Source organism: Anolis carolinensis, chromosome 2, assembly GCF_035594765.1.
Source record: "Anolis carolinensis isolate JA03-04 chromosome 2, rAnoCar3.1.pri, whole genome shotgun sequence".
Classification (NCBI taxonomy): Eukaryota; Metazoa; Chordata; class Lepidosauria; order Squamata; family Dactyloidae; genus Anolis; species Anolis carolinensis.
In genome coordinates, this window is record NC_085842.1 from 58,990,001 (window position 1) to 59,278,358 (window position 288,358).

The 288,358-nt window shown below is 39.4% G+C and overlaps 1 protein-coding gene and 1 long non-coding RNA gene across 11 annotated transcripts; one reads left to right on the forward strand and one right to left on the reverse strand.

Annotated features, from left to right (window-relative positions):
* Window positions 1–54,093: 54,093 nt before the first annotated feature.
* Window positions 54,094–211,018, reverse strand: tmcc1 (transmembrane and coiled-coil domain family 1). Of its 8 annotated transcripts, XM_008116980.3 has the most exons (6): window positions 210,780–211,018; window positions 198,036–198,092; window positions 192,495–192,742; window positions 70,584–71,515; window positions 63,259–63,394; window positions 54,094–58,691 (listed from the first exon to the last, which is right to left on the reverse strand). In XM_008116980.3, the coding sequence occupies exons 3-6, from the start codon at window positions 192,699–192,701 to the stop codon at window positions 58,377–58,379; spliced, it is 1,590 nt and encodes a 529-aa protein (XP_008115187.1). In that variant the 5' UTR covers window positions 192,702–192,742; window positions 198,036–198,092; window positions 210,780–211,018; the 3' UTR covers window positions 54,094–58,376. The 8 variants fall into 8 exon arrangements, with proteins under 8 accessions (XP_008115187.1, XP_008115191.1, XP_008115189.1 ...); XM_008116984.3 differs by lacking the exons at window positions 198,036–198,092; window positions 210,780–211,018 and adding an exon at window positions 121,214–121,260 and having other exon boundaries at window positions 192,495–192,629; XM_008116982.3 differs by lacking the exons at window positions 192,495–192,742; window positions 198,036–198,092; window positions 210,780–211,018 and adding exons at window positions 175,467–175,543; window positions 176,648–176,741.
* LOC103279875 (uncharacterized) lies at window positions 176,774–193,141 on the forward strand. 3 transcript variants are annotated; one of them, XR_010002566.1, is made up of 5 exons: window positions 176,774–177,591; window positions 182,231–182,326; window positions 183,705–183,822; window positions 189,646–189,787; window positions 192,707–193,141. It is a non-coding gene; the product is annotated as an uncharacterized LOC103279875 (long non-coding RNA). The 3 variants fall into 3 exon arrangements; XR_010002565.1 differs by having other exon boundaries at window positions 176,777–177,591; window positions 189,646–189,792; XR_507044.3 differs by lacking the exon at window positions 182,231–182,326 and having other exon boundaries at window positions 176,781–177,591; window positions 189,646–189,792.
* Window positions 211,019–288,358: the final 77,340 nt, after the last annotated feature.

A 288,358-nucleotide genomic window follows, 5' to 3' on the forward strand; every position in this document is an offset into this window, starting at 1 on the left:
ATGAACTGGACCAAATGAGAAAATGGAGGGTATGCCTGGGAGTGGGCCTCCTTGTAGTTGAAGACCTCCTGTCCCCAGCGTTCTTGCAAAGTGAAGGGCAGCTTGGTCAAGATCTGCCTCTGGGACAGGTGCTGATCGAGGCACTTCAAACCGGGCAGTTCTGGATTCTCCTTGGCCGACTCTAATTCCGCAAGGAGATCGCTGAGGTCCCACAAGAGTTTGAAGTCTTTGAGTTTTAAAGCTGGGAACCTTTGGAGCTTGTCCATAAGAGATGCTTCAATCTCTGTGCTGGCCCCATACCTCTGCTGCAACCTGGCCCAGGCCTTTTCCAGGGCTTTGTCGGGATCGGCTACGTGGGCTGCGTAGATCTTCTTAACTTGTGAGGATGAGGCTGGGCCCAACCATGCAGCCAGAAGAGTCAGTTCTTCCTCAGGCAATAACTTTAAGTCTCTGATTGCTCTCTGGAAGGTGGCCTTCCAGAGAAGAAATTCCTCAGGCTTGTCCGAAAACTTTTCGACACCCTTGTCCTTAAGATCTCTTCTGGGGCTTCTGATGATGGAGACAAGCTGGGACTCTGGCGTCGAAGGGAACAATTGAGGAGTTTGCTGTTGTGGAGTGGACTCCCACCGTGTACCTTGCGTCAACCTTTGGCCTCTTGGAGGGATGACATCGACCACTGACGAATCGATGGTTCCCTGTGCAGCTGTCTGTAGGGGCCAACTAGCACTCGGCCTTGAGGCCCTGATTGACTGACCTAGGGTTTTAGCAGGAGGCACAGGTAGCTCGAGCAAGGGTGAGCTCCCCGCTATGACGCTCTGCTCTGCAGGAAATTCAAAAGTGACTTTGGGGCCCTGCTCTGGGTAAGGAGAGAAGTCTCCCTGTTCCTCATCCGAAAACTGGCTGTTCATGCTGCCAAGGTGCGCAAACACTTTGGCAGAAGGATCCTGTATTGGTAACTGGCTTACATTTTCTTCTGTGAGTGGCTCAATTAGGGCCTTGGCCAAAGTCTCAGCCCTTACCCTTTTGGCTGCGGCATCCATCTTTATTCTAAGCATCTCTATACGAGCCTGTTCTATTTGCATTTCGCTTTGTCTACGGGCCTGTTCCATTTGCATTTCGCTTTGTCTACGGGCCTGTTCTATTTGCAGTCGTTGCTCTTCTTCTTTAAAGGGAAGGGTGAGATCAGCTGCCTTAGCATCAGCCTCCGCCCCCGCTACCTTGCTCTTTAGCTCCAGACGTGCAGCCTCCTTAATGTGCAAGGCAGCTAGGGAAGAGATGGCACTCCCAGCAGCAGAAGACTTGCTAGAGTGGCTATGTTTAGATGATGCACACTCCCTTAGTTTAGATACCTGGCTAGAGCGGTTGGACTTAAGACTAAGTGCCACAGCAGGTGATTTTAAAAGATTGGTCTCATGGCTGCATAAGGAAGACTGATTTCCTTTTGGCTCAGACCTTAGATTAACAGGTGGAGAACTAAATTCCAAGGCATCTAGAATTGCCCTCACCTTATTTTCTTTCTCATTAGTGTCAGCTAAGACACTCACTATTTCTAACTCTGAATCCTTGGCGTTAATGCGCTCGAGGACCTGGACTATCTTAGACACCAAACCCCTCCAGAGACCGAAGGTCTCTTCAAGGTCTGTCTGTAATATGGATGGCACCCTTGTAATACCCAAGCTCTCAATTCTGTCCATCAATGTTACAATTCGCTCCCATGCCGAACCTAACCTCACATGGAGGAGCTCCTTTTCATCTATTAGATGGGCTAGCATCTTGGCTGAAGGGTGCTTTATCCTTTGGGGCCTTTCATTCCTACTTTCAGCCTCAGAAGGAGGTATACCATCTGTATCGTCTTGAAATTGCATAGACATTATGTATTCTTAATAGCAAGTAAATTTACAACAAAAGCAAATACAACATACCAGCAAGTAAATTTACAATAAAAGCAAATTCAATATATAATACAATTCACAGCACTTAACCATAGCAATATATATCACTAAGTAACTATACTTTACAAAGATTGTGACCTTTGGCGCCAGACTTTGGTGGGCAAGCTGCAAAATGTCAACTGACAGCAACTTGCCACTTGATACCTCCCTTGCCCGAGTGACGTAAACTGCCAAAATGGCGACTTCGCCAAATTTTCAAGCACCTCGTGCTCTGCGGCTCGAGGCCTGCCGCCGAAGGAGCACCGAGGCTGGCTTTGGAAAGGAGGAGAGAAGAGACGCCTCCTCCCCGCTGTGAAGGGAGGTCACCACCGCAGGTCGATGAGGCAGGTCACCACCGCAGGACGATGAGGCAGGTCACCACCGCAGGACGATGAGGCAGGTCACCACCGCAGGACGATGAGGCAGGTCACCGCCGCAGGTCAATGAGGCAGGTCACCACCGCAGGACGATGAGGCAGGTCACCACCGCAGGACGATGAGGCAGGTCACCACCGCCGGACCATGAGGCAGGTCACCACCGCAGGACGATGAGGCAGGTCACCACCGCCGGACCATGAGGCAGGTCGAAGCCGGCCGAGTGCTCCGGCCGAACTCGCAGCAGCGTTGCCAGGCCTGTCCAGGTTCTAGCCTGGTTCTGGTGGGCTTCACGCCTCAGAGCCAGCCAAAGAACTGTCGCTGGTGCTCCGCGGCTCGAGGTCTACCGCCGAGGGAGCCCTGGACGTTGCTGGGAACTGCACAGCCTGTGCAAACCCAGAAAGCCACTGGGCCACGTGCGCACACGCGAGCCAAATAGCAAGGAAATAGAGCCCCACTATTTGACTCCTTCAGGTCTGAGAGCGGGCTCCACTGCCTCAGACGCTGGTAGAGTCTTTAGGTATGCAGACTGAGCTCAGGCGGAAAAGCCGCGGCCTATACTAAACTTCCTAAACTATAAAAAACTATAGGCTGTGCAAGCTAGCTCAAGCGGAAAAACCGCTGATCTACCTCAAAACTGTGCCGTCCGCCGGACAATAAAAAACTATAAAACTGAAACGTGCTGTCCTTTTTCCGGGCGAACTGCAAATCCCTATAAGCTGTCCTATAGATATTGAACGACTGAGTCTGGATAACTTCAAAAAAGGATGTTTATTCATACAAGGTTGTAAACCTGGCACAGATCTTAAAGTTGCAGAAAATGAAACAAATTTCCATAGGTTTTAGTTGCAGAATTATCCCTGGTTCCAGAAGGCAAAAGTGATTATAAAACCACTATACCCTAATCACGCTGCCTATATTAGAAGGAGAAACTCTTTCCTTCCCTATCTTTACAGCAAAGATTAGTTCTAGAAGCGATGGAATAACTTTGCTCCTCTAACTAGATTTCCTATTCCAGATCAATATAATTCAATACTTATCTAATTTGGATAGGCTTAGATTGGCCTGGTTTTGAGGATGATTTGTCCCAGTTAGCTTTGCACAGCTCCAGCACGTTGGAAGACTATAGCCAGAATTAAGCTCTAAAATGGAGACTAGACCCTGGTAAAAAGGGCGGTCCTAAGATGTTGCACTCTTTGACCAATCACTGCAAAGAAAACTGCAGCCAGCTCTTGCAGATTCCAAGCCACTTTTCCTAGGCTTTTGCAGCCAGAGGCTCAAACAAAATGTAAAGGAGGGAAAACAAACAAACGACCAATAGGTAAGGCAAACCATCGTCCTGGGGGACGGAACAATAATAATAATAATAATATCAGGACCTCAAGATTGAACTTCAAAGACTCTGGCAGAAACCAGTGCAGGTGGTCCCGGTGATGATGGGCACATTGGGTGCCATGCCAAAAGATTTCAGCTGGCATTTGGAAACAATAGACATTGACAAAATTACGATCTGCCAACTGCAAAAGGCCACCCTACTGGGATCTGCGCGCATCATCCGAAAATACATCACACAGTCCTAAATGCTTGGGAAGTGTTTGACTTGTGATACAAAATCCAGCACATCTATCTTGTTTGCTGTGTCAGACTATGTCGTTGTGTCAATAATAATAATAATAATAATAATAATAATAATAATAATAATATAATAATAATAATAATAATAATAATAATAATAATAATAATATTTCTTACCCGCCTCTCTTTGTGGCCCGAGGTGGGTTACAGAATAATTAAAACAAATAAACATTGTAAAAATACCACAGTTATGCATATTAAAATGTATTTCTATAAAATATACATATTATTAGAGAAGTATCATCTCTAGGAGTTGGGTAAGTCTCTCTGATGCGACTCTGTATTGACACCTGGTGCACACATATTATAGGATCACCCGGAAGTCCGAGAAATTTCCTAAACAGGGCATATTTTGTCAGATGCAAATGGGTGAAGTCACAGGTATTAATTTCACAGATATGTACTGTATATCACCGTTAAGTGACACGTGCTTGCAAATTCGTGACTGGAAACATTTAATGCCATTTCACTAATCGGAAGAGGATGACATTAAACAACATATGGAAAATGGTACACACAAACCATCACCACACCCTCTCCACACAAAATATAGTGTTTGTGTGGAAATTGGAAAAATGGGCATATTTTAGAGGAAGGTGAGAACAATGGTAGTAGGAAATGATAATACAGCTGGCTGAGTTACCTTTTAATTCACTCAGACAAAGATGAAAGCACAACACTGGCTGCCAGTCTGTTTCGGGACAAAATTCAAAGTGCTGGTTATGACCTATAAACCCTTATATGGCTCAGATCCAGGCTATTTGGCAGACCGCATCTCCCTATATGAAATCTTCAGGAGAGGCCCCCTCTTGGCTCCACCCTCAACACAAGCTCAGTTGCTGGGGACACAAGAGAGGGTCTTTTTGGTGGCCGCCCCTCGAGTCTAGAACTGCTTTCTTCCCAGAAAAGCCAGAATGGTCCCTCCATACTCTCCTTCTCGTGGCAGGCTGAAACATTCCTATTCAGGCAGGCTCTTACATAAGGGAGTTTTCAAGAATGAGCCAGGGGGTGCTATGAAATTATTTTAATAGGTTTTAACTATTTATTTTTAATACTCCTATGTGTTTTTTTATTGTGTCAGAAGCAAATCAAGAACGTACTGCAAGAAGCTTCTGGTGTGAGAGAATTGGCCGTCTACAAAGATGTTGCTCAGGGGACGCCCTGATGTGTTATCATTCTGTGGGAGGCTTCTCTCAGGTTGCCACATGGGAAGCTGGGGCTGACAGATGGGGGCTCACCCTGTCTCGCAGATTCGAACCGTCGACCTTCAGCCGGCACAAGGGTTTAACCCATTGCACATAATTCTATTTTAGCGTAACTCCTTATTTTAATATGCCTATGAATCAGTTCTGAATTAGTTCTTCCTAATGTTCAGGTGGAATCTCCTTTCCTATGTTTAATTGTATTTTAGTATTAGTCTTAGGTTTTAAATAACATACTCTATTGTTTTTAGCATTGTTGGCTACTTTGAGTTTCTTTAAAGAGAAATTTATCATCATCATCATCATGCTTCAAGAACTGTGTAACTGTTTAGTCACTTTAAAGTACATATTGTATTTGTAGAGAAAAGCTATTGTAATGACTTTAGAAGGCAGCAATTCGAAAACTGATTTGTGTGCAGAAGGTCCCAGGTTAATTCCTGGGCTGGGCATCCTTTTAGGGCTGGAAGCGTGCCCTGTCTGAACCCTGGCAGACAAAGTTGATGATACTGAGTTGAGTCAGACCATCTAAATCAGAGTTTGGGGAAAACATGCTTTTGGAGTCCCAAATCCGAGAACCTCCAACTGCATGACCAAGAGCTATGTTGCCTTGGGTTTTTCTGACTGATAATCCAAAACAATATATTCTAGGTTCTGCTCTGAATTAATATATAGTAGCTTTGTACTGATTTATTTTAGAAGGAGTTCCACAAGATCCTTTTTCCCCAAAGTATTTTACCAACCTCAGTCCTCATTTATTTGTTTATTTGTTTATATTGTGTTGTAACTGTACATGACTCTTGGTGGCCCTAGAACAGGACGTTTGTGGCAAGATTTCATAAGACTGGTGTTTCTATGGCCTCCATAGGCTAAGAGAGTATGACTTCCCCAAGGTCAACTAGATAGTTTCTGTGGCTGAGCATGCATTAAAACCCTGTTTTCCAATAGTCCAACTCTTACCCAACAATAATGGTTCAGGAAACTTCTTACTTACCTCGTAATATGTCAATCTGTTCCAGGTGTGTGCATGTCTATACAGTCCAGGTGTGCAGAATGGCTCATATAATGTTTAACAGTTGGAAAATCTGTTCATTATAAAACTTTTGTAATTTGTCCCTGTTGTATGCAATTTGGCACAAAAACTCTACAAACAGGCCAGATTTCATGAGGGAAAATTCAGTAAAAATGTCTTGAGGAACAGACTGTATGTCTGTGGTGCATTCCTTGTCATTTTGTATTCAGTCGTGGCACAGATCTGGTGGTTGCCTTGTCTCTTGGTCCCTCCAGGCCATCCTCTCCTCCATCCCAGTGGTCTTTTTTTCCCCTCTTTCTTTGCAGATTCATGTTATTTGAGTGATTATATTCCTTCTGCTTATGTGATTGTTTTAGTCAATTGTTATGTTTTGTTTTTGTTTCTAATTCTTATAGCGTTTTATAGTGTTTTCAGTGTTTTATTGTACAATGTTTTATGCTGATTTTATATTGGAAACCGCCCTGAGTCCCTTTCGGGAGAGAGGGCGGTATACAAATAAACTTTTACTTACTTTTACTTACTTACTCTTGCCAGGAAAAAAAAAAAAACATAGGAAGCTGCTATGATGGAGTCAGATCAGCCATCCATTGATTTTCACTAGCAGCAATGGCTCTCTGGAATTTCAGGCAAGGCTCTGACCAGGTTTAGCTTCCAATATTAGATGAAATATTAAAGAAAAATCCTAGGAAAATTGTGTGCATTACTCCTTTCACTACCACAGAGAGGAAGATTGTATTTTTCCATTTGTCCCCATCAAATCAGCCTCAAAGTTTTTTTTCCATTTCTAATATCTACTTTAGGTACTGTGGGTTGGCTTTTCAATATAGGGTGGACACCCAAAAAAGAGTCAGAAAATTTTCAAAGTGTAAAGTTACTGAAGAAAAAAAGCTATTGTTGGATTGGAGGATTACACTCATGCACTTGCATACATGCATGCATACACACATGCACACTGCATGAACAATCAAATAATAAAACAACCATGGATGAACTAAATTGTGTCTGAATTGGATTAATGGTCAGTAACTGGATTGAGTCCCAATTTTATCTAGGTCTGTTAATATTATTTGCTTTATCTTTCTGCCTCTTGGTTTGTTTTTGTTTTTCCTGTCCACATCTCCAACCAGTCAAGGTTGCTTTTACCAATTTTGTTTCTCCTTCTTGAGTTAAATACTTCTTTCCCTTCTTCTGCATTCTGACTTCTATATCCCAACTCAACATTTGACCTTTCCTTTTGCTGAAGCCAGCACAAACCTGTGTGCCAAGTTGACTCCAGTATAGCATATCTTACAAAAAACCAAAACAGGCAGTTCTCTCTATACAGCTGCCTTGGCTTGTATCAAAAATTCAATAATTATGTGGAGACTGTCCCCATCCTTTTTTGTTTTGGTAAAAATCTCTTTTTCCTGCATACTTTATTCCCATTTAAATTCAAATAAAGAGAAATATTATTACAATGCATATTGAGTGTCAAATTAACTATTTCCAGAAACAACCGCTTTCTGAAAAAGGACAGTCAGCTGACAACTGGGAAAGTGAGGATCTCTCTCTTTCTTATACCTTTAGGAGGTTGTCCTGTGTCATCTGTCACAGACCCTCCAAAAATATTGGGAGGCAGGTAAGAATGGTATAGTGGTTGGAGCATTACAGACCTGGATTTGCATCCTGATTGGCAATGAAACCCATCGGGTGACTGTGTAAGCAAATCACAAGGGCTCAGCCTCAGAAAAGGATACGGTAATCCTCTTCAGAAGAAATCTTGCCAATAAAACCCCAGCATAGGTTTTCCTTAGGGTTTCCATAAGTCAGAAATGACTTGAGGGCACGCAACAACAGCATCCATCTCCAACATTAAACATTTACAACCAAGGAAGGGTGCTATGTAGAAAACGATCAGTACACTGGTATGTACTGGTGAACATTCTCTAGTGCCAAAACATGTCCTGACCTTTTACTATTCATAGCATATTGTGGAACACACTATAGACTTGGAAATGAATTTTTGGGAAGGCCAGCCAAAAAAGCTTCATGAATAAAGATGAGTCTGAACTTGAATCTTTTATGTATGGCTCTGAACCCCTTTCAGGGCATTGTTAAGATAAACTACTATAAAACCATGGCAAAGTTTTTTTTTCTTTTCTTCTTGTGCTGGATTATATAATTTGGTTAAGCCTCTTTTCAAAAACAAAATATATTCTATGGGTAAAAAACCCTTCTAAATTGATGAAACGATTAAGAGCTTTTTAACAAATTTGCATATGCATGAAAAAGCAGAGAACTCAAAAGTCAGTGTGCCCCTTTCCACACGCACTTCATGGATATAGAAATTGAATGGAGGTGGGTTAAATGCAGAGAAAGTACAGCTTTCTCTCCCTCCCTCCCTTCTCTCTTCTTGGAGGTTTTGAGAGGTTAAGTCTCCTGTGTTAAAAGACCTACATACCAAGATTTTGGTAGGTAAGTAAAGATTTAAATCTGACCTATATCTGTATCCCACAAAGAATTTTTTAGCCCTCACCCCTCTGGATTTCTTTTTCTGGTTCACCAATTGAGTGAAATGCCATGGCGCAACAGCATTAGTTAACTTTAAAAAAATATTTTTTTCTTAAATCAGAATTAGACTTCTAATTTCTTTTGCATTTGTTTTAGTACTTACTTCTGTATGTTCTTTCAGGGTTCTTCCAGACATGACTAAATTCTGGGAGGAACTGGGATATTATATTCTATTTCCTCCCAGGATTTAGTCCCCCCATATACTCTTAACCCCAGGCTTTCCCTGGGAAGGAGGCTACATGCGCTCCCGGGCCAACCAATGCCAGGAGCTTTTGACAGAGGGGCCTAAGCATGCAGCTGTGGTCTTCAGGTAAGTTTAGGGGGTAAATGGGGGCTAAGAGGGGAGGGTGGAGGCACCCTCCTCTCCTTTGGGCTCCAGGAGCCTGAAGAGCCAGGATCGCAGTGGGGATTGACTCCTGGGATCACTGAAGAAGTCCCGGGAGTCAATCCCCACAGGACCCATACCTGGAAAGATCCAGACCTTACAGTAAGGTCCGGATCTTCCAGGTGTTTAATTAATCCGGAGTAAACTGGGATATCATTTGGACACTTCTGGTAAACTTGTGACAGGTCATGGGATAAAGGCCTGTCTGGAAAGGCCCTCAGGCTCCAGAGGATCTCCAGGACAGACAAAAACTGGCCCTGCAATCTGCCACAATTGCTCTGCTCTGCATTCTCACATATCATGCTGACTTATAGACTTAGTGCACTCCATCTTTCTTTGGCCTTTCAGACCCAAACCTATTCTATATACTTATGTGTAAGTCTAGAATTCTTTGTCAAAAAAATAAAAATCTAGGTCGAATTATTCAGAAGGATGAGCTCCCATCTGTCAGCTCCAGCTTCCCATGCGGGAACATGAGAAAAGCCTCCCACAGGATGGTAAAACACCCGGGCATCCCTTGGGCAACATCCTTGCAGACGGCCAATTCTCTCACACCAGAAGCAACTTACAGTTTCACAAGTCACTCCTGACACGAAAAAAAAATCTACGACATGTTTGCACATTTGCTGGTACTTCTCCTGGCAGATTGTTATGTCAGCAGACCTTTGACATCAATCAGTAGAAGCAACTCTGCCAGCATAAGGTGAAGTCTTTTGGCAGATTTGTTCAATCTTAATATTCCACAAGCATTTGATTTAGGATTATGCTATAAGTGAGCACAACATAGGCTTCTACAAGTATTCAGTCTCCCCACTTGGTGGCTCATACTGAGGGGGGAATAGGGGTATGTTTTTAGCTTCTCCATCCCTACAGTCCAAATCCTTTCTGCTTTGAGTAGGAATATACTTGGATTTGCTGTCCATGCTGGTTGAAGGATTCTGGGAGTTTTTGTTTCAAAAAGCAGCTTTCCCTAACTGCTTGTGCTACTGACAGTTAGTGTCCTTGAGAACAATTTTGATGTTTTTTGTGCATAAGTGAAATTGCAAATGCCTTGGCTTTGCCCTTAAACCAAAGCTTTGATCCTTGAATCTCTGTAAGTTTGAATCCCTTAATATATGCTCACATTTCATACTGGCAGGAAGTAATGATGAGAACGTTATTATGAATTAATAGCATTAATTTTCTACTTGCCCTCTACTGACCTAATCTGAGGATATATTATTCATTATTTATATTTATGCAATAATTATATCAATTAAATAAAGCTATGTCTATGATTTACCATGCTTCTCCTGGTGCTTAAAATGTACAAAGAAACCACAGAGTTTTGAATCCAGTATGTAGCTGCTTTATAAATCCAATGAAGGGGAAGGAAGGTTTTAATAATATTTTTTTTAAAAAAAACAGTGGCCTAAAGCCATGGGCTCTGAACATGGATTGGCTCTGAGAAGATGGAAATAGACTGGAGTATTTCCCAGACATTCTATCCAGCTGGGAAAGGGACGAAGACTGGAACAAAGTGAGAAAGGTATACACAGAACAACAAAAGGCAGGCTTGAGATAAGGGACATTATCTGCTGAGGCTGATTTGATACATTTGCCTGATAAAAGTGCATTAGAGCCATGGAAAACCATTAAGGGAGTGAGCAGATTGTACTTGCCCTAGTAGATTGTAAATCAAGGTGAATAAAATAAGCATCCACCTTTCGCTATAGCAGCACTGTCCTGTATCTCAAAAGCAAGTCTCACTGTGATTAGGAGTGTTTGCTCTCATTTCATTTGGATGCCGTAGGGATATAATTGTTATTGTTTTAGGGACTGCTGACCCATCCTTTGTATAAGTCACTGGGTCTCTATCCCCTTATTGCAATCTTCAGAAAGAGCACTTCCTGAAGAAATTATAAGAAATTATAATTTCTTATAATTATAGAATGGATGCCTGCCATAGATGTGGGTGAAACATCAGGAGAGAATACTTCTGGAACATGGCCATACAGTCCGGAAAACACACAACTACCCTATAATAAATTAATCATATTTCATCTCCCACCTGGAACATGAAGCAGCTTTAAAAAGTTAAAACAAATACATATGTGAGAAATAAAATTAGACTATCAATACAGTTTTAAAAAGCATTCCCATAGTATATCCTAGACAGCTCTGAAACCGATTACTCTGGAATATTTTGCCTGGTGTAGATACAGCCATAGTCACATACACATAATTAAATAACCAATGTATAGAATATTGCGAAACACCATTAAAAAGTACCAAAATATACACAATACAGCACATGAAAGACCCTTTTCCGCTGAGCATGAAGCCCCCAAAAATCTTCATTTGGATAGCAAGGATAGCAAAGAGGCCTGAGTAACCACCGAGAAGGCCCTCTCTCAAATTACCACTAGATATACCTGTGTGGGTAGTGAAACAGGGAGCAGAGTATGGAGGATCAGGGGTTTCAACAATATATAATAAAGAGGATTTTTTAAGTTTGCCAGAATCTCAGAGGTTTCTATTTCTGCTGCCACCAAAATGTAGAGGATACGAACTCGCTACTCCTATCAAATGCTGCCATCAATGCTTTATCCAGGAGCCTTTTCTATATTTGGATATTGAGAGAGGCACGTGATACTTTATGTGTGAAAAAACAAGAAATTGTTGTTTATTTGTAGTTTGAACAGTAACTATGTATAATAGTTTAATTAATTAGTACAGATGTTTAGTGGTTTCATTAAATGCTTATGTTTTTCTCTTCAAAGGATGTTCTTATAACTTGGTTTCTCTGTAACTATGTTCCTTCACCAAGGAAATACAGGATAATTTACTTTTAAATCCACTTCCCCTGGGATTTAAACAATAGTGCTCTATAGAGCTCACAAATATAGGTCGCAGCCCTTTCTTTCTTGAAGGCTTTACCTATATTTCCTCAAAGAGGCATCCCTTTCAAAACACAGTTCCCAACTGACTGAATTCCAAAGACCAACTCCTAACTGACTGATTTTCAAACTCTATCTGCTCATTGACTGGATTCCAAACCCTAACTGAAAAAGAATACTCTGGTTCTAACTGTCACTTTGGTTCCACCCATCTCCAGTTACTAAGCAACTTCTCATTTGCATTCAGCCAATCAGACTGCACCTATGGCAATGGATGCTTGACGGCTCCTCCCCCTTGCTTTGCCGAGCCTCTGCAAAGAAGGCCTGCAAAATGGCTGCACACCAGTCTTGTGAGGTCGGTCACTTACCAACCTTCCCTAGAAGATCTCAAGACACAGGAAGGCACATATGGTCCTTCAGATCACATTTGTAGGCCAGAACCAGCATTTTGAATTGTGTCAGAAAACAGCCAGTGGAAGTTTTTTCAACAAGGACTTTTCTGTTTTTAACAGTTCCACATGGTTCTGAGGTTGACCAAATGAGTACTACTAGTAGAGCATTTAGCATTGCAGTTCCTTTCTGGTGAGACATCCTCCCTTTTGATATTAAGAAGGCTTCTAGAGCAGAGGAGATTTTCTGGACTTTGTGTGATTCTCTGGATGTTGTTAGATTGTGACTCCTGGTATCCAGCACTATTGGTTCTGCTGGTTTGGACTAATGCAATCCAACAACATCTGGTGGGCTGCGTGATCCCCAAATTTGTTCTAGAGTTTAGACCAGTGGTTCTCAACCTTCCTAATGCCACGACCCCTTAATACAGTTCCTCAGTTGTGGTGACCCCCAATTGTAAAATTATTTTCATTGTGACTTCATAATTGTAATTTTGCTACTACTATATTATGAATCGTAATTGACATTTGGGAGTTGTAGTTGCTGGGATTTATAGTTGACCTACAATCAAAGAACCCCTTGAATCCCACCGACAATAGAATTGGGCCAAACTTCCCACACAGAACCCCCATGACCAAAAGAAAATACTGGAGGGATTTGACTTCCTAAGACTATCAGAAATATGTGTTTTCTGATGTCTTTGTCAACCCCTCTGAAACCCTCATCATTGAGAAACGCTGGTTTAGATCTTTATTTCTCATTGAGATCATTCTCTTTGTACAGGATTGCCATGCAAACCATTTTATTGTTGAACACTAGAAATGATTACTTTCATTGTTGTCTGACTTTTCAGTACTACAGTTGTTATTATGTTCATTAATTTGGCAGTTCAATGTTGTTGGGAAACAATGTAAAATTTTGAAATAAATAATCTTGTTGGAGCTTTCTTCTGAATGGGTATACACTGTGTTGTGCTGCAAGACACTGGAAGATGTCCCACTGAAATCCATTAAACTCATTTCCAAGTAAATCTAAAACTGGTCCATTAGAGTAACAGGACTTTTAGGACCCAGCACACCAAATATGGTATGTTCATCTCCATAAAGATGTACCAGATATATTTCACAATTACCTTAACAAACTAAAGATCTTATTCTGAGCTACATTTTCCATCCCATCTGGTTGAAGAAATGTGAGACAAGCTGGCTTTAAACATTAACTGTTTAAATCACTAAACACCTGCCAGCAGGCTTTTCCCCCCTGCAAGAAAAGCACTGTGTATCTGCTTCCATGTTAAATCTAGGTGGCCTACTGACTTTCCAGCCTTTCAGTCTCCTAAATTCGTGCAATCCTTGGCTTCCCACATAGACATCAGGAAACTCCAGCCGCTCCAAGGAACATGTAAGGTCCACTCTGGCTTTTATTCTTCAGAGTACAAATGCCTAAGTGAAATTAAGAGCCTCAAAGAGAGTGTAAAATCATAGCAGTATGTTGTTTATTCATTCCATCGCTTCCGACTCTTCGTGACCAGCCCATGCCAGAGCTTCCTGTCGGCCGTGGCCACCCCCAGCTCCTTCAAGGTCAAGCCAGTCACTTCAAGCATACCATCCATCTATCTTGTCCTTGGTCGGCCCCTCTCCCTTTTCCATAGTAGTATGCACATCAACATTTCACAAATCAAAACCAGGACATATGTCATCAAGCAGCATCAGAGGGCAGTCAAAAGGGCAAAAATTATTGATGAAGAAGAACATTCAAATTAGGAAAGGTTGCAGCAGGTTGCTTTTGTCTTAGTCTATTGGGAAAGGCAAGAATTCATTCCCCACTTCTCCTGGATGATTTATTTATTTACTTATTTATTTGCAGTACAGTATTTGTATTCCGGCCTTCTCATCCTGAAGGGGACTCCGGGCCGATCACAATGCACATATACATGGCAGACATTCAATGCCATTAGACATACCACATACAGACACAGACACAGAGGCAATTTAACATTTTCCAGCTTCCGGCTTCATGAGGGTATGCTTGATTCCGGCCACAGGGGGAGCTGCCGCTTCATCATCCACTTGTGACACTGAGTCCTTGATGGAGTACTTCCTCATTCTTTTGCACGCTGCTGAAAGTTTTTTATGGTGTCGTAAATTAGTTAAATTAGCCTCCCCGCATAAAGTGGTACCTACATTTTCTACTCAACATACTGTCTTTCGAGTTGCTTGGGTCAACAACAAGCTAGGTCGGGAGCTCAATCCGACCTGGGCTGGCTTCAAATTCATGCCTTTGTTTTTTTACTTTGAATTCAATTTGCAATCACTGAAGTATGCTAAGGACAAAAAGGAAAGTGGGAGATGGTGAGAGAAGCTGGGACATTTGTAAAGTAGCTGAAAAAATATGACAACAAAGGATTACTCAGGACTGGCCCTGCCAAATTGGACAGTTCATTGGTATGCAGGAGAAACATATTGCTGTTATTGTTATGGGCCTTCAAGTTGATTCTGACTCATGGTAAGCCTACCACAAAATTTTCTTGATATGTTTTGCTTGCCTTCCTCTGAAGATGAAAGATTGGCTTGCCCAAGGTCATCTGTGGGTTTCCATGGCTGCACTGTGAGATTTAAACTCTGTTCTTCAAGGGCAACCTCATCAGATGGGGGGAATTTAGCATTTTAGAACGCTTTTGACCCATCTTTTGAAGGGACCCTTTGCAGGTCATCGCATGATGTCATGTGACTTCCAGTGGAGGCCTCGCCCAGAACAGGGTGAAAGCATCGCTGGAGGCTTTCCCCACAACAGTGATGGGGAAAGCGTCACTGAGAGGGAGCTGTGCACAAGGTAATGGATTCACCCTGCTGCCCCTCTCCTTTCGTCACAATGGTCTTTGTGAGAAGGCCCCTAGTTCAGCATTCAAGCCACTACACCAAGAGAGAGGATGACTTTCTCAAATGTGGTCAGCTGAACTTCAGTTCCTCACGTATGGGTGAATTTGCCCCAGTTGTGCTGTCTGATATATGGACTCTCCTTGAAGCCTACAATTTTGAGGCATTTCTTTTGAGCAAAGATATGACTGGGAAGGCTGCACATTCCATTGTGGTTTAGTAGTGTTTATGGGGCTTCAGCAACACCAGAGATAATGGATCTGCTCTCCATTTCAGGCTTTTTAGAGATCTTGGGACGGAATCCGAGATCTGAGTCGGTGTCAAGTCTAGCATCTTGTGGCAAAAATGTAAAACACACCAGCCACAATAGCAAAACTGTGACAGCAACTAACCAGAGACAAGTAGTGAAAAATAGAAGCTTCTTTTGTTCCCTTCTAAAGAAGGGTTTTTCTGGCAAGGAAAAAAGAGGGGAACACTGATATTGTTGTGTGCATTATTTTAGATCATTGCTGTAATCTCAATGAACTAGCATCAGGGTCTAAACTGCGCCAGGCTTTTCATACTAAAGGTATATCTCACGTAATAAGCCCTCTGAAGCTGAATATGCTTTTTTAGGAGCCCCCAGCCTGGTCTAGTCCTTCTTGCCTTCTTCCAGCAGGAAGGATTTTTTTTTTTGCAGTGTTGGCACTGGAGGGATGGGAAAGGAGGCTGTAGAAAGACAATTTCAGTGTGTGTTACAGTATTGTGTGTACAAACACAATAAAGCTTTACCTAGAAAACAAGGCGTTTCTACTCTAGGGATGCATTTACATTGTAGAACGAATGCAGTTTGACACCACTTTAAACCGCCATGGCTAAATGCAATGGAGTTGCAGTTTGGTGAGGCACCAGTATTCTTCGGCAGAGAAGGCTAAAAACTCCCAGGATTTCATTGCATTGAGCAACAGCAGTTAAAGTATTAAACTGTGTCGTACAGTACAGATCTAGCACCCTCAAACTGCTGCCCTCCACCTGTTTGGGCCTTCAACTCCCAGAATTCCTGACCATTGAAGAAGCTGGCTAGGACTTCTGGGAGTTGGAGGCCCAAACAGCTGGAAGGCTGCAGTTTGAGGGTGCCTGGTATAGATGCACTCTTGGCAGGCCCGTAGTCAGGATTTTGATTCGGGGGGGGGGGGGGGGGGCTGAGTCTGAGTGAGAGAGGATCTACCCTAGCAAACCTTTTGTATCATTATCCCAATACCCCCATGCATATGGGATATATTTAGCATGGTGATCAGATCATGATATGAATAAACATAACAGTTTAAATAATAAATGTAAGGCCTTCTCGTGGACCACCCTAAGATTTGGGGGGGGGGGGCTGAAGCCCCTCAAGCCCCCCCCCCCTTTGGCTACATGTCTGACTCTTGGTGATTCTACTGTAGCCTTGTGAGCTTACCTACAACAGGCAAGATAAACGACTGCCTCCAGATTCCCTTCCAAAACATGTAAGAAGAAGAAAATGGAAAAAAGGGCAAATTAGCCTGCCTCACTTTTCGGCATGTTGAAAAAGCATAGATCTGTAATTTCACCACCAAATAAAAATCATGACAGAGGGAGGCTGTTGGAAGAAAATAAATCATCCCTCGATTCAATTTTGGAAGAAATTTTCAAGTGGCCTCTAGAAGATCCAAAATGTTTTTGATTACTTATGCAAGGATTACATGACTTGTTTGCTTCTTTTTACATGGGCATATTGTTAGTTTTGAATTCAGACTTTGTTGAAATGTGTTGAACATCTCTTTTTGGTGTGGTGTTGGAACCCTATTCTTTCTGTTAAAGACATAAAGCCCAAGAACACATCTGCTTTTTTTCTATGAGATATAGGTAAAGGTAAAGGTTTCCCCTGATGTTAAGTCCAGTCATGTCTGACTGTGAGGGTTGGTGCTCATCTCCATTTCTAAGCCGAAGAGCCGGTGTTGTCTGTAGACACGTCCAAGGTCATGTGGCCGGCATGACTGCATGGAGCGGCGTTACCTTCCCGCCGGAGCGGTACCTATTGATCTACTCACATTGGCATGTTTTCGAACTGCTAGGTTGGCAGAAGCTGGAGCTAACAGCGGGCGCTCATTCCGCTCCTGGGATTTGAACCTGGGACCTTTTGGTCTGCAAGTTCAGCAGCTCAGTGCTTTAACACACTTCGCCACCGGGGCTATACCTATATTGAATTTCACTTGTTTCAAAACCATGTTCTCCACCTGAAACTCCAATGTTTCTTCTTTGAGGTGCAATAATTGCCCTTGCATTCGAATCCCACATTGTTTTATAAAACTACCCCTGAGCATGAGCAGGCTTTCCCTCCCTGTGTGTAGAAATTGTACAGAGATCTGGCATGCTTCTGAAGACAGAAATTCAATGACGGGAAAAATACTGCTTCTGAATGGGCCTGAAACCTATATTTTATAGTGTACATGCAACTGTTATATCTCATCCAAAGTAATATATGAGGTCTGTATAAATGCAACAGTTGCATGTCCACTATAAAAATGTATGACTTGTCTGAATTTTCTCAGATTTCCAGATGGTACATTGTACATTATCCAAACATCTGGGAGCAAACTTCACAACAAATGAAAACAAATCTAACAATAAGTGGAAACGAACAGCCTGCCCCAGCGTTAGATTGTTGGAGGTCCAGGTGGGGAGGAGGCCCTCACTATCTGGGTCCCATCTTTTTTAGTCTCCATTGGCAAGAAGCTCAGGCTCTTCGTGGGTTGCTGCAGAAACAAATAAAAGCATGCTGGGCAGTAGGGTGGTCTTTCAGACACTTGGATGGGAGGTCTGTGATGGGAGTTATTTTAAAACCCGCCAAAGAATGAAAAGCAATGAGGAAGGAAGGAAGTCAGTGCCAAAATAATAGTACTAAAAATGAGAAAACAACACAGGAAAAAGCAGTTTGGTCTAGTGGTTCAGCAGATTGGGATGTCACAGATGGAGAAAACTGAAGTGTGGCAAAGCTAACAGTGAACGATGGCCGCGAGACATGTCAGCCACGAAACGTGTCTCTTTTCTGCCTAGGATAACACCCTGAGCCTCTAGTTAAGAGGCTAGAAACCAAAAATATATTTCTTATCAAACATGTATGGCAAAAGCTGTGGCTGACATGTATCATATGCTCCTTTCGTACTGACCGCATTGAAATGGTTGGTGTAATTTTAGCTGAGCATTGTGATATTAATGTTTTTAGAAAAGGTGACTTTCAAAATTGCCTTTATTGCTGCTGTTATTTTTAATGCTGGTTTTGAAGTCTTTCTTATGGTGATGCTTTTACTGCCTTTAGTTGGTTGTACACCATTGCAACACCAGTGAAAGAAAGTTGGTATAAAATATATATAAATAAAAAACTTCAGTAATTTATATACATCAACAACATGTAAAATGAGTTGCACTGATTTAGTTCCAATTACTAATTAACTCTGTTCCAGCTAAGTCAGGGCACATTTAGATATCACGTTTAAATCTCTAACAGTATAACTTCAGCATTTATTCACTGTTTGTACTAGAGTGATGACTTATGCATCAATTCAAAAAGAATAAAGAAAGACAAATTGTTACAAAAAAATTGCAACATGTTGATTTATATGTAAAGTCACTAATTTAAAATTACTTTGTTCTTGTTATTGTTGTGTGCCTTCAAGTTGCTTCCAACTTCTGGCAACCTTAAAGTGACCCTATCATGAGATTTTATGGGACTGACAGAGCATGATTTGCCCATGATCACCCAGTGGACTTTTATGTCAGAGCAGGGAATCAAAGCCTGGTCTCCAGAGTTGTAATCCAATGCTCAAACCGCCATACATGGAAAATACATTCAGTCCCACCATTGAGAATTTAAACTAGACTTGAAGTTAGCAGCATTTCAGACAAAGCACTGTCTTCTTGACAACCCTACTCTGTGTTCCTGTGCTGTAACTCTACTGCCTTCTGTGACTAAGGAGAAAAATATTTGCTGTGCTATTTTACCATATTTTGAATACTGGGGATTACAGGAGCAATACAACAGTATTCAAATGTCTCTTAAAAGCTCTTTTCCACTGCTCCTACTGGCTATTTCAGAAGACGTGGCTTACAATAGGATTGCTGAGGCCTTCTCTCCCCAGGGAGAGAAAGCTCCAGGGGAAGGAGAAATGTTAGTAAGTGAGAGAGGGTGCGCTTCCAGACATGGCTGAAACCCACTTTGGGGTGGGTAAAAGAAACCTGTTCCAAAGTGGCTTAAGTCTCCACAGGTGCCCAAAAGAACTGGGGTTTCCTGGGGGTTGTCTCCATGCCAGCGTGGTAACTTTTATGCTGGCATGGGGCCACGCCCCAAGCCTTAAAATAGAAGGGGCTGGGTGGCCCCCTTGCCCGCCTCCTGGCATGGCATTTCTACACACCAGGAAGCCTGCTGGAGAGGCCTCATGGCACCTGGTAAGTTTTTCCTTTTCTTTCAATGGCTTTTTGGTGTGGGGGTGGGAAGGGAGGGGGTGCCCTTCTCTCTTCTCTGTGCTTTGGGACCAGCCCCAGGAGGACCAGGGAGTGAGTTCCTACAGGCCCAATACCCCATTAGACGCATGCCTTCCAGGAAGGCCCAGGTCTAATGGGGTATCTAATTAATTTGGGACAAAGCAGGATTTTCCTGCTTTGTCCTGAATAAATTTATTTATTTATTTATTACATCACTTCTACCCCGCCCTTCTCACCCATCAGGGGACTGAGGGCGGCTTACAATATAAACATACACATCAAAAAACAGTTTTCATCAAATTTAAAAATCCATCAAGATTAAAAATTACAATAAAATTAAGAATATACATTAAAATATACATAATTATACATTTAAATATACATTTAAGGAGCTTTCCATGTCCAGGTGGGGTCTGTCAGTAGGTCATATATTCATATCTTATTTTTGCTGCTACTCGTGCTCAAATGCCTGGTCCCATAACCACGTTTTTGTTCTCTTTCGGAAAGACAGGAGGGAGGGAGCCTGCCTGACTTCAATGGGGAGGGCGTTCCATAGGCCTCTTTTACCTAAATGTTTGGGACATTGAGGGCCCTTTCACATAGCCCTATATCCCAGAATATCAAGGCAGAAAATCCCACAATATTTGCTTTGAAATGGGCTATCTGAGTCCACGCACGGCTATATATTCTAGTTCAAAGCAAAAAATGTGGGATTTTATTTAGCTGTGTGGAAGGGGTCTGAGAAAGACCTCTTTATGCACCCTCCTCCCCTTGCTTTCTCAGCACTGCCCTGTGGCCAGGGAGAAAATGAGGACACCTGGGCAGCATCTGGATGTCAGGAGAAGGGAATGGACAATGCCCTTTAGGAGGCTCTGACCTAAAACATTGCTTCATCCACTTCCCCAGCAACATGATCTGGACAGAGCTTCCAGCTTCAGTGTTCGCCGCCATGCACAAAGAGGACTAGAACGTATATTTGCTTCATGCCAGCTTGCAAGTTAGGCTTGCATAGCACTTCCAAGGGGAAAGCCATGATGAGACAATGCTTGCTGAAACTAGATTTTTTATTGTTTGGGATAAGTCCAAGGAATCATTCACCTCTGGCCTTTGATGATTGTTCTGCATTGCTCAAATGCTTTCTGGCAGGAAGAGCTCCAGTGTGGCCATTCTGGACAAAACACACCTATATCCTCTTTCCTGATCCCCAGCTGGGATTAGTCCTGACTCCTGAGTCACATGTATTTTGCTCTGATCCCAGGAAGCTCGCTCTACAAAATAGTTAGCAATTCTAGCTCTCCTTTGTCTGCTGTTCAGTCTGCAGAATTGTTGGCAACTGAAATGTAATCATGCCGTGAGTAGTTAAATTAGACATAATGGTCCAGCCACATTTCTTGACTCATGCCCATGTTCCTTTGTGAAGTGATTCATTTGTAAGCCACTTTTCTTGTCTCATGCCCATGTTCCTTTGTAAAGTATTCTGTCAATCCAACTGACTTGAAAAGGAGTACATATGAGGAGGGGAGAAAGATGGGGAAGTTTGGCTGCCCACCTTGGAGATACAATTTTGACAGGCGATTTTAGCTTTCTATAATCACATGGTCCTTTGGATGTTATCGTCAGAAGTCCAGCCCCTGCTTTTATATGTGAACAAAAGAAAGCCATGGTCAAACAACTATAATTGCCACCACCATGTCTAGTTGGGGCTTCAGAAAAATGGATTTGTACTGTGGCACAGAGAGAAATTCTGCACAGTAATTGTATACTTTCATCTGTTACTATAAATTAAACGTCAGTAAGGATGGGTTTGAGTTTTATTAAAAATTGTTGAATAAGTTAGACTAGACATTGGTCTATGACACATTTAAGAATCATATTTTGTGAATTCTTCAGACAGAGAAATAGAGGAGACATGATAAATATTTAAGTGTGTTTCAGTATCAATCACCTGCCCACAATTATCACACAAATGCATATTCTGTTAAAATGGATTCATAGTATGATAGGTAAAATCCATTTTAATCATGTGCAGTCATGGGTTGGAAACTAGTTCAAGAACAGGGAGTAGAAATAAATGTGTAGTTTTCATTAATGGGGAATGGGTACAGCTGGATCCCTAAAGAATTTTTATTGGAAAAAATAATTTTTAATTGGCTCATAAATGATACTGAATTGCAGGTGATCCACTGGGTGGCAATGCTTGCTGGTACCTATTAGCTTTACAAAGACCAGATTTGTGTGTACAGAAGGCACTTCTAGACAGATTTGTGGATACAGGTGCACACAGCTAGCAGTTTGTTTTGACTTTGTGTGTCTACACTGTATCATTAATGCAGTTTGACACAACTTTAACTGCCATGGCTCAATGCTATGGAATTATGAGAATTATAGTTTTACAAGGTCTTTAGCCTTTTTTGCCAAAGAGTGCTGGTCCTTCAGACTAAACTCCCAGTAGCCCATAATATTGAACCATGACATAATGGTGTTAAACTACATAAATTCTACAATGTAGCTGAACCTTATGTCTCTCTTTTGAAGTATAGCTGTGGCAACAGTCACATGAACATGTGTGGTTCTAAACTAACCTCTGAATATCTCCCGGCTCTCCCAGTTCGGCAGATACAGTGCCATCCCAAGCCTCCCTGTACCCAAATCCTTGCAAAAATGATTGGGAATTGCCCTCACCATTGCTGGCTCTGTGTAATTCAGGATGCGGTGGAGCTTTGCGGGAGGGGGAGGAGAGGAAGAGGAGGAATCTTGCCCATTGTGCTAAGCTTGGGCAAAAGCAAACAGCTACCACATCTCCTTGTCTGTTCTTCATCATTAATAATTTTTCCCATCATGAGTACATGAGTTGCTTGCCCACACTTGTTCCAGTTTTCATCTGTGAAATGTTGGAAGGCATCCCTCTGCTTCTCTGCCTCCTCTAACTTTTTAAAGTGGTGAGGAACAGTTGAGAGAGAACAAAGATGCAGAGATAATAATAAATAATAAACTTTATTTATATCCCACCACCATCTCCCCGAAGGGACTCAGGGCGGTTTACAAAAGCACCACAAGGTGTAGCATACAACATAAAATAGTACATGAATATGAAACAATATCATATAAAAATTGTAGAAATAATTAATTAAAAATCAAAAATCATATTAACAACCAACAATCAACACATATAATATGAAAATGGCACAATTTAAAAACACAGAACATCTAAGGATAACTAGCTGCCATCAATCATAACTAAAGTACCGAAGTGTCAACCTCAAAAGCCTGTTTAAACATCCATGTTTTTAAGATAGATCAGAAGGATTGAAGGGTGGGGGCTAATCTAATCTCCTTTGGGAGGACATTCCAGAGCCGGGGAGCCACCACAGAGAAGGCCCTCTCTCTAGTTCTCACCAACCGCACTTGAGATGGAGGTGGGACCAAGAGAAGGACCTCCCTTGCCAATCTTAAAGCCTGCACTGGTTCATAGAAAGATTTGTGGTCTTGAAGATAGGTTGGGCCCGAAGCATATAGGGCTTTATAGGTAATAACTTGCACCTTGAATTGAGCTCGGAAACTCGTGGGAAGCCAGTGGAGCTGCTTTAGTAGGGGTATGGTATGTTCTCTAAGGCTAGCCCCAGTTAGTAATCTGGCAGCTGATCTTTGCACTAGCTAGTTTCCGAACTGTCTATGCCCCACATAGAGTGCATTACAGTAGTCCATTCTGGATGTAACTAAGGCATGGACCACAGTGGCCAAGTCAGATACCAAGAGAAGCCCATGGCAAACATCTTACCTGAATCCAGCACAGAGTGTTGAGCTGGTATTGCAAAGTTTGGAAATGTTATTTTTTGGACTAGAAATCCCAGAAACAGTACTGGTCATGTAAGGCAATTTATCTCAAAAAGAGTTCCGGCACAGGAGGCAACCAGACAGAAAATCTAGTCTCCTGAGAGTACAAAAGTAAAGTTTATTTTCACCATAGCTATGAGAAAAGGAAAAACAGCTGTACACACACCAAAAGGTTTTTGTACTTGCAAATGGCTGCTGCGAAGCGTGGCGCATTAAACAAAGAACATATATCTTGGCTTATCTAAACTTGACCAATTACTGAGGGTCTTCTTCACCTCCACACCTCTTTGGCACAAGTGGTTTCTGTTACCTCACTTGTTGATTTCAAGCTAGCATTTGGCTTTGGAACTTTCTAGAGAAAGGTACCAGCTCTCAAAGAAAGGGAGGGGCACAGGTCCTTTGTTACTTTGGCTAAAAAAAGAGCTTATTGTCTATATAAAAGCTAATATGATATATGCAGAGGCAAAGCTATATATGCAAAAGTCTACTATTTTCTGGTTTATGGTCCCTTCAGTCATACTGATGGGTGGATTCTGGGATTTATCCCAAAAGTACCTTTTCCAAAGTTTCAAAGTATTATATATATCCAAAGTGTGCCAGACTTTATAGACTGAATGTTCTAAATATTGGATTTAGATACAGCCCAATGCTGGCACAGGAAGTATCTGCTTTAGTTCTAATTTAGGATTAAAAAACATTCTTGGTCAGAGGTGAAATTGTAGAAAGTTCTGTGAATTGTGAGATAATGCAAGAACGCGGCCATCCAGTTTAAGAATGCTGAATCGACGATTTTTCATCTTTGCCTCTAACGCAACATGAAATATGAATAATCCTCCTAATTTGCACTTGCTTGTAAAGCACCTGTTATTTGTAAATTGAGGCTCTGCACAGGAGACCGGTGATTCATCATGGACACCTTGCCGTGAGATTAATTAAGGCACAGGCAGCAAGGCAGCCAGATTTTTTAAAATAAAAATAAAATAAAAATAGATACAAAGCAAGCTTGGCAGGTGTTGCTCCTTGAGAAAAACACAATGCAATACACAACTAGAACTAGAAGTGCTACTTAGTTGTCACGTTAATTTTTGCCTGTACTCAAAGGATATATTTCAACATCACAACCACCTTATGAAGAAGGTTAGGTACAGAAATAGCACCCAATTAGCTTTCTAAGACAACCTGTGCTGAATGGGGAATGTATTCGCCTTGAAGGTTTGTAGTTTGGGTGTATTCCTGGAGTCATGTTCAGGTTTTGGGGTGACCAGCAATGCATTAGGACAACTAAGGCCCCATCTACACTACCATATAATCCAGTTTGAATGGCATTATATAATGAATGAATGAATTGTTTATTGTACTAGCCATAGGCCATGACGCATTATATAATCAGTGTAGACCCATATAATGCAATTCAGTTCAGTTCAAACGGCATTAACTACACTGGCTATATAATGCCATACAAACTGCATTATTTGACACTGTAGAACCTGCCTAAGACTAGTATACCATTTGCACCCCTTTGCAGAGACTAGGAATGCATCTACACTGCGGAATTAATGCAGTTTGATATTTCTTGAATTGTCATGGCTCAATGCTGTGGAATCATGGGAGTTGCAGGTTTACAATGTCTTTAGCATTCTCTGCCAAAGAGTGCTGGGGCCTCACCAAACTACACATCCCAGGATTCCACAGCACTGAGCCCAGGCAGTTAAACTGGTGTCAAACTGCATTAATTATATACTGTGGGAGAGTTATATGTTTGGACTATGACCTCTAATCCTGCTGATTGGAGGATTTGTGGTAGGGCAGTCCAAAATAAATAACATTTCCACCCTCTGCCCATTCTTCGGTGTTTGAGATTTGACTGTAGTAAAGCATGGCTCCATTATACCCCATTTGGATAATGTCACATGCTCTGTGCACTACTGCTGCCTTTCAAAAGTGTTTAGAAATTTCACCTGTTCTAAAATATTGTGACCAACTAATGACTAAGATGGTTACAGGCAGCGGGAAGCTACTTTTTTAAACAACAGCTTTGCCAATTACTCTATTTGGGAACACAGTTTAAAGTGACAAACACTGTTTAGTTCAGATTGATCTTTGGCACTGAAGCTAGTTTGTTGCCAAAAAAAGGTTTAGTTGATTTTTCAGCAATCTGTGTATCAGTTGTGGCTTTGTTGATTCTTTTTTAAATAATTGATTGGTTGCTTTTATGTTGGACACCTTGAACACCATTTTGATAGTCAATCTATCAGTTGTTGTTTATTCGTTCAGTCGCTTCCTACTCTTCGTGACCTCATGGACCAGCCCATGCCGGAGCTCCCTGTCGGCCATCACCACCCCCAGCTCCTTCAAGGTCAAGTCAGTCACTTCAAGGATACCATCCATCCATCTTGCCCTTGGTCTGCCCCTCTTCCTTTTTCCTTCCATTTCCCCCAGCATCATTCTCTTCTCCAAGCTTTCGTGACTTCTCATGATGTGGCCAAAGTACTTCATCTTTGCCTCTAATATCCTTCCCTCCAGTGAGTAATTGGCCATTATTTCCTGGAGTATGGACTGGTTGGATATTCTTGCGGTCCAAGGCACTCTCAGAATTTTCCTCCAACACCACAGTTCAAAAGCATCTGCCTTCCTTCGCTCAGCCTTCCTTATGGTCCAGCTCTCACATCCATAGGTTACTATGAGGAATCCTATTGCTTTAACTATGCGGACCTTCATTGCCAGTGTGATGTCTCTATTCTTCACTATTTTATCAAGATTGGTCATTGCTCTCCTCCCAAGAAGTAAACGTCTTCTGATTTCCTGGCAGCAGTTTGCATCTGTGGTAGTCTATCAGTGTGTTTCATTAATAGATAAAATTAATTCTGTTTGTTTTTAATTCATTCAATCACTTCTGACTATTCATGACCTCATGGACCAGCCCATGCCAGAGCTGCCTGTTGGCCATCACCATGCCCAGCTCCTTCAAGGACAAGCCTGTCACTTCAGGGATACCATCCATCCATCTTACCCTACTTCTAATTCTAGGTAAGGTAAAGGTAAAGGTAAAGGTTTCCCCTGACGTTAAGTCTAGTCGTGACCGACTCTGGGGGTTGGTGCTCATCTCCATTTCTAAGCCGAAGAGCCGGCGTTGTCCATAGACATCTCCAAGGTCATGTGGCTAGCATGACTGCATGGAGCGCCGTTACCTTCCCGCCGGAGTGGTACCTATTGATCTACTCACATTTGCATGTTTTCGAACTGCTAGGTTGGCAGGAGCTGGGGCTAACAGCGGGCGCTCAGTCCGCTCCCGGGATTTGAACTTGGCACCTTTCGGTCCGCAAGTTCAGCAGCTCAGCGCTTTAACACACTGTGCCACCAACTCAACAGGAAAAAATCAAGCAAAGTCACATGCACTGTCCACTCTATGGTCTAACCCAATTGTTAGTTCAGTCCTGAGAAGGTTCACTGAATGCGTGAGATTTACTAAGTGTTGATTTACCAAGTTCCCATTACTTAAATGTATATGCTATAGCTGGGACTAACAACTGACCTAAACCATCTTTATGGAATGCCTTTCCTACACAGGTGTGACTGAACACAAGATTTCCATTACGTCAACACTTATGAAAGTATTGCCCCTACATTTTAAGTTGGTCACTTTGTCCTTCCATTTTTATCTGTACCTCAATCATATTCTTTTGAGGATTTTGTGTGCTCTGTGTGTGTGTGTGTGTATGTATGTGTATATTTTATATGTGTATATGTATATTTGTTCATTCTTGCACGACTAGTTTCAAGATGAAGGTGGATGAAAAGACAATAAAAATGATCAACAACAGGGCCAGATTCAAGAGTATTTGGGACATAGCCAATGGAAAGTGAATTGGAGTATATCCATTACACCAGAAAAATCACTGTGATGTTGACTTCCTCTCGAAACCTGAAAAGGTTATGTTTTTGGACAACTATTCCCAGATCCCACAGCCAGCATGGCCAGTGGCCATGGCTCATCGAAGCAGCCTAGGGATTGCAGTCCAAAAAAGTAGTTTTTTTAGTTCTGCTTTCCATTTGTACCTTTGTGAAGAAAATAAAAGCCAGATATTTCCTCCAGCAGAAGGAGCATTTGGTGTTTCTGTAGACATCTTTCCAGATCTAGCCTCAGACACGACAAGACACTTCCCTGGTTGCCTTTCACATGCCAAGTAGCTGGATAATCCTCAAAATGCTGCTGCCTAAACGCCTTTGGTTTCAGAGGGTCTTGGAAACAGAAAAGTGACATAGCTTGGTGGATTGAGAGAGAGAGAGCACGCGAGAGAGAGAGCAGCATCCTTTTGGATTCCACATGCTCCTTGATGACTGGGCAAGGGCTTTATCTACTATCACAGAAACACACTGTCTCCTTGGAGATAAGATTGCTTCAGTTTCCAGCCCAAAGGGTCCAGAGCGTGGTGGCTGAGCATTACTCAGGCTTTATCAATGGGGTGCTTGTCTTGGATGGGACTCTTGATTTCTCCCCCCGCCCCCCCAGCCAGAGTTTTAATCTCATGATGAGGTTATAGAGCTGAGCCGTGCCAAGTCAAGCCAAATTAGAGAAGTTTCCTTTGTTCTCAGGTCAATTATTTATCTATAAATTCAACTGGCTTTTTTTTCCAGTGGTGAAAGTCACTGGGTGCCACAACGGAAAGTGACCATCTTGGGGATATATTCTGCTCTGAAGTGGTTATAGATATGGCAGAGCCCATCTCTGTTTATAACTCCTGCTGTTGTCGCCTCGGGGGCTTTTTCGAGGGATAGGAATACATTTCAGTAAAGGCAGGACATGGCAACGGCCAATTCCGCTTCTCATTTAAGATTAAGGGCGGCTCACACACACACAAATGCTGGAGTGTTTCATGCATTTCCACATCCAGTAATGCATCCAGAAAACCTAATTAGCTGAAGTGTACAGTCACTTTGAGCAAAGCTCTTTTCTGCTTTCCCCTCCCTCATTAACAACAGTCATGAAAAGCACAAAGAGAGCATGTGAGAGAGAGACTCCAAGTGGCTTTTTCAACAGCACATGTTAAAATCATTTGAGAAAGGGGTAAAGAGGAGCTGGCATAAGAGGAAACTGCCATTTAGAAGCTCTCCCAGCTGTGAGCTGTTCCCATGGGACAAAAAGACCCCTTATTTGACCCAAGTATATGGGCATTGGTTAGTTAATCATATAGGAGTGTAGAATTGTAACACTGGAAGGCACCCAAAAAGTTGTGTTATCCAGCCTCCTCTTCTTTGATTGTTTTGTGCCCTCCGACAGATGGTAAGCCTAAGGTGAACTTATTATGGGGTTTTCATGGCATAATTGTTCAGAAGGGGGTTGCTGTTGTCATCCTCTGAGGCTAGGAGAGGATGAATTGGACAATGGGATTCCATGGTTGAGAATGGATCCAAAACGTCATCTTCCAGAGACCTAGTCTAACCATGATGCTATGCTGCCTCTCTCACAGTACCCTCTTACAGCAGAAGAAATCAACAGCTAAAGCAAATCACCATCCAGCATCTATTTAAAAATCTCCAGTGAAGGAGAACCTATCATCCTTCAGGAAAATCTGTTTCTCTGTCAAATATCTCTTTCTGACAGGACTTTCGGACACCACTTTTCTCTGATAGAGATTTTATATCCTGTTTGTCAATCCGGTGAGAATGACTGTATCATGATACAGCTGAAAAGTACAGATTGATGTCAATCTGTGGCTCCCAAGTAAGGCCATGCTTGTTTTTATCCCAAGTTCTTAGTGAGGCTGGAGTCATGGAGAGAGACAAAAATTTTGGAATGTAATGGTATGCCTTGCCACATTTTCCATCACTCCCAGCCAGACCAGAGTAGATGGGAAGTGATAGCAATTATAGTGTGACACATCTGGAGGGCGTCAGATTAGCAAATGTTGGCATATGTTGTGGCAGTTTGAATAAATATCTTGTCCCAACCATTGTTTGAATGCTACCACTGCATCTTGCCCTGGAACTAATAAATCAAAGACTAAAGACGGTGAATAATTTTATCTGCATGGATAGCAGACATAAATTCAGACTCCAGATGTGTTGTCTGTTGGATTCAGGCTCCATGCAGGTGTCTGAAAATTGATTTATTCACAACATTGTAGATGATGCCTTCCCTGGCAGGGCCCTAACTTTAGACCTGATTTTGTTTTCACTTTGTGGAATGGATGAGGAGGAAGCAATACTCTGGAGACTTGGATTTAATAAAGAGGCCAAGCATAATTCATTGACTGTGCCTGGATTCTGTGTGCTAGAAATTTCAAGGGAAGAGGAAGAAGACATGAAGACAAAGGAGAGAATGTCAGAGGGAAGTTAGGAACATAAATTCTAGGTTACTAATACCAAATAACATCATGAAATATTAATTATATTGACAATCTTGTGGACTGGGGAAATGCAGAGCTTTTGAAATCGTCTATGCATCTTCAGTTCTTTAGCTTCCCAAGGGCATATGATCTGCAGGTTTTTTAAGGAGCCCACTTCCCAAAAACATTTTTAGAAACTGGGACATGGAGGAGCAAATTACTCAACTGCCTTTAGCAGTCCACATTCTCTTATTTATGTCTGAGGGAAAAAAAAAACACCAGGCTTCCAACAACCGGAACAGCTTAGGCAGAGATCAGTAGCTTCTCAAATTAAAACCATGCATTTCTTATGACCTCATCACACGAGGAATTTTCAGCATCCTAGGAGGATTCTGCCCCAGTTGAAACATCCATCACACAACGTAGCCTCACTTCTGGCAGGGCTCTGTAGTTCAACTGTGGCAGAAGTGTCCTACAACGCTGCACCACCAACACAGGAGCCTCCCTGTGTTCAATTTCGAACAATGAGGTTACCACGGGGGGAAGCTGCATGGTGACACTTCCCCACATGTGGTGGGGAAGTGTTGGCTGTTGGTAAGGTGGGGCATGGGGCGTGGGGATTGCCCTGCTATCCCACCGATTCACCATGGAAGTTGGCAAATCAATTTGGAGGACCTCATCAATGTAATGAGGTCTTTAGATAGGTTCCTAAGAAAGAATATGAAAATTCCTAAATGGCCAAGCTTCACTGTGTAGGACTATGACCTCGGGGGTTTGTTGGGATCAGGGATAGAGCTGAAGAACTCAGAATGTCATGTTGACCTCATAAAGAAAAGGAAAGAGTGTGGGGAGAGAAATGAAATAAAAAGTTAATAAATGAAGGAAGAATGAATGTGTTGTCTGGAATTCAGGTTACATAATAACAATCAATTATGTAATAAACAAGTAGAAAAATAGAGGTAGGTGTCTTGGTTCACAAGGAAACAAAAAAATATATAGTCGGACAATACTTTATTCCTAGGATAAAGTAAATACCACAAAAGTGTGAAATGTTTATCAGACCTGATAGCATAAAAATTAGAAAGTGGCGGAAGTAGCGGGGAAACCCAAAAAGTAGGCCAGATGTTTTAGGGATGAGGTCTGCAGCTAAATTTACTGTCAGGAGAAAAAGTATAGAGTGAAAAAAACCTCACTAGTGAATTGCAGCAAATAACAAATAATACATACTGGGATAGAAAAGCAACGGCTGGTCTCCATGTATGAAAACACAAGGCTAACTGCATTTTTTTAAAAAATCATTCCCTTGCCTGCTTCTGGCCTTGTGCAAAGCACACAGTTTCCTGAGAACTGCAAAGTAGAAGTAAAAAGCGAAACATATGGTATATATGCAAAGCTGGAGATACAATTCCATATTCTCCAACTTTCATAATTTGTCAGGGACCATCCCATTATTCCACTTTTTCAGTGGCTTTAAAAATGTCCCACTTTTTCTTTCTTCTTCCTGTTTTCTCAGTTTATTTCAACTAAATTCAAAGTACTTTTGCACACAGTTAACCCAGCAAGGGATGGAGGGAGTGGAGAGGAGTGTGCGGGAATCTCACTCTTCCCCATAGACTCAGGAAAAAGCAAACTGCTTTAGCCCTTCCTGTCTTGTGTTCTTTCTCATTAATAACCTTTGTTATCTCAATCACTCTCTGATGGTACTTGAACATAGGTCTTAGCTTTCATCTCTGAAATGCTGGAAGGTCTCTTATATCCCAAGTCAGACCACTGAACCATTTAGTTCAGGACTGTCTACATCAGGCATGGGGAAACTTCAGCTCTCCAGGAGTTTTTGACTTCAACTCCCACAATTCCTAACAGTCTACTAGCTATTAGGAGGGCCAAAGGTTTCCCATGCCTGGTCTATATTGACCATCTGCAGCTCCCCAGATTTCAGATAAACATTTCCCCCCAGTTCTACCTGGAGATGCCTGAGACTGTAACTGTTTATGCTCAAAATCATGTGTTCTCCCACAGAGCTATGGTCATGCCTGACATACCAAATAAATATTGTAAAAAATCCCCCTGATCATAAGAGTATGAGCCATGCTGGGCATGGTTCAGTGTGGAAGTCCCCCAGTGGGTTCAAAAGTTGCACAATAATAACAAAGGGCAAAGGACATGGGGTTAGGAAACATCTGGTGGCATAAGATCAAAATGCTAGAAATGCATTCACTTCCCTTTGAAACTTCCTTCTTCTAACAGGATATGTCCAAACTTGCATCTGGATGCAGTAAACCAACCTTCCCCAACCTAGCATCTTCCAGCTGTCTTGGACTACAAGCTCCACCATCCACATACAGTAAAATTTTGATTGTGGTGGCTAGAAACCATGGGAATGGTAGTCCAACATTTTGCAAGTGGAAAATTGTTATATACCAAGAGGTAACTAATGATGGGAAAATTGTATCATTAGTCATGCCAGTTGGCTTGAGGGATGGGGAGAGGAGGAAAGTAAACAGGGGCACTGAACAAAAAGGATGAAGTGACTGAAAGGTTTTGAAGAGAGGAGCACTCAGCATCATCGGGCTTGCTAATCCTCTGCTTGAAATGTTCCTTCACTTTTGACTTTTTTAAAACCAGCATTATAATTTCTCATACTCTCAGTCACCACTTGAGAGTATGATCTGGGGACAAAGCTGAAGTCCAAAACACCTGAAGGAGCACAGTTTGAGAAACACTGTTCTGCACAATTAATTCAGGAAGATAGAGAGGAGATAAGGTGGCAAAACTTTGCTCTTCCCAGTAGATTTCGGTCAAAGCAAATGGCTGCAGCCTCTCTTAGCTTATGTGTTCTTCCTCATTACTAACTTTTGCCATCTTGACAATACTCTGGTGTTGCTTGGACACCTGTGTCCTGGTTTTCATATGTGAAGTGTTAAATAGCATGACTCACTTCTTATACAGCACAACTTGGAAATGTTATGGGTTTGGACTGCAATCCCCTGTCTCCCCCCCAAAAAACACTGAACCATGGGTTTCTGGATGCTTTAGTCCCCAAAAATAATATTTTTGAGCTAGAGTAACATAGCCAACATCCTCATTGTCCACTAGAGTAGCTTGGCCTGACCTCTCCATTAAGTGCCATTTTTGAATGAGTGGCAAATAGTCCTATTGTTTGTTACTTTTGCTTCCCTCTCAACACCTACATCAATTTGCTGTCTGGGTGGAAACCTTTTCAGAGTCCTGGAAATAGCCTGTGCTTTATTTCCTTCCATATGTATAGGGGTTTGATCATTGCTCCAATCAACAGGAAGCAGAGTTTCCAGACAGGTCTGGAGAAATGACAAGGTTTCAGAGTCTATAGAAACACTGGCAAGATGTTTGGATAATACAGCAGGTCAAGGCTAGAATGCAATCTTGGGTCTCACAGCTCCGACATCAAGAGGAAGAACGTGTTATAAACAAGGGAAAATAGTTCAGCCGGGGAGTTGGGCTTGGCTTGGGTGTGCCATATCGGAAAGAGGAAAAGCCTGCAAACTCGTGCCTGCTTCACACGCAGTAGGGACTGGGGCTCATGAAGCCAAAATGTTTGCTTATTTACTCTAATCAACAGATTTCTGTGCTTCCCTTTAAGACTAGTATTTCCAGAATTTCTAAGCATCAGGATTGTAATAACATAATACTTAAATACAGCACACAAAAAATGGTGTCTAGGCATGGTGGTCTGTCCATGGATTAGTATGTGGCTAAAATATGCTGCAATACTCATATCCACAGTTCCACTTTCCCATGCTCCAAAGCATATTTCTCCCTGAAATGTTTGTGGGTCCCTATATGTCCTCTAGTGAGATTCTAAGGTATGAATCCAGCCAAAATATAGTTATTATCCATAGTTTCTTGTGTACATGGGGGTTTTGAAATGTATTCTATGTGGATATGGGGGTCGAACAGTACGATACAACCCCTCTATCTGCAGAATTGATATATGCGGTTTTCTTCACCAAAGATTTTACTTATTCAGCTATTCGTTTAAGGGTTCGTGTGCAAACAACATCTTCTTCTTGGTACCTCCATCATTCATTCCATTGAAAATAATAGGGTTTGCTATTATACACAGTTTCACATCCCTCGTGAAATCTGAAAATATATCACTTGAGGAAATGGGGGTCATACTGTACAATTCATAACTCACATACAATCCACAGCTTAGATGAAACTCACCTATAACCAGAAAGTACAAAATTAAAATCTCTCTAAACACAACATGCACATAGATCAATGCGGGCACATACAGAATTACCAAAGATAAAGCATTTGAGACAAACATGACTTTAAAACATTGGCTGGGATCCTGCATGGTCTTTACATATGTGTAAGTGTTGCACTCAGAGGCGGTCCAACCATAAGGCGAACTAGGCACTCGCCTGTGGCGCCATCGTCCCGGGGGCGCCATCATCCTGGGAGGAGGACGCCACTCTCCGCCTCCTTCTCCTTCGGGCCTTCCGGTGGCCACGCTGGGCCTTCCGGCCGGCGCGGACCCGTCTTCGCACCACGTGAGCCCACCTTTGGGGCCTTCAGAGATTGTGAGGTCTGTGGGAACTTGGAAGCTAGGTATGTGGGGTTTATATATCTATAGAAGGTCCAGGGTGGGAGAAAGAACTCTTCTTTGAAGCAGGTGTGAATGTTGTAATTAATCACCTTGATTATTTATTGACAGTTTATTGACAGTATTTATATTCCGCCCTTCTTTCTCACCCCAAAGGGGACTCAGGGCGGCTTACAATGAACACATATATGGCAAACATTCAATGCCAACAGACAAACAACATATATAGACAGACACAGAGGCATTTAACATTTTTTCCCCAGCTTCACGATTCCGGCCACAGGGGGAGCTGTTGCTTCACTGTCCACTTGTGGCTGTACTTCCTCATTCCTTTCCTCGTGTTTTGCTGGCAGTTTTTATGATGTTGTAAATTAGATAAATTAGCCTCCCGCATAAAGCGTACCTAAATTTCCCTAATTGACAGATGCAACTGTCATTCGGGGCTGCATAGGTCAACAGCAAGCCGGGCTATTTAATGATTAGCATTTAATGGCCCTGTGGATTCAAGGCCTGGCTTCTTCTTGCCTGGGAGAATCTTTTTTTGGGAGGTGTTAGCTGTCCCTGATTGTTTACTGTCTGGATTTCTTCTGTTTTCAGAGTGTTGTTCTTTATTTATTGTCCTGATTTTAGAGTTTTTTTTAAATACTGAGGGCTATCTGGGTTATCTAAGTCCACACTACCCTATATCCCTGTTCAATGTTTAGTGCTAAATTCGCAACTATAGTAATTCCTACATAACATTACCATGTATTGAACTGCTTTTTCTATTCATTTGTTGTAAAACATGATGTTTTGGTGCTTAATTTGTAAAATCCTAATATAATTTGATGTTTAATAGGCTTTTCCTTAATCCTTCCTTATTATCCAACATGTTCGCTTATCCAACACTTTTATTTTTCAGTGATTGGTTTGGGGGGGGGTGTGCCAAAATTCTGTTCGCCTACACTTGAAAAATACCTAGGGCCGGCTCTGGTTGCACTTACAGTGCAAGAGAAACATGATGAAAATTAAACTCCCAGAAAAGACAACATTCTTTGTAACAAAAGGGTGGAAGGGGGGACAGGCAGGCAGGCAAACATCAGGCTGAGAACACCTCATAAAGTATAAACCAGAGATGTGAATCATGCACTTCTTCAGATGTTGTTGGACTGCATCTCTCAGCAGCCTTAGCCAGCACAGCCAATGGTGAAGAATACTGGGACCTGCAATTCAATGATATCTGGAGGACAGCTTATTCCCATTCCTGATTTTTTTTAAAAAAAAACCCATACTTATGATTAAGAAAGTGTGTGTGTGAAGCAAGAAAGCAGCTCCAAGCAGAGTAGGAGGAATCCATGGCCAATGGCCTTCCAGAAGTTGTTGAACTACATGTCCTCATCCCTGAACACTGGCTGTGGTTAAGATGGAAATAACTAGCACTAGTGATATGGCTCCAAGTGGACCAGTTCTCTCTGGTACTTGCTTGTGCTTTCAGCCTGGTTTGGGACCCTGCTTAAGCTTGAAATCTGGAGGGTATGGTTGAATTTAATTAAGACCATAGGGTTGTTGTTGTTGTTGTTGTTGTTGTTTTTTAAACAAACAAAACCAACAACAACGTACTGCTGTGAAGCTAGAGATCACATAGCATAAATTTATGTATTTTTATCTTTCCTGCCTAAATGTAGTACCTTATATTTGTTCCTGTTGAAATCAAATGTGCTAGCTGTGAAGGGAAGCTCCCTTTGTATCCTAATGGGTGCTGGGAAATTGGTTAAGCGTGCCCTATATCTGGCATCCAAGTCCTTTATAAAGATACAGGCCTCACACTAACCACCTCTCTCCTGGATGGAGAGGAACCATTGGTGAGTACTCTTTGGCTATCCCACAGACTCTGGATGTGGAAGAGAAGGCAATAACATTACATGCAGGGATGAGAGAAGACGTTCCATCCAAATTTTAAACCAAACATATCTGATTTCAATTTCCCATATCAGAATGAGATTTTTTTTTAATGGAGACGCTGCACTTCTCTAAAATTTGTGATCAGAACCATATGCCCTCTGATCATATTGGCTGGAGGATGAATGGAGTTATAAAAACAACAACAGTAACTTCCAAGCTCTGCTCTTCCAAGCTCTGCCAATCTTCTAAAAGTGTGCAAAAATGTACATAGGCAGGTTAAATGCTCAGATAATTCTGTATTTATGCACGAAAATGGAAACTTAGTAGCACTGGGAGCTCCCGATGGCAAAGTGGGTTAAACCATTGTGCCAGCAGGACTGCCGACTGACAGGTCGCTGATTTGAATCCGGGGAGAGCAGGTGAGCTCCCTCTGTCAGCTCAAGCTCCCCATGTGGAGACATGAGAGAAGCCTCCCACAAGGATGGTAAAACATCAAACATCTGGGCATCCCCTGGGCAACGTCCTTGCAGACGGCCAATTCTCTTACACCAGAAGCGACTTGCATTTTCTCAAGTTGCTCCTGACACAGAAAAAACCCCCACCATGAGACCTAAACAACCAGTCATTAAAGAAAGTTGATTTCTAATTATAATAAACTTTAAAAGTGAAATCACTGTACTTCTGCTGATTCTGCCATACGATTCCTTCCTCCTGTCCTAGGGAAGAGATAATACTTGGGCTACAAAGGACAGCAAAGCCTTTTCTATCCCCTTAAGTTCCAAGAAGCCAGAGCAGCAGTTCTGCTGTGCTGACCCCAAGCTGTGGAGCTTGGATTAGCGTTATTTCCTTTGAGGTTTTGTGATTGGAGAAACCCCAGCAGCCCTTCAGCTGCCCTCTGCTATCTTGCTAACCTCAGAAAGACCCTTATCGCTCTCCCCATTGTTATCAGCCATTCACACTGCCCAAGCAGGGGGCTTCCCGGCTCCTTACTTCCTCAGTGCCCTCACCCAGTTGTTTCCTTCGAGATAAAGTGTTTGCAAATGTCACGAGAATCTGGTGGAAAGGCTCTCCGAGAGGCCAAGCTTCCTTCCTCTCAGGTTTGTGACTGCGCAGTAGTTGTTGAGGAAGGGTCTGCATCCTCAGTTTCCCCTAAAAGCCTCCTGCCTGCAAAAGCACAGACTCAAAAAATGGAAAGCTCAGATTTTTGGAGCTGAAGGAGGGTTGTCACTCTAATCGCATGGTAGGGAAGCCGTGCCTCATTTGTATATGTTTATCATCATGTGCAATGATTGATGTCTCTGTTTTAATTTTATTGTGGATTGGTTTTTCAAGCTTTCAACGGTGATGATTTATTATTGGAACTTTATAGAGATGTCTTTGGCTTTTGGTGCACTGTTCAGAGCCCTTGGATTAGTAGTGTAAAAGTCCAAGTAAACAAGTCAAAGTATGCAATATGTATGCAAATTTAATTCTCGTCAGTTTGTGACATCAGGCTACAAGCTAACTCAGAGAGTAGAAGGCCAGTAGATGGAAATCAAGTCCTATGGAGAAAGAAAACAGGCTGATTTCCTCAAAGGGCACAGTTTTTTTCGCATTTTCAACTTCTTACTTCAGAAATTACAGCTCCAATTTTATGTTCAACTCCATGGAGCTTAATAAAAGTAAAACAGGTTGGCCAGTAATGAAAGACACAATGGCAGAGATCTGGTAGCATGAACAGTCCACCTGCATTGACGGCAGATGACAACAGTAACACCTGTGACCAAGTGGCACCAACGTTTGGTCAAGATGGAAAAAACTATGAATAAGGAAAAACAGGCAAGCAGCGAGAGGTGGCTGCAGTTCATTTTTGTATGAGTTACTGTACCAGGAAGGGCAAGATTCAGGCTACTTTCTCTTGAGTTATATGAGCCCACATTGAAGCAATTGAAGTAAGCTGAGAATGGGGGGGGGGGGGGGGGAGTGGAAGGAGTGAAGAAAAAATGTAAAAGCAATTCAAAAAGTGAAATAACAAGAGCATTAACTCGGACCGTCCCTGCCAAATTGGGACAGCTGAAGGGTGTGTATCACAATGCTAGGTTCACCCTCTCATGCAGAGCATTGAACATACACAAAACGAAACAACATCCAAGAGTAGATAGTTGCTTATCAAATGACCAGTGTGGGTGGTCTAATGCCTAAGGAAAAGGCTGGACGAAGGTGTGTTCACATTGCCCTTTGGCACCCTAAATATACACTCTGCCTTGTTTATCAGTATATTGATACTTCAGCAATGAATGAGTATATATCAACACTTATAGTAGCACTAAATCTCGGAAAGATTTGCATCCCTTAGGAGGACAATTCCATAAAAAGCTGGTCACCTCGAATAATCAAAGGAAACACTGAAATGGTACACTCTGAAGATATCATTTCTTGTAATCTGTATACTTTCAGTATAGCCCTCCCAGGAAGATTAGGCAGGCCCCCACCCTGTCCTCCTTCCAGAGGGAATTGAAGACTTGGATGCTTAGACAAGCCTTTGAGACTATTTAGCCCAATGGTCCACAATTATGATACAGCACAGCACTTTCATCCCATGCCTTTGTTCCTTAGCTACAACTTGCACTATCTTTTCCCTTCTTGTTGTTTATAGTTGGCCATTTTTTACAACAGTTGAAACTATAGCTTATTGGGCACTGTTCTGAGTTCAAATTGGTTTTTTTAATACTACTGGTTTTATTTTGTATTGTAAAAAAAGGTAAAGGTAAAGGTTTCCCCTAATGTTAAGTCCAGTCGTGACCGACTCTGGGGGTTGGTGCTCATCTCCATTTCTAAGCCGAAGAGCCGGCATTGTCCATAGACACCTCCAAGGTCATGTGGCCGGCATGACTGCATGGAGCGCCGTTTGTATTGTACTGTGTGTTTATTTTATGTGTTGTTTTAGGCACTTTGTGCCATATGTAAGTTGCCCTGAGTCCCTTCAGGGAGATGGAGTCAGGATACAAAAATAAAGTTATTATTATGATTATATTATAGAATTGCTTTCCCTTACATAGAATCATAGAGTTGGAAGAGACCACATGGCCATGCAGGAGAAGCACAATCAAAGTACCCCTGACAGATGGCCATCCAGCCTCTGTTTAAAAGCTTCCAAGGAAGGAGCCTCCACCGCACTCCAAGGCAGAGAGTTCCACTGCTGTACAGCTCTTACAGTCAGGAAGTTCTTTCGAAAGTTCAGGGGGAAATGGTCTGTAATACCGGAAATGTGGTCTTCAATTAGGAATAGCTGCAAAATTTCAGTTTAGTTCATTGTTGAGATGAATTTACCTAAATCTGGAGTAATTCAGAGTAGAAGGAACTCAAGTTCTCAAGAAGTTGAAAATGGCAAAAAGCAAAACTGAAAGATTTCTCCATCTCTAGTGATAATCTCTCACACACTTACCTTCCACTTAACCATAAGGACTCATATTTGAGTAAAAATGCATACAATACCACCATCAATCAGCAGAAAGTACAGTGAGAGGAAATTACTACAGTTCTACCTAGGCCACTTCCTCTCTTTTTAAACTGAATCCATTATAAAGCCTATGTTAAAATATGTTGGTCCCTCTTTCATAGGACAGGATGCAAGAACGTGGACCGGTCTCCTTTAGAGAACAACACAAAGTACATGCACCCGAGACAGAACACTTTCCCATGGGCCAGGAGAGGAAGTCCCACACATTACACAAACACCTTCAGCCTGTTGATGTGGAGATGAAAAGCTGGTCCTGGGGACAAGAATAACTATGACTCAGTGGGAAGGAAATGGTGTGGAAGCTGGCTTGGCTGAACACGCCACCAGTTTCTGTCTCCTCCCCCAATTAAAACAATGGAAGGAGGATCCGTCCATTGTCTAGACTGAGAGATGATTTCTAAAGTATCCATGTGTTTGTGTGTTGAAAATCTTAGCACTGATTGGTCTTGCATTTGATTTTAGGCATTCACTAAAGTGGATAGTTAAATCATGATATAGATGGAAAACAGTTCCATGTGCCTTTGGAATTCTCAAAGATGGATGTTAGGTTTTCACAACTAAAATTTGCAATTCTAATTAAGGCTCTAGTTGGCTCATAAAGGGAGATACATTTGGACAGGTAAGTTGGACCAGAACCATTTGGTAGCATTATGTATTGTAGTTTGGTAACATTATGTATTGTAGACATATTGCATCCCACTTGTGAATCATTTGGTAATAAACAACAAAATCCACAACTTGGAATATTATTTTAAAACTTGGGAGTGTTAGTGTTGGTATTTACTTCTTAAAAGTTTGTATTAATATGGCTTGTTATTTCAGGAATACCACATTCACAATCCATCAATAGCACATCATTTCTAACTAATTTAGATTTTTTTTTAAAGTCTTAAATGAGAAAATAGGTCCCTATGGTAAACTATGCAGAGTCCCCATAACCTCATGGTTATCTGAAGAATAATAAGTTACAAGGAATGCTGTCTGTAATTCTTGTCTGTTTCTTCCATGCCCTACTGGAGCCTTTGGATTTTGTCTGACCACAATCTCAGAATGTGAACACACCCTTTCAGATCTGGAAGCTCAAGGAAGTTGGAGCAGATGAGCTCCACATCTTGTGGCAGAGAACGGAAGAACAACTTCCTTAAAACATTGCCTTTTCTAGCTAATGGATGGAGCTGGGCCAGGTTTCCTTTGCCATGATGTTCTTCATGGGAAGTGGAAGGAAAGAGGGTGACCTCTCCACGATCCTTTGCCCTTCGACCCTGGAAGGGAGTGTGCTCCCTTCTTTGTGGTCCCAAGGCAAAGATGGCCATGATAACATCTTAGAATGCAGGGTTAGATAACAGATAAAGGAGCAGCTTTAACTGCTTTCAGTTCATTGAATATAGAAACTACATCTGCATTAGGAATTTCTAACCACCCAGAATGAACCATATCTGGAATTCCCACTGCATACAAAAAAAGGACATTCTTGAGCAAGATGTGTCTTTCTCTGAAGTACTGGGGAACTAAACATTTAGAGATAACAATCAAGTAATTAGTATAATTCATTTTCTATAGTATTCAAAGCCAATTTAAAGGTAGAAAAAGGGAGCATGGGAGATCCCACTTCCACACCTCTGAATGTATCACATGACTAAATGTGTTGGAGTTGCTGTTCATCAAAAGATGAAAGCTTCTTTGAACACAGGCAGACCTAACGTTTGTGTGGTCTTTCTTATGGTTATAGTATTATATTTATATCCCGCTTTATCTCTCCCTAATGGTCCTTCAAAGACAATTGCTAAGTACACATACATGGATCAATTGCCTTGTAATGGTCTTTAGGTGATGGGGTGGTTTGAGTATTGGACTATGACTGTGGGAGACCGGGGTTCAAATCCCTGCTCAGGCATGGAAACCCACTGGGTGACTTTGAACATGGTCTCCTTCTTTCAGACATGGAAGAATATAAAGGTAAACGTGCTCTGAACAAATCTTGCCAAGGAAACCCAAGGATGGGCTCAGTGTAAGTTGGAAATAACTTGAAGACACACAACAATAGTACTGTTCTTTGATAATACCAGCTTGTTCATGATTAAAAGAGGAATCAAAGAGTGAAACCCCACCAAAAGAGAAGCCAGAGGGTTTGTGAGTAGCAGCTATGGCTAGTCAAGTTCCTGTCCTCCAACATTTCAGAAGTGAAAACTGGGACACCTGTGGCCAAGCAACCTCAGGGTGTGACCTAATAGGCAGAAGTTATTAATGAGGATGAATGCACAAAGTACGAGAAGCTGCAGCAGTTTCTTTTTGAGTCATCTACTGGGAAGGGAGAGATTCAGCCCCCTCCTCTTTTTGTTTCTCCCTTCTGCTTGGTTAATTTACTACTTTTGAATTGAGTTTGCAGCAATTGAACTAAGTGGAGGAAAAAAGAGGAAAGTTGGAGGAAAAAAGAAAAATATTTTAAAAAGCAGCTGAAAAGTGGATCAAATGAGGATTGATTGCGACTGTTCCTCACAAATTAAGACAGTTGGGGTGGACAAAGTCTGACATATTTTTGTGATGAAGGGTGAACTTAATGGCCATTTAATTATTTCTATCACAGATTAGAAGTTCAGGCTAGATAGCATGTAGGGATGGGAAACACTGTCTAGCAGCTTAAATACCAATATCTTTATTACAACCCTAGCTTCCATGAGCTACAGTCTGGTTGGGAGGTGAGTCTATAAATCAGGGTTAGGTGGATTGTGGCCTCAGGTGGTTAATGAGCCAGAAAGGTTCTGCAGATAAGCAAAATATTGGTTGCCCTAACATTTGGAGGGAGCGGGGTGGGTTCAAAACAATCCAGGCAACATTTCCATTGATTCAGGCAATTTTCTGGTAATTTCTGGCACCAGATGCAACATTTTATTCCCACCTAACAACAATAAGGACATCTCCTCTGCTCCTGGCTCACTCTTTCTCAAAACAAACTTTGATTCATACTGCATCTGTGATATTTTTCCACTAAGATTTTTTAAAAAGAAAATATGTCTTTCAGACAATAGAACCAGTTATGCAAAACATGCCTTGGTTTAAAAAAAAACAAAAAAGCAATAATAAAAAGGTAAAGGTTTCCCCCTGACATTAGGGTTGCATCAGATTCTGTGGGTTGGTGCTCACCTCCATTTCTAAGCTGAAGCCAGCATTGTCTGTAGATGCCTCCAAGGTCATGTGGCTAGCATGACTACATGGAGTGCCGTTACCTTCCTGCCAGAGTGGTACCTATTGATCTACTCACATTTGCATGTTTTTGAACTGTTAGATTGGCAGAAGCTGGATATAACAGTGGGAGCTCACCCCACTCCCTGAATTCAAACCTCTGACCTTTTGGTCAGCAAATTCAGCAGCTCAGCAGTTTAACCCACTGCACTATTGGGGGCTCCAAAGCATATCTATCTGTCTATCTATCTGTCTATCTATCGTCTATCTTTTGAAGATCCCTGGAGATCCAAAAATCACTAGAAGCAGCTCACCCAAATGAAATGTATGGCTATGGAGTTGGCAACAACTGGCTAAATCCTGGGATATATATTTTGAGAGATTGGAATTCTTTAAATCAGCCTGGGAAAGCAGTGCTGTCTATAAATCGGGAAATTTTAGAACCATGAGTCTTCATGACCACTAGGTGTCAGGCAAAGCATAGGAGAATGACAGGCCTCTTTCCACAAACACTGTAAAAGCATTTTCCATAACTGGTAAAGACACCTATACATACACAGGTGTGGCTTGACAGGTGAAATCTTGAGACATAAGGGGGCTGATCATGTGTCAAGCACAACCAGAAAAAGAAGAGAGGGGAGGGAGCATAAAAAATAAATATAGTGTTCCCTCACTACTTTGCGGTTCACTTTTCGTGATTCGCTGTTTCACAGTTTTTCAATAAACTCTAAAAGACTATTATAAATAATAAAAAATTACAATTTACAGCCTGAGGAAGGGAGGAAGGAGAAGTCGAAGGGAAAGAAAAGGAGCCCAAGCGGCAACGGGAGGAGAAGGAGGCGATTTATCAACACACAATTGGTTGATAAAGACTTAAAATAGTGTATAACTACTAAAATAATGTATAAATATTAAAATAAATATAGCGCCCTTACTTCACAGATTTTCAATTATTGTGGGTGGTCCTGGAACCTAACCCCAGCAATAAGTAAAGGAACACTGTATACCTAAACTCTACAATTGAATTGCATTATCAATTCTTTCCAAGAAAACTATGTGATAGGTTTGCCTTAGCTTCGCCATAGGTCAGAAACTATTTGAAGGCACATAGAAATAACAATGTATTTATAGAGATGCCAAGTAGGAAATAATTATTGCATTTAGATTAAAATCACCATATGTTGCAACAAAGTTGAAGGAGATTGATCAGTATCTCTGAATGGATCTTCTCTTAAGGTTCTCACTGTTGATGAGTGACTCTAGAATCCCATCTTCCCTTCTTTTGGGTCAATCTTTAAAGCCATCTTGGATTGGACAGCTCTTTGCATAGGCTGCACAAGGAGGACTGCATGGGGCTGCCTTTGAAGACTGTTTGGAAGCTTAGTCCAACGGGAGGCTGCCAGGTTAATAACTGGAGCGGCGTTCAGGGAGCGTACTGCTCCTCTGTTACGCCAGCTCCACTGGCTGCTGATTAGCTATTGAGCACAATTCAAGGTGCTGGCTTTAGCCTATAAAGCTCTAAATGGCTCCAGCCCAGATTATCTGTCCGAACATGTCCCCCGCTATGACCCACTTTGAAGCTTAAGATCGTCAGGTGAGGCCCTGCTCAAGATCCCGTCAGCCTCACAGGTCCGGCTGGCGGGGACGAGAGACAGGGCTTTTTCAGTAGTGGCTCCCCGCCTATGGAACGCCCTCCCCATTGAAGTCAGGCAGGCTCCCTCCCTCCTATTTTTCTGTAGGAAAGTCAAAACTTTGTTGTGGGGCCAGGCTTTCAAATAACAATTAGCAGCACTAATTATTATTATGAATGCTGGAACTCAATTGACAGACCCAGTCTTTTAGACTCGAACATGCCCATCTGTATTTTACAAGGGTTTTTTATGAATGTCTGATGTAATTTAATAACTTTTTAATTGATTCACAATGTATTGTACAATTTTATATATGTGTTTTATTGTAAGCCACCCTGAGTCCCCTATTGAGTGAGAATGGCGGGATATAAATATTGTAATAAATAAAATAAATAAACATCAGGACAGCCATATAAACAACTGGACATCTGGGGACGAATCCTGTGCTATTGGTTCTAGTGATATGGCATGCTGTTGTTGTGTGCCTTCAAATCATTACTGACTTGAAATGAACCTAAGGCGATTTTCATCCAGGTTTCTCTTGGTAAGATTTGTTCAGAGGGGTTTGCCTTTGCCTTCCTCTGAGTCTGAGAGAGTGTGACTAGTCTTAGATGACTTAGTAGTTGTTCAAGGCTGAACAGGGAGTATGACCTGCCCAAGGCCCCTCTGTGAGTTTCCCTGGTCTCCAAAGCTCTAGTCCAACATTCAAACCACTACACCATGCTAGTTCTGACATGACATATTCCTAAATTAAGGATTAATTAATTAATGATTTAACTGATTCAGCCCTAAATGGCTCCTTTTGGTTGTGAACTAATAAACTGTATTTTTACTAACGTCTGGTATGGTGCTTTAAGGAGTCTGTGTTGCAATAGTAGGCCTAACGATTTGGTTTGTGAGTAGATCAATAAGTACTGCTTCAGCAGGAAGATAATAAAGGTGCCCGTGCAGCTATGCCGGCAACACACTCAGGAGGTATGTACAGACAACAGGCTCCTCGGCTTGGAAATGGAACTCCCCATGGCCAGAGTTTAGCACCGTCTCCAGAAAACCGGAGATGAAAGAGGAAGCCTTTACCTTTGTTCTGTGTATTTGTATGTCATTCAACTATATTAAGGCATTGAATGTTTGCCTATCTGTGTATGTTGCAATCCACTCTGAGTCTCCTTGGGGAGATACAGCAGAATATAAATAAAATATATTATTATTATTATTATTATTATTATTATTATTATTATTATTATTATTGACACAACGACATAGTCTGACACAGCAAACATGATATATCTACTGGATTTCGTATCACAAAATCACAAGTCGAACACTTCCAAAGCGTTTAGGGCTGTGTGATGTATTTTCGGATGATGCGTGCAGATCCCAGTAGGGTGGCCTTTTGCAGTTGGCAGATCGTAATTTTGTCAATGTCTGTTGTTTCCAAATGCCGGCTGAGATCTTTTGGCACGGCACCCAGTGTGCCGATCACCACTGGGACCACTTGTACTGGTTTCTGCCAGAGTCTTTGAAGTTCAATCTTGAGGTCCTGATAGCGGCTGAGTTTTTCCTGTTGTTTTTTGTCAATGCGACTGTCCCCTGGGATGGCAACATCAATGATCCAAACCTTTTTCTTTTCTACAACTGTGATGTCTGGTGTGTTGTGTTCCAGAACTTTGTCAGTCTGGATTCGGAAGTCCCACGGTATCTTTGCGTGCTCATTTTCTAATACTTTTGCAGGTTTGTGATCCCATCAGTTCTTTACTGCTGGCAGGTGGTACTTGAGGTATAAGTTCCAATGAATCATTTGGGCCACATAGTTGTGCCTCTGTTTGTAGTCTGTCTGTGCGATTTTCTTACAGCAGCTGAGGATATGATCAATGGTTTTGTCAGCTTCCTTGCACAGTCTGCATTTTTCGATCTTGGCCTTAATTGCATTTGTTCTGATGGCTTGCTCCTGGGCTGCAAGGATCAGGCCTTCTGTCTCCTTCTTCAGGGTCCCATTTGTGAGCCAGAGCCAGGTCTTCTCCTTATCAGCTTTTCCTTCAATTTTGTCAAGGAACTTTCCATGCAATGTTTTGTTGTATTATTATTATTATTATTATTATTATTATTATTATTATTATTATTATCAGATTGCCATATGTTCCCTTCGTTGTGGTCAGATTGCCATATCTTCTTTAATTGATTTTGGATCACTACGCCTCCTAATTATAAATGTTCATATTCCTCCCATTCTATTATCTTGTGTGCATTCAAGTCATTTGTGACTCATGGCAACCAAGTGGCAACAAATGTTCCAAGTTTAAATTTCTTTGGAAGGGGCCTGTGTTTGCCTCCTTCTGAGGCTGCGAGTGTGTGCCTAGACCTAGGTCACCCAGTGGCTTTCCATGACAGGGCAGGGATTAAAACCCTGATTTCCTAAATCATAATCCAGAGCTAAAACCACTACATTGTGCTGGCTTTCTATTTCTTTTACAAATTAAACAAAAAGAGAAGAATTTTGAAAATTACTTAATAGATCTACAATTATAATATCCATATTTAGTTGTGATGGGGATTTTTCAAAGCCTGGATTGGTCCTAATCATGATACCCTCTTTGTCTTCTGATTCCAATATTTAACTAAAATTGAAAACTATATATTTAATGATTGGTAATTCTAAAAGATTTTTGGGTCAGTGTGGATGTTTTTTGTATAATGCAGATGGCTGGTTGGCTTGCTCAAGAATTATTGATGGAAATCCGCATTTTGAGCAATGTAGAGCAAAAACGGTGTCCTCGGTGGTGCAGCGGATTAAACCGCTGAGCTGCTGAACTTGCTGACTGAAAGGTCAGAGGTCTGAATCTGGGAAGTGAGGTGAGCTCCTGCTGCTAGCCCCAGCTTCTGCCAACCTAGCAATTTGAAAACATGCAAATGTGAGTAGATGAATTGGTACTGCTCCGGCAGTAAGGTAATGGCACTCCATGCAGTCATGCTGGCCACATGACCTCGGAGGCATCTACAGACAATGGTAAACCTTTTACTAACATAGAACAAAAACATCTCAGGGAGAGGACATAGTCCAATTGATTATGTATCATTCCCTGATGTTCTTATCGTTTTCAATGTTATTAGGGGACAAGCTTCCCTATCAGCTGCTCCAGAGACTAGGATGTGGTCCAATGAATTTGAATTACAGGAAAAGAGATTCCACCTCTGTGATGGTATGATTCTAGGTGAAAAATGCTTGAGAACAATTTCTGCCTCTGCTGACAAATTTTCTGTTAAAGAAGTAATCCCCAGGAACATATCTTGTTAACTGAGCATTTACAAGTTTATGTTGGGGGCTTAAAGTGATTGATAATTCTGGTACCTTTGTTAAATGTGTAAGTATGGCTGTCAACTCTTATGTTTATTTTATTTCTTGGCTTGAAATATAAGTAACATTAAATTATTATGACTTCATTTGAAATATACTGATGCATTAAAACAAAAATACGTATGTAAAAGAAGAACACAATGTACTTTATCCATTCTGTGACCTCCACTATTGGGCAAAACATGATGGAGAGGAGAGTTCAGATCTTGGGGAGCTTGATGTAGAAATCAAGTAGGAAGAGAAGGTGAAGTGAAACAAAGCAAAGCATTCTTGAAATGATGGATGGGAACCTACATCACATGGATGTAGGTTCCCATCCATGTGATGTTCCACAGCCTTCCTTCATGGAATACAGATTTTAAGAACTGAGATGCATTGCCACAGTCATTTACTGTCTACAAGAGGACATTAAGCAGCTAAGTCAGTGGTTCTCAGCCTGTGGTTCCCCAGATGTTTTGGCCTTCAACTCCCAGAAATCCTAACAACTGGTAAACTGGCTGGGATTTCTGGGAGTTGCAGGCCAAAAACCTGGGGACACACAGGTTGAGAACCACTGAGCTAAGTAGAGCCTAGCTACCGCTATGTTGTTGGGATGATCTAGAATAGCAATGTTAGCTTCCCTTTTCCAGTTGAGAACTGCAGTGAGAAGCTGCCCAAGTACCTCCTGATTTGTAAATGGCCATGTCAGTGCACTCTAGTACTTGGCAGCTACTTTCATGTGTGTATGAGAATGGTGTTTACACAAGGAACTACTGAATACATCCTTTTTCAATGTGCAAGAAAAAGTATATGTGCCTATATGTCACCAACAGAATGCCAGACATTGTGAATTCCCAGACCACAGGAAAGTCTCAGAAGTGTTGAAAAATCTATGGTCCTTGGTTGCTGTTGGTAAGGACACCCAAAATCATCATTGAATGACTAAAAACATGGTTATCCTGAGGAACATTGAGTGAATAAAGTGAGGATCTCGTTTTCTCTCTCTCTCTCTCTCTCGTGTTGAAACTGAGATGTGGTGCAAAAAGTGAATGGATAGGCCAAGAAAGGAATAACATCTTGCTAGAGCCACTAGATTTTGGGGTGACATTGGATTTGTTCCGGGGGCTCCAATTGGATTGGAGCCCCTGATGGCGCAGTGAGTTAAACCGGTGAGATGCTGAACTTGCTGACTGAAAGGTTGCCAGGTTCAAATCTGGGGAATGGCGTGAACTCCTGCGATTAGCCCCAGCTTCTGCCAACCTAACAGTTCAAAAACATGCAAATGTTGAGTAGATCAATAGGTACTGCTCTGTCAGGAAGGTAACAGCGCTCCATGCATTCATGCCGGCCACATGACCTTGGAGGCGTCTACGGACAAAACCAGTTCTTTGGCTTAGAAGTGGAGATGAGCACCAACCCCCAGAGTTGGACACAATTTGACTTAATGTCAAGAGGAAACTTTTACCTTTTTGGATTTGTTCAGTGCACGCATATAGGCAGCTTGCAAACTCTGGTGGAAAAAAGCCACGGTGGTTCCTGAAACAACTTGTGCAGTTTTGATTAGAAGCTTGCACAGGTTGACAAGAAGCCATAGCTGATACTTACAAGCAGCAGTGAGCTTAAAGCAAAATCCCACAGCAACCATATTTCCCTATAAACATGTGGACTGCTTGTTGCAAATTTGCAAGAAATGCTCAACTGTGGAAATAAATCTGCAGAAAGGAACATTTTCTACCGCTAGGTGGAGCACAAGACCAACAATAAAACAAAATAAATTGTGACTATTTTTAATACAAGTTAAAAGCTAATCAAGCCAGACTAGGGTTCAAATTCCTGCTCTGACAGGGAAATCTATTTCATGATCATGAACAACGTATGATCTTTCAGCCTCTGAGGAGGACAAGAGCAATCTCCCAGCTCCCAGTGTCCCACAGGACATTGCTATGAGAATTCAGGTGGAATCATAGTGTTGCAATTGTGTAGTGTGAAAGGGCCCCCAAGTGTCCCAAATACAAATCCTCCATTTCTGCAAGATGCTTTGACTGTGGTAAATGTATAGGTGACATAGAGCCCCAGTGGTGCTGCCACAGAAGGAGTGTTGCAGACTTAGCTCTTTCCTTAAATTCATTTTCTTCCTCTTCATCTTAGGATGGCATGAGGATTGCAATGGAAATTTAGGAGGGCAAGTTTGTATTGTCTATATACAATATATGCAAGCATTCAGAGTTCTTTAATATGCAGCTTAATGCAGTAATAAAACAGCAAGGACTTTCCCCTAAATCAGTGTATTTCAAACTGCGCTCCTCCACGTATTATGGGCTTCAGCTCCCAGAAATCCCAGCCAGCTTACCAGCTGTTAGGAATTGTGGGAGCTGAAGTCCAAAACATCTGGAAGAGCACTGTTTGAGAAAGTCTGCCCTACATGATCAGTTGTACAAACACTGGAATATTATCAAGAATCAAACAAGTTCTGAAATAAGGCTTACATTTTATTACATTTGCATATAATTACGGATATGAAATCCAAAGCTCATATCCACCCTGTGCCATGCCCTTAAAATCATCATAAAAGCATGGTTTGATCTCAGCTCTTTTACTTCTTTACCCCTATGCTGAAATTCACACTGAATAATAATACGACTTTGTTTTTTTAAAAAATAGTTTTTATTGCGGTTATTTTGATAATTACAGCAAAAGTGGGGGAAAATATTGGTTGTGAAAGTATAGGAAAGCAGGAAAAAAGGAGGTAATAAGAGAGAAAAAGAACCCACATACGTCCCGTGAGTTAAAACTGTGACTTCCCATTGTCCTCTTTGGGGTATTGTCCTTCTTTGTGTTTTTCAACTGTTATTTGTCCCAATTTTTATTTCATTTTTTAAATTACTGTTTATACATCAGATAAGTTTATAATTAGTGGTGTTCCTCTACTCTGAATAAATTCTTTGAAACCTGACCAGTCTAATTTTTTTTGTTGTGTTTCTTAATTTCTGTGTCAAACAGTCCATCTGTATTAAGTCTAACATTTTCAGAGTCCAATCATCTGGGGATGGTATCTTCTCCTGTTTCCACACTCTAGCAAGGACGAGTCTTGCCACTGTGCACATAAGGAAAACCATTTTGTCTTGATTTTCATTTAGTTTTACATTTGTTAGGCCAAGCAGGTACATGTCTGGAGTTAAGGCAAAATTGATTTTTAATATTTTTGTGACATTTTGTGTATGTCTTTCCAGAACTTTTTTAACATTTTTACATGTCCACCACTGATGGAAAAAAGTGCCAATTTCCTTTTCGCATTTCCAGCATTTATTGGACATTCTTTTGTTAAATTTTGCGATCTTAACAGGTGTATGGTACCACCAAAATTGCATTTTGCACCAGTTTTCGCATGTCAATTGCTGTGGAGAATTTTAGTTTTTTGTTCCAGATTTCTTCCCACTGATTTATTCTAATATTGTGTCCAAAATCCTGTGCCCATTTTATTTGACAGTCTTTGATCTGTTCACCCTCTGTGTTCCATTGGAGTAGTTGTTGGTATATTGTTCTTATATTTTTTTCTCCTCCTTCATTACTAGTTCCCATAGACCTTGTTCTTGTTTAAAGCCTGTTTTCGCATCTTCTTCATAGCATTGTTTTATTTGGAAATATTGGAACCATGTTAGTCTTTAAAATTCCTGCATGATTTCTTCTTGTGATTTGATTGTTAGTTCTTGATTATCATTTTTTTTAAAAGAAGTTGTTGGTAAGTAAACCAGTTTTCCGTGGTCAATTCTCTCACATTTATTTGTAACCCGCCCTATCTCCCCTCATTGACTATCCCTTATCTTGAATTCCGAAATACGACAAAATTCAAAATTGTCTACATGGGTGAAGGAGTCACACCTTTACTTTCTAATGGTTCAGTGTATACAAACTTTGTTTCATGCAGAAAATTATGAAAAATACTGTGTATAAAATTACCTTCAAACTATGTGTATATGTCTATGAAGCATAAACTAATTTTGTGTTTCAACTTGGGTTTCCTCTCATGTATATCCAATTATTATAAAATCTGAAAAATCCAAAATATGGAGCACTTCTGGTCCCAGGTATTTTGGATACTAAACATGTACTAAACTATTATACAGGATTTTTGCTTCAGGGTTCCCAAACTAAACAGATTTCTGTGTGAGAGATGTACGGGAAAAGAAGGAGTGTGTTACATAAGAGAAACCTGAATAGAGATTGGACTAGTTGACCATGACATTTTCTTCCAACTCTTACAATCTTATGTGGATGGTATTGTCAGTTTCGTACATGTTAACTGAATCCATTTATTTTTCCAAGTAAAATTTCAGCATTGTAATGATATTGTGAGATAGTTTACAGTTGACAAAGCCACCCAATAAGCTTCATGGCTGAACATATATAAAAATAGGTTTAAGTATGCTACCTTGTGTTAGGGCAGAGAATACAGGTTCTGCTAAGGTTTTCAGAAAAAAAGGAATTACTGTTCAAGGCCACCTGTCTTCAGCCCCATAAGGTAAAGATATAGGTTTCCCCCTGACATTAAGTCTAGTTGAATCCGATTCTGGGTGGTGGTGCTCATCTCCATTTCTAAGCTGAAGAGCCAGCGCTGTCCGTAAACGCTGACATGATTGCATGGAGCATTGTTACCTTCCCACCGAAGCATACCTATTGATCTACTCACACTTGCAAGTTTTCAAACTGCTAGGTTGGCAGGAACTAGGGCTGACAACAGGAGCTCACCCGTCACATGGATTTGAACTGCCAACCTTCTGGTCAGCAAGTTCAGCAGCCCAGCAGTTTAACCCGCTGCGTCACCGCGGCCCCTTCTTCCTTCTCATATCCCAGCCATTTTTTGTAATAGTGTCCCTAAAATGAGGAAACTGCATTCAGATGCATATGCACAGAGAAGCATCTACAGGGCAAACAATTCAGGATGGTAAAACATCAAAACATACGGGCGTCCCCTGGGCAACATCCTTGCAAACGGCCAATTCTCTCTCACACAAAGATCCTTCTCAAGTCGCTCCTAACACAAAAAAGATTAGCTGTGACAGATTTGATTTGAAAACAAGTTTGATTGTCCTTAATAAGTGTACCAACAGCTCAATCTAGTCTCTTCTGGAGTTCTTGTTTCAAGGATGCTGTTGCCCAGCCTCAGAGATGCATCTAGTTGTCACCAATTTGTTTTCATCCAGCAGCCGTTAGATAGCAAAATAATGAATAAGGCTTAACATTTCATCCCTGCTGAATAGCGATCCTGTAATTTGCATTGTTGCATGCCTAGAAACCTTCTACTGCAAAAAACAGTGTGTTGGACTTGAATCTTATATGGACTGAAAGCAGGACTCCTCAGTCATGAACCTTTTTGGATAACCACCTCTGGAGAACTTGTGTGACCAGAAGAAAGTTCAACAAGGAAACTCTAGCCAAAAAAGCCTTGTTAGGGCTTAAGTGTGAGTATAGAGTGTATCTTAAAAGCGTATGAAATTTAATATAAAGAGGTTTTTTGGCAGATTAATTGATCTGGAGTTATTTGGAGGAAGTTTAAAACTCACTGTTGGGGAAAGCCCACACAGCACATAGTTTGCATACTGCAGTTTCTAGGCTGAGTTCCTGGTATCTCTTATGGCACAAGGATCTCAATTTAGCAGGACTAGAAAACAACTTTATTCACCAAAGACTTTGAAATGTATCTGCTAGTCAGTGCAGACAGTACTGAGCTATGTGGGATAGTCTAATTCACTATCAGAGTGATTCATATATGTTCATACAACATGGTGAAAGAATCACATATACATATAGTCTGATGGAAGAAGACATGTGGTGTTGAGATGATTAACAACTTTCTATTTAAATTAGCCTTGGTCACAAAATTGGCCATTCCTTTTCTTTGCAAGTCTAACATATAAATAATTTACATCAAATACATGGGATGTGTGGCCCTCCCAATGTTGTCAGACAGAAACTCCCAGCCAACACTGAGAAAGAGTGTGAACTGCTGGGAGTTTTATACTTTTTATACCAATGGTATCCCACCTTCCCCTCTACAGCAAACTTGGAAATACTGAAAACACATAACATTTCATATCTGAGGTTTTTATTTAATTTTATATACAGTATGTGTCACAGACAAACCTGTGACGACCAGACAAGACAAAAGTCAATCCCTCTCAACAATTAGCAGCTTAAAGAACTATAAACTACAGTGTTACCTTCACAAGTGTCATATCTGTACTCTTCATCCCGTGGCAAGTGAGTTTTTATTTCATACTTTTCAAAAAACGCACTTACCTCTAGGTCAGTTGCCTACTAATGCACGATACCACCCTGCATACACAACACAGACATACACGCAGACACACGCACAGGACTCTTCAGCCACATTCAGAATCCTCTTGGAACTGGGAAGTGAGCCTACCAAGGAAAATACCCATCCACTTGCTTTCAACCACCTGGCTTCTTGACTTGTACTGCTTGCAGCTTTTCTTCTTGAGGCCCTACTTCCAACTAAAGGGCTGAATTACTATGCCTCCTTTGGCTGGTGCATCAACCAACAAAACTCCCCAATGAAAGTATCCACAAAAGTTGGAGTAAACAATGAAGTGTCATCACTGAGTTCATATTCAGAATGTACTCAGTTATCATGCAATGGTGGGAAGGAACAAAAGAAATCTAAAAATGGTAGCTTTTCAATTCGGTTCTTTCTTAAATACCCAACTAAAAGGAAAATGATGTCTTATGAACCATGGAAAGTGTGCTGACATGTAACCTTTTCCATCAAGGCAACCTGTTACATTCATTTCTTTTCTCTTTTTTTGCAATCAATTGATATGTGATTAACATACTAAACCTTTCACTCTATCCAAATAGAAAACTATGCAATTCCTTAACTCAAGAGTGCCACACCAGTAATAGTAATCATAAGAACATTAGATACACACACACACACACACATACACACTTGCTCTTGGACTCGCTCACTGGCAGCCTCTACCTCTCACAAATCATCCAGGAATGCTTCACCTTTAAGAGAAAGAATACAGCACTTGCAAAGGAACTGGGGATTTTAAAGCTAAAGTCACATTTTCAAACAATTAACATTGTTAAAACAGTTTGATGCAGTCACAGCCCTTTAGACCAACAGGAGGGGAATGTATGATCCGCTAGCAAAGAAAAGGCAAAATGATGACAGAAGAGTTAGCATTCGGGTGGTCAAGAGATTGAATGCAACTTCACAAAGCATGGACAGCATTTTAAAAAAGATTTCAAAAGATGTTGAGAACTACAGGGGAAAAGACCTTGACAGAACAGCTTGGGAGGATCAAGGATTCTGTTAATTATTTTCCTTTTCATGAGATACTGTATGCTCAGAATTCAAATACTATAACTGATTTTTTTACAGGTAGAAGAATAAAAACATCTTTTTAGATTTTACAGGGTGATGAGCACCAATATGAACTTTATTGATTCATTTCACATTGCTTTGTACCCTGAGCTCAACTTGTCTGCAGTAAAAATCTGAAGATGGGGCCAGGAATTTTTGGAAGAAACTAATTTCGAACATACTAGTTGCAGTCCAAAGTCTGACCTTGTTACTTAGTGTAGGAGATCATTATGAACAACAGGAGAAATGTGTAGGGAAAGTAGGATCCTTTTGAGTCTGTGAATATCAGGCAGTGTCAGCATTCAACAGCGTGTTGCTGTGGCAGGCCAAGATAAACATTAATAATCCAATTCTGTATCTCTAACATTAGGGAAACAGGAATGTTTATTATTTGGCTCAAGTCTATTGACATTGGCAAGTTATTTCCTTAAAAGGACAGGCAAGATATTTGACCAGTGACAAGGTATGGTGATATTGGCATGAAGAATTTGAGTACACAGACTTATGAGTCTAGGAATGATATGTAAAATCACTGAGATTAAGATCAGGGCTGAGAGAAAATTTCCCATTGCTGCCCAACAGCAACCAAAAAGAACAAATCCCATGTATGAATGCAAACTACATCACAACATAGTTCTAGAAAATAAAGCCCTAACAGCAAGAGTTCCTGCATTCCCTGTCAGGCATCATTATAGGTCACTTGGGCATTTTGTCAGGTTCTTATGGAAGAACACTGGCCACAGATAAATTGCAATAAGTGATGAAATGTCAGCAATATTGAAGATTTTTTTCTCCTTTTTACTGCTTCATAGTGAAAAGAAAAAAAAAAACAGATTCAAGAATAAGTCTGAATTTTATAGATATAAACCCTGTAGGCCACTACAAAGAAAAGGCTCCAGAAAGATATGACACCATAGCTGCGGCGTCACAGATGTAACAGAGGTTGCTACCATTCTAGGGCTAAACCACACGGTTCCAAAAAGCAAGGAGGTTTTTCAAGCTGTTCCTTTGCCACTTTTCTTCTCAATGCATCTCTCACCCAGGGCAAGATCTGTGGGGGGGTCACCTGTGTAAGTAACTTGTGTGAGCCCCTGCTTTCCTTTTAAAAAGCCATGGAAAAGCCACATGGAGAAACAGGCCAGTGGAGGTGGGGTAAGCAGGGCAGTATATGTCACTGGCAGTTCTGTTTCATTAATTCCTGTAAGGTACAACTTGCCGTTAGTAAAGCTGTACCACCTATTATAACCTGTAAAGAGAAGCTAGCTCTCACTAGGACAGACTATGGAGGAACAAGATGCAGAGCGGGGCTATAAACACACCAGGAAACACCAACAAGAAGTATTGTCAGTTTACTAATAGGACAACTTTGGTTTCAGTTATCAGGGGTTCATTTGAATCATAACTTGACTCAGGAATATATAAAGCAGGGGAGAGAAATATGTGACATTTCAGATTTGCCAAGCTGTAACTCCCATCTCCCACTGACTGAGCTTGGATAGGAGATGCAATCCACCATCTGGAATGTGACATGTTTCCAACCCCTGCCTAAAGCACTGGCCCTTTGTTTCCTTAATCATTTAGTCTTTCCTTAAACAGGGTAACTTTTTAAAACAGACCTGAAGTTGACTGGACATAAGCTCTTCCAGGGGCAACCCCAACTTTGGCATTCATGAGCCTAAACAGAAAGTTTAAGTCCTACGAATGGTCAGTGAGATTCCCAGGTACCAATTACTTTTCACAGAACAGAATTGGAACTCAGTCAGTTGCTTTGAAAAGGTTACCTCTCTTCTTTCCTTAAAAACAAGAATAGATTCTAAGTCCAGATGCAACAGACCCAGGGATGAGATTTTAATTCTCCTCCTGGCCATAAAAGGAAAAGAAATGATGAGAAGACTGATAGGAGGAGAAAGAAGATCTCTTTTTGTGAAGCTGCATCTGCAAGTTAAGAAGGAAACAGATCACATTGGAAAAGTTGTGCCTTCAAGATGCACAAGAAGCTGCTTCTGCTCTCTCCTCAGAACTGGTTCAGGACAAGACAGCTCACATTTATTCACACATTTCTTCATGTAAGAACATCACTTCTTTATTTCAAAAGGGAAAGAAATGACCTGCCCAACCACTGAATTGAAAAACAACCCCCAATAAGAATAATAAAAAATCCTATTAGAAACAATAAGGAAGCACTGAGAGTTTGAGTATTACACTCTTCAAGTATGCCATTCAGATTTTTAAATCTGTGACTATACACATATTAAAAAACAGTAAAAGTGCGACCAAGGGCATTTGCTTAAAGTATTTAAAGGGCTACTTCAAAATACTGTAGTACAACTGTGCAGTAACTGTGTGTGGTATAACACATCCACTTCATATCCTTAGTCAAAAAATTGAACAGGTTTTAGAGAAAGAGTGTGGATGCTCAGTTAAGAGAACAGGCAAACCCAGCAATAGATCCAGGGAGCTCCACGCATTGCATTGGTCTTCCATTAAAGAAAGTCACCCTGAAGCTATACATTCGGACATGGAATGTAGTCAGGTTTCACAGTAGCATTATGGGGTCAACGCGGTACCATTTGTGCACTGGATTAATCTTTGTTATGCTTTGTGTAAATGTCTTTTCTTCTTCACAACAGGTTTAATACAGTAGCTTGAGCCATAATTTAAATTGCCCATTGGTGTGCTCCAAATTGGTGTTTTATTTTTTGTACACTTAAGGAATAATAAGATTTGCATCCAAAGAGAACCATGCTACATAAAAATTATCCAGGATTTCTGCCAAAAAAGAGCTCTTGAATAAAATCTAAAAAACACTATTGCCAATGTGTCTCGCAGAGAGAAAAAACGTTATTTTAACTGTAAACAAATTCACACTCTGACACTTTAAAACTTCAGCGGAGGAAGGAGTTGTTGACTAAGCTTTGCCACGCTCCCTTAGCCAGAGGGCCCTGGGGCTGGAGGGGCAACAGCCAGTTCTTCGTAACATCATCTTGGGGGAGAAAAGAACCGTTCCAAGTAGCCAGCAATGGCATCCCAGTGCTTCCAGAAAAAGGCAATGAAGACCACTACAAGTAAAGTGCTGAACGTCCTGCTGCGAGTTTTCATGAGGGGGACCACGCAGTTGGCCACGGTGGAGACAAAGACCAACAGGACTGCCATGACAGCCAAGAGGATGTTGATCAACTTGCCCAGGAGGTTTCTGGCAGTGGCGTTCTCCAGGCCTTCCAGCTGGACCACTTGCTGCTGTTGCTGTTGGAGTTCCATCTTTGAGATCCTTGTTTGGCATGCCTCTAGGGCCTCCTGAGAATCAAACAAAACAGAGATCACTAATAATATAACATCTAATGTTACATTTGTTTGTTATATTCTGCCTTTTATTATTACATAATTCACATTCTGCCTTTCAGGTTAAAGAGAAAACTCCCAAGCTGGGTTACAACTAAGTCTACTTTCTATATGTCAAAAGAAAGTGGTATTAGCAATAAGCAGTTATAAGGATCCATTGAGCAGCATAGTGGAGGACAGGAGAGGACAGTTCATCCAGAGCAGGGCCTCAGATGGCCTGCTTGGTCCTAGAATTCTTCCCGTAGCGCAACTGGGAAAATGGGCTGTGGCTCCACCTATACTCAATTCGAGGATGCCTGAGGGAATGGACATTGTTTTGGACAGTTATATTACTCACATCATAACAATGGTGAGTATGTTAATAGACATGTGTGCAGGGCATCATGCCAGCCTGCTGATGGGAAATCAAGTGCCAAGAGCATAAGGCAGATGACAGGGCAATGATGAAAAGCAGGGCCTGGCACATCCTCCATATAAAGAGCTTATGATGCACAAACTGCAATGCCTCTGGCATTCCTGGAGTTTGGTTATACACTGCAGGATGTGAGTAATGTCTATTGGTTTTATATCCTGCAGCAAAAATAATGGTCCTTCTGCACGGCTTCCTTTATACAGGGACTTTATATTATGAACAAGAGGATTTCATCTTACTGCTTTTACAAGAACATACACTCAGCAGTTTAATGGCAGAATAGAATGATGGCACTTTGAGAAGAATAGATGGCAGCTATCTCCAAGGATTCTCCATGTCATGCTTTGATGTCACTGGCCTCTGTTATACAAACAGCACTACATGGGAGGGGATGAAATGCGAAGCTGAAGCCTTTCAGGTGCCAGGGATTACTCTCCATTCTCAACCAATTCTTAGCCACATGTCTAAAAAGTTAAGTTTTCTGCATGGCTGTTCGTATTTCACACATAAATAACAATGGTGATGCTTCATGGTATAAACACACAGTCATAATTACACCATATCATGAGTACTCTCATACCCCATTTAACAAAGTCACTAACAGAGAAGTTCCTTTTTACAAAATATGCCCACCCAGGCTCCTTTTAATCCTCAGCTTCTATCTCCCTGGACAATTTTTGAGCAGCCATCAGCATTGGTAGGATGGTACAGGGCTGGAGAAACATAAGACATTTGATGGCAGGTTGGAGCAGAGTAACTGTGCTAAAGGATGCAACAAATAATGCTTAAGATGGAAGCAATGAGATTCTACTCTATCTGGCCCTATTGCAGCTATGCACATGAATCTACAGCAGGCACAATAAACAGCAGTTGTCCCCAAAATTCCCTAAGTGAGCACATATGGTCAACAGGACTGAAAGAAAATGGGATAGAAGAGAAATCCGCCTCACCACCGACACCCCAGAATGTTAAAAAAAGAATAGACCTAGATGTTTGTCCACCCAAACTGAAATCGTAAGAGAAGTGGAATAATGCATCCCTGGACACATTTTGGAAGATGCTTTCAGGTGGTCTCTAGAAGGACCATTTTTTTTTTGTTTTGATTATTTTGCTTTGCGCTTTTATTTCACATATGCATATTTTAGTTCTCAGTTCATTTACTGAGACACATTGAATTACTCTTCTTTTTTATAACATAGAACCCCCCCCCTCTCTCTCTCTCTCTCTCTCTCTCTCTCTCTCTCTCTCTCTCTATATATATATATATATATATATATATATATATATATATATATATATATATATATATATTCCATGTTATTTCTGCTTCAGGTATCACATTTTTGCTAAAGTAATGCCTGGAGACACATCTATTTCAATAACGGAGGTATGGCTATACCTTGATGTTAAAAACAAAAGCATGGGGTTTATCCAAAACTTCCCTGCCTAAAGGAGAATCACTGCATAATCTCTGTTGCCTCTACCATTACTTACACTATGAATGTTTCATTCAGGTGTTGAACAGTAAAGACATAACATTGTTTCTATCTGTGCTCTGTCTCTAAAGGTTTCCTTAAAACAAACTGACTTGATATCCCTTAAGCAAAAGTTTGCTGTTTCCTTGTTGGGATGTAAGAATATAACCTATATGTTTTGTTCCTAAATCCTTCTGCAATTGTAAAATAATTTTCCCCAGTGCTTCTTACACTATTTTCTGAACTAAAATTAAAATTCTTGTGGCTGGGAAGATTCACTGTTAAAATTAGGAATGCCCTGCCTTCTGGGAAGCCTAACTCACCCACCATATTCTGGCTTACTCACATAATACTTCTGATTTCCCCACCCAGTCCTTTTGGCTTGCTCACACAAGGCTTATCTGACCTGTCTGGCTTATTTCACATGTGCATATTTTAGTTTTGAGTAAAATGTTAGCTGAAACAGGTTGAACTACTCTTCTTTCTGTGGTGTAGGAAATTCTCCCTATTTTTTTCCATGTTATTTCTGCCTCGGATACTAAATATTCTGTAAAAAAAGTAATGCACAGGAACATAGGGACTTGGTTAACTGAGCTATGCCTAAATGTTGTGCTGGGACTGCAATAGTACCATCAGTATTAATTACTCCATTTAGTTTATCAGTACAAATACAGACATGAAAATCTGAACTGTTGAAAAAGAATGTGAGCTAACATAAGAAACCAAGGAGTGCCTGTATCAGAACAACGTTGAAATTTTCTGATCTCTGAAGGTAGCAGCAGCAGATGGATCAAAGTGGGGTATGAAGAAGTCTGTCCTCAAGTGGATAAAGGAATGCCAAGCACTGAACTGGCAGCCAGGGTGTATCACAATTGTTACTCCTTTGCCAATGACTAAGTGGCTACTGCCATTAGATGTGCAGCCCAATGGACCTTTGCAGCTCTTTGTTGCACTTCCCATTGATCTTAATCATCATTCTCTAAGACAGTGGTTCTCAACCTGGGGTCCCCAGATGTTTTTGGCCTTCAACTCACATGCCTCTTCAACCTGTAGCCCTTCCGGTGTTTGGGCCTCCAACTCTCAGAAGCCCCAGCCAGCTTGTTCAATGGTCAGGAATTCCGGGAGCAGAAGTCCAAAACATCTGGAGGCCCTCAGGTTGAAGAAGCCTGCCCTAATCTCCAGGTTGGAAGGAGAGGGAGCAATTCAAAGAAGAGGTACTAAACTCTTCCTCTGCTGTTCTTGCCTCTTCCCCACATCTGCTCCATTTTTCCAATTTGGCCTTATTCCTGGAAGCCTGGCATAGTGAAAGCAAGCAGCAATCATGGAACAAAAAGGTTCAACTTTGGTTGAATGCCTTTCAACTCAGCTATGCACACATGTATTCCCTGCTGAATACTTGTGTTTGGAGACCCCCATTCTAAACACATATCCTGGCTGCTTTCATGTCTAATTTGGCCTCCAACAATACTGTGTTTATCAGTTACCTGCAGCATCACTACGGGATTGTCCAGGTTTCAATACTTGGAAAAATCTGCTACTTACAAGAGTTCTATTAAAGTGGTCAGGCTATGGATTTGACAGTCACTATTAAATCTATTGCATGCTACCCACTCTGAAGCTGTTACTTTCTAAAATTATCTTTTCAGACTTTTAAACTTTACATACTCAGACGAAAGCAAAAAACAAACAAACCAAAGCCCTTTCCCTTCAAAAACCACCTTATTCGGACAAGCAACATTTAGCTGGTTGCTTCCTAACAGGATAGAGTGGATATATATATAGCCGTATTATATAATATATTGTATGTATATATACTTGTAAAATAGGAGCCCCGGTGGCGAAGTGCGTTAAAGCACTGAGCTGGAGACCGAAAGGTCCCAGGTCCAAACCCCGGGAGCGGCGTGAGCGGCCGCTGTTAGCTCCAGCTTCTGCCAACCTAGCAGTTCAAAAACATGCCAATGTGAGTAGATCAATAGGTACCGCTCTGGCAGGAAGGTGACGGCGCGCCATGCAGTCATGCCGGCCACATGACCTTGGAGGTGTCTACGGACAACGCTGGCTCTTCGGCTTAGAAATGGAGATGAGCACCAACCCCCAGAGTCAGACATGACTGGACTTAACGTCAGGGGAAAACCTTTACCTATACTTGTAAACCGCCCTAAGTCCCCTTCGGGGTGAGAAGGGCGGAATATAAATGTCGCTAATAAATAAATAAATATGCAAAGCCAGCTACTCTTTCAAATTCTATGTCTTTCTGTAGTGATAGACACATCCTGCCGCTAGCTTACTGGAAACAAAGTCATAAAACTCTTTTCTTTCACAGGGGAGCTTTTTGGTCTCATCACCCAAAGCTCTACAATAGCTTCAGCTAGCAGGCCAGGCTAGCCTTCATTTGAACTTTGGGCTATGAAGGAGAAGTCTTTGTATGATACTAGGCAGACTCATCTTTATTGGGCATTTGTGTACAGCAAATGTGCAACAATAGCACTAACTGGAATCAGAGCAATGGTGATAAAGGCAATTCGGAAATGAACAGAATGTCATTATTAATGGATATTGTAACAAAAACTGTACTAGCTCAATATGTGAGTAAAACATGGATCCACAGCAAGGTGGAAATTTGCATCATTTTTACCTGGATGTCTCTGGCTCGCTCATAGGACTGATAAGCTATTTTTTCCTCCATGCTGGCCAATTCCTGCTTTAAATTGAGGATCTCATTCTGGTGGAGCTCAGTCAAGTCATTCAGTTGCTCTTCCAGACGTTCGCATCTAGAACGAAGAGATATGATTGTTATCTCCTTGCAATGAAAGCTTTCCAGGTTAAAGGGATAGCACCAATAATTCTGAAAAGAGCCATAGGTGCATTGGACTTAACTTGTGATGCTAAAAAGGCTTGGGTCAGAGTTTTCCAAACTGTGTATTGTGACACATTAGTTTGCCAGCTTCAGCGTGTAGATGTGTTATGAGAAATCTTTGAGTCTATGCAAAATAAGCAATACATCGTATTTAAAAAAATATATAAGTAAAAGGTTTTCATGAAATATGTTGTGTTTCCATACATTTCATTATCACAATTTCTATATGTGTCAGTATCCCTTATAAGGGGTTGGTTTACTCTCTGGTTTGCTAATAAAATTGAATTACTTCAGTCACAAAATGATGCAGATCTAAAAAGTGTGTCACTAACATGAAATGTGTGGAAAGCAATGCTTTACATTTTCTGAGACTGTATTCCCACATTTGCCTCTGTGGCTTTTAAAAGCATTCTGACACGATACTGAGCATTATCTTTATTTTAAAATAACTTATAATTAATGTGTTGTCGAAGGCTTTCATGGCCGGGATCACAGGGTTGTTGTATGTTTTCTGGGCTGTATGGCCATGTTCCAGAAGTATTCTCTCCTGACGTTTCGCCCACATCTATGGCAGGCAACCTCTGAGGATGCCTGCTATAGATGTGGGCGAAACGTCAGGAGAGAATACTTCTGGAACATGGCCATACAGCCCGGAAAACATACAACAACCCAACTTAAAATTAACTTGAAAATAATATTACTAATGCAAAATTCTAACATACACTAGATAATGCACGCCTGTGGCTCCAGTGTTAGCCACATGTACTTGAGAATAACCACCATTAAACAACTTAATTGTGAATTGCAGACTTGAGTATAAGAATACAAATGTTGTCATACAAAGGCACATCACCTGTGAGGTCACATGAACAGACTTCATCTGTTAAATATGCATGAATAACACTATGTAACAAAATTTGAAAAAATGTTCTGTCCCTGGTCTGTTATTTCTGTTTAATTGCGTGGTACTTACTTTGAGAGTAGTTTTTCTACTCCAAAAACTTTATTTTTGTGGCTACCAGAACCTAAGTTGAATTGGTTGAGACTTGATGAGATATTCATTAAAAAACCATAGCAAAATGTGTTGCAGGATGTCCCGCAAAAACAAAGTTTTTGCAGTTTAATAAACTTTTTCCATGTTTTTATGACAGAACCAATGAGGAAATGACACTTATAAACCAGGAATAAAAACTGTGTTACATAGTGTAACCTAACTAGCCTTATTTGAAACTATTTAGATTTTTTAGGGGAAAGGCCATGTGAATAGCTAGCTCCAAAGTTTTACAATACAAAAGGAAGTACTAATTTAAACATTAAACTCTGTGGGATTATAATTGCAAATGTACTTAACAAACAATTCCATACAGGTATGTGCACACTTTAATTATTGTTCTCAAACTATGAAAACTTAAGAGCATATTAAAATTCACACCGTGGTATCCCGCAGAAAGTAGGAAGTCTGAAAGGATACGACCCATTACTTGATGATATATTTTGCTTGGCTTTCTCCAAAGGAAAATATGGAACATTTAATGTCAAACTTACATTCCTTTAACTTACAAACAATCAGGATCTGATAATTCTCATTCCATACCCTTAATTCCAAAGAAACACAACAGATGAGTTCAAAATGCCACCTACTGAGCAGGGGCTCAGGAATGGAATTGCGTGGCGCCGTCCATTTTAGGAAGGCAGGCCAAACCAAACCAAATGTTCCTGCACAAGTTAATCCGTGCTCAGTTCTGGCATCTGGTTCCTATGCCAAGTCTCAAACCTCAGGATATATCAAGGAAAGATATCTTCAAGTGCCTCTTGAAGAGGTACAGAGTGCCCCTCTACAACCACTTATTGGACGCTTTCAAACTTTGCAGATTGGCTGGGAGCATTTTCAGACACAGATTCCTACAGCTCTGTCAAACTGTGGGTGCTTCTAAGGAGAGGACTCTCAGCCTTGCCAATCTGCTGGAAACTAAAAGCTGATTTCATATTGCCTGTCCAGATTTTAGAGTTGCCATGTGTGCCTTTTAAAAATATTCCATCCAAACAGCAGGGACAGTATAACTAAATGCAATACAGTCTCCTTTCTTGACATTTCATGCTTACCATACTCTTTGTCTTCTAACATATTCATGCAGATGTCATATTAGGGAGTTACATCACTTTGACATTCTTGAGTTTTTGTTAGTTTGTATTTAGAAAATTTAGAAAAGCAGAATGCCTGTTAGCTTGTCACCTCATTTTTGCTGAAATATGGCTACAATGGGATGCTCTGATGCTTTCTATTTCATGCTTGTCCATTGGCTTTTATTATTAGTTTAACAGGAAATCAATATAGTAATGAAGAATTCTCTTGAATACTCAACATCCCCTTTTACTCACAATGGAAACAGCTCTTTTCATTTCATATTTCAAAATACTATTTCTCCAAATGCCAAAGAGAAAATAGATGCTGAAACTGACAAACCAAGGATATTTCATCCCATCTGTATTTATCTCTATATCTTACTGCTCCTGTGCTATTTTCAAGTGCCTCTTTTTTCAACACAGTGAATTTTCCAAAAGTAAAATCAATTGAAGCATAAGAAGAGAAGTGCAGATTTACAGATACTATGTACATTTTTTCTAAAGTAGTCTCCATGTTCAGTGGGACCACTCTTTCCTATATACAAAAAAAAAAAAAAAGATTTGAGAGAGGGGGTGGGACTTGCTTTGCGAGGCATGAAATGGTTCAAAGGAAAAGCATCCTCATCCACCCTTCTTACAGACAACTCCTTAAGCACACAGTAGGTGCTTTCAGTACCTCCTAAAAATAGACAGCTAAAGAGAACCTAAGTAAATCTAGCTTTCTTGAACATTTGGAAGTTGTGAATAGCCCAAAACACTACAGGTTGCCACTGGACAAGATGGGAAAATGGCAGAGATGTAGCATATCTTGATTTCAATAAGACCTTTGACAAGGCTGCAAATTATATTCTCACAAAGAAACGATTAAAATGTGGGCTAGACCATTGTTGGTGTCAACCACAATGGGGTTCCTTTAATTCAATATGGGGATCAAGAAAAATTTGGCAACAGTAAGAAGTTTCTGAATGCCTCCTAGATATTTATACAAATCTGTTAACAACAACATGCAGTGCTTACAGTATCGAAAATGCTTCAACTGTACTTCATAAATAGAAAAACCAGCCTGTTTAGCAAGCCCAACAAATACTGAATTATTATCAGTAAATGTTTGATTTTTCTACTTATTTTATATACCTACATGCTGGGGTAATGTAAAAGATTTTTGGGTGGAAAGGGATCATAAAAAAATCTCAGATAGAAAAAGTTCAAGAAGCCCTTGGTTAGACAATGCTACTATTAAGGTAAACTGATGACTGCTTGATCAAGCAAACCCAAGTGGTGTTTACCAATGACTCCTTTTCATCATGAAGAGAGATGACTACTGAGGTGTCACAGGTTCCTGGGTAAAAGGCATGAAAGCCAAGCTGTAGGAAGAGCAGGTTAGGGAGCTGGGCATGTTTACAGCTTGGAAAAGAAAAGTTTAAGAGGTAACATGCTGTTTAAATATTTGTAAGGATGTCATATTGAGCTTGTTTTTGGCTGCTTCAGAGACTAAGACACAGAGCAAACTACACTAAACAACAGGAAGAACATTCTGATGATAAAAGTTGTTTTGACAGTGAAACATGTGCCTCAGATTGTAGTGGGATCTTCTTCTCTGGAGTGCTTTGATTGGGTGTTCCTGCATGGCAGAGGATTGGACTGGATGCCCTTGGGGGCTGATCCAACATTACAATTCTATGATTCTAAAGCACTATACTACTCTTTACAGTCTATGTAATGCATGGCTCAATATTTATTATTATATTATTGTTATTATTATTAGTAGTACTATTCATACCCCGCTTTTTCTCTGCCAAATGAGACTCAAAGCAGCTAAAAACTGTATTTTCACATTATAATACATGACTTTGACACGCAAGTGTTCGAGAAATTTCTGAAACAGAGCTCTAAATATATCTATCTGCACATAGGCAGGGATGGGCAATTTGTAGAACTGTGAGACATGCTGCGGTCTCTTGAACAACGCCTATGAGCAAAACAGACTCTAAGAATAAAAGGATGACTCTACACACTATTAAGCAACATAAAAATGAAATTCAGAGTAAATATGTTTTTTAAAACAAAAATGTTGTGCAGTATGCTTATCAACCTTCTTAGGAAACCCAAGAAAAATGGAAGTTGGATAGAAAAGAAATCAGCTGAACACATCTGAATCCTATGAATTCAGGTTATATGATGCACAAAAAAGTCTATTGTGGTATCTTCCAAAAGGAAAGTGATTCAACAGGACAGTAGAGAAAGTCCCTTTTTATCAAGTAAACATCTGCTGAATTCTAAAAGCAGATAAGTTCCTATCAGTTTTGGAATTTGGCCGGCTGATAAAGCAGTAGGGAAAAAACAACAACCCAGAGATGAAGTCAGAGCTGAATTACTAAAAGAGAACTAAAGGGAGTGGCTAATGCATCTGGACTATGTATGAGGCCACATCAGCTGTCCAATGGGCAGGCAGCACAGATTTTGCTCAGACTTTAACAAGTTGTAACATTGCAGAAGAGAGAGGGAGTGACGTACAGAAATCACAGTATCCTTAAAAAAGTGCCAGGGGCCAGGAGTGGAGAAGGGGAAAAACAGGAGAGGCAACTTTACTAAGATCAAAGCCCAGCTAAGGCAAAAGTATTATACAGGGCTAGAAACAAGGCAGCCTAAAGGATGAAAGACAAACTAGATTTAAGACAAAAGACAAGCACTCTCGATTGAGAAATTAAGTGTAGGAACTAGAAGTTGGATCCTTTGTGGGAACCCTATGGCTATCAGACAAAGGAACAAACCTTGGATGTAGTCCTGAATCTCACACTCGGTCTGGATGCTGAGGTTACGGTGGTGGGCAGGAGTGCATTTTCATGCCTAAGGAGTGCATTTTCATATGCACCAATTGCATCCATTCCTAGAGCCATCTGATCTGTCTATAGTGACACATGCCTGAATGACATTCCTTTTGGATTACTGCAATGTGCTCTACACCCGGATGTTTGGAAATTTCATCTGATTCAAAACAGTGTAGTCACACTACTGATGAGAGCTAGTTATAGGGAGCATATACATCCCTTAATACAACAGCTCCACTGGCTACCAGTTTGTTTCCAGACAAAATTCAAATGAGGTATCTGAAAGACTGTATTCTCTGCTAACCTAGAATGATAATATAGAAGCTGCCAGAAAGGGGGCACAAATCTAGAAAGAGGAACTCTGTATATCTGTGCCACAAATGTACAGGTGACCACTTAGCTTCCCCTACATCTCCTACCCTCCTGCTTCTCTTTTCTAACTATTACTGGCCTTGGTGTGTATAATATATGTATGTGCCTTCAAGTAGATTGCTCAATTATGCGGGATGCATGAATTTTATCTGGAAACCGGATTTAAAGTGGGTTCATGCTCTAGTGTAATGAGGCAGTAAGTATATAATTTAACCAAAGTTCCATTGAGCTGTTTTCACATAATACAGAAAGTAGTAAGAAAAAATTCTCGCTTTTAAAAGAAAATGCTAAGGTTCAAGTTTGTCATTTTTAGCAATTTATCCAAACTGTTACATATCTAGCGTAATTATTAAAGTATAAATTTAACATGTCAATCATTCAAATTGATTATGGATTACAGATTAAAGTTACAATTTTGGCAGGGGTCTGCAAATGTTTCAGAAATAACCCAAACTCATTAATTCTGTTTCCAGTGGTCTGGCATCCAAGGAAGAATTTATGAAATGGCCCGTGGCCTCACCATTACTACTACAGATAATAACACAGTCCAAAAAAAAAATCAAAAAAATCTTGGTGCCTTCATTTTTAGGCCTGTTCCTGGGGTTATTTGGGGTGCTGATTCAGAAAATTGCATTGGATAGACTACATCAGCTCTGTATTATTAAACATGGTTTTCTGTGGCTAAGCAAATGGTGACTACTTGATGAGAAGTGTTCTGTATCAGAAACTAGAGCTGATGTGGTCTATTCAATGCCATTTTCTGAATCAGCACCCCAAATTACCAAGCCGAATCTAAAGTTGACCAAAAACCGATTCGTAACCCTTTTGGTACTAAAGTTGGAGAGTGGAAGATAGTTCAGTTTCTGTTCCAAGTGTTTGGAACTGTAAGGCTCTATACCACATGAATCAAACTCAAGCCCTGGGGGCTGAATCCAGCCCAGCATGTGATTTTATGTAGCCCCTCCAGATGCTGGACTACAACTCCTGTATTCCTTAGACATCATGATTAGAGCTGTTGGGCATTGTGACACAGTAACATCTGAAAGGCTGCAGTTTGTTCTGTTTAGTCTGGAGAGGGGGGTTTGGATTTAGATACAAGGCTTGTGGATATGATGTCTGACTTTAAAATGCCCTTTAGTTTTTCCCAACTTTAGAGCCAAAAGTACTGTTGGGTTGCAATTCCACATGGAGGATAATCGACAGTGATAGGAATTGTTGTTCAATAACATCTGGGGAATTAAATGGGGTAAAAACTAAAGAGCACTGACCACTATGTAAAAAAATTATATTTGATCCTCTGTATCCATGGATTCTCTGTCTATGGTTGAGGGCAACCAGAAGGCTGATGTGGTCCTGGATGAAAACGAGTTTGACACCCCTGCTCTATACTATCTACATCTTCAAGGTACTTTCTCACAAGATTCCCTGCTTCCCTACCCCTTTACTGATAATGATGAAGCAGCCAAAACAGGATGCACTTAAAAATCCATTATACCACAAGACTGGGGCTAGGGAAATGGCTGGCAAACTACAGGACAGGGATAATAAAAATGACTCTGAGATAGGTGTAACCACAGTGGAGTGAAAGTCAGGAGGGGAGGAAATCTGGGCTTGTTAAAATGGGGAAGGAAGATGCCTCTCAACTGAACAATAATTTTTAAGGCTAGTACCTGAGATATATGAGATCGATAGGACTGGGTGAATGCATATGTCAAAATGGCTCCAAACGGGCCTTACCATTAGCACGATCAAATAATGGTTGGACTACTAAATACTCACCGATATCTTTCTTCCTGCAGAGCCTGCATTATCAAGGAATAATCCCTCTGGTAGTGAACCTTAAGATTTTCAAATGACTCCTCCAGCCGTGTTTGCATCTCTCTGATATCTTGAATCTCATGCAGTATTGCATCAAACCCTGAGCTCTGCATTTCCATGGTGTTTGTTTTGGAACTTGGTGCTCCCATGGGGACCCCTGTAGTGCTATTAGCCCCCACAGAGCCTGACGTAGCGCTGGAGCAATCTTCCTCACTGCCATATTTTGGGCTTGACTGAAAGTTATGAACACCTAACACCTTTCCCCCCGTTCCATCTTCCTGACCTTCTTCCAAGGAGTCCTTCAGACTAGCAATATTGTCGGCACTCCCAAACTTGTTCCTAATGAGTGAGGCAATCTCTCGGGGTTTGGAAACAACAGCCCCTGCTGCGGAGTGGGTTGCCTGAGAGAAGCTGGAAAGTCCACCTTTAACACTATCAACCACTCCTTCGCTGAAGCCAGTGACCTTTGCCCCCACATCCTTCAGTCCCTGGTGCATATCCCTCAAGACATCTTTGGGCTGTCGAGGGATACCATTCTGCTCGATCTCTCGCAGCTTCCGATGGTAATGCTCTAGCTTCTTTTGCAACTGGAGGATTGTTTGGGCTGACTTCTGGTTCTTCTTCTCAAACACCTGCTTTATCCTGGCACTCTGTTGCTTGTCTGCATTATTGGCTAATTTAAGGTATTCTGCCACATTGTCATCTCGAGCTGTTTGTTCTATTTTGATTTGCTCTGTCAGCTTTAGTATCTTCTGCTGCAGGTGGGTAATGGCCACTTTCGTGCGCTGTGGGTCTGGTGTACCATCAACAGAGTCAGCATTGATACTGCAGTCTATGCTGGAGACTAGTGTGCTTGATGCTGGTGCTAGGCTGCTTACATCTAGTCGTTCAATCTGGAAAAAGAAATAAAAAAACATCAACATGAAAGACTGTTCTGGTACTTGAAACACTAGCCACTTCTGTTTTCTTATGAAGTGAAAACCTTTATTAAATAGCTATAAAAAGACAAATACATTTATCTTCTATTTCCTGGTAAAATCTCACACTCTACAAGAGCAGATTGTGATAATGCCTTTTGCCATTTTCTGAACATGGAAAAATGAAATCAGAAGACTTTAACCAACATTGCTAACTTCAGTAAAATAAACACAAAAGGAACCATTTTATCTAGTACTCAGTCATAACTATTATTCTACAGTCCCAAAAGGATGTCATTTCCAAAATTCTTGTATACGTAGTGGAATGGTTTGTCTCTCTGTGTAATAAATCAATATAATTGTGTACCCACATAAAATGTGCATTTGTATCCTCACACTTATTTGTTGATACTGTGGTGGCACAGTTTACACACACCCTTGGGTCTATTAGAACCAAACTTAGGTCATGTATGCTGTCCCAAACAGGCATACCTGGTGCGAATAGCAGAATAGATAGGGAGCACACAAGGGCCTTCCTAATTTAATCTGCACACAAAGATCTATATTGTATTCAATAATATATTTAAAAGTTCTCGGACAATTCTCCTTCACTTTTTTGAATATGCTTGTTTATCAAAAGAGAACTGGCAATGGTGAAACTCTCCAAACAAAATTATATCTATGGTTGAGGGCAAACATCTAGACTTGGAAGAATCATATGAAAATTAAATTAACACCCAACTTATGCAAAAAACCCTGACTTCTTCTGACAAGTATGTATATATATATTTAAATACTTTATATAAACTTAGGTTTTCAATACCTGTTCCTGTAAACAAAGTTCTCTTCCTTTCTTGCCTACCTTGGCTTTTCTGAGGCGCAACAGCTCTTCCCAATGCATGGTTTGAACAAAGCAACATGCCTAGGTTAGATCTGCTGAAACCTAATGCACAGCACACCCTGACTGCTGTAAACCCAAGCCTCAACTGAGGTAGCTCAATACAGAAACCAGTGAATCATTTAATTACTCTGCAGCTCCTCCCCAACAGGGAACGTATCAGGACTCCTTCCAGCAGGAGTATGTAAAATAGCAACATGACATTATGAAGAGGCTGGGACTTTCTGATGATCTCAGCTCTCCCACACTCCTTTTAAAAAAAGAGCCATTCAAATAAAACAAAGGAAGCTGTAAAGACTTGTCGCCAGCTGACCTATGCACTGTCCTGTCTATAACACATGGGTGGAAATTAACGCAAAAAGAAAATCTTTCCATGGGCAAAGGTCCAGGGACTGAAAAAGAGTGGTGTCATACTTAGAATGGTGAACTGAGCAAAGCCAGATTCCACTACACACTGAGCCACAAATCTTGCTAGGTCACCTTGGGTTAGTCTTACTCTCACAACCTGACCTGCTTCACAGGTTTGTTGTTGTGAACTAAAGAATTATAGGGAAGAAGGAAGAGCACACACTAGAGAAAATAGCAATAACATGTGAAAATTAAATGAAGGAGTAAACTTTTAAGAGACAAAACCCCACAGAAAGGGCAGACAATGGGGCAGCTTATTTCAACAAAAGGTTATTTTGGTAAAAAAAAAAAAAAAGAGAGAGAGAGAGAGAGAGAGAGAGGGAGGAAGAAGTGGGGCAGAAGATTAAAGCACTAAAGGTTGGATAGTTTATTTACTTAAAAATGGGAAATGCAAATAATATATTTTTGTGTGAGAGTGTTCAACTGCAGACTGAGCCCCAAGCAACAGTCCAGCTTTGAGGTTGGGGTACTTGCACTGAGAAATTTCTGGTCTCACACTGCACTACAGTAAATGATTAGGGAGAGACCCTCAGTGAGGAAGATTTAAATATTGTTAACAACGGAAGACTGTCCACTTCATCTTGTAAGACACAAACTGGAATGTTACAAAAGAAAATCTAAGATGGAAACTGAAATGGAAATGGTTGATTGCACATTCCCCTAAACAAGCAAACATGCATGCACACACACACACACACACACACACACACACACACACACAAAACATAGGATGCAACCATAAAGTATAAGCAGTACTATGACAGATCTCAAACATTTTAGAACTCCCGTATGGTAAAACAGACAAGAGAAAGAGATAAATACGAAAGCTGCAGAAACTGTACAGAATGGAATGATGCAAATTTGACCACCACACCTTCTTGCAGGAGACAACTACAGCCACTCTGGATCTTTTCTCTGTAGCAGTTCAGCAAGTATGTTGTGTATTCAGAGAAAGGAGAAAGTAAAGCTGGCTAACCAAAATGTGTATTTTTTTCATCCTATTAGATGGAAAGTCCAAACTTCTAACAGATAATGATCCTTTGCTGTAAAGTAGGGACCAATGGCAGCATAGGAAACTATGGGAATGGTTCGTTCCAATGGGTTCCAAAGGCCAACAACTTTAAACTAGACAATAAGCTCAGGAAACTTAGAATGGTCAGTTAGAGAAAAAAAATAATTCTGACCCCTTTGCCCCAGCCCAATTGAGTTCTTTATATATAAGCATTTGCATTTCTGAGTGTAAAATCTCAGTTCTTCAAGAACTGAGCAGGTATCAGACTACACGTTTAACAATACAAGATTATGCAAATACAGGAATCAATGCCATTTGCTTTCAATATGTAATGATGATGAGGATGATGATGATGATAATAATAATAATAACAACAGTAGCAGGCATACTAATAATGTAATAACAGACCTACTGACTGAATGCTACTCCAGAAAAACATGTTGCATTTCACACATAAAGTGAACACAGATCATAACGTTTTGGACCACTACACAAATAAAAATCAACAATATATATTAAAAATACTTTAACACAATAAAGTGTATTGTTGTGTAACTAAGCTTTTAAAAATGGAAATTATTTTTGATGTAACTAGAATACAAAAACAAAACAGAAGATTTTTCCTTCACTCTTGTATAGAAAAAACTGTTTTTCCTCTTCAAAAGTAAACAGGTCATAACCTTTTGGACCACCACACAAATAAATATCAACAAAAATATAACACAAAAATTACTGCCACAGTACTCATTTCATATGTCTACATACTGGATTTCTTGAAAACAGACACGTCCATTTCGTCTGAAGGTAATTATCTACCCACATATTATTATTTATCTCTACAGGAAACATTTCCACCTATTTTTATAAGTATGCAGCTCGTCTGCGCAAAGGTCAGTCATTACAAAGCTTTAGCAAACTGAAATCAACACCCATTTTCCAGTCAAAAAACACCCTTGAGGTCTCTCACACAAACTGGTCATTTACTTTAGCTTTCACAACACTGATGGTATGCCCTAGTAGTGTATTATTAAACTATAGGTTTAATATAATGGATACAGAGTCAGACTTGGTTCCCTAGCAAACAACTATACAGCCTACAAAATTCTAAGATATTCTCATATTGATCAGACACAAAGGATCTAGCTAGTATGGAAGAATAAAAAGTTACTTAAAAAGTGATCTTGTTAACAGGGGACAACTTTTTAAAATTCTAATAATTCCTGAAATAATAATAATAATAATAATAATAATAATAATAATAATAATAATAATAATAATAATAATAATAATAATATATCGAATGACAGATCTTGTTTCAGTCCAATCAAAACAAATATTCAACTTCTCTTTTTGCCAGTTCAGATTATGAAAAGAAACTTAAGGACTGTGCAGCATATTGGTTTAACCCACCCCAAGTCCTGTGTGGAGAGGGGGCAGGATATAAAATTTATTATTCATAATTAAGGTTACTGGTTTAGTGAAACCGGTTTTATATAATTGAGGCACAAACAACCTCACTTTGAATTACCTCCCTCCCTGCACTAATAACTAGTTAGATTTAAAAATACTTTTAACAGAATAAAGTGTATTGTTGTGTAATTGGGCTTTTAAAAATGGGAATGATTTTTGATGTAACTAGCATGCAAAAACAAAACAAATTATTTTCCCTTCACTCGTATATAGAAAAACTGTTTTTCCTCTTAAAAAAAAAGTTTGACATGAGGGACAAAATACCCTAAAGCCACCAGATTCTGAATGAATGTCAACCCTGCTTAGTACTTCGATGGGTGTCCACCCGTGAATACCAGTTGCTGTAGGCTATATTTCAGAGGATAGAACTGGCAAAATCACCTCTGAGTATTCCTTGTCTCAGAAAACTCTATGAAATTCATGGAGTTACCATAAGTCAACAGGCTACTTGAAGGGGCGCATATACAAATACACAGTCTTAATCAAAACTCTTTCAAACATGAAATTAAGATTTATTTAATGGATGGTTCTGGTGGCAATTACTTAATAATGCCTATTATTATTATTATTATTATTATTATTATTATTATTATTATTATTATTATAATATTTATACCCTGCTTTATCTCTCTCGAAGAGGACTCAAAGTGGCTTAACATAAAAGAATCAGCATACCATTGAAAATATACAAATATACAAACATTAAAACAGAATTAAATACAAAACGTATTAAAATTTAGAGTTAAAATATTCAAACATATTCAATGCATAATCAAATTAAAACCACAGCACCCCATGACTTGATTTTAAAAACCTTCTTCTTTGAAAGCCTATCTGAATAAAAAGGTTACTGTATATTCTGCCACCTGAGGGACAATAGGAAGGGGGCCATTCTGGCTTTCCTTTGCAGGAAGTTCCATAGTCCTGGGGAAGCCACCGAGAAGGCCTGCTCTCCCGTTTCCACCAACCAAGCTTGAGATGGAGGTGGGACCGAGAAGGTGCCTTATTCCACTTAAGGAAGACACAACTTTCCAGTCAATCACTACTTGAGGTTCTTGAATTGAACAGGAAGTCAGATCCAGCATCCATGGATGATGATGTATTTGGTCCAATGAAAGAATATTTGTTCCTGCTCCTTCCAGGGCAAGTGGAAATGACGGTTGTTAGAAGAAGGGAAAGCTTATTTAGCCAGGGACAGCAATGACTAATGAGCCTATCCAGAACTCAAAACAGAGCAAGTCCATGTCTTCTAACAAAAGGAGCGTCAATCTAGCCTGTTATGATGTTATATAACCTACACAGTACACTGTAGATGCCTACTGAAATCTGCCTGCAAATAAAAGTTGTGTTTCAGCAATGCTCAATCACAATTTGGTGGGCAGATAAATATGATGATAAATGCAACTTCAATTTGATTTGTGGGGGGCTGCTAAAATTGATAGCTTAAGTACTCTTCCTTCTGGACTAGTTGTATTTAGCTAAATGTTGTTTGCTCAGTGTTTAAAGAGGCACAGAAGAAGCCAGGTCCTATTATAAGAACATACTTAGCATGAATCATGGTCAGTTAAAAGTGACATATGCATTTTGGGGACCTGGATGTCATCAGAGGACATGGCCTTACTTGGTAAAGAGAGGACATGAGATCACCAAGAATTATGACTGGCTGCATCAGGTACTTAAAAGACTGCAGACCGAACTACCTACAGGCACCAGCTGGGTTATTGCTCAGTATCTTCCTTACAGGAAATGGTCAGTGCCTTGCAGTCACTATGAGACTCACTCACCTGATATCATTCTTAAGAAAAAAAAATGTATACATAAATGATCTGCTCAGTGTGCTGATATATTCATATCACCGTCTTGGTATCAATTACTTTAGATAACAGGTTGACTTTTCTGCTGTGAGGTGGCTTATCTACAAGTGTAGTGCTATTGCAAAGATCCGCATCTGTAAACTAAGGTTCACTGAAACTCAGTGCAGTACTTTGGGTTTTAGTGAACTTCAGCTTACCAATGCTGCTTTTAAAATCATTTCAGCAATAGCATTCAAAGAAATAGCCAGGTGAGTCTGTCATAACTCACAACCTCTGAGGATGCCTGCCATAGATGTGGGCGAAATGTCAGGAGAGAATACTTCTAGAACATGGCCATCCAGCCCGGAAAACATACAACAACCCTGTAAAAAAAGTAGAAGGGGTGGGGAGATGAATCCAGGAGAACCTTTGAGACTTACTGATCCATGTTTAGTATGAACTTTTGGCATTATCAATCCTCTCTCAAGATGCCCAAATAGAGTGATAGTAAAACCTCAGGTATTTAGCCAAGTACACAGAAGTTGGATGGTGATACGTAAAGGGTAAAGTTTTCCCCTGACCTTAAGTCCAGCCATGATCGACTCTGGGGGTTGGTGCTCATTTCCATTTCTAAGCCAAAGAGCTGGCGTTGTCCATAGATACCTCCAGGTCATGTGGCCAGCATGACTGAATGGAGTGCCGTTACCTTCCCGCCGGAGTAGACCTATTGATCTACTCACATTTTGCATGTTTTCGAACTGCTAGGTTGGCAGGAGCTGGGGCTAACAGCGGGCACTCATTCCGCTCTCGGAATTTGAACCTGACACCTTTTGGTCTGCAAGTTCAGCAGCTCAGCGCTTTAACACACTGTGCCACCAGCCCCCTCCCCCCCCCCCCCCCCAGGATGGTGATAGAATGATATAAATTGTGACTCTGGACATAAAATTTTCAAGAGTGTGAGAAGTTTTTCAGGTGCTTCAAGTGTCTGATATAATAGTTTTTTCAGTGGTTTTTTATATTGATATGTATGAACATAAAAATGCTTAGTAAAAGTCAACTGCCCCAGGGTGAAAACCTTCTCTATTGCGTTCCTTTTGCTGCATATTCAATTGTGAGGATTAATACACTTAGGGTGCAATGAAACCATTATTTCTGCCCATGCCTCTTCTAATGGATTGGAATTTGTGAATGTATCCTAAGTTAGATGCTTCTCTTACCAATCTTTGACTTTTTATGTTCAAGAATTGCTGCTCATAAATCCCATACTGTATATTCAGGAAGCCTGAAAAGCTTTTCAACTTTTTTGGGGGGAGTGGGGCTCTGCCATTTCATATATCAACATTAGTGTCTAATTATCATTTTGCATAGAACCTGTATTGTTTGTGCAATGTAGAGTCCAAAGAAGCATTAGTGACATAGGTGACAAATATTACATTGGAGATGAGCAGGTAAATCATCTCTGATGTTGAGTGAAATTGGTACCTGCAATGTGGCTGCTAGATTAGATAGGGAGGAATCTGGGTTTGTTGGGAGAGTTTTATTTATTTATTTACAAGATTTATACCCTGCCCTTCTCACCCGAGGGGACTTAGGGCGGCTTACAAAAATTGTAACCCTATACCCTGTTCAGCCCTATGACTGACCAGGAGAACCTCTGTCTTGTCTGGATTCAATTTCAATTTGTTCGCCCTCATCCAGTCCGACACAGCAGCCAAGCATCGGTTCAGGACCTGAACAGCCTCCTTAGTGACAGGTGGAAAGGAGTGACAGAGCTGGACTTCATCTGCGTACAGATGACACCGCACCACGAAACTCAGGATGACTTCTCCCAGTGGCTTCATGTATACGTTAAACAACATGGGGGACAGTACTGAACCCTCCAGGACCCCACAAGTCAATGGTTGTGGGGCCGAGCAGGTGTCCCCCAGTGACACGATCTGGGAACGCCCCTCCAGGAAGGACCGGAGCCACTGTAAGATAGTACCTCCGAGACCCATCCCGGCAAGTCGCCCCAGAAGGATACCGTTATCAACGGTATCGAAGGCCGCTGAGAGGTCCAGCAGAACCAGCAGGGACATACTACCCCTGTCCTGTTCCCAGCGTAGATCATCTACTAAGGTGACCAAGGCTGTCTCAGTACCATGTCCTGGCCTGAAGCCAGACTGCGCCAGATCTAGATAATCAGTGTCTACCAAGAATGCCTTGAGTTGTGCGGCCACCACACCTTTTGTCTTTTTGTTGTCATACAACTTAAGTATTCTGTTGGAGACAGACTCATAGCCAGAAAAAAAAATTGGGAAGGGTTGAGACTTTTTCCCCTGAGATGATTTTTCAGGTCAATGTCTCCTGATCTGGCACAAGATCTCAACAAGACCCTGAAATCATTATGCATCATTATGCAAAGTTCCTTCACAGGCAATAGGTCCTGAATCATTGCTCCCTCTTTAAGTCAGTTCTTGTCGGCCACAAAGGAAAGTTTCCACAATTGGCAAAAGTTTCTTTCTATTTTCTTCTATTTTCTTCTGTTTTCTTTTTATTTTCTTTATCATGACGGGTTACATCAAGGCGTTTTCCATTGTGAATTAGCAAGTCGTTTTTAGCCAAGCACAAGTTATTCTGATGGTACTCTGTTTTTGGTGTCTGTTGAGACTTGTATTTGCATTTTAGCCACCGCACAAATGGTTTAGCAACCAATGCACCAAGCTTCTGATGATCACTTTTACCCCCACCTTCTCCTCCAAACACCACACCGTACTTACAGAATGCACCTTGCACATTTGAGTAGGCTAACCAGGGAAATCTGCTGAACCATTTGGGTTGAAATCTTAGGTACCTTCAACTTCAACTTGTCCGAAAAGCTGCAGCCAGGTTGCTAACTGGGGCTGATCCCACTGTTGCAGCAGCTCATTGGCTGCCAGTCTGTTTCCAAACACAATTCAAAGCCCTATACGGATCAGGTCAAGGCGATTTGGCTGATTGCATCTCCATGAAATCCCCAGGAGAGGCCCTTTTCTTGGTCCCACCTCCATCTCAAGCTCAGCTGGTGGGAACAAGAGAGCAGGGCCTTCTCTCTCAGTGGCTACCCCTCAACTCTGAAACTCCTTTCTTCCCAGGGAAGCCAGAATGGCCCCCTCTCTGCTGTCCTTCAAACTTCAGGCTAAAACCTTTTTATTCAGGCTGGTTTTTAAAGAAGTGAATTTTAAAGACCAAGCCAGGGGGTCCTGTGTTTTATGTAATTTAATAGGTACGTTTAATGGCTTTTAACCATGTATTTTTAATATTTCTATGTTTAATTGTATTTTAATGTTTATATGTGTAAGGTTTTAATTTACACAATGTTATGGTATTTAGAGTTAGTCACTTTGAATCTCCTTTAGTAAAGAAAAACTAGTGTGTGTGTGTATATATATAAACAAATATAAATAAAATATAAAAATATAATAAAAGGCTAAATCTCTCACTGGCTCTTTTTTAAAGTTAAAACTACATTTTATCACTCTGATGCTAACTAAATCTATGCCTAGAAATAAACTAATGGCTTTGTTACACCCACACTTCAATCCCTGACCTCTCTAGTTAAAGCAGCAGGTGACAGCAAAAGATGGATGATGGCTACTTGCCAGTCAGAAGAGTCAGCATTAGGCCAGATGGATGAATAGACAGACTTGATTAAGGCAAATGCCTACAAGTCTACAAAAGTCTAAGCATCTGTTATTGCTGCTATTCAGTTATTCTCTGTAAACACCCTAGGCACAAAGTACTCATACGGCAGGTTTAGAGTTAAGAAAAGAAATAGTGTGTTTTCCTCATAAAGTATAGTTTTTCTAATAAAAAATGCAATGCCCTTAAATAATATGCAGCTAATCAAAATAAGTTGTTGTACAATATAAACCACAAAGGAAAACATGATCACAAATAAGAGGAAAAAACCCACCTTGATCTTTGGAGTTTTATGTTTCTATAAGCTGCTGTCTCATTCAACTAGAGCATATTCTAATCTAAACATTTGGTATGTTCCACTGATCTCCAAACTTGATGTGTACCCTTGAACAGGCATTTGCAAAATAATCTTTCAACAGTTCAAGGAAGAACTACAAATCATTCAATGTCACCCCTGCCTGTTTTTCTGTTGCCAAAACACTATCAGAAAAGCAGTCTGTCTGAAAACCTAATTTACAATCTGAAAACACACCATAATTTCAATTTAGTCTAATAAAAGTATCACCTCAAACTGGACTTTGGATTGTGAAACTGTTCAGATTATGGGAAGGGAGTTTTGATGGGGAAAAAAATCCAAATTTAGAATGCTTGCTCTCATTCTTTTTCTCTCAAATTTCTTCTGCTCTGATGGCCTGTTTTGCTCCAGACAAAAACACTTTTCTTTAACTTTTTAACTCAATGCAATTATGCCATGTCTGATCCAGTTCTGGCATAGGGAAATAAGAGAGACCTCTAGATGTTTGGACTTCAGCATGTATCATTTTCATTCATTAGCCACACTGGCAGGACCTAGTAGAGGCTGAAGTACACAACATCTGTGGCTCTAGTGTCTAGTTATTTCTGCTTAAATAGCAAATGGAGATGATTTTGGAATTCTCTAAGTGTAGATTTATGGTGGCTGTATCCAGCTGTGGCTGTCTACCAGCAGCACAGACATTGCAGATAGAATGGATTCGCCCATTCCCTTTCAGTCTCCCAGCTCCAAATCTGCTCAAGATTTTCAGAGACTTTAGAGTGAGGGAGGCTCTGCTGTTGGATGACCCTTCTCAAAACAAGCAGAACATTAGCCGCCTATTCATTAAATCTAAGACATCACTTGTTTCAAATATGATAGCTGTTGTTAAGTAGCAGATCAAGTATTTTGATAGTTTTGAGAAAGCTGTTTTATAGATGTTAACACATTTTTCAACAGCACAATGTTTTCAAATAGAAATACAGCACTATAAGGGAAATGCTTGTTATGTTGAAACCAGAAGTAAAAGTATCAGTCAAGGAAAAGATTGAGAATTACTCTGAAACCAGACTGAGTTAATCATACTTTCTATAGGAAACTGGTTAGATATTAACAAAAGCTTAATATCAAAACACATCTTGTGTTTTTTTAGTCACTGTTTCCTTCCACTTGACCAATCTGACCAACTTTCTTTATGAGGTTTACACACAATTTCTGTTTTAGCCTATTTTCAAGTTACAGTCTGGCTGCAATGGATTATGGAGTTTAATTCACCCTACACAATTCAAAAGGGGGAAATTGCCATAAAAGCAGAGATGGTGTCATGTAACATAGCTTTACAGGAACCAATATTGTGCTTTATTGATATTTTGAATGAATTCATTTTCCTTACAATTATGCCTCCCACACCAGGTCAATTCAGGCTTTCAGAACTGTGGAAAGCATTGTCCCAGCCAAACATATAGAGCTAATGGGTAAATTTCAAATATGAAATGTATCATATGTAATCACTGGATGTGATTGCATGCATAATGTATCCAGTAGTTAAATAAGCATATATGGTATAGAACTTGCAAAAAGTGGGACAAATTAACTGCTGCAACAAATAAAGTATTGTAGTCATATGAGATCAAACTTATTTTTTCAAGTGCAAGAAAACTACTAGATTCTTATTCAGCAGGGAAAAAAGTTGTGCAAGGATGATATAAATCACCAGTTCGAAATTCATGCCTGAGGATACTACCCATGCTCTCCAACTACATTGTGGAGCAGGAAGATCAAGAAATCTTATGAGGGAGAGAAACATCATTCCTATGATTAGGTGACCTGGATTTTTCCACAATTGTAACAAAATGGTCACTGGCTCTAGCACACTGTGGTAGAGGTTCCATATTTTATTATTTTTGCTGAGTTAAAAAGTTGTACTCATATGCATAACTATGCTGAAGTCACTTTAATTCTCACCCAGAAGCCAGGGCAGGCAACAGACAATCCTCATCCTCGTAATCTTCCTGTGGGTTGAACAAGCACACCAGAAGGGAAGTCATGCCACTTCCACTTGCCATTTTCAGCTGAAAATGAGTGAATTGGCAGAACACTGGCCTGGTGGGAAAGCTGAACGGTTACATTTGTGGGTAGTTTTTAACATCTGGGATCAATTTCAGGTACTATATTGGCCCCAGATTAGTCCCAACATTGAAATTGGGGAAGGTGGTTGGGGGCTTTGTAAGACTGTCTGAAGAAGTCCATGAAGTCCATGGGTTGCACTTTCCCTACCTCAGATTAAGGACTTTTAGAGTTCTGGGAAGCTGCCCTTCAATTATTATATTGCATCCAACAGAAATCTCAACTGCTGTAAACAAAGTTTTTTGTCCATATTTTTCTGCTAGAAAACCTTACCTATGCTTCCACCGTGTGTGTATGTGTGTATACATACAAACACACGTACATACACACATACATATAGAAAGAGGGGGGGGGGGAAAGAGAGGGAAAGTGGGGGACCCAGTTCCTTATCATCTAATTTTTAACAATTTATCTACACACATAATAAAAGTGAAAATCTGTATGTGTGTTTGTGGCTCACAGAGACAGCCTCCAGCCTCCATAAACAGGCTATAGTTCCCAGTGCTGAGAAGTCACCAAGTCACTCCCTCACAGGACATTGCAGGTTACAGTGAGCACATCCCAGTGTTCCTTTTTTCTCTCTATTTGCATGACCCCGCCCTACTGCCTCTCCCTTAACACTTTCCTACTCTTTCCTATGGTACACTGCAAACAGAGGAATTCATCAGCAACTGAAAATACTGGAGAGGTTTGGGGGAGAATTCACCATGACTTATAGGAGTTGTAGGGACTGGGATATACAGTTCACCTGCAATCTAAGAACACTATGAACCCCACCAACAATGCACCTGGAACTAACTTGCCACACAGACCCAACATAGCCAAATCTGCATACTGGCGGGGTTTGGGGGTGATTGACCTTGACATCCAGGATTTATAGTTCACCCGTATTCAGAGAACACTGAACCCATCTGATGATGCATCTGGACCAAACTTGGCACACAGACCCAACATGGCCATATGTGATTACTGGCACAGTTTTGGGGTGATCACCCTGGAAATCTGGGAGTTGTAGTTCACCTGTATCCAGAGAACACTGAAACCAGCATATTACAGATATGGACCAAATTTGGCACAAAGACCCAACATGGCTAACTATGAATACTGGGGGAGATTTGGAAGGGTTGACCAAAGATTTTTGGTAATTTTAGTTCACCCACATCCTTATGCATTTTCCAATGGGAGCATTCATAAAAAACAAAAGCAAAGACTGAGTTTTTTTTCCTAAGAAATACTGTAACATATGACCAAACTGATATTACCTCACATCTAAAAACAAATAAGGCCCTTTTCATATAACCCAGGCATTACTAGGCACCCAAGCTAGTTATAAATAAAATGTAAGTAAATGTACTTACTGCACATATTTATAATTAAGAACCACTACTTTCTATTTTTCATATAAATGACTAAATATATCTTAGTATATGAAGTGCTCTTCTAAAATACTGCTTTTTAAATGTGTCAATGCAACACTAAATGTTTCTATCTGTGGACTTGCTTTTAATCCAACATATCAATGAACCAGAAACCTTTAAGTGGACTCCAACATTATGTCCTAATAGTACTTTGACCCATCCTATACATTCTTTCAAAATGCTTATATCTAGTGAAAGAAAGAAAAGACACAACTTATCCTCATGCTACAAGAGGCAGAAGTAACATGGAAAGAATACGGACAGGTTCCTAAACAATTAAAAAGAAGAGCAGTTCCACACATTTCAGAGAATGTTTCTCAAACTAATAATATGCACATGTGAAATAAACCAACCAGTGTAAGTAAGCAAAAATATTTTGAGTCTGAGAGAGACTACATGGAAGTTTTTACACAATGCATACTATCCTCCGTTTTCCTTGTAATTTCCATTTTGATGGTCAAAACAATGCTCCCCACCACATCCTGGAGAAAGCTGGTGAAGCAGGATTGTCTGTTTTACCCATTCTATGTGTGTTTGCTCTACATGGGATTCTCAAGGCAGTTACTGTACATCTTGTCTGTTGTAGGCCCTACCTACAGCAGGATAAACTAAAACATAATGCCATTGTTTCTAGGCAAATTGTATTGCAATATTTTCTGCAGACATGCTGTTGCAATGCAGCACTGAAAAATCTGTTTCTTCAGTCCTTGTTCACCACCCCTCAAAGCCAATGCAGCTAAAAAGATCCACTCAGACATAGGACACGGAGGATGTGAAACTATTTTGCAAAATGAAGCTTCTTTGACAAAGGAGATATTAACCAATATATACCTGTATCTGTATTTAAGGTAATAGTGTACCAAAGAGTCAGGAAGCTCTGCCCTCTACTTCAAATATTATCTGGGCCACAAATTCTTTAAAGGAGACAGTATAATCTCAAAAGCATCATGGGAATCAAATACTGATAAACCTGACACTACTGTAAACAAGGGTAGCCAACACTGCATATATTTTGAATAACAAATAAATGCTAAATGTTATTATTTCAACCCAGGTGAATACAGCAGTCTCTTTCTGCTAAGCATCTGCTGCTGGAAAAACCAGTTTTACAAGTGATGGCTGGCTGAACTGAACTCTAGATTCCTTCTTACTCAAAACAATTATTTGGATGGGAGGACAGGAATTTACTAGCTAGCACCTACAAACACAACTGGTGACTACTGACACACTTCCTTTCTATCTGTGCCCACATACATTTGTTCTTTAGTCTACCACTCAGCAGTTCTGCTACATTTAAGCAATTTTATTTATATTACTTTTTATATTAAAATAACTACAGTAGAGTCTCACTTATCCAACATAAATGGGCCGGCAGAACATTGGATAAGAAAATACGTTGGATAATAAGGAGGGATTAAGAAAATAGCCTATTAAACATAAAATTATATTATGCTTTTACAAATTAAGCAGCAAAACATCATGTTTTACAACAAATTTGACAGAAAAAGTAGTTCAATACACAGCAATGTTATGTAGTAATTACTGTATTTACGAATTTAGCACCAAAATATCACAATGTATTGAAAAGATTGACTATAAAAACATTGACTACTAAAAGGCAGACTGCGTTGGATAATCCAAAACATTGGATAAGCGAATGTTGGATAAGTGAGACTCTACTGTAATCCAAAATTTGCTTGTGATCTAGAATACCTGACTTTAAGTTTTAGTTGCCTTAGGACTGAAAGAAAAATGTAATTGCCACAAATTGCAGCACAGGTATTTTATAGATATGGTAATACAGCTATTCTATAGACATGGTTAACTGGTTATCTATATAAAGCTGAAAAATAAAATGTATTCTAGAAGTTGTCCTTCAGCAGTAGTAAGTTCTAAATATTTAAATTTAAATTCCAGTGTACCTATCCAGGATCAGGGGAGCCAAGCTCTTCATGTTAAAATGTTCTCAGAAATTATATGTATTTTATAAGATCTTTCAATTAAAAAGTGTAAATTATAGCATTCATACTTATTCCATATAAAAAGGTTGTGGCAAATAAAACTGGAGCCTATGTTGCAAGTAAATTGACATACATTAATACAGTTCAATCATTTACTTATAGAAGAGACAAGGAGTGCCACATAAGATCATATTATAATGTCTCCAGAGCATATTCTTTAGCTTTTCCTAGTTCAAACTTTTAAGATCTTGCCAGGCATTGCTTCCAGAGCCTAATTCCTCATCTTCTCTCTCAGCAGAGACAGATTTTCTTTAGCTTTAATCTTATAAGAAATAAAATAAGAAGTTCTCAAGACTGCTGATTTTCTTGGTTGGTTAGTGTAGTTATAAAAACACAAATCACACATTCCTAACCTATATTTTTTTAGGTTTCTCTTAAAAACTACAAACAAAGAAAAAGGGGGCATTGTTGCCACAAGTAGTGCCTCTGATTGTCTGTTAGTTCAGAAAAGCTCTACAATGGGACCACATGTGGTTTGATAATACAGTTGATTTGTAATTACAGGCAGTCTCCAAGTTACAGACAATATCGGTTATGTAGGTTTGTTCTGAAGTTGAATTTGTATGTGAGTCAGAACAGGTACATTTTTTACAGTGCAACTCCAGTCATACATACATACATACATACATACATACGTACATACATACAGAGAGAGTTTTAGATAGCATAGGGAAGGCTTCATACCCCTGTGGTGTTTGTTTTGCAGTCTGTGCCTCTGTTCAGAAGACATCACCTCGCTTTCTGTCCCTGTGACATTTGGATTTTGAAACGTTTGGCTTGTTGTAGAAACAAGGACTAGTGATAAAGCTTCAGTTTCCCTATTAAAACTTTTCAGGAGTTAATTTCCCTTCCGAGGGGTAGATTTCTCTCACTTTCGGTTGTCTCACCCCTCTTTTTAACTATGACTTGTTTATAAGTGGGATGTTTATAACTTGGGGATTGCCTGTATAAGAGGAATAGGTTTTTCCTCCTAAATAATAGAGTAAATCAACATTACAGTGAGGCTACCAGCCATAAACATTTAGGATTGTCACATTTATTTTGTATCAATTTAATATATCTCTGCAAGTTAGTATACTTTTTTGGAACTATATCATAGCTCAGTGACTTGGATTAGTAGTTCAACAATTCTACTTTTGAATTCAATTACCATTTTAGAGAGTAGTGATAATTTCAAACAAATTCATCCAATGCTTGGAATACAGAATTCAAAGTTTTATACAAGATACATTTTTTAAAAAAATCAAAGAATTGATTATCTGTTTAATAATGTTGATCATGAATTCCAGGCTGAAAGCCAAAAAAAAAACAAAACAAAACAAGGTTTGCATAAACTGTGGCGCGTCTGCTAGGTACTCCACTTAGATTAGCATACTTTTCAATGGGTAAATCTGCTGCTTGGAGGTTATTAATACAATCTTTCTTTAATCTCTTAATAAAATGTAATTTAGGCAGAGTGCCTTAAGATAATTCATTTCTCGGCTTAGCAATGATTTATGTCATCAATATGTTGGCTCAACACTCATTAGCAATAACATTAAATTATTTCAATGGATCTTTTAACACCGATTTCAATATTGGACACTCAGTAGAAGATTCACATTAAATTTCTCAAATGCAAACAAAGGTTAGAGCAGAGGTTTTTAACCTCTTATTCAGCATGGACTTCTTTTAAATGTATTTTGTTGTCATGGACCACCAAGGCTGAAATCAAGATGTCAAACTATAAAGTGCATCAAATATTTATTTTAAGTTGCTCAACAAGGGTCTTAAAGTTTGAAAAGAAGGGGAAAGTAAGTAATTGCACATACTCCTATTTATTATTTTTATTGAAATGATTCAATACAAATTTATAATAATAATAATAATAATAATAATAATAATAATAATAATAATAAGGCACAGAAGTCCTAGGAGAAGAATATTCCTATTCCCACCAATGTATTCATTTACTGAATATCAGAGGTGCATATCTCCATTTTTATTGGCTGAGTCTGGTGGTAAATGTCACATCATCTGCAAAATTCCCAATTTAAACTACTGCAATATCACGAGGGGCCTAAATATCCTAAGCACACCAGATCCTCTCTGATCTTGGAAGCTAAGCAGTAGCAGCCCTGGTTATTACTTGGACGGGAGACTGTCAATGAATACCAAATACTGTGTATTCCTTGCCTAAGAAAATCAAATTACATTCAATGAGTCACCGTAAGTTGACAAACGACTTAAAGGTACATGGGCACACACACAATACTGCAAGGAATGGACTTCCTCTCCCCAGCATCACTTGAATACACAAAAAGCCCATATACAAGGCTACACAGTCCACAGTTACTATTTTTACACTTGGTCTTCATCATACCAAAAGATAAGGATACTTAACATTATAACCACAAGGCAATCATTGATGAAATAGTACACAGTGCACACAATGTACATAGGGAAACAAGCTTTCTGTAGGTTTAAGAGATCTTAACTGACATATCCACATACAACAGAAATCTTGGCCTGAAGCCTTGACCCTTTACAAATCCTTCCTGGAAAGGATCAAGTGAGCATGCCTTTGAAAAGGGGTGTGTGTTGTTTTTCATCCAGTCATTTTCAGTAACATTTTTTCTGTATCCTTCCTTTTAGGTATTAAATTCCATTATTTGCTTCATTTGGAATATCTTTTTTTGTAAAGGAGCTTCAAAGAATTATCTGCAATCTCATACATACTTCTGGGAAGTGCCAGGAACAACCAAGAGAAATCTTAATGTCCTTTGCTATGAATACAAGCAACTTTTCTGCATTTTTTTAAAATAAAAACTATCTGAACTATGGAAGGATCCTTTCTTGACACCTTTTGGGTAGCCACTGTAGGGTATGGAAAAGAAGGAGAGAGAGGAAAAACATCCTCCTCCCTATTTGTTTTAAGATATTTATCTGAAGCTCTATTCAGAGTCTCCAAAACATTCAAAAGTGGTAAGGAAGGATTGCAGAGCCTCACTTCAGGAAGTCCCTCCAATCAAGATACTGAACTCCCTTTCCGTCGATTTATACCTTCCCCTTTAACCAATGTGAACCAGTTAGCTAGTGTCTAGCACAGGCATGGGCAAACTTCGACCCTCCAGGTATTTTGGACTTCAACTCCCACAATTCCTAACAGCCTACCAGCTGTTAGGAATTGTGGGAGTTGGTCCAAACACATGGAGGGCCAAAGTTTGCCCATGTCTGGCTCAAGCACTTCACTTTTGCCCAAACACTAAATAAAGAAGAATCAAAACGGATATGCGGATTGGAGAAAGAGTGGGAGGTTATGGGTGATGCTAATTCAGTGCTGCTGTAAAGAACAGTAGATCTGATACAAGAGCTTTACATATACCACCTAACCTAATTTCTTCGTATACCAGTGATAGTTATAGCTTCTTAAAAGTTTCAATCTCTCTTCCTTCTAAGCAGAGCATAGAGAAAAACTTATCTAATACTTTCCACCTATGAAGCATATGAAAACTTGAGCATTAAAATTACATGTCTTTTCACGTCTATAATCTGTACACATTTCTACTATGAATTTATTCTAACCAAATGCTGTTAATGGACACTATTATAATGACTTTTTTCGTGTCAGGAGTGACTTGAGAAACTGCAAGTCACTTCAGGTGTGAGAGGTTTAGCTGTCTGCACAGACATTGCCCAAGGGACGCCTGGATGTTTTGATGTTTTTACCATCCTTGTGGGATGCTTCTCTCATGTCCCCCCATGGAGCTGGAGCTAAAAGAGGAAGCTCATCCGTGCTCTCCCCGGGTTGGATTTGAACCAGCAACCTTCAGGTCAGCAACCTAACCTTCAAGTCATCAGTCCTGCAGGCACAAAGATTTAACCCACTGCACCACTGGGGCTCCTATTATGATGACAATTCCATATATTAATAGAAATAGCCAGTCTTTCATTGGGAAATAGTTCACTCAGAACATATCATATCTGCTTAAAAATAGATTCAGATTATTGAGCATTTTCTAATAGCACTGGGTGCCTAGTATAATTGCTTAAGCATCCCATTTTTATTCTAGAGCAGAAAAAAAAGCCATGACACCCACTGTTCACTATTCATATTAGGGCAGTAATTTTATTAGGCCTAATAGGATTGGTTGTCCTAATAAGGCTATTACCACAGGATGGCCTTTGGAATTTGTCACGACCCAGGCTACAGAGCACCAATAACCATACGCAGAGGCCAGATTCTATCTAATATCTTTATTAAGGAAATATATAAAGTTAGTAAAAGGAAATGTAAAAGTTAGTCCAGAAGCAGACCTTTCAGGAAAGGTCAAAATTAGTCCAAAGAAACAATGTCCAATATGAAATATTAAGGTCCAAAGTTGTAATCCAATAACCGAAACACTCACTTTGCCAGGCAAAGTGAGGGGAGATGACAAGGTCCTTTAGTCCATGAACTTGAGCAAGGCTAGGAGATAACTTGATACTTGAAAACAAGGCTTGAATCGTGGAACAAGGTAACGAGGAACAAGAACAAGGTCCGTGGAATAACTTGGTAAAATCCGTGAAACAAGGCAAGGTTTAGTCCTGGGAAACAAGGCAAGGTCCGTAGGTAAACAAAGGCTGGGAAACAGGAGCGAAGGCAGGAAACAAGGACAAGGCTTGAGCAGGAACGAGGCTTGAAACGGAGCGCGCTGTCCAGACACAACTCGCTCCGGAGGCTGACGAATTGACTCCGCAAAGTTACTCCGCGGGTAAAACACCTATATAGAGTCTAACTTTCCCGCCGAGAGCAGTTCTCTGGGAACCAGAAACGAAAGCTAATCTCTGAGACCAGATGTTTGACTCCTTAAAGATTCTCATGGAAAGCAGGCTTAATTGGCAAATTCTTAGCAATTATTCTCGCACTCCTGCGCGAGGCTGCTTCCAAACCTCTCTGTTGTTTACAAAACTCATGGCGAGAAAACACTGGAGATGTAGCCTCAGTATTTGTTTGACATACTTCTGGAACATAATCCTCTTGCAGGTGCAAGGTTCCCAGATCTGGCTGGGAAGAATCTGTCTGGGAAGAATCCAGTTCTGACTGGGAAGGTAAAAAACCCAAGTTTTCTTCTTCATCAGGCATCACAATGTCATGAGCAGGACTACAAGGCCCATGGGTCATCACACTATCCCCCTCCTCAAGCCCCCTCCCAAACTGGGACTCTCTCCCCGAGGCGCGAGGTCGTGGCTTGGCGGGATAGGTCTGATGAAAGCGACGGGTTAGATCAGGAGCGTGAACTGTGGAAGCGTCTTCCCAAGAGCGTTCCTCAGGGCCAAAACCCACCCAGTCAATGAGATATTGCAGGCGGCGGCGGTGAAAGCGAGAATCCAAAATGTCCTGAACCTCGAACTCGTCCTCCCCATCCACCAAAATAGGGACGGGGGCCGGCCGGTCTACATCTGGCCGCACACCATCCGCCGGAAGGAGCAGGGAGCGGTGAAACACTGGGTGAATGCGCATTGAGCGCGGAAGTTGGAGTTTGAAAGTCACGGGGTTAAGTTGCGCCACCACTGGATAGGGGCCAATGAAACGGGCATCTAACTTCCGGCAAGGGCGATGGGAGGGCAAAAAGCGAGTGGACAGAAAAACCCGATCTCCTACCTTGATTTCGGGGCCCGGCTGGCGATGTTTGTCCGCGTGACGTTTATAGTCCTCCTTGGCTTGTTCCAGTTGCTGGAGCAAAAGTTGTTGCACCGCTGTGAGTTCCTGCAGCCAATCCTCTGCTGCGGGAACTTCTGAAGTTTCAATGACAGGGGGAAAGAAACGTGGATGGAAGCCGTAGTTTGCAAAGAACGGCGTTTCTTTTGTAGAAGCCTGGACTCCATTGTTGTAGGCAAATTCCGACAGTGGTAACAGAGAAGCCCAATTGTCCTGTTGGTAGTTTACATAGCAGCGAAGGTACTGTTCCAAAGTGGCATTGGTGCGCTCCGTTTGCCCATCCGTTTGGGGATGATGAGCTGAAGATAAACGAGAGTCTATGCCCAATAGTTTTTGTAGTGCCTTCCAGAAACGAGAGGTGAATTGGGATCCACGGTCTGTGACCAAACTCTTGGGCAATCCATGTAGTCTGAAAACATGTTGGAGGAATAAATCTGCAGTCTCTTGGGCCGTGGGAAGACCTTCACAGGGAATGAAATGGGCTAACTTGGTGAAAAGGTCCACCACCACTAGGATCGTGGTGAATCCACAAGAAGGTGGTAAGTCAGTGATAAAATCCGCAGAAATTATTTCCCATGGGCGAGATGGGTTAGGAAGGGGGTGTAGAAGCCCTGAGGGCTTCTCCCTTCTTATCTTGGAGCGCTGGCATACTGGGCAGGTGTTGACATATTTTTCCACATCTTTGCGGATCTTGGGCCACCAGAAATCTCTTAGGATCAAATGCATGGTTTTAAATAGTCCGAAATGCCCTGCTGGTTTGCAGTCATGACACAGACGAAGTGCTTTTTCCCTGCCCGGTCCGGGTGGGATATAAACATGATTTCTATAGCAAAGCAGTCCATCTTTAAGCGAAAAGGGAAAATGCAGACCTTGACGAAGTTGGTCCTGCGCCCAGGCATCTGCTTGCTGACTAGCCCTGATTTCTTGAGCACAGATGGGCCCTGGAGTAGAGGGAGTTGAATCAATGGGAGTGGATTTGGTGTTCCCCACTGTGAGCGTGGCAAAGTTCTCGGGTTGTAGTAGTTGGGATTCAAAGGTCTCCTTGCGTCCTGCAGCGTATTCCGGTTTACGTGACAGGGCGTCTGCTTGCTTGGTTTGGGCTGGGGTCACATAATGAATCTGGAAGTTGAAACGTTCAAAGAATAAAGCCCAACGTTGCTGCCTCTGATTTAGCTTGCGGGCAGTTCTTAGATGTTCTAGATTCCGATGATCAGTGTGGACTTCAATGGGAAATTTGGCCCCTTCTAGCCAATGTCTCCAAGTTCCAAAAGCTGCCTTTATGGCTAATAGTTCTTTTTCCCAAATGGTATAGTTCCTCTCTGGTGCGGTTAGTTGACGAGAATAATAGGCACAAGGATGAAGGTGATCTCCCACCGGTTGTAGGAGCACAGCCCCAATTGCCACATCAGAGGCGTCCGCTTGCACCACAAAAAGGGTTTCAGGATCTGGATGCTGAAGGATTGGCTGGGATGTGAATAATTTCTTTAGTTGCTGGAACCCTTTCTCTGCTTGATCAGTCCAGCGGAAGGGCTGTTTTCCACGGATGCAGCTAGTGATTGGGTCAGACCAGCGGGCAAAATCTGGAATGAACTTACGGTAATAGTTCGCGAACCCCAAGAATCGCTGCACCTCCTTCTTGTTAGTTGGCGCCCGCCATTCCAATACTGCTGAAACCTTGGCTGGATCCATGGAGAGCCCTAGAGGCGAGATACGGTATCCAAGGAAATCTACCTCTTGTAGATCAAAAGCGCATTTTTCTAGCTTGGCATAAAGTCCATGATCCCGCAATCGTTGCAACACCATTTTGACGTGGTTCTCATGTTCTGATTGTGATCTAGAAAACACCAAAAAATCGTCCAGGTAGATTATCAAGAACCTATCTAGATAGTCCTGGAAAATGTCATTGACAAAATGCTGGAACGTTGCGGGAGCTCCGCATAATCCATAATTCATAACTCGGGACTCGAATAATCCGAATTTAGTCTGGAAGGCGGTCTTCCACTCGTCCCCTTCTCTGATGCGAACTAAGTTGTAAGCTCCCCGAAGATCCAGCTTGGTGTAAACCTTGGCTCCTCGAAGTCGGTCTAGTAGATCCGAGATTAAGGGCAGGGGATAGCTGTTCCGCTTAGTGATATTGTTCAATGCTCTATAGTCCACCACCAAGCGTAATTCCCCTGACTTCTTCTTCACAAACATCACTGGGGAGGCGGCTGGGGATTGAGAGGGTCTGATGAATCCCTTGCGAAGGTTTGTCTCTATGAATTCCCTGAGAGCTTCTTGCTCTGGTTCAGTCAGGGAGTAGAGATGCCCTCGCGGGATCGGGGCCCCCTCCACCAAGTCAATGGCACAGTCATAAGGCCTATGTGGGGGTAATTTTTCGGCTTCTTTTTCATTGAATACATCCCAATACTCGGAGTACTTCTTTGGCAAGGTGATAATGGGCTCGGTGTCTGTGGCATGGCAGACCTTGGCTACGAGGCAATGGTTTTGGCAGTACTTTGAAGCAAACTGCAGTTCTCTGTTGGACCAGGAGATGCTTGGGTCGTGAAGTGTCAGCCATGGAATCCCCAAAATCACAGGGAAATGGGGAACCTCAGTAACAAAGAAGGAAATCTCTTCCATATGTTCCCTTATCCACATCCTGGTGGGTTCCGACCACTGGCTTACGGGGCCCGTCTTGAGAGGGCGGCCATCGATGGCTTGCACCACACGGGCATTCTTGAAGTCATGATATTGTAATCCCAGAGAGTCGGCATACTCTCTATCAATGAAATTGTTGGTAGCTCCCGAGTCTATCATGGCGTGGATCATGACGGGTCCCTTTTTTGCTGACCATAAGGTGACCACTAGAAGGAACAGGACCCCGGTTGGCGGCTCTTGAATGGGTTTCTTGACCGGGTTGGCGAGCCTCTCTACGCCCGGTCGTTGGCTTCCCCCGCCGGCTGTGTGCCAGCCGCCTCAGACGCCTTCGTCTCCGTGGAGGACGCCGCCGCAAGACGGGCGGCGGGCTTCCCTTTGGCTGGGCACTCTCTGGCGAAGTGGCCCCCATTCCCGCAATACCAACAGAGATTTAGGCGTTGGCGGCGGGCCTTCTCGGCGGCATCTAATCTGGGACGCACATTGCCCAACTGCATCGGCACCTCCTCGCTCCCTCTGGGGTATGGGGATGGTGGTGGGGGTCTCCACACTGGACGCGGCTGAACGCTGGCGGGAGCGGGGGGTTTTGCCCCAGCTCTACCGCTCTGGCCTCGTACCCACTGCTTCCTGTTGGCAATCATGACTTCAGCCCGTAAACATTGATCGATGAGTGCTTCCAGCGTTTGGGGAGGATCCACCTTGGAGATTTCCTCCAGCATTTCAATGTTGAGACCCTCCCGAAATTGTCCTCTGAGGGCAACATCGTTCCAGCCGGTGTTGTGGGCCAGCACTCGGAACTCGGCTATGTACTGAGACATGGGTCTGTCTCCTTGGAAGAGGCGGCGGAGTTTGTGCCCGGCTGCCTCCAAATTGTCCTCGATTCCCCAGGTCGCCTTAAGGTGGTCCAAGAAATGTTGCGCTGACCTTAGATGTGGGGAGGCTTGGTCGAACAGAGCCGTCGCCCAGTTAGCCGCTGGCCCGTCTAGGAGACTGTAAATCCACGCCACCTTGATGTCTTCCTGGGGAAACTCGGCATCACGGGCCTCTAGATAAGCTTGGCATTGGCGACGGAAAACATGAACCTTAGAAGTTTCTCCAGTAAACTTGGTTGGCAACGCCATGGCCGGAAGACGGATTCCGCGTTCCTTCAAACCCTTTATTTCTCCATCCTGTGCATTGAGCTTATCACGGATTCGGTCCACCTCATCCTTGTCGATGGTGTAGGTAATCGGCTGGCCGCTCGGCCCAGGTACGACTCCGGTAGACATTCTGGCCGAGGTTAATTGGTGCTTAGGGTGGCGGAGTCAAACTGTCACGACCCAGGCTACAGAGCACCAATAACCATACGCAGAGGCCAGATTCTATCTAATATCTTTATTAAGGAAATATATAAAGTTAGTAAAAGGAAATGTAAAAGTTAGTCCAGAAGCAGACCTTTCAGGAAAGGTCAAAATTAGTCCAAAGAAACAATGTCCAATATGAAATATTAAGGTCCAAAGTTGTAATCCAATAACCGAAACACTCACTTTGCCAGGCAAAGTGAGGGGAGATGACAAGGTCCTTTAGTCCATGAACTTGAGCAAGGCTAGGAGATAACTTGATACTTGAAAACAAGGCTTGAATCGTGGAACAAGGTAACGAGGAACAAGAACAAGGTCCGTGGAATAACTTGGTAAAATCCGTGAAACAAGGCAAGGTTTAGTCCTGGGAAACAAGGCAAGGTCCGTAGGTAAACAAAGGCTGGGAAACAGGAGCGAAGGCAGGAAACAAGGACAAGGCTTGAGCAGGAACGAGGCTTGAAACGGAGCGCGCTGTCCAGACACAACTCGCTCCGGAGGCTGACGAATTGACTCCGCAAAGTTACTCCGCGGGTAAAACACCTATATAGAGTCTAACTTTCCCGCCGAGAGCAGTTCTCTGGGAACCAGAAACGAAAGCTAATCTCTGAGACCAGATGTTTGACTCCTTAAAGATTCTCATGGAAAGCAGGCTTAATTGGCAAATTCTTAGCAATTATTCTCGCACTCCTGCGCGAGGCTGCTTCCAAACCTCTCTGTTGTTTACAAAACTCATGGCGAGGAAACACTGGAGATGTAGCCTCAGTATTTGTTTGACATACTTCTGGAACATAATCCTCTTGCAGGTGCAAGGTTCCCAGATCTGGCTGGGAAGAATCTGTCTGGGAAGAATCCAGTTCTGACTGGGAAGGTAAAAAACCCAAGTTTTCTTCTTCATCAGGCATCACAATGTCATGAGCAGGACTACAAGGCCCATGGGTCATCACAGAATTTGTCTTATGTTCATCATGGCTATTGCTGAATTCATTTCTGATATGAAGTTATCAAAGTATGCAACAAACATTTTATAGCCTTCTCCTCTACACTGGACACACAGAGTCAAAGAACAATTATGAAAAATTTCATAAGCATATGCACCTATTGAAATAATCTATAGATAAGAAAAAATAGTTTGGTGAAATATGTCATCAGAGGCTCTACCTCTGTTATTCTCCTTAGTTATTTCTGTTAATGCTGAAGTGTGATGCTTTGCAAAATATCTTTAAAAAAACTTTATTTCCGAAGGCCAATGACCAAATGATATGGGCATATGCCCAGATCTGCTCCTATATTCAGCACTAAGGATGATTCTGCAGTATGTTTATACCTCCTATGAAATGCATATTGCACAGCTGAAAAAGCAAAGCAAGCACTTGCATCAAAAGATTTGCCTGCTCAAAGCTTCTCTTTGACACATAGGTCTTACTGATATTACCCCATGAAAATATGCACAATTTAAAATCAAGATTAACACTCACCAAGGCAGGAAGGTCTATACTTCCAAACTTCTTAACCGCAGATATTAAAATGACTACAATATAATAAACAGCAAAGCCAACAAAAGGAAGTAGGGGGAATAATTTCCAAGACTATTGCTAATTAATGAGATCAGTTTCCACTGGAGTTCTGAGAAGCCAAATCAGATGGAAGGCTTTTTCCCTAGATGACCTCACCTTGACAGGCTCACAGACATGCTTTTCACAGCACACACAGGTACAGCAGCACCACATGGACCAACAGAATGCGGTGCCCAGTGCTGGGTACTGCTCAGACCAAGCCCTAGACTGACTACTTTGCTTCCTACATCTCTGCAATTGAGAGAGGTCTGGGTACTTGCTGTATAAACAGACTGTTTGCCAAAACAAGCAACTCTGTGTGCTCCAGTATCACTGATGCAAATGAACAGTTCTAGTGAGCTCATGCATAGTATATGCCTTTTCTTCAGCATTTTTTAAAAATGCAAATTCATAGTGCTTAAATTTAAAGCCACAGTCCTTTACAATTATTTGCACTCTTACAATCCACTCTGTAAACTCTTGGTCTGCATATCAGGAATAAGTAATACTAAATATGTATGCTTTGGATTTCTTCCTTCACTCAATGTTAGCACCAGGACAGGAAACATGCATAGTTGAATAGAACGAGCGGAATGAGAGTGAGACTAAAGGTATAAAGTCTTCAAAGCGATTCTGAAACTTTGATCATGATAGCTATTTTGCTGTAGGACTATCAGCCACCAAACACTATCAGAAAATCAATAAAAATGAGGTTCAGCCAACCAAGTCGACCATACTAACACTGATTTCAGGAAGGTTAGTGTCAGAGGTATCTGGAAGATCAAATCAGGTACAAAGTTTAAAGAGGTTTGTGTACTTTTATTATAGCCATCACCTAGGCTTGAACGTTTCTTTTTCTTGAATGATCTAATATCAATTAGGTGTATGTATGTATGTATTTGTGTACATGGGAGAGGAATTGAAGCAGCATTATAATAAATCAGGTCTGGCCAAAGCCCATCAGCATGACTTATCGATAGAAATGCTGACTCAGAAAGGCATCTGGTTGCTTTCCGGAAGTTTGGAATTCTTTATGTCTCTCACCATTCCGGAATTAGTTGGGACTTCTGATATCTGAGATTCAAAACATCTGGGGGGGGGGGGACCAGATTACTGCAGAAAGCTGATAATAAATGTGTAGGAACATCAGAAGCATGAATCAGGGGGAAACTCAATCTTTCATAATAAAGATAGCATATCTCCTCTGAATGAATGCCTGGAGGAGAAAATGGGCTGGATGAAAACTGAAACTGAATTCAGACAAGAGAGAGGGGTTTGCCATTAAGGGTCCTAACCTGAAGATCTACATAGGGTTAAAGAATGTGTTCACAGTTTGGGAGTGCTTCTGGATCCATCTCTCCAAATGTCAGCCAAGTAGATGCGATGGTCAGGAGTGCTTACCACCAGTTTTGGCTGATAATGCCAACTATACCCCTTCTTAGAATAAGAGGACCTAAACAAGGTAGTGTAGGCACTGATAATATCAAGGATGGACTTCTGTAATGCACTGTATATTGGGCTATCTCTGTACCAGTTCAGAAACTACACCTAGTTCAAAACATGGTGGCCAGATTGGTCATGAGAACATCTAGGAGTGAGCATATCACACTAATATTAAAGTCACTCAATTGCCAGCCAGTTAGTTCCGGGGCAAAATACAAAGTGTTTAGTTTAAACCTAAAAAGCCCTACATGGCTTCGGTCTAGGTTACCTACAGGATCATATTTTCCTGTACAATTTTCCCCTTAGGACACGAAGTCCCTGGAGGGGGGATTTACTCCAGCCAGTCAGTGGTAACCGTAACCCAGAGGTGCTTTTTATTGGCTGTCCTAAGACTATGGAACAACCTGCTGGAAGAGCTCTGAAAGCTGAATGAGTTGTCAGCATTTAAGACAAAGATGAAGAGCTCTCTCTTCCAGAATGCCTACCCAGACAATTTTAAATGGTGATTTTAAATTTGCACTCTATTTTTAATTATATTATATTTTAATCCTTGCACTGTATATTTTAATATGTGTATTTTGTGATAAGTGTGTTTTAATGTATGGCATGTGTTGTAGTAGGGCCTGTGAGTAACGTTACAAACAGTAGTATGGGTGCCAGAAGGGGAAAAAGGGTTACTCGGGAGCAGGAATCTGATGATGAACAGCAGAGAAAGAGGATCCGGGACATACTTACAGCACCTACAGATGAGGAGTCATTTGAAGGATTCTCTGGGGATGATGGGTCAATGAGTGAAGGAGAAGGAGGAGACACCATGGATTGGACTAAGATAAGAGAAGTGCAAGCTATTTGTGAGGCGTCAACAACTAATAATACCTTTATGGGGTTCTCTGGGGGTGAAGACTGGCAATCAGGGGATCCAACTGAGTCTTGGGGATCTAAGTCTTGACAGGAGATGGAGGAATTGGAGGGAAAGTCAAGGGAATTCATGTGAAGAGCTGGGAGCAGCTGTGGGGGATAGCGATAGGGCGGTAGTCAGTTCATCTTCTGATGATGGTATGTAGATAAAAGTGGGTTCAGGGGTAAGGGGTCTTTGCAGAAGGCAAGGTGTTGATGTGCGTTTGTGTGCTGGGTGCTGTGTATTGGTAAAGATTCTTGTAGACTTGCTGTTGCCTGTTTTGTGTTCGGCGTTGGATTCGGATCTGCAGTTTGGACCTGGACCGGTTTGGCTAAAGACGCTGCTTCTGTGGACACTGGAGTGACGACGCTGTTTTGGATTTCCCCCGCTTCGACCTTGGACTTCGGCTGACGACACTTTGCATCCAGTTAATCTGGATTATATTTCTGTTAACCTTTTGGACCAGGTCTGGTTTGGTTTTTTGAGTTTTGATCAGTGGAACTGCATTTTAGTTTTTCTGCATTCCTTTTCTTTTGTTTTAATAAACTCTGTTTTGAAGTCACTTTTAAGTCTGGCCCTTTAAGGCATCTGTGATTCCAACAGCATGTATTTTATGGTTATATGTTGTAACTGTGCTGTACCCTACCTTAAGCCATGAGGAGTGGCAGGTAACAAATAAAAAATGTTGTTCTTATCAGCATTTGTCTTATTGAAGGATAATGATTAAAGTTCAGTAATATGAATAACACTCAGAAGAATAGCAAGAGAATGCAATGATTTTCCCAGAGCAGAGACCATGCAAACAATTCAATGGATTTACACCATGTGATATTTGATTGCTGAAATAAAATCTGTAGTGCAAAGTGGATGGCATTTTTCGTTATGATTAATATTTAAGTAGCAGGGTTGTTGCTATTGCCATGAATCCTATGTTGAAAAACATACTGTAAAAATGAAAAAAAAACTGTCAATTTATGAATGAAAAACAACACAAAATAGATAGAAGAACACATTCTTCTCACTCAGATTTTCAAACATATACTTCAGTCCTCTAAAAACACATATTCCAGGTTTGGAAGACTATATTTTAAATTCCAATAATACTGGTATTTATCTGCTTAAATTCACTACTAGGGTGTTAGAGAGAGTGGTTGTGATGGTGATGTTAATGATGATACAAGCAGAATACAATAAGGTAGTCTATGGTAAAACCCAGTTAAAGATATTACCAAACCCAGGAGAGCATACAAATTATATTTGAACAAGAAATTTTATTCAGGATTCAAATCCCTGCTTGGTCATGGAAACCCACTGGGTGACTTTGGGCAAGTCATACTTTTAGCCTCAGAGGAAGGCAATGGCAGACCACCTCTGAACAGATTAGGAAAACCCATAGGGTTGCCATAAAGTCAGAAATGACCTAAGGGTGCACAAAAGAGAAAAACACAGTCATTTTTTGCACACACACAGCCCAAACAAAATGTCTTATGCAACATCTTACAAAAACGAAAGGAAGAACAACAACACATGAGTATGTAAGCCTGTGGCCAACAATACTATCATTTAAAGACTACTGGTAAACAGCCCTATTTTTCAATCTTAAATAGTTCAATTTTGGTAACTACATTTCCAATAGTTTATGGAATGTAGCTCATAATAAAGGGGTTTTTCTGTATAAGCCAGTTTCCTTACAAAGCATTTGTGCTCTTACAAAAAAAACAAAACTATTTCTGGAATGGCCTTGTTATGTAACTCGGGGGAAAGGACTATGAATGGAAGAAAACTATATAGAAACAGTGTAATGGAAGATGGGGTGGGGGTGGGAAAGAGGTGCATGACTGTTTCATTACACATTGCTATAAGAAGCATATAACCAACAGCGCTGGAAGAAGAAGAGGATACTACATTTCTAAAGTTGCATGAATAAACTGAAGACTAAAAAGATAGAAACAAGCAGCAATAATTCTGCACATTGCATTTAATCAAAGCTTTAGTGCATAAAAAAGTGACTTTAAACCTCACACATATATCCCCTTGTGTAATTTTTGGAACTGGGCACATTGGAGAAGGATTGTCAATGTTCCCTGTGAGTAGTCGATAGGAGTTCTGCGAGACATTGTATTTGGGGAACGACACATGTTTTGCTATAGATATAATTATTTTTATGCAGGAGTTCCCTGAGATCTAAGCATTGTTTCAAGGTGTCTTCCAGGATAAAACACTGAGAAAGGCTACAGTAGACAGATGCTTCTAAAAAGAGTGTTGATTTGGATTGTTTATGAGTAATGACAATAACAGAGAAATGCTGGATCTGACTAAAGACCTTTTTCATTTATACTCATGTATAAGTTGACCTCATGTATAAATCAAGGGTAGTTTCAAGGATTAAAATGATGGATCTTGATGTGACTTGTGCCACCATTCTTTTTCTGTCCACAAAAAATGCCAGAAGTAGCACACCGGCACAGAAAGTAGAGGAGATAGTGCTTCTTTTAGGTTCTCCCAGGATTAACCAAGTTTTCACTTTTTGCCATTCTTCTCAGAGAAGGGAATACCCTGTTTCCCCGAAAATAAGACATCCCCTGAAAATAAGACCTAGTAGAGGTTTTGCTGAATTGCTAAATATAAGGCCTCCCCTGAAAGTAAAACCTAGCAAAGTTTGTGTTTGGAAGTATGCCCGCCAAACAGAACACCAGAGCAAACAGAACACCAGAGCACCATAGATTGTTGTACATGGAAATAAAGGTAGTAACAAGAAATTACTGATAGGGTTCCGTTTGTCTGGTTATGCTGGTTTTTGATGACAACTACTGTACAGTATATAATAAATGTTAATTTTTGTTCAACAATAATTTGAATTCTTCTTCATGGAAAAATAAGACATCCCCTGAAAATAAGACCTAGTGCATCTTTGGGAACAAAAAGCAATATGGGACACGGTCTTATTTTCGGGGAAACACAGTAGTTCCTTTTTGGATAAGCATTAAGACATATTACTTACATTGACTCATGGATAAGTCAAATACAGGGTAAGGTTTTTTTCTGGGGGGGGGGGGAGCAGTTTTTCTAAATGTATATATGAGTAAATATAGTAATTTTCTGTTTCCACTGTGGTCACTCAACTGCCTATACTAAATAAATCATTCTAGGATAATATTGCCATGACTGTGTTCATTATACATTCTGGAGTGGAAGAAGAAAAAAGATATGACAATAAAATGGTTTGAAGCTAAAAGGCTGATAGCTTCCAATGAAAAAAGATTCTGGTTCGGGAAGACTTTGGTCCACAGATGCCGTGAGGGAATTTTGCAGCTGTGATGAACCCACAGTGATGAGGCCAGCCTGGCCTTGAGGGTGAAATACAGATGCCAGCTGGGAAGAGGATGACAGAAAGATGGATCGCTTTTTGCAGATGGCCTAATAATGTCTGAAGGTAAGACACCTGCATCCTGTAACCTTGAAGGCTCCCAATTAAAATTATAAAACTAATAACCCAATTGCTGTCATGTTGGCTCTGAATTTATACAGAGAACAAACCAAAAAGTCTAACAATAGTTTTAAAATATTTTGTTATAATTACATTTTAGTATTTACTGTAAGTTATTCTCATTAATAAAAACAGAGTAGGTATCCTAAGATGAGGAATTACTAAATGAATTAGGTTTAACATAACATTTGTTTTATATTATTGCTTTTGTGCTTGTGTTGGAAATAAAGATAAAATTGTCTTTCACGCCCATATAGTAAAACAATTGAACTGTTATATTCTTATTACAAACTTGTTAGACATGGCTGAAATAGCTGACTTAGTTTTATTATTCAGCGTGATCAATCAATATCAATTATTTTGCTTTGGCTGCTAGTTGGTACTGATAAGGACTATTTTCAAATCCTTTAAATGAGAAAACTCTTAAAGTAAGGGGAACAAATTAGTGATCCCAAATCCAGTGCATACCTGCATAGTACCAAAGATGAACTTGGGTGGACAAATGTTATGATTTTTGAGCATCTAAAAGAAAGCTTTAAGAGACATCTGCAGGAATAGATAAATAAATGTTTAATCCAATGATAAATTCAGACAAATCAATTTTAATTGACTTATATTTTTAATGAGATGGGGACAAAATCCATGAAACTACATGGGGGAAAATTCATGAGAATTTGGGGCAATAAAAGCTCTGGAATTTTGCACTTTACTTCAATCTCTTTCTATTTTCTTTGCTGTTTCCTTTTTCATTTCCATTATGATTTGCAGATTTTTCTTAAAAGGGCAGAAAGAAAGAAACTTTAGATGGGATATGAGCTGAAATGTCTCTTTTGAACAGAGAAGCATTTTCAGATACTTTGGGGACAATAATTTGAGATTTTCTTTTCCTTTTTCTCATATCATATTTATATTCTTTTCTAGTCCTTTCATCTTTGTGAGAAAATTTCACTCTGCCTCAAGACAGGTAGATGCAGTTTGCATTTTGTTTAAGTACCTTTTGAGCATTAAACATGTATATGCCTGTGTTGGACAAAGCGCATGCAGAATTTATTCAAAATACTTGGATTATTTGGGATCCAATCAGACTATGCAATTTCTGAAAGGGTTGCTTGGTCAATTGCTTGTTTTATCTCTAAAACTGTTCTATTTTTGTGGCTTTTACTTTGACTCATATATTATTTTGATTACGGCTACTCTGGACACATTGTACTTAATTTTTAATATTTTAATAACCTTTATTTGTAAAGTTTAGACTCTTAAAATAGATGAGCCAGAGGAGTAACATCCTTATAGCTGTTTTGCATTTGCTTAATTGCAATTTCTTTATTATTCATGCAGTCATATCTCTAGTGCAGGCATACTTCAGTTAGCAAAGCCTCTGACAAAGAAGCTCCTTTTTACATAGACGTTTTATGGAGACCCAGTTCAGCCACCTCTCCCTCCTTCTTGACTTGTCTAGCTGGACATTTTGTGTGTGTGTTTTGACAGCATTGGTATTGGAAGGATATAGAAGGAGGGACAGAGAAAGATGGCTTTCAGTCTTTTGGGTTGCAGTAGCATGCTGGTAATGAACAATGCAATAAACCTTGATCTACTGTAACCCTATCACAGAGGGGGGTTTTTTTGGTGAGGTTTGTTCAAGGATGATTTTGTTAGGCAAGGTGGTTTTGCCAGTTTCCTCCTCTAAAGAATAGCCTATATCACTTGGCATTTCTTGGTGATTTTCTATCCAAATACTAACCCGTGCTGTTGTGCTGACCCTCCTTAGTCCCAATATCAGAAGGAGCTGGTCCTAACTACTTTAAAAATGTCTCCTGAATGGGCCTTTGACCCTGAATAGACCCCTTGGTCTGGGTAAAAACTCACTTCCTCATAGATAGCCCCCGTTATTACCTGAACAGAACATAGGAAGAGAGCACACTGGACACCACAAGGAAAAGGAAAATGTGGACAAGGTAAATGCCATGACCCCAGATTACCTTTCATGAACTTTTTTTAAAAATAAGCAGATTACTGAGGGTGTAGTAGTTTAAAAAAGAAAAGCAGCTACTCACAGCATCTTTAGTGATACCGAACATTTTTAACAATGTTGTTCAATCATGCGGTGATTAGCTGCCCTTGCAGCAGAACAAAAGCCTGTTAAGCAGAGAGAGCTGTGCTTGGCCCACATAACCACTCCATCAGGGAAGCCAGAAAAGACAGGCTGTATCTGTTTCACAGCACATACACCCACAAGACCAAAGAGCTCAAGGGGAAGTATCCCATTAGAAAGCTGTGTATATGTAATTCCATATTTCATCTTGCTGCAATTTTATAAACATTGCAAGTTCAGCCCTCAAACATAATTTTTTTGTATCCCATTCAACTGATTTTGTCCAATAAGTATGCACATTCTGTTATACCAAAGACAGCTCTGGCTGGAGATCTTGGCTAAAAGACACTTTAATGTGAAGGCCATTAAGAGGCATTTCTTGACCCTGATCCATCTACGTTATTTGCATTATTTAAAAACATAAAGCCGTTCATACTAGCTTTTCAAAAGTGACAGCCAGTGCCTTCTGGCACAGAGGCAAAGCCATTTTTTAAATATCCCGGTTTCCCACACTATAAATAAGGGAAATTGGGGCACAAATTGAAGAAAGGATCCACATAGTCCAACAAAACTACCCCTTTGGACTCATATTCTGTTCTCCCAGCAGGAACTCCCAATGCAAATGTCTACAAAATTGGAACAGGATTTCCACACAAAACAACAACATTAAGAAAGAGAATGGCAACCAATTGTGAAAAAGTAAACAAAAATGAGCATGCCTATAAAAATGCATGACAATCAATAGGAAGTATTAGTTTATGCACATGAACCCAAAAACAAGGAGGGATGGATTACTAATGAGTAAGCATGGACAGCAAGTATGGAAGGTATCCTTTGTTAATTCTCAAGTCATGTCCTTGAGTGTCCATTCACATGCTCAACCCGTATTAGTTACACAAGTTGACTGTGTACTTTTGTATGGAAGAACAGACTTGTGATCTCCTCCAACTCCATGAGTATAATTCTTCTACTTGTGCAGGTCCTCCTCCATTCATGGTCTGATTGGGGAGTGATAAAGTACTTGATAAAGTATTTTAGTTGGTGCCACATACAGTAGATAGAAGAAGAAAAACATTTAATTTTTAAATAGGGATTTCAATGTGGATGTGAGGCATAAGTTTTAAAACTATTTTTAAACAACTATTTATAACTGTCCTCACATATTGGTAGCACAGTCCCAAAATTCTATGTCTCTTCACTATAGTATGAGGTATATATTTAATCAATGTAAGGATGCTACTTCATATTACTATGCACATATTATGATTTAAAGACACGTGTCTTGAAAAATAGCCCTGAGAGGCAGCAACTGAAACCTGGCATGGGGAAAAGGTGACTGGCCTTCTTTCCACCAGGATGCCTTTTTCTTCCTGAAATTACTCCCAAAGCTCCTTAATCTTTGGGAGTGGACAGGACATAAACACATACAACAAAACAAAGTTGGAAAGAGGAGCATTTATATGTCACTACAAACATGTTTATATACTGCAGTTTTTCAAACTGTGCTCCTCCAGATGTCAGCTCCCACAATTCCTAACAGCTGGTAAACTGGCTGGGATTTCTGGGAGCTGAAATCCAAAACACCTGGAGGAGCAGAGTTTGAGAAACACTGATATACACTGATCAATACTGATATTAATGTATTTGGCTACATTAAGCCAGTATTAGAGGGAACTCTAGGAGAGGAGACTTCAATAATTTTCTATTAAGTTTGGGTTTGCTTTTAACTGTCAGTCACATCAAGTATCTGTAAGAGAAACAGGCAAGTATATTCAAACATATCTGTGTGCCCTTCTAGACAGGCCCAATATCCCAGGATCTGATCCTGCCAGATAATCTGGGATAAACAGGTTTTCTGTTTATCCCAGATTATCTGGCAGTGTGGACTCATTTAATCCATTTTAATGCAAAATCCTAGAACCAGATCAAGGGATATAGGGTCTGTCTGGAAGGGCCGACAGATGTGTTTGAATACAGATAAACATGTGGATTGCAATCATTTTGCTGAAATGGTTGCTTAACCCCTCCCTGCTTCACTTTTGTCAACAGCCAAGGTACCTTCCTCTGTTCAAGTAGGCTTTCAACATGTCAGCAGGAGGGCTTTTATGGGGCTATTTTATTTCTTTTGAACATTTAAAAATGTTTTATACTGATTTTAATTGTTTCTCGATTTTATTGCGAGTATTTTTAAAATCATTTTGGAAGCTTTAAATCCTATTTGGGAAGAAAGGCAGCATACAGATGAAATAAATAAATAAATAAGTTAATGTAAACATAATTTGGAACTTAAAAAAAAATCTCACTCTTGGAAAAACTCAGACAACATTAGTGATAATAGGAAGACTTGAATTTTAATGATTATTGGCGCTTTTTTGGTGGTGAAATAAAAAGTGGAAAATGCAATACTCAGTCTCTCCAACAAGCCTTACTTACAAAACACCTGATATTAGTTTATTTGCATGGTGTTGCTCAAAATGACGTACATAACCAAAGCAATAAATTAATACATCCATATTAGCCAGAAATAAACAAATCCATAAAGTATAAAAAGCAGCAGTTTAAAACTTGTTGTGGCTTTCCTTTATGTTCAATATACATCTTGAATTATACACGTGCTATTTCAGGAACACTGTATGAATCATTCTCAGCAAATGGCTATAGCTCTGCCTCAAAGTAGCAACACACACAAAGGAATATGAATAAGGAATGAGCTGCATGCATCATCAACACTCCTGTCAACAAAGCAACTGCACCACTGTGATGAGAGCAGGTGGTAAAGGATATGTTTTACATAAATGTTGTAAGATGGCAAAGCAGTCAACCTAAAGATAAGCACTTTGGAACAGAAGGTGAAAGCAGGCCAGTAAATTATAGGAACCTTTGCTGGAAAGGTGCATTACGCCTCTGTGCTTATTTTATTGAGTACAAATGGTATTAACAGCAGCACAAAGTCTTGGGTTTTAATGATTCTTGGGACTTTTTAAAAGACAAATGAAAAGGAGAAATGATACCCTTTTCATTGCATTGATGCTCAGGCTTTTAAAGTAATTGTTTTGTCTGTCATTTTTGCTTCTGTTGAATGTTTAATTTTATTGTTAAATTTTGCATATGTAATGCTATGCTATGTCATTTTTTGGGTTCGTCCCTGTGTAAGCCGCCCCGAGTCCCTTCGGGGAGATGGTGGCAGCATATAAGAATAAAGTTGTTTATTATTATTATTATTATTATTATTATTATTATTATTATTATTATTACTACCCAAATAAGCAAAACCCAGTTTCCCTGAAATGCCTTACTTCCACAGTACCTGCTATTAATTTATTTACATGGTGTTGCTCAAAGTCACTTACATCATCAAAGCAATAAAATAAGAAATGGTACTGGTCGACTTTCACAGAGATGTTGGTATTGCTGGGTCATTCACTACTCTCAGAAGCACCCCCCCCCCCATTTCCCCTTTTCCTATCCACTTTTAATTTGCAATGGTTATTGCAATGAATGTTGGTATGTTATCACAAAGAGAAAACAAATTCCACAGCAAATGAAAGGAAATAATTTAAATGCTTCTGCTCTTCTCCCCACCCCTTACCTCCCAAACAAAGCATCTCTGTTCTGCGAACAAGAGCTGGGAGAGACCAAATACAATATGTCATTCTTTTATTGTCATTCCTATGGATAGCTTATTTGCAAAGACTTTGCCATTCCTCCCTCATTTTTGAATCTCCTGATGCAACTGCCAGACAATTTTAAAGCTGTACAATGCTACACAGGGATGACCTTTTATAACCTCACAGCAAACAAAATCATGATTCAGCCCTGATGACAAGAAGGAATCAAAGTAAACCAAACACTGCTGCAAGCCCAAGGCTCAATGAGAGAATAAACATAAAACAAAATAAATGAAGTCTCCTGGAACAGCAGTGGTTGTGAGAAGAAATGGTATGCAGCTCCTAAGAAATTGGACTGGATGTCCATTGCTGTCTCTTCCAACTCTGATTCTATGATAGGATTTAACAAATATTAGAATGTCAAGTTTATTAGGCAATCACCTTTTAGTATATTAAAAGCAGTGAGAATTAACTGTTCCATTTTCAGTAATTGATCTTCCTTTTTGGCAAAGACACACCAACCACTCTCAAGGAGAGGTTCTGCATTAACTAACACATTCAAGCCACTTTCTGGATTTTCCCTTAGACTTTCTGTTAGACAAATTATATATTTTCTCCATAAAATTCTAAAATGCTCATGAAAGATTGACTATCAGTTTGTTACTAAACCTCAAAGTCCCATGGGGGGAAAACACTGTGTAATAACAAAACGTCTCTAATGAGGATGAAAAAGGTCAGGAACCTTTTCTATTGCAATTCAATTCATACAAAAAGGACAGCTTTAGAAGGAACAATGATTGCACCATTATAAAAGCAAGCTAAAAATGTATGGAAGCACACCACCTATTAATGGTATTATTTATTTCCTACTAGCAAAACAGAAGACAATCTACATTTTTCAAGTTTTCCTTATAACAGTTATAAAACAGATTGTGTAGGCCTTCACAACAGAACGAGTGTGGCTAAAGCAGAACTTCATTTATCTAAACCTCTCACATCTGAATCCTTTTACACAATTAACAGTTTTTCTGCAGGCAAAATCAACACATGATGCATTCGTCTTTCCTTCAGAATTATCCCATGCCCCTGATCTACCTAGATAACCAGGATAGTGGTGCTTTACGTTTCTAAAGTTTCTAAAACAGCAACTGGCAGTTATTTTAAAAATGAATACAGCATCTGAAGGAATGCTTAATTATCTACATTCCATATTCCATGTGGAACTAGCTTGTGCCCTCTCTCTCACTAAAGCTACATAAAACCACCACAACTGAAGTGAGCATAACAAAACATACTGTATCAGATGAGGATGGAGAGCTTTCCATGCTGGCTCTGAAACAAGCAGAGGAACGTGCCGTTGCGCTCAAGGCTTCTCCCTAGCTTGAACATGCTGTGCTAGAGTAAGGTTAAGCAGAGTGTTGCTCCTGCCTTGTTAGGCTGAATTCTACTCTGACAATGCTGAATGAATAGACCATGAAGCAGGGCACCCTAGGCATGTTGGCAGAGCTCTGAGTGGATGTTCTAGAAAGAAACAGTGACTCCAAACAAGTGAATTGCCTTGCGTGTCGCATGAACAATCTTCAGCTGCGTCACAAAGCCCACAAAAAATATTCCCAGCTTCTGACAGAGAGAGACAATGAAGAGTTTGCTTCTTTCTGCAGCACAGCAATAGAGGAAATACTAAACAGATTCTTAGTGCACTGAACCCTAGAAGCATCTGACAAGTGAATCCAAAAGTGGGACAAAAAAGCAACACCACACAATTATGTTCAGTTTTTATAGTCCAGTATTATTTTATGTTTGTTTTAATAGTTGCAATTTGTCAAGTTTTTCCTTTCTGTTCAAAGAGCCGAAGCAGCTGGAATAGGCATTTAATGGAGCTCTATTTGAATGTACTTACAAAGACCAAAGTAGTCCGTGGTATGCTCCTTTGGTAAACCTCTTCTGAGATGTGGTAGATGGCAATGTGGAAGAGTAGCACTGAAGTGGAAAAATCATCTTGCTTTTCCTTTCTCGGCTTTGAGATGAAAGCCCAAGAGGGTGAAAGGGAGTGGGAAGTCGTCTTTGGGATTGGCTGATAGCTGTCATGATAATTTGCTTGCTAGATTTATCATTAGAATCCTATTAGTCTGTATCTACCAGCAGGCCTGCCTAGTCAATTTTAAACCATGAATGTTAAATTTACATTCTGTTACTACTGTATTTTAATCTCTGTACCTTGTGTTGCATTATAAGTATTTTATTGTATGTATTTTATGTTAATGTGTTTTGACTGTGTTGTGCCCCACATTGAGGAAAGACAGGTAACTATTATTGTTATTGTTAGTATTATTGTTGGGTGCCTTCACATTATGGTGAACTTAAGGTGACCATATCATGAAATGTTCTGGGGCTGAAGTGTGTGACTTACCCAAGGTTAACCAGTGGGTTTCCATGGCTGAGTAGGGAATCAAAACCTGGTCTCCAGAGTTATCCAACACTGAAACCACTACCCATGCTGCATTTTACTGTTTATATTTTAGTGTGTTCAGTTTCAGCAATTTTGTGTTGGCACTGGTATATGAGTATGCTGCTGCTAAACTGTCTCTCAAGATACACTTGGAAAGATTTCTGCAGGCAAATTCTCTACTTATCAAGTTAGCTAGAATGAATCGAGTTTGCACATTTACGCGTCTTACATTCTAGAACATAAACATTAAACACAGTATTTATTACTGTTGAAAACTAATCAGAAAACACAAAAACTGAACAAATTTGATAATTTTAATATGGGAAAGATATGCCACTGAAGAGTCTAACCAACTGAGTATCTAGTGAAGCAACACAATTGAAACTTTTCAATGCTCAACCCCCCCCCCCCCAAAAAAAAACTTCTTCTGAATCACAGAAGCTAAACTGAGGCATGTGGTACATGAAAAATGGCTGTTGCAGAAAGGGGAGGAAAGCTTCTAGACAACTATTCTGTAATTTCTCTCACTTATTTATTAAACTGTATGTGGATCCAGGCATTATCATCTTCCACATGCAATCAACTCAGGTTTTGGCACCACACCTTCTAACTTTCCCCCCACACAATCAAAACATCTGTGCATGAAAAAATGATACAACTGCACAATGTTCTGAATAGTGGTGCTAACAGCCCCTTCCAGCTGGAAGAACAAATGAATACTTATGAATCTTTGATTTCCAGATTAGGCTCTTCCTTACTTCCTCCCTCCATTCCGGGAAAGACTGTGATGGAACAGACAGCCCCTTCTTCAGCATACCCTGCTCCTCTGCCCATACTGTATAGTTTGAATTATATTTTTATATTTTGTCTGTAACCCTCTTCCAAGTGTTAATCTAAGTGAGAGGTCAGCTGCCTTTAACTTCTTGGTTCCTACTGTTGCTGAAGATGTGTGCACCTTGTGTCAATCACTAGATGTCCTTTGTGATTGACAAGATCACAGATTTTCAAATTACATTAACTCTCACTTTACTTTTTAAACCTCAGTTCTTCTGACAGTAAAAAGGGAAATTCTGGAATTCAACAGCCGGTATAAATCGTACTTCTATCAATCAAGATAAATCGTACTTCTGCTAATACAGTTCACCCTTTCTCTAGAAACCAGGAAGATAAAACCAGAGAGGTCAAACATCTTTTGAGAATAAATGAACTTGCTTATTCAACCTATTTCCCAGAAACATTGCAAGAACCTTTCTGTACACTAGGCCAGATCTAAAGACATAGTGTTTAAATGCTTGGAGCATTTTTAGTCTGATAGTTTATTCAAGAGGTCTTACAAAAGAAATCAATATACTTATAAAATAAAAAAAGATCTAGTACACAACAGTTCAGATAAATTAGCAGAAATCCATGAATTCTCAATATCTAGATTCAAAATGAGTGGTAACAAGATTATTACCTGTCCCTCTGCGTCCCCAATGTTCCCTTTCAGAATATTCAAACTATTCTTGATAACTCAGCACATTTAAACATATTTGCAGTCAACTAATCATTAGCGCCTTCATATTTCACATAATATTTGAAAATTTAAGACTTTTGGGGGGAAGTAATAACTCAAAATTAATGACTTGATATTTTTGGCTAACTAAATATATTTTTCTAGACTAAATTTTGTAGAGATACTTTTAAAGCAAGAGCACTTATAAAATGTCATGTAAGACATTGTAAAGTTCAGGAGTTTAATCACAAGCTTAGATACTGTGAGAAATGGTTTACCCTTGAGCAAACCTCATAAGCATTTTAACTAGTACTCTCAAGTTAGTGAGACTCAGTTAGCTGAATGGCATATCACAATTTCTCAAGCTGTTAAAAATAGAACTGGTTCTAAATTAATAGCCATAACTTTAGTTTTAAGAAACACTTTATTTACACAAAAGTCAACCTCCAGTATAATTTATTGTCTTTTTATTGATCATTTTACATTTTATTTTTAATTATTTCATTTATTTCCCTCTTTTCTGCCATTATGGGACCAATGGAGGCTTATAACTAAATAAATCAAAGTACAGATAAGATCTGATACAAAAGCTTGAAAATATAACTAAACAAACAATTATCTTCAAAACATTAAATTAGTTAAAACAATTTAAAGACAAATTAAAACATGGAAAAAGTGATAAAAGAATAATACAGTTCATTCAAAAGACCAAAGTAAATTATGACAGAAAGGACTCCCTAAGACCAAGCAAAGCCTCTCTCATGGGAAGGAATGCCACAATTTAGGAGCAGCTGCCCAGAAGGATGAAACAAACACATATGGCCCAATAGTTAGTAACAAAATTAGCATGGATAAAAGATTGATGGTGTTCCAGAATTCCCCAACAGCTTTTCTGAAAAGCCAGCAAATCCAAAAAAGCAGCACAACCGTAATTGTTCAGTTATCCGTTTGAAAAGTTGCTACTTAATCCACAAGAGCACCTCTTCCGTACAGAAGGTGTAGAGGTTGGTTATACCATTAGATGACTGTTAAAAAAATAGCAAGCCGTCCATTAAAGATTAAACAAAAGAACAAACTGGCCCGTGTCAACTAAAACAAAATACTTTTAGTTTGATGGATTTCAATGTTGAAGTTAAGCATATACTTAACTCTTCCATTAAAATTAATAAGGTCTAAAAGTGCTTAGCTAACTGTATTCTATCCAAAGAATTTATGCAACTCAGAACAGAACTCCACCACAAACTGAATCTGAGACAAGTACACAGTGTGCTATACCCATAGGCTCTATCCACCAATGGAACTGACACTGCATGTGAAGTAAACATCACCCTCCATTTTTGCTCTCAAGATCTAGAAATTTATGGGAGAAATGAGAAGAACAAGAGAAATAAATAAAGCATGCTAGATCTAGCCATGTATGCCTTTTTTTTCTCTTCATGCAATTGGGAGGGGGGCTCTTTTAGAAGGCATTTTCTGTATCCAAAATGAATCCCACTGGCTTCACAAATTTGGGGAAATTCCCTAAAATTTGGCAGTCTTAGATATAATGTTTTGGTTAAAACATTCACTTTTTTGCTATTGCTTTCTTTACTAGTAATAGAGCTTGGTGGTGGGAATCGCTACCCTCACTACCCAGATCCTGTCTTTATTTTTCCAATGTAAGAATAAACTCAAATTGCCATTATTGGTACAAAAATTACATAATATTTGGACCAAGATAAATACAATAACAGATAAATTAAGATAAATGTGAACAGATAACCATAGAATAAGATGATACTGACAGAATACGGCAGCATCTGGAAAATAAGATATAATTTGAAAGACATTTGCCAAGATATTAAGGCCACATAAAGGGAAAAAGCAATGCAACTTTGCAAAGGTAATGATAGCAGACAAGAGATGTGTGAATATGAAAACTATCTATTATGATCTATAGCCTTTCTTTGTTGATAAGCTCCAAAACTGAGATTTTAAAATGGGGAAGTAATTTCTTTCATTATGTGTGTGATTTTTATAAAGCAGGGTGGTTTAAATATACAATAGGAAAGAATATATTTGCTCTTCAGTTGTAGTTGGCAATGGAGATAGTAGGCAGTGTTTAATTTCTTTTTTTCCTCTTTGTTTTTATTTTAATTTTAACAGAAAAAGCACAAATAAGGAAAATATGCTTGAACATGCAATGTTTAATTTCCAAATGACATATTAGTTAATTTTCTACATGGAAGATGCACTGCCACTGTTGAAACCCTATTACAATTCAAACCTCCCTGATCTAGAAATCCAAACTTTCCAAATTTCAAAACTTTTGGCCATTAGCTATCCACTTCCACCTTTGAGGAGATTGTGAAATAGTGGGAGGCATAGAATAGTATGGGACCTCAATTTCTCTCCCGCCTCACATTTTATTTGTTACTACTTGTGTATGAGACGTGAAGCTAGAGAGACTAAGGAGCTGTGAAATGGAGAAAGCCCAGCTGGAGAGCATTCAATGTGGAATGTCAGCACAGAAATTATACTATTTTCCTTATAAACTGAAGGAAGAAGGAATAAAGGGCAGTGAAGAAATGAAGAGATAAAAGCAGAAGTCTCTAACTGGGGCATAACACAAGATGGTTATGGAAAAAAATTGAACATAAATTTGTTGAATGTTTGAACAAACTGCTATACAACTCTCTTTGAAGACTTCATCTGTAAGGCTTTTATAGGTAGCTTTTATGCAATCCACAAATAATGTCTTTGGTATTTCTATGTTTTTATGAATATTGGGTGGGGATCATATATTGCTGAGTTGTATTAAATATCCAAATCAGTTTTTAAAGCATGTTGTTTCTAGCTTTGCAAAAAATGCCTTCTTATCTTAAAGAAATTGTTCAAGTGTACAATACAGAAACTGGTCTCTAGACTACCAGGCATCCTCTAGTCCTGAAGGACTTGTTTCTACTATTCAACTGTTATGTATATTACTTTTCTGAAAATTCTTTAAAGCTTTACTGTCATTATTGCCAAAAACAGGGAGGGAGAATAAAGAAGACTGTATATATTTGAGGCTTTGTAGTCTCTATTTCTAATTACAAATTTAAAACTTCTGAGTACCAAACTTTTTTTGAAACAATTGCTGAAATTTGCTTTTGAGATTAAAAAAAAACAGGCAAAGAGTGAATAGGAAAGTAAGTGCTAGGTCAGAAATAGGTATATCTCAGTTACCAGAATAGATGAGTTCCTGGACATCACTGGTGAGGCAGGGTTATTCTCCTCCCCCCTATACTACTTTTCACTTGTTAAATAATTCTGTAGGCAGCTGCTATTTATCTTGCCTGTTATAGACAGAACCACTCAATTGCATAAGGGTCAGCTAAAACAGAAGTCCATTCTTTCCCGGCTCAGATTTACTTGATCGTTTTTGTTGCAAACATGCTACCAGAACCTGATACTTAAAGTGTGTTTCTCCATCCCTTATTTACCATTCTCCCAGTGGAAATTCTGCTAAAAACATTTTGCTAGACAAGAGGACAAGGTGGTGTGGGACAACCATAAAATAATGTAAAAGAAGAGGCAGGAAGGAGAAGACAACAGTATGCTAAGGGCAGCACAAAAACTTACATGTTCATCAAAGGATGTCTTTTCTTTTCACCCACCCCCCTCCCCTGGCTTCTGAGCATACATGCATATTACTAGTAGCACATGTCTGTTCTTTCCAAACATAACATAACAAAATATGTGTATAAGTTAAGAAACCACTTTTAAATTGCCAAAGTAGGATTTCACTAAAATTTTGGGAATGCAGAACATATCTCACCCTTTTCCATGTAAATATACATGAATTCACTTTTATTAGCATTTTAGAACAATGAAATGTAATCACATGAGAACTCAAATAAGCACTCTTTGAAAGACCTACTCTCCAGAACAAAGCTTAACTGAGATGGAACTTGACAAGCAAATGTGAAGAGGAACTTAATGTGTTACCAAAATATAAATCAACATAACCTTTAAGAGGAAATCTATAACTCAATGGATGGGAAAACAAGGTAAAATTTAATTAATTAATACTAATTTTATAATTAAGCACAATGCCTTTGAGGGCAACAAAGGCCTGTAACGAAAAAAAAAAAAACCCAAACATTTTCCCAATATTGCATTGTTTCTGTGTTTAATGTATTTTGGGGTGTTGAATTAAAAAAAAAAACCAATAAAATATTGTACTGATTTCAACACTACTTGTACTCACTCACACAGTACAACATAGATACACCCTCCCGCAATAAAGAAAATAGTCTAGCAGGCTGACTAATGTGCAGTGAAAAACTCAAGGCCACACAGAAATGTACACAAAAGTTGTTTCAAGAGAAGCAAACAAATAACAATATATATATGTATCAAAGATATCTTACAAATAGCTTTAGATACACTGACCACCGAACTACAAAACAGAATGCATAATGCATCTGGAAAATCAAATATACTTACAACAATAAATATGTGATGTGCATAACAGCTGAGACACATTTATAATGGAAAAATATCTACCAGTGCCTTTTGACAAGTATTGGCTCATCTATATATATAAAAGAATAATCTCTATATATAAAAGGATAAAAAAAAATTTCAGCCTAGGACACAACAACAAAACTACACATCCCAGAAACACTAAACTTGGCAACACAACCCCTCATCCATGCCTCTACGTTCATACAACAAAAAGAAAAGAAAAATAAAGTCCTAATTAGAGGGAGAGGAATAATTGTGTTTTATCCAATTGCTGCCAGTTACAAGGCTAAACTCTGCCCACTTGGTCTCCTAGCAATCCACTCAGCCCAGGGGACAAGCACCGTTAAGCCTCAGGCTTCTTCCACACTGCCTATAAGATACAGATTATCTGATTTTAACTGGATTATATGGCAGTGTAGACTCAAGACCCTTCCACACAGCTATATTACCCATTTATAATCTTATATTATCTGCTTTGAACTGGATTATCTTGAGTCCACGCTGCCAGATAATTCACTTCAGTGTGCATTTTATACAGCTGTGTAGAAAGGGCCTCATATAATCCAGTTCTAAGCAGATAATATAAGATTATAAATATACAGTAGAGTCTCACTTATCCAACATAAACAGGCCGGCAGAACGTTGGATAAGTGAATGTGTTGGATAATAAGAAGGGATTCAGGAAAAGCCGATTAAACATCAAATTAGGTAATGATTATACAAATTAAGCACCAAACATCATGTTATACAACAAATTTGACATAAAAAGTAGTTCAATGCTCAGTAATGCTATGTTGTAATTACTGTATTTACAAATTTAGCACCAAAATATCACAATGAATTTAAAACATTGACTACTAAAAGGCAGACTGCATTGGATAATCCAGAACACTGGATAAGCGAATGTTGGATAAGTGAGATTCTACTGTAATATGAAATAATTACTGTGGTAATCCAGTCCAACCCAATTCTGCCATGGAGGACACAATTTAGCCACCCAGCCTCTCAATAATGATAATAATAATAATAAGAAGAATAATAATAATAAGAATATCATACAATCCTAAGGTTAGCAGATACTCCTAAGGATCATCCAGTTCAACTTCCTTATATCATGCAGGAGGACACAATCCAACCACTCCTGACAGATGGCCATCCAATAGCTGCACAATAATAATACACATCGAATCATAGCATCAGACAGTTAGGAGATACCCCTAAAGGCCATCCAGTCCAGCCCAATTCTGCCATGCAGGACACAATCCAAGCACTCCCAACAGATGGCCACCCAGCCTCTCAATACTAATACTAATAATAATAACAACAACAACAACATCATACAATCCTAAGGTTTGGAGTGACCCCTAAGGATCATGCAGATCAACTTCCTTCTACCATGCAGGAGGACACAATCCAAGCACTCCTGACAGATGGCCATTCAGCCTCTACATAGTAATGATGATAAAGATGATGATGATGATGATGATTATAACAATAATAATAATAATAGAAGCATAGAATCCAAGAATTTGGAGAGACCCCTAAGGGCCATCCAGCCCAACCCTCTCTACTATGCAGCAGGACACAATCCAAGCATTCACAACACATGGACAATGTATAAATACTATACAATACTACACAGGCACATAGACCCCCTCTACCCTCACCACTTTCACAGTACACAAACAACCAAATGCATACTAAACATAAAGACAACCATACAACAGACATTCAATACCACCACTACCTCAACAATTTCTCACCAACACCACCAGACAACGCCACAGTAACACGTGGCCGGGCACAGCTAGTAACCCTATATAAGTATATCCCAGGAGACTAGAATGTATAGCTCAGATCATTCCTATTCCCTGAAGATGGGAATCCATTATAGCCATCACAAAAATGATGCTGCTGTTAAATAAGTAAACGCATCACATCAAGACACAAGCTTTATGAAGTGTGAGCTATCAATACCTAGTTAGTTCAGACACCAGATAGTTACTTATAACTAATTCAATGAGTCAATATGAACCTCCCCAATCACAAAGACTGAAAATGAGGACTTGCTGGTGGTTTCTTGCAAGGTCGCCTAATATCCAGAGTATGAATGTCTGTAGTTGCTTCAGTTTACCCATAGTCTCTTAAAAGAAAAGTGCCGAAACAAATCTTTACATGTTTGACTATACACACAAAATTTACCTATGTTTCATATACATCTTATGCACATAATTTTGTTCATGAAAAAAAGTTTGTATGCGCTGAATCAACAGAAAGCAAGTTATCACTATCATAGTCACTGTGTGGACAATTCTGGATTTTGGAACGTTCCAGATTTTAGAATTTTTGATAAGAGATGTTCAAACTTTTATTCACAATCAGCTTCTATGGCTACTCTGTTACTATTTTTAAAAATGACTAGATATTTAGCTAAACTGGATTTCTGACTGGTTCACTATATTAACACTAGAATGTTGGATAAGCGAATATGTTGGATAATAAGGAGGCATTAAGGAAAAGCCTATTAAACGTCAAATTAGGTTATGATTTTACAAATGAAGCACCAAAACATCACGTTATACAACAAATTTGGCAGAAAAAGTAGTTCAATACGCAGTAATGCTATGTAGTAATTACTGTATTTATGAATTTAACACCAAAATATCACGATGTATTGAAAACATTGACTACAAAAATGCGTTGGATAATCCAGAATGTTGGATAAGCGAGTGTTGGATAAGTGAGACTCTACTGTATAAAGATGAAAAAGTAGACATTCATTAAAAAGATAATTGCAAGAAGATAGGATGCTATCAAGACTTAATTGCATCATAGCCAATCTGAATTCTTAACCTCAGTTTGCCTTTTAAATAGTTGAAATGCCTACTTGAAATCAAAATGAGAGAAATATTCCAGCACTTCTCCCTGTTATTTGCTGTGTAGATATCTTGAATAAATAATAGTGTTCTAATCTTTTTAGTATTTATATACATCATCACCAGTGCCGGGAATGAATAAAGATATCTCCTTTGTTTTTTCCATGTTTACTGCCTGAATCCTTTTCATAGGCTAGGACAGTAGAGGGAGCCTGTCCTCTTTCTATTACAGGACTGAAGCTGCTAGTTTGTACTTTAAATGCCAAGTCATGAAAAATTAAAGCCCTGAATATGAACATGAGTTCAGTTTTACTGTGGAAGAAACAGTTGGCCCCCAGACTGTCATACTTTTGTTAATCCATTACAGTACAGCTGTCAGCACAAAACTGATCCCTGCTCCATAAGCACAGAGTACAGAGATAATTCGGTGGACAATATGGACACAGATGTCAGCACTATCATTCTTCAGTAATGAACAGTCTCCATAAGAGCTCTTCTAATTAAAAACCAGAAAGAAGCAACAAACCTTTATATCTTTCTGAACTGTATTTGCTGTTGTCTTCATACCAGAAGCTGAAAATATATGACATGCTTGTTTTAATGTATTTTATATTTCAATGGAATACATTCTTAAATGCTTTCCTGCATATTCTAGATAAATAAAAAAGGTAATTATTTCCGCATGCATGAAAGACATTTTTGTTTAAGGCAAGCTAGAAGCCTAAGCACACTTACTCAAAGTTAAGATGAACTGAATACACTCAAAGTTGCAATGTAAGTTACACAAGCACCTCATATGCTATCCACACCAGCAAATTCTTAAGCATTTTATACTGCAAATATTCTCTACTCCCACCCATTAAGTGTATAATTTAAATACATTTAATGGACAATACAGAATATCTTGCTGCCATTTTCTTTATTTTCATACAAAGAGAGTCTTGTCCCTAAGGTGGGGCAGGAGTAAAGTTCTCATATTCTTTCCAATCATATGATCTATTACGTAGCAAGCTCAGTCTCATTTTGTAAGCCCCAAAACACTCTTGGATAACAATATAAATTATTCCCAAACACAAATACACACACAGATTTTCCTGAACAACTCTAAAGGCTAAGAAATATTATTGGGCCCAAACTTTTGCACTCTATAGCTCTCTTCATCCATTCACTGCTTGGCAGAATAGAAATAAAAATACTTATGAAAATGTTTGCTAATCTTCTGTTGTAAACCACCCTGAGTCCCCTCGGGGAGATGGGGCGGTATAGAAATAAAGTTTATTATTATTATTATTATTAGTTTTGAATGTTTAATTTTTATATCTCTACTTAATCCTTCTCACAACTCCAACAGTTCACACTCCCCCCCCCCCCCCCCCAGCCCGGGCTCTGGACTGGCTTGCTCTGTGCTGGATTGCTGGGTTCTCCTGAAGTTTGACTATAAAGTAATATCTGTTTCATTCTCTAATATTTGGTGTGTTTGAGTATATCAATTTAGGTAATGGCTGCTTTGAAACTAATGAGAAACTAATTTTCAGTTCAGGGTAAGATCCTTGCAAGTGCCAATTGTAACCCTAACAGACACTACTTTGAGGTTAAAGAAACTGAATGTTATGTTAATGTGATCCAAACTGTCTCAGTTTCAGGACTCAAGCCATCTATATGAGAACTGCACTTTCAGGGGTATGAAATATGTATAGTAATATCTACCCTTCCTACTCAGAGGTTTTTGGACCAACCAGTGACAGAGATCTACAAGGATCACTGAAGACCAATCCAGAGAAAGATTCCTTCCTTCCTGCACCAACTGCTTGACAAATATTTCAAAATAGCATTAAGCACAGGAGATATATCAAAATATATCATACAATGATGAACAGTCCACTTAAAACATTAATCAGATGGGTTGGGGGGGGGGAGATACTGTTGTGACTGCGCCTTCGGGGATTATGGTTGATGGGGATGGAATTCGAAGAGGAAGAAAAAACCCTCGTGATGAGGGTTCACTGGAGGAGTTGCGCAGGAAGCGACGTAGAGAGCTATATGGGGGATCTTCTGAGGAAGATTCAGATGGGGAGATGGATGCTGAGGAACAGGTGGTGGCTGGGGAAGCGGGCACTGAATGGGCACAGCCACCGGAGATGTCTGGGGATTTGGGGTCTATGGATACTTCTGAACCTGGGGTTTCTGCAGGAGCTGATCCGAATTGGGATGCTTGGAGAAGGGAGGATGGTTCTTTAAGTGTTCATGGGGCTAAGTGTGGGCAGGATGATTGGGACTCCGACGAATTGCTAGGTACTCCAGATCCACGAGCTCTAGCTGTGTGGAGCTCAGACTCTGAGTAGATTTGGGACACCTGATGTTTGGGTGTGAGTGTTTGGTCACCCAGGAGGAAGGGGAATAAAATGGGAATGTTTGGCCACTGCACTTTGCATGTGGCAAGGTGTTGCTGAGGCGCCATTGGGATCTCTGTGTTTCCATGAAGACTGGACTTGGACTATGATTTGAATCTGCTGTTATGACCTAGCTTGGCTCTCGCTGTGTCTTATCGTGGACCTGTTTTGGATGACTGCACCCTCTTCAGACCTTGGATCGGAATTTGACCTTGCTACTGCCTTCGCCCTGTGATTGATGACTACTATCGGCTTTTGACTCCTGGCTTGCTCTTTGGACACCGCTGTTATCTCCTGACCTGACCTTGGAATCCCGGACGACGTCTTTTCTCCATCCTTTTGGAGCCTTCGGCTTTATCCACATTGTGGAAGCAGTCTACTGCATTCTTAGTTTGTTTGTTTCCTGACCAATTTGGTGTTTTCTTTTGGGAACTGTTCCTTTGAAAACTACAGAGCCGGCTGGCAGGGCTTGGACTCAGAAAGTGCAGTTTGCACTAAGTTTGTTTAGCTTTGTTTTTACCTGCTTGTGTTGCTGAATTATATTTTTGTTTGAACTGCTCTTGAAGCACTGATAGTGAAGTGTTTCAAGGTTTTTTCTGTGTTAACATTACTTTTTGGCTTATCTGCTGAATAAACTCTATTTTTGTTCACTAATTGGCGTCTGACTCTTGACAGATACTTTACAATAAAGTATCTCTCTCCCCCCCCCCTCCCAATTCCATAGCAAAACTTTGAATGGACATCTATAAGCAGGTGCTAATCCAAAGGTGGTCAACTGAGTTAGGAGACTCAAAGGACCCTGGAGAACTTTATTGCAAAAATTTAAAAACAAATTCTATGCCCTCCCAACACCCCCACTGCAGGGGGGGAAATCCTTCTTTGCCAACACACATATGCACTCTCACACACACACCCCTAAGGGCTATTGGGGGTCATTTCAAAGCAAAGGATTTAAAAAAATTAAAATAATAACAGTGCCCCTTAGAATCCCATAAAGTAGCCTTGGACCCATATGCAAGCCGCAGACTATATTTTTTTCCATATCATTTCTTTTGTAAATATATGAGGAATGGAGAAGGGTATGAGAGTGAATATAGGATGGGAGCATTTTAAGATTTTTGTCTTCCACTGCAATCTAATACTAAAAAGGTTTCTATGATATCAAAAAAGAATATATATATATATATATATATATATATATATATATATATATATAAAACATTTATTTTCTAATCCAAAACAGACAGATAGAAAACTGAGTATACAGTGTTCTGAAACAAAAGAGACAGAAAAGTTGAGAAATGGAAAATAGAAAGCTTTAATTAACCCTTCCTACACTGTCTCTGCTGTCCTCTTCAAAACCAAAAAAATATATATTCTTTTTGTCATAAAAACGTCTTATCTCTGGTAGATTAACTTTCCAGGATCCCTTGGATAGCATTGGGGATCCTGCTATTTTCATCACCGACTTCTCTATTTTTTCTTTAACTGCAGACTGTATTTTATTCATCTCTGCCCCATCCCAGAGCACTTGAAGAATGAACAATTGATGAAAGCACCAGAAGTTAATTGTACTTAGTGCAGCATTTACGTGGACATGCAGAAACGACTTGCAAAAAAGGATCTCAAATTACTATCTCTTAAACTTCTAAATGGCTTTTTTTTTAAATAGCATTGTAAATCTCCATGTTGCAACAACAGAGATAAGCAGTATCTCACTGTTAAATGGCTTCCCAAAGGCAAGTACAAAGACAGACACTTTGAAGACTCTGCTTATAAATTAAACCAGTTTTATTATCTCGAAATAAGGAGAAATGGGTAATTAAATTTTCGATTGCAGAATGAAATACCTCAAATTTCTACAACCTTTCAGTTGGAACAGAGATGGTCCTTCTGTTTGCCACAGTAATTTAGATGAGTGGTTTTGTACAAACTAAAATCTCAGAAATACAATTGTAGAATGACATCCTATTCTACACACACAAAAAAAATATTATACATGTTTACTGTTTATATTCAATGTAAATCCAGTTATTGTTCCCAAATAAACTAGGCCCATTCAATCAATGAGAATTTGGCGATGAAATAAATAAGAACATGTGTTTACCATACATCTTTTTTTTTTTTTGTCTGCTTCAGGAAGCACTCGTGCCTGTCAGGAAAATGCAAATGCCTCATAAAAATGGTCCTTAAAAACTCAATATTGGTATCTGTGGGGCTTTCAGACAATGTTTAAAATCTGAAGTCTCCCACTTTTCTCTAGATAAAGACTGAATTGTAAAGTTATTAATCATACAGCAAACATTTGGAAACAGTAAACATTGGTCTACTAATCGGAAATTAGTGGGACCTAACCTAGAGTAAATATGCATAAGACTCATTGTATGTCCATAAATTACACAGTATTGTTTTGGACACAGCATGAGGAGACACAAAGACCTAAACTCTTCACTAGTGCTAGATAATGTTAAATTTATTTTAAATTGTAAATAAAATAACTACAATATACTCATATATATGTCTATATATCAATATTAGTACAGGACCTTAATTACAGAGTGGAGCATAAAGATATCTCATATTTCGAGGGGGCACTGTGTGGGCTGTAGTGGGAGTAGAAAGGTGGGGTAGGGTTAATTTGGTAGGTCACGCTCTGTCGTTTTCAGTACCCATCATGAGTTGTATCGGTAAACATTGGGCTTTGTTGTTCAAGCATATTATGAGAACAACTGTTCTGTGATAACGATGCAGATATCATTCCATATATGCTCCGATGCCATTCCACCTGAGATGACCCAGAGAGCAATGGAGAAGTTCCGGGAACGTCTTCAGCAATGTATTGCCACCAACGGTCGCCATTTGTTTGATATTTATTTATTTATTTATTTACAGTATTTATATTCCACCCTTCTCACCCCAAAGGGGACTCAGGGCGGATCACATTACACATATAAGGCAAACATTCAATGCCTTTAACATAGAACAAAGACAAGACAAACATAGGCTCCAAGCTGGCCTCGAACTCATGACCTCTTGGTCAGAGTAATTTGTTGCAGCTGGCTGGCTGCTCACCAGCCTCTGCCACAGCCCGAGCCCGATATGATTTTTAAAACCCATTAAAACAAAACTGTTTTAAATTACATTTCAGAAATACATGTGACACACTTCTAGATAGTTTTGTCAGTTTTTTCTATTCCTTCAAAATGTGTGAGATCATTATGCTCCACCCTTTATTATTAAAAAAGAAACTATCCCCTTTGAGTAGAGTGGTGAAAAGCAAGAGCATAGTCCATCTTAGGAGAAGCTGGAGCACAGACACCTGTTCCCCCTACTTTGTCTGTCATGGCAAAACTTCTGCTCTTTTTGAATTTCTGGGTGGTAAATTGGCAGCAGTAGTGGCTTTTGACACTTCACCTCAAAGGAGCACAGAGAGTTAGAGGGATCTGATGTTTCTTTAAGGTTCTCCCAGGATGGACTATGCTCTTGCCTTTCACCACTTTACTAACAGAAGAGGATGATTCCTTTTTTAATATAAGAGTTAATACTATATCTGAGCGTTTATTTTTTAATGGAACTATTTCCTTCTCCGAGTAGAGCAGTGGAAGATCTTTTTGAATGTCTGGGTTGGAAAATGAGTGGCTGAGGTAGCACTGATGCATGTCTCTTTCTAGTGAATGATCCTAAATTTATTCATAGGTCAAAGCAAAATCCATAATTTTACCCTCAAAATCTGCCCTGAGCTTACACATGAGGTCAATTTATATACAAGGCAGGTCCTTTTACTAGAGGATATACTTATGTAAAAGCATTTGCTGCAGGCAAACTGACGTGATGTTCTCCATTGTCACAATGGCGGAAAAGCTACTGGGGAATTTAATCCTTTAAAAGTAGAATATAGAGATAACTGGCAACAAAATCTCAACTACAATTTAAAATTATGCACAAGCAAGCTGCAAAAAGAAATCTTGTTTTGTTTCTCTACAAAACAATTTAAACTGCTGTCTTACGTGACTTATGAATAATGTAGACTTCCTGTGTTAAGTATCCAAATCACTTTCTACAATACATGCAACTTATCTTATAGAGTTTTGTTAGGCTAGATAACGATTAGACACATTACTTTTTCTCACAAAATGAAAAAAATATAGCATTTTATTGCTATGCTTTATACTAACAGTTTCACTTTATGAACTGAAACACACGGTTATAATAGATAATGATGGCAATAAACCTTCACTACTGGCATGCCTGCTAAAGCTACTTTTAATTTTTCTTTAAAAATATTGACTACAGTTGACTTACGAGTAGGCTGTAATCGTGTAAACATCACCAAAGGGTACTTGATGATTCATTGGAGGGTTATGTAATATGTTTAATTCAAGGATTTTGAGCAAAAATAGTACTTAAAAACATTTTAGTTGCTTTATATAAAAATAAATGAGCGCCTGTACACAATATATGATGCCAAACTGGACAATATTTCTAACATGATACTTGACACATGAGTTTTCTTTCCAGCTATTGGTTATTTTGTCTGATTGGAATCAAGGTGTGACAAAGTGAAGACCTCAGTTATACATGAACTATTCAGCAATGAAGGCTTTCACTAATGTTGATGATAATCAACTGGAGGTCTCTGGATGAGATAGAATCATAGAGTTGGAAGAGAAAAGCACATTCAAAGTACCCCTGACAGATGGCCACCCAGCCTCTGTTTAAAAGCCTCTAAATAAGGAGCTTCCACTACAGTCTGAGGTAGAGAGTTCCACTGCTGTACAGCTTTTACAGTGAGGAAGTTCTTCCTAATGTTCAGGTGGAATCTCCTTTCCTGTAATTTGAAACAATTGCTCCAAGTCTCAGTCTCCAGGGCAGCAGAAAACAAGCTTGCTCCCTCCTCTTTGTAACAGCCTTTCACATATTTATATATGGCTATCATGTCTCCTTTCAGCCTTCTCTTCTCCAGGCTAAACATACCCAGCTCTTCAAGACACTCCTCATAGGGCATGGTTTCCAGACCTTTGATCATTTCAGTTGCCCTCCTCAGGCCACCTTCCAGCTTGTCAATATCCTTGTTGAATTGTGATGCCCACAGTGGGACACAGTATTTCAAGTGAGGTCTGACCAAAGGAGAATAGAGAGGCATCATGACTCCCCTCGATCTAGACACTATACTCCTCCTGATAGAGCCCAAAATCTCATTGGCTTTTTTAGCTGCAGCATCACATTACTTGCTCATGTTCAATGTGTTGCCCACTAAGACTCGAAGATCTTATTCACATGTACTGTTGTTGAGCCAGGTGTCACCCAGTCTGTATTTTTGATTTTCATTTTTTTCTGTCTAAGTGTAGTATCTTACATTTGACATTTTTGACATTCATTCTTTTAGTTTTGGCCCAGCTCTCTAATCTGTAAAGGTCATTTTGAATTCCAATCCTGTCCTCTACAGTAATATCTATCCCTCCTAATTTGGTGTCATCTGTAAATTTGATAAGCATGCCTTCTAACCATTCATCCAAGTCATTAATAAAAATGTTGAACAGAATTGGACCCAGTACCGAACCCTGCGGCACTCCACTAGTCACTTCTTTCCAGCATGAAGAGGAACCATTGGTGTCATGCCAGCCACATGACCTAGGAGATGTCTACGGACAACACCGCTCTTTGTCTTAGAAATAGAGATGAGCACCACCCCCCAGAGTCAGACCCTTGACTTAATGTCAAGTGGAAACCTTTACCTTTTTTGTTGACCGCAGGCTTGATCCAATGAAAATGGCTGATATTAAATAATCAAGTTGTTTTGAGCTTCAGTCCCCTAAACTTTTATATGATTACTGAAGAAGGAAAAGATAAGTCAAGGATAGGGAACTTCCAGTCCATGAACAAGGTGAGTTTTATGGCAATTTCAAATCGAAACCCTAGGCTTGTCCTGTTACAATCAGCATCACCCACTTTGCTTTAGTCTTTGGATCCATCTATTGCTGGAATGTTTTCTTCTGACCCTTTTGAAATTGGCATTTGGTCTCCAATATGGGTCATGCTACACCCCCTAAGCCTGCCTGCCTGTATATCTAAGCACAAGTGATTAGCAACACACCCTGAATCGTGTATGCAAGTCTTACAATGTTAATTCTGTGACTGAATCCACACACAGAGGATGCCATCTGCAGTACATATTAAAAACTACCACAAGCTTCAGGATCCATAAAGCAATATAGACTGGGAAGCTAGAGAAACCAGTGGTGAAGCATTTCAATAGATTAATCTGATATGTCTCTGCTTGGTGCTGAAGTGCCTTCCCCTTCAGACATTTTTGAGAAACCATTTTTGGGGTCTGTATATATAAGACACTTAATGGCAGCAACTTATAATATCACCATCCACAAAAGATTGCTAAAAGCAGGGTGTTCCAAACTATCCCCCTGTTACCCAGCTCAATTTCATCTTTTGCAACAGTAGAGAGCAGAAATCAAAATGTTATATTCTCAAGTTCTATTTATTATTATGTGTGTATATGAATATATACTCAGCTTTTCCTTCTCAAAGCATCAATTTGTTACATGTATACACTACTGAAACCTTACAAAATCTGTTATTACTTCAGTACTTTGAGCTTTTCAGGGCAACCCATGGTTATCAAAACCAGAAACTGTATTTTTTTATTTTAAAATATAAAAAATTGTTCCTTCTATAAAGTTCTTTTTGTGCCATGGTGATTAATTATACCCATGTCAAAGATTATTCTACAAATGCTTTGCAAATATGCTAATAACGGAAAAAGAAAGAGCTACTGATACTAAATTATGCTGAAGCACAAATTAGAACACAATATCCTGTCTTGGTTATTTCCTGTATTCATTAAGTAATTTCAAAGAAAACATCCTAACACAGTAGTAAGTAGGAAACCGACTCTATTGAATTACAATTCATGGGATTCTGCTGAAGTGATGAAGCTGAAAATAATATACTGCTGCTACATACTACAAAGGATTTTTGTAAGATTTTTCAAATTCTAAAATCCATGTTATGGCAATACCTTTATTAGGCCAACTCAAAGGATGCAAAATTTGTTAAAGCTTTTAAGAGCTGAAGGTCTTTGTAAGGCTACATGTTACAAAAGAAAAGTGAGGAGGAGGCAATAACTTGCTCTTAATCATGTAGTTAATATAATACTGAAAAACTAACTGCAGACTCAAACAACAGATTGCTAGCACTGGTTTCACCTCGAGCCTCTAGGATTACTGAGAACAGAGAAATCAGTGAGGAAATAATTCTCCATTTTGAATATTTGAACATTATTCCTATGAAACAGATTTAATTTTAAAAAACTAAAGAAGACATCAGTTCAAAAATGGAAAATATAATCTTATAAAATACAAATTCACTGAAAATACATTCACTGGCAACTATTTTAAGCAAACCAGATGTGGCATGCAAAATATCTGTCACTGGGTTCTCATCTGCAAATTACAAAACGTTTTCCCATTTGTTTTACAAAAACAGTGATACAAGGACAAGGTGAGGAATTGAGGAATGAAAAACCAAGAGAGATAATGTTTATTGTTCAAACGCATAAGCAGGTGTGGGAGTTTTGCAAGATAGTGAGTCAATCTCACTATCTTGCAAGTCTGACAACTTCTAGCAAAATTCACAACAAATAAAGGTAGCAGAGATTTTCTTAATCAGTTATATTTTACTGCTTAAACTGACATAAGCAAATTGCCTCTGATATACCAGAATAAAGTTTCAGCTGTATGTTTTAATATTTTTTCATGGTGTCTGTACATTTTTACAACTGAAAAGCAGCTAAATAATGTTCCTGGGTAATCTCCTACTCAAGAGCAGGAGATGGGACCAGAGCCTATTACAGCTGGTGAAGCCATACCAAAAATGCTACAAATATTACCAAGGATGTGACAAATTACAATGCTTTATGGTTTTGCTGAAAAAGCAGTTCCATCAACATAACATGAGTGGGTGAGGCTAGATCACAAATAAAGTTTTAATTAATATCAGAATGCTATGAATCAGCATAATGAAGCATAATACAAAACTATGCAAAAATCTGGCTAAATACTGTGATAAAGAGCTGCATTCATTTCCAATTAATTCACTATACTCTGTAACTCATGACTTCCATGAACTGTGGTGTTAGGAATGCAAGGACTGAAAAAAGCAGAATGCCTCCTAGCATGACATCTGTCATAGTTTATGTTTGTAATGACTTTCCTTCCACGGATGCTACATGTTAAGCAAAACAGAATTACAGTTTTCAACAATCATCTTTATTTTATTTATTTATTTCAATTATTTATACCCCGCCCTTCTCACCCGAGGGGACTCAGGGCGGCTTACAAGTGGCAATTGATGCCGTTAACTGATATACAATAAACTAAAATGATTAAAACAGTTAAAACAGTCATAAAATAGTCATAAAATACAATATACGAAGTTTAAAACAATGCAAAGTGCTATAAGGTGTTGTTGAAGGCTTTCATGGCTGGAATCACTGGGTTGCTGTGACTTTTGTATGGCCATGTTCCAGAAGTATTCTCCTGACGTTTCTCCCACCACTATGGTAGGCATCCTCAGAGATATTGTGAGGTATATTGGAAACTAAGCAAGGGAGGTTTATATATCTGTGGAAGGTTCAGGGTGGGAGAAAGAACTCTTGTCTGTTGGAGGCAAGTATGTATGTTGCAATTAATCACCTTGATTAGCATTGAATGGCCTTGCAGCTCAAGGCCTGGCTAATTTCTGTCTGAGGGAATCCTTTGATGGGAGGAGTTAGCTGGCCCTGATTGTTTCATGCCTGGAATTCCCATTTTCAGAGTGTTACAGTTGTGGACAAGTCTGCATAGGGACAACCAAACGTAGTGCCTAAACATCAATCAAAGAACACGAAAGGCACTGCAGACTAACTCAACCAGAGGAGTCAGCCATAGCAGAGCAATTGATGAACCAACCTGGGCACAGTATATTATTTGAGAACACAGAAATGCTGGATCACTGTAACAACTACAATGTCAGACTACACAGAGAAGCCATCGAAATCCACAAGAATGTGGACTATTTCAACAGAAAGGAGGAAACCATGAAAATGAACAAAATCTGGCTTCCAGTATTTAAAAAAAACTCTAAAATCAGGACAGTAAATAAAGAACCACACTAAAAAAACAGGGGAATTCCAGACAAGAACCAATCAAGGCCAGTTAACACCTCCCGACAAAGGATTCCCCCAGGCAGCAAACAGCCAGACTTTGAAGATAAAAGGCTATTCAATGCTAATCAAGTTGGCCAATTGCAACATTCACACCTGCCTCAAACAGACAAGAGTTTTTTTCTCCTATCCTGAACACTGCACAGATACATAAACCCCAACTGCCCAATTTCCAACAGACCTCACAACCTCTGAGAATGCCTGTCATAGCTGCAGGCGAAACGCCAGGAAAGAATGCTTCTGGAACATGGCCATACCACCCGGAAAACTCACAACAACCCAATCATATAAGGGTTAATTACAAAATCTAGGAAAGAGGAAACTAGAAACCTGCCCATAGGCATCCTGTGAGACAGGAAATAAAGTAAGGAGATGGATAATGGAAAAACACAAACTAGGGAAAATACCCAGTAGTCATGAAAGAAAACTCTAATCTTGAGGGTATTTATAAAAAAACTGAATATAAATCTTTTTTTTAAATTCCAGCAAGACAATTAAAATAAAGAATTGATCTTTGAACAATCCAGGCCCAGGCAATGAGGTGCAGCTTTGCTCTTTCTTTCTTTTTCTTTCTTTTTCTTTCTTTTTCTTTCTCTCTCTTTCTCTTTCTCTCTCTTTCTCTCTCTTCCTCCTTCCCTCCCTCCCTCCCCTCCTGTCAATTCAGAGAATAATGAACTATGGGAAGTACGCAGGAAAGGACTAATCTGCACTTTGTACAGAAATAATACATGGTTAATTGCAAACATTCACAACTGTTTATAGTTGCATTATTAACAGTAAAATAAATAATGTTGCATAATGCAATCTTACTACCTTTCCTCTTCTGGAAAGAACCCAAAACAATTTCCTCCAATTTAAAACTGTTTTCCAGAATAACTGACTTGTCTGTGTGTCTATTCTTTCAAGTTGGCTTTTAACTTATTGTGACACCATGAATTTCATCCTAGGCAAGGAATATTCAAAGATTTTTCGCCAGTTCCTTCCTCTGAATACAAATACTATAAGTGCTATAATAGCAGAAATAAAAAACTATATTTATTCTATACCACCTTTCAAGACACACATAAAACCCATTAATTCCATCTGCTCTTTTAGAAGCTCAGGACAGAAATAAAATAATTCTTCTAATCCATTTATAAATGCAGCTCGCTTGCTAAATGAAAAAAAAAGAACGTTTCACTTTTCATGAAGCTAAGATAGTTTAGCACATCTGTCACAATGTATGCAAAGTACAGAGATGATGAACATACATATTATGTCTGGATCAATTTTGCAGACATGGGAGATGAGGACTGGCTCTATTTGCTGAAGCAATAGTCTTCGTTAATTATCAACCTGCTAAATCATTAAAATGTGCTAATGGAAAAAATCTCACAAAAATGACTTCTCAAGGCGCAAGTAAAGAGGTGGTACATAAAGCACACTAACAGACCTTATTGTGCAGCCTTTAACCACTTTTAAGCTTCTTGCATCAAAACTACAATCATTTTACAATTAATGAATAAATCAAGTTGCTATGTAAGAGCATCTAAAGCCATTTAATATGCTGGTTTCCTTCAACAGAAGCTGTAAATACATTTATGACATTTTGCCAAATATAGAAAAGCCATGCCAACTGATACAAGAAAAATGTTCTTCAGGCTTACGGATGATGTATGGAACATTAATGCTAAATCTACATGATCAGTAAGTAGTACTATATAGAAGTATGGTATTGCCTCATCTACAAACTCTTAACAAAATCCACTTTTATTTATAACAATTATTGTTGCTAGCCAAAATATTTGATGCTGGCAGCATTTTTTTAAAATCTACATGAAAGTGACATAAAGCTTTTGAACTAAAAAATAGGACTAAGTAAAAATAATGAAATCACTTTTGTAAGTCTTCTCAAGACAGGAAAGCAATACATTTTATAAACAACCCTCAGGAATTCTACCAAGGAACTGCTGATTCCCTCATCTAAGACATGAAGGAACTGCCAAGCATTCCACAAGCAAACTATTTCATGCAATACCTATTACACAGGGCACTTGAAATAAGACACAAAATCCCAAATTATATCCCTCCTCTGAAGACTGGTAGAGAGGACAGAAAGGAAGAAAACCAGGCCTGTTATGTTTTTACTCTGATGATCAGCCTCAAGCTATACTACTAGTTCTTTCATCTAAAGCATTTGTAAGTCTTAAAAAGATTTATGATTTTACATTCTAGGGAAGGTCAGATCTTCTCTATTTAAGACAGACCTTGACTTTACACTATATTTTATCTGTCATCACACCTTTCTGCTTGGAATCCCAAACACAAGGAGCATAAATGACATTTATGAACAAGTGTAGATTGCAATGTTTACTACAAAAAACCCCACCAAGCAAACAAATAACAGGGCAACAGACTGATAACCAGGCTTAAGAGCAGCTTATCTTCTTTGCAAAAATACACAAGTGCATAATTCATGTAATAGCCACTTTTAAGGAAGAAATCCTGAATAATTATGAGCCGTTCAACTGGAGTAATACTGTGGAATATGTACTTCCCAGAGTCCTAGTGCAACACTCAAAGTACTACACCTTCCTGGCTCTCTGACATTAGTACATAAGATACGAATATAATGAGTTTCGTGTGCTCAATAATCAATGACAAGGAGCAACAAGAAGAATCTTGTTGGGGAGATGGTGGCGGGGTATAAATAAAGTTTTATTATTATTATTATTATTATTATTATTATTATTATTAAGTTTACGTTAGAAGCGAAATCTGGTAGACTTCAGCATATCGTTTAGTTAACCTAACCTAACACTGTTGAACTGACACAGCATCGGCAGGGCTCCTTCCACTGACTCAGCTGACAGAGAGAATACCCTTTGATTTCCCCCTTTCTAGAACTGCTTGCAATTCATCTGCTCATTACAAGAGGAATTGTGTAACATTAAAAACTGATGCCTCAAGCTTTCTCCTTACTTTCCCCTCTCCATCTCCCCCATGTCTTATCTAATGGAATGTAACCTTAAGGAAGATACAGACTGGACATTTTCAATCATCACATGCTGCCTAGAACACTTTAGGCACTTCATACATCATGAAGAAATGTTCCATTTCATTTTCCACTTTCCATTACATCAAGAACAAAAGTTATTCAGTTATTCCCTAACCCAATCCACTGTACATACTGCAGTGCTGCACAGTTCTTAGTTCTATGATTATGTAAATATAAGTGTTAATATCAGTCTATGATTTCAGCCAGTGGCAAGGGCTTTTTCCTATCCTAGGAAGCAAACATTCAATGAATTACCCATTGACGAAAGAAGACCATAAACATAGGTAAAGCAATAGCTTTGTGTCCATATGCAAAGCTCTTTCTAAGAATTAAAGGGGCACTGAAAAAAGGTAAAGTTGGGATTATTGCACTCTGATGGTAGTACAACATTTTATTTCCAAGCCACACAGAATCAGGCAAATGCCTGACTTTATCCTTCATGATTCAAAGAGGTATCTGACACAACATTGTGATATTCTTTCTAAACGTGATATGAGCCCCACTACCTCACTACCCCTGAAGCACCAGGAGGAACAACTACAGCCATATTCTGGGATTCTCTGTAGCTCAGAGCAATAAATGCCAAAAGAAATCACAAGGAAGTATGGCAGGATGGCAAAGAATGGATAATGCTGGATCTAGGCAACTTTCAAGCATCATGTAAGCCATGCAAGTTATCTTTCTTGTGCTGACACCTTGAATTTTAAAATACCTTGTTTTAGTTGAATATCTGTGATAAGTCAAGCACTAGGCAGGACACCTATTTGCTTCTGATCACCCAAAACTGCATAGTGATAACTGAGTGAGAATGTAAAGATTATTCAGTATGGCAATACATCTATCGTTTAGATACTGCTCAGATAACACTGGACTTGAACCATGAACACATAATAGTATTGGCAGATCCATAGACCCTCCAGTGCCTCAACTGCATATAGTTGCTGCATTTCTGGATACTCATTTTGCACAATGTAATGAGCAATCATGCACAATGCAAGATGGAATATTTTTTATTAATAATGACAGGCCACAGGGCCAGAAGAATCTGATTTCTGCCTGTTTAAGGGACTGACTGACGACATGTCTAGTCAGATTCATGTTTGTGTAACAGCAATTCTGAGAATCTGATCACCAACAGAGATAGGAAAATCAATGCTACCAATTATTCTCTGTTCAAAATATCAGTGCATTTACAGGAGCCTACACCACACCTCTTACTGTCAAAAAGTTGTGCATCCTGATTTTACACAGTAAGTATTAAAGCTAGAATAGTCATGAATAATATAAATATAAAATGGAAAATTAGTAAGCTGACAGTTTGCTTTTTAAGACTTTCCAACTAAACCAAGGTATTTCAATTTTATAATACTCTGGTGCTAGGTAACCTAGAGCACATAATTACTATGACTAGGGTTGCCAAGTTAGATACAAGATAGAGCAGCAATTCTCGCTCAAGATCGCTCTTGCTGGCTGCGGAGAGAAGAGGATCAAATGTTGCCAGGCCCTCCATACCACATCCTATCCAATTTGGAAAACACTCTAGCTAACTCAATCTAAAATACTGTCTAATACTATATATTTCTATAATAGATCATGTCTAAACTATACATTGTTCAGAGAATTTTAAAAAACCAAGATGCTAGCTAGCCTTTTCTGAAATATGGCTAAATGTAACATCTGAATCAAAAGCTTATATTGACTTCTTATTTGTAGGAAAGATGTTAAAGTGTAAAGTTTCAGAAGACTTAGCAATTTAATTCATTTAGTTCTATGGACTTGCTGAGAAGTCACACATAAACGTACTATAGGTTTAATATTACACCAATTACACTTGCTGACTACCCACAGTAGAAGGATAATATATCAGAATTTTGGCACTTTAAAGGCTTATTTATTTTATCACAAACCTCTGTAGCTGGAAGTTTAAATCAAATGCATCAATGTATACGAGGCCTCCAAAGGATGTCAAACTAAGTATCCACTTCCTCCACAGAAAACACGCCTTGTTGCCTTTAAAGGGCTGTTTATAATGGTAAGACTGTATAAATGTAACTATGTTGAACGCCTTGCGGGCCACATAAAATGACGTGGTGGGACAGATTCAGGTCTTGTATTTGACATGTATGGCCTAGGTCATGGGCCCTGCTGTTTATGGGATAAAGCAGTAAGTTCAAGGGACACCATTCTAAAACTAGGAATTCTGAATTTGCAGTAACTAGGAGCCAATATTGTTTTCTTTTGTACTATATAAAGACTTCACAAAAGCATTCACTTGGGAGTCTGTAACTGTGATCTCACCCACTCCTTATAAAATAAGATCCCTTTGTCCCAATAACCTAAATAACTAGATGAGATATTTTATTACAAAAGTATTAGTGTGAGAATATGTTAAAAGATGCTGGAATAAGGACATTTTCCAGGAAAAGTACAAAAATGCTTTTCTAATCAGCTTAGTGTACACAGCCAAGAACCATGTCCAAAATGGTCATCTGATACTTGGGCTTGCAAAAAGAGAGAGAGAGAGAGAGAGAGAGAGAGAGAGAGAGAGAGAGAGAGAGAGAGAGAGAGAGAGAGAGAGAGAGCGAACTATGATTTTTCTGTCATGTCACTACCACCTCAGAAAATAAGACAATCATATCCGATTGATAACTAGAGTTATTTTCAAGGAGAAGTACTCTGCTACTGCAATCAGCTCTTGCCTTTTAGTTGTAATCCTAATCCATAGTTGACCCATGGCCTGACTGAGTTGTTTTTTCCCCCAAATGTAATTTACACAGAAAGAGACAGAAGGAAAAGTTTTAACCCTGTAACAGGTCAAATATTTGATTTTGCAACACTAGGTCAAATATTTGGCTTTTGGAAATGCAGATTTCAGATTAGTTTTTGTTCCTAGTGAACCTACTGTTCACTAGTTGTGCATTACAATGAAACATATATCATGTCTAACCAACAACCATTCTAACAAATATTGAAGAAACCATGGAGAAAAGTCAGATAAGTATTTCTTTTTGAATTCAAACTTTATAAACATTGTGTTAACTAAAACACATTAACATTAAAACATTTTCTTCAAATAAGTAATGAATGAATATTATTTGTCTATAGAGACACATTTATCTTTTGGGGAATTAAAGTATGTTGTATTTCTTTGATTCCAAGATGCATTTTCTCTCCATCCCTTCTATAAATCTCTCTAGAAATGGAGTGTATATTAGAATCACAGGTGCTTATCTATCTTTCTATTGATCCTATCCATCTATCTATCCAATGAAGCCTTTTTTCTGTTGACGATAGTGAAATTAGTATACATCTTACAATTGATGGAGCCTTAGAATCAAGGAATATGGTATATTAGTCAAGAAAGAGAAATCACTAGACACTTTTTCAGGCAACAAAAATGAAAAAGAATCCCTGGGTTAAGACATGAAAGTCAAATAAAAGATTACAATGAGTATACAGTACTTTCAATTAACTAGAACTCAAGCAACCAGTAAAAACCAAATAACAATTCATTCACGAATGTTTTTACAATGAGACAACAGGAAGTTAGAGAAATCTATCCCTAGGAAGGGAAATTCAGTCTTGAAAGAGATATTATGGGGAAAAGGAGTCTCCACTGAAGCTTTATCACCAAACCTTGTTTCTACAACAAACCAATTTTTTCAAACTCCAATTATCACAGGAGAGAAAGTGAGGTGAAATCTTTTGAACAGAGGCACAGACAGCAAAACAAATCTCACAGGGATGTTAACCCTTCCCTATGCTATCCAAAGCGTACACTTTAAAAAATTCCTGTTCCTACTTACATTTAAATTCAACTTAAGAACAAATCTATAGAACCTAACTTGTTCATAACTTGGGGACTGTCTGCATCTGAATATTATTTAAATACATTTATGGTCTAGAAGGAAATGGACACAGGAAATGAAATGTCTACATGTGGGCTTAATCACAGTTAAATTGCTTGAATGGTAGCAACAGGGTGCCCAAAACAAATGTTTTAAGTATTATTAGGATCTAATTTATTTTCATTATCTAAAAAATTCAAATAGCCTACCATTTTAGGCCAAAGGAAAGCTATTTTCTCAGGAAACAATATCAATGATCAGGAGTTCTGGCAATTTTATTTTTGCTCATATTGCCAACATCTTCCAAAAGATGCGTGCCAATTCTCAAGTTACACAGACTTTGTTATGGGGAATGGAAGATAAAGAACACTAAGGTTTTAGACATATGCACAAGAAAGCATGTTACAAGAACTGAAATTTGTATTTCAGCTTGTTGATTGTATGTGTTATCTAAATTGCTTAGGGACACTTAAAAATGTTTCCTAACCTAAGGCCAAGCTAGTGGGCTAAGGGTAGAGTGGTTCTGGAGAAATCACCAGTGAGTTCAGGTCATGAACTAGAAATGAACATAGTACTTGATTGTTCCTTCTACTAGTTATTTCAATAAGAGATTAAAGTTAACCTCTTAAAGGAGAAGAGGTTTATGAAAATCAACTTATCTGAATGTAATAACTAGCAACTGTAGTGCTGTGTCATCTCGGTACAAAATGACACATTAAAACCTTCACAAAAGTTATGAGAACCCTGCAAGGTAATCTTTTTTTTTTTGAACAATCAATGGGAACATATTAAAAATATCTAAAATATTAGTCTGAATGCTCTTTATGTAGTACAATTCTTAAAGAGAAGTACAAAGGCTAGATCCAATGCATACAAAGACGAGAGGCTAATTCCTGAGATTCTTTTCCGGATGTAATGGAAGAAACCACCTTACACAATGATAAAAGAAATCAAACCTCTTGAGCAATACACTTTTCTAGGAAATTTCCACAACGAATGAATATAAATATAAATAAAATGTGACAGAATACCATTTGTTGCCACTTATGGCACTCAGCTAAAACCACATATAAATTTCATCAATCTTCTTTTGTCCCTCTCAGAGGCCTAAGTTAACATGCTTATATTTTTACAGAAAGGCCACTAATCTAAAATGATTATCAGAAGCAGAGTATGTAACAGAGACACAAATACAGGATCCAAACGCTACAAAAAACCAAAGCTAAATTTCTCCCATATCTAAATTGACCACACTATTAGAAAACCTAATAAAGGCAGCCACAAAAACACCAAGGATTCTATAACCTCCTCATCTGCATATGTGATATAGGCTCCAGTAATGACTTTATGTACTCTACACAGGACAAATAAGTCAGATTTCAATAAATTTGACATCAAAAAGGCAATACATTTTTTAAAGGATCTTAAAAAGACTCTAACTTGAAATCGGGGCACAAACTTATAAAAAAGTTCAATTCTATTCCCTGTGGCGTGGAGCCAGATAATACGTTTTTTTTCACTGCAAACTATAATTACTTTCCCAGTACCAGAATTTCTACATTAACACAGACACTGCTTTATGAAAGGTTAATTAATTAGTACACATTCATCCTTAATGAAATTTATGTGGCTTGTAATTTTTAAAAAAGTAATATATTTTTTAAATATCACTCTTCTAACATCACAAATAAACCATCCTTTACACAAGATATAATAAAAGTGTATCTCCAGTCTATTTAGAATTAACAGTCAGGAAAACTTATGCTACTTTTTAGATTTCATAGTCTTTAAACTGCCGCAAGACTAATGATAGTTTCCATAAATATACTCACCATGTTCATGCGGGGTAGGACACAACACACATTACTGCACAAATGCCATACAGGTATACCCCAGTGAACAAAGTAGATGTGTCTCTGTGCTGTACGTCTTTAACAGAAAATTTGGTACAAGCAACAGAAACAATATGGAAAGGTAACTGCAGCAGGAAAAAGAAGTCATTATTCATTTCAATATTTAAATCAAAACTAATTATATGAATGTGAGATGAAAGAATGGGGCCAGGAAAGCTTTGGAGAAGTAAACAAAGATTTTCTGAAACTTTTAAAGAACACTTCTTTCAAAATGCATCAAAGAATGAATTCCATTCCCCTCCCTCAGCTAACATCCACTATTCTTGTGATCTCCATTACTATTGTGTGGCCAAATATGTATTTCTATGCTATTTAAAAAGCTTGCTATAAGAACTAGTGAGGCAGGCTTAACTGCCATCTCCTGTTACTATATCGCTGTTTTGATCTTTGTGCATGCTCAGAGATCCTGGAGACAGCTGCTCCTTTCCTTTCCTACTGTAGGGAGGAACACAAGGCTACAATAGAAAAGGCCAGAACATAATCCCATTCTTTCACACCTCATTTATTACAATATTTACTGCCGACTAACTGCTGCAACCCAATATGATAAAGGACGACCCAAACAATTACCGTCTTGTCAGCCAAACGTCGATACCAGGCAAGATTCTGGAAAAGATCATTAAGGAAGTGGTCTGCAAACACTTAGAAACAGATGCGGTCATTGCTAATAGTCAACACAGATTTACCAAAAACAAATCATGCCAGAATAATCTGATCTCTTTTTTCGATAGAGTTACAAGCTGGGTAGATGCGGGGAACGCCGTGGATGTAGCCTATCTGGATTTCAGTAAGGCCTTCGACAAGGTCCCCCATGATCTTCTCGCAAACAAGCTAGTCAAATACGAGCTAAGCAAAACTACAGTTAGGTGGATCTGTAATTGGCTAAGCGAACAAACCCAAAGGGTGCTCACCTATGTGTCTTCTTCATCCTGGAAAGAAGTCACAAGTGGAGTGCCGCAGGGTTCCGTCCTGGGCCCGGTTCTGTTCAAATTCTTTATTAACGACTTAGACGAAGGGTTAGAAGGCACGATCATCAACTTTGCAGATGACACCAAACTGGGAGGGATAGCTAACACTCCAGAAGAAAGGAGCAGAATTAAAACTATCTTGACAGACTAGAGAGATGGGCCAAAACTAACAAAATGAAGTTCAACAGGGACAAATGCAAGATACTTCACTTAGGCAGAAAAAATGAAAGTACGTTTGGAGTCCTTGTGAACAAATTAAACATGAGCCTACAATGTGATGCGGCAGCGAAAAAAGCCAATGGGATTTTGGCCTGCATAAATAGGAGTCTAGTGTCTAGATCCAGGGAAGTCATGCTCCCCCTCTATTCTGCCTTGGTTAGACCACACCTGGAATACTGTGTCCAATTCTGGGCACAGCAGTTGAAGGGAGATGCTGACAAGCTGGAAAGCGTCCAGAGGAGGGCGACTAAAATGATTAAGGGTCTGGAGAACAAGCCGTATGAGGAGCAGTTTAAAGAGCTGGGCATGTTTAGCCTGCAGAAGAGAAGGCTGAGAGGAGACATGATAGCCATGTAAAAATATGTGAGGGGAAGTCATAGGGAGGAGGGAGCAAGCTTGTTTGCTGCTGCCCTGCAGACTAGGACGCAGAACAATGGCTTCAAACTACAGGAAAGGAGATTCTACCTGAACATTAGGAAGAACTTCCTCACTGTGAGAGCTGTTTGGGAGTGGAACTCTCTGCCCCGGACTGTGGTGGAGGCTCCTTCTTTGGAGGCTTTTAACCTTGCATCTGTCGGGGGTGCTCTCAATGATTTTTTCCTGCTACTTGCAGGGGGTTGGACTGGATGGCCCGTGAGGTCTCTTCCAACTCTACGATTCTATGATTTTATGAAAGTGCACTTCCTCCAGTCCTCCTTTGCTATCTTTCCAATGCCAAAACTTCTAAAAAATATATATCATTCACTTTGATAGATGGGAATGTGGAAAACTAGAGGGTATAAAAAGTCTTTTTAAAAGGAAGTTTTGCTGCAACAGGCTTTGTTAACTGAGATATGCTTGCATATTTATACCTGCATGCAAAACGATCCAAGTCAGCATGCATTGTATCCCACAATTCCTTCAAAATAGGTCCAGTGAGAGTGCTGAAAAGTACACTTTATGCTTGTAGCACCTCTAAAAACATATTTTCTGTCCTCATCTTCTTAAGTTTTCCATCTCATGGGAAAGCGAGAGATACAAGGCATTTTCACCCTCTGCTTCAAACTGGGAACATGACTGTCTTTGTCAAGCATTGACTGAAAACTTAAACTTGCAAGGCTTATTTATTTATTTATTTATAGTATTTATATTCCGCCCTTCTCACCCTGAAGGGGACTCAGGGCGGATCACATTGTATACATATAAGGTAAACATTCAATGCCATATAACATAGAACAGAGACAGACGCAGAGGCAATTTAAACCTTTTCCAGCTTCCAGGGGGATTCTGGCCACAGGGGGAGCAGCTGTTTCATCATCCACTGCGACGGCAACTTCCCCATTCCAACGACGGGCGGATGAATTTTATGATGTTGTAAATTAGCCTCCCCACATATAAGTGGTGCCTAAATTTCCTACTTGATAGATGCAATTATCTTTCGGGTTGCTTAGGTCAGCAATGAGCAGGGGCTATATTTAATTTTTAATTGTTGGGTGCTCACCCCTACATGGGCTGGCCTCGAACTCATGACCTCTTGGTCAGAGTGACAGCATGTGCTTTCTCCTAACCTGAGAAAAGGTACATTGAACCTCTCCTTTGGGAAATTTTACCAGAATGTGGTTGGACAGGCGGCCATAGTGTTTAGCTTCAGTGTCAAGTTCAACTGAAATTTGTGTACATGGGGGTCCTTCAACAACTGTATTTATTTTGCCTGTCTGTTCACCCAAGGGAACAACAATGATTATTAAATTATTAATATACTTAGGAATTTAAAGTGAGATGAGACTGGAAAGGACAGTTATACTAAAAGGCCACATGCCTTTTAGTATATGGGGGTCCTTCAACAACTGCATTTATTTTGCCTGTCTGTTCACCCAAGGGAACAACAATGATTATTAAATTATTAATATACTTAGGAATTTAAAGTGAGATGTGTGATGACTCATGGGCCTTGTAGTCCTGCTCAGGACATTGTAATTCCTGATGAGGAGGAAAACTTGGGTTTTTTACCTTCCCAGTCAGAACTGGATTCCTCTCAGCCAGATCTTTCCCAGGCAGATCTGGGAACCTTGCACCTGCAAGAAAGTTGTCTCCCAGAAGTATGTCAAACAACCCCAGAGCCTACTTCTCCCGTGTTCTTGCGCCGGGAGTTTTGTAAACAACAGAGAAGTTTGGAATCAGCTTCGCGCAGGAGTGCGAGGATTGCAGCTAAGAATGTGGCCAATTAAGACTGCTTCTCGTGAGAATCTTTGGGGAGTCTCACATCTGGTCTCAGACTTTAGCTTTCGGTTCTGATTCCCAGAGAACTGCTTCGGCGGGAAAGTTAGACTCTATTTAGGGGTTTTACCCGCGTAGTAACTTCGCGGAGTCAATTCGTCAGCCTACGGAGCGAGTTGTGTCTGGACAGCGCGCTCCGATTCAAGCCTCGCTCCTGCTCAAGCCTTGCCTTGCTATCCAGCCTTCGTCTTGCTTCCCAGCCTTTGTTTATCTACGGACTTTGCCTTGTTTCCCAGGACCAATCCTTGCCTTGTTCCACGGATTTTACCAAGTTATTCCACGGACCTTGTTCTTGTTCTTAGTTACCTTGTTCCACGTTTTAAGCCTTGTTTCAAGTATCAAGTTATTTCCTAGCCTTGCTCAAGTTTATGGACTAAAGGACCTTGTCATCTCCCCTCACTTTGCTTGGCAAAGTGAGTGTTTCGGTTATTGGATTACAACTTTGGACCTTAATATTTCATATTGGACATTATTTCTTTGGACTAATTTTGACCTTTCCTGAAAGGTCTGCTTCTGGACTATCTTTTACATTTGCTTTTACTAACCTTATATATTCCTTCAATAAAGATATTAGTTAGATTCTGGCCTCTGTGTTTGGTTATTGGTGCCTTTGCAACCTGGGTCGTGACAAGATGAGACTGGAAAGTACAGTTATACTAAAAGGCCACATGCATGACCATACACTATCGCCATTATATCTCTTGATAGAAAATTCTCCTTGCCTGACAGACAAGTATGGTTGCTGCTGCAGCAGGTAATAATAACTTTTCTCAAATTACCAAAGCAAGTATTGTCAATAGTACAGCCCAAATGAAAGTTAAGCACTACTAACTGTGTTCATTCCAAGCATCAGAGAGCCTTTCAATCAAGGAAATGTTCTTCTATGTACTATTGCACTAGGTTGGATCTACTTCATCAACACTGACATAAAGGTTTGTCTTTAAGGGTGAGTGCACAGAATCCAAGCTAAGCTAAATGATCTATTCCAGTCTTCCCCAACTTCAAACTCTTATATGTTTTGAACTCCAACTCAATTTATCCAGCATTGGTCACAAGAACCAGAAAGCTGCAGTTCCAAATAAGTGGAGGACACTAGGTGGGAGAAGGCTAATGAAATCCATATTGAACATTGTAGATGGTCACTGAGCAATCAGAGCTGCCCAGTAGCTCATGAACACAGGTGGGTAAGAAATATATTATTATTATTATTATTATTATAGATTTATTTGTACATAACAACACAGCACACAGGCATATTAGGTCCAAGTGTCTCAGATTCGTCTCTGAATATCGGGCCCTTCCCAAGGACCTAGGACATTAGAGGTATTATTATTATTATTATTAGGCCAAAGCTTCCTCACAATAAGTTCTGCCTTAATATGCATGTTCATCAATAAGGGTCAAGGCATCACATACTGAAATAATCCCCAAATATACATCCCAAATATATACAAATATACAGTGGAAATGAAGAGTCATCGTCACTGTACTTAAGTCCCAAGTGTTCATATGTTACATTCTCCGGGTGTAGAGAAAATGCCCAGCATATACAACAGGCACAGAATGCAATGTGATGAACATTATAGGTTTTGCTGAGGGTTTTAAAAGCTTATAGTCCTTATGGCTAAAGAATACTAGGAACCATACCTACAAATTGAGTATCTCTTATCTAGAATGCCTGGGACCCAAAGAGTTTCGGATTTTGGAAAGTATGTATTTGCAAATACAAGGATAATGATACACCTTGGAGATGAGATACAAGTCTAAACATGAATTTCATTTATGCTTCATAAGCCTTTTATGAACATATTCTGAAGGTTAATTTATACCCAATATTTTAATAAGTTTGTGAATGAAACAAAATTTGTGTATTATTCCATCAGAAAGCAAAGGTATCATTAGCTCAGCCATTCATGTGGACAGTTTTAGATTTTGGGATAGTTTGGATTTGGAAATCCTGGATAAGGGATACTCAACCTGTAGTGGAACAAAACCAGACAAAATTACAGGCCACCAATTAGCCATCCATGAATTAAGATTGAAAAGGCAGTCCTGTTGTGCAGATTTCCTTTAGATAGACAAGATATGCATGCAAATTACAGTCATGTATTAATTTTATTAGTAGTAGTAGAAGTAGTAGTTGTATTTATATCCTGCTTTTTCTTTCCCAAAGGAAACTCAAAGCGGATAACAGTAAAATCACAACAATGTGTAACAATGTAAGCATATACCATGTAATGTTATTATAAGTATCGTTATGACCTATCCACAGCTATCTGAATGCTATGCCAATGACACCCAACTCCTCATTATCGAAATCCCCCAACACTACTATTCAGTTATTTCCAGATTACTTACTAGAGTTTATAACAAAATTTAAAAGAAGAGATTCAATAATGGTATGAAATACATTCCAAGATTCTACGCATATAATTGCTTTCAAGTAAAGAGTTTAAAATTAGGATATATCAGGAGGCAATTATTAAAAAATGTTTGGCAATGCTTAACAATAGGTGTAGAACTTGCCAGATGTTTTTGACTAGAACTGAGATAAACCCCAGCCACCATGGCTAAGGGTCAAGCATTATGTGAGCTGCAGTCCAAAACATCTAGGAGGGGCCAATTTGCCTATCTTTCTCACTTGCAGGCATCTTATGATGGAAGGGCATAACAAGGTCCCCCATTTTCATTCATAATTGATAGGTACTTCAAAATTGCTGATGAACTCTGAAATGGGTCATACAGAATGCCAGTTCATTACAATACTCTAAGGCTTTCCAATGGATTGTCCTTAGGAAGAGCATTTTGACCTAAATGCAGTGATCAGCAGCTGATCGCTGCATTCAACAAACACACAAAAGGAAAGCCTTTGTGTCATTTAATGAAAAAAGAGATGACAAGGAAGTTTTTAAAATAAAAAAAACTATCTAATTATAAAGCTCAGAAACTGCAAAACACTAAAAATTGTTATATGGTTTATAAGGAGAATTCAGTTTGCTTAAATGGCATTTAAGGCCCTCATATTTATCAGTCTGTGTTCAAAATCAGGAGCAAAGTGTACTTAAAAAGGGGGTTAGTAAATACAGTTTCCTTTGTGTCCAATTCTACCTAACACCCATTTTTCCAAAATCATCTTAATCACAAAGGATGTAAAGTATTAGGCAGCAAAATCTCCTCAGAACAACTCCTTTGTTCTTTTTTTCTGTAGAAAGCCATGCCTAATAAATACTTTGAAGCAATAGGAAAGAACTGCCCTGTGTTTTGCCAGGTGGATTTTCTGGTTACCACAAAATGCCATTCTAAACCCAAACTCCATATGTTCTGTCCCATCAGCCCATAATCTAGTACGAAAATAAAAAGAGCCTCGTTTCCTTTACACAACATGAGAGAGTAAGAAAGAAGCAAAATGCTCACCCAGGTCTACACTTTTGGAGAGAAAAATATTCTGTCTGCTAGCAGACAATTTGCTATATATATATTTAAAAAACCTTTGTGTCTGTTGAAAGGAAGAACAAAAGGCAGAGCTGCTTTCCCTCATGCAGACCCCCGCCCACTTCTGCACAAGCAGCAATTTCTTTGATCTAAAAGAGAGAAGTGATATAATGAGGACAGGCCCCCCCATATCCTGATAGCAGAAGTCGCCTACCTTTGATAGTTGCCTCCTGAGGCTGAAGCGTTGGACCATGGTCACCTTTTTTCGTCCAGACAAAGCAATCCACAAGGGAAGCAGGGGGAGGGAGGAGGGAAGAGAGAAGATGGAGACTGACAGCTGTCTAAACCGGTGTCAAACTAAGCATCCTGCAGGCGGCTAGACAGACAACTTTAAGGAGATCCCTTCGTCCTCTCCAAACTTCCAAGGCAGTTCAATTGTTCTTTAGGAAAGGGCTGGAGACACATGCAGGCAGAGGCAGCAGAGAAGGAGGGGCAAGCTCCTGGAGCCGGTCACCCAGTGCCAAGCCTTTTAGCACTTCCTGTGAGTCAGCTATGAGGGGTCCTGACAGATGGACCACCCCCCTTCTCTAGATTTATTAGCTAAACGGAGCCTCGATTGAGACACCTGAGCCTTCAAAGGGGCAGACTAACTGCTCTACTTACGGCAGGGTGGGGTTGGCAAACATGTGCCTGAAGTACCAGCAAGGAGAGCGGTTAAACAACAGGCAAAATAATCCTCTCTGCGACTGAAGCAGCACACACTCCCTCTTCTGTGTCAGCTTTATAAAAACTACACACGCCCATACATTCTTCTAATCTAGCCTCATTTCGAAATGCAACCTAGCTTGCTCAAACCTCGGAGGAAGGTTGGGGGGGGGGGGAGACGAAGAGATGGTTAACAATAGCTGAGAGGAAGCCACACTCTCTTGCCAGAGGCTCAGCGGCTGCAGGGCTGTGCCAAGCACTACTAGCTCCTCACTTCCCCTCATTCATACAGAGGCGCCTCACCTCTTGAGTGATCTTCAGGTACAACTGGCACATACTAGGGCAATGACATCAACTGCTGGGCTGCTAAAGCAAATCAGAGGTGTTTGCTCTGCTCCAGGGAGCTCAAAACCTGGGAAATGATTAATAAGAAGCTGAAGCCCGAGTACTAAGGAAAGCCCAAGCACCATCATCTGTCAAAAGGTTTGAGGCATTTTTTTTACTGCTAATTAGTCTAAATCCTTCTGTTCTGTGGGCTCATTAGCCTCATCTTCTAATATGTTCCGAATGATGCTTAACCAAAACGTAGGATTCAAGAACTAAACTGTGACTGTTCACATTTTAAAAACCCTCGCCTTTGGGGTAAGGAACATGAAAGAGCTGAAAATTAGCACCATCTATATGAATGGGCCAAATTATTGAAGCAGAAGTTCGTTGGGAAAAACTGACAAAACAGCCCAACTAGATACAGGGAATGGTGAAGAATGTTAAATCTATAGAAGACATCCAGAAGTGTCATCCTAACTCATGGGATCCATAGTACTGCTGTAGCGCAGCCTATTATAGCCTCTGACATTTTGCATGTGAAAGCCCACAGAAGTACAAGTACCCACACATAGCTCTACAGCTGTAAGTAATGGGAAACATTTACTATATGTTTTAAGGCAACACAGAATAGGATCCAACCTACTTCAAGGCGTTTAGGCATCAGTACAGTGCAAATAAAAGGTTTTCTGACCCAGAGGAAATGGCATCTTTAACCCACTGCCATCACATGTAAGTTCAGCAGCTTCCAGTATGAACAGCTGAACAGCAGGTATGACAAAACATATGCCCACACAACAAGCATTTGAGATCTCAATTGACTGAGATACCTTCATCATAAACTTTCCAGAAAATGTTCATGGTAAACCACTGAATACAGCAGTATTAAATATTCACACATATACTTACGTACGTTTCTATGTAGGTAATGTGATCAATATAGCAAAATTGATTGTAAAGCATGTCCAGTTGCATTTTGCACACAAGCTTAAATATTTCTACTAAACAAAAAAGAACATAACACAAATGATGCTAAACATATATTTTGCATCAATGCTTGATTTATAGATGTTTCCTTCCTCCCACAACTATCTTTCACTCACAATGTTTGTGGGTCTCCCACAGGGTTTAAGACTTGCACGGGGCTACAGGAAGGAATCATCCCATTGATCAGCAAGGTTTCCATGAACAAAATAGTATCACAAGATACAAGATATCCTTTGATTTCTTATCTTCCCTTTTCTATCAAAGGTCTGTTATCTCAGGGGGATTATTTTCTCCCCTCCTGATCTCATACATAGAAGAATTCAAATCACCACTGACGTAGTTTAAAAGATATAGTAGAGATGGACTTCGGTACCATCCATACAACATAAAAATGCAGTCTTTTATAAGGGCCAATTATAAGATCTGGCCAATTTTTTGCATTAATAATGTATCTATCAACTGGGTCAGTCAGTACAAATCATAAGCTATTGAGGGAAAAAGAAACTGTCCTTGTTCCATATTTGCCAGCAGAAGTACAGCTTCTAATGCAAAGGGTCCTTTATTTCACACAAAACTCTTTGCAGGAGGATGAATGGATTTCTCACTTTCTGGAGGTACTGCCTCCTAATCTTTACACAAAGAATTGGGGGAGGGAGGTACAATTTGAACAATCCTGCCAATGAACAGCAGTTACTTTTTTGCGCACCAGAAATGTCCTGCCAGATCCTACTCATGTTCCAGAGTCTGTTAGCTTGGAGGAAGGGATACCCAGGAATAATAGAAATTTCGGCCCCCTTCCCTTAAGAACTACATAAGACACAAGATAAGCTAGGAACTGCTTTTTCAATGAGATTCTCTACAATCTGTCATCTCAGATGGAGATGCTAAAATGCTAATATCAGGAAAAGCATTAGAAATCAGCCCTACTCAGAGGTCTTTTGACAAAAATGAAACCAAATACAATGTTTTAAATAGCTTTAAATAGCTTGTGGTCTCTTTCAACTCTATTATTCTATGAATATGAACTGCTTTATGAATTCTTGTTAAGTGGTCAGTGAGACAAGTGGGAAGGAAACCAGTTAAACCATCCAGTAAGTGTCAATTGTCTAAATTAGATTCACAAAAGGAAGAATCTAGAAGAAAAAAGTATTTCCTTTTTTCTGCAGTTGATCCATCCATGTATGACATCAGGTCAGGGCTGTCTTAATAGCATGGTATGCCCCGGGGCAAAGCAGTGCACTGGGCTCTGTCTACCCAACCACTCACTGGAATAAAAATGTAAATTATCGATAAAATAAACTTACATTTATTGGTACCTCCAAAAAGATCAGTACAAACGTTTGGACAATATAACATGAACCTGGAGAAATTCTTGTCCCCACCCAATAATTGCCTTCTGAGAATCCGTTATAATATTCTGCTTCCATAACATTGCAAGCAATAAAAACAGGAAAAATATATTTCTTGAATGCAGACATACTAGCTCTCTGATACAAGTTATAATGTTTCTCCTGTTAGTGAGAGCTTTGAATGTTGAAGTGGGTGATAGGAAAATTAATGTTAAATTTTGGTCTGTGCATAGATTACCATGGGGCTCGTATGCTCATGCAGCCTCTAGGCAACTGCCTATGTATTAATATGGCACTGCATCAGATGCCATATTAGAAGACGTCCACTGTTTTCAGTCTTTATAACTAATACATGACCAGTTAAGTATGGGTAGTCTTTCAAAAAGCTTTAGTATTAACTAGCCAATTATTGGTCTAAATGGTGTACCTGTACAGAGTATGGGGGCAGCACATTATTTTATAGGATTTACAGGCAATCCCCGGGTTACAAACATCAGACTTACAAATGACTCATAGTTAAGAACAGGTTAGACAACAGGACGTGAGATAAATCTTCCCCTAGGAAGGGAAATTCACTCCTGAAAGAGCTATCATGGGGGAAAGGATCTCAATTGAAACTTTATCACCAATCCTTGTTTCTACAACAAGCCACATTTTTCAAAATCCAACTATCACAGGGACAGAAAGTGAGATGAAATCTTCTGAAGAGGGGCACAGACAGCAAAACAAACACCACAGGGATGTTAACCTTTCCCTATGCTATCCAAAGCCATAAAGATAGATAGATAGATAGATAGATAGATAGGCTAGTGTTACACTTTTAAAAAGTACCTGTTTTGTCTTACATAAAAATTCAACTTAAGAACAAACCTACATAAATTATCTTGGTAGTAACTTGAGGCCTGCCTGTATTTCGGTGCTAATTAGAACAGTTGGTTCTCATCAATTTCCATCATATGCATTCTTACATAGTACACTTCCTTCTGCTCATAACTCCAAATCAGTATGCCTATCCCTGATCAATTATTCACTTATTCTTACTTCGTCACCATGTTCCTTTATGATATTGAACTAGTGTTAATCATCATCATCATCATTTAATTACTTATTAATCGCCCTCCATCCAAGATGCTCTAGGCGATTTACAAGATAAAATTGTAAAGGATAAAAATGCATACATACAAATATTGATGAAATTAACAAAGATTAAATGCTCTAGTAAAGAGCCAGATCTTGAGTTCTAGGGTAAAAGGCCCTAACTCACGCATGGCTCTCATATAGGGCGGTAAGGCAATGACTAAAATATAGAGACAGGGCAATCAGTAAGGGGAAGTCAGGACACATTTTCTCTCCACCTTCCCAAAGAAGGGGAATTTCTCCTAGATTTCTCCAAATACCTTCCCTTCCCCTTTCTCCCTTCCCCACATGCTAACAGACTTCCAATGAAAAAAGATGGCACTGATTATAGTGGCCAACCTAATAGGCGACACCTGAAGAAAGCCACAGCAGGCCCAACTTGTTAGTCATCAAATGCTAGGGGGCCTTTGCAGTGGGCAGCTAAAAGCAAAGGTAATGAAGCAACACTTGTGAGAAACCACCAACAAGTAGCTGCAAGCTTCCTGCTCTAATGACAATTATAACAGTAGGTTCTTATTCTTTCATATCTCCAATTGATAACAGAAAACCATAAAGATATCTTCTCCCATATATAATTTAGCTAGGATGACAATACCAGTCTCACACCCTAGGACAATATGCTTTATAGGATGCTTTTGAATTACATTTTAATTCTGACCCATTTAAGACACACTGCCTTGCTTTACAGTGTGCAGCAGTGGGGTGATTAACAATTGTTGGAACAAGTGACAGAGGCTCAGCATTACCACCTGAAGCAATATAGAAACCTGTTCAACAACATTTTGCAGCGGTAGATTGAGAAAGAACTACAAATTCAACTTTAGATCATTTAGTTCCACATTTTACTTTACTTGCACCATGCATGCTATCATTCTTCTAAAGAGATGCAATGTGATACTGTGGATAAAGTGCTTCAATCGAGTCTTGGGAGTACAGATCCTAGCTCTCATTAAACCATGAAACTTGGTGGGTGACTTCTGGAAAGGCTCAGCTAGACTTATGTCACAGATTTGAGCAACTACTTATACTGTACACTTAGGAACAGGATCTACTCATACAGTAGAGTCTCACTTATCCAACATAAACGGGCCGGCAGAATGTTGGATAAGCGAATATGTAGGATAATAAGGAGGCATTAAGGAAAAGGCTATTCAACATCAAATTAGGTTATGAATTTACAAATTAAACACCAAAACATCGTGTTATACAACAAATTTGACAGAAAAAGTAGTTCAATACACAGTAATGCTATGTAGTAATTACTGTATTTACGAATTTAGCACCAAAATATCATGATGTATTGAAAACATTGACTACAAAAATGCGTTGGATAATCCAGAATGTTGGATAAGCGAGTGTTGGATAAGTGAGACTCTACTGTATTTTATTTCTCTGACTGATTGAAGTTAGGAAAACTCCATTTAATAAAACTTCTTAATATATCATTTTTCTGGACAAAGAAAAATACCATATTTTTCAATCTTATTAAATTTCCAACTATAGCATGTAATTTTGCAAAGATAAAAAGCATGCCATCTACCACTTGCTTTTATTTGTGTTTGACAGTACCTTTTTTCTTTTAGTTAAAAAGTTTTTTTTTTCGTGTCAGGAGCAACCGGAGTTGCTTCTGGAGTAAGAGAATTGCCCGTCTGCAAGGACGTTGCCCAGGGGACGCCCAGATGTTTTTGATGTTTTACAATCCTTGTGGGGGGCTTCTCTCATGTCCCCGCATGGAGCTGGAGCTGATAGAGGGAGCTCATCCGCACTCTCCCCGGGTGGGATTCGAACCTGGCAGCTTTCAGATCAGCAACCCAACCTTCAAGTCACAAGGCTTTTATCCCCTTGGCCACCGGAGGCTCCTAGTTAAAAAGTATGTCAGTATGTACTTTATTAGCATATTGGCTACCATAGTCCTGTGTAGTGTATAACATAATATAAATGAATACTGGAGAAAGAAATTTACTAAAAACAGCTTTTCTTAAATATTACAGGCAAGTTGTTGTCACATTTGATCCATATTCTCCACTTCTACAAACTTTAGAAAATTCCAAGGGATGCTATATATGCTTCATTTTCTTACAAAAAAAGCCAGAAGGCAATAATTGTTGTATAATGTATTCAAACAATGCAAGTGTGATATAACATTAACCAGAAATCCAACCCTAGCTTCCTATTGGCCTTCTAATTGTAGAGCCTGAGACATCCATCTCTGCTTTGGGTACAACTGAACACAATTTGAACACCTTCCATAACTTGTAATTTAGGTTAAAACATTTAGTATAACATTTATTTTTCAATATAAATGTATTTACCTAGTCCTCAAATAATCACTATAGCTACTACTAGTACAGTAGAGTCTCACTTATCCAACATAAACGGGCTGGCAGAACGTTGGATAAGCGAATATGTTGGATAATAAGGAGGCATTAAGGAAAAGCCTATTAAACATGAAATTAGTTTATGATTTTACAAATTAAGCACCAAAACATCATGTTATGCAACAAATTTGACAGAAAAAGTAGTTCAATACGCAGTAATGCTATGTAGTAATTACTGTATTTACGAATATAGCACCAAAATATCATGATATATTGAAAACATTGACTACAAAAATGCGTTGGATAATCCAGAACGTTGGATAAGCGAGTGTTGGATAAGTGAGACTCTACTGTAGTTGTTAAAGGGTTTATACATTTTTGCGACACAAAGGATAAAGATTACTTTATGTGCAAGGAACTTTTGCTGCTATGGGTTCAAAATACAGTAGTCTCTCGCTTATCCAATCTTCGCTCATCCAACATTCTGTATTATCCAATGCAGTCTGCCTCCCGCCCTGATCCACAGCCGTTTCTCTAGGCAAGGAAGAATCAAAGATTTTTTTAAATCTTCACAGGACTCAACTTTTTATGGATTTAACTTCTGACAGTGTTCTTACTGTAAGTTCATTTTATGCAATTCTGTCTTTATTTGTAGTCAGTTTTTTAGTAGTCAATCTTTTCACTATATTGCAATGTTTTGGTACTAAATTCGTAAATACAATAATCAGGACATAACATTACTATGTATTAAACTGCTTTTTCTGTCAATTTGTTGTAAAACATGATGTCTTGGTGCTTAATTTGTAAAATCATAATGTAATTTGATGTTTAATAGGCTTTTCCTTAATCCCTCCTTATTATCCAACATTTTCGCTTATCCAACGTTCTTCCGGCCCATTTATATTGGATAAGCGAGACTCTACCACAGTTGTGCTTGTTCTTGTTTACATCCTTGTTTGCTGTGCATTCCCTTCTGGGACAACTTACTTAACGTTTTAGTATCACATTTTCTTCTATGAAACTAATGCTTTGCAGATTGCCTCTTAGCCCCCCTATGGCCACCATTTTGTAACAGTGCTACAAATATTCAAATGCATTTAGTAGCCCCCAAAAGTTGAAGGCCTTCCATGCAGCCACAAGACTCAAGATAATCAACATTTATTTCAGCAGTTCTCTACTATTCACAAACTAATAGACTTTAGCTCTATATAGACCTATGCAAACAACACTGCTTTATTTACCAGACAAGAACACCATATACAGCAGGGGTAGGAGTCATATAGCCCAGTGGTTCTCAACCTTCCTAATGCTATAACCCCTTAATACAGTTCCTCATGTGTAGTGTCCCCAACCATAAAACTATTTTAGTTGCTGCTTCATAACTGTAATTTCGCTACTGTAATGAATCGTAAGGTAAATATCTGATATGCAGGATGTATTTTCATTCACTGGACCAAATACCCGATATGCCCAAATTTGAATAGTGGTGGGGTTGGGAGAGGATTGATTTTGTCATTTGGGAGTTGTAGTTGCTGAAATGTATAGTTCACCTACGCTTAAAGAGCATTCTGAACTCCACCAACAATGTAATTGAACCAAACTTGGTACACAGAACTCCCATGACCAACAGAAAATACTGGAAGAGTTTGGTGGGCATTGACCTTGAATTTTGAAGTTGTAGTTCATTTACATCCAGAGAACACTGTGGACTCAAAACAATAACAGATCTCGACCAAACTTGGCACGAATACTAAATATGCCCAAATATGAACATTGGTGGAGTTTGAAGAAAATAGACCTTAACATTTGGGAGTTGTAGTTGTTGGGATTTATAGTTGACCTACAATCAAAGAGCCCCTTGAACCCCACCAACGATAGAATTGGGCCAAACTTCCCACACAGAACCCCCATGATCAACAGAAAATACTGGAGGGATTTAAGTTCCTAAGACCATCAGAAATATGTTTTTTCTTATGGTCTTTGGCAACCCCTCTGAAACTCTTCGTGTGACCTCCTCAGGTTGAGAAATGCTGATATAGCCCTTTTGCACCTCAATAACATATGGAGGGTGAAATGATTCACGTCACTGATACAGACAAATAAATAATTCACCATTCTCTCAATTAATCCAACTAGAATTAGCTGTTCTGAAAAAGCCTGTTTTCACAATGTGAAACAAATCTCATTCCAAGTTGAGTACTTAGTTGGATTCCATTGTGTTAATCAGGAGTCAGAGTCCTGAACTCACTGCATTTCTAACTACTGGTTCTGTTGTCAAGGGACGCAATTCAACATCAGGACCACAGAATTCCCCTGCCTGATATATATACTCATAATAGTCGTAATGACAACAGTTCAATACTTGCTAGATGCAATCACTGCACAGTAATTTAGTAACTTCTCATTACACATGAAATCAACCAAACTCCGTATTTGAAAGGTTTAAGAGAGAGCATAGGAGACTATTAAAGCAGCACCATAGCCACAGTACATTTCATGTTAAGATGTCACAGATCTTGAACTTTTAAATAAAGAACACATCTTTAAATAAAGAACACATCACAATGCTATAGTATCAAGAATGTTTTCCAACATTTTGTATCTGAAAAAAAGGAGCCCAGCAATTATTGTCCAAACCTTCATAGAAAAAATGTTGGTTTTTTTTGTTTGTTTTTTTGTGGGGGGGGGGGGGGATAAAAGTGGACTGCTTGATACAAATCTGTAATTGATAAATCACATATTATAATGTTGTATTTTCTATTTCAATTTAGAAAGGGTTAACTCTTCTCATTTAGCCAAACCAGAGCAGGTTATAAAAAATTGTAAAAAAAATTGTAAACAAAAATGTGGTACATTTGGGATGCAAGTTAGGCATTACTCTACTTGGCGTTAATTTACCGTATATACCTGTATGTAAGCCAACCTCATGTATAAGTCAAGGACAAGTTTAGGGGCCAAAATTGTGGATTTTGACATAACCTGTGGATAAGTTGAGGATCATTTCACAAAGAGGGGTGTTTTGGCTGTTCATGCTCAGGACCACATAATGTTTGAAACAACTTTTTCAGAAAACTTGATAAAATACCTATGTACTTAAGAGTATACGCTGACCCAAAGCATTTACTAAGACTTGTATTTAAACTCTGAAGCTGGACAGATGACGTAATAAAGTATTTTCTCCTCAAGCTAACTGTAAAACTGATATAACTTCAAAATAAAGGTATACAAGAAACATGCAAAATTTTAAGAAATTAACCTTTTATATGCTTCAGTATTTTTATTTTCAGCAGTGCAACAACAGATTAGGGCAAAAAGCAAAGAATCCTGATTCTCAAAGCACAGTTAGATATGAGAAGGCAATTTAGCTTTAATCTCGCTTTCATACAGAGAACTAAAGTACCCTAGCCTTGATGTTTATCCCTAAATGGCCATTTCCCATTGTAAATTAAGGTCACATGGAAGTCATTGGCTATTACAAAATGTAAGATTCCATACTCATGGAAATTCTGCAAACAACTGAAATCCCAGTGAATCTGGTTATTGTTCCACATACCAGACGTTGAGACTCCACATGATAGATACAACTATCTCTTGAATGCTTGTAAATGTTGCCCGTATCATCAGGTTCATTATTCTCTGAAGCTTACATAGGTTCTCTTTAGTAAAGATTCACTGGTGCAGCTTCTGAGTTGCCTCTTTCCCAAAAGATGTTTAGTTATTTCACCCCACCAACAGCTTCACGCACAATAAAAACAAAGTCCTCACTTTGCTTTCAGCCAAAAGACTGGACATTTAAGAATGCTAAAACATGCAGAAACCAGGTGGTCACTCTGTTAAATTCTAAAAAATGTGTTACTTGTTAATTTGTTCCGTCCTCTGACAGTACTATCCAATACTCCTAAGCAAAGCATTCTGGAAGGCTAGAAAAAACCGCCAACCCGTCCATCCACAAAAGATGTGTAACCAACAATAATATCATGTTAAAAGTACAGTAGACTCTCAGTAACCAGCACCATTGGGGATTGGTAGAAGTTGAATAAATGTAGATTCTTGCTGCTTGAGAATTAATATTACACCACATATAACCTCTATGCTGACTTGATAATATTATTTAATTTGCTTTAAATAAGGATAAACTTGATGTAACACAGTTTTACTATATTATAAAAAGTTTTTTGAATACAGCATGCAATTTTAGTTAAAAATTTTAGTTAACTTTTTTTTAAAAAATTATTAACATATATAGAAATAGAATACATCGAAAGAGCGAGAACAATTATTGAATAGAAAGTGAAGGGAAAAAAAGAAAAAAGGAGAAGTAGTGAAGAAGGGAGGAGAGAGAACTATAAAAAAGAGGGGAGAATATATATATATATATATATATATATATATATATATATATAATAAAAGAGGATGGTGACCAAAAGGGAAATAATAATAATAATAATAAAAAAAATTGGTCTTGACTTCCTTCCAGTCCTTTGCGGTTTGGTTCTTTTCTAATTCTGCAGATTTTTATTTAACTGTTCAACTTTATGAACTCTATTAACATGTGGTACGTGAAACATGGGCTGACTCATGGTGTGGCTCACCAAGCTCAATACATGGAATAAAGCTCAATAAATTCAAAGCATTAGAATATTCAGAAGCAGACTGTACATATTTTTTTTGTTTCCAGAAAATTAACTTCCATCAAACAATACACTCCTACATTCGTTGACTAGAAAACATTTCAGGTGTTCAGAGCATAAATTAAATAGTATGTGACTTTAACACTAAGAACATGTACTACAGATAAATCAGTCAAAAGTATTTAGAAGCAGCTGAGGAGGAGAGAGAACCAAGAACAACTGTGGTAAGTAATATATATATATATATATATATATATATATATATATATATATATATATATATATAGCAAATCATTTGAAGGTAATAATGTATTTTAACATTAGACTAAGGAAATAGTATCAGTTCTATATAGGACCAGCTATTTCATTAAGAATGAAGCAAAATGCAAAACAAATTTTCAAACCAAATTTCAAACAAACCATCACAGGAGATTCAGCAGACTACAGGGTTGCTAAAGGTTAGACATCACCAGAGATCCATCAGAATTCATGAAACAGATTTTCCACTTCATTTCTAAAACAACATTCTTATCTGGATATGGGTGTACTTTAACAGTGCATTTGTACAGAGTGTCAATTCATTATTTACTGAATTAGTTTGGGTCTATGAAGATAGAATGGAGCAAGATACTTATCTACATGTTCTAGGTAGATGACATCCAGAAGACACTTCCATGACTCAGGTACTAAGCATCTGTTTACCTTAAAGCACATAATGAGGTCCCTTTTCCTAGAAAAGTATGGTACAGCTTAAGGGAAATGTGTGCAACAACATAGGCAACTGTGAAGACTTTTTGGAGAATAGGACCAACCAGTTTCTCACTTAGGGGGCCACTGAAATTAAATTAAATGTATTTCAAATAATATTAATGGCCTAAATTCACCCAGTAAAAGAAAAGCTGTAACAAATTGGTTAATAAAAGGCAAATATGACATAGTGGCTCTTCAAGAGACACATGTTGCACAAAAACATATATCACATCTAGAGAATCCCAAACTTGGCAGAAAATTCTATTCAGCAGACGATAAAAAGAAAAGGGGAGTGGTACTGTATATCAAAGAGGATATTCCAGCAGAGTTAAAATTTAGAGATATGGAAGGTAGATTTGTGGGAGTTGAAATAACGATAGGGACCCAGAAAATATTAATCTGTAATATCTACGCTCCAAACGGACCAAAAACACAATTTACTAAAAATTTAAGGGAGCAGATAGCTAAAACAGAAATTGAACATATAATGGTTTTTGGCGATTTCAATGGAATTTTAGATGACAACATGGACAAAACAAAAAAGGGTAAGAGATCAAAAAAGGGGAACAGAGGGATGCTGCCCAAAAATATGATTATGATGAAGGAGGAATTTAATCTGCAGGACATTTGGCGCTACCACAACCCAACAATAAGAGACTATACCTTCTATTCGAGTAGACACCAAACCTGGTCGCGCATTGACATGGTATGGTCCACCAATTCAATAGTGACCAAAGTATCGGATATGAAAATTTTGGCTAGAGACAAATCAGACCATAGCCCAATTGAATTGACTTTGAATTATAAACCGCCCAGCTTCAAATGGAGACTGGATGATAATTTAATTAAATCAGAAAAGGATATAAACAGATACAAAGAATTGACTAAGGAATTCTTTAAAATAAACACTCAAGAAGAAACAAAAATCCAAACAATTTGGGACACATATAAAGCCGTAATAAGAGGCTACTTGATTCAACAAAAAGCTAAAAATAATAAACAAAAATTCCAAAGAATAAATGAAATTGTGAAAAGAGATCGAAAGAAAGGAAAAACAGCTGAAAACGAATCCTAAAGATAAATCAATTCAAAAACAATTAAAGGATTTGAAAAATGAAAAAGACCATATGGATTTGGAGAGTATTGCAAAGAAATTAAAATTCATTAGGCAAGACAATTTTGAGAATGCCAACAGGCCCGGAGCCTGGCTAGCCAGGAAAGTAAGGAAAAAGCGCCAACAACAATTAATAACAAAAATAAGAGGGACTAACAAAGTTCACACTAAAGACAAGGAAATTATGGAAGAATTCCATCAATTCTATGTCCAATTATACAAAGAGAAGCAAATGGATTACTCAAAAATAGCCCAATATCTAGGCAATCAAAAACTGGAGAAAATTACTGAAACGCAACGAGAACTACTCAACAAAGAAATTACGGAAGAAGAAATAAAGAAAATAATAAAATCGTTGAAAGGGAACAAGGCGCCGGGACCTGATGGTTTCTCGGCTAGTTTTTACAAAACATTCCAAAATGAACTATCTGCCCAACTTAAAACTATAATGAATCAAATTTTACAGGGCCGAGAAATCCCAGACTCATGGAGAACAGCGGATATAACCACAATTCCCAAAGAAAATTCTGACTCATTAGAAGTAAAAAACTATCGCCCAATCTCTCTCCTCAACTTGGACTATAAAATCTTTACGGGAATACTAGCAAACAGATTCAAAAATTTCTTAAATTCTTGGATTTCGGAAGAACAAACAGGTTTCCTACCGGGCAGAAAAATGGGGGACAACATAAGATGCATCCTAGATATCATTGAGTACTACGACAAAAACCATCAAAAAGAATTGGCACTCTTATCAATTGACGCCGAAAAAGCATTTGATAACCTGAATTGGGGTTTCTTCAAATTACTTTTCAAAGAAATAGACATTGGATATCAGTTTTCAAATGCAATCGATAAGATATACGAATCCCAGCGGGCAAGGTTAATAATCAATGGCCAAACCTCAAAGGAAATTAAGATTGAGAAAGGAACCCATCAAGGATGTCCTCTCTCGCCCCTTATTTTCATATTCTCTATAGAGATACTTCTAAAAAACATCAATGAGGACAAGGAATTAAAAGGGGCAAGAATAAAACAAAAAGACTATAAATTGAGAGCATTTGCGGACGATGTCATATGTATTATCGAGGAACCAAGGAAAAATATACAGAAATGGATACACAAACTGGAAGAATTCGGCGAACTAGCGAGTTTTCACTTAAACAAAAAGAAGACAAAAATATTAACAAAAAACATAACAAAACTTAATCAAGAAAGACTGCAAGAAAGTGTGGGCATCGCCGTGACCCCCAAAATACGATATCTGGGAATATGGTTAACACACAAAAACGCACATCTATTAGAGAACAACTATCACGTAAAATGGAAAGAAATAAGTAAAGATTTGAAAAATTGGATCAACCTTAAAATCTCATTATTGGGGAGAATCGCACTAATAAAGATTAATATTCTTCCAAAACTATTATACCTTTTTCAAAATCTCCCCATTATCCGGAGCGCTAAAATATTCAATACTTGGAACAAGGAAATCTCAAAATTCTTGTGGAAGGGAAAGAGACCGAGAATTAAAAACTTAATAATGACTGATTCTAAGACCAGAGGGGGATTTGGTCTTCCCAACTTAAGAATCTACTTTGAAGCTTCCGCCCTAACATGGGCACTGGACTGGGCTCACCTGAAAAATAACAAATTGCTAGACTTAGAAGGATCGGACTTACGTCGAGGCTGGCACGCCTATATCGGATATGACAAAAGAGCAATTGAAAAAGGATTCGGAGATCACTTTGTACGATCTTCAATTATAAAGGTTTGGGAGAAATACAAACCATATATATACAGGAAAACACTAATGTGGATATCTCCTCTTGAGGCCAATCAAAGAAAAATCCTGGGATGGCAACAATGGCCAACATATAAAGAAATTTTAACAAAAAGAGGGAACCAATACCAATTGAAAGAGCAAGAAGATTTAAAAAAGATTTACCATAACTTAACTTGGTTCCAATATATACAAATAAAAGAACAATTTGTTAAAGACAGTAAAATTGGCTTCAACGAAAATGAAACGATATGGGACAAGTTGCTTAGGAATGGAAAAAAAAGCATAACAATTCTATATAATACATTGCTAGAATGGTCGACAGAGACGGAAACAGTTAAGGCATGTATGACAAAATGGGCCAGAAATATCGGAAGACAAATTAAATTCGAAGAATGGGAACAAATTTGGAATGTTAAATTAAAGTATACCTACGCGACAGACCTGAAAGAAAACTGGCTAAAAATCTTCCATAGGTGGTACATCACACCGAAAAAATTAGGCTTAATGTATTCGAATGTTCAAAACAAATGCTGGAAGTGCAGAAACCAGATTGGCTCTTTCTACCACGCATGGTGGACATGTGAGGAAACGCAGAAATACTGGAAAACAATACATGCCGAGACTCAGAAAATATTAAAAAAGTTCTTCCCTTTAAAACCGGAATATTACCTCCTAGGAATAACCGACAAAGATATGAATCTCAACAGAAACGAAGACATACGGCTCACATACTTGACTACAGCCGCGAGAATTTTATTCGCAAAATATTGGAAAATATAAGCTATACCAAGCATAGAAGAGTGGACCGCAAAAATGGATGAAATATATGATATGGACTCATTAACATTTTTGATTAAACAACATAAAGGAAAACCAATGAAATGCACGGACTGGTCGCTCTACAAAGAATATAAGCAACAAAGGAACAGGAAATAACCTGCGGAGCAAATATACAAAAAACAAACTTTGATCGGTACAAACAGAAACAGAAAACAAATCCAACCAGGACTATAAGAAGAATGGAAATAGCAGCAAATCATTTCGAAGTGACGAGAATGGAAGACTGAACCCCCCCCCTTGCCCACATTCCCCCCCTTTTCTTTTCTTTTCTTTTTTTTCTTTTCCTTTTTTTCCTCTATCTGTCTTTTTAACCCATTGTGTTCAAAAAAAAACCTCAATAAAAATTAATTGAAAAAAAAAGGGGGCCACTGAAATTTACTAATCTGTGGGAAAGGCTTGACATGAAGGAGCCTGGAAGCCTACAGTATATTGTCATTCTGCAGATTTATTTTCAATTCCATTTAAAATTGACAAGAATGAATTTCCACGTGTTTCAGCACTTGAAAAGAATGTGTAAACATCAGCAATTATTCTTGGACAATGGTAGGGAAATATCTATAGCCACTTCCACTTGCAAAACCTATATTCTGCTGTTTTATCTAGTTGTGTTTTATCCAGATTGTTATATCCTATCATGCTCTTATTTTAATTCTGTTTTTGCTCTAATGGATTGCTTGTATTGATTTTGGTGTTTTGTTGGCATTTTGCCCCATATGTCAGCCACCCCGAGTCCCTTCGGGGAGATGGTGGTGGGGTATAAGAACGAAGTTGTTGTTGTTGTTGTTGTTAAGACCTACAATGGCTATAAAGAGACATCCAAGTAAAGTCCCTGTTCCCTAGATATGCCAAGCAAACAGACAACGCAGTTGAAATTTACCATGACATAATTTAAATCTTTATAATAAAAATAATAATTAAAACTTTATTTATAAACCGCCCTATCTCCCTGAAGGGACACAGGGTGATTTCCAAACAAAAGTGGCAAACATTCAATGCCATAAAATAATGCAAACAAACCAAATCAGACAATACATATGACAACTTCAACAGGAACTTATAATAACAAGCAAAATAAAAATAAAAATATATAATTAAAACATATTAAGTAAGCATAATACATCTATAATCAAATCTTTAACTTTGAATATGTTTTGATGGATTTTAATTGAATTTTTTTATGCTGTTTGTGTTTAATTCTGTTTTAATTTTTGTATATTTGTATAAAGTGTATGTTGATGCTTTTATGTCAAGCTGCTTTGAATTCCCTTTGGGGAGAAAAAGCAGGATATATATAAATAGAATAACAACAACAACAACAACAACAACAACTAATAATAATTGAACTCACATTGCTGCTGGGCCAATAAAAGGACTGTGCCAATATAATGGGGAATATAAAGAGAGAACATTAGCACCACTACTTGATCAAAAAAAGGTGTATTTGATCAACCTTTGTGCTTCTCACAGCAAGAGAGGAAAACAATAGCAACTATCCTTCCGCAGTTGCTTAGCCATGATCTTCAAATTAGTATACAGTCTTCCCTCACTTATTGCTGGGGTTAGGTTCCCGGACCACCTGCAATAAGTGAAAATCCGAGAAGTAGGGACACTATATTTATTTTAATATTTATACATGATTTTAGTAGTTATACACATTTTAAGTCTTTATCAACCTAGCGTGTGTTGATAAATCGCCTCCTCCTCACGTTGCAGCTTGGGGTCTTTTTCTCTCCCTTTGGCTTCTCCTTCCTCCCTTCCTTAGGCTGTAAATTGTAATTTTTATGATTTTTAATAGTCTTTTAGAGTTTGTTGAAAAACCGCAAAACAGCGAATCTGCGAAAAGTGACCCACAAAGTATTGAGGGAACACTGTATAGCTATCATAAGACCCTTGTAACCCTAAAGTCGAATTTGAACTAAGGACTGCAGATAATGAGGATCCTGCCAGGCAAGCATTTGCAGTAACACAATCAGAGTTTCAAATTAAAGAACATACCCACCAAGGCTGAAGGCAGATACAGAGGCTTTAAATACGTTCTGATCAAGAACGGATGCAAGTGCACTCGTGCCCAAAAGTACAAGCATCACCACACTGTGAAGTGCAACCATTTTATATACGAACAATGGGACTGGTTAATTGTTCTGGTTTGGAAAAAGATCTCAGAGGGGTTTGTTTAACCTTCCTGTTCCCAGGGGATTATTTTGCAGGGTCATGTAGAGTTGGCTGTCTTGATACATTTTTAAATAACAATTTATACATTTCAAATTTAGAATACAGTATATAAAAAGAATTTAGGAAACAGTATATAAAAACACAAGAATGGCCATCAGATTGGAATAAATCAATTTATATCCCCATACCAAAAAAAGGAAAATGCTAAAGAATGCTCGAGCTTTTGTACAGTGGCCCTTATTTCACATGCCAGTAAGGCAATGCTCAAGATCTTGAAAGGCAGGCTCCAGCAATACATGGAGCAAGAGTTGCCAGATGTACAAGCTGGGTTTAGAAAAGGCAGAGGAAAGAGAGACCAAATTGCTAATATCTGCTGGATAATGGAGGAAGCTAGGGAATTTCAGAAAAACATCTATTTCTGCTTTATTGACTATTCTAAAGCCTTCGACAGTGTGGATCATAATAAATTGTGGCAAGTTCTTGGTGGTAAGGGGATACCAAGTCACTTTGTCTGTCTCCTGAGAAATCTGTATAAAGGCCAAGTAGCCACAGTAAGAACAGACATGAAATAAAACACAATATAAATACAACTGAATAAAACACATAAGCATGTAACAACAGCATAAAACTCAGAACAAAACAACGCTCATCCGTCAATGACGATAGCTAATGGAAATATAACCAGCCTGTAAACAATAGGGCCAAGGAATGGGCGTAAGTACAGAGCTGTAACCATGGGACAAGGGCAAGAGCTAAAGTGCAAGACTGCATAGCTAATTCATTGATCAACTTGGGATTAGGCGATCTCAAATGTTTGTTTGAATAGTCAGTTCTTCAGATCACTACAGGAGGAGGACAGTGTGGGGGCTTGCCTAATCTCCCAGGGGAAGGCGTTCCAAAGCCAGGGGACCGCCATTGAGAAGGCCCTCTCCCTCGTACCCACCAACCATGCTTGAGACAGTGGTGGGACCAAAAGGAGGGCCTCCCCGGCCAATCTTAGAACCCTTGCCGGTTCATTGGGGGAGGGGATGTGGTCATGAAGATAGGCAGGACCCAAACCGTTTTAACACATTTTGCTAACTATCTATATCTATATCTATATAAATAAAAGTTATATATACAATGAGAAATGAGCCTTTTTGGGGAGGCTTGCTGCTGGTTCATTGCGTGGTGGCAAAGGCTTCATATAAAAGAGAAGGATGCCGCTTAATTTCATTATGGTCTAATGTCCTTTGAAAACTGTAATTCTCTTGGGGTGGGAAGGTCCTGTGTTTGACAAACACAGCATTATCCTACTGGTAGCAAATTCTAGTATTTACTAATAAACTCTATACAGTAATATGTCCTTTTACCAATTCTTAATTTTCTATCATTTAGCCTCAGTTATTGAACCCCATGATCACAGTATTATAAAAGAGGGGAAAAACTTCTCCCTACACTTTATATCCCCAGAAAGCATAATTTTATGAACATCTATTATGTTTTCCTTTTTTTCCAAAGCAAAGAGCCTTACTTTATAGCAATGGTTCTCAACCTGGGGTACCCAAATGTTTTTGGCTTTCAACTCCCAAAAATCCTAACAGCTGGTAAACTGGCTGGGATTTCTGGGAGTTGTATGCCAAAAATATCTGGGGACCCCCAGGTTGAGAACCACTGCTCTATAGGGACTGCTTTAGGCCTTAGTCTTGTTACCCTGTTGAACATGTTTCCCAGTTCTAATACGTTTTTTTAAAGATGTAGTGACCAGAACTAATTACAGTATTTCGAAGTGTGACAGTGGTTTTATATATTTTCAAATTATGCGACACACGTGAGTTTTTACTAATACCATAAGCCCAAAATTTCCTCCTTAGTCAGCTCTGACCCCCTCCAATATCAGAGTGGGTGCCCTGCTATGCATCACTTTGCAAATACATACAGTGCAGAATTAATAGTTTGAACTAACAAGGATTTCTTTGCACAGAAATGTGACACTCAATTGCTTAGGCTTTTCCCCATATCCACATTACAAAACACACACAATACAGAGAATTAAAATGTCAAAATGTACTTTGTCCTTTATAACTTATATCACTCATTTGTACTGTGAGTCCCTTAAGTAATAACTTGTTAGACAGGCATAAATGTGTGTGTGTGTTTGTGTATATACACATAATCTATAAATCAACATCACAGCTCATTTTATTATCATTTTTAAAAGGGAAATCTTTAAGTAAAGTTATTTAAATAGATCCTATATTCAAACTGAAAACCAAAATTCAGTTAAAAGAGCTATTTATTTTTTATTTATTTATTACAGTACTCACCCAAATAGGGGACTCAGGGTGGCTTACAATAAAAACACATATATAAAAATAATACAGAACATTCAATCAATTAAAATAAAATACAATAAACATTCATAAAAATATACATATAAATATACAATGTTCGAAGGCCTGGTCCCACAACCAGGTCTTAACTTTTCTACGGAAAGATAGGAGGGAGGGAGCCCACCTGACATCATTTGGGAGGGCATTCCATAGGTGGGGAGCCACTACTGAAAAGGCCCTGTCTCTCCTCCCCGCCAGCCGCACCTGTGAGCCTGGTGGGACTGCCAGCAGGGCCTCAGCTGAAGATCTTAAATTTCAAGGTGGGTCATAGCGGGAGACACGTTCGGACAGGTAAGCTGGGCTGGAACCGTGTAGAGCTTTATAGGCTAAAGCTAGCACCTTGAATTGTGTTCGGTAGCTAATCGGCAGTACGCTCCAAACCCCCTCTGGCTTCTCTCAACAGCCAGGATGGGCAGGGGTCCAGGATGCATGTGGTTGTTCTCGCCTCTCCAAGAATCTTGTCCACATCCTCAAGCTCAACCAATTGAAATGAATCCATCAAAACTAGACAAGCAGGCGCTCTCATTACATCCTCAGAGACTGCCGTTAATATGGCGTTAAAGTCGGAGCGGATCAGAGCGACTTTGTCTGCAAAGAACCGAGCAAAGGCTTCACAGCAGGCTGCCAAGTTATCAGGGATCCCATCTTCCGTGGTGGGAGTTAACAACCCTCTGATAACTTGGAACAGCACCGCCAGACAGTTCTTTGTGGACGCAATGTTGGCCGCAAGGTAAACTCTCCTTGCGGCTTTGATTGCTGTGCCATATGTCCTAAGATAAGAACACAGTCATGTTCAATCTGACTTGTACTCTGATTGCCACACACACTCTAGTTCCCTCTTCTTTCACTTCATTGCTGCCAGCTCCTCAGTGAACCAAGGAGCGGATCAGAGCGACTTTGTCTGCAAAGAACCGAGCAAAGGCTTCACAGCAGGCTGCCAAATTATCAGGGATCCCATCTTCTGTGGTGGGAGTTAACAACCCTCTGATAACTTGGAACAGCGCCGCCAGACAGTTCTTTGTGGATGCAATGTTGGCCGCAAGGTAAACTCTCCTTGCGGCTTTGATTGCTGTGCCATATGTCCTAAGATGAGAACACAGTCGTGTTCGATCTGACTTGTACTCTGATTGCCACACACACTCTAGTTCCCTCTTCTTTCACTTCATTGCTGCCAGCTCCTCAGTGAACCAAGGAGCTGGTTTAGCTCGGTTAATCGAGAGGGGACGTTCCGGAGTGATCGTGTTTATTGCCCTAGTCGTCTCTCCATTCCAGAGAAAGACCAGAGCATCAACAGGATCACCTGCCGAGGAGGCGGGAATCTCCCCAAGAGCCGTCAGGAATGCTTCTGGATCCATAAGTCTCCTGGGGTGGACCATTTTAGTAGGTCCACTACCCCTGCAGAGGTTGGGGGGTGCAGTAAGTCTAAACCTGATCAGGTGTTGGTTGGTCCACGGCAACGGAGCGATGGTAAGCTCCTCCACACTGCCACCTTCCTCCCATCCCTGACAGAAGACCAAGTCTAGTGCGTGTCCCGCACTGTGGGCCTGTTACTAATTGGGACAGCCCCTTGGTTGCCATGGAGGCCATGAAGTCCTGAGCCACACCTGAAAGGTTGGTCTCAGAATGTACATTGAAGTCCCCCAGCAGTATGAGCCATTGGGACTCCATCGCCAGGCCCGAGACCACCTCAGCTAGCTCAGGCAGGGAGACTGTAGCACAGTGGGGTGGTTGGTACGCTAGCAGAATCCCTAATCTGTCCCGGTCTCCTACCCTCAAGTGAACACATTCAAACATGGTCGACTGCAGGATGGGGCACTGTCACGCCCAGGCAGCGGAGCACTAAGAACCAGACACAGAGGCCAAATATAATCTAATATCTTTATTAAGGAAATATTATAGAAGAATAAAAACAAGTAGAAAATGTAGTCCAGGAATAGACCTTTCAAAGAAGGTCAAATATAGTCCAGAATTATTTTGTCCATTATATTATATTAGAGTTCAAAGTTGTAATCCCATAACCGAAACACACTCTACTTTCAAGCCGTAGAGTGGGGAAACGTCCAACGATGTTTTCTGAGGTTCAAAGTGAGTCCAAGGCAAGAACTGGAGACAAGACTAGATACTTGAGACAAAAATCCAAGGCTGGAAACAAGACTAGATAGTTCTTGAAAACTCGACAAGGCAAATCAAGGCACGACAAGGCAAGGTAACTGGATTCGCAGACTTAACGTAGTCCACACTAGAAATGGAGCCGATGTTACTGCTGAAGTTGATCAGCTGACTCCGCACGGATTTCTCTGTGTGGGTAACTTTTAAGAGCTTGAATCTTCCTGCAAAGCAGGTGTCCAAAGCTTCCTTTCCCAAGGGAAAGAGAAGCGAAACACATCTTTCTGCAGCTGCAATCCTCCCTGCAAATTCCCAAGAGAAACTTGGCTAATTAGAGTCTTGTTTGGCTGCTAATCTGAGACTTCTCCTTGTTATTTCTTTCTCGCCCCGACTCGCCGCATAGGAATGTTTTCTCGAAAAGGGGGGAGAAACACTGGGAGAAACCGATTCAAGGTCTCTTCTAATTAAGTCCTGGGTAGATTCGTCAACAACAGGCATCTGGAAGAAATCCGTCTCTTGCTGAGACGGCAGAAAACCCATGTTTTCATCATCATTATCCATGATGGCGCTAGGATCAGAACTCTGAGACCCATGAGACATCACAGGCACCTGGTCAGGGGAATGAATCCTTATAGACCACTGTGACCCCGCCTCCCCGCCCTCCAGGTCTCGGTAAGCTGTACGGGGTAACCTGGTGGGAAAAGCTGGGTGAGATTAACTCTTCCAATCTCGTCCAGCCAGGTCTCCGTTATATATGCCAGGTCTGCATGTTCATCCAAGATGAGATCTTGGATGAGAGATGTCTTCCCATTCACAGACCTGGCACTGAAGAGCGCCACCTTCAACCTGGAGGAACCGCCAACCTGGCTACCCAGATTAACTATGTCAGGAGACCATTTTGGGACTATTAATATCCTTCCAGAAACCCTAGGCCGAATTAAATAATTTGGTCTCCCTTTCTCCTATCTCCCCCTCCCAGACACCACCTCAATAGGGACTCCCCACCCATCAGAACACCCCCCCTCCCCTATCATGCTGATCTCTCTCTTCCTCTTCCCCTGGTCCGAACGATGTCATTTGGTTTATTAATCTCCTATTATCGATTGGTATCCTTTTGTACCCATTCCCTCCCCCCACCCTGCAATCCCCGTAACCCTCCAGCCTCCCCCACCCCCCTCCAACAATACAAAGTGCAAGTGCAGTTGTAAAGTGCAGAGGGTGCATGAGCAGCATAGGTATCAAGTCTAAGCTAACTAAAGTGCAAGGCAGGCAGAGAGGATTATGATAGTAAAGTAATTCAATAAGGTGCAATATGAATTTTGTAAGGTGCCAGAGCAGGACCAATTACAGATGATAAACTTAATATATTAATCAAGGGGACCAGGCTTCACAGCATGTAATAGTTGTTGTAGCAGCATTTGAAGCTGTTATAGCAGCAGTATATAATAATAAAATGAACTCAATAAGACAGACTCTCAGCACAACTAAAGCCTTAGTTGTTATGATGTTATGTTAGGAGAATACACTTAATGTCAGGAATGTTAAAAGAATATAATTGCTGATAACAAATATGAAGTACACAAGATGAAATCAATCTGTTATACAGGGCACGGCATTCCATTACATGATTCAAATTAATTCACTGCAGCTGGATTAATTGTGCTCAGATGGCAGTTTTATTCAAATTAACTGAGAAGTGAGACATCATAAACAAAATTGTGAACTTATGAAAGCTAACTAATGAATGATGTGTGTTTTTGGCTTGCTTAACAAAACTATAACCTAATACGAACTTCAGGATTTGTCTCATAGTTAACACTGCTATTCCTGCATTGAGGAGCTATTTTACTATTCCTTTACACAGAAGAAAGTGCAGTAGAAAAAAAAGAACCAATTACCCAGTAACACCAAATACCCTGTTGCTATATTCTGACATTCCAGAGAACCCTCTTTTTGCATAATCTGATTATATGAGTTCAAAACATTTAAATCTTCCATATTAATGTTAAAGAGTGTGGACGAGAAACTGTATTATTCAGATCATGGTGAACTCATGACTGATGTGGATAACTTCTGAAGTTTCACTCATGCGATAGTAGATATAATATACAGTAAAGTCTTACTTTTCCAAGCTAAACGGCCAAGCAGAAGCTTGGATAAGCAAATATCTTGGATAATAATAAAGGATTAAGGAAAAGTCTATTAAACGTCAAATTAGGTTATGATTTTACTAATTAAGCACCAAAACATCATGTCAAACAACAAATTTGACAGAAAAAGTAGTTCAATATGCAGTAATGTTATGTTGTAATTATTGTATTTACCAAATTTAGAACCAAAATATCACGATATATTGAAAACATTGACTACAAAAATGGCTTGGATAATCCAGAGGCTTGGATAAGTGAGACTCTACTGTAATACAGAGAGAGAGAGATTTCGATCTAGTTTTGGTTTGATTCACTAAATTGGAGAGGAACTAGCAGGCTCTCAAGTAACACGGGGGAATGCCTGTGTGTTCATATTCCCATTTCACCCATATATGTAAAAGCAATAGGCAATTCCTTTTTGGAATCTTATCATGGCATCATGTGTCATATCCCAAGATTTAGCTATAATAGACTATTTAAAGAGGTTGTATGAACTGTCAGAAGTTCCACAGCACCCTCTTTTGGCAAAATACTGAAGTTTAACATCTCTTGTTTTATTTTCGTCCTGAGAACAGCCCTCAGGTTGAATTCCACAGCCACAGAACATTTCTCTTAACTTCCTCCTCATGATAGAAGCCAAAGTATTTCACATCAACATTTTAGCACCAGATTTCTCCAGGGGTGTGCGTGCATAGTATATAATCTTCAATTTACATTGTGGAAACTGCTATTTTGTGAGACGTAAAAAGATCTGTGGAAAAAACCTAATTATTTTTGTTTATTTTACCAGTAGTTTACAACAACTGCTCCTGTGTTTCATTGTTGTCTTGACAAATTTTAATTTTGAAAATGCACATATCACATTTTCCAAGTTTTGTTGCTTTCACCCAATACACTGTTGTTGTTGTTTTTAAAAAATACTGCTGAATCATAAATATGCAATGGTTTAAAACAAAATACAGAATTATGGGTCTTAAGTTTATTTCTTTGCTCTAAATACCTGAACAAAAGAGAGATCCAGAAAGTTTTTCCACTTTGTACACCATCCACCAAAATAAGATTGGGGCTTATTTTAAAAAATTAGACCCCTAATTTGTGCCAGCACAAGGGAACAATGGGGGGAAAGTGTGTGAGAGGACAAATGCCTTCAAATCATCTGTTAACTTACAGCAACCCCATGCATTTCATAGGATTTTCTTAGGCAAAGATTACTCAGAGGTACATAAATATGAAAAAGCAATTCATATGTTAATGAGAAGCAGAGGGTACACCTGTAATATATCTACACTCTAGAATTAATACCTTTCGATACTACTTTTACTGCTATGGCTCCTAGCATTTTTTAATTCTTGCCATACAAGACTGATTGGAGTTCTGGGTAGCAGAAGGTAGGAAAGTGTGTAATGGGATGCAGATGATAATATGAGGAAAAGGAAACTTCAAGCTAAACAAACAGTTCCTAGACAGAAGTGGTTTCCTAATGCTCTCCAGGACTTTCTTACTGCTAAGAAAGAAAGCAAGGGTCTACACATTCATCATTCTTCCTAATAGACACTCTTGATAGGTTTGATTGTGCTCACACACCAGGAACAGTAAATGGCACAGAAGACATCTTTTACCACAATTCAGAGAAAGATTAATGTCAGCTTGTAAAATGATCCTGCTGTCCTGCCACTGCCTTATCAATATGCAATTAGCTTACCGTCATTTGACAATTTCTTATCTTGTTCCGACACACAAACAATGCAACCCTATATCTGTATACACTATCAAGCATTTAGCCTGAGCATTTTAAATTATTAAGCAGCATGAACACATCCTGCAATGTCTCAAACTTACATCTGTTTCACTAAAAGAACATTCTTAATGGGCTCAAAATGTTCAACGTAGCAAAAGTGTAGAAGGGAACTAATACAGATCCCTAAATGTGGAAATATAATGTTAACATCTTTCGTTACTTTAGCAGCTAGAAATGTGGTTTGTGGACGTGACCCTTATACTGACATCAAGTCAAAAGTCAGCTAAATAGGTCTTATTACTTGTGTGCAGTCATATTGTGACTGAATTACTTATATCAGTTCATAGGATCACAACATAGCCAATTTAGTAGATGCTTATTTAATATATTCACAATAATAAGAAAAGGCTCTAACACTACAAACAAAACATAACCACAGTATCTTTCAAGGTGAAGAAAGTTGTAGTTGCCTAATATTTTAAAGTAACTAGCTCCCTCTCCTACAAAGGGAATCTAGAACAGATCCACACTGTAGAATTAATGCAATTTGGCATCACTTTAACTAACTTGGCTCAACTATATAGAATAGTGAGAGGGGTCATTTTAAAAGGTTTTTAGTCTTCTCTGCCAAAGGGTGCTGGTGCCTCATCAAAGTACGGCTCCCAGAACTGCACAGTAGTGAGTCATGGCAGATAAAGTGGTATAACTCCATTAATTCAATGGTGTAGATGTATTCTTAGACACAAGAATGTATCATTGCTGGAAATGACAATACATAACCAAGTAACTTAGCAAAACTCAGCAATCACTACCCATTTTGTAATAAGTTTCTGAAGAAGAAGTCTACTAATTATCTAATAAGTAATTTCAACTTATTAGAAAATAGCAAGACTGCATCTAGTCAGTATCATACAACTAAATATTCTTCAGTTTTGCTACTGGGAGAGGTTTGATTCAAATACTGTTCTTAATCTTTCACTTATCACAATTTTAACATATATTTTCAATGTGCTCTTTACTTACTTCACCCTCAGATCCTTGGCTATCCAAGTCATTCTCCATGACTCTTCTGTTAAGAGTTTCAGTTTTTCTGATGATCACTATATCAGGAGAAATTACCTATTTAAACAGTTGGTAAACTGTGCAGGAAACAAAGAATCTAGTAACTCCTAAAGAGCAAGGGTGAGAGTGCTAAGAACTTATTCACTTGTCAGTCAATACGCTTTCTTTATCGAATACTATACATTACTGGGCAAACTGATAACAGAAATGTCTTAAAATCATTTCAGTCAGTCAAGTTTGTGGATCATTGCTGCAAATATGCATGCTGTTGCTATTATCTTGTCAAGATGGAATATAGCCATGAAACATCTATTTATAATTATCTGATGCAGAGATGCATTCTTCAAGGAAATAGATACAGGTATACCTGAGTTTTAAAAGCTTCTGATAAAAGAACTGATTTTTTTAAAACCATCCACCTCCTTTTTTCACCTTGTCTGCTGTGCAGCTAGTCAGTGTTAAGAAGATGTTGGAGGAGGGCTAGAGAAACAGAGACTTTCAATGTAATTTTGCACTACTGTTTCTAAATAATGCAAGGAAACTTCAGCTAGGAAAGAACTGAATGCTTCTTTAGCTGATCTTACCATAGCCATGTGTACATACTTACAATCAGCAAGATAAACAGCAACTGCCCCAGAATCATTTATTGAGTAAGAGCATATGTGAATAGTTAAATCAGAGATAAAAAGGGGCAGCAGATAAGCCTGTTTCACAATCCACCACCAGCATGTTAAAAAATGCAGATTTGGAAATCTGTTTACCAAACTAGAAATCATAAGGAAAATGGAGTCTGGTGAAAGGAAAAAAAATGCCTGGAGAAGATTTCAAGTGGTCTGTATAAGGTTCAAAACATTTTTCTTTATTTATGCAGAGCTTTCATTTCATTAGTGCCTAGTGTTATAAAGAAATACTATTTTAAAATATGCTTAACTGTTCTGTTTTGTGATGTAGGGATTCAACTATTCTTCTTATGTTATTTCTGCCTCTGGCACCATAGTTTCTGTTATAGACATAATTCCCAAGCACAGACCCATTTCATTAACTGAGATAAACCTGTATGTCCTTTCAAGTAGTAGTAACATCTATTATACCACTTTTAATAGCCAAGATTCCTAACCAAAACTTCTACAGTTTAGACTCACCAAAATTCCTCCATGGAATGCAAGTTTAAGAATGACTGAACTTCTTTTTCATCACAACTGAAAGAATTCTCAATGTCTGTTATGCAGCAGGTGTATTCTGCAAAAGGATTCCACGTAACTACCCTTTTTAAAGTGACAATTACCTCCTACTGGTCTTACACATGCACTGCAGGAAAGTCTTCCAGAACACATTAAACAAAACAGTGCAATATAACAAATACATCAATTAAAACTGACAACATAGCATCTGGCTGAAAAAGCTCCATAAAGCCAAACTCTAAACAGTTGAGCTTGTCGCCAGAAACCAAGAACCAATCAGATTCTTGCAGTACCTTCTGTTGTCCGTCAGCAAATTCAACAAGGTACTAGGAATAAAGTCGGAAGAAATGAACAGGACAGATAAGTATCTGAGCATACCTTAGGCGATACAAAACAGTGGAGACTGAGAAATTTCATATTATTTACAATATATTTCACAAATATATAATGTATAGAGAAATATCATGGGAAACACAAGCAGGAAAGTATTAAACACAAAGTGAAGGAAGGACGGAAACCTTGAGCTACATAAGCATTAATATATCCTGCTGCTTGCTCTCTCCCTGTGAACTTCAGTCTGCCAGATTTCCATCTCCTTTCAGGATCAGGTTCCCATCTTCCTGAAGCACCTACAAGCAATCTATCCATCCCCTCCCCTATTTCGGGGGGCTGGGAGAAGGAAATATAGACTAATTTAGAGGGCACCAGGGAGCCAGCAAGGGCAGAAGAAAGAGTTCCTACCGCTGCCTGAGCTCTTTTGCCTGCCAGGTTTCCATTCTCTTTCAGGACCAAGCTCCACTAACTGGTTAATGAGTCAGCTGTAGGTAATCCAACCAGTTCAACCTGTTGCTCTCCCCAGACGTTTTGGGCAGCTCGTAGAAGGGAATATGTGCTGACTGGCTCAGGTAATAAGGTTGCTCCCATAGAGGGTAATACCAATGGGAGTTGCTCATTTGGGGGAGGGGGGGTGAGGACTGGTCTTCCTGGTTGCCATTCTACTTGCCAAAGCTAGTCTGCTGGTAAAAAAGCAGAATGCTTCATTGAGAAGTGGGAATAAGCCACCAAAAAGCAGTAACAATAGGAAGTCAGAGATAGAGACTAGAGAGACAGTTCAGTTATGTGGGAGAAAAGAGTTGGTTGTCCCCTAAGTGTCTCCCAGTTCAAATAAACTGGAAGATATTGGTGAAAGGCACCCTTAACTGAAAAATGTTGATGCTGCTGAATGCCAGATCTTGTGAATGGCAAATCAACAATAATCCAGGACTTGTGCTTGGCAGAACATTATGGCTTGGCTTGTTATTAAGGATCAGAGGCTGGATGAATTGGGGGGGGGGGGGGAGGAATTAACCTCTCTTACTCTAACTGCCTAAGTTCCTTTTGCACAGCAAGTGAGATCTAAAGAGTGGACAGATAGAATTGCAGTCTGTTGTGACTTTATCCTCACCAAGAGCCCTCTTTGACCACTGAGTATAAGTGTGTGCAACTAAATATGCTGCCCACTCTGCTGTATTGCCCAGAAGTCTCCCTTTTTGGCCTTGGGCTGCTAGTCTGTTTTCCCCAAAATAAGACAGTGTCATATTATTTTTTCTCTCCAAAAGATGCTTTAGAGCTTGATTTCAGGGGCAGTCTTATTTTCCCAAATTGACTTTTAAAATGAACTATATCTAGGGCTTAGTTTGAGCTTATATTTCGAGCATCTTCAGAAATGCTGAAAAATCATGATAGGTCTTATTTTGGGGAAAACGGTATCGGTGATGATGCTGGATTCTCCTCCGCAGCTCCTTGGTGACCTCTACAAAATGTCATTGGAACCTGTCCCTATTCATGCTATAGACAGCACTCTGGACTTTAGTTACTCTGCTGGGCAGGACAGTGATCTATATACAGAGGATTTTCATTATCACAGATAATTCACTACAGTTGGCCCTCCGCTTTTGCAGAGATTAGTGGCACAGAATCCACATGAAAGTGAAAAAACACTAATATCTCTAAGTCCCACAAACCATATTTAACACACATAAACAATACCTGTACTGGAGAAGATCTCATGCTCACTCACCTGCTTGGGAAGGCAGGAGGGAATGCATATGTGCATCCTTCCTCCATTGTCCCATTTCTTGACCACCCATATGAGAGTGGAGGTAATGGGTGCCCGTCCCCACTTTGCATACTCCCATGTCCCATCTTCCAGCCTTCTGTCTGAGTGTGTGCCCAAGGGAACACATGTGTGCATACTCCCCTCATCCAATTCACTTCCCCACCTACCCACGCAAGTGAAAGAGCAGGCAGGCCTAGCCCTCCTACTAGTTTGATTTCCTCTCAGCAACCAAAAATTTGATCAAGATGGCACTGGTTTTATTAAAGTCTGCTCTACTACTGAACTCAGTCATAATCCTGGATACACAGACTTGAGGAGTGGCCAGGAGTGCATTTACAGATAGTTAATGTACCAGATGCTCAATTTGTGCTCTAGTCATGGTCACAGGTACATTGGTTATATCTATCTGGCTTACTATAACACATGTTTGGTGGTGCTACCTTCCAAATATTATTGGAAAGTTCTTTTGATCCAAAACACTGCAGCCAGAAGGCTGATCAGAGATGGTTAGTGGGAACACATAACTTCTTTTTTTACAAAAGCTTTGCTGCCCATTAGTCCATTTGCAGGCACAATTCAGAACGTTGGTCATAACCTCTACAGACTGAACCCAGATTATATTAAACACTATATCAAAACATACGAGGCTGCTCAAGTTCTGAGCACTTCAAGGAAACACTTTGTCAGTTCCACGAGTGAAACGAAATTTTTGTTAGTGGCTGCTGTCAAGTTGAGGAACTCCCTGTCATGGGAAGCTAAGTTGGCTCTTTGCAGGCAAGACTATTTTTATTTGGACAAGCTGTGGCCATTATCTGGTCACTGCAGAATGGAGGATGCTCTTGTTAATTGATCTTAATTCCATTTTAAATAGTATGATTTTTAGCTGTACTAGGTTTTAATATATACTGTAAAAAGCCTTGCATGGATAAAAGGGCTGAAAGTAAATTGGGGTGGGGTGGGGGAGCTTGTAGGCCTATTTTGAAAGAAATAGGGCCCTTCTTGAATAACAACAGTTAACCTGTTGCAACTTGTTTCAACAGATTTTCTTCTTTGCCCATGTACATACAGCCAGCATTGTTCTTGCAGAGAGAAAAGCACTACCAAAATAGTCACTCTGAAATGGACAGGGCAACCTCAACTGACAAAGAAATGCCCCTTCCATTGCCCAGCTGGAAACACTTGCCACAGCTGAATCTCTCAGCCACCACCCACATTGTAGATGGCACACTGAGAAAAGAAACAGCAAATCCCCTTTCATAAATGTACTTTGAACAACTGCCATTAGACATAAGCCTCCTAGAAATCAAATTCCATTAGCAGACAAGCTGAGTAGGAAGGTGAAAGAATCAAACTCTTTCCATAGATTTGCCTAGATAAATAATATTTATACTTCTTGAATTAGTTACCTTGTGTTTAAAAAAATACTTTCAAAACAAATCTTACAAATTATGCATGAATAAATTCAGGTTTTTTTCTGGCATCTTTAACATCAAGGTGTCAATTCTGCAAATATTTAGCTGGGTGTAAGCATGGATGGAATCGTGGCAGGGATGTTTACAACTATAATTCATTTTATTTTGACATTTGTCTTCTTTAAAGAGTAGTTATGCTAGAGTATATGCTGGAGTATAGTGTTTGTCTTTCATTGACACAACAAAATAAGGTTCACAGACACAAATCTGTTAGGTTTAAGAGTCCATAGGACTTTTTTGCACAGAATCAAGATTGTATTTCTGGCTGTATTTATCTATACTCCGCTCCCCCCCCCCCCCAAATTGTGACACAAAACGGGTAACCTAAAAAAGTGATAGTTAAAAACACATAAAAGATAAAAACAAAAAATAAAAAATAACCTAAATCAATTATTAAAACAAATTCAACTAAAATATAAGTACAAAATAAATAAGCTGTTAAAAACAATTCAGCACAACCTACTCCGTTTCAGTTTTAAGAACCTGTTTGAATGAAAAGATTTTGGCCTGTACTCAGAAGGGTAGAAGGGAGGGTGTCCCTGGGAATTGAGTTCCAGAGTCCAGGGGCAGCCACCAAGAAGGCCCACTCTTACATATCTACCAATCATGCTCATGACTGCGCTGGACCACAATATGGCTATGTGACAAATTCTGATCTTTTGAGCATTTTTTTCCTGAAATCATGCCCAAGTGACTGTACAAAGTACCCTAAAACTGGTTTTACCTTTCACGCGGTATTATCATTCCCTCTCAATACGTTTCTTGGAAGAAATAATCAGGTTCATTATTATTATTTTTATATACAGTAGAGATCAGGGATGAGAATAATGTAGTCCTTTAGATGTTATTGAAACTCAAATATCATTAAATAGTCTCAATTGTCTTAAAATTTAAAGAGTGTTTTTATGGTAATATGTTTCAAGAGTTAAATTTTAATAGTTTGGTAGGGCTAGTCTTAGTACTACATTGCAAAGCTGCACTTAAACATAATAATAATAATAATAATAATAATAATAATAATTATTATTATTATTATTATTTTATTTTTATACCCCGATGCATCTCCCCAAAGGGACTCGGAGCAGCTTACATGGGGCCAAGCCCAGTCATCAACAATATAAAAACAAAGCAATAAAACTGATCAAACAACAATAAAAGCAAGTCATTAAAAAAATATAAGAACTTTGTGTATAAAATGTTAATACATTGCCATTCTTTTCACTGTGATAACTTTTCAGCACATTATATTGCTGTTAGTTAGATTAGATTTAACAATTTGATGGAGTGAGTGTGCACCACAAGTTTTGTATGACACTATTAATTTCAATACAGGGGTGTACAATTTAAAAAGTGTTACGCTTTCCACAGAAATATTTGCAAATTAATTTGCCCATTATTATATCTTAACACAACAAGTCTATTTAGCAGCCTTTGAACAGAATCTAAAATTCAGCAGAAGCTATCACACAGAAGAACCTCATACACAGTGACAGCTTTGTGGTTCTTTGCAATGAGATGACGACAAAAGAACTCTTAAGATCTATCTGTCACTCCCTATACACACAGTCCTTATATTGTTGAAGCTCTCCTGAATAGTATCAAACAACAAACTTATGTACATTATGAAGAGCAGACAGCAACATAATCCATGATATCAAGTTACATGAACTAAGAAAAGTTAGAATAAACCTTTGATTAATTAAGTTTATTGATAAAGATTGCTAAGGCTAATAGTGTAGTTTGATAGAATTATTAATCCTTGGACTTTTTATAGAAAATAACTATAAAAGCTACGTACAAATAAAGTCTCCCACACACTGGTCCCCTATTTGATCTAACAGCCAGGGAAACAAGCATAATAATTTCCCTGTGTTTGAAATTTTCAAAAGTGGCCTGGTAAGAGAGTACAGTGATTTCAATCCTAAAGCCTAAAGAACTCTTTTGAAAAAGCCAATGTACATTTCTTCCCATCAGGACATTCCAGGACTGATTTATTCATTAGCAGTCACTTCTCTCTTGTTCTGGTTGACAAGACAAAATGTTCTCAGTAAACATGCTGTGTTAAGTTTGGTAAGTCCTTTAAAATTCTGCTAGAGAATTTAAATAGAATTCCATCCTACTATGGTGTGTTTTCAACATCAAGAAAGTATTTCTCACATTTCCCTTGAATAGAAAAGAATTTTAATAAGGATAGCCAACATTTTGGTTTGCATTTCAGGTAGTCTTTACTACTGTATAATTAAAATATTTTGACTTAATTATAATATATGCTCATGTATAAGGCGAGGGCAGGTTTTGGGCCAAAATTATGGATTTTAATATGGTCAGTTGATAAATCAAGGGGTAAACTTCTATAAATTGATTATGTAATTCTGTAATAAAAATAACACATGCAGACAAAGGGATTTCTGTAAAAGGGTATTTTTCCAGCTCAGGCCAGAAGCAGTGCTGGGGCTGAGAGAGGAGAGATCAGTATTTCTTTTATTTTTTTCACAGAATGGGCTATTACAGCAGAGAAAGGGAGGGTAAAAAGAGCTGAGCAGGAATGCTGAAAGGGAGAAACAAATGGAAAAAACAAGGCACCTGATGGGTCTTTTTAACAGTGATGGTGGTGGTGGTGGTGGGGGGGTATTCAGAAGACATGTTCTCCTTATTGCTTCAGAACAGGTATGTAACAACAAGGAATTGTGTTTCAAAGAGGATAAGGTGCAGGGTAATTCAGAGTTGCCTGCTTACACCAATGCCCAAGTCAAAATAATTGCTGCAATGGGGGAAGAGTAGGAAGGGGGGGGGGGTTCAGAACTTTTTAAATTTTCCTAGGACAAATTAAGGCAAGAACTTAGTCCATCTTGAGAAAACATAAAAGAACAAATAACCCCTTCTAGTCTCCTCTCTGTAGCAGGGGAACACCACTGAGCTACTACCACTTTCCCACCTAAGCCAGAAGTAGCACTGCAGCTAAGAGAGCAGAGGGGGTCAGCACTTCTCTAGTTACACATGAATGCAGGGCAGCGGAAGATACTGCAATACTTTCTGGACCTGATCCATTAAAACCTGTCCAAAAGATGGTGGAAGAAAGAACTGGAGTTAGCTTGGAAAAAGACAGAGAGTGATAAGGGAAAAAGAAATGTCACGATTAGTAGCTTTGCATCGAAGATTAGCAATCTCCTGGTCGATCTCCATTTATCATAAATCAGGAATTATATTCCTGACTATATAAAGGAAGAAGACATATTGAAAATACTTATCATAAAGCAGTAACATTTATTTAACCTGGTATTCATTAACTGAAGCCTTTTTCTCAAACATATGAATGAAATTAACTATATCCATGGATAATTCATCTTGGGTTTTTTGAGTCCATGTTTTATCAGTTTCTAAACATGCAGCATGTAATCTTCAATAAAAAGAACTCATTTTGTTTGTCTGCTTTTTTTTATTTAAAAAGACCACTGTGACCTGATGCTGCATGGGAAGCACATAAGATTATCTTCATTCCGAAGCTCAGTTATCAGCATGCAACTGGAAGCACTGGCTTCCAACAAAGCACCTAGAAAAGAGAACAGGTATTTTCATATTGGTGCATGCAGAGGTCACTTTTGCTTTCAGATGGTTCAATGTATACTATCTTTGATTCATGCACAAAAATTATAGAAAGTAATTTGTATAAAATTACCTTCAGATTATGTGTATAAGGTATATATGAAACACACATATATTTCAGGTTGAGATTTAGCTCCCATCTCCAAGATCTCATTATGTATATGCATATTCCAAAATTTGGGGGGGGGGGGGGGGGACACACCCAAAAACACTTATGGTTCAAAGCATTTCAAGTAATAGATACTCAACGTGTCACTCATATTTTGTGTCACCTAAATCAAGGGATCAAGATCTGCAGATGTAACTAACATAGTGCCTTCTGGAGACTATCGTAATGTCCATTATACTGTATTTAATATTACCTTGTCATATAATTATTGCGTTTGTGCATATGTCAGGACCCAGGCTACAGAACACCAATAACCATGCGCAGAGGCCAGATTCTATCTAATACCTTTATTAAAGAAATATATAAAGTCAATAAAAACAAGTGAAGAATATAGTTCAGAAGTAGACCTTTCAGGAAAGGTCAAATATAGTCCAGGAAAATAATGTCCAATATATGATATTAGAGTCCAAAGTTATAATCCATTAACCGAAACACACACTTTGCCAAGCAATAGTGTGGGGAGATGACAAGGTCTTTTAGTCCGTTGAAGCTTGACAACAAGGCTGGAAAACAAACTTGATTCTTGGCTAGAACAAGACTTGAAACGAGGCAAACAAGAAGCAAGAACAAGGTCCGTGGCGAGGTCCGCGGCAAACGTGAAACAAGGCAGGCTTGGGACTTGGTCCGGGAAACAAGGAACTGGGGTTACGAAGTCCACACACGATCTCATTCCTCAAGCTGACAAATTGGCTCCGCAAGGTTCCCCTTGCGGCAAAACTCCTATATAGGGTCTCGTTTTCCCGCCAGAAGAACACTTTCCCTGGAGAACGAGAAGCGAAACCCAACTCTGTCCAGATGCATGACTCCTTAGAATTTCCCAAGGGAAGCAGACCTAATCAGCTAGTTGTTTGGCTGCGATTCTGAGGCTCCGGCGATTAGCCTCCCTGGCTCCTCGATCTCTATTATAATTGTCCTTTCGGGAAAACGGGGGAGAATTCTGCCCAAGGCTTGTTTGGCTAACTTCTTGAGGGCAAACATCCTCCAGGTGCAGAGGCTCAGATTCTGGCTGAACCGGTGGAAATTCCATGTTTTCCTCCTCGTCTGCCACAATAGTACTAGGAACGGGACTACAAGGCCCATGAGACATCACAGCATATGACATATAAATTATAGTTTATTCATAGAATAATTATTAATTAATCTAATACTCTTATGCATTTCCAGTTGAATTCAGTGTTTGTGTGTGTGCATCTCTCTCTTTCCAGCCTGCCTTTCTCCTAGCATGTGTTACCACATATTTTTATTTTAAGTGATCCTACAAGCTTCTAAATTGGTCCCCCAGTTGTTTTGGACTTCAACTCCCAGAAATTCCAGCCAGTTTACCAGTTGCTAGGAACTGTGGGAGCTGAAGTTCAAAACATCTGAAGGAGCAAAGTTCTGGAACCACTGTTCTAAATTTTGTGTAATCCAGAATTTTTTTCTAGTTTGTGAGAAACGTTGAAAACAAAGCTAACAATCAGTATCTACAAAAAGGTTCCTGAACTTAATTTCCTACAGCATTTAACTAATACAGGGAAGCATCCTTCTCAGAAACAGCTGACAAAAGCAAGGAAAGAGAAAACTCAAAACTCATCAAATAATACTTTTTCATGAAATTACTTCTATTCGGTTTTGCCCTTGCTATCACTATAAGCAGTTTCTGCTTATTGACATTCTTAAAGTCCTGTTGGTCCATTATGAAGTTGTTCATATAGGAAGTGGCAGTGGTGCTGCCAGTGATTTTCATAAGACCATCCGTCTTGGAGCACCTGGCCTTTGGAAACAGGCAGTTCAGAGCCAGCTGTTTGTTTATTTTTGCATCCGTGTCTAAATGGCATGGAAGCCAAAAATGTGAGGAAACTGGTCCCTACAGTCCCTGTGGGACAAAGAATAACTTCCCCCAAAATTGGGCGGGCATTGGGCCATGTCTTAAACATTTAGCTTACATTTTATGTCACACTAGTGTGATATATGCACCATGAATCAAAGTAACAAAAAACAAACAAACAAACAAAACATAGCTGCATTAATCCTAAGTACCCATTTTTTAAAATTAAAATCATTAATTGTATTAACAAAAGATTCCACTTCTCAAAAATGGCTAAATGACAAACTGGGTTATCAAAAGGAAAAAAAAACAACAACAGGGCAGTGCTACTCAAGTGGTGGTCCACAGACCAGTGTTACTTCCCAAGTCAATGGCTACCAGTTCTGGTGCATTTTCAAGCAAGAAAGCACTGCAGTCAATGGATTCAAATTGCACTGGGGGAAAATGTCATTTCCTCATGTTAGATAGCTTGAGATAAAATACAATAAGACATGTCTGGTGACAAAATGAAATCTGACAGGATACATGCGCTATGAATCCAAGTAAAAACAAAAAGAAGCACAAATCACTGAACTTAAAATATTTTTAAAACATAACACACATCTATATTCTAGAAGTACGGGAGGGAGTCTGTTCCTCTTTCCCTTTCTTATTCATGGCCCATAAATATATCTGATTTATGTATCCATTTTGTTCTGCTTTGTATCTGAATAATTTTTCTCTCATGGTGCCTTCTTTTTTCTTTGTTGCAATAATTTTCAAAAGGCTCTCTGGTAATTTCTATATCAGTTATTAAGGGCTTCAGAACCTACACCTGGTAATAAAAAACTATAACCCAACAATTAAGGAAAAGTGATTCTAAGTACTACAGACAAGCAAACATTGATACCTGTAGAATTATTATTCACTAGCAAATACTACTATCTGAACATGCAGCATTATCTGCATTTGGTTTATGAACCTTTTCCGGAATAAGCTTCTGATACAGGGAGAATTTGTGAAATGGCTGTGAAGGGAAATTTATCTTTGGGGCATAACAGACCTAACAAATGCAGATAGTAACTTCCTTTTGGCTTACAGCATTTTTCACAGTGCCTAAAGCTGTTCCAAGTTTGATCAGCAGAATTAAGTGATATAGGCTACAACAGAAATCTCCCCCCTTGACTTCTCAAATCTCAGTCAAGCAGCTGATCATGATATGGAGCCAATTGGCCCAGCCTTCAACTTTTTGCTCCACCCTCCTTCATTTCCAAATGTATCGTTTTCTTCAGGGTAGCTGAGACGCGAACGCACTCCTAAGTGATGCCTGCAGAAACCTTCAGGCAAGGGAGTCTTTTGTTGGCTATCCCTCTGCTGGCAACATTCAAATATGTGAGGCACTTCCAACTTGTTACGTAGTAGAAGAGTCCCTTTACTTACTTATCTCATCAAAAATATAAAACAGTCAGGAAGAGGTCAAGTTATCCGCTTACGCAAATACACCCCCAAAGAAGTAAATGACTGTTTAATCCTTCTTCCACCCTCTGTGACTTCTTCAATTATATTCAGGATACTGAGAAAGAGTCTTTATTTAAAGAGTAACAGTAACTTAGTTTATTTACAGCGTTCTTGTGGCAAAAGCGTAATGGTTTCAAAGGTATAAATGCTTAGTAGTTAAGAAACAACGTTTCATTACAACTCTCCTCCAATCTTTTTCTTCATAAAAAGGAATGCGATATTACTATGTAAATACAGATTTTTGATTATCTTTAACTTATTCTTCTGACTACTTCTCTAATCACCTTTCATTAACGTCTTTCCTGACTCTTACTTACTAACAAACTATGACTCTCCAGCTAACTCCCTCGCTTACTAAATGACTTCAACTCCCATAGAATGTTCAGTTGGGTTTTTCTTTTTTTTCTTCAACTGCCATCCTTGACTTTCTCATCTTTCAAATCCTGGCACCCACTCATTTGCATACGACCAATCAGGTCGCTCTTATGCAAAATAGCTCCTTTCCTGGCGCTGCTGCTTCCTGAGAACAAAATGGCTGCTCACACGCCAGCCTTATAAGGTAGGTCAAGTCCCAACATCAACAAACATATTTAAAACTCTACATTATAATTAGACATTTCGTTACAGTAGCTATACCCTTCTGGACCTCAAATATTATACGTATGCAGCACAAAGGGACTTCTACAAATTCTAATGAGACTTTGACAGCAAGGATCACTGCCAAAATAAAAATGCCAATGGCTCTCCTCCCACCAGCAATGAGGCTCAAGTCTCAATGCCAGAAGAAGAATGCATGCTGCAAACTGTTATATAGTAGGAATGTATTAGAACACGCTGATGCATTAAATCAGAAGGGAGGCAATTTTTACTTATTATGTTTGCACTCTGTCTTTCCTTCTGCACTTAGAGTGATGTACCTCCCCCCCCCCCCCCAAACACACACTCAGAACAGGTCCATGAAAGTTTAGAACGTAAGTTTCCAAATATCTGCCACAGTAAGTGTGGATGAACATAGACTGGGATATATTGATGCTTTTTTAATGATTTAATATCACATCACCAATGGTTTTTGACATGAAGTATTTGCTTTTTGGACCACATCAGAGAGGGATGTCATGCAAAGTTTAAGCCAAAGCACAGGAGCATTCTGAACAACGTTAATACCAGTTTTAAAGGGGAGGGAATGTTCTAAAATTGTCTAACCCATTATAAAAGATATAGTTATCTAGATCTGTAATTGACTTCTATATTGCCCACCACTATGTCATGATCCAGATCACTTATGTTTCTAATGCAAGTGTAGGGGCAAAGATGTAAAAATAACATCTCCATTTACAAGGACACTTAAAACACTACTCACAAATGGGCAAGTCTTCCTCACTGTGAGAGCTGTTTGGCAGTGGAACTCTCTTCCCCGGACTGTGGTGGAGACTCCTTCCTTGGAGGCTTTTAAGCAGAGGCTGGATGGCCATCTGTCGGGGGTGCTTTGAATGCGATTTCCTGCTTCTTGGCAGGGGGTTGGACTGGATGGCCCATGAGGTCTCTTCCAACTCTACTATTCTATGATTCTATGATTCTAAGTCAGGTATAACACATATATTTCCCTGTAACCCTGATCAATACTACATGCTGACCCCTAAAGGATTTGATGTGATCCCACCTGTCTCTCTGCCCCCTCCCCACTCCATTTTTCCTACGCCATCTCAGACTAAAAATTTGCTTTCCACCACCCCCTCTCCCTCCCACCAGTATTCCTTCCTGTTCTTTTCCCTTAGCTTTCAGTTCCTTATGCAGAGCATAGTGGGATTCATAGTTTACAGAAATGAAAGGGCCTAAGCCCCAATGTGGTGGGTGTGCCTGAAAGAGGGCCTAGAGGGTGAGTGATGTGGCTGAGGGGCACATAGCCAGTACTGCTCTTATTACTAATCTGGGAAGTGGGTGGTTGCATACGTTGAGAGAAATGAAGTGGAAGGTGGAGTGGATGAAGCTACACTTCAGCAAAGCCACCCCCAAAAGGCTGAAGGTGCTGCCCTCCCCCTACCTTTTATTTGAAGGGTGCAGGGTATAAGTGAAGGATAAATGCAAGGGGGGTCTTGTGACAATGAGGGAATGGAGTGTGAAAATTGAAAACGTCTGCAATATGATGAGGTCCAACAGGGAAACACATCGGCATCACATGCAGTAGCTTAATAACGGTGTATTGTTTATCAAAACCATGCATTTACTGATGTGCAAATTTAACACAGTGCATTTAATGCCTTTACATTCTCACTTCACAAACATTTTAAGCCTTTCTCTTCCTCCCTCCCATAGATGGAGAGGGAACAACTTTCATTGATTGCAAGGAAATACTTCACTTCGATGAGAACATCTCAAAGAAACATAAATGGAGAAGAACTGTCACCAATATTCTTCAGTGGAAATGCTGTCAAGTCAAATAGCATAAATTAAATGAGTAAGGTAGAGTTTTTAACCTCACTTATTTTGTAAACTAGGCTTTTCTTTCAGATAATTGAATGAAAGTTCTTAATTAAATGGGAATACAGTAGAACCCCGGTTATCTGATTTAAACGGGCGAACCGAAACTTGGATACCCATTTTTATTGGATAATCTGATCTGTAGGCTCAGGCGCCTAGCGGAGGGAGGAAACTTCTCCCTCCAGCAGGTGCTTGGACCCAGGGAAGCGCGAGGTGTGCTGCTGCCTAGCGACATGCTTTGCGCTTCTCTAAAGGCCCAAGCACCGGCCGAAGGGAGGTTTCCTCCCTTCGCCCGGCGCTTGGACCCAGGGAAGCGCGAGGCATGCCACTGCCTAACGACATGCTTCGCACTTCTCTAAAGGCCCAGGCTGAAGGGAGGAAACTTCTCCCTTCAGCAGGCGCCCCGGCCCAGGGAAGCAGGCCACGATCACAGGCCACTTCTGGGATGTTTCCTCCTGCATCTCCCTCCTCTTGCGAGAGGCGAGGGTTCCTTTCGCTGGAGAGGGGAGGGAGGGGCGGCCCCTCGGATAATGCAGCAAGTCAGTTAACCAGGGCTCGGTTAACCGGAGTTCTACTGTACTGTCATGACTGCTGTATGCAATTTCTTTGTACTAGGCTTTAATTATGCCAGAGTCCAGGGCCTAGATTTTTCCAACCCAGCAATGTATTTTTTTATTTATTTTGTTTATTTACGTGACACTTTCTCTCTCTATACAGAGACTCAAAGCGGTTCACAACTAAAAGAATTTCAGTACAATTTAAAATATATAAATAGTAAAATGGTATTAAATAGCATTAATATTAAAGCAAGACTAGGTAACTACTTTCTGACACATGTAGGAGACTTCTTCCTTATAATCATGAAAACAAGAAGAGAGCTAACGATTTCATGTCTGCATCCATAAGAGAAATTAAACTAATATCAATTAACCTCCAATTAGACCATCTTTATATAAAATACAGGTAGAGATCCAAGAAAGTAATGTGGCTTGCCTATGAGCTGTAACCCAAACTTAGGAGAGATGGGAAGAAATGAGATGAGGCCAGGGCTAAGGTCTCCGGATTTTCTTTTCACATGGGAAGGGGAACAGTGACCAGCTTAAATTTTAGGCACTCACAGGACAAGACAAGAGTTAAACAATATTCCTCCCTTTCTGCTCATCCTCTATTCCTATTTCAACCTGTTATGACTGTTTCTCATAAACAACACCAAAAATCCAGATGTAGTTTTCACCCCATCAGTCCTGCTTTATTCAATCACCAAGGTTTCCAGCCAGCCTTCTTAACAATTTAGCATTAGTTTTTTTTTATTTTGTTGTTGTTATTGTTCCCTTCTCTGCCAACTCATAGCATTGGCTTTTTTTTTTTTTTAGATCTTATGCGCTTTCTTGATGTGTAATTTATTTTCATGAATTCTATGTTCCTTACCTGTTTCTTCAGCTGTCCCACTATGCAGACCTGCTCCAACATCCCCATCATCACACTCACTGTGTATTGGTACAACTTCTCCTAAGCTGCTATAGTATTTCAGACTTCACTATAATAACCTCTCACTGTGCACAACTGACTGAAATAGGAAATTTTCAGTCATATCCCCAGCAAGATGTTGCAGTAGTCAAGCCAATGAATGCCACAGGAAGTATCACCATTACCAGTGTAACAACAACAAAATACACCTTTATATATTCAAATATACATCTGGAATTAGATGCTCAAGAAACAGCATTTTAACTGTTGGCAACAATATTAACTAACAACACATTCATAACATGATTAAATCTTCAACAGTTCAATTTCAGGATTTGTGTAATAGTAAAATTACTCAACTCAGCAACAGTTACTGAAATATTCACAGGCCATACTTCACATCTGACTGGAAGTTTTTTCTTTATATACACACACCAAATTAATTTGGCAGTTTCTTTCATCACGGCTGGCTTACATTTAACAGATTTTTTACAAGCTGCAACACTTTCCTTCATTGTCTCAGTGTCATAAGACTGTCACACAAAGCTCTAGTAATTAGTTATATTTTTGTTAAGTTGTTCGATCATTTTTTCTGTAACAGTAATTTTAACAGAATGACAATTAGAATCTGAATCTAAATAAAATCACTAGTTTAACCAAACCTGACACCTTGAAAGCCACCAGCATATTACTGTTATTTATTTACCCCAAGCAACACAAGTATACAAGTTAGACTGAATACTTGTATTACTGCATTTCACCAATTCATCCATGAACAGATTCAGGAATAGCACTATTATACATTAACAAGTTATCTCACAAAGGCTAACAATATGAACCTACATTGTTGCAACTGCATATTACAGCTAACCTGTTCAGCTACTGTATACAGACACATTTTATATAGCCAATAAGCTGATGGTGCTTACTGAAACAAAACATTTGGAATATTACATTTAAAGTAGTCTATCTGGGGAATTTAAATTACTCATGCAAACATTTTAAAATATAATTCATACACACAAAGTATTCAATAGTCAGCAAACTGCAGTATTAGAATAACGGTTTTGCTCCCACCTGCTCTTATTTATAGTGCAATTGTAAGTTTATATTTTATGTGTTCCATTACTCAGAAGCATGACTTTCACTTGTCAAGTTTTTTAGAAACACTTAGGTCTTTGACAGTAGAAATATAGCATATAATAAACAGAACTCACCCTTTCCACTGATGCAACATCTTCACCAGCTAGGCAGATAGGAGATGCCATCTCCAGTAGTGATAAATTAGTAGGGGCATCAGTAGTTGATGAGGATCTGGGTCGGCCTGAATGAATATCTTGGAGAGACTTCCTGTTGATCTGAGGGCTTCCCTTTGGGGGATCTGACTTGCCCCGTCTGCTATGGAGACTTGTTCCTCTCTTCATTTTAGGTGGAACTCTGATTTGTTGGAGAACTCTGTTTAGAGCTGTAGGATGAGTAGAGACACCATCAATTTCACCACAGGTGCTTTGGTTTTCCATTTCCACTTCCGGCTCCATATCAACCTGAACTTGTTGAACATCATGGGGAGACACAGAAGATCTCCTACGTTGATGCTGGAAGAGATGCTTCAAGCCTTGACCAATCACATTGATGTTCTCCAAGGCATTGTGGGTAATTTTTGATAACTTTTGCTCTGACTCATGCTGCCTTTTGGTCTCTGGATCTTGAGATTTGCCTCCAATGTCAGTGTCATCATAGAATTGTTCACCACCAGAAGGCTCCATCAGATGACAGCCAACAAGTTTGTTTGTCAAGTCAAACACAGATGTACCGTGTCTTTAATTTTTGTTTTTGCTTAAAAAATGCCAAGATTGTCAGCCAACAAAGTGTGCTATTGCTTCAAGTGTGAATACACATGCAGCTGTGCCACGCTGGTCTCATGCTTATCTAATGTTAAAACAAAAACAAACTTAAAATTACATTATTTCATGCACAGAAGGATAATCCCTATGAAAACATGTTAGTTTACCTCCCTTCACCTTTTTAAGGCTTTCTTTTTAATCATGGAGATTAAGCACATTTTTGTTGTGGACAGTTTATTATAGTTATGGAAAAATATTCTAAGACAGTTATAACATAGGTTAAACAATGACTGCAAGCTTTGAACCAATGTTATATCACATGAAAGCAACCCAAAAGTTGGTCAATGTCTTATCAAAGATAAGAACTCATCATATTGGATAGAGCATTCTTCCCCACAGCATTCAAAGAAGAGTAATGCAATATATCAGGATCTATTATTTTCAATGAAATACTCATTATCATAAACATGGAAACCAAATGCAAAATATAATTACTTTGAGCAGATGATAATTAACATAGTCAGAATTGAAAGATTTATTGGTACCAAGGGCATAACAAATGTTCTCTAGGAGAGCCTTTGGTTTTAGATTCAGGCAATACAATGTAGCTGCAACATATTACCTCACCAGATATGAGGAGTAGGCAAGCAGCTACAATAGTATTGTATTACGTAAGTGTAAGTGGAGAAGTAGGCAAGGTAATCCAAAGTAATCTAAATGAAAAACACGGGAACAAGTGGAGAAACATTCACATGCTTGATGTGGTTAAAAGGATCACATGCAAGTGCTGTATACGGTAAAGCAGGTCATATTAATGACATTCTCAGTCTTGGCATAATCAGCAGTTTCAAGAGATGACTATCAAAATTTCACATGTTTAAACTGGAAGAAACATTCAATGGAACTAGCTAAGAATTATAATTAATTAACCTTCAGAACCTCTGAAGATGCCAGCCACAGGTGCAGGTGAAACATCAGGAGAGAATGCTACTGGAACATAGCCATATAGCCCAAAAGATTCACAGCAACACAGTGATTGTGGCCATAAAAGCCTTTAAAAACACAATTATAATTAAGCTCAAGAAATCCATGGAACTGCATATCTTGGATCTAACCTAACCCTAAAGTAACAATTCAAACAAAATTCCCAAGCTGATGGGAAACAGAAGTAGAACATTTCCAATATTAGGCTTCCATATATTCCTGATAATAAGTATTGCCATGTAAGAACTCTAGGTAAAAACAGGGTTTATAATAATAATGATAATAACTTTATTTTTGTATCCCGCCCCATCTCCCCGAGGGGACTCGGGCAACTTACATGGAGACCAAGCCCAACAATCTTTATATATATATATATATATATATATATATATATATATATATATAGGTAAAGTTGTTTGCGCTGTGACTATAACAACACAACTAAACATCCCAGAAATACAAAACTTGGCAACACAACCCAAAATCCTTGCCCCTAGGTGCTGACAACAAAAAGAAAAGAAAAAGTCCTAATTAGAGGGAGAGGAATAATTGTTTTTATCCAACTGCTAACAGTTGGAAGGCTAAGCTCCGCCCACTTGGTCTCCTAACAACCCACTCAGCCCAGGGGACAGGCACAGTTAGGCCTCACTTAGGCCTCTTCCACAGATTATCTGATTTGAACTGGATTATATGGCAGTGTAGACTCAAGGCCCTTCCACACAGCTATATAACCCATTTATAATCTTATATTATCTACTTTGAACTGGATTATCTTGAGTCCACACTGCCATATAATCCACTTCAGTGTGCATTTTATACAGCTGTGTAGAAGGGGCCTCATATAATCCAGTTCTAAGCAGATAATATAAGATTATAAATATACAGTAGAGTCTCGCTTATCCAACATAAACAGGCCGGCAGAACATTGGATAAGTGAATATGTTGGATAATAAGAAGGGATTCAGGAAAAGCCTATTAAACATCACATTCCCTCACAACCCTATCTGCTGCCAAATGGCCATCCATATCTATGCCAGGCATCCTAAGAGATTATGAGATGTTTGAAAACAGACAAGTGGGATGTTTATTTCTATCTCAGCAATGATATCCAGGATGGGACAACTCTTATCTGTCCCAGGCGACTGTGAATGTTCCACTTGGAGACCTTGATTGCCATTGAATGCCCTTGCACCTTCAAGGCCTGCCTACTTCTGCTTCGGAGGGGGAATCCTTTCTTGGGAGATGTTAGTTGGCCCTCAGTACATCATGTCTGGAATTCCCTGATTGCTCAGTGCTGTTCTTTAGTTAACTGTCCTGATTTCAGAGATTTTTTTAATACCGGAAGCCACATTTTGTTCATTCCAGACAGGCAGGAACCATCCAGGCTTTGAAGCTACAAGGCTATTCAGTGCCAATTCCAACATTCACACTTGCCTAAAGCAGTCAACAGTTTTTTCTTCCACCCTGGTCATTCCACAGATGTACTGTTTCCCTGAAAATAAGACAGTGTCTTATATTAATTTTTGCTCCCAAAGATGCGCTAGGTCTTATTTTCAGGGGATGTCTTATTTTTCCATGAAGAAAAATTCACATTTATTGTTGTACAAAAAATGAACATTTATTATATACTGTACAGTAGTTGTCATCACAAACCAGCATAACCAGACAAACTCTGAATCCTATCAAGAATTTCTTGTTACTACCAATATTTCCAAGTGCAACACTCTATGGTATGTACATTTACCGATCCTGCATGCTCTGGTGTTCTGTTTGGCAGGCATGCTTCCAAACAAAAACTTTGCTAGGTCTTACTTTCAGGGGAGGCCTTATATTTAGCAATTCAGCAAAACCTCTACTAGGTCTTATTTTCTGGGGATGTCTTATTTTAGGGGAAACAGGGTATAAATCCCACTTGCTTTCGTTACAACACATTTCACAACCTCTGAGGATGCCTGCCATACATGCAAGCGAAACATCAGGAGAAAATACATTTCAAACATGACCAGGCAGACCACAGAACTCAGAGTAACCCAATACAAAGACAAAATAAATAAATAAATAAATAAATACAAAAAATACATAAAAAATAAAATACAATAATACAATTATAAAACATAAATAAAAATATAATCAAATAATAAAATATAATACATACAAAATAAAAAACAAATAATAATAAAACAATAAAAATAAAATACAACAAATAATACAATAAAAATGAAAAACACTAAAAATAATTAAAAACACTAAAAAATTAATACAATAAAATCCTATAATAACACAAAATAACTAAAAATAATAAAAGAAAATAATAAAATATAATAAATTAAAAAAGATGTTACAATAAAATTAATTTAAAAATACAAATAACGTCAAATAAAAATTCCACAACAATTTTTAACCAATACCACCACCACTTTGCCACAGAAATGCATGGCCGGGCACAGCTAGTATACAATAAAATACAACATAAAATACATTCCAGTTACAACAAATTAATACATCAGAACTATAAAATCACAACATCACACAATAAAAGCCAAGGGCGACATAATGGCACTTCAATATTGGGGCAGAAGAATAAAATTATAGTTGTGCAATATATTAGGAGTACTAACATAGGCCAGTGATAAAATGCAGAGGCTAGGTGGGTGTAGGGACTCAGTCAATTGTTCATCTTAATTGAAGGTGGCTTGGAAAAAACAGGTCTTCACATCTTTTCGGAATGAGGCCAGGGTGGGAGCTAAACTGATTTCTCTCAGAAGGGAGTTCCAGAGCCAGGGGGGCCACGAGCGAGAAGGCCCCCTCTCTCGTCCCCACCAACCACATTTGAGACGGTGGTGGGAGCGAGAGAAGGGCCTCCCCTGTAGATCGTACGGTTCGTAATAGGAAATGTGATCATAAAGATAGGCTGGACTTGAGCCATTTAGGACCTTTTACAGGATTAATAAAGGGGACAAATTTTATTTTCTTGTTCCTCCCTCCATCAAAGATATGGTGGGAACATGGGGAAAAATGTTTTAGATGCAGACGCCAGGCACTGGAACATATTTTCCAGAAAGGCTAGACTGGCATACTCCCTAATTTTTTTTAATAGAGAAAAAAAATTGACAATTAACTGTGTAAGGTCCATGTTATACAATGTATTGGAAATACTGTTGTGCAAGTGTTTATGTGATTTAATGGTGTATCTTTGAATCTGGTTTTATTTTTTATTGTTTTATCTTGCTTTAATTTTTGTATTGTGTAGATTGTTAACTATGTTTTCAATTTCTGAAAGCTTCAATTACTCCTAATCTGGGGGATAGATGTAATAATAATAATCATCATCATCAACCAACACCATTAGTAAAGCATCAGATCTATTTAGCACAGGAGATGAAATAAATCTAACCTTGTGCTAGCACAACAGAACCTTCTCACTCTCTACTTCCCACCTCCCAAGATCTCCAAAGCATTCAAAAATCTTCTTTAGGTCTCCAAAGCAGATTTCAGGGGCAAATAGACAAGAGAGAAAGAATGAGGAATCACTCCTCTGGCAATCTATAGACAGAAACAATTCTCTTTTTTAACAGACTGGAACAGATCTGTCTACATAATAACAGCACTGGATATAAAGTCATATATTCAGTCTGCAGGCAACATGTTTGCAAACATTATGACCTATGACTTCTTCACATGTGCCGCCAGAATGTTTGTGTATTGCCACTGAGTGTGGTGATGCCAGCAGTGCCCGCGGAGGGCTATCACACCGTCATGGCTTCTCCCCTGCCTCATCACACAGGGGGAGGTCTTCTTTAAAACCCTGTCACCACAGCCAAATTTTGGACCATGTGAAGAGGTCTATACTCTGTGATTCTTTCTGTTAGGATACTGCATAGGAAACCTTCAATAAAAGCCAAGACACCACTTAAAATAGAAGATACTTACCTCCACAATTTATTTTTAAATATAACCAGCTGGTGGGGCTCCTCTGTCAAGCAGCAGCTTATGGAGAAAAAAAAGAAAACAAATTTTAGAACAAAATCTACATTTATTATTATTATTATTATTATTAAACTTTATTTGTACCCCGCTAGCATCTCCCGAAGGACTCGATGCGGCTTACAAAGGCCAAGGCCTCAACACACAATATAACAATACAAAACAAAAGGCAAATTAAAACAATTAAAACAGTATAAACAACAAGCAATAAACAATACGCTAAAACACAATAAAACTGGGCCGGGCCAGAGTAATGGGTACAAGATTAAAAGTGCTGATGTGACAGTTGATATATAAGGCTTCTAGGGCAAGTGCAGAGTGCGATACATACTAAGATCAAGTCAACACACTAAGCACACTTGGGACAAAGGATGTCCCATTACCCCAAGTTATGGCTGACCAGTTCCAGGATGAAGATTAATCAAATCAAATTGAGCCAACCCATAACAGACCTTCTTCCACTCTCAATAAGACAAAAATAAACAGATGTTTTCACACTTTAATAAAAACAAAGAAATAAATTTTCTTACAAAAAGTACAAGAAATTCGTAATATGTTGCAGCTTTATACTCATGGTACTATTTATGAGCCAAGGAGTAAATATTCATATGCCAAAGGGTAGTTGACAAGGTTGCCTGTGTTTTTATCCCACCTTTTTTTAAAAAAAGAGTCTAGTGTGGTACAGTAAAGGCTGATGAGCTAGGAAATCTCCTAGTCTGACTGATCATTAATCTGTTCATGATCCATGATTTTGTCCACATTGTTGCTGTAAGGATTAAACTGATGACATAGGAATCACTTTATTAGATTTATTTATTAGAATCTAAGATCAAGGTTTTATGACTGAGAAGGAGATTTAATTCTGGTTTGTAACAGAATTAAGACATTGAACTCCCAAAAATCTAGATTTTACTCATGTTATGTGCCTTCATACTAATAAACAGACATTTTACCATTCTACGAATACTTTGCCACACACAGATTAGATAATGCCCAAACATTATCTCTGCTCCTTACGATCTAATTATTCCATTGCAAAGACCCCTACAATATGTTATAAGCAACAAGATTTCTTCCTCTCTAGAGAAAAAGGGGAGCTTCTATCAGGGTTGAAAAAGTCGCAATGATCCAAAGATATAAATGTGTGCACAACAGTAGATTTACCCTGGGAAATACTTATGTAATAAAGGATATTTAACACTATGAATAGTTCAGTTAATGCTCCAGTAAGGGGGGGAAAGTCCACGGTGCTTCAGTTTAATAAGGTCTGCCCAAAGGACCTAGAAGAGACAATATATAAGGATTGTGACATGGAAATGATTCACAGATTAATCCCTTCATGGGATGATTGTACAGCCAAAGTCAAGTGTGTTTCCATACTATTATGAAACACAGTTGAGTTCCGGTTATTGGACTTCCGCTTATTCAACACACCGTTTAATCCAATGCGCTAATGTCTCACCCCTCCCGGCGGGTGCCCAGCACCGCAGACTTTTCTCTCCCAGTAAGCACCCAGTGCTTGGAGAGGCTCCCTGTGTGTTGCTGCCTAGAAATAAAGCTGCCTTTCTAGGCAGCAGCAGGCATCTCCAAGGGTTGTTTGCCAAGAGGGAAAAGTGTCCTCTCTCCCAGCCAAGCACCTGGCTTGGAAAAGTCCCCTGTGCGTTGCTGCCTTAAAAAACAGCTGTTTTTCTAGGCAGCAGAGGGCCTCTTCAAGCCGGGTGCTTGCTGGGAGGGAGGAGACATTTCCCTCTTGGCAAGCATTCGGCTTGCCAGGGTATAATAGGGCCTCCCTATTATCTAACAGTTTCGATTATCTGACATTCAGCTCGCCTGTTTATGTTAATCGGAACTCTACTGTACTTTTTATTCCATAAGAAGTATTGTATTAATGGCCAAGGGCTAGAGTTTCCTTGCCTCTGCCTTTTTTCTTCCCCTGAAACCCTGGAAAATAAAATTTTCTGGGATGTGGGACCTCTGGATTTTCTGGCCTGTGGGACCATATGTGTGGCATATGGTTCAGACAACTACTGATGAAAGAGTTGCCAGAAACCTATTCCTCACATATGGCAGAATGACAAGCATTGATGTGGGATTTTTCAGAAAAGCGGAACTGTAAATGTTCCCAATGCTCAAAATAATGTTATCTAATACTCTGTATTTAAATACATTCAATGCTTTATGTGGAAATTATTTACTAAATTATTTGTAATACTGTAAAATAGCATATGCTTCTAAATATCCCTGGGGCAAAATAATACTATCTAATACATTAGATTTAAATACATGTATTTATTTCCCCAAACTAAGAGGTTTCTCCTGGTGGGGTGTGGTAGGGGAAGCCTGGGGACCACATGATTACTCCGAGCAGGCCTTTGTGCTGGAAAGGACCCCCTCAGCAGCCAGCCAATAGCATCCTCATATTTTTACTGCTCTAACACACTGCACCATCCCAATGAGAATGACTGCAATTGCCCCCATGGATTGGTTTGGCAGCAGATCCAAGTGGCTGTCAAGACTACTGGTGGAATAGGAGGATTGGTGGAAGTGAGGGTGGGGGAGTTTTTTGTGGGGATGGGGCAGAGCATTTTCACACAACACATCTAGGCACTACAGACAACACACTGGTGTGTGACGACACACATTTTAGAAAGCTGCGCTCTAGATCATTTAGACTGAGTATAAAGATCATAACAGAATTTTATCTAGAAACAAACTAGGAGCCAGTTAAGCTTGTTCAACAGGAGGCTATATATTATCTCTCTCTACAAAAAGCCTTAAAGTGATCACTAAAAGGTGCAAAATGCTTTTGTTTACTTATGCAAGACCTACTTGACATGGCTCTTTATTTCACATGTGCATGTTAATTTTAAATAAACGGTTTGGTGAAAAATAACAGATCGCTCTTCTTTTTTGTTGGATAGATTATTCCTATTCTTTCCATGTTATTTTTGCTTCTAATATTAAATTTTCCACAAGCAAAGTAATGCCCAAGAATGCATCTTAAATTACATCATAGACTTGTTACACATGTACATGTGTTTGCACATACCTAGCTTCCTCTTGAAATATTTACTTCTTCAAAAAAGAGTTTTCATTGAGAAACCCACCCAAGACATATTTCTACAGAATGAGAAAGTACTGCAAATGAAAAATCCACTTTAGAATGGGGTAAAACTCTCTCGGGAGCATTCAGTGAGTTCAATATAAATAATGCATGTCTTTATGCACTGAGAGACTGGGCATAATTAGAAAGTGAGCAATAAGTATCCAAATGCTTGTAATTTAGAAAGACATAACATGAACAACCCTTTAACCTTTGCAGATACATATGATATCAGCTGGTTATATCACCCAGGCAAAATGACTCTCAATAATACATATTATCACAAATAATATTTATAGAAACATGAAGAAAGAAATGAATCTAGAAAAGAGTAAACAAATTTTAGTAATAATCCAAATAATGTTCCTTAGCACAGCAGAGTTAGCCAAATATCAAATATCCATGTCATTTAGCCAGGGAATATCTTGAGTTCACATTCTCCATTTGCTTCCAACTATATTTGATAAGGTCAAGTGCGACAGTAGATGGTCTGCCATCGCAAAAGCATTCCACATAGCTTCCTAAACCTCTTTTAGAGAGAAAGCAATGCTTCTGACACAGAAGAATAGATAATTTCTAGTAAGCCTTTTAAATACAAAGCGCAGGTACAAAGATCTTGATGACATCTGTTTTTTATTATGCACAGGCAAACGTGGGCTGATTTCTTAGCTTTTCAAGAGTCAGCTTAGAAAAACAGCACTCGAGCTCTATTATCTTGCTGCTTCAGATCACTTACAAATAATATAATAACTCTATGCTCAAAATCTAGTGTCATGATATATTTAAGGATTCAACCCCAAACCCCAATCTCTCCCCCAATTTATTTTTCCAAATGGTAATTTTCTACTTTTATCTATCTCAGCATACTGGTACCATTTTGAAAAAGTTAATTGCATATATTTAATATTGTGATAAAGATAATAGCTGAAAGGCTATTTGAAATTCTGCAGGATGTATTATTTTTTAAATGTTTGATTTTGTATCTGTTTCAAAGGGTAAGCCAGTTCTGGACTATTTTGACAGCCAAAAGAAAATATGATTGAAAAAACAAGTCTAACTGCAAAGGGAATTCTTATATCCAAATGCACACCTGATCTGTTAATAGAATGGTCAAAACTAAACCAAAGCACCTCTAAACAAAGGTTTGATGGGTTTCTCAGCCTGTATGCACCTGCATATGTAGTTAAACTGAACACAAAAATAGGAAAGCAAAGGGAGACCAATGGGACTTATGGAAGAATGCTTATAAAGTCCATGAAATATGTGCCATTGGGTGCTTGGCCTGCTGAATGCTGACCATATGAACACATAACTTCCTAATATTCCCAGTAGAGAGTATATTACAGGCACAAGTCATGGAAATGAGCTTTGTACACTGGATATACTTGCTCACCTATTGAAGAAATGTGTTTACCAAACATTTTGTATAATGTTAATACCATCGCTACGTTTGAAATGTATCCTTGATTTGATTTTCTATGTTTACATATTGTTATAAACTTCATTTTGTATTCATGTTCTTTATTACACTACTTTCTGTGCTTTTTTTGGTATTTGGGTTTTTCTTTTTGTAACATTAATTTTGACAGTGCTTTGGCTATCTTTTCTTATTGTTTATAATGACCGACATTCTACTTAGGTCTCAATATATTCCTATTCATATTTACTATAAATATTGTCTTCATTTGTTTTGTTATATTCTTTAATATTGTTTATCTGCATTTTTGTGATGGTCTTTTGTGGCTAATGTAGAGATTCTGATATTTCAGAAGTAAATATACATATATAATTGAAACCAACATAAGGATGCTTTTGCTGACACTTCCACAGAAAAGATAGGGCTGTGCATCTCTCGGTTAATCCTGACATACTCCTGCCAGGGTAAGTAAATTTTCCACTATGGTTCAATATCCGAAGAGGTAAATAGGTAAGATACCACCTGCCACATTAGAGAAAAAAATATATATTTATATTTACAGAAAGCTGCAGCATTTTAAAAAATCCTTTACAAATGTCAACCCTGAGTTCAAGTGAGGTCAGTTTAAACGTTATTATGCAAGCACCAGAACTGTAATGCTTCATTGCACATGTGCATATTCAACTAATTTCATCTCCAATGTTCTTTATGTTTTAGCAATTTGTCTATAGAATCAACCACATGCCATTAAGGGGTTTTCGCACTCCTTTTGAGGGAAGAAATGCTGTCATATGACATTCTATTTTCACACCAGCCTTCTTTCACTGCCCTAGTCTCTGCTTTGTAGGGAAATGCCAATCCTCCAAAGAAAAATAAAGCAATTGCATATATACGATTTCTACACTCCATATCTTCCAAACTCTTCCTCCTTATAGACAAAACAGAGATCCAGGGATAGAACAACGAGCAGCATTCAGGTACAGCACACTCTCAGTTAACTCAGGTAACCAGCAAAAAACTTAACTAAAATTGCATACTGCATTCAGATTGCTGTTTTATAAAAATATGTTACATCAAATTAAGTTTGTCTTTATTTGTTTTTATTTGCCATCTTTTAATATTAATATCAAGTCAATACAGAGTTTATGGCATGGTACAGTATTAGTTAGGCCTAATTTTAATAGTAACTTTCAAGCAACCAGGAACCACATTTAGCTGGCACCTACCAATCCCCATGGATGTCAGTTAACAGAGAGTTTACTGTATTGTCAGTTAAATGTGAGTGGAGAATGCGCTCTGGAATATTTGATCCAACATTAAGACCTATTTTCTAAAAACATTACAAGTTACTACTTTGCTAATTCAGTTTTGTTTTAGGTATGAAAAATCCAAGAGTATCTTGAGTAACAGTTGTTTCCCCATTCATATATTTACAGGTTTGTGGATAAGTTTTAAAGTAAGCCTTATTAAAGCATTTCCTTGGATAGGAACAAGTTTTTCTTCTATGGTTACCACAACTTTATGCTTGGCTAAATCCAGACAGAGTGACTCAGAGGGTAATTTTCAGGTATGTAAACACTGGGCTTTTGAGCTATGAATTCAATATCTATCAGCTCTTGCTCCGGGTTGCTGTGAGATTTTTCAGGTTGTTTGTTCATGTTTCAGTAGCACTTTCTCCTGACGTTTCTCTTGCATCTGTGGCAAGTTTCCTCAGAGGTTTGTTCATAGGTCTGTTGGAAATGAGGCAGTTGGAGTGTATGTATATCTGTGGAATGTCCAGGGTCGGAAAGAACCCTGTCTGTTTTAAACAAGTGTGGATGTTGCAATTAGCAAGTTTGATTAGCAATGAGTAGCCTTTCAACTGTACAGTCCTGGCTGTTGTGCCTGGAGGCATGTGGATGCCTGCCACAGATGTGGTTGAAATGTCAAGACAGAATGCTTCTGGAACATCACCATACCGCCTGGAAAACTCACAGCAACTCAGTTATTCTGGCCATGAAAGCCTTTGACAACACATACATTCTCTACACCTTTGTTTCCATTAAAGCGGCAAAACTTGTACAGCTTTCTTATACCTACATAGTACTATATATACTCATGTATAAGTCAACCTCATGTACAAATCAAGTGCAGATTTGGGGGCCCAAATTATGGTTTTGATATGATCCATGGAAAAGTTGAAGGTAAAACCTAGAGGCACATAACAAAGGTTATAAAGGTTCACAGACTGTGTTTTTTAATATTTTTATTTTGTGTGATTTAAACCCAGAAAGGTTGGCAAATAAATTACCCTTTTCCTAACAGCCTTTCACAATGCCTGGACAAAAAAATGGCAGTATCGGTGACCTCTCTCTGAAAAGGAAGGTAAGCCCTCAAAGAGCCTTGATGGGGAAGAGAACAAAGGCAGCATTGCTTCTTGGGGGGCAGGAGGGCAGCAAAACAAGATGTTTCTTAGGGGAGAGGTGAAGCAGTCTTGTGGGGAGGAGAGTTATTACTTTGATCTTATTCCACGCTGAGGATCTGGGACCTTCAGACCTTATTCAATGCTCCAGAGCAGGGGAGGGGACCACAAGCAGGTTGTTTCTTTGTTAGGACAAGAGAAAAAAGGTAAAAATGCTTCCTGCTGGATCTCTCATGATGGACTACGATCTGGGACATTCAGTCCTTATTCCACACCGAAGAAGCCTGGGAGAAGCAGCTACACTCCCTGCTATCTCTGCCCAGTGAGGGAAGCTCCAACACAGTCTCTGTTGCTAACACGGCTGCCATTATTTGAATATGCTATTAAACAGATCAGTGTATAAACCAACCAAGAGTTCTGGGGTCCATTTTAACCAAAAAAAATGTATAAACAAGTATATATACCAAGTGAAAACAATCAGAAACTTCCTATTCAGCAGAATTCTATATGTATTTAGAAGGAAGGACATGGCATGTACAGAAGTCATTGGGAATATATATCATTACAAACAATAGTAAGCTGCTTCATAGTGAAAACAATTGCCAACAATGTAGCCTAGCATCCTACTTCTGACAGTCACCAACAAGATTTTGTTCTTCCTGCAAGCAAGTGGTATCCCGCATCATGCTGCTCTTTAAACTAGAGGCAGAATAGCTGCCTAATAGTGACAGAAATTAATGGAGACAACTTCACCATAATTTTTCTGACCTATTTCAAAAGCCATCATGCCTTTCAGTTGCAATGTTTTAAAATAGTATTATGTTGTAAAGAGTACTTCTTTGGCTGTCCAGAATATTCTGTCAGTTTCACAGAATTATCTAAATCCCCAAATTTTGAAAAACACTTTCTGTGCTCATGTTCCCTACAGTATGCAATATATTCTTAAACTCTTACATTTCTCTTTCTCAAACCACTCAACATACAGCTATATTTCCCCGGAAACTGCAAATGCTGCTATAGCTCTCTCTTACACATCTCTGTGGAATCAGGCAAATACTTTTTCATTCTTCCAGTTTTTTTAGTCTCTCATCTTTCGATTGTTGTATAGTTATGGAGTTTGTTTCCTAGATACCAAATCAATCTGAATTTTACAAGGATCGAAAACGTGCTGAAGATATATATCACCCGACTTTGCTTAGCTTTAACTTTATAAGCAAGATAAAGAATAGCATACAGAAAATGCAACATCCAGGAGCCTCAAACACTGAAGAACGGCTGCTAAAAGGTTTAAAATGTTCAGTTTGCTTCCCTTATAATTACAAGGCCATACAGATTACTCATTCCATTTTATTGATTGATCACTGAAGATGAAAGACATTAGGCATCAGAAAACATTATGAAAACTCAGACCAACAGGGTTATTATTTCTGTATAGCTGGTTGTTTTTCTCAATCTCAATAATTTCTAAAAATGTATAAAACAATAGCAATCTTGCCACGATATAGGAAAACTAATATTGTGCATGCATTAGCTGAGGGTCATTCCATGGAGATAAAAAAGAGCCAGCATTACCTCAGGCCAGTCATCCCTGGTTGATACTACAGTACCAACTTTTTCCTGCCCATGCAAAAGCCCAAAAGCAGCACAATGGCAGAGGGGGTTGGTGCCTCTTTTAGGTTCTCCCAGTTAAAGTACAGCTCTTACACTGACTCATGGATAAGTTGACACCCACATAGGTTGAATTTTTTACGCTAAATTTCTAGATGTCTACATGAGTATGTACAATAACTGAATTGCACCCAGGACTGCCCAAGGCTATATGAAACATTTCAAAAGTCATCTGTGAAGGCTCTCTCCATCCCTTTTTTAAAACTTTAGGAATCTTATCAGTAGTGTTTTGACATGCTATCTGCTGTTTTCCAATCTGTAAAATATATTTTCTCATGTCTAGCAACTGGTTCCTGTTTTGAAATTAAACATTTAAACTTGAAAAGGGGGATTACAACTGGAACCACCAAATGCACTTTCAAATTCTGACACATCTACCATGATTCCCTAATGACTCCTTGCTTTCCCTGTGTTTTGCTTCTAATGAGACCTTTGCCTGGATCTCTAGATTGAAACCTGGCACTGGAACTTGGAATGACAGCCAGAAGTCGTGTCAATTGTTTTTACATCTAGCATTATGTCCCAATCAGTTATGGCTGCTACAAATATTCTAATGTCCCACTTTATTATTAAGTGATTATTAATAAGTTTCAAACATTTATTTATTTAAATGTATTAATAAACAATAAAATTGTTTAGTATTATGTAAATATTTTTCTGAGAAAAAGGAGACTGAAGTGAGACTTACAGAATATAACTACTTTAACAATCAAACTATTTCCCTTCCAGAAATACTTCAATGAGTTCCAAATCACCACCACACTGCAAATCTAAGGTATGATTATGAGCTGTTAAATATAGGGTCTCACTTTTAAGGTTATTGCTAGTATCTGTAAGTGGTCAATTAACAGCACTTATCTTCTAAGTCTCTATCTTAGAAGATAATATTCATTCATTTGATTCAACAATGCATGACCCACAAGGATGGGCCAATATTTTCTTGCTTAAGTTAGCCATTAAAATCACTAGTCCCAGATACAGGGTGTTTGAAAAAGAACTTCCTAGTTTTAAGTTAAAACACATTAAAACTAGGGAGTTCTTTTTCAAACACCCTGTATAACAGAAATACTCTACACAAAACTAAAATCAAATGGCATCTAAAAAGGGAGAAGGAAGAAAGAAAATCTGGAATCTAATAAACTGCTCTGGTCACTTCTGATTTCTTATTCAGAAAACTCAAGTGCCTAATAAGAACCTATACAGAGACAAACAAAACAAAGCCGCTATGTAACCTCAGAACAACATCCACATTAAATAAGATTTTGTTTTCAAACTTAGAGAAGCATAACTAATATTTTCTTTTTATTATGCCTAACATGGGATAAAATCTTTTTCTTTTTTGATGATATTGGTAGAAACTAGAAATCATAATCCAAAGACAGGTGCTCTAGATTACTAAAGAGCATGACTAATTATTGGTACTGACACTAATTGTTGGTATGTATATTATACACTAAAAATTAGAAGCACTGGTGACTAAAAGGTGCTGAAAGCACTACAAAAAATTCACCTTATATATGGCTGCATTGCCTTTTTAGCATCCAATATTTTCAAAGTCCTAGCCCAGTTTATATAACAAATTACTTCTTGCTGTCAGTCCTGATGCCATTATTGTATATGGGATTCTATTTTGATTAGACTTAATATACATGTCTCACAATGATATAAGTAACATCTGGTAATACTAGTTGATGTCTCAGACTTTCTATAGAGCATAGTTAATACAAGAAATAAGAGAGAACATTTGAAACAGCCACCTCGTTAGGCTATAAAATATTTCATAGAATCAGATTCATAGAGTTGGAAGAGACCTCCAAGGGCCAGTCAACCCCCATTCTGCAATGTAGGTAAACACAATAAAAAGACACCCAAATGATGGATTCTTTTTAAAAATCTGTAAGGAGACTCTATCAAACTCCAAGCCACATATTTCACTGTCGCACAATTATTTCTTAATGTTTAGGGACAATCTCTCTCTCTCTCTCTCTCTGGAACAGCAGAAAACAAGCTCATCTTCAATATGAGATCATTTCAAATATTTAAACATGGCCATCAGTTTTCTCATCCTGATTCTCCCTGGGTTGGTCCACAAGTTGCAACAGACCAAAAGCGATGCAAAAGACAGTGGGATATATCAGATACACTATTATAGACTGATTCTCCCTCACCTGTGATTCCAAAATACTCCAAAATCTAAAATTGTCCACATGCATGGCTGAGATAGTGATGCTTCTTGCTTTCTGATGGTTCTATGTGCACAAACTGTTTCATGCACAACATTATTAAAAACACTGTATATAAAATTACATTTAGACTTATGTGTATAAGATATATATGAAACATAAATGAATTTTAAGTCTAAACTTGGGCCCTATCTCTGAGATATCTCATTATGAATAAATATGCAAATACTGTACAGGTTTTACAAAATACAAAATATAGAACACTTCTTGTCCTAAGCATTTTTGATAAGGAATACTCAATCTACACTAAACTAATATATGTCCCTTATTTGGAATATTGAACACTCCAGAATTGTCCATAAGCATGGCTGCTCTAATGATACCTTTGTTTCATGCACAAAAAAAAATCAAAATGTGATATATAAAATTACGTTCTAACTATGTATATAAGGTGCATGTGAAAGATAAATGAATTTCATGTCCAGACTAGGGTGCCATCACCAAGATATATCATTATGCATGCATGTACGTATATAGATATAGACAGAAGCATACAAGATATCTTGCAGATGGCACCCCAGTTTAAGCATGAAATTCATTCTATTTGAGTGTGCGAAAACACATACACACAATGGACTCTCAGTCAACCGGAACTCAAGAAAGCGGCAAAAAATAATACTTTACATAAAAATTAAAATAAAGTCAATATTAGCAGAAATGTTACATTACGTTTATCTTAATTTGTCTTAACTTATTTTTAATTACTGTATTTAAGTATTTCAGTATTTCAAAGCCTAGCTGCTTCCTGTCTGGGGGAATCCTTTGGTGGGAGGTGTTAGCTGGCCCTGATTGTTTCTTGCCTGGAATTCACATTTCCAGAGTGTTGTTTTTTATTTACGGTCCTGATTTTGGAGTTTTTTCATACTGGTAGCTAGATTTTTTCATTTTCATGGTTTCCTCCTTTCTGTTGAAATTGTCCACATGCTTGTGGATTTCAATGGCTTCTCTGTGTAGTCTGACATTTCTGTGTTCTCAAATAATATACTGTGTCCAGGTTGGTTCATCAGGTGCTCTGCTATGGCTGACTCCTCTGGTTGAGTTAGTCTGCAGGACCTTTCATGTTCCTTGATTCGTGTCTGGGCAATGCTGTGTTTCGTGGTCCCTATGTAGACTTGTCCATGGTATACGGCAGACTCCTGCAGAGGAAAGAGGACTCCTCTTGTCCTTTGCTGAATGTAGCATTTGTTGGATTTTCTTAGTGGGTCTGTAGATAGTTTGTAGACTGTGTTTCTTCATCAGCTTCCCTATGCGCTCAGTGGTTCCCTTGATGTATGGTATGAACACTTTTCCCTCAGGTGGATCTTTGTCTTTACTCTTGTGGCTTGTTCTTGGCCTTATAACTCTTCTGATGTCTGTGGTGGAGTATCCATTGGCCTTTAGAGCCCAGTTTAGGTGGCTTGGAGGAGGTGGACTTTGCAGATTCTTTTTGCACAGCCTGCCAGGGTTTTGTGTATCTTTTTTGACTTGGGTGATGATTGGAGTTTTTATGTAGGTATCTATCAGTGTATGTATGTTTTCTGCAATATGTTTGGCACAATTGTAGGTTATATCTGTAGAATGTCCAGGGTGGGGAAAAGAACTCTGCCCCCAGGCAGGAAGCAGCCAGGCTTTGAAGCTACAAGGCCATTCAATGCTAATCAAGGTGGGAGTTGAAGTCCAAAACACCTGGAGGGACAAAGTTTGCCTATGCCTGATACACACATACAAATACACGTAAGTGAATTTCGTATTTAGACTGGCATGCCCTCTCCAGATACCTCATATATGTATGTATGTCTCTTTCGTAGTGAGATAAACAAGGCTAAACCCGAAATCCATGTTTCATGAGGGGAGGAAGGGAAGCAAGGGGAAGACTCACCAACAGCGGGAGACGAGGCCCCAGCGCCTCCTGCGATGCTGCTGGTGGTGGCGGCGGCGTCTGCTCCATCCCCCGGCCGCCGCCGCCGCCACCAACTCCTCTCCCCTCCTCCGCCGCCGCTTTCGCCTCACGGCCGAGGCAACGAACGCCTCGTTCTCGCGCGAGCAGTGCAGCTCTCGGCCCACGCATCGGGATATAGACACACACACACGCACCAGCGCTCGCTCTGACGTCACGCTCTGACGAGAGGGTGGAGACAGGAGGCGTCCGAGCCGTTAGCCCCACCCCCTCGCCTTCCGTCGCGAGCCGAGAGGAGTGGGCGGGGCGACGCGGGAAGGAGGGGCTGACGTCAAGGGAGGGAGAGTGGGCGTGGCCTCGCTCTGTCCCCGCCTCTTCCTCTTCCCACTTGAAGCGGAAAGGAAAGAAAACAAGCGACTTCTTCCTCTTTTCCTGCGGTTGCCAAGCCCTTCTACACTAGCCCTCAACTCTCACAATTCCTAGCAGCGGAGGGCCGAAGTTTTCCCATGCCTGATCTATACGCACACATAGAACAGTACAGTAGACACAAATCAGTACCTGCCAACAAAGGATTCCCTCAGCCAGGCTTTGAAGCTACAAGGCCATTCAGTGCTGATCAGCGTGACCAGCTGCAACATTCACACTTGCCGCAAACAGACAAGTGTTCTTTCTCCCACCCTGAGCATTCCACAGATATATATATACCCCACTTGCCTACCTCCCAACAGACTTCACAACCTCTGAGGATGCCTGCCATAGATGTGGGTGAAACGTCAGGAAATAATGCTTCTAGAACATGGCCACTGGAAAACTCACAGAAACCCAGTTTTATTTATTTTATCTTTTATTTATATCTTGCTTTATCTCTCCATACGGAGACTTAAAGAGGCGCACAATTAAAAACCTTACAATACAACTTAAAATATACAATAATAAAACAGTATTGGCATTATATACTCTTACATAGTAGCAGCAGTATTATAATCAATGTATTAGTATTATTACATTACATTATTATTAATATTACAGTATTCCCTCACTTATCGCGGGGGTTACATTCCAGGACCACCCACAATAAGTGAAAATCTGCGAAGTAGGGACACTATATTTATATTAATATTTATACATTATTTTAGTAGGTATACACTATTTTAAGTCTTTATCAACCAATCGTGTGTTGCTAAATTGCCTCCTTCTCCTCCTGTTGCCACTTGGGGTCCTTTTCTCTTTCTTCGAATTCTCCTTCCTCCCTTCCTTAGGCTATAAATTGTAATTTTTTATGATTTATAATAGTCTTTTAGAGTTTACTGAAAAACCGTGAAACAGCGAATCCATGAAAAGTGAACCACGAAGTAGTGAGGGAACACTGTTTATGTATATGCAATATATGATTAGCCTAGCACAATATTAGTATTACATTTATTTATTTACTTACAATATTTACAATATTTATATGGTACACTTTACCCAGTCTACTTTTACAACCTCTCCATTTTAATCCATGTTTTTATTAGTTTTTGTCATTTATTTTTATTGGGTGATGTTTAAATTTATATAATTGTGCATGTCTCTTGTCTACTGTTGTGTTTTATATTGCTACTAGCTTTGCCCGGCCACGCGTTGCTGTGGCTTATGGGAATCCTTTGTTGGCCAGATGGAATAGCAGTGAATAGCCTTGCAGTCTCAAAGCCTGGCCGTTTTCTGGAGTAGCTGGAGCTTTTTCTTGTATGAACGTAGAGGCATGGATGAGGGGTTGTGCTGCCAAGTTTAGTGTTTCTGGGATGTGTAGTTTTGTTGTTTTGTCCTAGACCGAAATTTCATTACCCTTTTATATATATAGATTGTTTTTATTCGGGCTTGGCCCCATGTAAGCCGCCCTGAGTCCTCTTTGGGGAGATAGAGGCGGGGTATAAAAATAAAGTTGTTATTATTATTATTATTATTATTATTATTATTATTATTATTATTATTTATTAGCAACATTTATATCCCACTCTTCTTACCCCGAAGGGTAAGGGTAGCTTACAAATTATATGTACATATTATTAGCATAGCACAATATATAAGCATTATATATTACTACTAGCTGTGCCAGGCCATGCGTTGCTGTGGCGAAGTATGGTGGTATGGGAAATAAAGTACTGAGGAACTGGTGGTAGTTAAGGTAAAGGGTAAACGTTTTCCCCTGACATTAAGTCCTGTCGTGTCTGACTCTGGGGGTTGGTGCTCATCTCCATTTCTAAGCCGAAGAGCCGGCGTTGTCCGTAGACTCCTCCAAGGTCATGTGGGATGACTGCATGGAGCGGCGTTACCTTTCCGCCGGAGCAGTACCTGTTGATGCACTCACATTTGCATGTTTTTGAACTTCTGGGTTGGCAGAAGCTGGGGCTAACAGTGGGGACTCTCCGCTCCCCCAATTCAAACCTGTGGACTTTTGGTCCAGAAGTTCAGCAGCTCAGCGCTTTAACACGCTGCGCCATCAGGGGATATTATTTCCTAAAGATTGTGAATATACAATATTTCTGATTGGGTTTTTTTCTGTTGGAGGCAAGTATGAATGCTGCAATTAGGAAAAATGATTAGGATGTAATGGCCTTGCAGCTTTAAAGCCTGGCTGTTTCCTCCCTGAGTGAATTTTTTGTTGGGAGGTGTTAGCTGGCCCTGATTCTTTCCTGTGTGGAATTCCCTTGTTTTCAGAGTGGTGTTGTTTGCGATATTTTATGTGCTTCTACTGTCTGTGGTCCTGAGAAAACAGAGGATTTTCCAGACTTTGGTGATGGGAATACTTTGTTGGGAGGTGTTAGCTGGCCCTGATTGTTTCCTGTGTGGAATTCCCCTGTTTATTTACTGTCCTGGTTTTAGAGATTATATTGTTCTGCATTATTCTATCCCAGTAATTATTTCATATTAAAGTAGAATCTCACTTATCCAACATTCACTTATACAATGTTCTGGATTATCCAACGCAGTCTGCCTTTTCATAATCAATGTTTTTGTAGTCAGTGTTTTAAATTCATTGTGATATTTTAGTGGTAAATTTGTAAATACAGTACAGTAGAGTCTCACTAATCCAACATAAACGGGCTGGCAGAATATTGGATAAGCGAATATGTTGGATAATAAGGAGGCATTAAGGATAAGCCTATTAACCTGGCAAATTCAAACAGGCAACATAAATCACGTACTTACCTTATAGTTTACCTCATAGCCATGTACTTACCTTACAGTTTACCTCATAGCCTCATAGCTTACCTCATAGCCTTGTACTTACCTTATGTACTTACCTTATAGCTTATCACCTTATAGTTTACCTCAGAGTTATTATAGATAGTTCACTATAGCTGGTATTTACCACTAAAGTCATTATAGATAGTGCTTATCATAGCCTTGTACATACCCTATAGTCCTTACCTTATAGTTTCCTCATAGCTTGTGTGTTTATCCTTTATAGTCTCTATAGCTTTCATTCTCAATCAATATAGTTTTATTTCTGTATAATTTCAGTGATTTTACCTCATATTATTTCTAATACATTAAAAGGACTGTTTCCTGTTTTCAATAAACATATTTTTGGTTATCTTTAATCAGCTTCTAGAGTATTTCCTTTGGGGTTTGAGGTATAATTATAAGGTAAACCGAAGCCGCTTGGGTAGCCAGACCTAGAGATAGCCATTTCCCCCCAGCGTGCCTTCACAACTGTACTATATTATTCTACCATAGTACATATACCACCAGTATATTATACTATTGGTATTATATAATATATTGCACTATATCACAAATTAAATATACAACATTTAAATGATAATACAGTAGACCCTTAGGCCCCTTCTATGCTGCCAAATAAAATCCTGATTATCTGTTTTGAACTGGACTCGTATAATCCATTTCAAAGCAGATATTGTGGATTATCTGCCTTGATATTCTGGGTTATATGACAGTGTAGAAAGGGTCTCTGTTAACTGCTACTGGATAAATGTACATGTAGTTTCCGGTTGCTTGAGAGCTATTATTAAAAATAGGCCTGACTAATGTTATACCCCGTACTAAATCACACCACAAACACAGTATCGACTTGATATCAATATTGAAATACAGTTAAAAGCAAATTACAGTATCTAAAAGCAAATTAAGAACCATAAAGACAAACCTAACCCCCTTTTACACTGCCATATAAAATCCAGATTATCTGCTTTGAATTGGATTATATGGCAGGGTGGACTCATATAACCCAGTTCATAACAGATTATTTGGATTAGCTGCTTTGATCATATCTGGACTATACAGCAGTGTAGAAGGGGCCTGAGAGGCTATTTTAAATATATACCACACACACACTGTATATTGAAGGGCTTAACGTAGCTGTAATACAACATGAAAGACTCTTCGGCTGAGCTTGTGATCTTTATCCAATGTGACTGGTTCGGTGTATTTTTAGAAGTCTGCACCCCTTTGAGGGGAAGCCGATTTGATCTGGGGGAAGAGTGCCCTTCGTCTATTTGTCTCATACAATTAGTGTTATCTGTTGTAGGAAAGAATGAATTTACCATTTCAGAGTTAAAGCCATCCCTTCAATCTAGTTTATCCCCTTATCAATACAAATCATAGGCTTGTGTGCATTTCTTGAACTGATAGACAAGCAGAGCAACAAAAGCTGAATCTTTGTACCTTGCTTGAGCTGAAGGAACTGCTTTTTAGAATGGCCGTGAACAGCCTTTTGTTGTTTTCGTTTTAAAAAATGTACACAATGCGCTCCCAAGGTCCAGGCGATAGGTCAATCCAGCCCAGTATCCTGTTTCTTTGAATGACCAACCAGGTCTTTTGGGATATCCCATAAGGGAGGTGCTGTTTACTTGGACCAGACAAAGGCCCTGCCAAAAATTGTGTATGTGCTGATGTGACGTCAGAGACATATTGGTTGGGGGTAACTAATGGATGGGGACAACTAATGCATGTGTTTTCATGAAAGAGAGATGGACAGAGGATAATGATTGGCCCCAATGCATGTAGAAGGGCGTGTTTTTGTGAAAGAGGATGACAGTGAATGCAAGAGATAGAGCTCCCTTCTAGACTGCCATGTACAATCCAGATGATCTGCTTTGAACTGGATTGTATGGCAGTGTAGATTACTATAATCCAGATCAAAGCAGATTATCTGCTTTGATAACCTGGATTATATGGCAGTGTGGAAGGAGCTGGAGATGAACTGTTCTTTGTTTCCAGGAATAAGAATCAGGCCCTTGTCTCTTCCCAGTTCGGTGATAAGTTGTCCCCCCACATTTGCTGTTTTGTCTTTTGTGGATTAGATTATTTGTGGATTTTTCTGTTTAGGGACTTCCAGATCAAGATGATTCATTCGTCAATTTTTTCTGGCCATGCCAGAGGACCTAGGCTTTTCTAGAGATAACACCTCTCCCGGAATCTCCATGCACAATTCTATGTTTAACTTCCTGTTGACGTTGATCACAGAGTCATAAGAATCATGGAATTAGAAGAGACCCCAAGGACCATCCAGTCATGCAGGATAAGCACAATCAAAGCCCCCGCGACAGATGGCCATCCAGCCTCTTCTTTAAAAACTCTGAGGCAATGATTTCTACTGTTCAATGGCTCTTACAGTCAGGAAGTTCTTCCTAATGTTTAGATTGAATCTCCTTTCTTGCAATTTGAATACATTGCTCCATGTCCTAATCTAAAACTTTGTGATGGTGTCATCTGTGTTTAGATTTTTTTTTCAAAGTCTTCACATATTTATCAATGATAAGTGAATATGCTGACATAGAATAAGGCATTAGTAAGCAATTTCTTCTGCAATAATTAAATTTTTACTTTTTACTGGCAAGGGAACATACACTCAACCAATTCATAACTGAGAAGAATACAAAACCTCATGACTCAACTAAAAGTTTTTAATTTGTTTTTGTGGAGTCTTTTGTTGTTTTTACTGAAAGTATATAATTGACATCAAGTTAAGAACTCAAGAAGACACCCTACTGATTTCCTTCTCCCAAAGGGAAACATTGCTGCTAAAGAATGGTTGTACTAATGGACCAGTTCAATTGTAGCCTAGCATAGACTTAAATGTCATAACCGCAGTGTGTTCTGCTATACAATAACGTTGCCAGGTACAAAGGAACAGGGCAGCCTACTAATCAAGGCAGGCAGTCCCAGGCACACAATATAGCTGCCAGTAGCTGACTCCATTGGTGGTTCAATCTTAATTATATCGTTTTTCTCATTCAACAGGCTCATTCTTTGCAGCTAACTAATTAGCTCTCTATAATAACAAGAATGTATTTTCTAAAGGTTCAATTCGTGAAAACACAGCTGTCTTCTTTCCTCTAAAATGTTCTGTACTGGCTCCACAAATAGAAGAAAGGAAAATTCTGAAATTAATTGTGCTCAACTTTAAGCCAACGATGTAAAGAAATAAGTATAACCTTAATACGAACATCGGTCAATTCAAAAATTTAATTCATGCTTATGCATCATTAGTTGTACTAGAAGAGCTTGTTAACTATAGATTCATGGCATGTGAACCCCCACTGCGAAATAAAGAGACCAGATACAGAAAATAGATCTTAAATTCCATTTCCTGACCTATTTATTTATAATTTCTGGAATTGCCTGTGAACGAAAACACCTTCAAGGGAAATTAACATGTAAAAACTTAACTCTTATTCTCCCACAACTACATGGACTTCAAAAATGGAGGGGTGTGTGTGTGTGAAATAAATGTGGGAATGGTCAGAAATAATGATAATAATATTCATAACTTTCCTCCTCCTCCTCCTCCTCCTCCTCCTCCTCCTCCTCCTCCTCCTCCTCCTCCATTTCTTTCTTTTCCTGCACTCCTGGGACTGAAAAATCCAGTCTCAAGACCACATTTTCCGATCTCTGCTTTCAATAAACCAGTTCAATGATTGGCTGTGAAATGGCAGCTGTGATATGTTATTTATCAAACTGTTGCAACCATGCAATGGAATACTGTATTATGGTAACCAGGGTGGTGTGAAGATTTGGACAAAACTTACTATGGGATAGTTATCCACAAAGAAGCTTTAAACAGAGGATGAATCAGTAAGAACAGCAAGATGTTCCATTTATAGTATCATAGAGTTGGAAGAGACCACATAGGCTATCCAGTTCAACCCTTTTCTGCCATGCAGGAAAAGCTCAGTCAAAGCAACCGTACCAGATGGTCATCTAGTCAAGCCTCTGTTTAGAAGCCTCCAAAGAAGGAGCCTCCACACACTCCAAGGCATCGAGTACCATTGTTTAACTGCTTTTATGTCCAAGAAGTTCTTCCTAATGTTCAACCCCATGCATGGTTATGCAAATATACGTATATCTTGATTTTTGTTTTATGGGACTTACTTCCATGACTTCAGATGAGTGCTGCCTAAAGTCCCATGTGCAGATGCTTGGGAAACTCTCATTTGGTTTAAAAGAAGTTTGCCTTTTAATGAAGATGTATATGCTGTGGGCTTTGGGCTACCTACATCACCTGACTGACATCAATAGAACTATACGTAGTAACCCATGGCTGCAGATCCATTCAGGTTATATAAAGGATGCATTTTAGGGTTCACGTCCCTTTATCCCCTAGTAGAAGTGCCTACTTGAACTCAAGTTTTTTTTTTTACCTGAAAACCCTGACAGGTGAGGCACAGTGTACCTTTTCATTGGTACCACTCTTATTCCTGAAATGATCTCCACAGAGGAGTTAATCAGAAACCTATTTTGAGGCCATTTTGCTACCAAGAAATGCTGCTTTATTTTTGTAGCCATTTTGCTTTAGCATCAGAGATGATTTTTACCCTCACTATGTCTGATTTATGCATTTTTTGTTGGAAATGACAACTTTCTTCAAGCTGTCTATAGTAATGTTTGTCTATGATCCTGTTGCTTACTGTTTCCTGTATATGTTCTGGTATGCAGCTTTCCTTTCTGTATGATTCCTGAGAAATTGGAAAAGGGGCTGCAGACCACATGCTCTTCCTCTCTCTCTTTTTGACTATGCGACCTGTTGATAGCTGTTTTGTTATAAGAGAGATGCCCTGACCAACTGCCAAAGGGAACCACTTCAAAGATATTTGAAACTGGACTAATACATTTTTATATTTGTGTATGCTGAACACATAAAGGCTGTGAGTAAACCAAATTTGTTATTTTTACCAAAGTATTTCATTTCTCTCTCTTGAGTGCATGAAATATATATACTTTCCCATAAAACAAGTTGTTTTATGGGAGAGTATATATATATTGTTGGGCACTGAAAAACACTTCTAAAGCTCTGCTGTTTTTTATGCACTGGCAAAATCTGTTTTCCTAACAGATCAGAGATAACAGGTTATTCAGTCTAACAACTGAAATCATTGCCTTGCATAATTATATCTGGTTGCATGCCACAAAAGAATATGTTTTTCTGACTCTTCTATGAAGGATCAAGCCTTTCTCAAAAGTTAATGATTCTAAAAGGTGTTTTCCAAAAGTTTATAAATGCCATTTTCTTAAAAATTTCAAACCATTCAGATTTTGACACCCACCCCCCTTGAGAATTTGGTTGCAATTAAAATGAAAGTTCTGTCCATTGATAAATTGAAATGACATGTACCAAACACGTTATTTCAGCCATCCACAACCTAGAACTCTTTAATAAAGTTGGCCAATAACCCTCCCAAGATCATATGAGCTGGGCTGAGTGCAAGATGACAGCATAAGCCTTCTATAGACAGAAGTGCTCTTTTTAACCATGGAAGTCTCCTCGTCTTGCAGAACAATCCTGTAGGAAGAACAGAAATTATCTTTGTTAATTTCACCCTTTCTAGTCAATTTTCTTTGGCCCCTCAGAAGTGAGATAGTTGATGCTGAGGGCTGCAGGGGTATGAGGAAATTGGCAAAATCAGTTCCTATTGTTCTGCCAACATGAATGTTCTGCACAGAATTTCTTCATAGAATAAAATCTATTGTCAGACCCATGAACATTGGTGGCCCTATAATGATGACAATGACTACAGCACTGATAATGGTTTCCCAGAATCTTCACCTAAGATGTTCCTACTGATGGTGAGATGTTAGAAATCTACAAAAGAAAAATGCACCACACAGTGCTTTACATGGGTAAAGTATGTTTAAATACACTAAAGCTTCCTTCTTCAGTCACGTATCACTATAGAAACCATCACTGGGTAACAGTTTGGATAAAGAGCCTCCAGTCACGTCACATATGCAACCGAAGGAGGTGATAGTGGTGACTCAGATGCAGTTTGCTTCCTAAGGCATTTGAGCAGAACTGGCGCTAAGTCAGGAGTTTCATATTACATCACAGTTTCCAATTCTAAAGATCACATCAGAGCAAATGCTTTTCTCAGCTTCAGAGATACCCAGTTATATTTGATTTCTAGTCACCTAGGGATCCAGACATCTGGATCACACTCATTGTCTTTTTCTGTACGAAACTTTTGGGGGGAAGAGTTTCATTGTAGCATTTCCAATAAGTTTCTTCAGATAGAAAAATGGGATGTGTTAGGCAGCTGAACAGAGAGAGCAGGTCATATTTCTGAGTAAAGAAACATGTATGAGATGTTTGTAAGTCTATACTTCTGCTCAGAATTGGAAACATAGAGTTTGAAGAGATCATAATGGTCATTTAATCCAACCCCCTGCCATACAATCAAAGCACCCACAACAACATCTACTTATACCATTGATCTAATGGAACTTACACCCAAATAACCTGCTGGCCCCATGAATTTCAAAGGGTTTTCTTAAGCAAGGAATAGTCAGTGCTGATTTTGCCAGTTTCTTCCTCTGAAAATAGCCTACAGCTAATTGGATCTATCCAATTACTAACCAAGATGAGCCTTGCTTAACTTCCAAAATCAGACAAGATTGAGTGCCTTTAGGGTATTTTGTCCCCTACGTGTGAATAGGGGACAATAAAGTTTAAATAGTAAAACAGAACAATATATCTGCTCCCCCAGATTGTGCTTTTTCTATCTTTTAGAAAGGCACATTGGTCTCTAAAAGCCTTTCTAGGACAATTCTACTATGATTCCCATTTAGATCCCCTGGTTGCATTCTGCAGAATCCTGGGATTTGGAGTTTGAGCTTTCTGTCTGAGAATTCTAAACACCACTCACTAAAAGCACTGGAATTCATAGGATGAAACCATTGCAGTTAAAGCGGAATCAAGGGACTACTGGAAAAGAGGTGAGCAGAAGTAGAGCAGAACATTCTGTTCAAATTTGCGTGATTTGCTTTATATTGGCAAGGTTTTTTTTTTAACAAAAGCAACAAAAAGATGCTATTCTCCGTCCTAGAATCCCAAATTATTCTGCTGAAACAAGGAGAGCATGAAAAAGCTATGAGTGGGATTTGGTGTGGGAAGACTGAGCTCTGTTTAGCCCCAGAAGGCGGTGGCTTCTATGTTAAAGAGAACAAGAAAATCTTCTCCAGGTTTCAGACAGAAGCTTTTAGTTGCTATCCAATGTATTGAATAGAATCAGCACCTTGGATAGCAACTTTAACATTCAAACGAAACCTTAAGACCAGAGACAGTGCCTTTCCCCCCACCTTACAACATGGAAGCCATCAGCCAGTTCTGGCCCTGATCTTCACATTTCTCAGCCCATTTGTCATCTGTGATGCTAAGTCAACATCTTGTAGTTCACTCTGCTTCATAGCTTTTGGGAGAAATGATGTAGATCCACCCCAAAGCTAATGTATTGCCATCCCTATTCTAAACAAAATATTTTCAGGCACTCTGTTTAAAAAGAAACCACCCACCCACCCACCAGCTGCCCTAGCAACTGGTTACTGGGGAATGAGGTCTGTTTCACATTATGTCTTATTTAGCTATGATTCCACATTAATTGCCATTGCAGAATCCTCTAGAACCCTGGGATTTGCAGATTAGGGAAGAGCATTAAGAGCCTCACCAAACTTCAAACCTTGGTATACTATAGGATATTGCCATTACAGTTGAAGTGAAAATATAGTGCTTTTAAAAATGGTGTGTTTGGGATTTGAAGGTGGGTATAAAGTTTGACCGAAAGGTCCCAGGTTCAAACCCCGGGAGTGGTGTGAGCGCCCGCTGTTAGCTCCAGCTCCTGCCAACCTAGCAGTTCGAAAACATGCCAATGTGAGTAGATCAATAGGTACCATTCCAACGGGAAGGTAACGGCACTCCATGCAGTCATGCCGGCCACATGACCTTGGAGATGTCTACGGACAACGCCGGCTCTTCGGCTTAGAAATGGAGATGAGCACCAACCCCCAGAGTCAGACATGACTGGACTTAACGTCAGGGGAAACCTTTACCTTTTTATAAAGTTTGAATACATTTTAATGTTTTAATTTTTTAAATAAAATAAATGGTTTAATTTACTTTAAAAATATTTATATTTAATGTATTCATGTGTTTTAATTAGCATTGTTTTATATGTATTGTTAGAGCCTCAAGTGCCTATGTCAGTAGAAAAATGTGATTAAAGTAAATATAGTAGTCTCTCGCTTATCCAACCTTCGCTCATCCAACATTCTGTATTATCCAACACAGTCTGCCTCCCGCCTGGATCCACAACTGTTTCTCTAGGGAGGCAAGGATCACAGATTTTTTAAAAAATCGTCACAGGACTGAACTTTTTACGGATTTAACTTCTGACAATGTAAATTCAATTTATGCAATTCTATCTTTATTTGTAATCAATTTTTTAGTAGTCAATATTTTAGTAGTCAATGTTTTCAATACATTGTGATATTTTGGTGCTAAATTCGTAAATACAATAATTACTACATATCATTACCATGTATTGTACTGCTTTTTCTGTCGATTTGTTTTAAAATATGATGTTTTGGTGCTTAGTTTGTAAAATCATAATATAATTTGACGTTTAATAGGCTTTTCCTTAATTCCTCCTTATTATCCAACATTTTCACTGATCCAACATTCTCCGGCCCGTTTATGTTGGATAAGCGAGACTCTACTGTAAATAAATATTTCAAGAAATGTTTCTTCCTCAGGAAAAGAATTTATGGAATCTCATAGTAATGTGTTATGTCCTTTCAAATCTATATAAACTGTGCAAACAATATCAGACTGCACAAAAATCAAAATCAAATGGAATTTGAATGATATACACTTCCCATCTAATTAAATATGTATTTTGCTTTTGCCTCCCCAGAGGCTGAGAGAGCGTGACTTGCCTAAGTGGCTTCCCATGGCTAAGCAGGAATTTGTACCATGACTTCCAGAATGATAGTCCCCAACACTCAAAGCTCTATACCACACTGGCTCACCATTAATGTTATTAGGGAAAAAAACACATGATCCTAATTGCATTTATATATTTCCCACCAGCCAAGGTCCTGCATCATTTGATGTAGCTGCAATGGAGGAGTTCTGTTGTCATAGATACTTCTACTGATGCCACCCCCAAGACATTATATTTTAAGCCAGGTAGCATGCCAGTTGATCTCACCTTTAGATTAAACCATTGAAAAGGATTTTCTGAAAGCAGTTCCCATGCCAGACTAAATAATACTGCATAATGTTTTTTGTTGTCTGTACATTCCTGATTTTATGATGTTTACTAAAATCATAGTTTTTCATTTGCTTTAAACCAGGGCTTCTTACATTTTTCCACTCAGGATCCCTTTTGGCCTGAGAATTTTTTACATGAGATATATAGGTATATAAAATAGTTATACAAACATTCACTGATGACAAATCAGCATTTTAAAGGCTTGCAAAACAGTCTGAGTTCTCTTTCTATGAAGTACAGCTGAAGCATCTTCTTCAGAGTCCACTGTAAACACTGCACAACAGATTCATGCAACTGTTTTAAAGAGTCACAAAGTAACATTAAGAAAAATTTTGGGACCCCAACATTGAGTTAAGATTTGGGGTCGGGACCCACAATTTAAGGAGCAGTGCTTTAGATTCCCTGTTTTGCTCTTCTGAAACTCTGCCCCAAATCCACAAAAGGTTTACGTTGCTTGGTGGAAAAGTGAGAACAAAAAAAAAAGAGCCTGATATTGAATACAAAACAAGTATGCAATGCTTTACTTCTAGGTTTTCTTGTACATGCTACCATCACATGTTTTGATTTAAGTACTGCATGTAGAAGTTACAGCCAGGCATGTAGAGGCAGGGGGCAGTGTAAAGACGGGCTTTCTCAGCCTCCTTCTTCTGGGGGAATCTGTGGGTCTGATGTGTCTCAGTGTCAGAAGAATTCTGGCTCAGTCTGGCTGGCCATTGGTAGCTATGTAACAGGAAAGTTTTAAAATAAGAATATGTGTTAGATAGAAAATGTAAGGAAGTGGCAGAGGCGGAATGGAAAATAAGACCTTAGCTGGGATAAAAGATAATACTGAGTTCAAAAGAAGAAGCTTTAAATATAAAATTGGTGAGGAGGATGAGTTTTTGTTCTGTTTTTCAAGGGGCTATTAATAAAGCAACTTCAATGCAGAAATACCTTTGCCACTGACATTATGAAGTCATTCATCCCTTGATTTCTTTGCACCCTTTCAGTCAATTTGCCGGTGCTTGAATAGCATACCTGGAACAAGTATGGGTAGAGTATTTCCAGGAGTGATTTAGGAGGACTTTAGGAGGATTTTTCTCTAGCATGTCAAGTTATTACGAAGTAAAGATAGATCTACCCAAGGCCATTGCTGCCAAAGAAATATAAAGTACAATGGGCCCTTGGTATCTGCCAGAGTTTGCTTCCAGGACCCACCTGGATAACAAAATATGTAGATACTCAAATTGCATTATACACAATGGTGCAGTTAAATGGAAGAATTCAAGGTTTGTATTTAAAAATATATTTTCAAGCTGTGAATAGTTGAATCTATGAATGCAGAATCCATGTATATGGCATGCTAACTGTGTTCTTCAATGGAGTTAGTGAATGGGGTTCTTAAAGGCACACAGGAATCCTGCTGATTCAGACCAAAGAATCAGGCTGTGGCGCAAGCTGGAGAGCAGCTGCAATCAATCACTGCAATGAATCACTCTGACCAGGAGGTCATGAGTTCGAGGCCCGGCTCGGAGCCTATGTTTGTTTGTCTTTGTTCTATGTTAAAAGGCTTTGAATGTTTGCCTATATGTGTAATGTGATCCACCCTGAGTCCCCTTCGGGGTGAGAAGGGCGGAATATAAATGCTGTAAATAAATAAAATAAATAAATAAAGATCCATGTAAGTCAGAGATAGGTAAAGTTACTTATTTTACAAGCAAACAGTCTATGCTGCTTGGAGGGGTTCCATTATACACTCTAATTTAATCCAGTGGATTACATGAGGTTCTGAAGGCAATAAGACATTGCTTTCAATCTACTCTTCAAAGCAATTGATATTCAAAGGCTTACTGCCACTGATTATGGCTGTTCAATTTAGCTATCACAACGCAACTGAGAAAACCTTCCACCCAATCTATTTTACATCTTTTCCCATTCTAAAACACTCTTCTTGAGATGCAGAAGCTAAAACTGTGCACATTTCCCCAAATATGGCTGAATTACAAAACAAACCATTTTAATGTCAGTCTCTTCCCTAGTAAAACTATAGATGGTTTCATCTTCAAAGTATGCAGGAAAACATGTATGTAATGTCACATGCATGTTTCACATTGAAAGGGATCACAAGATAGCGTCAAGATAGCATTTGTATAAACAAAATACAAGATACTTGACCTAGAAATAGTTATGGCTAAGCCAGTATAGAGTCAGTCAATGTTGAATGTTCATTTTTGACACTGCCTTATGAACCATCAGTGTTTAAAGTTTCTCTTCCATGATGCGAACATCACTCTGAGCCAGGGCCGGTTTGACCTATGAGGCCCGTTAAGCCGTGGCCTTGGGCGCACAACGCTAGGGGGTGCTGTCGACGCCGCAACAGTGCCCCGTAGTGCCGCCGCTGCCGCTGCCGCGCCGCGCCAAACGGCAAAGTGCGGAAGTTGCTGGATGCAGGCGCAGATCGGCTGGGCGATCTGCACCTGCGTCCAGCAACTTAGGCTGGCTAGACCAGGGCGCGCTGGGCAAGAGGCGGGGCACCGTCAGGGCAGTGGCCCGCCTCCCGCCCAGCGTGCCCTGATCCCGCCTCCCACGCAGCGTGGGAGGCGGGGCCGGGGCACGCTGGGTGGGAGGCGAGGCACCAGCCAGGCCACAAGGCCAGCTAGACCAGAGCGCACTGGGCGGGAGACGGGGCCAGGGCAGGAAAAGGCCAGATGGGCGAGGGTGTGTAGCACGGGAAGCGGGGCCAACCCTGGCCCCGCCTCCCGCGCTACTCGCCCTGACGCCGCCTCCCATGCAGCGTGGGAGGCGGGGCCAGGGGATGCTGGGTGGGAGGCGGGGCCAGGGCACGGGAGGCGGGGCCCGCCGGCACCGTGGGAGGCACATGGCCACGCCTCCCGCGGTGCCGGCGGGGGGGTGTGCTTTTCCCCACCCCCGCTTACTATTATAAATTTTCTCCGGCCGGCCCTGCTCTGAGCATAATAAAAACTGCTGTGGAGCCTATCGAGAATTAAATAACTTTGTATACCTCAATCCAGCCTGTCCTTCCAAAGCTGCTGAGAAATGTGCTCTCCCTGATGCAAAATGATGTTCAACCACCTAATGGTTATCTAATGGTTCCTTGAAATTGCCGCATGCATTCAGCTGCTGTCCTTTATCAGCCAATTATGTGGTACAAATCTTTTAAGAGGACACTTCTGCTGATAAGCAGAAAATCCTAGTACTATAGTCTTAATCCATGTAGGATTTTTATCATGTCTTCATAACCTTCAACATTTGGAAGCCAAAATTACATGAGCTAAAGGCTATCTTTGACATTCTTAAACTGTAGATTCGAATCAAAATGATACGAGCCTGAATGAATCCCGAGTCTATTCGTTCATGGAATAATGGAGTTTTCTTAAGGATGATTCTCCAAGGGAAGCTAATGTGTTATAGGAATTTGAGCACTGAACTACAGCTTTAAGGACCAGGGTTCGAATCCCTGCTCAGTCAAGGAAACCCACTGAGTTGACTTCAAGACACATAACAACATTATAAATAATAACATCTGCAGAAACCCTTAGACCCATTTATTCTTAACATACTTAACATAGATGGATGTAGGACCACAGCCCTAACATTGTATGTAAGGAAAATGAAGAAATGCAATGTATCTTGATATATGTCAGTTTTAAAGTGCAAATACAGAGTGCAGAAGTTAATTTTAGAACACAATCTTTATTTACTATTCTTATTCAAAGGACTGTCAGCAAACCTATACCTGCTTATTTGGGAATACATTCTACTGAATGAGATTTATGGCCAAGTAAATATGCATAGGATCATGCCATCAATTTGTTTGTTTCTATCTGATTTTGCAAAATTTTCTACTAGAGAGCATTTATTATATTAGATATTGTATACAGACATAAGAAGGACACTAGTAGCTCAAAGGGTACCAGAAACACCTCCTTCCTCCTTAATCAAATTGCTATCGGAAGGAAACAGGTCAGCTGTCACTGTGAGGGATTATCATCTTTGTTGTGTGGATTCCTATAAGTAAGGAACACATACATCAAATGCCTTCTTCCTCATCTAGCTAGTTCTTTAAATAGGTTACAGCCTCCATTCCTGTGGGTGCAATTTGCCATTGTAATACTCCTGACTTTTTTTTAGAGTTATGGTGGGAGCAAATTCAGCCCTGCATGTCCTGTATTTTTAGTATGCTCATTACTTCAAAAACAACCCACTGCTAACTAGGTCGCAGCGAGAGGAGGCTACCCACAAAAATCATACTTCAGCCATAATAACATGGCAGTATAAAACCAGCAATCCTCTCACTGATACATTTGTGCAAATTTTGGCTCGCACTACATGTGATGGCAGAAAGTCTGTCTTAGCTGATCTCCTTATTCCTACATGTGGTGGTGGGTTTTGGGGCGAGAGAACAGACCACAGACCACATGTGACTTCTCGAAGGACATTTTGAGGGTCTTGAGACAGTCCAGCACACCACAAAATAAAATTAAGAAGGTAATCTCTTTGGAAAGAGTGTCGAGGTCATGTATGGGTAATTCAGGAGGCCTGTGAAAGCAGGAGGGGGGTAAGGTGTCAGCTGATCCAGAATTCATTCCACACAGCCAATAGTCCAAATAAGCAAAGCTGAAAGGGTACAAGTAGACAATGTATTTCTTCAGTTCTAAAATGCCATCAATTCTGAGATGCACACTAATTTCAGGAACACCAACAGAAAAAAAAGATATATAGATATAGATATAGAAGCTCTTGTGATTTTAAGATGCACCCTGTTTTTACTTCTTTTTTCTGGGGGGAAGGGGGAAGCATATCTTCAAATCAAAGAAACACAGTATTAATCATACTTAGTCCAAGAAATACAAAGCCTGGAGACCACTGCCAGTCAGGAAGTCTGAACAGTTGCAAAGCAACAAGGACTCCCATCTGCTGCTGAGAGGTTTCTAGGTGGTTGCCTTTGGAAGACAGGTTGTGTATGGAAGCAAAGTTTGTGTACACTGAACTATCCAAAAACAAAGGTGTCATTATTTTGAACATCCAGGAGAACAATTTCTGATTTTGGAGTATTTTGGATTTCTGGATAAGAGATAGGTAAAGGTAAAGGTTTCCCCCCATGATAAGTCTAGCTGTGTCCAACTCTGAGGGTTGGTGCTCACCTCCATTTCTAAGCTGAAGAGTCACTGTTGTCCATAGACACCTCCAAAGTCATGTGGCTGGCATGGCTGCATGCATGGAGTGCCGTTACCTTTCCAAGAGAGCAGTACTTATTGATCTATTCACATTTGCATGTTTTTGAACTGCTAGGTTGGCAGAAGCTGGGGCTAACAGCAGGAGCTCACCCCACTTCGAACCACTGACCTTTCAATCAGCAAGTTCAGCAGCTCAGCGATATAATCCGCTGTGCCACTAGGGGCTCCATAAGAGATAAGAGATACTCAACCTCTATCTTGGTTTGTCCAACCTTGATGCTCAAATATTTTTATATCTGCTCTTATCACTGTTGATTGAAACCTCGGTGCTACAGAATAAAGGGGGGCGGTTCTAAAAGCATCAAATATTTTGCCTTACAGTTATAATAACCTAATTAAAAATCTTGGGAAAAGAGACTGCCTGGGAGGAAGTCAAGGAGTGTCAATGCCTGTTCAATTTTCAACTAAAACAGGAGACATAAATTACATCAAGTAGCCATTGCTTAGTCTGTCTTATTATGAGGTATTATTTTAGGACTATTGAACATCCGGAAAACATTTCAACATTTATAATTTTCTTATGCCCATGTAGTAAACCAAGACAATCATCTCTAAATATGAATGTGGAAAACTTTCAGGAATAAATTTTCTCAGGAGCCAATTCATAGAGCCACTTCACTTTTGGTTTCGGTTGCTTGCCTGAAAAACCTGTTAGCCAACAATGGGATGTTGTATGTAGATACTCACCAGGACAGCCGATGGAGCCAATGGACTGGGGCAGCAGATCAACCCTGGATTTTATGGCTCCTTCTATTATAGTTATTCTGATACCAGCACTAGGAAAACTCTCATTTAACCCAGACCAGCTGTGAGAAAACCAATGGTGAAACTCAAAATTGCCAGATCTAAAGGCTTGGCCCCTCTCACACTGTGGTTCAGAAGACTCTCTGTTGAGTGGATAAATCTGTTCAACTCAATGAAGTTTGCTGCCAACAATTTCATTGGTCTATCATGTGTGCTCAAGCTATCTATAAGGCGGTTTATTGTTATGGAAAAACCACTGTATAGATATGTGTTGTCGAAGGCTTTCATGGCCGGGATCACAGAGTTGTTGTATGTCTTTCGGGCTGTGTGGCCATCCTCTGAGGATGCCTGCCATAGATGTGGGCGAAACATCAGAAGAGAATACTTCTGGAACATGACCACACAGCCCGAAAGACATACAACAACACTGTATAGATATGTTAATTGCACCAATGTCTTTTACAACTGTAGCCATGATGGAAACCAATGTGTAAATCTATTACAGGGTTTTTTTGTGTCAAGATTTGTTTGGAGAAAGTTTGCCTTTGTCCTCTTCTGAGACTGAGGGCCCTTCCACACAGCCATATAACCCAGAATAGGTAAAGGTAAATGTTTCCCCTGATGTTAAATCCAGTCGTGTCCGACTCTGGGGGTTGGTGCTCATCTCCATTTCTAAGCCGAAGAGCCACCGTTGTCCATAGACACCTCCATGTGGCCAGCATGACTGCATGGAGCTCTGTTACCTTCCCGCCGGAGCGGTACTGATCTACTCACATTTGCATGTTTCGAACTGCTAGGTTGGCAGAAGCTGGAGCTAACAGCAGGCGCTCATTCCGCTCCCCAGATTCAAACCTATGACCTTTCAGTCTGCAAGTTCAGCAGCTCAGCGCTTTAACACACTGCGCCACCGGGAGCGTCATCACCCAGAATACCAAAGCAGAAAATCTCACAATATCTGCTTTGAACTGGGTTATCTGAGTCCACACTGCCATATATTCCAGTTGGAAGCAGAAAGTGTGGGATTTTATTCAGCTGTGTGGAAAGGGAATGAGAAAATGTGACTTGCCCAAGGTTATCCAGTGGATTTCCATGGCCAAGGGGAATTTGAAACCTGGTCTTCAGAGTTGTAGGTTAATGTCCAAACAACTACACTGTTCTAGCCTCTTCCTTTGGCCTAGAAGTGGTCAAAGTGTGGTCCTAAGGCCAAATACACCCTTCCAATATGTCTTTGAACCCTGTGACCTCTCCAGACTCTTCAAATCATTTTTTCTGCATCCCAACGGGAAACATTCAGGGGATGCTGTACTTTTAAAGAAGATTGGAGAGCTACCCTGAACAATTTGACACTAAAAAAATGTATTTTTTTTCAAAACCAGAACTTCCAACAACTTCCAGGTTTCTTGGAAGAAGCATTTGGAACTTTTCATCCAGCCCTGGGGAGGGAGGTATTCTAGAAGGAAAGGATTGCCCCCAGACCAATCCTAACTGCTTTAGCAAGAGAGTAGAATTAAGATTTCAGGGAAACTTCAAGGACAGGACAGCTATAATAAGTCATTGCCCTAAAATTCAGCTGTTTTTGGGTGCCATATTTAAGAGCCAAGATACTAACTTCAAGAAATCTTCAGCACAGAGTTTGGAATAAGTACCGTTTGGTCTGCAGCTGCCAGGGTCCTCTGGGAAATGCAGCCTAAAAATGGGTCATTTTTCTGAGCTCTGTTTCAGATTCTGTGTTAGCAACAAATCTGAAGGTCTTGCCTGGGAGCCCACTAACTGATAATATGAAAAAAAGATTTAGTTACCATGTATTTCGGATCAGAAATGGCCCAGTCATTTTGAATCAATATTTTTAGCTTTGGATCTTCAAAGAGGATTTCCTGAAATTGGGGCACTACCATTTAAAAATGAATCAAATGCAATGTTGCCAGATTATCCCAGGTTTGCAGTGCTGAGCTGTAAATAATGTCAGATTAAGAGAATTACAAGGGAAATGTAGTAACCAGAAAATGTATGGCAGAGGATGGAAAGGGAGTGCCACTGCTTGTTCAGTGTACAATTATTAACCATATTTGCATTTTTATAGACACGGATATATATATCAAGATAGCACTAATAATGCAAAAGCATGGAATAATGGATTTTTCAATTATGTTTGTTGCTTGTCTCACTGGAAAATTCAGTCAGGTAACCATTGCATAGATTTATTGGAAAACAAATAGGGAATAATTGAAGCATATAAAATATAAGATAGATTTTGTGCTGAAAAAGAAAATGAACGAAAAGAAAAAACACAGCAAATTGAGTGCAATATAATATTTACCTTGCAGTGCCATCTGGTGAAATAACATTGCAACTGTTTTATAAACTTATTTTTTTAAAGTTGAGTATCCCTTATTCCAAATGCTTGGGACAAAAAGTGCATCTCACCTTCTTTCAGATTTTGTATTTGCAGAATATCTGTATTTGCAGATACATGCATAATGAGATATCTTGGAGATAGCACTCATCAATCTATGCTTTGTATATACTTTATACCCATTAATCTATGCTTTGTACACTTTATACACTTTATACACATAGCCTGAAAGTAATTTTATACAATGTTTTTAATAATTTCAGCATGAAATAATTTCATGCAGTTTCTGCATGAAACAAATCTTGTGTACAGATAACCACTGAAAGCAAAAGTGTCACAGCCACCACATGGATAATTTTGGAATATTTTTGGATTTTGGAATTATGGAGAAGGGACGTTCAACCTGCATATTCATATTCCCATCTTTCATCAAAAGAATTTAAGGTTTGCTTTTTTCTAGATTTTATTATTCTTGGATTTGACTAATACGGTCAATCTAGGAGTGTCAATGTCCTCCAGTGCAACCAGAGAATTGTACTGGATGACACAGAGAATTACAAGCAAGATGTTTTCTCAGATAAACGTGGTTTTAAAAAAAACAAAATAGAGAATTCTGTCCTGTCTAGAAGACAACATATAGTTCTGTTGCTCCATTTCAGCATGGATGATGGAAAGGTGGTTCTTTATATCCCTTCAACCTTCAGCCCTCTAGGTGTTTTGGACTTCAACTCCCAGAAATCTCAGTGGGAGTTGAAGTCCAAAACATCTGGAGAGCCTAAGTTAGCCCATGCTTGGTCTAGACAATAGTTTTCAAAACTGTGTGTCATCATATTAGCGTGTTGGCTAAGAACCAGCATGGAGTGATCATTTGAGCATTGGACCATGACTCTGCAGACCATGCTTTGAATCCCTGGTTAGCCATGGAAACCCATTGAGTGACCTTGAGCAAGTCACACTCTCTCAACCTCAAGAGAAGACAGTTGCAGCACCCCCCCTGTACAAATCTTGCCAAGAAAACTCTGTGATAGGGTCATCTTAAAGTTTTGTGTGTTTGTGTGTGAGTGTGGCAGGAGTGACTTGAGAAATTGCAAGTTACTTCTGGTGTGACCCTAAGTCAGAAACATCTTAAAGGCACACAACAACAAAGTTAATACTCTATTCAACCTTCAAGAAAGAAATGATTGTCATTTGCAACCACTGGGAGGCAGCATCAGGTTGGATTTAGTTTCTTAGTTGCGGTCCAGTTTATATATCACATTACAAAAGCTGAAATGTAAACCAAACTGTAAGCTCAACCAAATGAAACGAGTGAACAGGCAATATGATGAAATATATGAAGCATATTTTCAATTCTTGGTATTTTATAACCTCAACACTCTACTTTAGCTTTAAAAGACCTTGATGAAGCAAGCAACTATCATAAAATCCTATAATTCTGGTCTCTTGAGTATGATGCTCTTCTAAATTCAGTGGGCATTACTACCTTAGGAGTTCAGCAAAGCATTAAGATGCAATTATTAAAATATCCTTAATAACCAAGCACATTGCCTTTTAACAGTGTCATTTGAAAATAACAGTGTTAGTGCAGGAAAATTCTCCTTTGGACATTTTCAGTGTATATGTAAGTGGAAGGAGCCAGCATGTCCAGTGGTTTGAATGTTGGACTACAACTCTGGATGCAAGGGTTCATATTTCTGCTCAGCCACAGAAACCCACTGGGTTACGTTGGCAAATCATACTCTCTCAGCCTCAGAGGAAGAAATCTTGGTCAAGGGAACCCCATGACAATCACCTTAACATCACTGTAATTCAGAAACAATTTGAAGACACACAACAACAATGCCTTCGTTACTATCAGCCAGCACACCCACCCACCCCAAAAATAGTGCCTTACAACATACTTTTGATGATTCTCAGCAACATGTCTAGGGATAATTAGTTTTGTAATTCAACGCGTTTTGAGGACACACAGTAGGAAAGTTTGGATTCATGTGTTGAAGTAGGACTAAGGAAGAGAACCAAGTGTGGATCATCCACCTAGCTATAGAGTCCACTGTTTGAATGTCTACTAGAAAGTCAAGTTGCAATGCATATAGAGATGTGTAAATTTGTATGTGTCTACCTATAAATATGCCTCTGGTGGTGCAGCGGCTTAAATGGCTGAGCTGCTGAATTGGCTGACCAAAAGGTTGGCGGTTCAAATCCGGGGAGCGGGAAGAGACTTAATGTCAAGTTGAAAACTTTATCTTTACCTCTCTGTAAATGCAAGTCCCGCTGAGCTCAGTTTACATATATGTTTGTATAGAATAATGGACTAAGTAAGTTTGGCTCAGTCACCTTCATTCAACCAAACTTAATTCATAGGGTTGTTAAAAAGAGGAAACGGGGGACTTGGGCCAATGCTTATTTGAAAGAGTGCATTATCTCACCTGAACCTGCCCGATGATGAAGATGATCTTGATGATGGTGGCAACCTTGTCATTAGAATTCAAAGACATGACCATGTTAGCCAGGAATATCAGTATGCAAGGGGATCTTGGAGCACCTTAAAGCCTATTTGAGATAATGAAATCAGTAGAATATGCTTTCATAGATAAAAGTGCATCTACACTGTAAAATCAGTGCAGTTTGATACCACTTTAACTTTCATGGCACAATGCTATGAAATCCTGGGAGTTGTAATTTGGCGAGATACCAGTACTCTTTGGCAGAGAAGGCCAAATACTTTGTAAAGCTGCAATTCCCGTGATTCCATATCATTGAACCATGGCAAAGTGGTGTCAAACTGCATTCATTTTACATTGTAGAGGAATCCTAAGTCTACTTAGATGTATGGAGTTAAGTGTCTTGGACTTGTGGGCATGGTGATGGGGGATAAGTTCAGTTTCAACTAGATTTGCTGTATTCCATAAATTGAAGAGCAGGGACTACAAGGTTTTTTTTCATTGTTAACAAAACCAAAAGTGTGATTTATTTTCTAAACAACAACAACAACACAAACCAGGTCCAAAAAGTCTGATCTTGATGGCAGATCCAACTCACAATATTTTGCTGCCTGACCTTCTCACATTTTATGTAATAGACAACCTGCCTAGAAACTGATTCCTCCTGCCTTTACTTTGGAGGAGTACAGAGAGAGATTTATGTCACTGGGCTGTCCTCTGTTCTTTCCCATTACAAATCCCCCAAACCAATATTAGGAAAAACTTCTCATATGGTTTGGTGGAATAGAAAATTCATTCTCCTACCCTAGTAGAAAATAGGTTGACAGCATGGGAGAAAAGAACCTGTTTTTCCAAACCTGCATTCAAAACAACAGAAAATCCCAACACACGGAAGAGCCCCACTGTATAGCCTCTATTATTAGATTGTTGTTAATTATACTGGTTATGTTTCATGATCAACCTGTGATTTGTGAGCTCTGTTATTAATCTTTCAGCATGCCATACGGTCCACAGCACATATCTCTTTCTAACACAATAGACTCTACCAATACTGTACTGTGTCCTATTCAGAGATGTACTACATTTAAACTCAGTATTTTAATCTGTCTCTAAGTCTTGTGGATCAGTAGGAAAAACTAAGCTCCTTCCAAACTGAGGCTGGGGAAGAAAGAAAAAAAAGCAAAATTCACCTAGGGCCTGCTTTTGATGTCATGAACATTTTCATGAAATCTATATCCACAGCAACATTCCCATATCAATTGGCTGAAGTCTACAGATTTTCATTAGCAAAATTCAAATTTCAGACATTTGGACATGGGACATTTCTCCTTGATGATGCGGCTGTTTCTTCAATTGTATAAAAACTGTTATAGTGGTATGTGATGCCTCCCATGTCAATTTAAAGGATCTGACCAAGGTGCTGAAACATTATTATTATGTTTATGGTTATTTATACCCTGCTTTTTCTCTCCACAAGGAGATTATTATGATGAACAGTGTTCACTATCTTGATAGCTTCTGCCACATTATCATAGGATGTCTACACCCTACATTACTGGAGAAATTATATTGTTTAGCCGGTATTGCACCACCTGACATCCATCGGGATGTAGCAGCTAGTAATGAAAGGATCAAGGCACTGACATCTCTGGCCCATCCTCTGTTTGGATATCAGCCAGCCTGCCAATGTCTTAAATCAGGAAACAGCTTCCTAAGATCCACTGAGATACTTGCCGGAACACTTCAGCAAGTGAGAGTCCAAAAGTGGCAGGTTAAAATACAGAACCTCAATCCATGGCAAATACCAGATGAGAAACTCTCCCCTGGGCACACAAGAAGACTGGGCGACTTGGAAGAGACTGAACAGATTGCACTCTGGTGCCACAAGATGCAGAGCCAATCTTAGGAAATGTGGCTACAAAATGGAGCCCACAACATGTGAGTGTGGAGAAGAGCAAACCACATTACTACAATGCAGCCTGAGCCCTGCCACATGCACAAAGGACCTTCTTACAGCAACACCAGAGGCACTCCAAGTGGTCAGCTTCTGGTCAAAGGAAATCTAGTATAATGCCAAGTTTTTAACTTTGTTTGTGTTTTAAATACATTACAACTGTATCCTCAATTTGCTTCTGACATGATAAATAAAAAATAGCTTCTGTGAAGTTCAGAATAAAGCCTGAATCAGATTTACCTACTCACTTATGTGGGAGCCATTACCCGCTTATGAGTTTGTCCCTGCCTCAGATATGAAGGATGAGGAAGACCATGAATTAACGGCTGGGCCAGAATCAAATATACAAGAAGTAAGAACTGCAGTGCTAAACCCAGTTCTGGGTGTTCTGACTCAAGGGTTACATTGTGTTTGTTCCCAAAGTGTCTTATGCCAGTGGAGGGATACTTCTACTCAAGCAGAAGAGAAGGCTGAGAGGAGACATGATAGCCATGTACAAATATGTGAAGGGAAGTCATAGGGATGAGGGAGCAAGCTTGTTTTCTGCTGCCCTGCAGACTAGGACACGGAACAATGGCTTCAAACTACAGGAAAGGAGATTCCACCTGAACATCAGGAAGAACTTCCTCACTGTGAGAGCTGTTCGACAGTGGAACTCTCTCCCCGGGGCTGTGGTGGAGGCTCCTTCCTTGGAGGCTTTTAAGCAGAGGCTGGATGGCCATCTGTCGGGGGTGCTTTGAATGCGATTTCCTGCTTCTTAGCAGGGGGTTGGACTAGATGGCCCATGTGGTCTCTTCCAACTCTACTATTCTATGATTCTATGATTCTATGATTCAAAGCCGTTTCCCTAATTGTGGCATATACCCTTAATCCCAATTCATTGTGCTCCATTGTCCACATCTGCAAGGGGTCCCTCAACTTTCAGGAATGACATATAAGGATAGCATTTCAAGAAATTTATTTATTTATTTATTATATTTCTACCCCGCTCTTCTTACTCCGAAGGGGGCTCAGAGTGGCTTACAGTTTGGCTACTTCAGTGCCATTTTGCAAATACACATTGTATAGATACAATACAATACAAATCAAAGCACATTTAAAATAAAATACAAGAAAAAAACCACACAAAACATAATAACATCCAGAAATAAGATATAAATAAATATTAAGCATGATAAACATTAAAAACCAATTACAATTATTGTGGAGACTCATCAATTAAAAAGTATATTTTGCTAAGCTCAGTCATAAGTGATAAACATGAGCCAACAATTATTAACCCAGACTTTTATTCTCACATGATTAAAATTCCACTTGTGCTCTTGTGGATCCATCTGTTATTCATATAATTCCTCTTATTCTTTTTCTCTCTGTTTTTTTTTTAAATCAAAAGCATATAAGAGGTATTCTTATTCGGGTTTTTTTTAAACCAAAAGCAAGAAACTTTCACAGAAAATAATTACTAGAAGGACTCAATTAAGGAAAGAAATAATTTACAAGGACAGTGTTCATCAATAAAGAAGACAAGAAAACAGGAGTAGTAATTGCTTGGGAAAGGAGGCAGAGAAATAGAAAGGTTAAGGAGTAGAAATAGTGACAGATTTCAACAAGAATGGATGATGAAGAAGTTCTGGACTAGATTGGATAGTTCAAACTTCTAGAACAATTCTGCCTATGAGCTGGGTGCCTGCTGGTACATGAATGGCAAAGTCATGTACAGTGGAACCTCAACTTATGAGTGTCCCTACTTATGAGCTTTTCAACTTACGAGCCATCGCTCATCTAATCATAGAATCATAGAATAGTAGAGTTGGAAGAGACCTCAGGGGCCATCTAGTCCAACCCCCTGCCAAGAAGCAGAAAATCGCATTCAGAGCATCCCCGACAGATGGCCATCCAGCCTCTGCTTAAAAGCCTCCAAAGAAGGAGCCTCCACCACAGTCCGGGGGAGAGAGTTCCACTGTCGAACAGCCCTCACAGTGAGGAAGTTCTTCCTGATGTTCAGGTGGAATCTCTTTTCCTGCAGCTTAAAGCCATTGTTCCGTGTCCTAGTCTCCAGGGCAGCAGAAAACAAGCTGGCTCCCTCAAAGACTTCCCCTCACATATTTATACATAGCAATCATGTCTCCTCTCAGCCTTCTCTTCTGCAGGCTAAACATGTCCAATTCTTTAAGCTGCTCCTCACAGGGCTTGTTCTCCAGACCCTTGATCATTTTAGTTGCCCTCCTCTGGACACATTCTATCTTGTCAACATCTCCCTTAAACTGCGGTGTCCAGAATTGGACACAGTATTCCAGGTGTGGTCTGACCAAGGCAGAATAGAGGGGGAGCATAACTTCCCTGGATCTAGATGCTATACCCCTATTGATGCAGGCCAGAATCCCATTGGCTTTTTTAGCAGCCGCATCACATTGTTGGCTCATGTTTAACTTGTTGTCTACAAGGACTCCAAGATCTTTTTCACATGTACTGCGTCCCCCATTCTGTATCTTTGCATTCCATTTTTTCTGCCGAAGTGAATTATCTTGCATTTGTCCCTGTTGAACTTCATTTTGTTAGTTTCGGCCCATCTTTCTAGTCTGTCAAGATCGTTTTGAATTCTGCTCCTGTCTTCTGGAGTGTTAGCTATCCCTCCCAGTTTGGTGTCATCTGCAAACTTGATGATTGTGACTTCTAACCCTTCGTCTAAGTCGTTAATAAAGATGTTGAACAGAACTGGGCCCAGGACGGATCCCGGCAGCACTCCACTCGTGACTTCTTTCCATGATGAAGATGACACATTGGTGAGCACCCTTTGGGTTTGTTCGCTTAGTCAGTTACAGATCCACCTGTCATTTTTTCTAGCCCACATTTTACTAGTTTGTTTGCCAGAAGATCATGGGGGACTTTGTCAAAGGCCTTACTGAAATCCAGGTACGCTACATCTATGGCGTTCTCTGTATCGACCCAACTCGTAACTCGGTAATTTTTTTTATTTGACATACAAGCCAGATCCAGGTTACAAGCCCCTTCCAAAATGGCAACTGTGCTGAGAGTGAGGCCGGGCTAGGCTTGTAGGGAGGGATGGAGGAGGCATGGAGGAAGGAAGGGAGGGACCTTGGTGTGGACAGCAGCGTGGAGGCTGAGAGGAAGCCCCTGAAGGTCACGTGGTAGCAGGAGGCTGAGAGGAAGCTGCTCAGGAAGGGAGGGAGGGAGGGAGGGCTGAAGCCCCTGAATTCTGCAGGGCCTTAGCAAATGGGTTTAATTCGTTCTGTGACCAAGTTCTGGAATGGATTAATAGCATTTCAGTGCAGGAAATTTGCTTTGACATCTGAGCAAATTGAGTTACAAGCTTGGTCACAGAATAAATTAAACTCTTGTGTCAAGGTATCACTGTATATAGAACATTTGTGAGATGAAATATTTGAAAGAATGCAGGAAGAACAAATTTAAACTGATAATTCTTTATTAAGGTTTGTCAAAGATAATAGATATTTAACATGAGGGTAAACCTTAAACTGAGCTGCCTAAATACCCTGAATTTATTTATTTATTTATTTATTTATTTATTTACAGTATTTATATTCCGCCCTTCTCACCCCGAAGGGGACTCAGGGTGGATCACATCACACATACAAGGCAAACATTCAATGCCTCAACATAGAACAAAGACAGAGACAAACACAGCTCCGAGCCGGCCTCGAACACATGACCTCCCGTCAGAGTGATCTGTTGCAGCTGACTGCTTTATCAGCCTGCACCACAGCCCGGGCTAAAGGCACCAGATCCCATTTGATCTTGGAAGCTAAGCAGGGTCAGTCCTGGTCATCAGGACCTATCAACAAATACCAAGTGCTATAGGCTATATTTCAAAAGAAAGAACTGGCAACATTACATCTGAGTATTCCCTGCCTAAGAAAATAGGCAAGAGAGCCAGAGTGCTGTAGCAAGAGTCAGCATGGTGTAGTGGTTTGAGCAGTGGACTACTACTCTGGAAACCAGGATTCAATACTTTGCTTGGCCATAGAAGCTCATTGTGTGATCTTGGGCAAGTCACATACTCTCAGCCCCATAAAACCCTACGATAGGTTTGTCTTAGAGTTGCCATAGGTTGGAAATAATTAGAAGGAACTCAACAACAGCAACAAGAAAACCCTATGAAATTCATGGAATCACCATAAGTTAATGGGAAACTTTAAGGTAAATACAAACAAAGTCTAAATACCCTTATAAAAGCTTTCCTTCGTCTATCCAGCTTTAAATTTCAGGATGCCACAATGGGAACCACTTTTAGCTTTGTTTCTCCCTCTCTGTGTAACAGCGTTTATGCCCTCTACACACTTTCCAAGTCATCTGGGTCTACAAGTGTATATACAGGAGATTCAGTCTTTCATGGGATCCCTAGTATGTGGAAGGAATATTCATATGTACAGTTTAATAATAATAATAATAATAATAATAATAATAATAATAATAATAATAATCCACCTTGACGTGGTGGGGGGGGCTTAACTGCTCCAATGATGACTGAGGGCTGTGCTGGCGGTAGTGTAACTACCGGCAGGTCCAACCAAGCCAGAGAGGCCTCAGCTGAGGAGCAGAACTAAGAGCACCTCACCCATTAGCATTATGGAGAATCAAACCCAAACGAAGTCTATACTGGCTCGGTCGTCGCCCAGGATAAAAAGGACCGCGGTGGATGCTGCTGATTCTGGACATCCATTGACAAGTGGGCTACGGAATCATCAAAACCCAAATGAACAGTCACAGAAGCGGCAAAAATATACAATGCCAGAAAACCGCACAATTATGAAATGCTACTACAAATCTGAACCTCCAAGCCGTGGCTACCAAAAAAGGATGCATCAGCTATGGAAACAAGAGTACCCTGACTCACAGATAACAGAACCCCGACTGGCTGACCAACGAAGATTCATAATCAGAAACAAAGTGTTCAGTGAAGTTGAACTCGAAGAAATCCAGAAAATTTGCAAAGTAGATTACCATCAGACCACAGCACAGACAGCAGCAGAGACTCCAGCAACACTTGGAATGGTGGAACAGATTGAACCAGAAGAAAGTGTGGCGCTTTTGCAAGAATTTGAAGAACCAGCACTTGAAACATCTGTTGAACCACCAGGAACCTTGACAGCAAGACAACAAGAGCTCAAGGATAAGATCGTGGCTCATGCTGCAGCAAATGCAATAAGACAGCGGCTCCCAACTCTAAAAACAGTGCCCAAGAGACACCTGGCGCCTCTCATGAAAGATGTGAATGCAGCACTCTCCACTGTCCAAATAACATCAATTGAACAAACAAACCAGTATGCCTACAGTGCAGCAGTGATAGTATCAGAAGAGCTTGGGCTCCTACAACCAAGGCAGCCCCAAAGAAAATCGACTGGAAAACCAAAGTGGAAGGTCAGGCTAGAGTTGAAAATCAAGAAACTTAGATCAGATGCAAGTAACCTGAAAAATATGAAAGAGAGGAAACTGAAGAATGACAAAATCAAGCAATACCTGATCCGAAAGTACTGGCTGAACACCAGAAAAATTGAAGAAGCTTTGGAAATCGTGAAAGAACAAATTACAGCAACAGCCAGAAAAATTGAAAGGTATGAAGCCAGAATCATCCAGTACAGACAAAATCAACTGTTTCAATCAGACCAAAGACGGTTCTACCAGAGTCTGAACCAAACAACAGACACAGTAACCATAAAGCCAGAGAAAACTGCAACAACAAAGTTCTGGAAAGAACTTTGGGAAAATAATAAGAACTACAACAAAAACGCTGGGTGGATAAAGGAGTTTGAAGGAAAATTCTCACAGAACAAAATGGAACAGATGGAAATAACAACTGAAATGATCAGCAAACGAGTGCAAAAAGTCAAGAACTGGACATCGCCTGGTAGAGATCAACTTCATGGATTTTGGCTCAAACATCTGATTAGTTTACATGGAAAAATGGCCCAACAATTCAATGAGATGCTGCAGAAAGGAAGTATCAGTGAATGGCTAACAACTGGAAGAACATACCTGATACAAAAGGATTCAGCAAAAGGAGCAGCACCAGGAAACTACAGGCCAATAACGTGTCTGCCCACTATGTTTAAACTACTGACTGGCATCATAGCTGACAGAATTCAAGACTATCTTGAAGAAAAAAACATCTTGCCAGATGAACAGAAAGGCAACAAACGGAAAAGCAGGGGCACAAAAGACCAGTTATTGATTGACAAAATGATTCTGGAGAACTGTAAGAGCCGAAAAGCTAATCTTCACATGACGTGGATTGACTACAAAAAGGCCTTTGACTCACTCCCACACAGCTGGATCATCAAGTGCCTGGACGCCATCGGGATTTGTAAAACCGTTGGCACCTTCATTGAAAACATGATGGAGCACTGGAAAACTGAACTGTTTGTTGGAAATGAAAGTTATGGACTTGTCAACATCAGGAGAGGAATTTTCCAGGGAGATTCATTGTCCCCTCTGCTTTTCATTATTGCCATGATCCCTCTGTCAACAATCTTACAAAAAACAAATCTCGGCTATCAAATATCTAAGAATTCTCACAAAATTTCACATTTGATGTACATGGATGACCTGAAGCTGTATGGGAAAACGGAAACTGAAATCCAGTCTCTGACCAACACTGTCCGAATTTTTAGCACTGATATCAACATGGAGTTTGGTTTGGACAAATGTTCGACAGTGGCATTGAAGAAGGGAAAAATCATTGAAAGTGAGGGCATAAATATGCCCAATGGCCAAACAATAAAGTGTCACCAGCCAGAGGCCTATAAATATCTGGGCATATTACAGCTGGACAACATCAAGCATGAACATGTGAAAACTGTGGTCAGCAAAGAATACACACAAAGGGTCAGAAAAATTCTCAAAAGCAAGCTCAATGGAGGCAACACCATCAAGGCCATAAACACCTGGGCCATACCTGTCATAAGATATACTGCTGGCATTATAAATTGGACACAGGTGGAACTGGACAATTTGGACAGAAAAACAAGAAAACTCATGACCATTCATCATTCACTGCACCCTCGCAGTGATGTTGACCGGCTATATCTGCCTAGAAGATCAGGGGGCAGAGGACTCTTACAAGTAAAACAAGCAGTCAAAGAAGAAGAACATGCCCTGGCAGAATATGTAAAGCAAAGTGAAGAACCTGCTTTGATTGAAGTCAAAAATCAGAAACTCCTCAAAACACAGCAGACAAAAAACCAGTACAAGAAAACCGCACTACAAACTAGAGCTGACAGCTGGCACAACAAAACACTGCATGGAAAGTTCCTTGACAAAATTGAAGGAAAAGCTGATAAGGAGAAGACCTGGCTCTGGCTCACAAATGGGACCCTGAAGAAGGAGACAGAAGGCCTGATCCTTGCAGCCCAGGAGCAAGCCATCAGAACAAATGCAATTAAGGCCAAGATTGAAAAATCAGCTGATGACCCAAAATGCAGACTGTGCAAGGAAACCGACAAAACCATTGATCATATCCTCAGCTGCTGTAAGAAAATCGCACAGACAGACTACAAACAGAGGCACCACTATGTGGCCCAAATGATTCATTGGAACTTATGCCTCAAGTACCACCTGCCAGCAGCAATGAACTGGTGGGATCACAAACCTGCAAAAGTATTGGAAAATGAGCACGCAAAGATACTGTGGGACTTCCGAATCCAGACTGACAAAGTTCTGGAACACAACACACCAGACATCACAGTTGTGGAAAAGAACAAGGTTTGGATCATTGATGTTGCCATCCCAGGTGACAGTCGCATAGATGAAAAACAACAGGAAAAACTCAGCCGCTATCAGGACCTCAAGATTGAACTTCAAAGACTCTGGCAGAAACCAGTACAGGTGGTCCCGGTGGTGATGGGCACACCGGGTGCTGTGCCAAAAGATCTCAGCCGGCATTTGGAAACAATAGACATTGACAAAATCACCATCTGCCAACTGCAAAAGGCCACCCTACTGGGATCTGCACGCATCATCAGAAAATACATCACACAGTCCTAGACACTTGGGAAGTGTTCGACTTGTGGTTTTGCGAAACGAAATCCAGCATATCTATCTTGTTTGCTGTGCCATACAACGTCGTTGTGTTGATAATAATAAAAAATCTTTATTTATATCCCACTTTTCTCCCTAAACAGGACCCAAAGCAGCTTACAACATTATATAAAAGACAATACAACACAATTTACATATGTAAAACAACAACCTATAAAAACAAATTCACAATAAGAAATAAACATATTTAAAAACACATGAGCAGGCTCTTTTCCAGCTATCAGATGAATGCATAGCAATTGGAGGGGGTATCAATCATAGTCCAAATTTTGCTCCATCTCCCCCGATTCAGCAAGCAAAGTACCAAAATCTAGACAAGAAAGTTAATTCATTCTACATCTTTTTCCTGTTTGCCACACTTTCAGAGAACCTCCAATAGGTTTTGCCCATTGCTTATCACGCTTCATTTCCTGATTGGTGGTTGTTTACATCCTCAGTAAGAACAGAATGGTTCCAATAGCTAGTAGACCTAACCCACAGAACAGAACCCATCTTTCCTCTTGCTGAACTCATGAATTAATCATCCTCCTGTTGAGATGCGTTCATTTCTGAAATTCCTCTTAGGGCATTGTTTTGGCTTTTAATTCTTGTGTTTTTACTAGAGTTTATGATTTGTTTTTTTATTGTTGTAACCTTGAACTATGCTGAGCAAAGGCACAATATATATGTTTTGAGAGGCCTGCTTTGGTTGTAAAAGCAGAAATTTGATGAGTTTCTACTCATCAAATTTTGATTTTCTTGTCAGGTGTTTGGAGCTGATGTCTAAAACAGCCTTAAACACGGAAGGTTTCTTTATTTCTAAATTTTATACTCCACACCTTCCTCCTTGGTTTCAGGACACTGTTTGTAAAACATAAACCATCAATGTAACATTAACTCCACAGTGTGAAAGTAAACATTGCAAATGATGAACACGAGGGATGCTTCCAAGGAGAACTGCTAAAACCGTTCAGTTGGTTCAGAATGGCTGGGCAAATAAAGGTTAACATTTTCACCCCCTTTATAAAAGGTGTTTCAAGTCAATGCCATTTATATTGCTGAACAGATTTTTACTCTGTCGAAGCCATTTAAATGGGGAGAGGAGGTGGAGATGGTAGGCTGGCTCTATCTTTTCAAATTGCACCTTAATTACAGCAACCTGGCTGTTACAATCGAAGGATGTTTTAGCTTTCGTGTACGAAATCAGCTTCCCTCTTCAGTAAATGTCTTCTCAGTTTTGCATGCTTTGCCAGGATGACATGGAGAGACAAACTTGCCATCAAAAGTGGAAGACCATGAGAAGCTGGTAATGACTTTCATTATGGATGACGATTGGGTCCAGATCGTGCTGGGTCCCAGCTGAGACATAAATGAAAAAGAGACTGTTGCCAGCATACTCAGCTCTGTTGTATGTCATTCCCTGTTCTTTGGTTTCCATCTCAAAGTTCATCAAAACTGTTGTTGGCTGGAAAGTCCTGAGACATTGCAGAACATGTAGGATAGGTGGACATACGTTAGGAGCCATCAACCCTACAAAGCATTGATTTACCAGGTAATTGTGTGTACAGCCTTTTCTACTTCAAGGATCAGTATGGTAATGGCAACTGTGATCGTGAAGAAGTATAACCCTTCCTCTGTCTTTCCCTGAAAAACTGGTGTAAAGAAGTGTATGATTTTATTTTGTTTAATGATGACATGTTTATTTGATTTGATTAAACAGTCAGGTTTGGCTAAGTTTAAAATGGTGAGTATTTCAGTTGACCATATGTATGGGGGAAGGTAGCCATCTTAGAATGCTAGAACAGGTTACCATAGCAACAGGGGTGGAGCCAACCGCCTCTTGGAAAGGAAAAGGGGAATGTTTTAAAACCCAGCAGTCTGTGATTTTCCAGTCACAGTGGTGGATCTGATTCTTGTGTGGAGAATCAGACTGGCTTAAATAGAAAGATTTGAGTCAGATTTAGGTTAGACCAGACTAGGCAAGTTAGGTGATTTGTCTAGGGTCTTTTATAGAGCCTGTGGATTAGGGAGAATTAATCCCAGGGGATCCAGTAGGATCAGGGTTTAGTGTAACTTAAAGAAAGAAGTATTTTGAAAGTTTAACCACCTTATTACCATTTGTAACCATTAAGCGAAGTGCCTTTACCAAGTTATCTGAAACCATCAAGCTCTGTACCTGCAATAAACTTGTTTTGATTTTATTCAAATCAAGCCTCTGTCATGCTCTCATATTAAATTAAGCAACATCAACATCTGAAGTGGAACAAATAGAAAAAGCTTAAAGGAACCAGTGCCATCTGCCTGACGTCTCACCATTGGTGGCAGCGAAGAAGATAATCAAACAAATCATTAATTAACATCATCTCTCACAAAACATCTTTATTAAGTGGTGGTATCTGTGTGTGTGTGTGGGATCAAAAAAGGGTTCCATCACTGACACACATTCCTGTCAGACACCTCACCTCTGTACAATATTGGTGGCAAAGCTGAGGGACTCTAAAAGGGATTCCATTCCCTGTCACCTCAGCATCTCTACATTAATTGGTGACAGCGGTGGGATCTGAAGGGATTCCATTCTCTGCCACATAAGTTCCCTACAACTGGTAATGAAGGCAAACTACCTGAAGCACCAGGTTTTCCCATATGAGCTTGCCTGGGTTTTGAGTTCTTCAGTGAAAGCCCGTTTCCTCACCACAGAGTCTAATGGAATAATTCTTTCAAAATGCATCTAGGGATGACTTTTTCTATCATTAGCTTCCACATTTCTTATGTCATGATGTCAATATTAGTGGCCAGTCTTTAGTCCCAACAGGGAGGAAGGCAGGGTATAAATAAAGTTCATCATCATAATCATCATCACCATCACCATCACCATCATTATCATAGATTACACTCAGTAGAGACTTTTGGAGGCAGCTACCGTTTACCCTGCCTATTGTAGGCAGGTACACAGCTGCAAGTAAGGTTAGCTACAGTTGGTTTTAAAAAACAAAACATTATTTCCCAGGTTAAACTTTGTTTATTGATTGTTTTTCTGCAACCTGACACCAAAAGTCTGTTTTTCTCCAGTTTTCCTTCACAATTTCCCCAATTCTGATGCAACTAAAATATTTTCCAGCTAGACAAAAAGCAAGGAGGGCAAATGGGGGCTTAACAGTTGTAACAATATTTTGTAAAAAGAGGTTTAACTATCATAAGCATTGTTAATTAAGATATGCCTGTATATTTAAACTCCATCCACCCATATGTCTATTTGTGTGTGTGTGCATGCACACACACACACACACACACACACACGTTGGATAGCATAGAGAAAGGTTAACACCTCTGTGGTGTTTGTTTTGCTGTCTGTGCCCCTGTTCAGAAGATTTCACTCTACTTTCTGTCTCTGTTATAATTGGATTTTTTTTAAAAAAATGGTGTGTTGTAGAAACAAGAATTGGTGATAAAACTTCAGTGGAGACACCTTTTCCTCATGATAACTCTTTCAGGAGTGAATTTCCCTTCTTTCCCTAACTGGTCTCACTTCCTGTTGTCTCACCCCCATCTTAACTATGAGTCATTTCTAAGTCAGATGTTTGTAGCTCGGGCACTGCCTGTACTACAAACCAATAGGAAGGGAAATAGAAATAAAGCCTTAATATTTCTGGACCTTATTATCTTCAAATTCTGTATTCATGAACTCAACCATTCACAGATTCAAAATATTTTAAAACTTTAGTTTATATACCATTTTACTAGGCCATTGCATATAAAGGGACTCAAGCATCCATGGCTTTTGGTTTCCATGGGGAGGAGAGGCTGGACTGAATCCCATCTCAGCAGGTTCCCAAGGGCACACTAGTACCAGTCTCTTAAGGCTTTTATCCAAATCTATGATGCCACTACCATCTTGTCGGTGGCAGACAGTGGTGTAAGTCTAACCTAGGCCATCTCAACTCATTTTATTTGGCCATTGTATAGGTCTGCATTCTCTTCTGATCATACAACAACCTCACATAACCATGCTTGCAATCAGTGGCAATGCATCCAGCTGTTTTCCTTTAGGTGCTGCAAGAACATCATCTGTAAGGATGTCTCAATGACCCAGGTGTCTCTGCAGCATGTCTATCACAGTGTGCCCAGCTAAAGGCAAATAGCTGGATGTATTAACACAGATCCTCCCCAGGCTCTGACAACTTGGAAAAGACTGTATGTCTGGTTTTGGGGGATGGTAGCTTTGAAAGACATAGCTATGGCAACGAAGCCACTTTTTGCTGCCTCTCAAAAAGGAGATTGCAGAATTGGAAAACACTTCAGAAAAGACCATTTTCTCAACTAAGGATGGCTACATCTTCAAACAAAGTTTACCAAACATGTACGCAAAGATGAACATACTATAATTCTATAAAATGATGCGCAGTATGAAGAAAATTGAGGAAGACAGTCCCATCCCTTTTGTTAATGCTAGAACCTATAGCCATCCACTGAAGCTGGCAGATGCTAAGTCAAGGAAGACCAAAGGCATCAGCTTTTCATGAATTCATTAATGAATCATTCATAGTTAGTTAAACTGTTAATTAAACTGACTGTTATTTAGAGGAGAATGGCAGTGACTACAACTTTTGATGTCTCTGGAAGAGGATTAGGTAAATTCATGAAGGACGTGTTTTTTAGTGGCTACAGGTCATGATGACTGAGCACCTATCAAACATCTACAGAAGACAATTGCCTTTGTTTTTTGCTTCTGTCCTTTTCAAGAAGGATCTGGTTAATCTGGATCAGAAACAAAATCCTGGACTAGATGGATCCTTGCTACTTCACAAGGACTCTCGACTGGTCTTACTTTTGCTACTTGGATGAATAGAAGCACTCAGGTTTGGCTCTGTATTCAAAAGAGTACCATTTTATGATCATTATTATAGATCTACCAGCGGCTTCTCAGTAAATAAGAAGCTGGGCTGTATTTTAAAGGTTTTGTTTCAGAAAGAGCCTTTTCTTTCATTGCAGTGTTTGATGGAATCGATATCAGGCAGTGATCCTTGGTCCTAGCAATGAGTTAGAGAAGCAGCTTTTTTGTGGGGTTTGAAGATTGCTCACATACATCTATTAAAACAGAAAGGTGCAACAATCTGTTCTTGTTTGGGTTCTGAGGGTTACAGCTAACAGACATAATGAATCATGAACATATTTTGTTAATTTGGTTCATAGTGCTCTTACTTTAAAAGCTCCTTATGCTGAATGAGCACAAGGTTTGTTGGTTTTGTTTTTAATTTTTAAAAAATCATTTTATTTAATGAAGCATGGTTTTTTTCATAAATAAGGAAAAGCTCTCAAATAGTTTTTCATGAAGTAACCTTTCCCAGCCTTGTTTATTCATCACATTTATATTCTACGGGCAACACTCCCAGATGACCCCCATCCTTGCTGGATTTATGAAAAACATGCCAATATTGATTTCTATGAGTTTCTTCACTGTTACCAGTGTGTTTGTAATATGCTTTTGGGTTGCCTGTTGACTTATTACCCTTGAATTTCTTGTGGTTTTCCTAGGCAAAGGATACTCGAAGGTAGATTTGCCTGTTCTTTCCTGGTGGCCTCCCATCCAAATACCTGGTTAGCTTCCAAGATCAGACAGTATCTTGTGCTTTTATGGAATAATCCAGTGCAATGGTTCATATTTTACTTCTCACAGTGTGGTCCCTTTTCAACTACCAATGTGTGACACAATCAAGGCAGTTCTGACAAATCTTTAATAAGCTCACTGTTAGGTTGGAAAATGTGATTGCTACTAGTTGCTATAAGATATATCACTGAAATAAAATTAGCATGATCATACAAGTAACAATTACCATGAGCAATATGACCCAGACAAACGCATTGCTTGAGGGGATTTTGAATAAATTAAAGTCTTCATTTCTTTTTCTTTTTATAGCCAAAAGACTGTTCGTGCAAAGTTACCCTAGTCCGATGTTTGTAGAGGTTGCTTCTAATCTGCCAGAGGCAATTCATCTTCTGTGCAGATCCTCTGAAGATGGCAGCCAGAGAGGCAGGTGAAAAGTCAGAAGAAAATGCTGCTAGAACACAGCCATGCAGCCTGGCAACCACACAACCCCCCAGTGATTCCGTCCGTGAAAGCCTTTGACAATGCAATTCATCTTTTTTTGGTCACACGCTGGCATTGCAATCCTATATGAGGTCTCACTGGCCTCCCTTCTGGGAAGGTGAACACAGTTGGTTCTCCACATTTGTAGGTTTAACTTTTTTGGATTTGATTATTCATGGATCTGATTAGTATAGTCTCTCTATGAATCTCTGTGTCCTCTATGACAACTCAATGGTTAACTTCTGCATAGACCTCTTTGATCAAACAATGTAGACATCCTGACAGAGACCGACCGTGGAGTCACACTGAAAGATGATAGAGATTCCTAGAAAAGTGTTCTCTCAGGTAACAAACATAGTATTTTGCTATTTTCAGGTATTCCACTTTTGCAGAGGTCCAGCACCCAATCTCAGCCAATGTGGTGGACTGAATGCATACTGCTCTATTCTAGATGTAGACTAACTTTTCAAAGTCACATAGGGATTGATTACACATTCTCACCATTAACTATTAGCTGTTCCCTAGCTTTGCTTTGTCTGGCCCTTGCATGTGGAGTTTACATGAGTCCTATTAGATGCAAATGTCATCTCCCGCCTGCCTCCAAATAAAACATTCTTTGCCCGCACTACATTTCCATTGCAAATAGAGAAGAACATTATCAAAGCTAAGACGAGGAAATCAAAGAAAAGAATGCAGGCTCTCGTCGGATGAAAGTGGAGGTGGCAGGTACAAAAGAGCACACGGGGCACCAGGAAAGACATTTATAGGTTTTAAGATGTCTTGTTTGCTCAATATCCTCTTTGCCTCTTGTGCGTGATCATTGCCAAGCTTCTAGTCACTATCCATTAATGAACTCATGGCCCTCCTTGATTGCACACATAGTATAGTTGGTTTGTTTTTTTAATGAAATAATTTAGAAAGAGAAGTAGCAGGAACCACTGAATAATTCCAGGCAGGGTATACTTGATGATGTAAAATGCATGTATTAAGGGTAGGTATTATTTTCTGTGCATAGAATCAATTTGCAGTCATCCATAATTCATTGATCCAATGACATTAAAGTAATAACAGATTTATTTTATGTGCTGGTTATTATGTACAGGCCTAAATGACAGGATACTTTAAAACTACTATCTCTTTCAATATAAGTCTGGCCATTATCCTAGAACTGTGAAGTTACTTTTTGAACTACAAATCTCCAGGAGCTTTAGACCAGTTTAAGAGCTCGGATCATTAGAATCGGCCCTGCTCAGTGTCCCAACATCACTAGATGTGCAGATGAGGGTAATGCAGCAGATAGCCTTTTCCACTTCTGTGCCAATGATGTCAAAAAGGGGTTAGGAATACATGGCCCTAAAAGTTTTGATGGCGTATCACCCCTCCCATTCCTAGCTACTACATTCATGGTGAAGGATGTTAGGACTTGCTGTTCATCAATATCCAGAGAGCCACATATTGCTTGTCTATCATGTAGACCAAGCAAAGGCAAACTTAGTCCCTCCAGGTGTTTTAGACTTCAATTCCCACACTTCCTAAGAGTCAAAGTTTGCCCATGCCTGGTGTAGAACAACATCCTCCAAATGTTTTGCACTATAAATCTCATTATCTCCAGTCAACCTGGTAGTTGTAGTCCTCGGATGGGTAATGAGATTAAGGAGCCTGCTGTAGAACAACTTGTATTAGTAAACTGATGCTTTTCCTTCCTTAATACTATTAAGATGTCAAGTGAGAACGTACTTTCTTGGCCGCCTGCATTTTGTTATCCTCCAGACAAATCTACAGTAAAATATATGATAACTAACTAGTAAAATATATAAGATATTACTTGAAATAAAGGAAGGAGAAAAAAGAATAATACTCTTAAGGATATTTGAGATGAAGATTTAGGAATGAAAATAAATTAAATAGAATAGTCACAATTATGGGATGTATCAATACGAGAAAATTATTATAATCTGATATGGAAATGGTATCTAACACTAACACAAATAGCAAATATAAACAAAAATTATTCAAAAAATTGCTGGAGAGGTTGCCAAGAAGCAGGAACATGTGTACATATGTGGTGGCATTTTAAATAAGTAAGTGATTTTTGGGGGAAAGGTATTTAGAGAGATAGAAGATATAATGAATATTAAAATAGAAAGAAGTCCTAGTATAGCTTTCTCATCACTATAGAATAATAAACAGCTGAAAAAAAGAAGAAAAAGATGAAATATCAAATCTTTTAACAGTAGCAAGATTGCTTATAGCAAGGAACTGGAAAAGGGAGACAAGTATACGAACTGAAGAGTGGTATAAGGATGGAAATTGGCAATAAATAATAAACTGATGTATAAGTTAAAAGTTAAAAGCGGGATATGGAAACAAAGTGATTTTGATGATGTCTAAGGAAAATTTATCGAAAGAGGATTCAAAAAGAAGGATGGAAAATTACCTCCACAAGAGGAAATGAAATTTTGGACAGATTATATATAAAAGAAATGGCTCGGGGGAGGGGAACATGGGGGTGAGGAATAGAAAGGTACTAGGCATAAGTGTGAAAGCAACAGTGGACACAAAAAGTTTTATGAGATGTATTGTATATTGTATTGATTATTGTGTGTCTGCTGTATTTATTTTAAACTAAATAAAAATATCTGAAATCTACAGAACTGTCATCACCTTTCTGCTTACATTACATTACCTCTCTTTCCCCTCCGAATATTTTGTAATGTTGGACATTTTCTGATTGGAAAAAGCAGGCTATAGTACAGTCTAATAAATAAATAAAAACAATGCATGTGAAGACGAAAACTGTTTTTATCCAGAGTGTGACCACCTTTGAAGACCATATATTTCTATTCAGAAAGGTCACAATTATTATAATTTGAAATAATTTGATGAAAGGACACAAAAGCAACTACCCTGTTTCTTCGGTTCTAAGGCATCATTGATTATAAGATGCACACTAAATTCAGTACCACCAACAGAAAAACAGTTTTATTTATATATAAGAAAAGCACCTGCTATTATAAGATGTACCCCATTTTAAAAGATGTTTATATGGGGGAAATGTGTACCTTAGGGCCTTTCCAGGCAGGCCCTATATCCCAGGTTTTCTGCTTTAAATTGGATTATATGAGTCCACATTACTAGATAATCTGGGATAAACAGAAAATCTGGGATCAGATCCTGGGATATAGGGCTTGTCTGGAAAGGCCCTTAGAATGTTGTAAAAGGGGATATTAAAAGGGGATCTTCACAAGGCCACAAAAACCACATGATTTGAGGGGAAGAAACATGTTTGGAAGGTTGCAGTGTTTGTTGCCGAAGTTCTCAAGTTTAACAAATACATCCCAATTACATTTATGTTGTTTCTGACTATTTTAAACCGATTTTAAGCACTAGCTGCAACATTTTGTCCCCACTATCACATGATTTTTTAAAAAAATCTTGAGACATTCCAGCACAAAAAACTCTCATTTTGTTCCTTTCTTTAAAAAATTCTAATAATTTCAGTGTATCAGTGAAATAACGTGTTTGCACCCTAGGTCTAAGAACTGTTTAAAAAATGTCTTCAAGTCATAAATTCATGTCAGTAAATGATTCCTTTCCCAATTTTTTTTTAAATTGAAGTGTTCTAATTAAGATCCATATGGCTACAAATAGCTCCAGCCGCAAGGAATAGGATGAGTAGAAGAAGAAAACACAACAGTCTGACAAAATTTGGCAAAAACTGAAGGAACTGTATCACAACTATTCGTGATTCTTTAAGAGGGCCCCCTGTGAATGAAAGAAAAAAAAGGGATTAGAAGGATGAATAGGATGGTATCCAGCATCTAACACAGAGATAAAAGTAACTTTCTTTGCTTTAAATTGCCTAGGTATTTTACATAGCCATTTGAAAAATAGTGCAGATTTCAAAAACGAAGATTAAAGGAAATCTGCTCTTTACCTTTATTACAGAGGAGATGAGAAAAGGTGCAGTTTCTTTTGCTGAGTGATTGGCAAAGAGCAATGCCAGCCGAACAAGTCTATGATAATAACTAGGTAATTTAAAAACAAAACCAGGAGTCCACAAATATTAGAGGAACACTAACTTCGTTACTACTGCTACAGAGTCCTGCATTAGTGATAATCCTCTTTTTGGCATGACACAAAGTAGATAATAAAGTCTGTGCATAGACAGAGAAGTTAGTGAAAAGGTTGCCCTGTGTTATGTTTACACTAAAAAGCTTAAATGTGTATATTAATTAGGTTTATGTTGGAAAAGAGATGTTTATTATTGAGACCTCTGTCCTCCCAGTTTGTACATTTTCTCTTTCCCTGTGTCTGTCTCGGGATGCATCTATATTGTAGAATGGATGCAGTTTGACACCACTTGAACTGCCTTGGCTGAATGCAATGAAATCCTGAGATTTGTAGTTTGGTGAGGTACCAATATTCTTTGGCAGAAAAGCTAAAGATCTTGTAAAACTATAACTCCCATGATTCCATAACACTGAGCCATGGCAGTTAAATTGGCAACAAATTACATTCATTCTACAGTGTCATTGCACCCTTGATCTCTTCCTCTACTCTCCCCATGGCTTCCTCAGTCTCTACTCTGTGTGTGTGTCATCCAGTTCTTCTTCCCATTCCCTCTCTACTGTCCCACATGAATGCAATATCACAAGGCAGTATCAATTTTGTGAGAGGAGGGATACAGCTAGAAACACCCTGACAACCCATACATTTGCTCCAGTCTGTGCTTCCACTGCTGTTGGCTCCACTGTCCCAGATATTTTTCTGTTTCTGTCATTATGTTTTGATGCCATTGTCATTTTGGTCCATGTTGCATCCATGGGCGGTTTCTTTATTCTGAGATCTCTCCACCTCACCTTAAGGCAGTGGTTCTCAACCTATGAGTCCCCAGGTGTTTTGGCCTACAACTCCCAGGAATCTCAGCCAGTTTACCAGCTGTTAGGATTTCTGGGAGTTGAAGGCCAAAACACCTGGGGACCCACAGGTTGAGAACCGCTTCATTAAGGACTGGAGAAGGAGATCCAGGCCCTGATACTTGGCCCTCAAACTCTGGAAAATTTAGAAATGGCATAGGCTGACATAGGAAATATAAAAAGGTTTAGCTGAGACAGAGCGCTCTTTGCAAGAAGTTGTTTGTCCACTGTCTAGGTTGAAAACTTATCTAGATAGATGTAGAGCTCAGCACTAGACTCAAATTCATGCAGAACAACAGAGCCATTGAAAAACCCCTAGTATCAATTTCTATGCAAACAGACACATTTGGATACTGAACCCAGAATTAAATCCTTATTAGTGCAAATGTCCTTATCACGCTTAGGATGAGAAAAACAAAACAAAAATAACAACAAACCCTTTGAGGTACAAATTAACAAATCAGCAAACACCTTAATTTTATGTGAATACATTTCAAATTGAAAAATGATTGAATCAGCAATGTACAAATCAACTCTCATGCACATTAGATAAATTATTTTTATTCAACACAGGACTAATTTGAAACCTGGGGAGGTATGTTTTTGGGGGAACAACAAGTTATCATACAGAACAACGGAAAGAAAAACAGCCCGGGCATATTTTTCTATTTGCCAACAATTTCCCTTATCTAAATTAAATGCAGACATGCTAATGAAGGAATAATATTTTATATACACTTCATTACTCCTTCTGGTTAAATATAATTGAATTATGTATTTTGATTGTTGTAACCAGAGCAGACTCGTGAAGAACGTCACAGAATTAGACTGATTTTACCAGCCACAAATAATTTATAAAGCACAGCAGCAGTGGTTAAGTAAACAGTTGGAAGCTGGTTTTGTTTTTGTTAACAAATATTAATTCATGCATTAATTAAGGCATGCTCCCATAATATGATTAATTGAAATGATAGGTCCATTGCATATATCAAGAGTGTTAGAAGAGAGATGCCATTAAAGTCCATAGGAGTAACTTCATCAATAGTTTTAGCAGACTCACCCCACCTAGTGCAGAGCATCCCAATTTTCCATTTGTAAGAAAGAAATAGAAGACAGAGCCCCTTATTTATTTTGTATCAAAATAATTGCATACATTAGTGTAACACTGATAAAAATAGGAGCACAAGTAACTAAATATCTTTTGACCAAAAACAGGCAACAACGATCGCATTGTCTATAGCCTCAAACAATTCTTCCACTGTTCATGAGGCATGACACTGCAGACAAGCATACAGATCCAGAGTTGTCTGCTCTGCTCCACAGTCATACAAGGTAGAGGATTCTTTTAGGTAGTGCCATTTTGCCAGGTTGTCTTTGGATCTGCCCACTCCACTTCTGAGTCTGTTTAGGAACTTCCAGGTTGCCCATTCTTGGTTTGACCTTCATGGGGGGCCATCCAACTGGGATTTCCTGGCTTAGCTGCCCAGAGGGACACCCTCGCTGTTGCTGAGGGAACGTCGAGTGGTGGACCTCATGAAGCTTTTCTTTGATTTGAGTCTACTGGGAGGAGGCCAATAGCCATGCAGTGGGTGGCTTTCACAGTGTTCAACCTTGTTTATCAACAGGTGTAGATTTAAGATATTCTGTGATTATTCTGCATTTTCCTTCATCTGCTTTGCATGGGCAGACTTGTGCCAAAAAGTTTACACCCCATGTACTGCAAGTAAGCTTCCGCAGGATCTTATTGGGTGCAGCTATTTTGTGGTTGGTGTTCATGCAGTGTTTCCTATATGTCAGTGTTCGATCTAAGATGACACTAAGATATTTAGGATGGAAACAATGTACAAGCTCTTGGCCATCCCAGGTGACTTTAAATTTCCTATTGGCTTCATGGTTCTGTAGGTGGAGAGCACTTGTGTCTTGGCAGAGCTCCTGACCTTTGGGGGGAAATGAACCACAAAACTGTTTGAAATTCATTTCATAATTTACACCACGCATAATAGATATTGATAGGTCTTTCACAGTACACCATTGTAGCTCTTTGGTATCACTTTAACTGTCATAGCACTGTTCTGTGGAAATCTGGAATCTGCAGTGTAGGGAAAGGCCTTTAAAATGCAAGTTATTCTACCAAAGAGTTCTAGAACCTGAACAAACTTCAAATCCCAGGATTCCACCAGATATAACCATGACATTTAAAGAGGTATCACAATGTTATAACTGTACATACACCAGATCAGACTGGATTTGATGCTTATAGGGCATTTAGACCAACCTATTAAGAGGGGTCGGACATGACTGGATTTAATGTCAGGGGATACCTTTATCTTTACTTTTACCTTATTAAGAGGGGTATTCATCTAAACACCTTAAAGTTCCAGCTGATCTTAGAAGCTAAGTGGGGACAGTTCTACCACCTCATCACACTGGGGCAAATTGCCCCTTTGCAGCACTTTGGGGGTGGGACCTGCCGAGAGCCATCACATGATGCTCAGTAGGCCCCACCCCATTTACCCTCCAAGTGTCAAGGAAACATCATAAGACACTTCCTCACCAACTATGGAGAGGTACGTGTTTTTCGAATATCTTCAATGGACTAACCAGCATTTTTGTGCCCTTTCCCTTATGTGATGGGAGAAAGGACAATGCAGCAACATCTTGCTGCCCTTTCCTCCATCTGAAGGTGACAGGGTTCCAATGCACCCTGTCCTGTTGTCCCCGCCTGATGGGGGAAGGAGGGAGGGTGCGCGGGGTGCCATGAAGTGCCCCTCACAATTGCAGAGAAACGGCACAGGCAAGGAATGTGAAGAGGTCCCTAGGTAGTACTTGGACAGATGATTCCAACAAATACCAACTGCTGTTGGCTGTAAGAAGAGATTGTCAAAACCACCTGCCTAAGAAAACCTAATGAAATTCATGGGATCACAAAAAGTTGATTGGCCACAGTATGCATACACCCAAGACACATATCTGTTATACAGACAACTATAGCTTATTTTCCTAGCTATGCCAGTTCAAAGAATGCCAGGACATAAGCCTATATGTAAGTTAAAGGAACTTAGTGGAAGGGATGGAGAAATTATGAAGATATTACTCAGAAGGTATATAGTAAAGGTAAAGGTTTCCCCTGATGTTAAGTCCAGTCATGTCCAACTCTGGGGGTTGGTGCTCATCTCCATTTCTAAGCCGAAGAGCCGGCATTGTCCGTAGACACTTCCAAGGTCATGTGGCCGGCATGACTGCATGGAATGCTGTTACCTTCCCGCCAGAGCGGTACCTATTGATCTACTCACATTTGCATGTTTTCAAACTGCTAGGTTGGCAGAAGCTGGAGCTAACAGTGGGCGCTCACTCCGCTCCCTGAATTTGAACCTGGGACCTTGCGGTCTGCAAGTTCAGCAGCTCAGCGCTTTAACACACTGAGCCACTGGAGGCTCCGAAGGTATATAGAGGAGTAATAAAAGGACCAGAAAGAAACATGAAAGAAAATTTCATTTGGGGAAGAAATCTTATTTGGGAAGCAATGCTCTGAATTTGCCCCATCCTCAGTAGCTACAACCATAATTGGGAGTAACCCTCTTTGGAGCCCTGGGGCATTCGACTCCCCCCCTCATCATTTTCCATTTTTCTTTTCCAATTAAGTCAGTGTTCCATGGCTACTATGTACACACAGGCCACAGAAAGCAGACTCACCTTGCAACTGCTATGAGGAGCCCACATGACATATGACTGATTCCAGCTGTTAATCAGGAAAAAGGAATTTGTTCTAGAGCTTCCAGGAAGCTTTCCCAGTCCTTTTGAGATGTAGAGAGCTGGATTAAGTTGGATCTTGCCTGATTCAATATCTACACACAAAACAGGCCCGTTGCTGTGTCACCAACTAGAAGTGGTTCGCTAGTACAGCTTTGCTGGTGACTTCACTTCTGGTGATTGTATGGCTGGACACTTTGTTGTGAACTATTCTGAAGCAATATTACTAGCAGGGTTCTCTGTCAGGGAGCTGCTTTTGACAGGCAAAACAGCAGTGGCAAAAGTGACTCCAATACATTGTCCACCTGGACACCAAAAGGGCCATGGGGATGCCCCCATGCTGTGGGCTTAGTCTTCATTGAGCTCGGGTTCTCGTCTGACAGGGGCTGCCTCTATTGGTTGTGTTATAAAGGGTTCTTCCGATAACTCTCTTGCTTCTTCAGCAGCCCTTTTTGTTTAGCATTCTTGTCAGCACTCACTGCTGGAGTTAGTATTATTAGTGTTAGAAAGAGTCGTGATCATCCTCATACCATTTAACAATCTCAGGCTCTAATGGTGGAATAATACATTCCTCTCAGCCGCAAATTTACATCTTTGTTCCTGGAACAATAAGCTACTCCTTTAAGTGTTCATTTTGGAGGAAATAACATAGTTGTTAAATGCAGAGTTGTTCAACGATGGCAAGCAGTAATAGATTCCCCCTTTTCATGTCCTGTTATCTTGACCATTCTCTTTGTTTGATTTACTCATTTATACCCATAGAAGCACTGACACATCATTCTGAATACAGATCAGAATAACAAAGAGAAGTAATCCATAACAAAAAACATGTCCTTTCTACTTTGCTGCCAATATCTTCCTTTACATTTCTGTTAATGGATATGTTCTGTATGTGGATTTGATCAGAGGGGGAAACAGAAGATAGATTGTAATGAAACCTTCTATTTCATCAACTCCTGGTTGTTTAACATTGCAAATGCTTCAGCTCTAGGAGCAAAATTTTGGGAGAAGGGGGCTCTGTCTGATTCTACTTCTGGAACCTTCTCACATTGAAACCAAATTAATTTTAGCAAGCCAAATTTAATTGATTTATGGTAATTAAAACAGAGATTTAGTAATAGGAGCCGCGGTGGCGCAATGGGTATACCTTTGTGCCTCTGAACTGCTGACCTGAAGGTTGACAGTTTAAATGTGTGAGACAGGGTGAGTCCCCGTCTGTCAACTCCAGTTCCTGTCAACCTAGCAGTTCGAAAACATGTGAATGTGAGTAGATAAATTGGTACCTCTTCTGCAAGAAAAGGCGAAGAGATTCTCCAAACAATCTTGCCGGCTACATGGGAGAAAAATGCACCTCCTTGGATCCAGAAATGAGCAGAAAGCCAGAAATTTAAGGAAAAGCCTCTGCCATGGCTGGTATGTCTCATTTGTATTTAACTCATTTGTATTTCAGGCATTGAATGTTTGCCTGTGTAAAATACTGTAACCCACCCTAAGTCCCCTAGAGGAGAAGGACAGAATATAAATAAAATGTATTGTTGTTGTTGTTGTTGTTGTTACTATTAGATTTCAAATTGTTAGCAACAATATCCCATGCACACATTGTATAAGTTATAAACATAGTCCCAGGTGTGAAATACTCTTCAACTGAACTATGGAAAATATTATTGTTATTTTTAGAAGAATCATAGCTGTATATACATTTTATGCATGATAAACCCTACTGTTTATACAGGTATTTCTGTTTGCAAACAGTGTCTTTCCTATAATGGACTATGTTTTTCAACTGGAACTTCGATTGTCCCCAGCCAGCATGGCTGTTGATTAAGGATTCAACAGCCATGCTGTCTGGGGATAATTGAAGATTTAATTTTGCAGATTAAGTATTCTGCAAAATAGTAGATTTTTTTCAACCTTTGGGCAGGAGGTTCCACACCTTTATTCACCTTTACTCTTCTTGTTAGCCAACTACTAAGGAGATATATAGATTGCCCACTGTAGGTATTTAGTATTACTCCCAGGGCTATCCCATAGTCTTTCTCCCCCTAATTCTAGTTGTACTACTAGTCGTTGTTGTTCCTGCTGCCACCCACCTACAGACTCCTGGATTCTTAATTTCCTTTTGCTATGAAATCTTCCTCAGAAGAGGGGGAGTCTTTCCTCAAAGCCAGGCATGATGAGCAAAGTAACCACAGAAAATGCCTATGGAACTGCTGTTTTGTCACAATGGCAACAGATAATATTTCAAGTGGAGATGGCTGCAACTCCCATCAGCCACCACTATCTTATCTACTGATTGGAGCTACACCAGCAATATCTGGAGAACCCCAACTTGTTTATCCATGATTTTTCATGTTTGAAACTGCATTCACCATCACTATGGCAAAGTAGTACAACCTGGTTTTATGCTGAACCTTTAGAAGAGCTATCCAAGGTGCTAAACCCAATATTTAGCATCAGTATCTTGGATAGCTGTTTCAAAGTTTGGAGGACAACCACTTAGAACAAATTCACACACACACAAGAGTGTTCAATAATTTTTGCGACTAAATGTTAGGTTCTTGCACAGCTGTTCATGTGCTAAATTGCCAGAATTGGAATGCCACACTTAAACCGGGTTGGATTCTAACCGGCAACCTTTAGGTCATCTGTAAGGAGTGTTTTGATCCTCTGTTTCTGCATGGCAGAATGAGGTTGGACTGGATGGCCCTTGTGGTCTCTTTCAACTTTATGTTTCTATTACTCCAAATAGCAGTTTATTATTAATACTGCAATATCACAGCCTAGGATGACCATATAAAAAGTTTTTAAGACTCCTCCGCCTATAGCAATTATGCAGAATTTCCACAAATACTTCTTATCTCAACCTTGCAACCTGACATGTTTTCATGTCAGGAGTGACTTGAGAACCTGCAAGTCGCTTCTGGTGTGAGAAAATTGGCCACCTGCAAGGACATTGCCCAGGGGACGCCCAGATGTGTTGATGTTTTTACCATCCTTGTGGGAGGCTTCTCTGATGTCTCCGCATGAAGTTGGAGCTGATAGAGGGAGCTCATCCTCGCTCTCCCCAGGTTGGATTCCAACTGGCAACCTTCAGGTCAGTAACCCAACCTTCAAGCCATCAGTCCTGTCTGCAAAGAGGTTTAACCCACTGCGCCATCGGGGGCTTCTAGGATTGTAATGGGCAGAGCTTATAGAAGTTACTCATTTGGAATACAGCTCCTAGAAAGCCTTGCCACTTGCTGAGAAGCCCTGGGGGGGTCCAGGGAATAGCCATCCAAAATGTACCTTTTCCAAGATCAGAATCTAGACTGTAAATATTTTTCAATATGAGAAAACTATTGTAATGGCCTGCCCAGCCTGCCTGCCCTCCTCAGTCCATTCAGGATGACTTAGCTAAGGAGAATGTAACTATTCCTTTAGCTTTGTTCTAGCTCCTGCTTCTCACTCATTGACTACTCAACTGTCATGTACCCTTGGGAGTAATTTACAAACACAAAAACACAAAACCACCAAGAAAACCACAGTCAAATTAGTCAATACATTTATTATCAAACAGCAGTAACATGAATAAAACTGACAAGATCTCTGCCAGAAGAAGGTCTTAGCCTGGCATTTAAATGTTCCAGTGTTGATGCGAGGTGGGCCTCCTGGGAGAAGGCTGTGACAGGCTGTTCTTGTTGGCTTCAGCTGGATACCAGTTCAGCGCCAGCACAATCATTTGACTTACTCCAGAACGGAACGAAAGTGACTAGGAGCCGAGCAAGCCTGTAGTTGCACAACAATCCCCACCCTCCATTCAGTTTTTTGGTTGTGAAGACGTTATGTTAAATAAAACCTCTAAATGGAGACATCTCTCACCTGTTCTCTTTGTAATGCACATACATTTAGATATTTTTAAAAACTGAAGGAATTTTACAACTGTTCTCAACAAAGAAAGAATTATTCAAGATTCATGCCATAGACATGTAACTGAATGCAAAAAGCATTTAATAGGTAAAGGTAAAGGTTTTCCCCTGACCTTAAGTTAGTCATGTCCCACTGGGGGTTGATGCTCATCTCCATTTCTAAGCTGAAAACCGGCATTGTCCATAGATGCCTCCAAGGTCATATGACCAGCATAACTGCATGGAGCACCGTTACCTTCCCACTGGAGCAGTACCTATTGATCTACTCACATTTGTATGTTTTTGAACTGCTAGGTTGGCAGAAGCTGGGGCTAACAGCGGGAGCTCAACCTGCTCCCCAGATTTGAACTGCTGACCTTTTTGTCAGCAAGTTCAGCGGCTCAGCAGTTTAACCTGCTGCGCCACTGCAAATACAATCTCTTAGGCTGATCTTAGTTTACAGAATATAGTAATACAGTTATCAAATGTATTTTGAACTTTTTAATGTTATGGACATTTGCGGTTCCTTATCTTTATAGCTGTCTTTAAACACACATTTATGTGTGCACACATGCCCATGCACACAGCATTCATATAGTCTATCTTCTAGAGTATATTGTGTATATAGTCTGCCTGCCTGCCTGCCTGCCTATCTATCTATCTATCTATCTATCTATCTATCTATCTATCTATCTATCTATCTATCTAATGAATATAAACTATCTACCTAGAGCAGGGGTTCCCAACCATTTCAGCCATGGAGCCCTTTTTGAAGCAAACATTTATTGTTGAACCCCAAGAAATGGCTAGTGTTTAAATCTATCTATGTTCTATCAGGCATATTACACACAATACATATAAGGAAGTTTGAAAAATAAGATATATACATAAATAAATAAAGGAAACAATAGTAAAAAAAAGAACCATAGACAATAGTTTTCATTATTTAAATCTATAAATGATATAACATCTAATTAACATATTAAAATGTTACAATGTTACATGTACACTCAAAGTTAACGTGAGCGATGTGCCTGCTTCTTGTGGCAGGGTTTGTCGATGTCCAATTAGTTTAACAGCTAACAAATGGAGGAGGAAAGAGGAGGAGAAGGAAAGAGGGCAGCAGCATGGCACCACCTGATGTGGGACCCCTCACAATCACACACGGAAGCCCAAGGGCTCCGCAGAGCACACTTTGGGAACTCCTGACCTAGAGTATATGGTCCATATATTGTACATTTAAGCACATGTACACCCTCACTTTAACCTATAGCCTTTAAAGTGAGTTTCAATAGAGAGCCTTTTTTGCAATTCCCTGTGGTTTGTGTGCAGAATCATGCCATTTCTCTTAATTGTTCTTAATAATTTCAACTACAAAGAGCCATGTTTCTGCCGTGAATAAATGCAGAAGGATTCTAATTCTCCCGCATTATTCTTCCATTTAAAGTCTTCAACAGACAAAATAAAGAAGTCTTCATGTCTGCAGACCTATTCCAAAAGTCTTCTCTTTGGAACAGGCAAAGCACTGTTCCATTAATTACTTCACTCTTTTTGAAACCAGTGTCCTGTATGACACAACAGTGACTCTGGGGCAGCTAGCAGCAATATTAAAACAATCACACATCAATTACATAATAAAACATAATTCGATACACTAAAATGACAATCTAATAACCTTAAGACAAGGATTCAAGGAATCATGGTACTGTATCAAACAACAATGACTAAAATGCCTTTGCTACCCTGCAAATCCTTACTGGAATTTAAAACAGATTGTAATTTTTTAAACTTTTTTGGAGCATGTAGGCCAGAGTCAGCAATGGTGGTGCATTAAGAAGGCCTGAAAGGCTGTGCCATTGTCCAACATTTCAAACACTACACCATTCTAAAGGGTATAATGGGCTTGGTTCCAAAATAGCCCAGTAAAATGGCATACCTTATATAAAACAACAAACAACTCAAACAAATGCCAGAAAGACGTGAAATGGCAGTAGGTTACAGCACAATTACCTACTTATCAGTGTAGTTCTCTGTGTGCAGCAAAACCAATGTTTGCTTTTTGGCATGTCCCCCCAAATATTTTTGAAGTGTGGTTGGATGCAGATCCCATTGTTACAGAGAGCCAACTGTATATACTACATTGTCTTCTTTTCATCAAGGAGTTCTATATGGCTTCCATGTTGGTTTTGTGACCAGTCTCCTGTTTTAAATACTGTTTATGGACAGAATTTAGTTATTCTATAAGTTTAGTTCATTCAGATCATTGAGTGAGCTGGAACCAGAAATATTCGTGAGAATATGAAGTACTAATGGGGTAAAAATGTTTGGTAAGATTCAGATTTGTGCGTGGATAACCCAATTTTAAGATGAATCCAAGACTATTACAGACCCATTTATATTTTGGTGATGTCTAAATATCCCCCGAACTATCTAGTGATTGTCCATCCATCACACATACTCTCCCACCCAACCTTAATACAATCGCTCACATATTTGGCTATTTATGAGTAGAATGGAGGAGAAAGGAAAACAGGTCTTGCCTAAAAATTCTACAAAGGCAGTCATCCAGGAACCAGGCATGTTGGGAAACTAAATTTTTCCACTGCTCCAAACGGATATCCCCAAATAACAAACAACAACATTTATTACAGTCCATAGACCAGGGGTCCCCAAACTAAGGCCCGGGGGCCGGATGCGGCCCTCCAAGGACATTTACCTGGCCCCCGCCCTCAGTTTTAGATTGAGGCTCGCCCAAAGTCTGAAATGACTTGAAGGCACCCGACAATCCTACTTGACTATCTCATTGGCCATAAGCAGGCCCACTTCCCACTGAAATCCTGATAAGTTTACAGTATGTTGGTTAAAATTGTTTTTATTTTTAAATATTGTATTGTTCTTTCATTTACTAATATTGTAAATGAAATATTGTAAATGAATAATATGGTAATAATATTATATATTGTGTACACATATAATATTGATAATAATTTAATACAATATAATATTTATTTATTTATTACAGTATTTCTACCTCACCCTTCTCACCCAATAGCGGACTCAGGGTGGCTAATAATAATAATACAATATAATGATATTGTATAATATAATAATATTAATTATATATTAAATATTAAATGTAATATTACTAATAATATTATGGTATAATGGTATAGTGCAATATAGTAATATATAAAGCTAATTTTTTTTTTGCACTACAAATAAGACATGAGCAGTGTGCATAGGAATTTGTATTTTTTTTTTCAAATGATAATTTGGCCCCTCAACAATCTGAGGGACCATGAATCGGCCCTCCACTTAAAAAGTTTGAGGACCCCTGCCATAGACCCATCAGAAAATGAATAGTTATTTTGAATTCTCCCATCTCAGGAGAAGTTCATTGTACAAGATACATCTACATGGTTTCAAGTGATATCCCTATCAGAAGTTAGTTGCTTCCTTAGCCTTGCTGCCATTGTGAGGAATTTTGCCACTATGACAGCCACTCTGTGGCACTTGTCCTCTAAAGGATATCTAACAATCCTCTGCGGGGTCATGCGGGAGAGGACTGAGTATAATAGTTGGCTATGTTGCACTGTATAATAGCGGCACTGCAATAAAATGTGTTCTATTGTTTCTATTTCATTTCCTCCACAGGGACATGGTCTTCGGGAGAAGGGGGTTCCAGACAGCCTGCCTCTTAGCAGCTCTGGGGGAAAGACGTTTAGTCTCGCCTTTGTAATGGATCTATGATATTTAATTACTGTAAGGCTTTCTAGGTATTCACATGTCTTAAATGGCTCTCTGTATGGTAAGTTTAAGACCATGAATAGTACTGGAAAAGACATATTCCTCTGTTCTTCAGAACGTGACTTACAAATGCATAAAGGTAAAGCAAAATGGGATGATGAATCTTTCTTTCTCCATCTCACTGCCATCTATCTTGGTGAATTGAACAAAGATGGGACATGTTCCAGTCAGACAAAAATTGAAGACATAACAGAATTTTCAGGATATGGACACTTAACCTTCCACCCACCAGGTGGCTTGTAGCCCCAGACACGAGGGATCTGATGTAAAGTGTATCTACTCCAATAAATCCCTGCCAGCTTACCAGCTGCTAGGAAGTCTGGAAGCTGAACTCCAAAACAGCTGGAGGACCAAAGGTTGAGAACCTCTGATCTACACTATAGAATTAATACCATTTGACACCAGTTTAACTGCCATAGCTCAATGCTATAGAATTATAGGAATTGTAGGATTACAGAATCGTTGGTCTTTAGCCTTCCCTGCCAAAGAGTTCTGGTGTCTCACTGCATAAAAAATCCAGGATTTCATAGCATGGCAGTTAAAGTGATGTCAAACTAAATTAATTCTACAGTGTAGATGCACCCAGAGCCAGTCCAACAATGAGGCAAATTAAGCGGTCGCTTTGGGCGCAAAACATACGGGGGTGCAGTCATGACTGCTTTTTCAGTTGATTTGTTGTAAAACATGATGTTTTGGTGCTTAAATTGTAAAATCTTAATGTAATTTAATGTTTAATAGGCTTTTCCTTAATCCCTCCTTATTATCCAACATTTTCACTTATCCAATGCTTTTATTTTTCAGTGATTGGTTTGGGGAGGGGGGGGTGCCAAAATTCTGTTCGCCTACACTTGAAAAATACCTAGGGCCGGTTGTGGATGCACCTGCATATTTGAAAGAATATCTCCTTATTTCCATCAGTGGGAAAGGAAACTGAACTGCTTTGCTTTGGCTGTTTTGTATCCCCAGCCATCTCATGGCCAACATGGGGTGTGGCCTGCCTTAATCCTCCCTACAAGAACATCTTAAAGCAATGCATTTTAACATCTCAAAAAGACGCAGCTCTGTCATTCCACATGATCACATTTCCCACAAAAATATTTTTAACATCCATGCCCCATGAAGATTGTGATTTTTGGAAACCTGTACAATGTTTGCTTACATTATTTCACTCCATCTGTCTGGTGTAAAAAAAGGAGATCACCATAATGTATACTTTGGATTTTGTTCTATTTTGCTTCTTGGCCCTCACGGCTGCCTCTGGATGACTCTTTGTCTGAAAGAGTTAACAAACTTTGAAAATGTCCAATAACTGGTTGGCGTTTCTGGCTGACTCAAATGAAAGATGTTACCACCTCCTTGCTTGTATCTGAGAGATAATAAGCTTTGGGGAACATTTGGCATACACAGCTCAAGACTTCTAATAGCAAACCCCATGCTACTTCCTGCTCCCCAAATGGCCCCCTCCTGAGCAAGGTCACAAGGCAGGATAAACTTTTGTTCTTTCTTTAAGGAAGGCAAGTACAAAATGACATGACTTGCTGCACTGAAACCTCTTCTCAATACACCTGACTGGCAAAACAAATGGATTGTTGCAGTTTTTCTCTGAAACATCTAGCACATTTGCAAAATGAAAAGCAATAAACAAATACTTCTTTTTCTGCTGCTATTGTTATTACTGGTAACAACAAAAACAACAACAAACTCAGATAAATCAGAATTTTAAAAATACAGAATTGGATGGAATAAGAATCTGGCCTGCTATGTTTTGAATCAGTTATTGAAAGTTATAGATAAATTGAACGTGTAGATAAATCTTGGTTCACTGGGTTATTCTACATAGGAGTAATAGAATTAAATCTATAAATGCACATTGATCTGTTTATTAATATTATTAATATTATTTTCATGATTTGTTTCTATATTGTTGATCAATACTATATTTGCTAGTGATTATTTTGAACTGTTGCAATATTTTATCATATAGTCAGCTCTCCACATTTACTGGGGTTAAGGGCATAGGACTCCTCTGAAAATAGAAAAACCATGATTGAAAAATGTCTATTTCTTACATGAGAGAACATCTCTCTAGGAATCTCTAGGTTCTTCAGTACAATTTTAGGGTCAACTATAATATACTTTATTTATATTCTGCACTATCTCTCCGAGGGGACTCAGAGCGAATTACAGAATGCATGTCAGGCAAACATTCAATGTCGTCACAATTAATAACAGACAGACAATACATAGACAGAGGCACGACTTCCTGTTTTTCATCTCCGGCATGTGGAGGCTGTGCTCAACTCAACCATGGGGAAGTGCTATTGTTCCATTTTCCATGCCAAGGAGGCTGATGTTCATAGACGCTTTCCTGATCGAATTTTGCTGGCATGTTTTTTCAGCTCCCTGCCAAAGTGGTACCTATTTATCTACTTACATTGCTGTTTTCTAACTACTAGGTAAGCTGAAGCTAGGCCTGATGGCAGGAGCTCGCCCCAACCTGCAGCTCAAACTGCCAATCTTCTGGTCGACAAGATTTTCAGTACCTGGTGGTTTAACCCACTGTGCTAGTTGCAACCCTAGAACTAGAGAAGTGTTCTCTCGGGTAAGAAGTAGAATTTTTTTATTCATGGTTTTTCCACTTTCAGGGGGGCCCTGTGCCCTTAACTCCAGCAAAATATTCAAACCTCAGCAATCAAACCCCAACAAATAATCACATCCCCAAAAGGGAAATCCACAAACATGGAAGGCCAACTGTATTAAGTTTCCAGATAGTCTGAGTTATGGAAAAATGGCATGCAAATCAAGCATGCACAATAGTGAATATCTGATAGAATAGTTGAATTATTTGCACTCATATTGTATACCTTTAGGGAACTAAATAAAGGAAGACTATTACTCTTTTTGGTGGCCACTCCCAAGTTGTGGAATTCCCTCCCGCAAGAGAATTGACTGGCTGCCCTGTTTTCTTTCTGCAGGTAGGCAATGATCTTTAAAAGAAAATTAATTACAAGTTTCCACTACAATACAAGAATATGCAGAACACTAAGCACAGGCCTTAACGGTTTGGGACCCGCCTACCTTTTTGACCGCATCTCCCGCTATGAACCCACTCGTCCTCTTCGTTCATCCGGTAGGGCACTTCTTTCGCTCCCGCCACCATCCCAGGCTCGGTTGGCGGGGACGAGGGAGCAGGTCTTTTCTATTGTTGCTCCCCGGATCTGGAATTCCCTTCCAGAGGAGATCCGGCAAGCACCCACCCTGGCTTCCTTCAAAAGGCTGCTTAAAACCTGGCTCTTCCGCTGCACCTTTGGATAACCGAGCCCATAGCTATAGCAGTTGCACAGGCCATCTCTTTGACTTGAAACAGTGCACTATATTCCTCTGCCCGAAATCATCTTAGAATATAACATTGTATTTTAGTTCTAGTGGTCCCTCCAGGCCATCCTCTCCTCCATCCCAGTGGTCTTTTTTTCCCCTCTTTCTTTGCAGATTCATGTTATTTGAGTGATTATATTCCTTCTGCTTATGTGATTGTTTTAGTCAATTGTTATGTTTTGTTTTTGTTTATAATTCTTATAGCGTTTTATAGTGTTTTCAGTGTTTTATTGTACAATGTTTTATGCTGATTTTATATTGGAAACCGCCCTGAGTCCCTTTTGGGAGAGAGGGCGGTATACAAATAAACTTTTACTTGCTTACTTACTTACTTTGGTTCTCAAGGTCTTTCCACACAACCATATAACCCATAATATCAAGGCAGATAATCCACAATATCTGTTTTGAACTGGCTTATTTGAGTCCACACTGTCATATAACCCAGCTCAAAGCAAATAATGTGGGATTTTATACAGCTGTGTGGAAGGGGCCTCAGGTCATGATGGTAGAGGATCTTTCAATGGGGGGCTATGTTTTTATCTTGGTACTGAGTTTAATGTGCATTAAAATGTACTTCTGCATTTTAAAAATGTGTTCTTTTCGTGGTTTTTAAACTTTTGTATTTTTTTAAATTGGCAGGAGCCTCCTTAGCTCTCATACCAGAAGAAAGGAAAGGGTATGAGCTGCATAAATAATAAATAACTCTTTGAAATGTCTTCAGTCGTATGTTTCACTGCAGATTTGTCATTTGCAGATCCTCTCCCCTCATTATATGCAAGAGGAAGAGAAATGTATACATGGAAAGGAGCCATCCATCTATGTGGGGACTAATTCAATTAATGAACGAGTCAATGCATTTTCCAAATGAATTGTTTACCACTGGCTGTGTTGTGACTGTTATGCAATGGACCAGTGCAGTTCAGATGCCTTAAAAAAGAAGCAAGTTCCCCCCCCCCCCCCTCAAACAGGGAACTTTTCTTTCTTTACTACTGACATTTTACAAATTAGGCATAAGATGCAGATTTCAAAACTAATGTAAGATTTTCACTCCCAGTTTAAGACCCACACCCTTAAACATGGTATTTTCTATGGGAAGAGAAAGGAAAATCTAGTACAAGAAGAGGGAAACATCCCTGTAGTATTCCACATTGCAGTTTAGGATGCCATGGACCATGGTATGGATTCTCTGAGCGATCTCCAGTCCTGAATTATATGGACATTCTGAACCATTCCATCTTGTTTTAAAATCTAAGAAGAATTTTCCAAGTCTGGTGACTATAATGGATGACCAAAAACAAATAGTCATCCATGGCCAACAAAAGCCAGTTTTTCGGCTAAGTACAGTGGAACCTTGACTTAAGACTATCCCAATTTAAGAATGTTTTTAATTAAGAGCCATTACTCAGCCCTAGTTTTGCTTTGACATACGAGAAGGGTTTTGAGTTAAGAGCGAGCAACAGTGGGAGCACTAGTACTAGAGTACGAGGTTTAGGGCTTCAAGGGAGCAACCTCAATGCCTCCGTATCCCGTGCTCTTGTCTGCTTTAAGGAACTTTGTGTTAGTTGATTTTATGTGAGTTTTTTTATTCCTGGTATGTTTGGCTTCATGAAGAGAGAGAGAGAGAGAGAGCAAGAGAGGGAGGGAAGCTGGAATGAGTACAGTATGAAGAAAATGATGCTTCTGCCTTTTTACTTTGTGCTTCCTTGCCACAAATGTCTGCTTCTATCATTTAAAAACTGATCTTTTTTATTGTTTCATACATAGGTTTTACCTTCCTGTTACACTGGCCAACACTAGTATTGTTGCCTCAGATATGCTTTCTTGCCACAACTTTATTCTTCTACCATTTTAAAGTTGATCTTTCTTTTCTTATTTTTCCATATGGATGTGCATTTATGTATTATTTATTAAGTACACTTTCATATTTAAAAACATGTAACAAAAAATTGGGGGTTCGGAAGGCTGGAACAGATTAATAGCATTTCACTTTCAGATAAGACCATTTTAAGTTAAGAGCCTGATCATGGAACAAATTAAGCTCTTAACTCAAGGTATCATTGTACAGTACAACCCCCATATTCACAGGGAAACAAATAACTGTAACCCCTTTTGAAATGAACTTTCACTGGACATATACCATAGAACCATACTGGAAGACCTAGAAAAACTTCCCTAGTATTTTTTAGTCCTCTAATGCAACTTTGTGGTCAAATTTGGGCAGAAGCATATTTTAGAATCATAGCGAGGACCTAGAAAATGCATCGAGAGAATACCTCTTTAGCATTTCTAAATCATCCAGAGTGACACTATGGTCAACATCTGGCAAAAGCATACTATAAAACAGGCTTGGGCAAACTTCGGCCCTCCAGATGTTTTGGATTTCAACTCTCACAATTCCTAATAGCCTACTGGCTGTTAGGAATTGTGGGAGTTGAAGTTCAAAACACCTGAAGGGCTGAAGTTTGCCCATGCTTGCTATAGAATAATGCTGGAGGACCATTTTCTCAGGCATTGGTAAGTGAGTACCCATTCTGTAAGATGTCAAGCTTCAATGAAGTTTGTCTGAGTAACAGCACATCATGATCCTAGCAACATCCCAAATGTCAGTGAGTCATCTTAACTGTTTGTTTTCCTTTATTAGAAGTTAATCAGTTAGGATGGTTTGAGCTGGTCATCAATCCAAAGTTATCAGCCTAGAGTTGAGACTGAGTCACAACACATGAATCATTTGGATAACACTTGGATAAATGAATATATGGAATTATCTTTGCTTACCTCAAGGAGGCTGACATTCTCAGCCGGCTTTTCCACTCTAGGATGTCTATATAGAGAAATCTATATAGATCATGGAACTACAAATCCCAGGATTCCATAGGATGACATTTAAAGTGGTATTAGTCTGCTGTAGTTGTGTGGTGTAGCCAGAGGCGGTTCAACCACCAGGCCAACTAGGCAGTTGCCTGTGGCGCCATCTTGTTGGGGGCGCCATCGAGGCAACTCCTGTCTCCTGTGGCCTGCCTCCGCAAGGTATTGAACTGCTTTTTCTGTTGATTTGTTGTTAAACATGATGTTTTAGTGCTTAATTTGTAAAATCTTAATGTAATTTGATGTTTAATAAGCTTTTCCTTAATCCCTCCTTATTATCAAACATTTTCACTTATCCAACGCTTTTATTTTTCAGTGATTGGTTGGGGGGGGGGGGCGCCAAAATTCTGTTCGCCTACACTTGAAAAATACCTAGGGCTGGCTCTGGGTGTAGCTATACTCTTACCTCTACCAGGAGAAGGAGGCAAGAGTGAAAGTGAGAGAGCGGGAAAGAGATTATGACTTTGCAAATAATTTACAACAAGGTACATGTCATGGAGTTTGAGGATGCTATGAACTGCAGTGCAAGATATCTGGAGGATTCCAGAGCATACATTAGATATCTCCACCAACTAATATTTAAAGGGAAGGAAGCATTTTTTTCATGCAATAGAATTCATGCCAATAAAGAAATGATGACGTAAATCATTCGACAACACAAATAAATGATGCTCTGTGGTTTCTTTCCGGCAGCCTTAAATGTGGTGCATGTGGCTAGAGAGGTAAAATGCCCCATTGGAGTAGGCATTTGGTGCTGACAATTCAAAACAGAAAGTTCAGGTACATCAACACTTCTTTAAGTACCCACTATTTTAAAAAACATAAAGTATTATTGACTGTTAATTGACCCAGAACAATGTTTGTTGAAATATAATTTCAGAATAGGGGAAAAATTGAACCTAAAGTGGGTGGAGGTAAGAAATCCCAGTCAAGGACTTGAAAGGATTGACTCTCCAGTACTAAAAATGGGGGTGGGGGGATAATTTCCATCACTTAACCAATTACCCAATTAGGTACACATTCCCATCTATCTGAGGAACTGTACATTTCTCACAAACTTTAGTAAAGAAACACATTCTAGGGTTAATCTGATTGTTATTAATAGCAGCAACAGTTACTATAAATATGGTAATGAGCATCCATTACAAGCATAATGAGACCCATATCTCTATTTTATGTCTGTTTTAGAATAACCTGATTCAGTGGTTCTCAACCTGTGGGCCCCCAGATGTTTTTGGCCATCAACTCCCAGAAATCCTAACAGATGATAAACTGGCTGGGAGTTGTAGGCCAAAAATATCTGGGGACCCCAGGTTGAGAACCACTGACCTGATTAATTCCAATCTATCAATGTGTTTGGCCAGTCCATTACATTATTAGAAACATGATAGCTTGAAGGCAACAAGGTTGCCTTCTTTTCATGTGGTGCAGATTCCCGAAAGCAATCTGAGCTTTATCTTGGCCTCTTATTAGTCTCTTCTGACCCCACACAATGAATTAATTTCTCCAGTCAAAACTGTGAAATTTATCCACATGTCAAGTACACTAGGGACCTCTTCACACAGTCCTTTCAGGCCATGCCATTGTGCTGGCAATCACTGGCAAAAGGGAAGGTGTGGGGCAGCTTGTGGTGGCCCACATGCCCTCCCTCCTCCTCTTTCCCTCCCCTCATCAGATGGCAAAAGGCCAACAATGCACGTTGTCCTGCTGCCCTTTCTGGCATCATATGGAAAAAAGAGAACAAAAGTGTGGGTAGCTCCATTGGAGCTACGCAAACTACACTTTCCCCCCCATAGTGGAGGCGAAAATGCCTTTCACCACTTCTACTCCACTTTGGGAGGAATGTGTGTGGGGCCTGGCATGTGTCATGTGATGCCGCACAGCAGGTCCTGTCCTTGCTCGATAAAAAGCAGCAAAACGGGGCAAAAGTGCCCCATGTGAAGAGGTCCTAAATCCAAAACTACTTTTGAAGATCTCAATGTCTTTACTAGTTCTTATGCTAAATATCACACACTGAACAGGTGATATGTTATACTCCGTACTTTAAAGAGTTATTCCCAGACCACAAAGTTGACAACCGGATGATCCAGCTTGTAACATCACTAGTGAGGGAAATCTGATAATAGACATCCAATATCTCCTCTGTCCCAACAGCCCATTAAAATTCATGGGCAAGCAGAGAGTCTGGTCCAGTGATTCATTCTCAATCAGTTTCCTATGAATGGCTTCCATTCCAAGCAATATATCTTTCCCGCAGAGGTCTAACTGAATTGCTAGCTGCATACTTTCTCAAGACACGTGAACATAATTTAATAATCAAACAGTTCATCCAGCTTCTAAACTGTCATTTTGTCAATATGTCAAGCAGCATCTCAAGTGGTTGCTGTCAAAAGGGCAGGTTTGACCATAATTTAATCCCCATCACTATTTTCCCCCTGCCCTTTACATGGAAGGGACTGCTTTAAAAGAAAAGCGTTAATGATGCTCATTCATGAAATTATGAAAGCATTGCAAAGCAATGATAGACACACACATTACTTATGTCTGTATCTGTCTGCTATCTGTCTATCTCATTTCCAAAATAAACATTGTATGTTATTTGTAAGCAACACACTGGATTTGGGCAAGTCTCTCAACCTCAGAGGAAGACAAAGACACACACACACACTCACCGAATAAATCTTCTTTAACATTTGAAATGCTTTTTTGCTACTGATGACTATCTGATATAAAGCAAAGGCAGTTACCTGCCTATTTGGGAAGGAGTTCATCAAATAACTCATGGTGTCATAGTGTTGAGGCACAGGGGAAAACTACAAATAAATAAAATGAAATCAGGGAATTGTCTCTAATGTCAGGGCATCAGCAGGAGGAGAGGGACAGTCCATCTAGAACTGGAGGTCAGTGACTAATGATAAGTGATGTTGAAATATTTGATTTAGACACTCCACTTAATGAATTTAATATGTAAGTGAATGAGTTTGACTGGTAAAGTGTTTTTCAGAAGCCATTAAGGGATTGACTATGGAGATATCTCAAAATGCTTGCCATGTGAACCAGAGGTGGTTCAATAATCTATTACTTTCAGTCAGTGCTAAACTAAATTATCTTTGTTTCTGGTTGAGGCTGATCCCTGAGGAAATTGCAACCATAATTGGTTATATTAGTCAAGTATGTATTTTAGAGTAGAGTGAGGGTACTATGTCAAAAAATATCTAGACTGAGTAAGGTAAGATCTGCTAAAGGTTGTTTTGATACACGTTACAAGTCATCCATGGAAAAAAAATGCTGTGACCCACACAACAACCCCTTCAGGTGAAGTGTGACCCACCCAGGCACACCTAGCATCTACTGCATTGCTACACAACTTTCCTAGATTTCGTTTCAGCTGGAAGAAAAAGTCAAGAAAGAATTTCTGTTTCCTAAACTTCGCTGACCAAATAAACACTGTTTATTTAATGTGTGATTCTAATCCCACTCCCATAGTTATGTTTTCAACTAGGAAAGCAAAATTAAAACCATTGGATAGCTGACTTCACCACCACACATGCATGAAGCTTTGTGGACATTTTCAAATATTGCACATGTCCGTACTGAACAGCAAAGTAGAATTTTGTTGAAATGACATGGCCTTTCCCATTCAGGGAAAAAGACACAGCATGTTCTATCTCTCCATAATAATTATTTTGAATTGAAAATGCAGTCGTCAGAAGTGACAAAGCCACTGGGAGCAATGGACAGCCAACTTTCTAATTCTATCTTGTTCATTGGTGTGTAATAACACACCATGATGGAATACCAGATCCGCATTATTAGCAATGGCTGTGATATTACTGGAAGGAGGAAGTGCCAAAAGGGTTTGTGGGGTTGGGAAAGGGACATGTAAATTAGCAATTAGCCGCACAACCCAGCTCGGTTCCTTCTAAATTGTTTCCATAAAGAAAAGTGCATGAGATACAAATCTGATCTTACTATTTTTTACTCTCATGTTCTTATAAACTGTCCTTTATCAAGTGCAATCAGATACAGACATATTTGATACAAAGTTTCTTGATATTCAACCTTTTGCTAAAGCTGCACATATCATGTTCTAAAATTAGTAAAATGTGACAATTGCTTGTACAACCTTCATTTGGCAGGGAGACTTCTAATAAATCTTCTGTCGTTCCACTTTTCCCAGGAAGGATGCTATCCACTTGTGTCCACAAGTTGTTGGACTGCAACTCCCAGCAGCCTTTGCTAGCCTAGCCAATGATGAGGAATGTTGGGAGTTGCCATTCAAACATCTTTGAGATGACTAAACCAAAATGGTCAGACAAGGGAGTGCAGTCCCTGCTCATTCCACTTTCGTAAAAATTGTGAGGAAACAAAGTCTCAAAAGCCAAGATTACTATGGCTCTCATCCCATTTTCGGGAGTGGGGGGGGGGGGGGAAGCAGGGGAATTTTAAACCCCTTTACCATGATCTTTCCTTCCCATGCGTTCCTGCCTTGGATTAGACCGGTGCTATTTTGAACCCCTTTGCCACAATCTGTCCATTCTTTGAATCCTGCCACTTTTAATGCTCCTTTCAATGGAAGTTTCCCTCCACTTCAAACAGCCTTTCAAAGTTAAAATCATACATTTAGGCACTGAAGTGATACGAATACTTATGAAGATATGTTCAAATTTAAGGCAAAATTATAAGGTTATTATAAATTGTTCCTGAACTTTCATAGGCACTAGATGTTCCTATAGTTGGTTTTAAAAAAGGAACAAAAGAAGTTTAAAAGCTAGCAATAGCGCAAATGAGGTGAAAGCAAAGTGCTGATATTTTACAATTGTACTATTCCTTAGGATTACATTAATTTTTTAAAAATGACTGTTCCAGGCTCATACAGAAAGATTCTGTAAAAGAAATGGAGCACAGGAGACCACTCATAGGAATGCCCATTTCTCCACATCACTGAAACGATTCAACACAGGTGAATCTGACAGATCCCATCCCATGTGGTTTTAAGTGTGTTCTCCTGTTTCCAGGCTCACCAGGAACTCAGAAGACGGTTTCTCCCTGTGTCCTGTTCCCCCTGTTTCTCAACAGTTTTAATACAGTTCAATGATAAAAACACCATGGATTATAGCTGGAAATACTGTTGTTTCATGTGAAGGGCATCATGGTACTTCGACTTTGAACTGTATTAGAAATGTGTAGAAATGGGGGGGGGGGGGGCTTGCATATGATGAAGTTCCTAGTTTCTGGGGCAGCAGAACACATGCTGGCTCCATCCTCAATATGCAACTCCTCAGCTCCTCAGCCCTTGTCATAAGGCAAGCCGAAGTAAATATTTCTAATTCTTCTGTTGTTCTTTCAAATTCATGTGATTCAGATTGCAAACTTTGCCAACTTTGTAGACTAGTCTCCATAATTCCATTGTACTAAATGGAATATCTTCCTCTTTGCAAATTGGCTTGACCTCTGATCTAGAAAAGAAAGAAAGTGAAGACATGGCTATAGGACCAAGCATTTTGTCAGTAAAGTAATGCAGTGCTAGAAATTGATATGGAATATGTGCAGTTGACAACTGGAATGGCTCTGAATTACGATTTTGGACTGTGTGGTTTTTAAATGTTGTTGCTACAATGTTTTAATTCTATGATTTCAATATAACTGTTTATTTTGATTGTTTGTTTTATATGGCATTGGATTGTTGCCTATCTGTAAGGCTGCTCTGAGTCTCCTTTGGAGTGAGAAGAGCAGGATATAAATATGGTAAATAAATAAATAAGTTATACAGTAGAGTCTCACTTATCCAACGTAAATGGGCCGGCAGAATGTTGGATAAGTGAATATGTTGGATAATAAAGAGAGATTAAGTAAAAGCCTATTAAACATTAAATTAGGTTATGATTTTACAAATTAAGCACCAAAACATCATGTTATACAACAAATTTGACAGAAAAAGTAGTTCAATACACAGTAATGCTATATAGTAATTACTGTATTTATGAATTTAGCACCAAAATATCATGATATATTGAAAACATTGACTACAAAAATGCATTGGATAATCCAGAACATTGGATAAGCGAGTGTTGGATAAGTGAGACTCTACTGTAGTTGTCCGCATGGGTGGCTGAGATAGTGACACCTTTGTTTTCTGATGGGTCAATGGATATAAATGATGGCATTATATAAAATTAGCTTCAGGCCATATGAAAGATAAATGAATTTAAAATCTAGTCGGGTCCCTTCTTCAGAATGTCTCATCATGTATGTGTAAGTATTCCAATTTTTTTTTTTTTAAAAAAAAAAACAGAAATCCAAAACACATCTTGCTAGTGTTTTTAGTTTACTTATTATTGTGGGCTCTGTTGTGCAACCTCTAGTTATTTTGTGTGTGTGCTTTTAATGCATAGAACATTGCTCATAGAACAAAAAGATGATATAAAAGTAAAGTGACGGAGTGGGTTAAACCGCTGAGCTGCTGAACTTGCTGACCGAAAGGTCGGCAGTTTGAATCCGGGAAACTGGGTGAGCCCCAGTTTCTGCCAACCTAGCAGTTTGAAAGCATGCAAATGTGATTAGATCGATAGGTATCGCTCCAGTGGGAAGGTAACGGGGCCGGCCACATGACCTTGGAGGTGTCTACAAAGAACACCAGCTCTTTGGCTTAGAAATGGAGATGAGGACTAACCCCCAGAGTCAGACACGATTAGTCTTAATGTTAGGGGAAAACCTTTACCTTTACCTTTACCTTTACCTTTCCTATAGAAGCACAACATACAGCATCTCATGAAATACTTTTGTAAAAAAAATAATAATAATGATTTGTAACATATTGCAAAGAACTCAAGCAGAGGGGAATCTTTTTTTCCCCTTTCTTCTTCTTATTCACTTTAGATGGTAGCGTAACTTAGTTTAGAATATGTGTGACAGAGGCTTGGATGTTGAAAGAACAATAACAAGTTTATTTCAGGCACAGAGCTTAGTGGTTACAATGTTGCTTCTCAGAGTTCCACTTTCTTCAACAGTTGCAAAACTATATTGAGGTGTTCCAAACTTCTTAAAACGTCAGTTCTTTCTCCACTAACAGACTACCTTAAAATAAGTCACCAAACTTATTTTATCCCTGATCCCCTAACTTAGGATCGGCGTTCCCTGAGCTTCACCAGAGCCCAGACTAAAATCAACCTTCCCTGTAGTTCTCTGACCACAGACAGACTGACTGAGTTTCTTTTCAAACTCTCTTCTGCCAAATGACAGTTGGCTCCGCCTATGTTTCTATGGCAACCTGCCTCAGGATGCTAAGATGCAATAACTGTGATACTTACCCTTTTAAAACATAAACACACAATTAAACATAACATCTGTAAACCAAATTCATACTTCATTACACATATCAACATACTTTCCCACACTGTTTGTCATTTATGAGTAGCAATATGTAAATATGTACAAGAATTTTATCTCTCTCTCTCTCTTGGGCTGCTCCCTTGATGTATTCGTGACATCATAGACCACTTCTTATAAAGATCAGGAGCCCTTAATGACCTCATAGAATTTCTCCATGCCTGATGTTCTCATATTGAAGCTTCTCTAACACAAGTACTTCTGGTTGACTACCATACAGTAAGGATGTTTCTTGAAGGCTGTTCTTATTACCTCTCTTGGGGACTGTAGTTTTCCTGCAGAATGTTCTCAGTTATGAAAAACCAGCCTGGGCAACAACTGGCTTTGATTTGTCACCAGAGGAACGAGAGCAACTGTGAAGAGAAAGCCATCTAATGACTGTATTATTTTTGGCTTAGACATTTCACTAAGGACCCTAGAGAAGTTGTTTATTTGTGTTGCGGTGCTACTCGTCACAATTATTGGTATATCTATACTCTACATTTCACGGAAACACATGAAAAACATTAAGGTAAGATTTATATGTATGCATTATATAATGAACGGTATGGTCCACCCATTTGAGTGCCTCACATATTTTATTTGATTTGCATATTTCTAATGAAAATATATTTGCATTTTTCTCTATGCCTGCAAGAAGAACCTTACAAAAAGGTTACAGCACTTTTTACAGGTCTCCTCCCAGTATTTAACAGCAGACTGACACTTTGAGAAAATGTCACTTTAGTCTGTGCTTTCTATGCTTACTATCTACACATCAAGCTTCTGTTAAGAGACACAAAGATAGGGAGAGTAAAACAGAATGGCCATTTTGATAAACCCCTTAAGCTGACACAATGATCTTGTTTTGTCATTTTTCCCAGCCCAGTCAGGCCATGACCAAGACACCAGCCACTTTAGAAGCGAAAAACAAATGGATCCAGGATCATACAAAAATGCTTGAACACTTGGTGAAAAGCACCCAAAAGATCAACAAATGCATGAAGAATATCCTACACATTGAAAGTACTGAAATATGAATTAAGAACAAGAAGAAAGATCTATGAAACTGAGAGCGAGGATTCAATCCCAGGGTGTTCCTGCTCCGATTGCAGTCAAGAAGAAGGAAGAAGGGGAGAAAGGGGAAAGACAAGAAAGAAAAAGGGGAGGGGATGAGTGGAAAAAACAGGAATGTGAGAGTTGGTGAAAGGTAAAAAGGGTAAGAGGGTGGGGAACTGGGAGGGGAGGTTGGGAGAGTTAGAGGGGGGGAAGGGGGGAGGAGGGGGAAGGGATAGGTGTAAAGTTAATTCAAATGTTTTAAATAAAAGTTGGCCATGTTTCAATCCACACTGTTGTCTGGTCTCTTATTGCAGGGGTGGGATGGCAAATGTGACACAATATAAATTAAAGCAATGCAATTGTACTGTACTAAAATATTAAAAATAAATTTTAAAATGACAGCTAATTGCCTTCCCCCCAAAATTGCGTGTACAAATGAACTACAATTATGTACTTTTTAATCTAATGTCATCTGTTTACAAACTGCATACAGTCTTTTATGTACTTTTGCTTAGTTCAGTATGGAATGGGAACTAAAGAAATGAAAGCTTGTCTCCCATCTCACTTGAAAAGGGTAAAAATGGGTTTTTAGAAGAAGGTTCTTGGTTTTAGCTATCTCTCCATACTTAAACCTTGGTCTGGCTGCTCCCTTTAGGTATCAATGGCATCATAGACTATTTCTTATAAAGGCCCTTTTATGACCTCATAGAATTTCTCCATGCCTGATTGGCTGATGCACCTATATTAAAGGCTTCCTATCCTGATTATTTCTAGGGCAGCAGCATGATCCTTTCAGGCCCTTCCTATTATGTGCTTCTCTTGGGAGCTCTCTTCTTCTCTTCTGTCTTCTTGCAGCAGGATGCTGTCTGTTGTGAGAAACCAGCCTGGGCAGATGTTGCTTTTGATACAACAAAACTGGACGCAGAACAACTTTCAATAGAAGCATCATCCAGCAGTCTTTATGGCTCAGCCTGTCAAATATGCTATAGTATTTCTGACTTGGACTTTTCCAAAAGGTGCCTAGGGAAATTGTATGCTAATGGTACAGTGCTACTCATTACAATTATTGGTTTGTTTATACTCTGCCTTTTATTGAGACACATGAAAAACATCAAGGTAAGATTTCTATGGATGAATTATATATAGAAGGGGATGGTCTACGCACTTGTAATTAGAGCTTCCTACTCTACATATTTTATTGCAAACTAGCTTGGGTACTCAGCAGTGACTGGCTTATTTGAATAGGGCATTTTTTTGGATGTTAGATAATATCAGTTTGGTCATATGTTACACAATTTCTTAGAAAAAAACTCAGCCTTTCCGGTTTTTTTTTAATGAATGCTCCCATTAGAAAATGAATAAGGATGTGGGTGAACTACAGTTCCCAAAAATCTTGGGTCAATCTTCCCCAAATTTCACCAGTATTCACAGTTGGCCATCTTGGGTCTGTGTGCCAAATTCGGTTCAGATCCGTCATCTGCTGGGTTCAGTGTTCTCTGAACACGTGTGAACTATAACTCCCTGATGTCAATGTCAATCACCCTCAAACCTCACCACTATGCACAATTGTCCATGTTGGGTCTGTGTGCCAAGTTTGGTGCAGATCTGTCATTGGCTGGGTTCAGTGCTCTCTGGATGCATGTGGACTACAACTCCCATATGTCATGGGCAATCACCGCCAAACCCTGCCAGTATTCGTAGTTAGCCATGTTGAGTCTGTGTGCCAAGTTTGGTCCAGATCCACCATTGGTGGGGTTCAGGGAGCTCACAGAATACAGGTGAACTATAACTCCCAGAATTAAAGGTCAATCACCCCAAAATCCACCAGTATTTCCAGTTGGCCATGTTGAATTTGTGTGCCAAGTTTGATCCAGATCTGTCACCTGATGATTCAGTGTTCTCTGAATATGGGTGAACTATAACTCCTGGATGTCAAGGTCAATCACCCCCAAAGCCCAGCAGTATGCCAAGTTGGTTTCAGCTCCATCGTTGGTGGGTTCAGAGTGCTCTTAGATTGCAGGTGAATTATACATCCCAGTCCCTACAACTCCTATAATTCATGGTGAATTCTCCCCAAACCTCTTTCTAGTACGTTCTGTTGCTGTGTGCCATAGAAAAGAATAGGAAAGGGTTAAGGGAGAAGCAGTGGGTGGGGTCATGCAAATTCCACACCAATGGAGAAAGAAAGGAACCCTGGGTGTGGCTCGCTGTAACCTGCAATGTCCTTGGAGGGCGGGCTTTGGTGGCTCCCCAGCACTGTGTGTTAAAGCTGTGTGTGGAGGCCAGAGGCTGTCTGTATAAGCAGACACCCCGCCACATAACACACATACACATTTTCACTTCTATTGTGTGTACAGATAGATGTAACCTCAGAGAACGGAAACGTAAGAAACTGAAACTTTGGGATGAAGCTGGGGGCAGGAGTTGGGAAATGGATGATGAAGGCTGTGAACAAGACTCCAAAGTAAAGTCTACAACTAGTAAAAACAAAATGGCAATTTTGATAAACCTCTATGTATGTTTTTCCCCCTCATATTTGATAAAAATTATCTTGTTTTTTCAATTTTCTCAGCCCAGTCAGGACATGACCGAGATAATACCTGCTTCAGAACCAAATAACAAATCGACCCAGAACAATCAAGAAATGCTTGAACAGTTAGTGAAAAACATCCACAAGATCAACAAATATGTGAAGTTGTATGTTATAGGAGATTACAAGAAAGAAATGAAATTAAGCACAAGAAAGAACTATGAAACGGAGAGTGAATGTTTCCTCCCAGTGTGTTCCTGCCATGATTCCTGTCAAGACAGTGCATGAATCTCAAACCCAGAAAATTTCCCTCTTCCCATCTTCCAGCATCCTTCATGTTACAAGCAGTTTTGTAAATGACTCCATAAGTGACAAAAGCCTCAACGTGGAGCTCAACATATGTTGTGATGAAAATTAAAGATTGTACTTGGTAGCCTACAGCCGGTATTTGTTGGTGGTCTTCCATCCAAGCAAGTAGGCAAGATTATGTTCCTGGTCTCATCTCCCGAAGTGGGTGAGAAGGAATAATCTATTCATTTCAACTTGATCTGGAAGCAGCCTTTTCATGGTTTCTTTCATAATCTCAAAAAAAAGTGTTCTGTGTGTATATAATACTTTATGACATCAACAGGCGCCATCCCATGTTTTGGTCTCTAAATCTCAAGGATGGATGAAGGAGAAGCTGGGACATTTTAAAGCGGCTTTAACAGTGGGCTAATAAATTATTACAAAGACACAAATCCACTACAAGTAGTAGTAAACCAATCACAGAAGTAAATCTTTTGGCAACTTATATTAAGTAATTAACTTAAGTTGCAAAAAGATTTACTTCTGTGATTGGTTTACTACTGCTTGTAGTGGGTTTGCGTCTTTGTGATTTTGGGAATCAATTTTCTTTTTACTAATAAATTATTGATCAGGAGTGTCTCTACCAAATCAGGACAGTTGGAAGTATGAAAGAATTAGGTGGAAGCCTTCTTGGCTGTGGCCGCCCACTTGTAGAATGGCTTCCCCTGGGAGCTGAGTGGCACCAACATTTGTCGCTTTCTGACCCTAGGTCAAGACAAGGCTCTTTGGAGCTTAATTTGCTTTTAAACATGCACATCTCTTTGACCTGGTTAGTTCTTTCAACTTGATTGAATTGATTAATATGCCATCTTGTTTTGATTATTTATTGATCAATTGGAATTTGGAATTGTTTGAACTGCTTATATTGTTTTCTTGGTTGGCCATCCTGGGCACTTATGCAATAAAGACAGGATAAAAACATTTAGATACATACGTACATGGCTCTTTTTCGGATCTTTAGTTTTAGGCAAATTTCTTTCTTTTTTATTACTATAAAAGAGCCACTGATGGTGCAGCAGATTAAACCACTGAGCTTCTGAACTTACTGACCAAAAGGTTGGCGGTTTGAATCTGGGGAGTAGGGTGAGCTCCTGCTGCTAGCCCCAGCTTCTGCCAACCTAGCAGTTTGAAAACATGCCAATGTGAGATCAATAACTAGAAGAGATCAATAGCTAGACCTTGTTAGAAGTCAACTCTTTGAACAAGTGATCTTCACAAGTATTCATGTAATGGCACATAGGTAACTCAGCTGTTAAACTGAAGAACCATGTCTTTATGAACTGCCAAGGATAAAGACATGGCACTACGAAAATATATTAGATTAGCACAAGTTGGTTGTTTCTTTGCAGTTAAAGTTGCTCAAAAGATATATACTCCCTTGAAACCTCTTAGTTAAAATACACACTCAGAGATAATAAAAAAAACAAAGTCATCTTTGGAAAATAACATATCTTGTTTACTCATAAACAACTTGTATTAATTCACCAAACAGGCACATTTCTTATTAAAGTTCAGCTATAGATAGGATGTAGCTTCTCTGTGTGTATCATTCTTAATCAACAGTCCATAGTCTTTGAGTATATTTTACTCACTGAAGTCCATAAGCATACTTCTATATTGAAGACTCTAAAGCAGGCATGGGCAAACATTTTTGCTTTGGGCCCAACCAGAATGGCTGGGCAAGGAGTGAGGATGGCTGGGCACATGCTGGGTGTGGCAGCCCTGGGAGGGGGAGGGCCTAGGAGAGGACAGGGCCAGGTGGTAGGGCCCGGGTCATCCTCAGGTTGTCCTCTTGGCATACGGACAGGACTGCTCATCCCATCCTTATGCCAGGAGGAAGGCAAAACAGGTGGCGACTGCCCCAGTCCTCCTCCCTATCTTCCTCCCCTGATCCTTGGGTTGTCCTCTTGGCATTATGTTGGGAAGAGGGCGAGACAGGCGGCGGCTGAGAGTGCTCTGGAAGTCTCTCTGCTGCCTCGTGCCTTCCTCGAGCCGTGCTCTTAGCATAAGGACAGGGCCACTTGCACCATCCTTATGCTGGGAGGAAAGCAAGACATGCAGTGGCTGAGAGTGATCCAGAGGGCAGGCCACTGTGTCCTTATGCCAAGAGGGCAGAGAAAATTTGGAGGGCCTGAGCATCCAGAGAGCCGCATCTGGCCCACGGGCCTTAGCTTGCCCCCACTTGCTCTAAAGCAATCTTCTCTATTGAAGTCCAAACAGCAACCTGCTTTCATTGAAGATCAAACACATACATGCATCCACCTCCACTGAGGTGTGATGCAAAACTGAATACAAAATGGATTCTTGAGTCTTCACATGCTCAGTACAATCACATGTCTATAACTCCTCCCACACCAAAGAGTCAAACTGACAAATCAAAATACACATAGAATACAGGTTAACAAATACATACATTAACAAATAAATAGTGAGAAGCTTGGAGGGGCTTGGTAGGTTGCATTTTCCAGCAATAATATTGGTGTAAAAGTGATTTGAATGTTGGATGAGGACTCTGGGAAATGGGGGTTTGAATCCCCAGTTGGCAGTGGAAAGTACTGGATGACCATGGCAAGTCACATGCTCTCAGCCTCAGAGGAAGACAAAGGCAAACCAACTCTCAGCAAATCTTCCCATCATACCCCATGATAGGTTCACTTTAGGGTTGAAATAAAATAACTTGATGGTGCACAACATAGAGGCTGGTTGTAATGATACATCTGGAGGCTTAAGCACTTCATTGAAATGCTTCATAGAACATAGAATAAGAATAGGTAATGCTTAGTTCTATTTAGCAAGTGAAATAAGATGAGCAAGTAGTATTGCAATGTTATTTATGGAATTAACATCTTGGCCATTTTCAGAGTAATTTGCTGTATGCATGTTGACAGTGATGTGTTGCTGTGTTCTTCTGACTCACAAAATTACTTGCGGTGTTAAATAACAGGAAGTTAAATTGTCAGATGGGGAAAGCAGTGTTGTCAAATGCTATCCTACCATTTTCTGCTTTCTGGTGATTCTTCTGACAGTTTTCTGTTACTGGAATAGGGACAGATGGAAACTGTGTAACAAACTGGAGATAGAAGGAAAAAAAAAACCTAAAAGATAAATAAAAATGACTTGTGAATATGAATAATGAGAGAAAGTACAAAGGGGTGACATCTCCACCATATATTCCCCAGAGAAATAATCATTAATCAAAATACTACTGATTTCTCAATAAACCATTGGCAAATCTATGATAGATCTATTCTGGAACTTTAATTTAAAATGGCAAACACATATGTGTGGGTTAAATAGATTGCAGACAGTGGAATCATCTAATGATGAGTTTTGCCAGCAAGATGCAGCCAGTAGAAAACATTGTCTTTCCCACATCACTACCATAATATCCAAGAAACTGTATGGAAACCTCCCATTTGATCTCTACTTGTGCTCTATGTAGCATTTGGTCAAACAGAAGTGAAAGCCACCTTGCTCAGATAGTATCTTATCAAACAGCCTTTAATACAAGGGGAAAATGTTTTTCCAGATGTTGTTGACCTCCAACTCTTATCATCCCCAGCTAGTATAGCCAAAGGTCAGAAATTATAGAAATTTTAGTTCATAAACAGTTGAAGGGTCAATTTTCTGTACCCTTGCCACAGTCAGTATATGTTCATGGTACAATTACACAGCCCAACAACAAAAAAATGTCTGCTCCTGGGGATGTTTGGGATGCTGACTCAGAAAATTTCATTCAATAGACCACATCAGCTCTTGTTTCTTAGATATGGTTATCATGATTCTTTATGGGTGAGCAGATGGTGACTGGTACATGGCATCTATATCTCAAAAACTAGAGCTGGTGGTGAGAAATTGTAGCCATTTTGGGAATTAGCAGATCAAATATACCCAGCAACAGGTCGGAGACATCAAAATCTGTGTTGGCCAATAATCATGTAAAAAGAGAGCCACTAACCAAAATATCCAGTAGGTACAAATGAAGAACTGTAAGAGCTATTCCAACTGGAATGGACTGCCTTGTAGATAATGGACTTTTTTGGAAGTCTTTAAACTGAGTTTGGATAGGCATCTTTTAAGAGTGCTTCAGTTGTGTATTCCTGCATGGCACAGGGCTAGTTGGATGGTACCTTCCAACTCAAAGATTCCATGATCCGCAGGCAGTTATACTACATGTGCATTTTGTTCTGTTTGCATCTATCCATCTGTCCACTCAATTTAGTCCCCCTTGCTATA

What these genes read in the sequence shown, in the direction of transcription:
- tmcc1 (XM_003224878.4), bottom strand. Translation starts at nt 193,043, where the DNA reads ATGGAGCCTTCTGGTGGTGAACAATTCTATGATGACACTGACATTGGA. An exon ending in CTGCAGGAAGAAAGATATCG is followed by an intron (nt 63,395 to 70,583) that starts GTGAGTATTTAG and finishes TCTTCGTTCTAG; the next exon opens with ATGCGAACGTCTGGAAGAGC. An exon ending in AGCGAGCCAGAGACATCCAG is followed by an intron (nt 58,692 to 63,258) that starts GTAAAAATGATG and finishes TTTGATTCTCAG; the next exon opens with GAGGCCCTAGAGGCATGCCA.